Source organism: Cygnus olor, chromosome 2, assembly GCF_009769625.2.
Source record: "Cygnus olor isolate bCygOlo1 chromosome 2, bCygOlo1.pri.v2, whole genome shotgun sequence".
In the NCBI taxonomy this organism is placed as follows: domain Eukaryota; kingdom Metazoa; phylum Chordata; class Aves; order Anseriformes; family Anatidae; genus Cygnus; species Cygnus olor.
In genome coordinates this window covers 126,304,649-126,593,006 of record NC_049170.1, presented here as the reverse complement: position 1 = coordinate 126,593,006, position 288,358 = coordinate 126,304,649, and the positions used below count along the sequence as shown (strand labels likewise).

The 288,358-nt window shown below is 38.6% G+C and overlaps 2 protein-coding genes across 2 annotated transcripts; one reads left to right on the top strand and one right to left on the bottom strand.

Annotated features, from left to right (window-relative positions):
• Positions 1-57,524: 57,524 nt before the first annotated feature.
• On the bottom strand, positions 57,525-72,896 carry LOC121065174 (nascent polypeptide-associated complex subunit alpha, muscle-specific form-like). The gene is made up of 4 exons (XM_040547776.1): positions 72,859-72,896; positions 69,506-70,266; positions 58,317-58,387; positions 57,525-57,755 (listed from the first exon to the last, which is right to left on the bottom strand). Exons 1-4 carry the CDS (start codon positions 72,894-72,896, stop codon positions 57,681-57,683), a joined length of 945 nt encoding a protein of 314 aa, XP_040403710.1. The 3' UTR covers positions 57,525-57,680.
• On the top strand, positions 68,668-235,450 carry EYA1 (EYA transcriptional coactivator and phosphatase 1). The gene is given in 24 exon segments (XM_040545966.1): positions 68,668-69,556; positions 81,885-81,994; positions 150,734-150,783; positions 152,208-152,335; positions 165,310-165,390; positions 167,300-167,346; positions 167,348-167,370; positions 167,746-167,801; positions 167,804-167,824; positions 167,827-167,889; positions 172,075-172,212; positions 178,849-178,931; positions 179,346-179,371; positions 179,373-179,530; positions 190,864-191,006; positions 192,176-192,209; positions 192,212-192,258; positions 198,314-198,403; positions 222,435-222,493; positions 222,689-222,849; positions 223,055-223,169; positions 223,485-223,606; positions 225,576-225,676; positions 233,792-235,450. Coding segments are annotated over 23 exon segments (1,860 nt in total). The 5' UTR covers positions 68,668-69,556; positions 81,885-81,961; the 3' UTR covers positions 233,873-235,450.
• Positions 235,451-288,358: the final 52,908 nt, after the last annotated feature.

The window sequence follows — 288,358 nt, the reverse complement described above, 5'->3', positions numbered from 1 at the left end:
GTTTGTTTGTTTTTCATATTTATAATTAGGTAAGTGGGAATATTCACTGGTTTCTAGTATCTCTGGACAAGATGTCTTTGACAGTAGACCTTATTAGCAGAAGATGTTTGGATTGAGGCAAACAGAGGAACAGATACTCAACTTCCCAACTTAATAAAGCACCCAGATAAATGTTAATAAAGCATTGGTGGAAATGGAGAATACAAAAAATCCCAAGCAATGTCAGTAAGCAGTTTAAGAACACGACAGTGGCATGAATGAGTTTTACGTTCTACAATTTAGCATAAATCTTGAAATAAAACTTGAAGGAAAACATGTGGGCAGATAAATGAAAGAAATGGTGAGAGAGTGTCTCAAGTTTCCACACTGCCACCTGAATTAAGCACCACTGCTTAATAATTCAGTGTGGTCATCCCTCCAGTTATATTGTCCATATTTTGCTTCTTCCTTCAGCACTTTTGCACTTGTAGTTGTTTCAGGGAGCTCATGCAGGGCAGTTCCAACAGAGAACATCTTATAAACTGTCTCCAAGCCTAACTGCTACCTGGGGTTGTGTCCTTAGCCCTCTACTGACCCAGGTTTAGTGACCCTCTGACCCCTGCCAAGAGCAGGGAGTTAGAAGCTGGCTGCACTCATTGCAGACTAAGGCACTCAAAGTCAACAGTCCTCATATTCCCATCCTACATTTCATAGCAGCACTAACAAGTGTGACTCACCTTTGTTCTGTAGCATCTGGAAATTAAAATAACCAAATAATTATAATCCTTGCTATGCAAACAGTTGAATGTAAGCAAAGTATTTAAAAGATGACAACACATTCCTGCAGATAATCCTTATGGCTGTAATACCCTTTCCCTCCTCCTTTGCACCTCATTTCCCTTGTTTCTCTATTTTTTAATACTCTGGTCACCCTGGAAAATATGTCTTTTTCTCTTTACTTGTGAGGTGCATTAAAGGTTGGTTGTTTTTTGGTGTGGTTTTTTGTTTGTTTGTTTTTAATATAAATGTGGGGAGGAATTTAATCTCTCCAGAGAAAAGGTTATTTACCAAAGCAGGTTTGATAGTCCTCTCACACTCCTCCTAAGGTATCTCAGTAGTTTATAAACAATGTAAATATACCCAGGGCATCAAAATATAAAGAGAGAGAAATCTGCTCTAACCACAATAAACTATTACTTGTAAATAGCTTCTCTCTCCAAATCTTCTTTCACAGATGCTCTCCTATGAAAACGCTGCAGTTTGGTAAACCTACATTCTTAGACAAGCCATTAATTAACAGAGAGTTAGGCATGTCCTTTCCCAAAGCCAGGAATGCAGTATTATGGGCCTGTTGCACAAAATTGCCACATAACTTAATGAGTCATTGGCACTTTAATTTTATAACACACTTCCCCAATTAAGCTCTCTAGACCCCAGACTTAAACAGCTGTCCACAGCTGTTGGAAAGTGATTTATCACTGTCAGGCTTCGCAGCCAAAACATTCAAAGGTGCAAGTTTTCCATATCACTCAACAGATAAACATTTGTCTGTTTTCATCTGTTTTAATAAACATAAATGTTGCAGGTGTCAATTTTTGTAGCTTTTCATAGTTTCTATAATATGTAGATTCATGGAAATTCTGCATTCTCTTGAAGTTTGCTCAGTGGACTGGTCTGGGAATATGCAAAGATGTACACCACAAGATAGTTTTTCTGTTCCTTTGAAAAATGTAAAAATGAATACAAGTCCTCCCAAATTTATGTGTGGCTGCTCATACTAAGGCATGCACTATTATACATGTGTTAAGAGCAAACATTTAGACTTCAAAAATATGCAAATGAACTTATGCTTTATGGCATGTTCAGCTGACCTTTAAGGGAATCTTCTAGCTGTGTGATGCAATCTTATAAAACACACAATAAGAACCTTTTGAAGAACAAACCTAATAAATGGACCTAAGAATGTCAATATTCAGGATTCACAGCCAAAGCATTCAAAGGGGCAGGTTTTCTGTGTAGCTGATTAGTCAAACACTCAACTCATCATATTCAATAATGTTTCGATAAATAGAAATATTATATGTATTTTTTTTTCATACCTATCCTTCTTTTCAGCTTTAAAAATGATATGCTCTACTTGGCATACTATGCTTCCAAGTGAAGTCGGAGTACCTTTGGTTGAAGTAGAAGATAATTAAAAGATGCTATTTTATCTGACTGTCTACGATTTAGAAAAAGAGAAAATAGTCTGCTATGGATTTTAGCAGAAAAAAAAAAAAACCACCATAACTTGACTATACAATACAGACACCAATTCCTTGGTATTATGATGAGAAGTCATACTATCTTAGAATATTCTGTGTATGTGTCTTTTTTTAAATGAATTCAAATTTAGAAACAACAAAATGTATATACTTGTAGAGATGGGTAATCCTCACACTCAGCAACACCAATCCAGTTGAAAGGCTTCGAGTTGGGTGGGTTAAAAAGAGAGCCTTGGTGCAGTGATGCAAAATAGCACAGAGGAAAATCTAGTGTGGCAATAACATTTTATTTCTGAAAACAAAACAAAACAAAACCTACAGGACAACCCAGTCAGAACTTATACCTCTAGATTTCACCAGCCTGAGCTGTCACAAAGACATGTCTTTTGGGAGCAGAACAGCTTCAGAAGGTGGATGGTGATTTTCTTATTCTCCATCAACTTTTCAAGAGAGAAATGCAGGCAGAGGCCTTCCTTTCTTCTCCTCAATAATTCTTTGTCATTAGTAGGACACTCTACATTGCAGATGATCCCAAACATATTTATTGTTATAAGAAGTTTCGGTCAAGGCTTATGGTCTTGTTAGTTCAAGGATGGATCATTTAATCCATCTATGAACACAAAGAATTGGAGATTTTGTTTAAAGTAGCTGTAAGTGCTACTCTTTAGATTGAGAACTGAGCAACATGAACATCTCCCTTCATTTGCTTTTGCTTATAGACACTTCTCTGCTAACTTATAGGTGCGTGCCAGGTCTATGGGAATAATTCATTAATTACAACTAAATACAGAACTTTAGAATGCAGCTTGCAACCAACATTAACTGTTATAAGCACATCAGGCTCATTTTCTAATATTCAGAGTGCCCTTCTAATGAAAAAACAAACAAACAAACAAACAAAAAAAAAACAGGGCACATCAAGAAAAATGACCAATCAGAAGTTTTAAAACCTCAAAAAAAAAGTTGTTGTTTTTTTTTTTTTAATTCAATTACCTCAGGATATAGTATCAAAAGTATGAATTGTTCAGTAAGTAAATGGAACAAATATTTGTAACAAAAGTCTGCCAACAGCTGCTGACCATAATATAGATCCAGCTTCCAGCTCAACATCCCAAGCAGTAAATTGCCAGAAGCCATAGAAGAGAGAGCAATATGATGTGAAATAACACTCTATACCCATACCATTCCTAAGCATTCATCAGTGGACATTCTCCAGGAAGCTAGAGGACCCAGTAGCTAAGCATTCATCAGTGGACATTCTCCAGGAAGCTAGAGGACCCAGTAGCTATAGCCACTAGTAAATTTATCATATCTTTGGTCTGACCCAATACAGACATTAAGTTCCCAGAGAGCATCCAGGAAAATGCAGATTCTTATGACTTTAAATGCCCAGCAACACATCTTTAAGGTTTTGAGTGGGCTTATTTCCCCACTTCTCAGTACAGCTGTACCTCATAACTATATAACTTCTTTCATAACTGTAAAACTCATCTACAAGGAAAGATTTCCTTCCAAGACTACAAAATAAGGTCCTGTACTCATCGTACCCCCTTACCTCCATTGGAAGTTCTTTCTACCTTGCCACCACTAACATCAGACAGACACAGTCTTGTGCATATTGAAATAAATAAAACCATTCAAAAAAAAAAAAAAAAAAACACACTGTGCTTACAGTTCTCTTCCTAGGATAAAGTTGTAAAAGCAAAGCAAATATAACAGATGTCGGTCAAGAGACACAGCACACTGCTGGGAACCAATTTACTTGCTGCTGTAATGACCTGAACAGAGTGAAATTTGTTATGATCATGGTTGTGTTCCAAGTAGAAAAAAAATGGTTTGAGCAAGGTGTGCTGTCCTGTCTCCAAGAAAGTTATTACCCAGAGTACAGCAACTGGGGTGAGGAAGCATTGTTCTCAATTATTTATTCTGGGAGAAGGTTTCAAAAGACAGCACAGACAGCATTTAATAGTATAAGGATCATGATCTTGTGTAATAGTGAGAATCCTAGTGATAGGAGCAGATGCAGTGCAGTGTTCTACTAAAATGGGTATGGCTTTAAAGATACGTAGGAATAAAACAAAAACTGTTAGCGTGAGGGTTAGACTTGGGTGCCTCGTCAGTATGCTTCATTGCAAAGTTATAATGAAATATATGGATCTTGGTAGACAAAACTAAAATCAATCTGATATGTATTATCACAGTTTTAAAAGCAGTCTTTTCAACAAAATTTTGCTCTGCTGTAGAATTAAAAGGAATCATAGAAACTTTTCATCATACATACTTCTTTGTGCATAAAATTTCACAATCCACTGAGTGTAGCAGAATAATATCAAAATTTAATTTTCAGTTCTAGTCTGTGTTTTATGAGATGTTATCCTTTTTCTTCTTTAGTCAGCTGGCACCTCTGAATGACATTTTCCCACTGAGATATTTTTAGCTGAAGCAAAATCAATATTAGTTTGAAAGACTGGGAAAGGAAAAAAAGAGTTCAGCATTTTCAGTTAGCAGATGTTGGAGAGATAGGGGGGAAAGTTTCTTGCTAACAAAGTGTTTCTCAAGGATAAACAATGATTTATTAAAAACTTGATCTAAAGCATATTTTGCAGAAGAATTTACAGTATCTTTAACACACCTATTTAAGTTACATATGGCTGAGGTGAGGCACTCTGAGGCCAAGAAGTACTTGTGAATATCTGAACAGGAGGAAGCCCACCATAATCCTGTATTCAAAGTTATCTACAGCTTTTCTATGGAGAGAAAAACTCGAAGCTGTCAGTGGTGACCAAGTGGATGAAAGAATAAAGAGCATAGCTGGTAATCTTGTCTTGAGCCTGAGATGGTCACCCAGCTAGATATCAGCAGAACATTTGAGCCCTTACATAGTCTTTAATCTAACAAAATGCCTTCCTCTGAAGTGGCTACTCCAGATGTGCATTTTTTTTTCACATGGAGGGAAGAATGTGATAGAAGGATCTAATGATTTCTGTTCAGTTCCAAAGAGTATACAAAATCATTTATCTTTTCATACAAGAATCAAAGACCAATCAGCACCTAACTAAAAAAATCATGCTTCAAATTTCTCAGTGAGTCACTTACAGGGCTTGTTCTAGATACATGTCCTGGGATAGTTTCTTTATAGTTACGAGTTTCTCTCTGCCACACACAAAAATGCCAGCAAACTTATAGTCATACCCTATATCCTCTCTCTGTTTTACTCAGAATTCAGTGAAACTATTGACTTGGAACCCTGGCTGGACTTTCTGACAGGAGGAAAGAAAAAGGCAGCAAAGAAAGCTATTTTCTGCCCCAGTCTCTTGGAAGTTCTTTCTGGAGCTGGAGTCAGGTCTCCTGGGCTGGTGCCCCAATTCCTGCACATCCCACTTTACATCATGCTGTCTACGGCCCCTCTGCTGAATGAGGACCGCATCCTTCCCTGCACCAAGAACAAGCCAAACACAGTGGCAAGACACAGGGCAACATGTGGCTGACCCAGTCCCAGGGCTGCCTGATGCTTCTGTGCAGTGCTGCGTAGCCACTATGCACCATTTAGCGCTGCCTGCAAGCTTTATGTTTGTGCTGTACCCTTACCCCCTAGCTGTTCTCTAGAGGATTTCTATTTTAAGCCTATGGATGATGTTACGAAAACTTAAATAAATAGGTACTTTAATGAGCTACTTTCATATAATTAATTTCATCTCATTTTCATCAATATAAAAATGTGCTTTAGTCATGATATTTCAGTTGTTTACACATTTGTGAGGAAGTATGGAAAGGAGTACTGCAGTAGTCAGACTGCTGGTAATATGGTATTCATCTGAATTAGAAATTCATTAACTTGAAATTCTGTATACTGAGTCGAGACTGGCACAGCTCAAAATTTCTTACAGTCTGATGCAAAGGGAAAAAGTGAAAAAGACATTCTGAACCCATGTGAATTGCCCCAAACTTAGGACTGTCATATGAATTCCATTACAGTTTTAATAAAACGCTTCTGTGTTGACTGTAGAATTAATAAACATTAAACTATGCTTGATCAAATTAAATATTTTAGTATGTAAAGTACTGCAACATGTGAGATCTCCTTTCTTGGTTTGCAAAGTGGTGTGTAGAAGCATGTGAGTAACTTCATGCATGTGAGTACAACAGGGCTATATATCTCTGCGTAAATACTCATTTGTGTGAACATTTGTGGTATTTGAGCTTTTCCTTGTAGATTTTGGCTCTTCATGAAAATCCATAAACTGGGATTCCAATAATGCAAACACTTGCATATCTGAGTTAACCCTGTGCATATGAATAATCTAATTGAACTCACATGCACAAAATTATTCACATATGTTTGTAGGATCATGGCCAAAAGAATATTGATTACTATGACATATATTTATTCATTTCACTTCATTTAAGATGAGGCTGAGCCACAAAGTGCTGGCCTAATGCTGCGTCTTCTGAAAGTGTGGGGGTGTTCTCAACAAGATCTTGATTCCAGTCCATTTCTAGCTCAATTAACATTTTATATATTTCATTTGTTTGTCTATTCTTATTTCATTCAACAGAATAAAATGTATGACTCTAATCACTGAACAATACCTGGATTATTCATCTCATCTCTCTATGGTTAAAGAAAACATGAATGTACATACCCCAGTATAATAGGAAGCTCAATTTAGTAACTTACTACCTTAATGTAATGACCCTTTTCCTCTGAGAACTGGTTTTGACTCCAACCCAAACTAAGGCAGAGGAAACTCATTTTGACTGTAATGGCTACAAGTATAATGAGATTAGGCTGACAAAATCCTGTTCTCTCCTTGCAGCCTAGAGGTATTCAGTTCAAAATGTCCTTCTTCACTTAGAGGAGGAAGGTGCTAACATCGGACTCACTGGTCACTTACCAACTTACCTGAAAGACAGTTCTATTTTCCTCTTCCAAACTGACTTCTGTGATGAAAAACACCGTACAAAACATGATATCTAATGTTAAAACTCCAGACAAAGTTGTGTTCTTATGCAATAATCTCTGCTAGGCACTCTAGCGTTGTGTTGTATGGTATATGAAATTAGGGCCATAATCTTTAATTTCCTGGTGTTAATGTATGTTTAACTAATTCACTAATTTGGTAGCTTCTATCTACCCCAGCTAACATGTGAAAAAGAGCAAGAAGAAAAGATTTTTACTCTAAGGTTGGAGAGAATACCAGCTTTTCAAATGAACCACCAGAAGCGGCATGTAAAATTTTAAGCTTCTGCAAGCTGTTTGTGGAAACAGAGTAGTAGAGATGCTGATATGCACAGCAGCCAGAAACTTTGCTGACGCACAAGGTAAAACTCTTTTACTCTGTCTCTTCTTAATCTTTTTTTTTTTTTTTTTAACCCAAAAGAGCAATACATTTTCAGACAAAAAGGCTCATTTTGGTAATTTAATTCTACTTCTTTAACATAATTATTTCTGCACCAAGACCATTATTCTAGTTTCATCAGTAGCTTCGCTTTGTGAAAGATATCTTATTCCTTGATTTAAACTCCAGTATTGATGCTTTAGGAGAGGTGGTTACGATTCCTCCACTTTGAAAACTATTTCCCATCTTCCTAACTCAACAATTAGAAATCATTGATTAAATAGCTATCTGCAGGATAAATCTTCTTCATGACAATATTTGCAAGTTGTTGTCAAGTTACTGTCTGTAAAGGTCTGTCAACTGGCATTGCAGTCTGCATGCCATCATTCTGGGGACAATGGCAGACAGTCACACAGTGTCATTGGAAAGGACATTTCAGCATCAGCAACAGCTAGTTCACCAGATTGCCACCACACTCCTTTTAGCATTTTACCTTCTCTTTTTCAATAATCTTACATTATTTAAAGAATGATCTGCAGATAAACAAGTATACTTTCTGCATGAAAAATGCTTCGATATTTTGGTGGAGAGCAGAACATTACTATGATCTTAAAACAGTAACTACGTATTTTTTTGAAGGAAAAAAAAAATACAACAAATCAAAGGACAACAAATTTCCATAATTTCTTTCAGGAAGAAAGAAGTGCAGTGCTTATTTAATCAGTCAGTTCCTGTGTGAAATAAATAGGAGTGTTGTTCCACATCGAAATTATCCAGGCACTAAATCCATCAGACTTAGAGCTTATTATTCACAGGTTCAGATTTAACGTGTCATGAATTTCCTTATACTTCCTAACATTCTTGTTTCTGATCTCCTGTGATCAGCACTGCTTATTAACACGGCCTGTGGTGCACCACAGACACCATTACAAACCTGCTGTTAAATCAATCACTGGGTGGCACCCAAGAGCCAGCTAAGAGATGTATTGAATTGCAGACACTCTCTAATACACATATTTTAACAATTTCCTCCGTCTTCAGTGAAATTATGCTAATATTTTAGTTGAGTTTCCTTAAGTCTGGAACTCAAATTAAGTCTGTCTGTTTCGTTTTTATGATAGTGCTTGAAATCACTTGCAGACAAGGGGTTGTTGGACCATGAGATTTATAGTGGCAATGCCACAAAGGTGAAACACATCCTGAGGAAGAGGAAAGCAATCTGTATAGCCAGTGTTTTCACTGCAGTAAAGTTTATAGCAGTATTAAGGGAATAGTTACAAATCAGTTTGATGGTGTTGATTTCATTGAGAATAAGTATATTTACACTTGCAAGCTTTCTCTTAATAATTTTAAGTATGTTTTACACAATGGGGTTAGTGAAGGTTGAATCCAAGCATATTTCAGGAGTGACAAAATCTGTTTTTCTTTTTCCCACCCATCCTTCTTCTTTGCTTCACAAAATGGTTTTATAACAGCTCCTAAGGGGTTGAGTCAAGGTTCAGCTATTTTACTGAGGCTTGCTGATGTTTCTGAAGATGCTGCAGAATCTTTTATGTTCAGATGCTTTTGGTTATGATGTAAATATGCATGGGAAGTAAAATACCTAAAGTGCATGAGTACCAAAAGCCATCCACTTTCTCTACTGGCTTCATACTACCAATTAATTACCTGGAAAGATTGGTTCAAGTACATGATTTCCAAATATAAAGCTTTATAAACCATGCAGGTTATAATAATTTTTCTCCCCTGCTGGCAATTAAACTGTTCACACCTCATTCTGCTGCTGTAGTATGGGAACTCCTTGTCACCTACAGAATATCTCAAAATTCAGACTGTTTAAAAAAAAAAAAAAAAAAAGATATGTCCTAGTACTTGGAGACAAGTATATTAGGTAAGGGCAATAAACCATCTGTCTTCTTCAGACAATATTTTAGTTCAGAAATCCTATTTTTTGAAGGGCACTTGGATATGAAAACACTTTCCAGAGGGAACGAATCACTAGCAATAGCAAAACAAATAGCTAAATAAAAAAATAGTGAGAAAGATAAGAAAAGACTGACACTTGCGGGGGTTGTAATAGCTGTTTCTGGCAAAGGCAAGAGAAGGGCACATAATAGTGAGTGATTCCAGTGCAAAGGACCAGCTGGTGAGTACCCATTGCAGGGGCCAGGTTACCAGCCAGCAGGCAGTGGAAAGGCAGCAGGGAAGGTCTATGGAATATCTGTTTCAAAGGTATGTTACTTAAAAAAGCAACAAAGGGTTGAAACTTGTGCTCCCTGAACGCTGATGAGTATAAGCCCACCCTCTCCCTCCTTCTTCCCTCTTCAAATCTACCTATCCTGAACAAATGAATTAGTCTGCATCCACATGTTTTACATTGTCAGCCCTTCAGAAGGTTTGCTAAATATTGTTGTGTTGTCCCAGCACATCATGTTCAAAGTCTGCCCTCACCAGAGCCCTGAATAGCAAAGAGATTACACTCAAAGATTCCTGGCAATCCGCCTACATCCACTGGCTTTCCCCTTCGCTTTTCCTTCTGCTTCCTTCATATATTCCCAATTTCTGTGTCTTTCCTTTTCTCACTAAAACAGGCTTCCAATTAATGTTTGCCTTAGGATGGTGTACCCTCCACAGTGTGCAGCAAGGCAGGGTCACGGACCTCACTTCCTTCCTTAAACTAAGTAAGTGCAATTGTGCAGGCCACACAAAGAGGACTGTCCTTGTTCCTCCCTGCCTTTGTTCACCCACTTCTGTGTAAACTCCTACAATCCAGCTCCAAGGTAGTAAGGAGAGTCCTAGCTATACAGCTGAAATTATGACAAACTCATCTTTGACACCAGTGAGAGCTCTGTTTTAAGTTATAGAAATCAAACACGTGCCTAACATCTGTCCCCAGATAATGCATAAGAAAATTAGCATGCCTATTCAGACATACTTTTTTAAGTATATAAAACAGAGTATCAACAGCTTGAGAAATGAGAGTTCTCTAAAGATAAGTAAGTATTTTCACATAACAAAATTAAGCTCCTATATAATTCTCTTTTTTTTCTTTTTAATTCTTTTCATGGGGTAGGAAAAATGTCTAATTTTGTCAGTTAAAATATTTTTAAGTGAAATCTTTGCAATGATATCCTCTACAATGGAAAGTTATTTTACTTTCATAGACAGTAACAAATAGTTATGATAGTTGTTATTTCCCTCTCATTTTAAAGAACAATAGATCTATTCAAGAGATATGTTTTTGTTCTTTTTATCGAGTAATTTAAAATTTCTAGCTTACAGTTTCCTCAATATAATGTTTGTTTATTCTTTGGAGCAGGAAATTAATATAAATCACATTCTAGTAGCAAAATTTGGGGTATATTTTTCCCCACAGATAATTTTTTTAACAGCAGAGACATCATAATATAATGTCTTTATATTCAGGAGATTTCTCTTTGTCTCAGTTCTTACAAAAATATAATTCATAATGGTGTGAAATACAATGTAACCTTCTACAATTCCAATGCCTTTATGCAATGCATATCTGAGGATGGTTTTCTATTGGCAAAACTGGATGGAAACAGGAAAAATGCATGATAGTTCATTTCTGGAAAACAGTTCTAAACTGCAAGGACATTAATGTCAAGGTGCATGTCCGTCTGAGGAAAAGTAGCCTTGTTCTTAACCCCACAGAACTGTGTATGACTGGGTTTGGGTTTATTTCAGGTTTATACCCTCTTGAGCGAGACCAGAACTGATGCAAGTTAGTGACTTTAGAAGGGAATTATTGTAGGTGTAGCAGAGTGCTATTATATATTGTACTAGTTCTCTGTCGCTTTTGTGGTGTGTGTAAAGGTGTAGGTGTACACGTAACCTGTTCCCTCCCATTCAAATCATGAATACGTCCACACATATTGTATCCACATATCCACAATATCCACATATTTTTCCCAGCTATGCACCAGTTAATGAACTTCTTACTCTTGATGAAGTTGTTTCTAAGTAATCCACATAAATATACAAAAAGTCCTCTTACAGGTTGTTGTTTATTTTTGTTGTTGTTGTTTTGTTGCTGTTGTTGTTTGGCATACTGCAAACAATTCCTTTTAAAGTAATGATATTTCTGTGCAGAACCATGGCTTGGGAGTAATCTGATGGACTACACAGTCTTGGAAGCCGATTAATTCTAGAGGTTCAGAGAGATGAGGACCCATCATCCTTCAAATGTTTATCTTGGGCATGCAAATACCATATGCCAAATATATATATATATATATATTTATTTTTTTTTTAATTATCAAACAGTATGATAATGCCTGACTTGCTCACATTTGGTCTTCCCAGATACAAGATAAATACAAACACATTTTTTCTACACCATCAGCTTCAAATTCAAATGCAGACTGAATTTAAGAGTCCTTACTGCCAGATCACAACAAGAATGTATCACTAATTCAAATACCCTAATATAACAGTTATCTGCCGAAGAAAAATTGGCCCATTTCCCAAAAATACACACTTGCAAGTTGTCAATAAGTGAGTAGTGAATAATCCATAAATGATTTTAAAGGATGACATTGAATCTTGTATTGTTTTCATTAAGCTTTTTTTAGCCATTGGTCAAAAGTTACCTTTTTTCTTAGTTCTTCACTTGAAAAAACTGTTGTGATGACTTATAGTCAAATGGACAAAATTTAAGTATTATTTCCTTGAAAACTTACCAGAACACTCTAACTTGGCTTTAAAGTTGTACAAATATTCCTAAAAGTAGTAGTTTTGATGATTTTGCTTTGGACTAAATACAGAATCTCTCTTTCTTCCTTTGCTAAGCGTAGAGGAACCACATCACGGAGGTGATCTCAGTTTGGAGTCAAAGCATGCTGTGCCTGGACATACAGCAGAACAGGAAATGTGCCTGGAGAGGGCTCTTTACTTTAACACAGCAGCTGCTTATGTCCAAATTGTTAGTTCAGATCCAGCCAGGACAGGGAATTTGAGAGGTTGTGTCTTACCATGGTAACTGAGGTCTAATGACATATTCAAATTCCACTCCAAAACTATTTGGTCTTGAATAAAAGCACTAGTTACCTCCTTATAACACATCGTCTTTGACCTAATGGCTTTCAATTTCTTCATTTTATTTCTCCACTGCTTCCCCATCTTTCTTCTCCTTGTCCTTTCTTATCTTCTACTAATATACCTGAAGAATATTTTCACTTGTGACTTTTCTTCATCAATAACTGATTCATTTCTTCCATGAAGAAGTTAAGCTTGACCCATCTATTTAGTTCTCTCATTTGTTTCACAGATATCTTGCAGCATGAGCAGATTTCCCAGTGACCAAAACAAATTGAAATCCACATTCATAGCCCCAGCTGTCTTTTCATCATGTTTAGCTGAACTCTCTCCTCTTCATATCTTTCAATCTTTATTAAATATAGTGTTAGTTTTGATCTTTTCATTAAGTAGGTATACACTCTTCTTATCTCTCTTCCATCTATTAGAAGAGTTTAGCAGAGACACAAGTCTTTTCTCCCTTAGGAAGCCTAATCCATAAACTCGCCACTCATCTCGATGCATATCCTACTTACATCTTTAGTCTAAATTGAAGCTGTGGACTCTGTATCTGCTAGCATATACATGTCTACCTCTAGGCCAGTTATGCTTAGAAGTTCCATGCCTACCAAAATGATTCAAATACTAAATGTCAAATAACAGGCCAATAGTACCCAGCTAGTAGTGTCTAAAGAAAATGTTGGACCTCTTCTAAGTGAGCAGTGTAATATACCTATCCTGCTCAGAAAGTCCACCTCCCACCTTGTAGATTTGTTCTTACCTCAGTGCTCCTGTGTAGGCTGAAAATGTTTCAAACCTCTGCTCCCAGGTATCAGAATGCATTTTTGCTGATTTACATCACCTGCATGTATCTTAGCAAGCTGTTTTGGTTTTGTTTTCTATTTCTTTTTCTGGAGTCTTAAAAGGAACCACATGCTTCACTTTATCAGTCAGTCAGGTTCAATAAAGTTAAGGGAAATAGTTCACTACCCCTTGATTGCTGTAGAGGCTACTGCTCCTTAACTTAAGATGTTGCCATTTCTACTGGAGACTTTCTTTCAAGCTCATAGCTGATATTGCTTTTTGTTTGCTTGCTTGCTTTAAGGTCTAATGGCCTTTCTAATTTAGCTGGACAGCTAAAAATCCTTCAAGCTTTCTCTTTGCTTCAATTTTCCCTTCTCTAGCCTGGACTAATAGTCCTTAATACTATAACTTTTGGATATACTTTGTTGTGATAATCTGCTTATTTTATACCTTCGAGTTCATCAGATCCTCTATGACACCCCTCACTTCCATTTTATATATCTGAAAAAAAAAATAATAATAATGGCCTTTACTTTCAAAGCCACCATAATCTACTTCCAGCCTACCTATAATTCTTGTTCACCACTAAGTTCAGTCATTGAGACGTATGCACTTACATTATCATCTGATAGTGACATTCTGAAAGAAGTAATTCTGTGATTTCTCAGAGGAACAGAAAAGCTTTTTCCTCCTGCTCCCCATAAAAGTATCTCAGTGTTTCTTCAAAGCCATCCTTTGCTTGGGAAGCTCCAGGAGTGAGCTGTGTGGCTGGATTTCACTCATTTAATGTTGTCTTGCCATTGAACTATGAGATCTTTGGGACACAAACTGCATTTCAGGAGCAGGGAAGAAGGTGAGGACTCTTCATGTAAGTGCAGTCATGGTCAGTGATTGCTTCTAACTGTTTTGATAACACAAATACTTATTCATAGTAACAGCTGCAACAGCAGTAAAGAGTTACAGCTGTCTAATTTAACTAACAAGTTAAAGACAAGGAGCTTTCAGTAAGGCTTTTCCAGTTGTGGAATTTGACATTACTCACCACATCATGAATCTCTTGCCTTTCTGGTCACATAACAAAACCATTTGATCTGCTGGGTTTTAGAAAGTCAGATATATTGATAGGATAGCTTTATACTTGGGTCGTTTGACAGAGTTTGGAAAATCATTCTCTTTTGCAAATTTTTATCTTAAATGTTTGAAACATTCATAAAGGGCTCAATGATCAGTCATTTTGCATATTAAAGGAAAACAGATTTTTTTGAAATGGAAATAAAGATATATTTTTTTTTTTTTTCACAAAGATGCAATGAATGTCATATATGATGCCTCAAACATTTTATAAAAACTCATATGGAAGTGTTTAAAGGTTTAGAAGATTAAAAAATCTACCCTGAAGAACAAATGTGCTAAATATGGAGCCGCACCAGTTTTGTATGTTGACCTTAGATCTCTAAAACTGACTCTCCATTGCTAGTGTAGACATTTCCATAACAAATTTTACAGAGAAATTTGAACATGTTCTACATTGAAATACTAAATTATTATATAGTATAGAAATATGAATTTGACTTTACATCTTTTCTTACAATGTAGATGCAATTTAAGGTTCTTTTCTCATCACTGGAGCTTTTAATTTTACATTAGAACAAAAGGTCTAAGCTTTTTTTTTCCTCAATATTCTTAAAATCAGGTGTTTCTGAAAGGTTCTTAAGGTTCATATAACCTGCTGGGAAAAGAAAAAAAAAAAAAAGGCGACAAAAAAAAAAACAGTGATGTTGAAGTAACACAATGTCAGTGGGAACTTCTGAGACAAAGTATAGGAGAGCTTTCAGGAGGTTAGCAGTACAGTCTCTCTTCTCAGACCAGTTACTCTTCAACCTTTTTCACCTTATAAGGTTGCTGAGACCTACCTCTCTAAGGTCTTATCCCATGTTGGACATTGCAAATGAAGGTGGTGCTAAAGTCCCACATCTCTCTGAAGGCAGCTCCCTCATCCTACAGGACTTGCAGTTCCTCACTGATCCCACACATGAGAATGACTGGAAGCAGCGATTCTCCACTATTTGATTTGAGGAGTGAATTAAGAAAAATAAAATCCAACCTGTGAGCTCCAATTTATTTCAATAGAGTTGTAGTAAAAGCCACAGGCTAGGTATGTCTGTAAGCTATCGTCCCAAGAGCAACACTGAATACCACCAAACCTACCACTCCAAATTCAAGGAAAGAGTGTTGCTCCCTAAAAATGAATTCTTCTTTGCTCAGAGCTAATACATTACCTGCTTCATATGTCCTCTAGGGACTCGCAGTGCAACAAGCTTAAGAAAGCAACTGTGAATGGTGCTCACAAAGGCAAAGCAGACTGATGAGGCCTCCTTCTCACAGTTGCATCTGTTGTTGTGAACAAGAATATCTGTCACGGTTCTTTTGGGCCTCTCAAATTTACAGGAAATCTGTGGATACAAATACTGAATATGTATGCTGTGAATGAGTAGTTTCTTATTGCTTAGGCAGAAGACTGCCGCCTGACAGTACTTCATGTCAGTAAGTTATATTTTACATTGCATTCCTACTCATTTTGGAAATTAAGGAGCAGTCTGAAAAGTAACAAAGCAACAACATGATGAAAAATATTATCCACTTTAGATCTACTTAAAGTTGTCACATTCAGTAAACATAGTGTAGAAAGAAGAGCTAAGAAATGTAAATAGTTCTGCAGTAAATTTATATTTGTCCAAACAGCTATTTCGAATGAGGTCAGTAGGGTGTATTTTCCATTTAAGAGAATGATCCAGACTTAACAGAAGGTACTATACACACATTGGATCCTTCAAAGAAGAACAAAACATTGTTGGCAGGCAATTTAAACAAACACTAGATTGTCAGTTAATCCTTATAACTGCATGTCAGATATTTATTGTAAACTAGGGATCACTCTAGTTCACATTGTTTATACCTTATTTGATATTAATGTTTTTAATACCCAAGTAGCACTGGAACACAGACTGAAGGGTATATGTAGTACTTATCTACATAAGCATCTGTGTCAATTTTTGGACTGGGAAATATACCACTACTTCAATTCTGCCATGAACAGTGGGTGGTCAAACAAAAGGCTTGGTGGTATTAATGCATTTAAAATTAAACTGTTAAACTGGCTTTAACTTAACTGGCTAAAAATCACTAACAAACATGTAAAGTCAAGGTACTCCCCCTTGCGCTGGTGTAAATTTGGAATAGCTCCAACTGGTTTAAGTGCATGGCTCAGGTTTACGCAAGTAGAAATGGAAGCCGAATGTTGTCCTGGTCTTATCATAAGTGAATGAAGAATCTATTTGCCTTCTCCCTACAATAAAGCATTCCCAAATTATGCCTCTTCAGATAAAAAATTAAAGTTTAGACTGGCAAGTCTTCTCTCACAGCTGGGTAATATGCTGACATTGTCCCCTCCTCTGGGACCTCCAGAGGGGTGTAGGCAGTGAGAATAACATTATTAAGCAAAGTAAAGTGGAATGAAAAATGGAGAACTAGGCAGAGGTGATCACCTCTGGTGTGGCAGAGTAGGAGAACAGGAGCCAAAGCAGATGTACGGGAAGAATTGCACTCTTTGTATTTGGGGAAGTGTGTTCTTTCTCTCTGTCTAATCCCCATGCAGCATGTGTTGTGGGGAGGAAGAGCATGAGGCACAGGGTTGCATGAGAGACTGGGGAACAGTAGGGCCATGTCCTGGGGTTGTATACTGGACTTTCCAGACTCTGGACACCCAAAGAATATATGGAAGTGCAGGAAGTTAAAAGTAATGGATTTTAGTGCATATAGCTCATAGGTGCAGAGAGGTACATTCACAAGTCTGTCCCCTGGAGCTCTGCAGAGCATTCTTCTGTAGGGGCAGCTGCAAACCAACTGCTGCTTCTTCTCTATCATTCTACAGCATCCACTGAGTGTCTTTATATCTGAATTGTGTTTCCACAGGAGTTCCCACAGTGAAATAATGAACATTGCTGCATAGCTCTCTTTTCATGCTTTTTAACAGATGTTTTATATTCTATAAATATCACCTCATACTCTGCCCCTTTTCTACAATGCCACTAGTTTATTGGGAAACCTAAAGCCCCATCAGTCCTTTAACTCCCTTTTTACTCCAAATCCAAAGTAAATAGCATTGCATTGAGAAAGATTGTTTGAAAGATTAGGTTACTCAATTAGAGGGATTTATTCTACCTTACTGACTTCCTTATAAACATTTTCGTTTGGATTTTCCAGGACAGAAGTCCATTCTTGTAACAGGCATGGGCCAAGCTTCACATACACAATTGAAAGCTTCTTTTTATCAGGTCAGGAGTTATCATCAACACTAATGTAGACCATCATGGAAAGCCCAGACAACCTAGATCTCTGTCAACACATTTACACATGTACTCGGACTCTAGTTATTACGTGCTCTACATAAATGCGAAGAGTAGGTGCTGTGCCATCCGGAGAGGGGACAGATAAGTATTGCTACCCAGAGGTAAGATAGACAAATGCAGTCTGGAAAACAGTGACATGGGCATCACAAGGTCACTTACTAAATTTCTTCTTGTGCGATGGCCATCATGCCCTGTAAACCACAGTGTTCAAAGTTCAAGGCAGCTCTGACCTGAGCAGTATTGTGCAGAGTTCCCTGAACTAGCTAAGGTTCCTAATGATGTCTGTAGGGCTTTCTTTATAGTTCTCATAGAATTATAGATTTCAAGGTCAAAAGGAAGCACTGTGGTGGAATCATCTGACTTCCTTTGCAACATGTGCTACAGCCCTTCCCCGTACTAATTAACTGTAGTAGATGGCAGTAACTGAATCTCTGTTTGCACAGTTAGCAGTCAATAAATAACAAAATGTAATGCCTACAGTAGATGAGGAGGAGCAAGAGTCCTCTGGCTGAAGCATGACTGTAGGAGCCAGCAGTCCTGAGCTCTATTCCACTCCCAGCTGCTAAGAACTTCCTACACATCCTTCACAGCCTTTGCTTCTCTTTCTGCCACAAGTCCCTGCAAAGCTTCTCTGTACCACAAGGCTCTTGCAGCCTTGCAAAGTGCATTTTAGACTTCAGAAAGAAGGTGCCAGGCAGGCGCAGGGCATTCATTTTCAGACAGTGTGCCTTTCAGAATAAACTAACATCATTCAACAGGCTTCCAGTTAAAAGAAATCTGAAACATTTGATTTAAATGATGACACTTTCTAGACACTTGAATATAACTGGAACATAAAATATCTAGTCCAAGTAAAGGGTATTCTTCCTATTCAAGTAAGTGTTTAGATTTAACTTTTTTTTTTCTTTAACCTAATAACACTAATTCACTGCCCTTTATATTTTGACAATGTGCATCATATCTAGCCAGCAGGCCATTAAAAAGGTCTGAGAAATACTTTACAGAGTAGTGTCAGAGTATTTGCTAAGGTGTCAGTTTTCAGTGTAAATTGATCTGTCCTTTGCCCAGAAGTTTCCATTCTTGTAAGAATTAACTACAGAAGAGGTTCTATGAAATATACTGGTATTCTGTATTGTACGCCAAAGTGGCTGAATAGATGCAAGCAAGGAAATGTCTTGAACAGCCACATTTTTCTGCAGTTTGCTACCAAGGGTGGCAAGAATCATCAGGAGTCTTGTTTCCTCTCAGGCTCCTGTGTGATCCAGAGATCTTAAGCTGCATGGATTTGTTATGGTACATGTGGTTAAAAAAAGTCAGAGAAAGAGATAGAAGAGACAGGCAAGGAGAAATGGAAAATAAAAGAAAATCTTTTTGCATTGCCAACCAGCCTAACAGCTAAACAATACTTGCCTTTACATCTCCTCAAAACAAGAGGATTTGTTTTACCAGTCAAGTAAATTACATAATTTGGGTTAACCCTAGTCTGGTGTTGATACAGTGTTGTTGCTCCTGTATTCACTGTCCTGGCATTGCTACATTGCTATTGCTTGCTTTTTTTTTTTTTAATTTTGGTCGGAAAGATTTGTGGTAGATTCCTTAACCATCAAAAGAGTGTTGTATAATGACCATCTATGTGTGACATGTCCACTTTACTGAACTCTGAACCCAGTGGACATCATATCAACAGCAGAAAAAAAAAGATACATGGCTCTCAAGGGAGCACTCACATGCTTGAAGGTAAGCATGTGTATAATGTTTGCATAGTCAGGAGCTTACACAGTAAAAACAATTATTTTAGAGTTAAGATAGGTCATCCATTCAAGGTTTAGTTAACCTGTCACGGGGGGAAGCCAAATTTGCATGTCATTTTTGGGATAGCAAGGTTCTCCATGAACCATTTTGACTTATTCACAAAAACTTTTCTTAAAAAATTGAAGTTGGCTTTGCATTTTCTGCTTATGAAAAGTAGTTTCTTCTGCTCATTCTTACACTCCCACCACCCACTCAAAAACATAGGAGTTTCCATATTGTTTGTACCAAAGATCTGTTAACTCAGCACAGTGTCTTTAACAGTGTCAGTTTCAAATACTTGAAGAAGAGTATATAGAGTATAGTCACTGGAAACAATCCACCCATTAGTATATTTTCATAGTTTACAGGAATTAAAAATTTAGAGTTTTCTGATTCCATGTTTCAATATAAACTATTATATTTATGGACTTATCTTCTAGGAACTTGTCTGGTCCCTTTATGAGCCAGTTTGGGCCTTTGGCTTTCTGAACATGCTGTACCAATGAGCTCCATAATTTAACTACATTCTAGATCAAAACATTCCTCCTTCTTTTGTTGCAAACTTCATGCCTAATAATTGTATTGAGTGCATTGGTATTATAGAAAACTATCATCCTTCATTTTTGATGGGATGCCAGGATGCAGAGAGTATTCAAAAGATGGGAGCATAGAGGATTTGGCATAGTTGGGTTCTCTGCTTCTAATTCTTTCTCAACAGTTAGTAGCATTGTATGGCATTAATACCAGTCCTGAACGCTAAGTTATTTTATTCATCTGTCAAATAGTGACTCCCAGACTTTTCTCTTGACTAGTCAAAGCTAGTTTAGCACTTTTGTATGTACCATTCAGGTTGTCTATTTGAATATGGACAGCCTTTGCAATGTTGATTATATCAGCCTTGTTCCCAGGTGTTAGACTATGATTAAGGTTTGCAGCTGTATCCCTGTAGGAACTGGGGCCACAACTCAGGGAGGGAAGAAAGGAAAAATCTTTTGTCTACACCAGAAGGCATATATGACAGTTACCTGTCTGACCTGCTATTTCACGGATCTAGGACAAAACATCATTTTAAAGATATTTTGAGATATCAGAATGTGTCTAAATTATATGTCTGTCATAATTACTGTTCTCTTACATGCTGTACTGTTGGGACTTTTTCCTGTAAAGACCTTAGCTTTGGGTAGCCAAGCTCTTTTTGTTGATCTTTGGGGCATGCAACAAGCCTACTTTCTTTCTTGGGCATTTGTGGTTTTCTAAGAAGCTGCAAGCAGTTAGAATGAGAGGAATGAGAACTATTAGTGGGTTGCTTGCTCTATTTTGTAATGTGGATCTTGGTTACTTCGATCTGTATTTTTGTTATTTTTTGCTGTTCAAATGGGGTGATACTTGAAAATGCCCAAATTACTTGGAACCTCACAGAGGCAACTCTTTCAGTCTGAACGAGTAAGGATAAACAAATAAACAGAATCTGGCCTGCCACTTTCCTTGCTTCCCTGATGTCTGGGGTTGGAGTCAGCAGGCAGCACACCAAGGGCTGGCCACGCTGACCACCCCACCTCCACCAGAGCTGGGAAGTTGTCCCAGGGCCAGCGCCAGCAGGGTTGGCATCAGACACCATTCCCCATTTCTGCTCAGCCATGTCCCTGAGGGCCGTATAATAGTCTCCAAGAGCACACTACTTTGGAAATAGATTGGCATGGCAATGGATGTTAAGGCTTTCTTCGCTTGAACACTTACACTATTATTGAAAAGCTCCATGTTAAAAAGAAATATTTGTCTTGAAGGAAAAACATTTTACCGTTCCTCATCTGTTTTTACAAATGTGCACTTACTCTGGCAAAGATATCCACTGTCATTTTAAATGAAAACTGACTGAATGTTACATCAGTTTAAAATTAACTCATACTGCAGTTAGAATTTATTGTAAGGCAGCTGGTTTTTATTCTTATTTTTTGAAGAGAACATATGGATTATGACAGAACCTATTAAATATCTCTGGAGTGTATCTGGGAAGCTGTGTCACTTTACTTTCAGCGCTATCATTGAATTTCTGTCTGAACATCTCAGTCTCCTGTAGGCTTCCATCAAGTCACAAGAAGATAGAAACCAGAAAACCCTTTCTTCAGCATGCTTGAAAATATGGGTGGGTGAATGGCAGAGTTTCCTTGTTCATTTTTTTTCTTACTTGCATAGGTGACATTTGAAATTAGTCCAGGCTGTTCTTCTTGCCTCAGTTAATCCAGATGACATGTGCACAGTCAAATGTGTGAACTGGGGATCATCAACTTTTCACCTCACCTCTGTGTTATCTGGTGCAGTGGATAACCTACTACACAGGGCTATCTTTTTTAGAGATTAATGGCCTGGTTTACAAATGCTTTTATTAGATTGCTTGCTGTTCCTAAAGTTTATGGCAAATATATTTCTGTCACTTGGTTCATTTTATTGTGTTATGGTAGCACTGTTTTCATATTCAGCAAAGCAAAGAGCACTAAGACAGAACACAGCTGTCATCCTGCACTTGGAACACCCTTGAACAGTTTCGGTAAAGGGGCGAGTGAAAATAGCTCAGTCAGTTGAAGCTGGATGGGAGATTTCTAGGCGAGCTGAGGGCAATTACCTGGTGAGGAATTTGTTGAGGAAGCTGTGGTTAGTGCCCCTCCACTTCTGAAAAGTACACGGGTCTTTAGCAACCACAATGGTCAAGATTTCAGGTTTTACTTTAATCACCAGGAGTCGTTCTGCACCTTTACAGCATGGGGGGAAGGAGAAGTAGAGCTCGGTGTGTATGTTGTGTGTGAGTTTTAAATGCCATTCAATAGGCTTTAAAAATCTGTGCTGGAGCAGCTCAGATGCTTTCTTGCTCAGAAAAAGTGGGAAGCAGAAATTGTGTTGAAAGAAACTTTACTGGAATACATAAAAATCTTTCATTTATTAACAACTGACATTATGAATATTACTAGTTTTTACACAGAAGAAAATGTAATTTTCCTTTATAAATTGCAGAATTAGTCTTACTTGCTGCACTGTTGCAATGTTCTTAGCTCTTTCACTAAGTTTTATTTTATAGTATACTTTCCATTACTCTCTGGTATTGAAGACACTGGGTCTATAAGCACGAGCTTCACATTTGTGCCTGTGAGTTTCTACTGCATTCCTTTAATGTGCAATTTTAACACAATAGCTACTAATACTAAAGACAAATATTCTTTAATTATGAACTATATTATTTTTCATTTTTAACAGTGTATAGAGTCCTCAGTGGGGGAGGGGGAGAGGGGGGGAAGCACAATTTGATTGCTATGTTCCAAGTTATCCAAGTTATTTGTGAAATAGGTAGTAAAAATCACTCAGATTTAACAACATGCACACTCTTGTTCTGTGTGTTTCTGACAAAAAAGAAAAAAAAAAGCAATTTGCAATGTGCTGACTTTTAGGATAGTGGTAGTAGAACAAATCATCGGTTCATGGAAAAAGATGATTAGAGAAGTAGGTAGCAGTCAGAAGGAAATTAGTGACAATCTGAATATATGAAGCTTCTCTGAAAATGAAGCATTAGTGAAAGATTTCATCACACTGACCTATCAACCACCACTTTTTGCACTGATTACATGTTTGTGATTTGAACTGGAGACATAAATCAGACTACTGCTGACAAATCCAATTAATTTTGTGATCACAGAAAAGCAGCATGCCTTTCTGGCACAATTTGGACTTGCAAACAGGAAGGCAGAGAACCAGCACGTCTGGAAACTTATTTTTGCAAATGTAATGGACTTCTGAAGACCTACAAAGAGGAAATGGTTCTTAAATTTGCATGAAGAATAGCAGTAGACAAAGGATTATTATTTTTTTTCTTAAGGAGAAAAATAAAGCCATCTTAGAAATGGTAGTCTAGGAAACTGGTGTGTTAAAAAGAATTAAGGGTCCTATATACTAACCTATATGTGGTTAATGGAAATTTTACTGTGGGATGAAATTTCTAAACAGTACTATTCACATTTAAGGTTATGCTGTTCAGAATACTGTTCATATTGTTTCAGTGTTTAAATGTGGTGAAAATAACTTTTTTTTTTTTTTTTTTTTTGTTATGTCTGTATAGGAAGCTCATTTTCTGCAGAGATTCCGAAAGTCAGTTTTATCCTTAAAATACTTCCTACTGTCTTTTTTCTCTGATATCAGTGGTCCAGAGTTTCAATGAAGTCCCAACAGACCAAGGCTACCATGAATGCAACAGTTGGTTATCCCCTCCTCATGTGATCAAGTGATGGAAAAGCATCAAAGCATTTATAATTATAAATCTTATGGTCTTTTTGGAAAGGCAAGGGTACCACTGCACAAGATACAGAAGGATGAAATGAGGCGTTTCACATTTTGCTGTACTGCAAATACATTCTGTTATCCAGAGTAGAACATCTGCTCTCCCACCACCTTCTTCAGTACAAGACCACCTTCCTAGTCCAGTTGTAGGGGAAAGAGAAAACTTTTTGTGTTCCAAAAAGCAACAAATTTTTGGATGTTTTTAATAGATCCAAAAATCTAAAATATTTTAATACAACCCCATCAAGTAATCCAACCACCAAACGCATTCCCAGTCCAAGATCACTCCGTTTTTTTCAGTCACAGCTCTCCTTGTTCCCTCTTCTATGAGCAAAGCATTCTCTACTAAGTGAGGGTGAAGACAACTTCAGAAACAAAGAAAAAAAGACATCATTGCTCTCTTGAGCTGCCTTTGGACCAGTGAGAAATAGGGAGGGTTGAAAACCTCTCGTTTCATTCAAAGTTACGTATAATTAGTCATAACCTTCCCCATTCTTTGTAGCTTGCCTTTTGTAAGACAGTTTATAAGGATGCAGTGATAGAAATAGAACAAAATTGGCTGAAGAAAGCTAGTGGGGTGTGGATAAAGGAGCATTTTCATTCCTCAGTAAAATTAAATTACTCTTCAAATTGCTTCAGTTCATTACATCACACTTTTTTTTTTTTTTTTTTGGCAGTTGGTATTGATGTACAGAAATATTTAAATTTTAGTTAGTTTGATAGTGAGATACGAGTATGATTGTGCATAGCAAACATGCACATATGTGAGACGATCTTTTTCTGAAATTGCTTTTAATCTTCTCTCAAATAAAACAATCTCTGAGAGAAATACAGAATGAAATTCAGCTTTGGCATGCCAACTGGAGTTATACCAGTGCCAAAATGAGCAACTTGAGCTGTGGGTCTTAATTCCATTCTAGCTGTTCTCCAAGTGGGTTTCCATGCCACAATAGGTGAGTGGACAACATAATTAGAACGGGATAACAAGTCTTAATCCATCCTCACTTACAGCATGAATTTCTATTGCTTTCCTTGTGGGTCCTTACATGTCTACTGAATTTGGTAGCCCCTTCCCACTGCAGCTGTAGGGATATAGTCAAGACCTAACTGAATTGTGTGTTTATTAGATGCAGTCCGTCTCCCAGACTGTCTTTCTGACACGTACATCATTGTGGATCTTAGGAAAGGCTCTGTATCGTGGATGGGGAAAACAGACTGTTACACATTTTCTTTTTTCTCTCTCTCTTTTTCTCTCTCTTAGGCACAGTGGACGTTTAAAAATTGTATCAATAGGCCTCTTAGGAGTTTTTGTCTCAATCCAAAACTAAGCCTAGCTGTTGTACTTGCTAATTCCCAGGGCAAAATCTCATTTGTTCCACAAGACTCTTTTTCTTGTTTGACATGTGTTCTCCAGTGGGAATTCTATCACCCTTTGATTTAATTCTTCCAGATGTTTCATGCATCCTATTATGAGCCTCTTCAAAGAAGGAATAGTCACTGGTCTAGAAAGCAGTTGCATTTTCATTGTTCCAGGGAAGGTAATAATTTTATGTTAGGAAACAGAAGCAAAAAAGTGTAGAGGGTAGTTGAACATATATGTGTCTATATGTATATATATAAATCAGTAATAAAGAACTCCCTAAAATCTTGTCAGTTAAACCCAATGGAATTATACTACACTTAAGCAGTAAATACATACATAAAAAATACATTCTAACTGAAGGTAACACTATCCTTGGGAATGGAAGATTTAGGGCTTTTAACTTCTCCCCTTTCCACATAATGATTTGCTTTGTGTTTATAAAGGGGTGTTGTTACAAAAAGGGGTAGTTTATTGCACCTGAAAGCCATAATGCCTTCATGAAAGACTGTAACAAAATAGACACTTGCAGAACAGATTTTAAATTTCATCATTTAAAGTGTTATTACACTTCAAATAAAAAAGTCAAAAGCATAGATGAATTTTTGTGCTCACTTAGGACTTAAAAAGTAATGAATTTTGAATGTTTCCATATTGGCTATTTGTATCTCCTACTGTCAGCAAACGCAGTATCCATATCATTCCTCTCCTACCACAAAGCTTTCCATCTTTGTTATGTATCTAATGCTTGGGGATCGTTACCTCTTTCTAATTCATTCATGACCTCTAGGTTTGGGAGGAAGGGTTAATTAGCTACTTTTTCAAGGAATTTTTGACGACATGTTATGCCTTGCCTGTTCTTTCAAATAGAAATCACAGCCTCGTTTCTTGTCCTAAATGTATTTTGAGTACATTCAGCTCATGACCCCTCATAATTCACTGGACCACACAGGTTCAAATCATTGGTCTATTTATTAATTATTTTGAAGATCCTCTTCAACTCAAGTTTCTATTCCTCTTGGGAATCCTGGAAAGACACAAGTGTTCTCTGTAAACACCAAAATTTCTGCTAATAATTTATATCATACAAACTGTCTGAAAATAAACTTTTTCTTCTGCTGTTTTCAAATAATAATAATAATAATAATAATAATAAACAGGGTAGATATTCATTACTGTAAGTTATGTTACCCTGTCCTGTCTCTTTCCAAATTCAACAACATACTTCCAATAACACTGTCTCAAGAGTACAATAGGGCAGATGTTGTTGTCCAGGAGTTTCACCTGCAAAGCAGTTGAAATTGTACTGGATACATGAGATTATGGTTAGATTTTTGTTCAGCATCCCTTATAACCTGATGACTTTACAAGTAGAAAATGCGTCCTTCATTTTTATATTGTATTGTAAAAGGTGCCAAACTTGTAGTAACTGTGGAAAAGATGTGCTGGAACAGTTGTGTTCAGCCTCCATCTGGCTATCTACAGGTCACCCTGATCCTGTCCTCTGGGGTACAAGGAGGACCCACCTTTCAATCAGCACTATGAGAAAGGCAAAACTGCTGAAAACCAGAAGTGTAAATATAACATAATACACAATAACACAAACTTTGTTATTTTAGTGCTGCAATTCTACTGAAAATGGAACATGAAAGTTTTTGGCTATCTGGCATTTACTGATGTAAGCTTCATGTTATGCATATTGATCTTCCTGAAAGGTGGTATACATGCCAGACATATATTTGTCCCCATAGAAATATAACAGAAAGAAGAAACATTTGTATTTAACTAACCTGAAAGAATATTTATAGAACAGCAGCTGGACACAGCATCTGTAGATAGCCATGTCTAAAATTATGTGCCCAGGGTCTCACAGAAGGTTCAGCATCAATTAACCCTCTAAGTATCAGCATTATTCTGTCTGTAAAAATTTGAAAGTAAAACCTGAAATTTCTTTGTCCTCACAAACTATTTTGTAGCAGAAAAAAAAATGTAAACCTTTTAGAAATCCTAAGCGAGTACACACTTTGTCCCAGCAATAAGTCAAGGTTGTGGTTTGACAATTATTGACTTAGATATGGGAGGAGATGACTGAAACCTTCCATGTGTAACTGGCAGCTAGGTTGTTATGGATTATTAGGTTCACAAAAACAACTAGATCACAATCTGTAATTACTTACACGTGGCAATAGGGACCTCTTTGGTCTCCAAAACTAGAACATAATGTAATCAAATGGCTACAGGTGGGACTGAAATTACTTTTTAAGTGTGTAATTGCTCCCTGAAGCCAAATAAGGAATATGGTCTTTGTCACATGAAGCCTTTCAGCTGAACATCTTTCTTCTTCAGTCACAAGTTACTGAGTTTGATAATGTTCATTTATTTGAGTGGTGATCTAATCACTGTCAATAAGGGTGACACAAGGGAGAGCAATTCTTTACCAGAAAAGAATGAAATCCTGTCATCTGGAAGGAGCTGCCAACTAGACTGCTCAACACATTAGTCCCTTCTGAACCTGAAATATATGGATGCAACCCATATTCCCACTGACTTATCTGAAACCAATTTTACCATCAGATTCTTTAAAAATACATTTTATATTCACTGTATATGTCTGTTTATATGTATGTGTTTACATACCCTAGTTTAGGGGGCGTGAGATACTGCATTAGAGAAAGTAATGTCACTCTTTAGTTCTAATGTTTTTATAATGTAGTATTAGTTCCAAAATGTGAATGTTGATATACTAGTGATTAGTGGTGGTGTAACTGTGATGATCTAACTTCTCTTCACTAACCTTGCTTCACATTCACCCTTCTCTTCTTGCCACTAACAATGCTTTTATTGTTTAACTTATAGGAAATTAATGTGATGTACCTAGTTTTGGTTTGATATTCAGTATCGTTTTTTTTTTTTTTTTGGTAATAGTTGCATAGTTCCTCTGTCTTGTTTTGGTTTCTTTGCAGAAAGAGACATTTTTCCCAGAACGTCAATATCTCAGAATGATTAGAAGTACTATCACTTACAGCTTAGAGCCCAAACATGTTGGGGTTCTATTTTGCCAAAATAGAAATCTTTCTAAAGAGGGCCGATGGACTAAATATCGAGTGGGCATAACGTGCTGGTAAGGTGAGAAGAAAGGGGCATGTCACATAAGTGGATGGTTGCTTTCTTGAGAAGGACAAGCAGATCGGTACCAGCAATCCCCAGTCATCACCTGTCCCATGTGTATTCAAGCCAGTGACTCTTTCTTGATCCCTCTGTGTTAGCAGAGTTTTACTGGGGCACAGAAAGAAATGGGATGATCCAGTGTGAACTGAGTAGGGGGTAAAATGAGTGACACAAGGATTCAGCAGTAATTCTGCATTTCCTTGATTTTGTCAGTTTAAAGTTAACCTCTTAACATTAATGTAGATTTTGTCATTTATTTTTTATGCCCGGTGTACCTACCTTAATACAGGGACAACAGTTCATGCTGAGTGTTTTATACATAATTTATATCCAATACTAAAACCCTTTGTACTGTTTTAAGGGGTTATAAATTCACTGCAGCCTAGCGGATACGTTAATGCAAAACTCCTGGCCTGCACATTTTACTTGATGTGAATTGCCTATGATTTTCCACACTAGGCATTTTGAAAGCAATATATATATAAAAAAACAGAGTTACAGAACATGTCCATGAGCAATAATAAAGACCTCCTTCCTGGGAATATTCACTTCTCTAATAATTATTATCCACCAAAGTTTGGATCAGATATTCATTGTTCACATTTTTTATTATCCATGAAGAAGCGCTATTTCCAAGACTTGTACAACATCCAAAGATGTGGTTGTAGAGAAGGGTAACAACAGTGTATCCAATTTTATTGCACTACATCATACCAAGCTAACATCGTGAGAATTCTGTTATATTTTGTCTTGTTTGTTTACACTTTGGCTATGATGAGATAAATGTGCTATTATGATACACTAAAGGCAGTGTATGAGCATTCTATTGGATTCTGTGAAATTGGAGATAGAAAATACATCCACTACATCTTCACTGCCCTATTTATTATTGGCCTTCCTATCTTTGCTCAAAGACATCAGTGGTTAAGATACTTTCTAGGTGTGAGAAGCACAGCCCTTTCCCACAAGATCTTGCACTTCTCAGGCATGATTCTACAGACTGTGCCCTTGATGTACACTGGTTTTCGGCAGTTTTCAAGACTAAATCTTAAATTATGACAAAGTATTAAAAATAAAAAGAAGAAAAAGCATGTGTAGAACCAAGGTGAAGCTATGCACACTATCTAAGGGAGTTACAGTTGTGTACTGAGAGTTCTGGAGAGGGTGCTGGCACACATCAACATGTATGTGTTGAAAGTATCATTTCTGTCATAGAGACACAATCACATTTCAGACCTGGTGTGGTTGTAGGGAGGTAAAGTGGTTTTAAATGGAGGCTGGGATAACAACAATGAAAGATGTGGGAAACAAAGCTGTGTTGCATGTAACCATTTTGGTTGTGTTAAGATACGCCTTTTGTAGCAGGAGCTGGAGACCTCCTGCTGCTCTAGCTCCTGCTGAAGCTAGACAGATGAGGATCAGAGTGCTGTTATCAAATCTCTGTGGCTACCAGTTTCCCCTTCCTCCTCGAGCTGTTTGACACTGCATAGGATCACAGGCTGCCTGTGTCCTTGGGGATAGCTTGCTCCCCCCCAACAACCCAGCTGCTTCTCCTGGAGAGGGAAAATAATGAATCCAAGAAAGTTGCAAGGGAAACTCAGGAAGCCAAAGCAACATTATTGATGTTATAGTTTCTCATGAAAGGCTGCAAGGGATCTTTAAGGTTTAAAAAGAACTGTCAGAGCTTCAGTTTTACATTCAAATAAAATTTAAAAAAAAAAAAAAAAAGAAATGAAAAAGGGTTTTCCTTATGGACACAGCTTCTCTTGAAACCACACGTGAGCTTTGATCAAACGCAGAGTCTGGACAAAGTATGCTGTGCTGTGGACAACATTTCTAACAGGCCCCAAACTTTCCTTGGCAGCCTCTCCTCCAGGTGCTTACCAAAGCAAAACCACTTTATTCCATTGTGTCTCCCAGGCTCCCAGTTGGCCATACCAAGGGTACAGACCCTTAAGAAATATATACGTCTAATGGGTAGGAGGTACAGAAGCATGTCCAGTCTTCCAACGTTCTGTGTTCTGTGACTTGTAGTAATATGTATACAGAAAAGCAGTGATTGAGCATAGGGTTAAAATAATATTGCTTTTTTTGCCAGGGAAATTGTTTGTTTGTTTTTCTGAAGGGCAGCACAATCGTGAAGGCTGTTGTAAACTGAATCAAAATAGATTTCAACAGAGTTACATTTCATTGAATCATTTGTGACTGCTTTGATTAATCACAGATGTGCTAATCAGATTTTTTCAATTTCTTATTAACTACAGTACCTTTCTTGGGACCTGATTTTTCTTCTTTGCTGGTGATAATATAAACCTGACCTGAAGGCTGGCTGTGTTCCAGTCTTGGCAGTTTGCAGTAACTGCGCACAGGAACAGGTAGCCTCTGGCTCTTTGTTTTAAAGTTTTTGTGATGATTGCGATCTGGCAATAAGAAGACAGATCCAGGTCTCATTTTATATGATTGCTATAACACAGGGAAATTTTGTAAAATCCCTTGAAGCCAGTGATGAAACAGGATGAACTTCCTCTGTCATTACACCTCACCAAACACCAGAGAAGATCAGAATCTGTCCTGTGTGTTTAGGAAGAACTCCCCCTGAAAATTAATTAAGACCTAGGGTTTTAAAATGTCACCAAAATATATATATTCAAGAGATAAAAGGAAAAAATGACTTTGAGGTTACAGTCAACACTTAAGTTAATTTAAGTCAATTCTGTTTATTTTACTTACAGGCAGTGAGGGGTATCAGATTTCAACACATCACACACCTGCATCTTCAGGGTTTGTTTGCTTTCTATGCCATGACTGCATTCAGTAGACAATGGTAACAGTCAGTAAGAGCACAGTATTTTCTAAGCTGAAATGAATGAAAATCCACATCTTAGTTTCTAGAGTTTAAGTAAACATTAGAGACCATGGGGGAAATTTGGGATATTGCAAACAGCCTGTAGTTATGCCCTCAGGTTGCGCTGAAACCACATTAGTTAACGCCAAGGCATGATCAGTAAGCGCTGATGTTCACCATTGGGCTGATGATGAAAGTCAAGTTGTCACCTTTAGGTTTCTGTAATCCTGCTTTAAAATGGAATTAAAGGCAGTTTCAAAATTTTTTCAGGTCAGAAAAAAAAAATGTCAACAAGTACTAATAGGTTTTTGTTTCTTTTCCCTCAAATTGCTTTTGTATGAGGCTTGACCTCCTGAAGCCAGTAAGGGAACTTTTTTTTTAATGAAGCTTTGAATCTGCCCATTGAGTGCACATGAGCTGCTGAACAGAGGGCATAACACAAAGGTTCACAAGTGCAGGCATTGTCATGACCAGGAGAGCTTGTGTGTGCGTATGTGTGCATGCATGTGTGCACATGCAGTGGGAAGATGTTCTTGGCCTTCATTTGCATTTTTTTATTTTTTTTTTTATTTTTTTTTTCCTTAAGTGAGAGGGAGCTCTGCACTTCCGTCTGAATGTTATTCCTCAGCTTAGCTTTAAGACAAGTAATATAAACAGTAATGAAACTTGGGATAAAAAATTGTAAATTGTTCAACTCATTTCTGACTATTTGTAAAGAATTGAGGTCTGTTAGGAGAAGACTTCAGTGTATTTATCTATCCTTTTTAACTTGAGGTTAAGCTGCTCTCCAAGCAGTCCCCCTTCATCTCAGAGACATCTTGGATAGTACCACTGAGTTTCTGTGGCATGCAACAGCAACTGACCACTACACATTACAGCTGTTTAATGCAAATGCCTGTACATTCCCTTTTTGTTTCTACTTTTTTTTTTCCCTATAAAGTAGTTGAAAAAAAGTTGGAAAACAGCTAAAAATAGAATGTGAAAGTAATTTCAAAAGCCTGACTTTAAGATTGTAAAGGGTTCCCCAGCCATTACAAGAGTTTCCAGAAAGATACATGGGAAGCTTCCCCTGTTGGGACTTCATTTTTAATGTCTTTAAGCTGGAAATTTTATGAGTGTCTCTTTAGAAGGGAAAGGTTTGTTTTCTTGGCAGGAAGGGCAGGAGAGCAAATCCTCTAACACCCATGAAGCTGAAGGATCAATAGGGCAAAGCAGCTCAAAAAGTCCCCCAGCCTCCACGTGAAGAACTGCTTGACTCTAGACTCCTCTGACTGCTGGCATCCTTCCTTGGAGACATGCTGCCACCAGCAGATAATGGCTTGGAAAAGGAGCTAACATTCCTGTAAGGGTCTGAGAGATGCTGTTTGAGTCTCCTGCTACTCGTCGTATATTTCCTCCTCTCTGTGCTTCATGGAGCTGCCAAAAGCATCGAGGAAGAAGGCACAGCATCTCCTCCTGTGATGGGTGCTCAGAGCTTTCCCTTTCTTCTAGCTATCATGTATTCATCAGTCCAAGACTATAGGGCCCAAAGAGAGAATACAATTACACAGAAATAAACTTCAAAAGCAAAATTGTTTAACCATTTTTTTTTCTGCATGAACTTGCCATGACTTGTATGCAAGATATTTTCATTTCCTAAAATGTAGAACAAAGAAGACAAAAGGAATGGTTGTAGTGGAAACATGCAGTTCATTTTCTTAAATTTTGGTTTAAAAACAGACCAGAAAGGAAACAGTTACGTAGGAAACAGTCATTTCTCAATCTTATCACCAAAGCCAGAGTATTGCATTGCTCTGAAACTTACTGGAGGGTTTGGTTTATTTGTTTCCAAACAGCAAGTAGAGATGTTTACATTTGAAGAATTTAGTCATTAAAAAGATGAACAGAATTGTGAGTACCTGTGTCTGACTTTCTGCAAAACAGAATTGTTTGAGAGACTGAGATTCTTCTGCCTCTCTTTTCCTCTCTCTCAAATCTCTCTCTGATTCTGTTTGTCTAATTCTCTTTATTTCATTTTATTTCTTTGCAACTACATGGATGGAATTTAACATTTCTTTTGCAGACAATCTTTGGTATTTTCTATAGCAAGCACACTTTTTCCCCTTCTCATTTTGTCATGACATAACATCTTACTTGATTTCAGACCTGTCTCTTTCTTGCTAACACAAGCTGTTGTTACCAAGAAATCTGAGGGTTTTCCAGGTGAGAAGTGGCAGATTTCAGCAATGTGTTTTAGACAGTGGATCTAGTACACATGTTAGACCCAGATAAAGATATTTTGTTGAAGATTATCAGAATGGAAGTCTGAAGAGGACTATTAACTAAACAGGAAATATTTACAGTGTTCATAATCAAGGCTTGATTTCAGCCATTTCTACTTGAAAGATTTGAGTTTTATGTTGGCAATAAAAAGGATATGGTCACTCTTTTAATTCTCTTATTGAACATTGGAAATTTTATCTACGGCGGACAAAAAAAATAAAAATTCTGAACTTTTCCTCACCTGTACTTGTTCCACAGTTACTTAAATTTCCCACATTAGAAGTAAGCTGATAGTCATGTACAAATATGTAAAAAGAATAAGAAGAATATGGATACTGGAGGATGCTAAAATGTTCAGATGTGTATAGACTTTTGATTATCAATTGATTATCAGTCTTTTATTTTTATCCTGAGATTACCTGAATTTTTTAGTACCATCAATGATGGATGATATTTTTCTGAATCTCTTTTACCTCTGCTATGCAGTAAAGTTCAGCCAATCTGCACAAAGGTTAGACCCAGTTAAAACAGTCTGTTAATTATTTATGAGACAGCAAGAAGACCAATGGGACTTTCACTTGTCCTTCTGGAGAAATAATGACACCATTACAACCTATTTAACACCATGAAAAACAATATCCACAGGTGACCTTCCAGAATCATTGCCAAGTTGGATTTATGACCATCATGTACTGTCATCAAGTAAGCATATCAAAGATGGGGCTTAAAGTTAAATCGGCACTTCAAATGCCAACAGTGCCCTGAGGTTTGATAATATGAAAATTTCTTAATTTTCCATTAGTTTATATAGGTGAGTAAATGTCTCTCACAGACCAGATCTGATAACCAGCATTGTTTTTTTCAGTTCTGGGAACCTATCATATGCTTTCAGTAAGTGCTCTGATACAACAGAACGATAGTGGCTGAGATATTGCTATGTCTGTTAAAATGGTCAAAACATCTGTACTTCAAGAAAAACTTCAGCACTCCATTACTTCAAACATAGTCTCCCTGTTCAGTCCCTGAAACTAATGCTGGATCTTGAAAAATTGAAAGCTTTTTTACTAGTACTTAGGCCACTGGTGTATAAAAAATAAAATATCATTGTCATCTTCAAGGAACGTTAACTTAAAAATTACAATACTTGAAGCTTTCTGTTTAATGAGTGACTAATTCAAATGAAAAATATGGTTTGCCTGTACTTAATGGTAGTAGATTATACTGAGGTAGATATAATTTCAGTCCCTAGGTGGGTTTGAAAAGACATGTACATATATCAGAATGGTGACTATAGGAAGAAATAATAACTTAATCTAAATGTTGTTGCTGAACAAAAGAGCAGCGTGTAGGACACATGCGGCTGTGAAACTGCAGATGGTATAACACAGAAACAGGAGCTAAATGTGTATCTTGAAACAGATGTGAAGCAGAGGGGGCATGCTCCAAGTAGCTGATTATTAATAATAATAATAATAATAATAATAATAATAATAATAATAATAATAATAAATGTGTTGAACTAATTATAATTGATTACTCACTTTTTAAAACTTATAATAATTACTGATATAGAATTTCAAGAGTTAGACATTCATAGAATAGATATAGAATTTCAAGAGTTGTCCCAGTTGACTGGCGGCTAGCAAATGTGATGCCCATCTACAAGAAGGGCCCGAGGGTAGACCCGGAGAACTATAGGCCTGTTAGTTTGACCTCAGTGCCAGGGAAGCTCATGGAGCAGATTGTCTTGAATGTCGTCACGAGGCACTTGAAGGGCAACCAGGCGATCAGGTCCAGTCAACATGGGTTTATGAAAGGTAGGTCCTGCTTGACAAACCTGATCTCCTTCTATGACCAAGTGACGCGCCTGGTGGATGAGGGGAAGGCTGTGGATGTGGTCTACCTTGACTTCAGTAAGGCTTTTGACACTGTTTCCCACAACATTCTCCTCAAGAAACTGGCTGCTCGTGGCTTGGACTGGCGTACGCTTCGTTGGGTTAAAAACTGGCTGGATGGCCGGGCCCAAAGAGTTGTGGTGAATGGAGTCAAATCCAGTTGGAGGCCGGTTACTAGTGGAGTCCCCCAGGGCTCAGTACTGGGGCCGGTCCTCTTTAATATCTTTATCGATGACCTGGACGAGGGGATCGAGTGCACCTTCAGTAAGTTTGCAGATGACACCAAGTTAGGTGCGTGTGTCGATCTGCTCGAGGGAAGGAAGGCTCTGCAGGAGGATCTGGATAGGCTGGACCGATGGGCTGAGGTCAACTTTATGAAGTTCAACAAGGCCAAGTGCCGGGTCCTGCACCTGGGGCGCAACAACCCCGAGCAGCGCTACAGGCTGGGAGATGAGTGGTTGGAAAGCTGCCTGGCCGAGAAGGACCTGGGAGTACTGGTTGATAGGCAGCTGAATATGAGCCAGCAGTGTGCTCAGGTGGCCAAGAAGGCCAACAGCATCCTGGCTTGTATAAGAAGCAGTGTGGCCAGCAGGTCTAGGGAGGTGATTGTCCCCCTGTACTCGGCTCTGGTGAGGCCGCACCTCGAGTACTGTGTTCAGTTTTGGGCCCCTCGCTACAAGAAGGACATGGAGGTGCTCGAGAGAGTCCAGAGAAGGGCGACAAAGCTGGTGTGGGGTCTGGAGAACAAGTCTTACGAGGAGCGGCTGAGGGAGCTGGGGTTGTTTAGCCTGGAGAAGAGGAGGCTCAGGGGAGACCTCATCGCTCTCTATAGGTACCTTAAAGGAGGCTGTAGAGAGGTGGGGGATGGTCTATTCTCCCACGTGCCTGGTGACAGGACGAGGGGGAATGGGCTAAAGTTGCGCCAGGGGAGGTTTAGGTTGGATATTAGGAAGAACTTCTTTACTGAAAGGGTTGTTAGGCATTGGAATGGGCTGCCCAGGGAAGTGGTTGAGTCGCCATCCCTGGAGGTCTTTAAAAGACGTTTAGATGTAGTCCTTAGTGATATGGTTTAGTGGAGGTTTTTTTAGTGTTAGGACAGAGGTTGGACTAGATGATCTTGGAGGTCTCTTCCAACCTAGACGATTCTGTGATTCTGTGACATAGTCCTGGTCTAAATGACTGCACAACAGCATGGGTGCAACTTCTTCATGCAATAAAAGAGAATGAACTACTCATGCTAGAGTAAGGGAAGCCAGACTGGCATCGAAGGAAAACTGAGTGCAGACAGAAGGCCCATGGGTAATAAGATGATTATTCACCTTCTGTCACAAGCATCTCATTCATAGGCTTTTCTTGGCCAAAGTAGTACTGTCTTCACCTTCCCCCTTGTCTGTCCCTTCCTTCTCCACCAAAGTGGTAACAGCAATTTTCTCTTCCCTCACAGCAAGGGAACAGTGAGAGAAGTTTCTTCATTATAAGCTTCTGGTTATAAGAATTATTTCTCCTTTTATGTCAGAAGCCATTTCTTTGTGTTGTCTCAGACTTTGGATATCGTCAACACAAACCCTTGGAGCCTGACCCAAGCTGTCTCTTCCTTTGTGTGTTAAATAAGCCATCTGCCTATGCAGTTGGACTGCTTCAGCTGTCACTGCTGATGTTGTTAGCTGTTCTGTTCCCGACTTGTCTTCTTAACCCTCTCTGTAACACCACCCACCTAGGCCTTCGGTCAGTCCCATTCAGCCCATCAGAAAGGCTTGTACCCATGACTGGTGTATTATCTGTGAATAATGATACAAAATTTCCAAAGCTTAAATGACTACTACATGTCAATAGGCTCAGAGGAAATTTTTTGTGCCTCTTTTTACTACTGAGCACTTTCAAAACCATCACACCTTCTGGAAGTGAGGTGTTTATTGAATTCCTAGACAGAAAGTGCTTCACAAAGAGCGTTCTGAGGATAGAATTACCAGATTTTGCTTTCAGGCAACAGAACCTGTATTCCTGTTTGCCTTTCACAGTTCAGAAGCTGGAACAACTGTATATCTTCCCATAACTCATTAGCAGTAAGGAAATTGTAAAACATTTTATGATCTTCTCCTTCCTCTACTTTTAAAATCATTAAATTCTGCATTCTAGATTTTATTTTTTTTTAATACCACTGTAAATGAACTGGAGACTGCATACAAATCAAATATTAAATACACTAATATCCAAGATCACCTAAATCCTGAGAACAATGTTGGCTGCTTTCCAACTAAAGAGCACATAGTATGTGCATTTTTTCCAGTTCCCTTTCAGAGCTCTATTAAATTCAGTGTATTTCGGTGGTCTTATACAATTCAATTTTTCAAGTAGTCAGCATACATTTTAGAAAAAAACAACGTGAAGCAGAGAGATGCCTATTTGTTTCCTGTCACAAGCACCATATTTCTGGACTTCTCTTGAAGCCCTCCCACATTCGTCTTCTCTCTTCCACCCTCCTGAAGAATCTGATACACCATGTCAAAAGCAGAGCCAATGTTTGAGGAATAGAGTATCTGTCTAAATGGTTTCATCTGAGTTATCACTTTTGGTATGTAGAGTACCTGCTGACAGGGAGCAGATTCCTCATTTCCTGCTGTTCAACATACAACTGGATTGTAAATGAAGCTCTTGACATTGCCTCTAAAATCTGGCTGCATCCTCCCATCAAGTGATGTCTTCCTCAAGTCCTCATTTATCACTTTGATATTTCACTTTGAAAGAAACCAAACTTCCAGGGACCAAAGGACCAGAAGGGAACCATTAGGGGAGGATGTTTGGGGAGCAAATTATCCACACAGACCATCAAGTTTCATCTATTCATTTTTATAGGTTCAAGACAAACCTTGATCAAAGAGACCCTCCCCACCCCCACCCCCCCAAACTACAACAGAAGCAATTTATAAGGAGAAACTGATTTTTTTAAGGAATTTTGCTTGTTTATTTTAGAGGGACCACCACAAAATAGAAGTTCTTCAGAGGCCCCTCCAGTTTCTGCTTTGCTTATTCAAAGAAGTGTTCTCACCAAAATCAACTACTACGTATTTTTGATCTGCCAGAGTTCGCTTCTAAAGAACAGGGAGCTGTTCTGTCTGAGCAGGAGCAGCCACCCTTTCTTTCTGAGTAGTAGATACATGCTTTTTGGTAATTGAATGCAGCTGCTTTCCTTTCTGCCCCTTCTTTAGCTTTTGAAGGAAATCCTGTTCAGAGAGATATCAGTGCCTTCAGTAGGGATGAGGGAAGGCCAACTGGAAGGCCTGCGTTTGCCTTCAAAGGCCAGATACTGTATGACACATTCTTAAATCACAGCAGAGAATGTAGGTATGATATTACAGGAAAATATGATTTCACTGCCTGTCTTTAGAGTCTAAATAGATAGCTGGCTTTTCTTTAGAAGATGGTCTTCCCCAAGTGAGATAATCTTCTGCTCTCTCGCATGGAGATATAATAGGTTTTGCTAGTAGGATAATGTATCTGAAAAAAGACTTCTATAGGCATGGCATTATCTCAATATGTGTTTTTGCTGTTAAATACCTTGTTTTTTGTCTTTATAGAGATATCTAGGGACTAGAAGTGAGGGAGTTTTCAATGGTTGAACCTTGAATCTGTGTCCTCTCAGGTGAGCAACCAAATACAGCCAGAAAAGGAAAGAACAAGAATGAACTATAAAACTTACTGTTTGTTATTTATAAAGTCACCAGTGAATATAATTTTATGTTTATAGTTTTATAGTTAGATGACACTTTAATGTGAGCCTTGGGCTTTCATAAGTGAATATATATTTCAACATTGTAAATTTTGGGAACATGCTTTTAGAACAAAAGATAGATTTCCTATAAAAACAAGTGAATATATTGTAGCAGATAATGGAAAGTGCAAAATTAATATAGGGAATTAAGTCTCAGGGAAGTTAATAACAATAGCAAGGCTTCAATGAATTAATAGCGGTACTCAAATTGTGCAATTCTTCACAGATATGCTAATGCAAGCATGAGTGACAAGGACAGTGGAAGTGCTATAACTTCTTAAAATGGATCTTAAATTAAACACATAGATAGTTTCATTCTCTCAGGCTACAGACACAGGATCCAGTAGATAATGCTCAAGGCATAAGCCCAGATCAAATCTCACTGCAGCAGCAGTATACAAAGGAGCAGAGAATAACCAATGAAAAGCATGCTGACCATGCATTGAAGAGACGGTGCTTGAAAGCCCCTATTTACCTTTGTTTCAGACAGGGGTACAGTTCTCAGTGCATGGGTGATGCAGAAATAACTGTAGGATTGCATCAAGCCTCCATCCACAGCATTTCAAATGAAGATGAGCTGATGTGCAGAAGATTAACTGCACTGTAAGCATGTGCGCAGTGCTCAGTGGAGTGAGGAGCAGAGGGAAAGAAAAGGACAGGGAAAAAAAGTTATAACTTCAACAAAAAGACACACCACCAGTCCAGTGAATCTGGATGCCCAGAATTTCACATCACTGAGGTAGGTCTGGCTTAGGCATCACACTACACAGGCTTTAGCTGCTCTGCATGTGCAGCATGTGTCTGTAGTCCTAAAGGAAAGTTCTCCCCCAAGTAGTCACTGATAGTTTTACTGGGTCAAAATGAGCCAGGGTGGCTGCGCATCACTGCTGAAAGAATTTTGCCCCTGAATCTAGAAGCCAGATCTTCTGTAATTAGAAATCCAGGAAGAATTAGAGCAGTCTCTGAAGAATGAGGAGCTTTCACAGCAGCTGCCCTCAAACTTTTACGGACATCAGAGAGACTGCACAGCCCTAGGTGAGGAAAGATCACAGCTCTTGAAAACTTATTTATGGGAAGAGAGGGAGAATCTGCAAATATAACAGCAGTGCTTGGCCTCCACTAGCACAAATGTTCTAAATGGCTGAGAACGATGCCAAATCACAGAAGCCAGAAGTTCTTGAAGGGAAATAAACATTTTTCAACTGTCTTTTTTTTTTCCTTTTTTTTTTCTTTTTTCTTTTTTTTCTTTTTAACTACCTTTGAGAATCTTTTGGCTGTGGCAGCAAAACTGTCTGCAGGGGAAAAAAAGTTACTAATTCCTATAGTTTAAACTCTGGCATAAACTTTTTAAACCTTGACTGTCTTTATTACATTCTGAATTAAAGTATTTCTGCTGAATGTAGTGATTTATTTATATTTTTGTTGTTTCTGTTGGCATTTTATGTTCAGACATTTTTTGAAGTACTTAATATAAAATAAACTCACATGCAGATAACTTTGGAGCAGTGCAGTATTTTAAAAACCACATGTTTACAATAAAACAGTGAGAGCTTTGAAATTGAAGTTAAGCTCAGGATGAAACTCGGGGGAAAAAAATAGAAATGTTTCTGTGTTCATGAGTTTGATTCTGCTCAAGTTGAGCCAAAATTCTTCTCTCATCAAAAATGACTTAAATCTGGACTTTCCCCAGTAAGTCAATGGAGATACTTCGTGTATGCTCGTCTCAAGAAAAGCAGAATCAGGGCCTCTGTTTCCACTTCTGCTTTATGCAATGAAAAATGCGAAAAGCTGAAGAAATTGGGCCGTATGGATCAAAGATAGCCATCTGAGACTGGAAGTTTTAATCCATTCACTCAAAATGTTTTCACTGCCTCTATCCTTGATTTCTGGATGCTTTGACTTTCTATACTTTTTGTATGTGAGAGGAGACTTTAAATAACATATCTTCCTGGCTGCATGCAAAATAGGAAATAAATGGTATCAGATCAACTCTGAGCTGATAAAGAACAACATTTTTTCCCCTTACATTTCTGACAAATTTCTATTGTGTTTTGAAGCTGAGAAAATTACTGAAAAATGGTAAAGAAAAAAAAATCATTTATCAAGCCAGATCTTTTCTGGAAGATATAAACTAAACTAGTGTTCTCTAAAGATTTTATCTTGCCTCAATTATATCTTAACTATATTTTAGCTGCTTAGTTTGAGAAAGGTGAGAAAAGTTAGGTAGATATCAGCTCAAAGATGCCTCACATTTTTAAAATGAATTGAATAATTAATAAAAGGCATATTGAGTGTGCAGTTCCCCTAATTTTCAGTTACCACCACCTAGTTCATACAATTTGAAGCTTGGCCTGCGTTCTCTGTTCTGGCCACTTGAGGGAATCAGTCTGTAGCTGTGGTCCATAATTTTTGCTTCTGCATTAAGGGAGTAAGAAAAATTATATTTGTTGCAGAAAGTTTTCCAACTTTACTTTAACATTAAAGACATCACAAAGCACCGGCTCAGAAATAAATTACTCCCTACATACTAAATATCCAGGAAGGGAAAAAAAATGTTGATAAATGAGAGTCTTGGGAGTTGCTAAGTGAGGTCCCGGCACACAATTTATGATCATGCACTCTTGGACTTCAGAATGATTAATACAGCTAATTCTCAGTAGAATAAGAGCTGTTTTAGCCCAGGAGAGAACTGTACATTATTGTTTATAGAAGCAGATAACATCAAAGTGGCCCACTGCTTGTGTTAAGCAAATACAGAATTCTGGGTCAGTGCAAATTAATCCTAAAGGAGTAAGAAAAAGTTCTTAATGACTACTAGATCAGTGTGTTATCACTTTTCTTACAACTGAAAATGGTGGAACTGTTGATGAGAATTACAAATGGCCTTGCTCACCACAGCATGCTGGCAGCTGTCTATTATCATGGTCACCATTAAACACACCGGTAATCTGTACACATGAGTTTTGCTAATGAAGTGTAGAAGACTTAGGTAATTTTCTGAGATCCTTGAGCTTTTTTCAAAATTGTCTTTTGCAACAAACATGTAAAGTGTCTTATGCTACAGCTAGCTAAGAAGACTGAGAGCCCTAAAACCGTTATCATCTATTCATGAAGTATATAAAAATAATTTAAAATTTATTTGCAGATACAAATAAATTTAATTTACATGAAGTCACTGTGGAAAAAAAATGTTGTTGATTTATTAACAAGTATCTATTAAGCTGTCTTTTCTAGCTGAACGACATGGAAAGCACACGGTTTAGCTTTCTTTAGAATGAATAGGATGCATTTCAAGGACTGTAGTTAATTTTGCAGTACTGTCACATTGCCTTAGAAACATTACTTGGTTCCCTTAAGGTATAGTTTAATAGCTAGACCACAAGCAGGTCTAGAAAATAAACTTCCTTTATTTATTTCTGGGAGGTTGTTGGTGTTTTATTGGTAATGATCTGCGCACCTCTGAACATATCCCAGGACACTGTAATTCTGTGCCAGCTGTGATCTACACCCCACACCACGGGCTGGGGCAGAGCTGTTGGCAGGGAAGGAGGGTGAGCAGGCTGTAAGGTGCCACAGTTTTGAGGCTGTGGGCTCTCAGCTCTGCTGGCCTCATGGAACAGCAAAAGTCTCCTCGCTCTCTGTTGGTAGGTCCGTGCCTGCCTACAAGTCATTACTGACTATGAATACACACTTTGTAGGCAATTTAACTCTCATAGTCATTGTGCAATTATTTGTCTGTGAAGTTTGTTTTCAAAAAATTTGTCTTGTTTCATGAAGGACCATCACACTAACAAACATTCAGTTAATTATCAGGTCCTCAGCTATATTGTCCTCTGATACAGTTGTTGTCACTTAGCAAAGTTCATGCATGCATCTCAGTGCTTCTCCGAAGAGTTGACTATAAAAACAAATTATTTTCAAATGCTGTGACAGAAAAAAATGTGTTCCCCCTTTGACTTGTGGCTTCCTTTTCTACTATTTCATATTTGGGGTGCATATGGAGACATATACTAATGTAAGGCAAAGATGTGAAATTCCTTGTGTGTACGCAAAGGGAAAATATTTGTCCTTCACAGGACACCAGATCTTTATTTTTCCCCCCATGACTGTCTTACATGGGAGAGCTCTTTGCTTGGGTGATGAGACAGAGCTGTAGCAGCCTTGTTTTTTTCTAGTATCAAATTTTCCTGAAGATCCCCAAGATCTCTTTGTACATACCTGGGTGAGGGAGGACCCAGGCCCCTATGGATGCTATGAGCCTGCTTGGGTAACCTAGCCAGCCCTTTGGCAACACACGTAGGCTCCAGGCCTTTGTCAAAAACTATGGTTGGTGGGAAAAGCTGCTGACTTCTGAAATTAATAGCCTCCCAAATCAGAGTTTATTAACAAGGAAAGAAAGAAGAAAACAAACAAACAAACAAACACACACACAAAATTAAACCATATCTTTTCTTCTCCTTAGCCTTCTCTTGTGGTTTCTTTTGAGGAAAGTGACCAGCTTTCCCCATAGTAACTATGTGAACTGAGTAACATGGTCACTTGGCTGGGAATGGAGGCTACCTGGAGGTGCATTGCTCAAAATTGCACAGCCTGCAGTCTTTGTTCTGCTTCATTCTGTAGGAAAGTGACTGTAGGTGGCCCATTACCACATCATTGCTTAACCAAACCATTTGTATTTCATTTTTTAGTCTTCTCAGAGGAGTCTGTCTCTCCTCCCCTTTAATCATCCTTGATGCTTCTCTCTGAACTCCCTCCAGTATGTCTACATTTTTTGCTGGTATGTATCAGGAGCTAAACATAGTGTAATGAGTGCAGAACAGAGCTACAGTGTAATGGGTATGCAAAATAAATAAATAAATCTTTGGACTTTGGTAACTACTGTGTAGAAGAGTTAATTTACAAAGTTTGTCTGAAAAAGCAAAATATGCTATTTTTCATTTGCGGATAATCTGCTGAAACCTTCCACCTCTAATTCCTAGAAAAAAAGAAGAACAGAAGGAATCTAGTGAGAGCCACTGTATTTCAATTCCACGGGGTCGCATCTGCCTCTCGGGACTGTGCGCCGACCTGTTAAAATGCTCTGCAGAGTTTCTTGATGCCTGGCTTGTCCAGCTCACCCTTTCTGACATCATGCTATTATTATGCTGTGCAACTGGCCACTCTGACAGCTTTCATGATGCCGAAGTTTATGGCAACTGTAAATCTATTAAGTCACAATTTGCACTTAATAAAATGAAACAGCAAGCAGTTAAACGAAAGCTCGATCCTAAGCTGGAGAACATTTTTCAGGAAAAGTCGCTGGGGCCGCCGCTGCTACTGCTGCCTGCCTTTGAGAAATTCAATCGTGCTGATTGAGGAAACCTGGAGAGAGCTGGCTATTCCTTCCTTCAGTTCGTAATTGCCCCGTAGACCATTTAATCATCTGCGGATGAAACAAAGGCTGCGCTGTGGAGCACCGGATGCCGAGGTATGTGCTTATCAAACCCTTCCTACCCACAGAGCAGGGCGCGGGGCTCATCTCCGTGTTTCAGAGCGGTCCTGCTGTCAAAGCAGAGAGCTGAAAGCAGACTGGCTCTTCCTGCTGTCGCTACGGTGGCCTTCCTGAGCGTCTTTGTTTTAATACAGTAAAGCCTCCACAAGCTCTCAGGAGTTGAGCTCAGAGCAGAGGATGAAGGTCTTCCTGCTGAGGACTGCAGCCAGGCACCAAGGCACCTGCCAGGAGAAACTTCTGGATGCTGCCTTGACAAGAAGAGAGAAGCACTGGGAGTTAAAGGAGAGGAACATGGATTTGCTGGCTTCTGTAAAACAAATTTCTCTGTCAATGTTACAATGACATTCTTCATATCCCTGTCCTTGTCTTCATTCCATACTGCAGTATTTCTGGGTGACCAAGTGGATGGCCCTGGTTAATAGATGAATAGTCTGGTCAGAAACAATACGCCTGGTTTCACAAAAAAGAAAAAAAAAAAAAAAAAAAAAAAACAGCCAGGGGAGACACTGAGAGCTTGAAAACCTGATCCGTCATACTAATTGGTTTGGAATATTAGCCTTTAGTTGAGATTTGAAATCCATTTCCTCCTGAATATAGGCAATTTGCCTAACAGTTCAGGCACTACATGATGCAAAGCTTGACGTGCCGCCCTTCGTCCCTAGACCATGTTTTCTGGAATACACATTCAAAATAGTTACAAGAGCTGGTTATTCCTGGGAGGGTGCCTCTGGACATGGATCTGTCCCCTTCTTATAAGTATTCCTCCTGACAAAAGTTTTAGGATTCGTAATTCACAAAAACTGCTTGCTGCTGACTAATGCATGCCAATTAAGTTTGCCCCTTGAATCAACAGTTTCCTGTTACCTGTTCCTTCAGGTAGAACAGCGGCTGATACCCCTGCCCTTTCCCAGGCTTCTGTGCAGGGACCTTTCCTGCCCGAAAACAGTGGGGACACCTGTTTTCCGAGCATGGAAGGCCAGCACCTGAAATCCTAGGAATGGGCCTGCTATTGAAAACAGGGGGCTTGATAAGGCAGCCACTGTGATAGGCAGCGGAAATTTGATGATGAAAGGAGATGCCTAATAGATTAATCTGGTGTGATTTGCCAAAACACAGGGTTTTCTGGAAGATTATCCACACTCGCAATAGGAAGCCCTTTGTTTTGTGAAAGTCCCCACTTATCATGGTATTCTTTATCTCAACAAGAAACATAATGGTTTACTTGTTTACATGCATGGCAGATATATTCAAAGCTGGGCTTAGGAACTGTGAACTCCTTTTCATTTGAAACATTTCCAGCAGGCAGGTTATTAGCTGAGGGGGAACAAGCAGTTGGACACACATAAAATTTAAATCTGCCTTGCTTAGATTGGCAAAAATGAATGTTATTTCATCCACTGGGAAAATGTTTTACTTCCTGCTCAAATACTTTTGGAAGAAAATCACAAGCTCATTTGTAGCCATCATATATGTATGTATATATTTTCTTAGAGTTAAGTGTTATGTCTACAGAAATGTATTTGTTACTGTATACCAATTATTTTCCACTATTATTAATTATTTTATTAGCTTGTCTTTACTTCTTCAATTTTACTTTGCTTACTATAAAATGTGACTGATGGCTTTACATTATTTGTACTGAATGTGTGGCTGGAATCTAGCCCTTGATGTACCTTGGATAGAACTTCTTTGGTTTCTGGAATTGATTTTTAGATACCTTACACATCCGGGACTGCAGAACTACCAAAGCACTGTGTTCTTGAACTCTGAAAATAAACAAAAACTACCATGTTAGAAAACAGTTTTATTAAAGCCCTTTTTAGCAATCTTGTACCAACAAAATTTGCAGAGTGCAGCATTAAGCTTGCTAGATACACAGTGCGCATGCTGTACAAAAGTGTGCACAGCAAGAAGAAGCATTGTGTTAACAGAGCTGGGGCGCTCAAAGCACAGGAGTTTGACTTGGTTATTTTTCTGCAGTCCTACGCAGTAACATATTGTCTGTACCATATAGGCTTTACGTTTTCTGCAGAGGCAGCCAGTTTCCACACTGTGATATGTAAGAGGTGGGGGGTCACATCAAACGAGGCTGAAAGAAAGGGAAGCCAAAAAAAAAAAAAAAGCAGCTGCTAGCCCTGGTGCCACAGAATTAGTTACGTGGCCCTACCTAGGTATTTTGCTGCAGCCAGCACAAAAGCAAGGTAGGAATCAAAATTAAAAAGAAGGGGAGAATAGGGCTGGAAATCTGATAAATCCATCAAAACGAATAGATCTCCAAAGATTTGTCTGTCTAGACCAGTGGACGGCTACAAATGAGAGTTAGTGGCTCATGCAAATGGATACAGTGTAATGAAAAATTACCGTGGAGTAATACTTGGCATAGACAAAGGATTTTATTTTACTTGTAGGACGTATTTATGGTTTATGAAGACATTGGAAATCTACTTTCTGTTTTCTTCTTCCATATTCATAGTTTACATTACTTATTTTACAATGTGTTCAGGCACACATTGTACTTTTTGCTGTCTGCTCCAAACCTTCCTATAGTTCAAACTGTGCTTAAAGCCAAGTCTTGCAATTCGGAGTAGTCAGCATACAGCTGAAACTGAGAAGTGTAGAGAAAGCCTTCAGAATTTTGTTGGAATTAGTGCAAATTCATTACAATCTTTTCAAAGTTTCTTCTTCACACTCGCAGGAGCTCCAGAGCAGTGTCCACAACATCCCTAATGTAGAAGCACCAGACAGAATCAAATATGACCCACTTAGTTTCCTCTTGTCAGGTTTGATACCAGTTTCACACAAGTGTCTGTATGCTGGAAAATAACAGTATCTTCTGGCAACAATCAGTGGGACTACTTTCAGAGGGAAGACCTTAGCAAAGCAAGAGTGACGGCTTTACTATTAACCATAGCAGTCAAGACAAAAAGTAATTTCTTAATCTATTTCTTGGTTCATACCCGTGTTTCTAACTCCATTATCTTGAAAATATTACCATAGGCTTCTAAAAGTGTCTTTGATTTATTTTTTTTTTGGGGGGGGGGAGGGGGCAGGTTGGAGGGAGAAAGAGATTGAAGGAAGGGATAGGATTTTTAGATTTTTTTTTACACTAATTTTTTTGTTTGTTTGTTTTTAGAAACTTACGATTCCATCACCAGACCTTAACAATAGGATATTTCATTTTGAATAGATACTAAGGTATCAAGTCTGGGTAGGACTTCTCCCTAAAAAGTACCTTCCTGGTTAGTCAAGTTTCCATATACATACTCACAGATGATCTATGGCATTGTAACCCAGTCCCAGGGATAACATTTGCCTGGAGGTCTTAGAAAATTTTCACTGCAAGCTGGCTTTACAAGTAACTTCTTTTATTACAGTACTTATTACAAATAACTGCTTTTACTATTATTTTCATGCCATAAGCCAAAATGTCTGTCCCCATCCCAAATCTCCTGGAGGAATATGTGCCTCTGAGAAAACAAAATACAATGCCAAACTGAAGAAGTACTGATGCACCATGAAGGATGAGGTCTTTCTAGTGAGCCAGGCTATAGTGTGGTATGTTCCAGATGAACCTACAACAGCATTTAAGATGAGACCAAGACTGCATTTTTGAACAAAGCTCCTGCTTGTTCCCATTCTCTATCCTTTGGTTCACAGCACAGAGTGACCTTACGGCAATTTTTTGTTGTTGTTTTTTCTGGAGGAAATTAAACCAGATGTGCTCCAGGACTGTACTCAATGCACTCCAACAGCTAACAGGTAGCTAGCAGTTTCCAGACCCAGACAGCACCAAGAGATTTGCTCCACCAATCTGCTGCAGGTAATAGACCATACTACCTGTTACTGTGTGCACAGGTTCTGAGACCAGTGCTGGTTTTGCCATACAGGAAGAAGGTTATGTGAGTAGAAACACAGTGGCAGATTTCAGATCAGGTGAAAGTTTCCTGGCTCATGAAGAAGCATTGCATGTTGAGTGGATGGTTTGTTGAGAGGTAAAGTTTCAGTTGAAGAAAAAAAATAAAAATAAAAGGTGTCATTTTCTTGTGAATGTCCTTCATGGGGAAATACCTATTAGAAATGCATGGAAAGAATGAATGGAAAAAAAATAATAAAATAAAGAAAAGATATGTATAATGACAAAGTAGCAAGCAATGGTACATCTCTGGAGAGTGACACAGGACCTTCAACATTTCTGGTTTTCAATCAGGGAGGCACTAAGCAGACCTTTGTTCCTGGAAGCTCCTGGGTTGCTTTTATGTTTTGTTGCTCCAGTTATGTCTAGTGAAAGACACCACCTCTCCTTACAAGCCTTGACTTGGTTTTAAACTTAGATCATCCAAGCTACAACAACAGGACAAACTCTGCATAGTGCAAATGTAATTTGCAGGGTCAGCATGAAACTGATCCTAGATCTTGGATGAAAAGTGAGCTATATATGTTGTGTCACATCCATGGAGCTGCCAGCACCTGCTAAGAACCTTCAACACGAACTGAAGCCAAAGTGAGCTGAGGTCACGCTTCAGGCACGCCAGCATGCATGAAGTCATTGTGTTCAGCGACCCTGGCTAAATGTAGTGGCAGTGTGTACATATTGCAAAACCACGGTCCTCTGTCCATCCTCTGTTCCTGTTGCTCTTGGGTCTGCTTCATGTAGGATGTGCAGAAAGGTAGACTTTGGGCTATATGAAACAACCACAAAATCAAATTCTACGTTGTTGCATTAGGTGCAGAATTCCTAAGCCAGAATTTAGCCCATCACATATTTCAAGATTTTCCAGAAGACAATAAATATGCCTAATATTCATCTTTGAAACAAAAGTATGAAGCATGTCTTATGTTTTCAGTTTTACTGACCTCCCTAATGGGAGACAAACATTGCAGAAATCCTTACTAAAAAGAAAGGAAGACTTTTGCATGTCAGCTCCCCACCAGTGGGTCTGAGGCAACAGAACATTTGTTGTTTTTAATTCTCTGGGATTTTTAATAGAAAATCTTGGATTTTTGGCAGTTGAAAATAAGAGCTTTCAATTCAGACAAAAGAAGTGTTGTTTCTGGTATTAGTCCAAAGAATTAATACAACATAAAAAGTAATATACTTCTGTCTGTATCTTAATGACAGTAAAGTGGGTACTCTAATTTTGTCCTCTTCCTCCTCTTCATATGTGGCTGGATTTGTCATCTTTTGTTTCTTTGGTCTTCTTCCCTGCACCACAAGCAGGCCTGGTGTGTGGCATCCCATCACTCTTTCATTTGGCTATACACATCCAGGAATTGATACTGTAGCAAAAGGTCAGCAGACCTATAAATTAGTATGATCTTTGTGTAGAAACTCATACTCTTTCACATTAGAAGGACAGCTTCCATTATCTAGTTCGGTGTCCAGCATACCATAGAAATAAATGTAGCTGTTTCATTTCGGATCCAGTAGACAGTTCCCATCATCGGCAGCAAAGACAACTGTTTGATCCATGATATCTGCTTGTACCCTCCAAGTGTCTCTCCTTTTTCCTGACACTGATCTATCCATCCTGTCCATGGCTCATCACTATCTATGAAACTGGATGGAATTATTCTCAGTTATTCCCTGGAGAGGAGTCACCTTCCTGATTTCAATCTTGCAAATCTCTTCACTTAGAGCCAGGTTACCACTGGTAAGTTGTTGGGGTTTTTTATTTGTTTTTGTTTTAGTTTTGTTTGTTTTTGTTTTGTTTTGTTTTGTTTTGTTTTGTTTTTTTACCTCTTTATTCTATCCTGTGCAATACTGAAGGCAGAAGGATCTTGATTGTCTTCTGCCAGTTCAAGCAAAGACTGTCTGGGTGGAATGAGCATTCCTGTTGCCATCCTACTCTCCCACACAAATGATGATCATTTATAGCAATTTACAATAATACAGCTTTGGAAAATATATATTGGAAGAGAAAGTGTTGTTTTAAGAACTATGTGGAAATTTCAACATAAAACTAAGAAAAGCACAGGCAATTTTTAGTGGTAAAATATTTAAATCCCTGCATATTTGACAGATTGTTCCATGTGCATGATAATGATTTGTTGTAAATATCACCATAGCAGCTACATATAAATATATTCAGTCTAGTCTGCACTTCAGGATAAAGCAAGGTTTATCTTTATTACCTGGTATGCCACCAGAAATAGAAACATCCCCCTCATATTCTTGAGAAAAGAGAACCAAGGTATGCCTTTTTTTCTTCTTCTTCTTTCATTTGAATAGTGAGAAAACTGTAAAGAGACCTAGCCAGAAAATGTTGGCAACTGCACACTGGGTTAACTTGAGGGTTGAAATCTGAGAATCCCAGAGGCAAAAAAAGGACGTTGTCAGGAACAGAAACTTAAACTTGGTAGCCACCCTCACAGAGATGGTAAAAAAAAAAAAAAAAAAAAAAAAAAAAAAAGGCCACAAGAAGGAGCTAGTTTGCCAAGGGATGAGATGGAAAAGCAGAAAGAGAACAATGAAAGAAGAAAGCCTTAAGAAGACTATGAAAGCTCTGAAAGGCAGAGAGAGGAGAGGTAATAAAAGGAGCAGAGAATGTAGGAAAGAAAGTATAGGGCAGCTCCAGAAGCATTAAGAGGTCAGAGGTGGAACTAATTCAGTTGTCCAAAAAAGCAAGTGAACACAGAAGAGAGTTGATGGAGAAGCAGCAAGAGAAATCCTCTTGGAGAAAGTGGTGATCGTCTCCATGAAAGCACTGCAGTAAACTGGTGCAGGGAAAGACCAGTCAAAGGGTAGTCCCTGAATCAGGCAGCAAAGAGACAGAAAATGACAGAGACCTTGATGGAATCACTCTGCTCTGCAAGTGGTCATTCCACCTCTGCCCCTCTGGCATGGGCTCCATGGAGAAGCGATGCCATAGTGCTCAGCTGTTGTGCAGCTGAGGGTCCTAACCATGTTCCTTAAGAGAAAAATTAAAATTATTTTGGCCCTCCCTGTGGGGAAAAGAAACCTCTTCTTACATTGTTGTGGCTGTTGATCTAGTGCTAAGGATGCTCTGAACAAGCTCCTTCATCACTTAAGCTATTTACACCATCCATCTGAAGGCATTTGAATGTAGTGTCTGAGTAGGGCTTCGGTCTCTCCAGTTTCCCACAGTCAGCAAAACAAGACAGATTGCTCTAGACAGTTCAGGGCTGCAAGCACAAGATCCTTTCCTTGGCTTCCCTCTGGAAGACACTTTTTCTCTCCCTGGTTTACAGAGGGGACCTAAGGAGTCCAACCTCCCAACAGGGCAGTGCTCCACTACCACGTCTCCCCAAACAGTTCTAGATTTCTTATGCTGAAAGCAAAAGCTACAGGTAAAGACATGTTAAAAGCTTAACCCTGTATGTCTACTGGGATTCTTTTTCTTTTTTTTTTCTCTTTTTACTCTTTTTTTTTTTAATGGGTTATTTTCTAAAAACTTTTCATTCTAATTAAAAAGGTGTGTATATCGAGAGGTTATTAATTTAAACAATGAATACTAACACATGCAAAATAGTAGAAAGAGTTGTAAAACTAACACATGCACTCTGCAGTAAAAGATATTTTTAAACATAAGTTTAATGTTTTGCCCTTAAAAAGAAGCTGATATATGCATTGGTGTGGAAATACCACAGATTCTGTTTCAATTAAATGCCATCATTGAAAGAACCATAGCATGAAGATCAACTACTACTATTTATTGAAAATGATAAATTATCCAAGGATTATAGACTCAACATGTAAAAAAATGTAATAACTGCCTTACACATATTTAAAATAAAAATAAAAATAAATAAATAAATAAATAAATAGACAAATAAAAAAACAAGCTGTTCTGTGAGTAGCTAACAGAGCCTGATCCCCATGCATGTTTGTCTCATAACCTCTATACATTACTGCTGCATTAACCCTATCCATCTCTCACATTCCTACATTATAATCCCTTTTGGCAAGAGGGAACATAGCCTGAGGCCAGCCCAAAGCTATGGGCTTACTGATTAGCTGGACAACATGTGTCAAGGACCATTCATCGTGCATCTGGCCACTGCCAAGCAGAAGCAAAGCTGGCCGAACAAGGGCCAGGTTACCTGGAGGAACAAATATGTTTCTTCTCCTCCATCCAACCACAGATTTTCATGGCAGTTTTTGGAACTTAACAATGTTTGGAAAATGTCCTCCTCTCTCAAATGTGGTTGAAATTGGCTTTTTTTTTTTTTTTTTTTTTTTTTTTTTTTTTATGGGGAGGGAGAACTGGGGGAAAGAGGGAGTGAGAGAGAAAACAGGGCTAAAAATACCATTTGGATTTTTCCAGACCTCTCATCCTGGAATATTAGAAAATGCAATATGTAAAATAATACCATTTTGTCGTTGTTGTTGTTCAGTAAAGACACAGAGTAGCAGACATAAATTGTTTATTTTTTATTTTGATCCAGTAATATGCTTTCATATATGCTGACAGCTGCATTTTCTTCAATTCAGAATACACACACTTTCAGCTCTGCATTTTTGATCTCCCAGAAGGACAGACAACACACTAGGGGGTCATTCGGCCAGTGGGGGGTAAGAAAACTTTCCACCGTGTAGATTAATATGGAGATAAATCCACAGCTGTGTGGATCAATAGAATTACATCTGTTTACATCAGCTGAGGATCTATCACTTATCAGCAGTAGTATGTTTCCCAAGACAGCTTAACTGATTTGGACTTAATTCTTGATTACATGGTTATTTTAAGAACTCTGCAATGGCCCATAAGAGAAATCCTACTGTCTTCAGTAGTCTTATCTAATTTATACTCTAGGTCCAACAACTATTACTGATACTATGTGTTAGCAAACTAAAGGGAATGTTTTGAATAGTCTGTGCCGTTGTCTTCACACTGTTCATTGGTAAAGATGTTTATAATTTTGAGGAGTTAAAAAACTTTCTTTGAAGTAACTGGACTCAGAAGACTGGTCCACAGGCATAACTGACAGTACTCAGGGAGTGGAAAGAAATTTGAGTCCTACGTGCCAATGCCAAAATCAAGATACAGTAGGTCCAGGATAGCCCATGGACTGCTTACTGCTTTTGGTAACCTGATGTCATGGATAAATACCAGTTATTATTTTCAAGTTCATATTTTCATACCGGTTTCAATTTGGATGACTGCATCTTAATTACAAATCTCAATTACAAATGATTTCCATGCCTATCTCCATGGAATCCGATCAAATGCTACTGAGGGTGCAAGACACCAGATCAGTAGTGGCTGAGATGCAGATGCACCTCGCAAAGGCTTTACTGTTATTTATGTTGCAATGTATAGTTTTCATCAAGTGTCACTCAAAGGAAGTATGTTTATACACAGACATTTATCTCTGCTTTTCCTCTTCTCCCTCCCACCTTTTTTCTTTTCTTTCTTTCTTTGGTATACCTCTTCTGTTCCTTCTGTTCTGTATCTCTTCTGTTCTGTTCTCTTCTTGTTTCCTTAAAGAATGGCACCTTTTTATATGTTTAGGCGTCTATGGAGAAAGAAAGCGAAAGAAAATGGGTTGGTGTAAACATTGCCTTTGCAGAGTACTGTAACGGGTAATGGCCAAGAAAATTAATCTACAAAGTCACTGAAAAAGCCAAAACTCAAATTTCTCTGCCTCCAACGCACATCAGCCTAATGTTCACTTCATCAGAGAAAATATGGATAACTTAGAAGTCCAATTATATTGACCTTTGGGGTGAATTTTATTTTCCGTCACTCCAAAACCAGCAATACAAAATCTCCATATATGATCTTAGTGCCTATAGTCCCTTGTTCTTATTTTTAAAAATTAATGACAGTGCATCTGTCAATAGTCCAGATCGCAAGATGCCAAAATTTTCTTTTTTCTTCTTTTTTTTTTCCCACAGGAATGTGGGTGGATACATGGATAGGGCTGAGTGTTTTGTTCCGATCAGCTTTTTACATATACAGTTTCACATTCAAAAAAATTTAAGAATCATATGTGTAGAGAATGAACAACTTCATAGTGAAATAACTGTTTTGTCTGTTCTTAATTTATTATATATTCAATTGCTTTCTGAATATATCATATGTGCTATTGTACTCCAAATACACTTTGTAGACATCTACCAACACAATAATCAGCTTTGTTTACATTACAATCAGACTTAAGTCATGCCTGTAAAGTCATCACATTTTATGTATTTACACACAGACTTTCTCCCCGCTCTTTCCCTCAACAGACCACATAAAATGCAAGGAATGGTGTCACAAGTCCTGAAGTCAAATCTGCAAAAGTTACAAAACATCAGGATAAGGCTGCTGCCTGAGCTAGAAGAACTGATAATCGGCATTAGGAGGTGGTCATCCGGGGACTGGCTCTGGAGGAAGAGCTGGGGTGCTCTGCCATGGCCTTATCATACTGGTAGCAGACAACAGAGAAAATCAGGTGGTGACCCTCAGGAGCCCCAAGTCTCATCCCAGGCTGTCGACCAGGCTATGAAAATTGGGTTTTTCTTTTGCTCGAAATGCCAAAATAGACAAAGTTTCCACTGTTGTTGTATTTTACATAGACAATGTGTTAAAATCTCTGCCGACGAACATAAGGCTTGAACATGCAGCATCAGGAGAAGAGGTTCTGCTACCTGTATTCCAAATATCAATCAGCTGAGTTTCAACATGTGGAAATTACAACTGCAGCTCCTGTTCTATGTGAACATGTTTGCTCTTGCAAGTCTTTCAAAGGTAAAAGTTTATGAACAGAAATTTGTCATGAAATCTGGATAAAGTACCATTTGGATAATTAAAAAAAAAAAAAAGATCAAAAAGGCAAACTGAATGAAAATAATGAAAATAAATAAATAAATAGATTACCTGAGGTACAGAGAGCAGACAAGACACTTGACATCTGCGTCCCTAGTCCTGCCACAGTACCCTGTGTTGCTGATGTGGAGGAACTGATATTTTTTTTACACAGCTCTACAACAGTGCTATTTGGTGACTTAAAAATTGGGGAAAACACATCACCTCCTCAAACACTTCTCCATCTATCAAGAAGGCTAAGAGATTTGACTCACTATTCAGCAGCATACTAAAGATCCTGTGCCATTTTAAGCAAAAGTGGTCCCACTAATTTGTCGCAAAGCAAGAGGAAGAAAAAATCAAACAGGCAAAGAGAGTAAGAGTTCACAGGATTGTGAATTCAGTGGAAATTACCTAGAGATTGAATTTAATTGGCAAACACAACATAGTTTTTTCATGTTTAATTGTGCCTCACCATGCTAAAAATCTAAATGCAATGGTATAGTAAAAAATAATAATAATAATAAATAAATAAATAGTAATAAAAAACACCACCAACAACAACTAAACAAACAAACAAAATAAATAATAGTAATAATAAAAAACTGCAGCCAAGAAAAACATCACCAAAACCTCCCAAGGAGATATCTGGCAGGAATGTGCTAAAAGAAACACTTCGCCAAATACTTGTTGGCAAGGACAAATGTTGTTTTCACTCAAGTCTATAAAATGAAAAAAAAATAAAAATCATTCCAGGACCTATTATTTGTAGCTCTGTTTCCTCCGCAAACTTTGTCGGTATGTAAGACATCATCACTTTGTTGATTATCATTTTAAATTGGTGAAGTCTGGATTTTCTTCCACTCTGCTGTGATGCTGGAACACACGCAATGATTTTTGTCTGTGACAGAAAGATTTTAGATGAAAAGCAAGCATAAAGAGCTTAAGAACACAAACATCACAAAATGATAATTAATCTATGCAAAAAGTCACACTAGAAGCACATCATAAAATTTTAGTGCTGTGGTGAACATATTTTTTTAAAATTAACACTCTTACAGCGGTTATCGTTTTCCTATATTCTCTAAATGTTCTGATTTAAAATTTCAAAATGCTTTCCTATGTCAATGACAATCTTAATAGAGTCCAATTAGTTCCACAAGGCACTTTCTGATGCACAAGCCTCTGGCTTGATTGCGGTGAATGGTGGGTATTTCCTGTGTTTAAGTCCACATATGGATTGAGTAAGGCAGTGGCAGAGAGACTACTGTTTTCCTTCACTACATCTTCATTTCTTTTTCACAGGCTAAGCCTTTTTTGTTTTTCCTGGCTCTGTTGTCAAAACATTGACCAGAGTTTTGGCTCATGGTCTTGGAATACGAGGCCAAAACAATCCTCTGGAAAACAGTGTGGCAAAATATATTTTAAATCTATACATTCACCATTCAACCATGTGAGTAACCACGCCCACTGCCCCACTCTGTGGTTTAAAAACAACATGGGTTTGCCCCCAGAACGGTTTGATTTATTTGACAAGCTTTTTCAAACTGGGTATATCAACATTTAAACTGTTCTGAGGCTTAGCTTCTTACGTCACTTGTACAGCAAGTATTAAAACACACTCTAATCATTTTCTGCCTCTATTAAACCAGACAAGGTGAATGCATTGTGCATTCTGCAGGATTGCTTTGAATGTCTCCAAAGACAGATGAGGTACAGTGATTCTTTTATTTTTCCCTCAATACCATAGAATTAGGACCTTTTAAATATGATCTTTGTTACAACCTCTTTGGAAAATACATCTTTATAACAATTACCTACAGCTTCCTCTTGTTCCCGACCTACAAAAGACCAACACAAAACAGTAAGAGATGACAGATTTTAAGGGTTTCTTCCAAAAATGTAACATAATGCACAACCACGTGGTGACAGTGCAACTTATTTACCTTCATTGTCAGGTTCGTGAAGGGACAGTCATTCCTCAGGGCTAACTGAGAACATAAACTGAAACTCAGCTGTAAAACTGAAATTTTACATTTTATTCAAAATTTTATTCACAGAATCAGGAAAATTAAAGTACAGAGATGGTATGGGGTAGATAAAATATTCTATTCAAACATAATCTAATAATTTAAGTACTGGTATGTCATTCCCCTGAACCACGAATTCCTGTATGATTTATTTCCAAATTTTTCATTCCGTTTGCTGTGTATTGTGTACCACAGCATTGAGCCGGGCCTCTTTTGGTGGCAGTTGCGTGGAGATGACCTACAGAAATATATGCATAAGCCTAAATTTGGGGGAAAGGATCTGCTTCTACCTTGACCAACCTATAAATTATCTGTGTGACACTTGAACCAGATTTAAATATCCCACCTGGATTTCCTCCCAAACTGCGCAGCAGGAACCAAACAGCAGGCCAGAAAAAGGCTTTCGGCGTTCAATAAAACTTAAACTTCTCAGCCAAACCTGCTTCACTGTGCAGAAAGCTTTACAAGGGGGAAGGGAAAAAAAAAAAAAAAAAAAAAAAAAAAAAAAAAGTCTGAAGGTGTGGGGACCCGTTGTACTGTTACCCTTTTACCCCTCGCAGCACAGGGCTTCCCCGCCCCGTTTTCACCCCGGGTGCGCGCTGGGGGCGCGGGGAAGTGCGCGGGCACTAACTGGGAGAAAAGCCAAAGCAATTAGCGAGGGGGCGGGAGACGCTGCTGTTGCTGATGGATGGCCCCTGGAGGTCGCCCCCAGCCCCTGCCCCGGCCACACCTCGGGCCCCAGAGCTGGGGGGCCGCGGCCACATCCTCCGCGCCCGCGGTGCCCGCCCGGGGTACTCACCCTCACCACCTCCAGCATCCTAGCCGCCTTTTTTTTTTTCCTCCCGTGCTTTTGAACGTGGTCCCGTCGGCCTGCATCATGAAAAGTATAAACCCCTATCGCTGTTTTTTTCTAGCAACTGGAAAAAAAAAATAATAATAATAATAAAAAAAAAAAAAAGTGGAGGTTGAGGGGTGTAAGAGTAACATGAGGCAGCGCTTCAGCAAACCCCATAAGCCCGAGATGCAAGAGCTAGAGAAAAGGGGGAGGGGAAGGGAGGAGGAGAAGCTTGAAAGTATCCGCGCAACTAGCAAATAGCTCCCTTTTGAGTCCCAGACACCATAACCTGTTTTACGATTAGCGATCTGTTTAAAGATTTGTCCTGGAAGTACTTGCTATTGGGTTACAAAAGGTGACGTTAATTGCATTAAGCCATAATGATCCGTGAAGGGTTGCAAAGATTTAGAGAAAAACACGCTTCTTTCTTAAAATAATAGTTAATAATAATAATAATAATAATAATAATAATAATAATAATAATAAAGTGGGAGCACAGCACGAGGACGAGGTTGCCGGGGATCCCCGGAGGAGGGAGAGAAGGAGCGGGGGAAGCAGCCCCACGGCCCCGACCCCGCTGGATGCCCTCGGCTGCCTCCTGGCCGCCCCGCACCACTGCGCACCGCCCCGCACATCACTGCGCCGGCAGGACGCGTGTCAGCCCCGGGCACGCCTGGGCGCAGCCGCCGGCGATGCGGTGCGGAATTAAACGTGTCTGCTCATAATCTATAGTCTCCCTCGCCGGGGCAGATCGGGCAAACAAAATTGTCATTCCAAATGAAAAGAAAACACTATTTCTTAGAAGTGTTTAGGAGGGTGCACAGCGGGGCATATTTTCTTTCTTACTGGCAAGAGTTTGTAACTGGATCCCTTAACATTACTGAGAACATGAAAACATGAAACAAAAGTATTGATCCAAGAATTCGCAGAAGAAAAGTACCCAAATACACACTGGTTTGTTTGATATTTTTTTTTTAGGTTACATCAGATGTTTACTGAGTGAAGCTGAAGCTTGCGATATAGCCCTTGCGTGAGCCATTCAAGCATACGTGGAGGAAAGTGTTATTTGTGTTGTTAAATTTACATTATGTTCACTTTAATTGCATCAGCTGCTAGATAGACCTAGGAATAATGGCATTTAAGAGGGAAATAGCAATCATCTTCAGAAGACTGCAGCATAATGGAGGAACCTAATTAATTTAACCTTGCAGTCTTCCATAATGGCTGTACTTTATCATTTCCACAGATGGAGCTTGAATGAATTAACAATATTGTTTATCCCAGCAGACATCTCTGACTGTGGTTAGCCAATGGCAGATTTCCCACTTAAAGATGCATTTCTTCACTTGAGGGAAACCAACTCGAGTACTGGCAATAGCTGTCGAAACTTGCTAGTGTTATATGTGTGTGGCATATTGGAAAACTCTGAGAAAATGCACAATATCGGTCTCTTTATGGTCTCATCAAGTGATGCTGGAAGAAGATAGAGTGTTTCCTTGCCTACCAGAGCCAAGACTTTTCCAACACCATTTCAATTTCTCTTCCTTTACTTTCCCCTTCACTGTATTTTTCTTTAACGGCGTGTTCTTCTAATCTTTTTTTTTATTAAAAAAAAAAAAAAAAGTACGTGTCTATTTCTAGATTTGCAGAATTCAACCCAATACTTTTCGAAGATGATTTGCAATGTTTACAGACTTGTTATGCTTGGGAAACCTGAGTAGACCTGAGGTAAGCACTCCTCCACCCACAAAACACAGCAAAAGCCGGATTATTTGAACAAGACGATTGTTTACTCTTTCAGGAAATAATGCATTTTCCACATCGTCATATTCTATGGTGCACAGGCATGCACACACTCAAGTCACACGTGGGTGTCACCAGAGTCGGGAAAGGAGAAATCCACCGCTTTGCATATTCTGGCCGTCAGAAAACACCCCCTGATCCTTGATACTAAACTAGGCATAAACTACAGCAGTAATATGTTCTGTACTTTTACTTGCATAGCTGAGAGAGTGTTGTTTGGCAATTTTGAGATGGATATTTGTTACCCCGCACGTGAAGAGTTAGCCATAGAAGCGAACAAGCGTATCAGACGAGCACAGTCTCAGCACACTTCTCTCTCCCGGCTCTCGTATTTTATTCAGACCGTTTGTTGGTGCCTGAAAGACGAGGATAGTTCAACTTCCTATGTACAGTAACAGTGCTTCTGTGTTCTAAGATAGATCTTAAACTACTTATTTTTTTTAAGGTTTATTGGTATCTGCGGTTTATTGTTGCTGTTGCTTTTTTGCTTTGTTTTTGGTTTGGTTTGGTTTGTTGGGGTTTGGGGCTTGTTTGGTTAGGGTTTTTTGTTGTTGCTTTGATTGTTGCTGGGTTTGTTTTTCTTTGCGCGCTTCTGAGTGTCTGGCAAGCAAAACCCCCTTCCCTGAACTTCTACAGTGTCCTTGCCGCAAATGATAACTTGATACCATTCTAACACCCTAACACAGTAACTGTCTTTTCTATTCTTCCTTTGTACGAAGCAGAATGCAATAGAAAACAACGTACGCGCGGTAGAATGGGGTCTGCTCTTAAAATTCTTCCTATTATTTACTATAAAGCGATAAAGCTGAATCGCAGCCTAGGAGCCACCCGGGCTGCTTGCGAACCGCCACCTTAGGGCGGCTTTGGATCCAAACCCCTCTTTGCTCATCCGGCAGGTCTCTCCGCAGCCAGCCTGCGGTGTGACATTAAATATCTACACCGGATTAAACACTCCGGTGCGGCTTGGATTCTCCCGCTGGCGGGCTAAGAAAGCCGGCAGCATCCTTAGGGGAGCAGCGCAGCGAGAGTGAGAACGCAGTGATTTGGGCTGATGACGTGAGCCGTGACGCTGCCCCAGCTAATGGGGAGCTAATGATGCCGCTTCGTTAAACAAAGGAGGCTACCCGCTTCGAAACCCCGTCCATTGGCCACCTGGAAAGAAGCGTGTGCGGCTGGGTGTATAAATTCCCCGTGGAAAATGGGATACGAGAGGGAACCAGCCCAGAGAGCAGCGCAGAGGAATTCAGGCTGCGAGCGGTGCGCAGCTGAAGGCAACGCGCGGGGCAAAGTGTAAGGCGCTGAACCACTCTCTGTGGCGCATGGAAATCAGTTAAATCATCCCTAAATGCCCGGAAAAAAATATATATATTAAAAAAAAAAAAAAAACACGGCCGGTGAAGCCCGCGCAGCCACACCGGCACGGTAGCTCCTGCGAGCCGGGAACACCTGCTCGCCCCGCCGGCCCCCTGCGTGCCCCCTCGGGCGAGCCAGCCCCGCGCAACCCCGTGCAACCCCGCGCAGCCCGGAGCGCCGCTTGCAGAGAAGCCCCCGGGTGCAGTCACGCACTGTCTGTGCCCGCACAGTGCTGGGAGGAGCCCTACACAGGGCAGGGGGGCCCGCCTTACCCCTATGATGAGGTCGCTCGGGGATTTTAGGTTTTGCTTCGGGACTTAGGCGGACGCCCTTGCGAGAATGTGTTCAGCTGCAAAGCCAGCCCTTGTGAACGCGGCTTTTCAGCCCCCCAAAATTAGTGTATTTCCAATGATAGAGATTTTTTTTCAGAAAACAAGTTTAAAAACCGCACAGTGTCGTTAACAAAAAGACAGAACACAACCCCCAGGGGGAAGCCCCATGTTGCCAGACTCCCCTCCGAGGAGGGAAAGGGCCGCTGGGCTCCGCGGATGTTCCCCACGACCTCCGCGCCCCGCGGTGGCTGCGCGCTCGGCAGGGGCTGGCGCTTGGGGGCAGCCGGAGGGAACTGTGCTCCAGGGCCCGGGCTGAACCGTGCTGGTGGCGGGGAGGCTGCAAAAAGGTCGCCCCGAGCGCTCCCCGCCGGCCCCGCTGCTCCCTCCGCGGGTGAGCTCAGCCACAGCGCCCGCTTGTAGCGCCGAAATCCCGTAAACCTTCAAATCTCCTATGAAAATTAATAAAAACATACGAAATCCTAGACGGTCCATTGCAACTGATTTTTATCTACCGTTTTACGCGCTTCATTATCCACCTAAATATAAAACCCCCGCGATTTAATGTAGTTTAGGGAGACCACAGGCATTTTTGGCTTTCCTTCGCCTTTTCATTCTAGCGCTGGCAATGGGCTGCCTGCAGACTTCTCTCAGGAGCCGAATGGGATGAGACCAACGAGGGAGAAAACGACTGCCCTCACTGTACTTAATGCCTCTCCAAATCTACACGGGGACCCCCAGGCGCATCAAATGCTGCACTTCTGCACATCTCCCCGGGCGCTCGCTCCCTGCCACCGTTGCGCCTCGGCAAAGAGTTTTTCTGGAAGCTGGAGACCTTGGCCGGGCTCGGGGGAAGGCGGGGGTTGGCTTTAATCATCATCGTCAGAGAAACAGAATCAGGTGTGGATTTGTTTCAGGCCATGTTTACATCAATCAGTATTTTCGTTACAATCTTGTCAACGGTTTTAATTCAAAGCGTATGCTAACGCAGGAGAAATTAAACGGTACAAGGGAGAGCGTTATTTTTAGAAAAATGCGATTAAGCACACTGGCGTGGCCGAAATATGTTGATTGCACCAGCGACGAATATATATATATATATATATATATATATATATATATATAATTTCCTAGCTTAATCAGCAAGCAGACGGCTCGATCCAGTGCCCCCAGTTTTGGCGAGTTGCGGCCGTGGCCTGGCGATGCGGCGCAGCAAACGGTCTCCTCCTCGGCGTTTCCCCGCTTGTCTTAAATTACGCGAAAACACAGCCCTGGGTTTTCAGCAGGCGCTGGCAGGGGCTGGCACAGGCGGTGCGCATGCAGGGGGGATGCTTCCAGCACCCGCTGCCCGCCCGGGGCCGCGCAGCCCCTTGCGCGCCTTGCGCTGGCTGCGCCTCCCCGCGCAGCGCCCGCGCAGCGCCCTACGGTACGCCGGGGGCCGGCCGAACAAGGCGCGGAGAGATGCGCGGAGATGCGCGGAGCCGGCTGTCCGCCCTGCCGCCCCTCCGGGAGGGCTCAATTCACCAGACGAAAGGCTAACCCGCCCCAGATGCGCTCCTACCTGCGCTGTATTTTTGGTTTAGCTACTTGCGCGGGGCGCGGATCGTCCGGCGGTGCGGGCGCCCTGCGTGCGTCCCGACGGCTCATTTCGCTCCCGCTCTCCGCCATCCCCGGCTCACTTTTCACATCAAATAGGCCATTAACTTTTGATCCTCGCTGTTACATTCCAGGTTTCCCAGTGATGTTTCCTGTACACCGAGCCCCTCCGCCCCCGCCGCTGTCCCACTTCGCATTTAAACGCGGACCGGTGCATCTCAATTTCTGCCGAAAATGTAATTTTGAACATATGCACTCATTTCGTCTCTCCGCGCCTGGCCTTACGTTGAATTGCCTTTCGGAGGACGGACCTAACGTTTTAGATGCCCCGGAAGAGCGCTGAATTTTTGGCTTTTGTAAATCCTGCAGCAAGCGAGCCAGAATGAGAGCTATTAAAATACCGACTAATGCTAGCGAAGACGATTTCCGTAACTTCAAAGCCCGAACGCGCCCATTGGCAATCGCTGCGCTCACGCACTGCAAACAGCGAAAGGGATCAGGGGCACATTAGATATTCGTGTCTGCGACATTACTGAGAAGGAGAAGTGACTCAGTTTCCAGTCGAAGAGGTTTTTTTTTTTTTTAGTTTTTTTTTAGTTGTTTTTGTTTGTTTGTTTGTTTGTTTATTTACCCTATTTGATATCCTAGTTTTCTCTGTGGCGTAAGAAGCCACTGATTGTAGTGCTCCAGGAGCAGCCTCCCCAAGGTGTTACCGGACATCACCTCTGCCAGACCACGGGATCGGCCCACGTTGTGTGAAACGGGATAATTTCCCGGAGTGCCTGGTTGCCACCCCCAGCTCTGCCCCCCAGCCCGGCTCCGCGGCCGGGGTGAGGCGGAGGAGCCCCGGGGCGAGAGGCAGGGAGGTGGCGGCCGTCCCCAGCGCATCCCTCCGGGTCCCGCCCCGACCCCGTGTCCGGAGTGCCAAAAAAAAAGAGAAAAAAAAAAAAAAAAAAAGGAAAGAAAAGAAAAACACCCCCTACCTCCACCCCCAAACAAACAAAAAAAACGAAAAACACAAAAGAACTCTGCCGGGAGCTCTTTTGCCCAGCACAGATATTTTTTTCTCTCTTCCCTGGTTTGTTCCTAGTGCACTTGCAGGTTCCAGTTGGATCATGGGATAATATGAACTTTTAAAAATTCACCGTTTCGTTAAATTTCTTCACTATTAATTCGCTTTCTGGAATAACTCCAGAAGTGTGCCCAGAAGAGGCCTGAACAAATTCTGAAAAGGTAATCTTAAATTCAAACGTTTTCCCCCAGACACCTGAAGAACTGTGTTGTTTTCCTTTTTTTTTTTTTTTTCTATTAATCTGTCAGAAATGTGCTGCAATGCCTTCATATCCTTTCATTCATTAAAATAACACTATTCTTTTATTTTCTGGTCATTACTAGAAATACTTCAACTGTAAATTAAGCTTTTCAAGGAGTTTCACAGGCAAAATGATAAAACCATTTGAACATACTTTTATAAACACAATTTTCTCGAATATACCACGCAATTTTCTTCCTGAGGGTATATATAATCTTTCTGAGGATACAGTAATGACAGATAAGCAAGACTTAAATCGTAAACAAGATGATTAAATTACATAGCCCAGCCTCTCGGACTGTGAGGAGTTAAATGGAGCCATAACGTTCTGAGGAAAATGAGGCACATTAAGCACAAAGAAGTTTTCCAAGATTCCAGATAAGGCACCTTTGATTGAACTCCTGTGTTTGGTAAACTGCTGTTCCAAATTTGCCTTAGTCACTCTGCTAGACTGATTCCACGAGTAGTCTCACACAAAACTGATGCACAAGTCCAGGTTTGCAGAATATGACCTTAAACAAGTGGCTTGTCACTCTGAACGGTTCAGCCTCCCATCAGTATCTTTGTTATGTACACAGGCTTCTAATTTCAGGCCTTTACTGCTGAAGAACTTTGTGATCGCATTCTTAAAGGGAGGAAAGCTAAGGGTATTATTCCATTTCACATGCAGTAGTCAGCTCGAAGATCGTAATGAACATCCGAAAGAGCAAAGACACAATAAAAATCAGCAGAAAGTTTAAAATATAAAAGGCAATAGAATAGGATTTCATTGATAATCTACTCTATAATATGGTTTTAGACAGTTATTTCATGGAAGGAACTTCTGTAAATCTATGTACTCAGAACTAGGTCTGTAAGCGGTTTCACTAAAATTACAAACACGAGTGTTTACAAGGTTGGGTCTTAAAAAGCAGATGAATTTACGGACACTGAAAAAAAGTGCTCGAAATTCACCAGAACTCAGAGAAAGTAGCATCTGCCTCAGAAAGGTTCCCATGTTTCATTAGAAACTCTCTCTTTGAATCTTGTATTTCTTCTATTAATAAAAATTCCACGTGTTGGACTTTGCTTTTAGTTGCATCTAGATGTAGCTGAAGATGACATCTGACTCTGGAACTGAAAGGCTCAGTTTTACTAGTCCTTGCTTGCATTGGTCGTCAGGTTTACATTCATGGCAATACTTCTGTTCATAATGCCCGTGCTGGGCAACATCTAGCTCATTCCCATACATTGTGCAGGGGCCGAGGGGCAAAAGAATTAAAATTTCCTTTCTATTTCTGAAAGAAACCAAAAGGACTCTGAGGCAGACAATAAAACACTTACTAAGGAGGTTCCATTTTTATACTCCCTTTCCAGCATGAAAGTTCACTTAAGTAAAACAATGAATATTTTAGAAACTGAGCGTACACTCAAGTTGCTTCTAGAAAGTTAAACCGCATGATGGGCTGAGTGTTGTTGTTTTTACTGTTCAGGGCAAGGCGAGCAGCGTGCTACAGTAGATCTGACACAGAAGGAAAAACATACAGATAGGGCACAATCATGTCTATGGTAATGAACTCAAATCCTCAAGTCTGTAAAACCACATTGTGTTCTTGAGTGATGAATTTTGTATTTGGATCACTAACTTAGTTGAAAGAAGTGTAAAGACAGCTCCCTACTGGCAAAGTATCTGAGGAGGTTACAGAATGCTGTTTATTCCAGCTGGTGTCTGGAATAAATTATGTTCAAGAAATTGGCTCCTGATACTCTTATTTCAGATGAGAATTTGTACAGTGTGCTAAGTCCTAACACTTCTAGCCAAACCAGATCCTTCATTAGGATTTGCCGTTCATCATACCTGCCAGGAGCTCTCAGATCTGGAGAGGTGCTTGTTTTGAGGAGTGAAAGAATAACAGAAAAAGAACCGTTTACCTTGGAGCTCCCGTCAGCTCTCAAAGGCACTGGTATTCAGAATTGCAAGACTCTGAGTTGTCAGTCTGAATAAATTTTCTCACTATTCCTACTTAAATTCTTTAGCTGTACAAGAAAGCCCCAAATTGTTTTTAGATAAACTATAGGTTGTAGGAGCCACTTAACATTTCAAAGGTTTCTACTACAGATAAGGGGGCCAATTGCAGCAGATGACATGACAGCTCCTGGGAAGGGAGGGAGCATAACTTGTTCTTATTCCAGTGGGTACAGCAGATGCTTGACAACTCCTGAGACTGGACTCTAGGAAGTAGGAGGGCAATATGAGTGCTATTTTAAACAGAATTTAAATATTTTGATCTATAAGACATGTTTATCAATCACCCAGTGTGAATGATATTTATGCTGATTTTTCACTCAGTGCTTAAAAATTATATAGGTTTCACTTGATTCTTCTTACAACACGAACAACTGACAAACCTGCAGAAAGGGAAGGCCAACAGAAATACTGTAAAGTCAAATCTAAGGAGATCCAAAACACTCGCCACCATATTGTCCAGGGCAACAGGAAGGAGGTCTACACTTTCACTTTGATAAGTAGGCTCACACCTCTCATGAGAGCATAGTCCTCTCTGGGGCTGTGTTTCCAGCATCCTCACAGGGCTATGTAACACTTATACTCACTCTGGAGCTCATGTTCATTTTTTATTCTTAGGTTTCCCACACTAAAGTAAGTGCATCCCTTGGGGTCTTAGATGTGCTCTGGCAAAGACTTTCTTATGTATTTTGGACACGTGTAGGGTTGTTGCATACTCTACTACTTCATCAAAATTAGTAAATGAAATCTGAATCTCTGAGTTTGTAGCAGCTAAGACTTCTAGGTGAAAAAGGAGAGAATTTGGATAGATGCCCTACACCTGACTGTGAGGAAAGGCTATATCACTGAGTGGATATTCAACCATCTGCTTAGTCAAAGGTTGTGAATTTCTGAAGAAATTTCTCCATACAATGTAGAATTTAGGCTGCGGACATCTATTCCATGAGTCCAGGAGACAGGATGTTACAGATGTCCTGTTGTCCTTCTTGCTTCCAGAGATTTTTATGGACGTATATGTGCTCTTTTCCATTTCATGTTCCACTAGAAGGGAGGAGGTGGACATATGACATCACCTCTTAAGTGTGTCTACAGACCACCATTTTTACAACCTGTAGATCACATTCTCCCCTCAGGTATGTTAGGACAATTTGATCTGCTTCCCTGCAGTATAAAAATGCTCACCAAAGGTAGTGTGATCTGTTATTTCTTAGTGTGATCCCATTGTCATGGATCAATGTGAGTGCAACTACCGAATTTAACGTGAATTACAGTAAGCTCAGTTTAATATCTTAAAATTGTGTTGACCTGGATATCGTTTAATGAAAAATAAATATATATACACATAAAAATATCCAGTATCTAATAAGTCAAAAGTATGGCCTAATGTATTCATTTATTTTTTTAAAAAATAACTGCACTTTGTCTCAGCTTGTCAGTGTGTTTGTATATGGCCCCATACTTGTCATTTTAATTCACCCTTACCCTTTAGTTTACAGGTTGGCTATACTGGAGAAGAAACAAGTGGGGGAAATCCCATCAAATCATTAAGAAGGAAGAATAGATTCCAATTGATTGGGATCCTTTAAGACAAACAGCTAGATACTCTATTGATTTGAATGATATTGCTTGTGTACCAATGGTTAAGGAAGATTATAAATGCTTGTGGGGACGAGATCTCACTTTCTCTAAAGTCAGAGAGATGTTTTGTACTTTCTGAAATTGTCATAGAAATGGATTGTGAAGATCTGGAAAAAGAAAATAGCTGAGGAGTATGTACTGAAGACAAGGAAATGTTTGAAATATTTGGAAGAGCTTGAAGCAATGGCAACTTTATTGTTATTGTTATTGTTACTATTATTGTTATTGTTATTGTTATTTTGTTTGTTTAGGGAAGCACACCTTCCAGTTCAAGAAAGAAGAAAGGGAGAATGAGGCCTGGACTGCAGTGCTGGTCTTTAATAGTACACTTTAAAAAATCACCAGCTGAGCTCCTTCCTCAGGGACCAACCTGCCGAATGGAAGAGGGCACTCATTAACTTTAGACTTGGATGCCAGTGCTTCATGCTGAGTTTAAGTTCATACCCCCTGCACGGACAAGCAAAAATAATGTTTCACCACTGCTTTGCACTGACGTCGTACCTGAAGTACAAGACCCGGAGTATCAGCCCCATACTTTCTCTCTTCGCAGGTACTGAGGAGGGGGTGCTGCGCACCAGCTCTGAATTTGGGGATAACCCGAGGTCCGAGGGGTCAGGTGCCACTTTCATCACAGCACGGCTTCCTCCACTCTTCCCATGCTGTCCTTGCTCCCCGGACTCACTCTTCGCCTTCTCCTTCAGGGGCAGGGATGGCTTTCCCAAGAGCGGTGCATCCCCACCGGCCGGAGATGCTGCGGGTACCGCGGCGGGGCTGCACCCACGGCACTGCAGGAAACCGGGATCCTCCGGCGCCCCTCCTTCCCTTCCTCCGCTCTACCTTCCCTTTCAAAACACTACTCATAACAATAAAAAAAAAAAGCGGCTGGTTTTTTGCAGCCCCGGGAACGGAAAGCGGCGGCAGCGCGGCGCGGCCGGGCAGGCGCGGTGCTGCCGCCGGGCGAGGCGGCGGCGGCGGGAGGAGGAGGAGGAGGAGGAGGAGGAAGAGAAGGAGGAGGAAGAAGAGGAGGCGGGCAGTCGAGCTGCACCGCTCCGCTCGGCTCCGGGGAAGTTTTCTCGGCGAAACCCCTCCCCGCCCAGCGCGGCTCCTCGCCACTTACCGCGCCTGGGGAGCCGCCGGGCCCGAGCCTCCACCCGGGAGGCCCCGCGGAGTAAGTGCGTGCCGAGCCGTGCCGAGCCGTGCCGAGCTGTGCTGAGCCGTGCCAAGCCGTGCCGGGCCGTGCCGGGCCGTGCCGAGCCGTGCTGGGGGCCGCGGGGGACTCCGCGGGTGCGCAGCGCTGCAGGGCTGCAGGCGGGGAGGGGCGCAGCTGCGGGAGCCCCGGTGGGAAGGGGAGGACGGGTTGGAGGGTCCTGGGGGTCCGGGGGGCTCAGCTGCTCTGAACGCGGGTTTGCGGGCAAAGAAATCTGCGGGGGCTTCGGTGCGGTTCGCACGGCCGCCTTGCGCGCTGTCCCCCGGCCTGCCGGCTCGGAGCGCGGCGAGTGCCAGGGGAGGTGTCCACGGCTCCTCCTCCTCCTCTTCCTCCTCCTCCTCCTCCGACAGACCGGGAGAGGCGGCCGGTGCCGGACCACGACGGCCGAGCGCTCGGCAGGGTCCCCGGCGGTCTTAGGCGGCCGCTGCCCGCGCCCAGGTGGGCCGGGGGAGGAAGGGGGCGAGGAGGGGCGAGGGGGCTCCCCCAGTTCGCTGCCCTCCCCGCATGCCCCAGCGGCTCGTTCAGGAGCAGAGGCTGCAGGGACGGGGGCTGCACCGCGGGCATCCCCCTCCTCTGCTCCCCTGCGGAAGGGTGCTTGGATGCGGCTGGCTGAGAGGTGATTTTTGGCTGTTCTTAGTTTCAGGAGTCGAGGATTACTTTTGCTGGAAATACTTTAGAATTGAAAAGGCTGTGCTTCTATCACCAAGTCAAGTACCAGCGTTTTCTTCAATTATTAAAATATAACATTGTTTTGGTTAACATTAGTTTGGTGGGTTTTATTTTTATTTATTTATGTATTTATTGAGGCTCTGAGGAACATAGTGTTGCATTTAAATTGCAAAGGGAAGAGTAGTACACATTGGCTTCTAGCAGCAAAACACTTTCATGGCCTCACATGCTCTAGTAAAATGCATTAGAATCACTTAACCATAGAATCATTCAGGTTGGAAAAGACCTCCAAGATCGTCTGGTCCAACCTCTAACCTAGCACTGACATTACAAATGGTGGCATTGCAGTCTCTACCTTTGAATACTCACACTTTCCATAGTGTTTTTAAATAAATAAAAAAGGCTATAAGGAGAGAAATTGGCCATTCAGTGCTGCGAGAACTATGATTCCCCTCTTTTTTTTAAACAGAGAATGTGGTGTGTGGAAAGTCCCTACAAAACAATTTCCAGATTAGAGCTGTTCATTCTCTGCCAAGAGCTGTGTAAGCATGAACCACAATGAGTGCAGTTGTAGGATCACAGAGCAGCCATGGAGCAGGTTGTCTGCACCAGAAAATAGGAGACAGAAGGAAATGTCCCTAACTGAGGACTACAGCTCATAGAGGGAGCTGGCCTATTTAAGGCTAGTCCGGACACCCCCAGACCTTTGTGCTAGCCTGGAAACATTCTGCTATGGATTTCAGTGTAAGGTAAACTGCGGGTATCTGTGCCCTTGAGCAAACTTTCAAAACGTATAGATTAGTCTTAATGAATGGTTCAGCATCTTCAGCTCTCAGGCAGTACCCTTTTGCAGAATTTGTAATAGAATCACTAAAAATGTTTACAAGCCCTCTAAGCAAAAACTAAGTCACTGGTTCCTGACAGCTCTGTTATTTCTTCCAGGCCTGACATTTCATTTCTAATTTCCTTCAGCATCTGCATGTAAACTGTGTCATAAAAAAGTAAAAAGAAAAAGGAGGAAGCAGGCCACTCTTTCTTGTTGATGGGTCTACCCTGCTTGTGCTGCAACTCCTGTTGCTTGGTGCTGGGTGAGGGGTGGGCTCCTCTGGCAGGAGAATTTTTAAATCTTTGAAGGTCATTTGAAAAGTTCTTCAAGTCAGACGGAAATTGGGGCCTCCTGCATCCTGTGCATTTAGAGAATTTGAGGCTATTTTCTCTGTTTCTTTCATTCAATTACTTAATTACAGAATCCATAAATATTATTGCTCAAAATAACCTTTCCTTCTAGATTTAGAGGGAGGGAAAGTGATATAAAATTAAGGGATTAAATTGGAGTAAGAGGCTAGAGTTTTTCCTTCCTTTCATCTCTACTCTTTTTATCTTTCAATGTTTAATCTGATATATCAAACATCACTTGATAATGATTTCTCAAATGTCCAGACGCTTTTAATGCCGTTTTACATTTTTTAACCTCTTTGTGACACAGCATCCCTTCTCACTCTGTCTCCAAGTGCTAATCATACCACACAACCATGGAAACAGTAGCAATGAGTTTACCATTAATTTCTATGAATCAAGCCAAGATAGTACCATTTCATAAAGAAGAAGGCTTTAGACCAATGTTTGACCAGATTTGGAGGTGTGACAGCAAGCTCTTGAGCTGTCCTGTGGCATGTGGGACGATTCCTGTCGGAGCCCAGGGGGTCTATGGGCAGTGGGGCCCCGCCGTGCCGGTCATCCCAGAAAAATCACTGGGGTGAGCTCCCAGCCTGGGAGGTGGGTCTGCATTTTTGCAGCTACCCTTATAATGAAGTGAGCTGTGAGAAAACTCTTTTTATTCTCATGAATGGAAATTGTGTGTAAAGTCCTTAAAATCAAGCAAGCCACAGCAGGGTACTTCATATGCTTTTTAAAGCTTTTCCAACTCTAAGTTGTTTCTCTGTCCTTCCTATGTTGTTTCCATAGCAAGTCACACCTACTGACACTTAGGGCAGTTGGCCTAATTCCTGAAGTTTCTGACTTGCAATTACTCAGGCTTGAGTTCTTTATCATCTAAATATTGAGGAGGATTGCATGGTATCGTGTTGATAAATTTATTATTTTTAGCTTCTAGGTTATACAGTTCTCAAAGGAAAGAGAAACATTATGCTCAGGATTTTAATGCAATACATTCTTTACTTTCTCCTTTATTACAAAATACTATTTATAATAATTTATTTGTAACATTATTTGATAAATAAAACTAATTCATATTTTATAACAAATTGTACATCTAATGTCATATGGATTAAAACTATCTATCGCCTGCTATGTTTTTCATTTTTAGTGTGTTACTTTAGCCAGTGATATATAACAATAACTGCGGTTTTATCATGAACTATGATGGTAGAAAAGATTACAAGAGTATTAGGATAAGCAAACTTGTTATAAGTGTGGCTGTTCCTAGAGGACAGGTTGATTTTAATGTCTTGAAGAACTTCAGTTGTGTTTCTCACTTTCTTATTTTTTCACGTGTGTACATAAAAGTAATTCTTGTTGGCCAAAACAGTTTTGAAATGTGGAGAGTGGGAACTAAATACTGACGTTTGACTAACCTGGTATATTCTGTGATAACCAAGAACACATAATGCATCGTTGTGTAGTTATGTAAGCAGAACCTATTTATCAAGGTTCCTAACCCTTAAGTTTTCAGTTTTTGTTATGTTAAAAACGATGATCTATTGAATTCATTTGCATGAAAACAGAGTTTGGCAGAAATCAGAGGAACAGAACGTCATCTGTCAAGCAAGAAATATGACTAAGTTGTACAAACCATCATTTATAAATATTTTTAAGCATTGTTTCCCAAGGAACTGGGAGTCCTACAAATGCTCTCACAATCACTTCCTTCTCCTCCCCTCTAATATTCACACCAATTGTCCAAATTTGGCAAAGATTTATTTGTGAGGTTTTAGTTTCATAAGAAGTGACTGCTGGCCAGGGAAGAGAGCTCCCAGACGGTGCCTCCACCCTGTACCCACTCAGAGCAGGGCAGCCCCACAGGCAGCTCCTTCGTGGCTCTGGACAAGGGACAACGGGCACTGCCACTGCCTGGGCAGCCCAGATGGGACTGCAGAGATGTGATGGGGATGGAGCAGGGCCCTGGGATTGCCTGCTGAGAGGTGAGAAAGGCGTAGCAGAAGAATCTGAAGGACAGGTTGCATCCCTGTTAGGTAAATATAACATCACCAATGTTTTAAAGATAACTTTTTAGTTAGTGGATTGTTGGTATTTCTGGTCACCTTGGGTCAGGCTTCCAAAGGTGTTTAGGTAAGTAAAGGCACAGCTGGGTGCTTAATGTCATTCATAAGGGTGCTTGCAGTGCAAATAAATAAATAGGGATAAATGGCTATGGATGTTTAACCTCCCAAGGTGACTTTAAATATCCTACTGGACCTCATGTTGACAACTTTGATAGTTCAGTGATACAGCCTTCTGGTTTTCACAGGCTTAAGGCTGTTCATTCACTTTCAATTGGACTTTCACAGAGATTGAAAGAGAAAAAAATAAAATAGAAAAATGTCTCCCATTTTCCATTTTCATAGGTGAGTCCAAATGGAGAAAATAGGCTTCTTCCACCTACTAGTGAAAATCACACCCACTGCAAATAAAGCTAGAACTTTACTGCATGATATAAAGTAGAAATATTTGTAGTTGGAAAACAAATTCTAGCATTTGATCTGTTACATATATTGCAGATAAGATGCTTGTTGCGGTACGTGAAAGTTGTGACTTAGCCATGAACATTTGTCTTGACCTTGAGAGACAGCGGACATTTCTCATCATACAGAGCATGTAGGAAGGTAAAAAAACAGCAGTATCTTCAGCCTTACTCATGAAGACGTAAGGAAGGCCACTGATGCTTACGTTCACCTGAATCTCAGTTGTTGGTTGGTCCAGGGTGGATGCTGGAAGTGGCATGCATGGGGAGACACTGCTGTTGGTCCCATGGGGAGGCAGCTGGGGTTTGGGCGGGCTGGGTAGCCCAGGCTCTGCGCCACGCGCATGCATCTATGCTGCTCCCAAGGCCAGAGTGAGCCCTGAAGCAATCTGGCTCCAGCCCAGTGCTCGGGTCCCCTGTGCAGGGACATGCAGTGACTGGGGCACGGCTACCTCGCTTGTGAGTTTTCTCGTTGAGTGTTGGCTTTCCATAACCAGCATGACTCACTAAGACATGCTTTCTCTAACCCATCCTATTTGGGTATATTTTTCTGCTTTCTGGGTATATTTTTTCTGCTGTGGCTTTCACTGCTGAAAATAATGCTGATAGTGTTTCTTGCTTAAATGCTTTTACTAGAACGGTGGAAGCTTGGGCTTTAATGTAGGTTATTGTGATTTCAAACCCAAATTCATCTGATTTATTTAAAAAAATGAATAGAAGTTAAAAAAAAACAAAACATAATTTCAACTAGAGGAAAATTACATTTAATTGCTCTGTGTAAGCCTTACAACTTTTACATGTGACTTGTGTTAATTATAATTAGCAAACCCTTACTTGTTTGTACTGTGATGTGCAGTAGTGGTACAGTTGTTTGTTGTTAGGACACAAACTTTTACAGACTTGCATATATTTTACAAACTACTTTAAAAGCATGTGTAAAATAAGTAATGCCCTACCTTTAATCTAAATTTGTAATAGGTGTAGAAAGGCTTCCTAAAGTACATATATAATTGTTGCTCATTAGAAACACTGCACAGAACCACACAAGTTGAAAGTAAGCTTTGTATGTGAAGCATCTTGCACTTTCCTTAGTTAAGCAAGTATTCCAGTGGCATATTGTGGTTTGTAGCTCAACATTTAGCATGTGTGTATTTCATATTCTTAATTAACCATGATACTTAGTCTAATAGTTAGTGATAATCTGTGGATCTACTGGCTTTTTTTTTAGTGTATTTGACACATAAAATGCAGAAAAAGGTTCAATTGCTCAAAAAACTCACAAGCTAAGGAATTGGCTGTTGCATTCTCTTTTTGTTCTCTTTATTAGTAATACATTGAAAAATCCATTGAAAAATCAAGTAGGGGCTCCTGTCATTTTTGGTAAGATCCCATGGATGCTTAGAGCAAAGTTATTTAATCCTAGTTTGAGGGACAGAATTTGGGTTGTAAATGGTGATTTTAACAATTTTTAAAAGCATAAGTATCCCTTATGTTTTCACCTAAAAAGAATATTCTTTATTTCTCGCTCTAAACTGTTAGTTTTTCTTTGCTGAACAGTTTCAAACTACATTTCAGATACAAATAAAGTCGATCCCACTGGGTAGTTTAAACATCATATTAATTTTGTAAGTCATTAAAAAGAAATCTGGCAAGCAAGTTGCCAGTATAATTTTAACATTGTTTTACAGTTAGACTTTCATGTGTATTCAGTATTCAATGAAAAATATGATCTTTTGCTATGTTTGGAGAGCTCTACTTTTAGAATAACATTTTTGCTTTAAAATTATATATGTATGTGTCTCTCCCACTTTGGCTCTTTGTGGAGCTTCCTAACACAGACTGCCTGTTTGGTGCCTCTTCCAGGGAGATGCATGAGGCAGTCCTGCCATCGTCGGCACACGTTTTGATACCTGATGCACATATTCACCAGGGCCTCATTCCTCTTGGATATTTAAACCATTCCTGGCCATTGTAGATGAAGCAATCAGCACTAAAACTTTATCAAGACATTTGATGCCAGTCGTATTTCAGTTGTAGAACTTGTAAAGAGTGGTAAAATAATAACCTCACATCTGGAATTTTGCCCCACATTTTGCCCCTCTCTGATGTTCTGGCAGTTTTTGTCACTATTTTGGGGGGTTTCTTTCTCTTCATCAGGAGCAGTTTCTTTGTGTTTGACCATGTCTTTTCCAGCTTTAGGAGACCAGAGAGCTTTCATGAGCTTGCTGAAATTAGCAGTCAGAATCCCATTCTTTGATAAACATGCCAGCATCTCGTCTGCTTATTTCTTCTGGAATAGAAGAAATTTCTTCTAGAAATTTTACGCTATTCTAATTCCACTTTCTTCAAATAGCTTAGTTTGAATAATTGTGCTAATCAGGCACAATCATTTTTTCTGGGTGTTTTCCACTTGAATGGAAGATATTTCAGGTTATCAATTTAAATTAGCAAATTATTCCTAAGCAACTGAAGTGAATAGCAGTGAGAGCAGACTGTGAAGAACTATGCAAGGACCTTATGAGACAAATCACTAGAAAATACAAAGACAAATGAAATTATGTGTAGAGAAATGTAGGCTGCTAGACCTTGGGCCAACAGCGGCAGCTGTACATGAAAAGTGATGGGTACTGAGTTGACCCTCACCATTCAGAAATGAGATCTAAGCACCAAAGATAGTTACAAGAAAATAAGATTGGTGTTCAGAAATGGTCCTGTTCCCCAAGAATGAATGTTCAGATTTGTTAGGAATCCAAAAAGTTTACATGGGTTCAAGAGGAAGACAGATGAGAGAGCTCTGTCAAGGGTGTCAGGACAGATAACTACATCAGGCTCAGTAAGTTCTCTGAGCTGAAATAGCAAGAAGCTGGGAAAATATAGGGGAAATGACATATGCTTGTTCTGTTCTTGCTCTTCTGTGCTCGTTTATGGCCATTGCCAGAGAGGGGACCAGAAGGATTGTTGGTCTGAACCAGTATCATGGTCCTTGTGTTCTCAAAGCAAGCTTGTTAGGCATAATTGCATATGGGAGAAATGTAACACTAAGTCTATTGTCAAATGTCTTCAAGGCTACTGTATCGTAACAATCTTATAAATATAATCTGGATTCGTAATGTAGTACAGTTATATTTCCCAGTCTGTCACTGATATAGTTTGCCTGGGCTGCATTCCTTGTTTTCATAGTGCTCCTTTCCCATTTTCTTTCTTCCTGGTCCTCCATCTGTTATTCTGATCCAGTAACACAAGCTTTTTGTATAGGTTGATGAAACCTCATGTGTCTTCAGAAGAAATGTTTGTTTTTGTTGAGATTAAAAACATTAAGGAAACACCATAATTTTTGGTTTTAATTGAAAAAAAAATCTCTTTATTTTAAAGTTAAAAGGGATTCACCCACATAGACAAAATATCTAGATGTCTAATTTATAGCACTGACTCACAAAGAATGAGATTATTTTGGTACTGACCTAGATATCATAGTGAATGTTAGTGCCATGGGATTTACACATGCCTGGCCAGGACACTGGGAGTGCTTATTCTTTGTTTAGAAAGGAAAGCTTACCAATAAACCAATAACATTCAAATTTTTCAGCACTCTTCTGTGGAAGTTTACGCCAGCCATGAATCCTGACACTTCATGCATTTCTGGTCAGGGTTACTGGAACAAAGGTGAATTGAGATGGACGTGGATGTTTATGGGCATGCAAAAGCAGTGACCTACCTAATGTGCTGTTGTAGGGTGTTACCTGCAGGCTGCATGTCCACACAGAGCTTTGAAACTGGCCCAGAGTCTGCGCTTAGGTCAACATCAGCATTGTAGATGGTGCGGGATGTCTTCCAGCAGATGTGCGTGTTAGGTCCTGCGCATCTGGGCACCTCTCTGTTTTACTGCAGTCCCTGAGGCTCACTGGAAGGGAGGATGCTGTATTGCATCTGCAGGAGTTCCAGGCTGAATCAAAGGTGGTCTTCAGTCCAAGCACTGGATTTAATTGTTTATAAAGCTGCTGAAAGGTCTCTACTTTTTTTTTTTTTTTTAATATCTTTCCCTCTTCCTCTTTATTTCCTTTCTTTTTTTTTTTTTTCTTTTTGGTTTTTAGCTGTTACACTTGGCAAGTTTCTTTCCTACCATTTGGAAATAATTGTTTTCTAAATACTACACAGTATATCTGCCAAATTTAACACCTTAAAAGGAAGCGGGGGCAAGAGACCTACCTGGGAATGTAGTAAATGTAGTGATCCTTTACCAAGTGCTAAAAAGGAAACTTCCCAAATATAGCACCTAAAATCAAAACCATCAAGTTCCCAACATTAACCATAAAATATCACGGGCTATCACCTAAGCAGTAAAAAAAAAAAAAAAAAAAAAAAAAAAAAAGTTCACATTTCACCCAGCCTCATAACTTCCTTCTTTCTTTCTATACCCAATGATAAAGCACGTGTGGCTTTTATCTGTTATTCTCTTTTAGCAAATGAGTATGGGGTTTGGGGACATACAATCTTTATCTAGTCAGTTCATGAGAAAGCATGATCAGTCTGGCAATTTATAAAAAAAAAAAAAAAAAAAAGGAAGCAAAAAGAAAAAAAGAGCACAGCTAATACTAAAAGTGACCTCATCTTGGAGAGTTTTGAAATGGCATGACTAGCCAGGAGGTTCTGCATCAGAGCAGCTCTACCGCTGTCACAGGAAAAGGGAAGAATGTTTAATCCCGTCTCCTTCAGGCATCCTTGGAGATGGGAATCGGAAGGTGGCCCAAAGTATCGTTGTGTTCCTGCTGTTTCTGATTGCAGTTAGTTTCCGTAGAGGCTCACTGCAGCTGAATGTGTGTTACGGCAGCCCTGGGACAGCTCTGAGATGCATATGTTAGTGGGAGAGTAGGGCTTGCATGGGAAATGCAAAGCTTTTATGGAGAACAGCTCGGCAAGCGTAAGAAATCACGTTAAGTGTCCTTAAACGTCAGCATTGGTAAGTGCTGGGAGTCAGCCGTGGCCAGACACTTTTTGGTAAAACCCTTACGTTTAGTGACATCTGTGCAAGACATCATCTCCACCATCATCGCCCAGTCCTCAGAGATTATTTCAGTGTGTCCCTAATGTGCTTAACGTCTGCCTCCCCTGTAACCGGCTGCTTGGTTTGGTCAGATTTCCAGGTAGGTGCTCAGCACACAGCAGAGGAGGGGGACAGGGACAGCCCTTATGGGACAAAGAGCTCGGTGAAGCTGCTGGCCCACCTCGGCAGCCTGGCCAGGGAGCCTTGGGCAACCTTACCATGTCTGGCTGCAAAGGCAGGCATTACAATCTGTGCGTGCAGAGACAATCGCGCGGTGTTGGATAGCATTTTGGAAAGAAGGGAATAAAACCCACAGTGAGCCACTTTGTGTGCTTCTTTGCTCTTTGTGTTTTTATTCCCTTTAAAATGGTAATAGCTGCTTGGAAAAGGGGGATGCTGGTTATCGCGCCTGGTGCATGAGTGCTCCTTTATCTGGTTGGACTCCAACTGCTACCATCGTGTATTTAATAATAATATTTAACCAAGCAAATGATTTCAAAAGTAGTAGAGAAAAATAAAAAGGGATATGTATGCTCATGACTTCCCTTCAATTTAGATCTTGTCTGTCTCAATAATTTGAGGTATTTCCCCTCATATTCGATGGCATATTTTGCATATAACAACTTCTCTGTAATAGATACTCTATGTAATTTAGATGTAATTTTTGATACATTAACAACTCAAGGGAATTTAATTAGTTTTCATAAAGCTTTACTAAAAGTTAAAAATAACCTAAAATGACAATTATAATAGGGATAACAAAGTTGCTCTTGTTTAGGTTTAAAAGTTGATTTTTTTAAAAATAAAAATTACTTAATTACCTTGTAAATCAGCTGTTCTGCATTAACGTCTAAGCCCTCATGTTACTGCTAGCTTGATTCTGCTGCCAGAGGTCTCCAGTATCTGCCGAGGAAGACAAGTCTTTGCCCCTAAAAAGGGGAGGGTATATATAGGACCATTTCTTAAATCTCCTTTGTAATGACTTGGAGGGGCAAAATATGCCAGAGCAATAGTGGGCTCTTTTGATGCTGATGTGTTATAGGAACCTCTCCCAGAGAGAGATACTGTTCCCTCAGCAGCTTCTGCAAGTTACTTTGTCTAATTACAATTGAACTACAGTATACACTAAAGAATATATGCTTTTTCCTTATGGGCTTTAATAGAAAATGCATTTTAAATGCAGACGATTACCAGTCTTGGTAAAGTTTTCTTTCCATTAGTAAAGAGAGCATTGCTGATCTGAAAATCTGTCAGGTCATCCACATACCAGCATTACATCAATTGACTTTTGAATATTTTTCCATTAGAAAAGGCTCCATTTATTCCCTCGCTGAAGTGGCAGACTTTCAGCTAGTGCGGTTTTTCCATTTATTGAATTTTGCAATAAAAGAGTTTTTGAAACAGATGTCAGTCATTGCTTAGGAGTGAGGCATTGTTAGAGATCTGTTTTCTTCTGCTCTTTGCTATTTATTTATTTTTTAAGTCAAAAGAAATTCTTCTCTTCTCCCCCCATAATTTTAATTGTCACTTTTCAGAGCCCTGAATCATTTTCTAACCTATAATCTGTTGTCAGAACAAATATGAGCACCAAACCCTGATCTCACAGAAATATTTCAGATTAGCCATTGTTCTCAGCAGGAGCAGGACTGGATTAGTCTCTCAATTGTAAACCAGAAACAAGGGAGTGGACGTGTTACAGAAACATGTTTCATATTAGTATCTTCCTTAGGGTGTGGATTGGACCTGTTAACACTTTCTTAATGTTTAAATTTTATAAAAGTAGCTGAATTTGTGCAATGAATAGTGTCTGGTATAAATTTATAGTGCACAGAACAACTCATCTTGAAGGGATTTTTCTTTCTTGCAAAAATCCCATTCAGGTAGAAAGATGCAGAATAACATTATGTATCCTGATCCTGAAACATACATGTATCTTTGATATATAAGGACAAATTGAATATCTGCAGGCTATCAGATCGTCCCTTGTCATAGATGAGCAAACTGCTATAGTCACATCTCTGAGTACTTTAAAAAAAAAAAAAAAAAAACAGTTTTATATTTTTATTATCCTTTAGCAGACTGCATTTACCCCTGTCTATTAAAAAAGTGACATTTTGTCTAAGGAATATTTTTGTTAGCTTTGTTTGATTTATTTGAATGATTAGTTCTAAATTTTAGGAAGGTCACCCTGTATTATTCTAAAGAAAATTATCTCTGTAAGGAAACCATATTCTGAGCTGATATCTGTTGGGGGGGATAAGCATTTGTTAATTTACCTCAGTGCTTCACTGTTATTTTTAGCGTCAAAGAACATGGTTTCCAAAGGTGAGAGAACACAAAGCATCCCGTATTTATAATTTATGGGGTTAGGACTATAACCTAATGTAAACTTGAAGAGATTTAGTATAATAATATCCTTTGCTTGAGGGTAACGTTTTGAAAACTTCATGGATTTTTTCTTTTATCCTGGTTCAATCTACAATCATATTTCTTTGTTATTATTTCCTCTTAGCATTATAGTACAATTGACATTGATAGATAACAGGGAGAAGCTGAACTTCACAAAAAGAGGGAAAAAAAAAACCTTCATGTATTGTTGGCACAGAAATAACGGCCGTGGAGGAGTTTCTGGCTGACTTTTATTTGTCTGCTGACAGCAAGCGCAACAGGGCCCTTGCTGACTGCCTTTGGCTCCTGTAGATCTGTAATAAACAGCTCAAGCATATATATTTATTCTATAGATTAATCCAATTTGTTGAAGAAATTTGCTCCTAACTTACGAATATGTGTTAGTTAATGGAAACTTTCAGATGGAAAGATCAGCTTTTAATTTCATGCCAATTAATTAATTCATCTATGTGGTACTGTCTTTTCCACAGGTGTGTGTGTGTACTAGGACTGTTTGAACCTCACTGTAACTAATAGTCCGTATGTAATTTGGAAGAAGAAATCTTCAATGGAAGACCCCCAGGGAATAAATGGGAAGTCTGTAAGTAAACAGCATGTCAGTCCTAAGAAAAAAGTGATTGCTTTTAAAGTAGTAATTATTTTTGTTGCAACCAAGTCACTGGAAAGCTTTAGAAAGCCGCATGCACTTTTAATGATTGGAAGCAGTGGATGATGAAATTATTTCAGTGGTGGAGGCCTATGTGAAAGCTACATTGCTTTAGAAAATATGTATAGATTTAAAAATATTTTTCTTCAATAGTTCACATTGCAAGGTGATGATTGTTGCTTTCTCTAAGAAATGTTCAGGTTGTTGCATTTATATTATTGTTAACATTTTGATCAGTTAGAGTTTTCATTCCACTGTCTGAAGTTATTTCATTTTGCCTATGTGAATTCCTAGCTGCAGTCTTGTGTACCATGGCAATTTTTTTTTCTTAAAAAAAAAATTTTAGCATCTTTCTTGTTTCATGTCAATGCCTGTTTAGAAAGTCGCAATGGTAATAATTTTTGAAAACTATCAGACATGGTTAATACCATTTTAAAATAATACTTCATGCACGGTCAAATGATTAGTGTATGTTATGGATTTGTTAGTTTAGTTTGTGATATCATTCTTGGCACTCAGTGAACACTATAATGCCATATAGATGGTTTTATTCTGGAATGTTTTAACAGAAACAGTACACATTAAAACTGCCCTATTTTTATGAGTTGTAAAATAATTCCAACAACTAGTATTTGGTAAATTTGATTAGACTTATTTCTTGCATTTTTTTCTGGCTTATTTTCTGCATTTGACAGTACTCTCTATCATCTCTCACTGTTTCCCTTGTATAACCAGTTTCCCCGACGCTTGTGTTAGTTTTTCACATAGCAACAGAGTAGAAAGAAATCAGCCACCTAATAACAAGCCTGCTGTGTTGTGTTTTTGTTGCACTTCTCGTCTAGTGTCATTTTTACTGTCTGAAGCAATATGGTTTTGATTATTTTCCAATGTTCATTTATTCCACAGTCTGTCTCTATGTGTACATTTGGGTATTTATCCATCGCTGCTACAGCAATGTGTGAAAGGGACCAATTCAGCCCTAGAGAAAGGAGTGGCCATGGTTACTGAGTAGTGCTAAACAGGGATGGTCCTTGTTGCAGTTGCAGGCATGGAGCTTTCAGCACCACCCAAGCCCAGTCCTTGTTGTATCCCAGATCAGGGTTTTCTCTGTGCATGAGAAGCCTTTTCCCGAAGCCAACAGGGTTTACTGCAGCTCCCACTGCAGTTCTGTCCCTCTGGATGGCCAGCAGAGCCTGTGCTTCTGGTGCTGCAGTGGGCTTGGGTCTAGTAATCGTCTGCTGGAGCCATATGTAATGACAAATGTAACTGTCACTCTGTCACTTAACATAACGGGAGCATTAAGGGAAATATTTGTTCATGGTTTGGCACTACCAGCACTCCTGTTGGGGTTATTCATTCCATTCCTTCTTTTCACCACTTAGTCCAGAGAGACTGTAAAACACTTCATCTGCTCAGAATTTCCCCTTGCATTACCCAAGTGGGTGGTAGTCATGAATGCTATCAGGATTATCAAAATCTAAAACAGTAACTGCTGAATAGACTTGCTGTATCGAAAAGCACTTAGGCTTCTGTAACTGCAAGAACCGGACAGCCCCAAGGTATACGACCCAAGGCAGGATTACCACTGTGGTATTTTGCCTATGGGCCACTGTGACTTTTCTGACTGCCAAGTCATTAGATAGGCTTAAAATTGTGGTAGTACACTGGTGGATCAAATCCTGCAATTAGGTCTCTCTTTAATTCATTCCTGGTTGGACAGGTTGCTACTTTTGCAACAGTCAGTAGGTAAATGTGGAGATTTCTTAAAATAGGTAGTCAGAAGTTAGAACAGTCTCTGTGAAAATGAAGATAATGGTGTGAACACTGTTTTTGTTTATTCTGCTCTTTGTGTGTGTGCTCTTTGTGTGCTCTTTGTGAAAGGGAGGTGGAGAGATAAACACTGCAATTACAACACACAAACCAAAAGCTGTTTGTGGCTTTAGATCCCTAACACATATAGCCACTCCTAAAGCTTCTTGGTAGTCTACAGGAAAAGAGGAAAACTTTTCTGCAAGTGCCAATTGAAAGATACTTTCATTATGGAACTTGCAAATGTAAACTTCCAATGCAAATTTCGCCGTGGAAGCAATTTCAAGTACACATAGGTAAGGGAGGAACTTTATTCAGCAATTGAGAACTGAAAGTATGTAATGTTTTAGGAAACCAGAGCTAGATGGACAATGGGGGAAGTAGCAGAAGACAGAAAAAGAAAAGGAAAAGGAAAAAAGTTTATCTGACAACACTGTGAAAGAATAGATGAGTAGATACTATGCCACTTTCTTTGACCAAGATCTCTCTGTTAGGTGCAAGACAGAATGGTGTTTCACCTGGGAATGCAGCCTGTTAGTATTAATGCGCACAAGAGGATACCGCAGTAAGCCCAGTAGGCTAGATTCTGCTCCCTGTTATATTCATACAGCTGAGAGGGGATTTTAGTATCTAAGCAACACTCTCATCACCTGGAGAAGTGGTCCTAATGGTACTGTAATGCATTTGGTTCATGTTCTGTAGGAAGTGCCTGGCTAGTGCTTCATAATGTGCTTGTAAACTTGAGTGCTGCATCTGCTCCTGCCTTTCTCTTACTAGGTGCCTGAGAAGGAAGCACAATGCAGATTTGACGTTGCCTAGACAGAGGATATCAGTGTATTATCCTGCCTGAAAAGGTCACTGATGTTCAGTTGCTTTCTTTCCAAGAAAGAAAAGGCTTTGAAGCAAAACCTTTAGTTACTCTCATGGAAGGAAAGAGTGCTCTCTTCATGTTTTTGCCCTTGGTCCATGCTGTTACTGTGTAAGGCAAAAGGTAACAGCAAAACAAGAAGTTCTGAAACATTTCTGTCAATATAAGTAGTTTATACCCAAATGATTGATTAGTAATAAAAGAGGTACACAAAGAGGATAGTCTTAAGTCTACATCTTATTGACTGGAATTGGATATGAATGTAGAAGCTCTACAGCTCATGCTTTAGCTGTACCTGTTCTTCCTGAGAGCTCCTCTGGAGAAACACTGCTACTGGAACTTGCAAGCGGGATCAGGTTTATTTTTTGGCTAGATGGTCTTGTTGCCTGTCTCTGATATATGAAGGGGAGGTTCTCTGAGGGCTTTGTTAACAGAGGGAAGGTTGTTTGCTGATGATATATGCATCTATTAAGGATGTTCCATTCATGTTTTATCAAGCAAGAACTCTCGAATCTTTATTCAAGAACTCTTGAATCTTTCTATGGGTTCTAACTCTTGAAGTTTTCTATGGGTTATTTTTTATTTGCATCTCTGTATTAATAAACTGGTCATGAATTTCAACCCATTTTGTCAGTGAAGCAGAGATCTCAGTGATAACTAATGTCTTAAAAGTTACTACAGTGGGGCTGCTTCAATGACTGGGCTGTTTGATCTCAAAAAAATTCAAAATGCTTTGCTGCTCACGTTGCTGATCTTCCTGTGGATCCACCTCTCCAGTTGATTGAATCTGCAGCAAGCATGAACAAAATAATATAATTTGGCTTGCTACTGAAATCTGCAAGTATTATACATAGCCAACATGGTTAAACCTTGAAGTTCCATGCATAGGGTTGTATCCCATGACAGATTTGCTGTGCTAGTGCTTCAGTCTCTGAGTTTGTAAACTTTGTTCTTCACGGTGGCTCATCCCTGATCCTGCCAGTTACTTGCATTAAGTCCCATTGCTCATACATATCTGAGAAGAAAAAAAAAAAAACACATCCTGTTTAAATGTTTTTGTGATGAAAATGTTAGTTTTGATGTTAGACAAATTGCGATTGTAAGGAAACTGAGAATGGGTCATTGCATACTAAATTGATTTCAAAAAATTGATTTAAAATTTGTTGTGGCTTACATTTGTGGTAGACTAAATCTCTACCAATCCCAAATTTGGCATTGACATGAATACTTTGCCCTAGAAACCCTAGAAGCCTCAGACATGTGACAAACAATGACAATCCTAAGATTCTGTATTGATATGCTTGAGATAGTCATATACCTGTATTAGAGGTACCCTGTTAACAGCCTTTTAAAAACTTGCAAAAGGGCATTGTGGAAGTAAGGAGGCATTTTAATTCATTTGATTTGTCTAATGATTTTTTATTTATAATTTTTTAATGCTTATTTTTCAATCAGTTGTAAGATTCAACACAAGGAAGTTTTCACACGTAAATATTAGCATGTTTTCAGAAATTACTAGACCCTGTGGGGATATTTTAGAGGTTACTCCTTCCCTGTCAGTGTGTCTTTGGTAGCAATGCTAGGTTATTATATGTGGCATAGAATACCTTTCATTTCTCCCTACCCTGTCCAGGCTCAGAGTTGAATATACTCATTGCAAAATTATACTTCAAGAAGTATTTTCAGTGTTGAGCATTTTTGATGAAGAATTTTGCCCATCTGTAAAACAGAGCGAAGACTCTGAGGCCCTCAGCAGTCAGGTTAGATCCAAACAGCGTGCACCCAATGAGCCAAGAAAGGAGGTGCTCGTAGTCTGCTTCAGCATTTAGTCTTCTCCAATTCCCCCTGCAGCCCCCAAACCTCAGCTTTCAGTCGTCACTCTGGGCAGCCTGACTGCATACTTCCAACTTCTGGCTCCTCCTGGACACTGCTCTCCTGGTTGCCCTAGGCTGCGCAGTGGTGCCATGTATCGAGGAATGGCGCTTGCATGGCAAATTCATTTCATTGCTTTGCTAATGGAAAGATGCAGAGCAAGTAGCTGGTTTCAGCAAGAAAAAGGAGAAGAGAAAAACAAAATAAAACCAACATCCAGCACCTGGCTGCAGCAAAATAATGAATTTTGCAGCAAACATGCGAGATTCTGTGGAATCTTGGAACAACGCCAGACTCCACGACCACAGAAATGCTGAGTCTATGGGGCCCAGAGAGAGATGGCTGGGGCAGTTCACATCTCTCCGTCTTTGTTTCAAGCTCTTTGCAGTCTTTCAGAGGCATCAGATTACACTCCCTTCACATTTTCAAGGTTATCTTCGCTACTAAGAGGGCTAGAAAGTTCATTTTGTTTGGAGGTGAGCTGAGGTTGGGAAGGGAGGCTCTCTAGGCCAGGAGCGGTTGCAGAGGCCACTGTCACAGTGGTGGGTGACAGCCAGACACGGCCCAGCTTTGAACAATGCCTTTGACAGCACACACACTCCTGTTACCTGGTTGTCACCTTGGGGGACAATGTCTACTAGGAAAACAGGTGAAAATACAAGTATTTTAACTTCAGTTGAAAACTTATAGCATTGTCTCCAGCAAAGATTGTGTATGTTCATCCTACCTGGGTTTATCCCCAGGTATGACACAACACTGTGTTCTCTTCTGCCTTTCCTTGCTAATCTGAAGAAATATAACACACTTCCTTTTTGGAAAGCTCTTCAAGGCAGTAACCAACAAGCACCGTACAAGTGCAATCTGTAACTGAGACTATAAAAATGTAACTGCCTGCACTCTTCCCACTCCCCTTCCCCTCGCTATCTGAAATTGGTCAGATATTGAAGACATAAGCCACAAAACCAACTTCTAACACTCAGTAAGTGTCAAAAATAAAGAACAGCCAGAACTAGCTGATGTATAGAAGTTTTAGAAATTGAAACGAGCAGCTGTTAGGCAGCCTGTGGTAGCTGTTCAATCAGGAACAATCAGAAGAATTTTTTCTTCAGAAATATTTTAGTGAAAATGCTCATGAAAATTGTAATTCTTTGTGGACAGTTTGTAGACAGAGGAATATATCTTATTCACTGCAAACTATTCTGGGGTTTGGGATAATACCACGGAGGAATTCTTGTTACTTAAGACATGCTTTCCCTAATCTGTGGCACAAATCCTGCAGTGCTGTAAGCAGAAATGCTTGTATCACTGAAAAGTGTAGTTCTACTTACAGTTTGTAGTGTCATGCATACTCATAAGTTATCGCGGGAGCAGAGCAGAAACACGGCATTCATCATACCTCTTACGGCATTCATCATACCTCTTATTCTTGTGATTTTCTGCCAATAATAATTCTTAATAATAATTCTAGTTAATTCTTAGCGCATGCACATCAGTGCTGACTTTACAGTCACAGCTTTAGGAGCGAGACAGAGGCCTTGCAGGGGTTTGGTTGGGGTCAGTAAACACATATCACTGCTGGTTTTAGATGTACCGACTTAGAGAGGTGGATCTTTGTCTTTTTTATGGTGTGAGGCATTTTTAGATTGCCTTATTAAAAGTGGATATATATATATATGTATGGGTATATAATGGTATATATAATTAAAAGTATACAGCTCATCTGATTCTTTCCAGCTGCTATGTATGCACTATATACATACTGTTCTGTGTGAAGTCTCCCCTTGAAAATCTTGATGAAGCTGTAGCTTAGCCCTTACCAGTAAAAAGCAAACTGCCAGTGAAGTTTATTTTCTTTTTTACTAAGTTTTCTGGACCATTGTTCCGCTCGAGGAGCCATGTTTGTTAGTTTTGGCTCTCTGACTTTTCTTCCTTAAGGGTAAACTCTCCTTAGGCAGTTGTACAACTATGCATTAAAAGACTGCATAGCAGTTTATTCACAGCCTAAGCTCCAGCAGAATTCAACTGTGTGACTTCCTGGCTTGAGCGGGGGTGCATCTGTAATGTAAATACCTACTTGATTTTGTGGAAAACCAGGACGTTTTGTGTTTGTTCTTGTAAAAGATTCCTGCTGGAAGCTTAACTTTAAAGTTGGCATTCAGCCTTCTCTGCTGTGACTCGGATACTGATCTGATTTTGTGCTTTCATGGACATTTTTATATTTTAAAATTTTTAATTCAACATTAGCTTTGCTTACAAGCTACAGAGCAGAATAAAATCACATTACAAACATTGTAGTATTAGATTTTATCACCATTTATTTCTTCTCGTCTGCCCAGGGATTTCTACATGTTCAGTAGAACTAATTTGCAGTCAGACACTGAGGTCTTCTAGAAGGCCAGCAGGCTCCACAAACTAATTTATCCAAATAACCAATCCCTCATAGGCCAACCATAGAAGGACACCAAAATGGCCTAAGCAGGCAAAGCCCCCTTTTGAAGTCTGGAATGTTTTGACTGACTTGAAACAGGCGGCAGGAATGAAGGGATAATTTTCAGTGACCCATGGGACTTTTTTGCCATTTTCAAATATTAGGTAAAACAAAGAGAAATTGCTTGTTCTAATTTAGAAAGACTTAGCAATCCGGAAGGTAACCAGACTCAGAATGGAGTACTGAGGTATCTGGATGAAGTTTACTCGGTGCATCAAGGGCTTGTGTCTGGCTGTATAGTATTTACACATTAAAGCACATGCACACACACATGGCTTTATTTACACATACACATAGGTAAACTAATTTTTGAATTTCATTTTTATAATAAAAATTTGTAAGGAGTATGTCTGTAGTAATGAACGAACTACCTATGCCTATGTACTGTTTTTCTTGAAACGATCACTTTTAATCAGAAGGGCATATTGTTGCTTCTTACAAGGCTGGAATCTTCACTCAGCTGCAAAGACTTCTGTGTCATACCTGTTTTCTCATACACCCTCTCCTGGTGCCATTCAAATAAGCACAGAAATTATGTTAATTTTTAGGTAAGATTCCTAGTCTGAAGTAGTCTCACAGACAAAAAAGGGAAGCATTTTGATGTGTATGTAAAAACACAATTCTTTATGGACACTTCTAGGGTGAGAAAGATAATATGAATATTCAAAAACAAAATTAAGACATTACAGATCAGGTACTTCATGTCCGTCTGTTTAAATGTATATGTTGAAGAAGGCGTGGGGCAATTTCAGCAACTTCACAGATTTCAGCAGCTTCTTTAGAGGCACACTCCTAGAAATTTGTTATTAAATTTGCCATGGAGATTTAAGTGATAGATCCAATTCTGTATTTAACAGCACTAATGACTCAGACCAGCTACAGCTTTGAGCTTTGTCCCCATGACATTGATTCATAGATAAGATGGGGCTTCCTGGTGGAAAGAGTGTTGTCTATACAAAGGAATCACTAAGCCATTAGTGAGGTTTCTCTACTCATGCTTAATAAATATGTTTCCTTAAAACAGTATTTTGACAAGAATACTGGTCACCAGTTCACCCTTTTCCTTCAGATATCTTTTGTGGCTCTTGGGAGCCATACAGAACATAACACTCAAGGGTAAGGCAGATGCTGAACACCATTCCCTATGTAGTCACACTGATACTGCAGCCTTAGGGGTCTGCAAAACATCACTGTGGGGCACTTGTGTATGTCCTGATAACTTTACAGGTAGCAATTTTAATCTGGCAGTTTACAGTTGGGACTCTATGGTGCTTGGTTGAAATATAGCTGGTATCTCTCCTACACGCACAACAAGCTACTAGTTTTAGTTTATGAGTTATTTTACATGGTGTATTCAGATATAAGTCCCCCGATTCCAGATTTCTCTAAAATGTTTGTGCTTAGTGTTGTGCTAGGGTAACAGACAAATGTGGCAGAATGACAGAGAAATCCTGTTTAAATGTAGTTTTCCATCTTATATATACTGTCCTCAGATTAGTGGATTTCAGAAACATGATGTTTAAATTAATGTTATTTGGTGTGAGTGTATATATGTGTGTCTGTGTGCATGGAATGTATTAGATTAAATTAGGTTATGTTCCAGCTTTTACTTGAGGAATATAATTTTGTTAGTAGTTAATAATGTTAATGCCAAGATTTTCTCATATTATGTTTACATATGTGGCTAAAGTAAAATCAAATTATATTTGCTGGGGGTAAGATTATTCAGTCAAGGACCTGTTTACAACAGGAGAAATTAAAAATACAGAGGTTGTAGGAAAGAGATGCTTCTCTATTTCTTTCTGCTTTGCTTTAACTGCGTTGTCTAGACTGTCCTGGAAGTTTTAGGCTCACCGGTTTTGCGGTCTGTGCGCATGGCACAACAGCAGAGTCTGGCAGCGAGCAGGGAGGCTTCTCAGGGATTTCTCATTAATCACGTAGAATTTGTCACTGTGACATTTTGGTATTCAAAGCCTTATATTTTGCCACCAGCATTCACACAGGGTGAACTTTCCATCGTACCAACAATGCACCTATACAACCATGCAGCACAGCAGATGGGAAAAGATTTCTTTCCAGGTTTGTGATGATCAGCTCATACCTCGAAGCACAGGATTTGATTATCCTGATTATAATTTACAGAGCTATAAATGTCGATAATAGTCATGAGTCAATGAATGAAATTGCTTGACGATAAAAATTGCTTATTTTTTCTCAATCTGTTTCAAAAGGAGTTAGTAGGAAAGTAAGTAATTTCAGGCATGCTTTCATGCTACCTTCATGCTGCAGAATTATTTTTAAATATAATCTGTTATATTTGGGCAAAATGAATGGGGATGAAAAAAGAGAGAACTTTCAGATAAGCACTACTTTCGTACTTGTAGATTCAGGCATTTGCTTTTGCTGAAAGTGGGTTTAGTACTTTAGATATTTTTAGGAAAGTAAGCATGATCTATATTTTATTTTATTTTTATTCTTAATAATTGGATGTATTTTTCATGTTTGACCACCCTTTTAGGCCCGTAAATAATTTAAAAGATCTAAAAGTATCTCTGTATTCAGAATCAACTAGTTAAATGCTTATATGCCTTGCTTTCACCTTCCGTTATTTGTACATGGAAAAAGAATCTAAATTTAAGGCCTGTCTCACTTCTATTTTTCTGCTCTAGTCTGAAGCATAATTTTTATTTGAACAAGGAATATTTAGTGGCAGGCTGATAGGTGTGTCAGATTTGTGTGATTTGCAACAACATTTTGGAAAAGGAGAAAGTGTAAGATTTATGTTTTATTTTTCTCTGTTTTTAGCAAGGCATTGTAAAAGCTAAGTGGCACATCAGGCCGATTTATTTAGTGCAGACACTGCATAAATCCTCTGCGCAGTCCCTGGAATGGCTGTGTACTGCCATTATGCTTTCTATAAACAGAAGACAAGCACACTGCCAAATCTTTGCAGCACTGGACACGAGCTCATTCTGTTCTTACCTTGTCTTGTTTATTGTTGCTCAAAGACTATCTTCTATCTGCCAGTATTGCATCCGTTTTTGATCATGAGGAATAACGAGTGTCTTGCAGTTTTGATAGCTGGGCTCTCCATCTTCTCAATCTCTTCTCTATCTGCAATTATGAATAAACTGATTGCCTCTGATTAATTTGACAGTATTTTGGTCTAACTAAAGACAGTTAAGTAGCTACTCAGAAGCAAACTCTTCTGGGGCTGGACAAGAAAAGAGGAGCCTTGTAGCTTGAAGAACACTCAGTTTTGGACTGGCAGAGAAGACCAAGAGGTATGTAAGTGCCGCTATGTTGATTTAGACAAGATAAATCAGTTTGCTCTTCTGTATCTAACAGGAACCATCAGCAGAAGTTTAATAAGAGTAAGAGAAATAAAAGAAATCCTGTTTTTGATATCACATGCTTCCTGGGAATAGGCATTTAGGGGAGTTGGTGGATGGGAGTTACATACAAACCATTGCATCTAATGCAGTCCTTCATGAAATTGTTTTTGTCTGAACATGCTTATACTTCAAGCTTCTGTAGCAATGGGTTCCACAAGTTAGTTACACATTTTCTAAGAAAGTATTTTTGTTGTTTAAAGCTTGCTGCCTAATAACTGCAGAAAAGATATGGGGGTGTTAAGTGCCTATGAGATGAGAAATATTGAATTTTCAACTTCTGCTCACTTCCTACAGAAACAGTCCTTATTCTATAGACTTCTGTTGTACCAGCAATGCTGAGCTGTCTCTCCCAGGCTGAAGAGCCTAGGATTTTCCTGAGGCTGGTGATGAGCTTTGTATGTCAGCACTCTGACCTCATGATGTTTTCTGTTTTACTCTGTTTCCTTGCTTCCATAATTATATGTATTATAACCTTGCTGTTTGCCATTTTTCCAGGGCATTTATGGATATGTTTAACAGAGCAGGTCATTTTGGAATTCCACTGGTAACTTTGTGAAAACTACCCACTTATTCTATCACGTCTTTTAAATAGTAATTCAAGACAGACCTTTTATTTTACCTTTTGACAAATTGTTTAAGAACTTTTGGCTTGTGGGAGCTTTTCAGAAATCTAAATATACTACATTAACCAAATCATCCTTATCCAAATAATCATTAACTCCTTACAGAAATGTTAGTAATCTTGAAGCTATGACTTCCCTTTACAAAGCAATGTTTTCTCTTCCCTATTACATCATGTTCCCATGTGCCAACCAATTCTCTTGTTTATTATACCAGCTGATTTGATCATGCTTCCATTGTTTTAGACCTCTTGGGTGAACTCTTAGGTCTGGGTGTTTTGTGCCTCTTCATTTTATCAATCTGCCTCGAAGCTTCTTCTGCTAATACCTTGGTTTAGAGCTGTTAAGGTCTTCTCTTCTTACATAGTGAGTACCATGCAAATAATTCATTTAGCTTTCCTGCAGTGACTGTGTCTTGACTGAAAATTTCTTTATTACTACATGCAAATGTTGGTTTTTAACACATTTTTTATTATTTTTTTTTACATTTATCTGTGCCCATAGTGAGTGGTTATTCAGTGATGGTTTTGTTGTTGTTTGCTTTGACCTGTTTTGTCCTGGCTTTTCATTTAAATCTACAAAGTTTCAGTCCTTTTCCAGTTTCAGATATTTAGCTGAAATGTATAGCACTCAGCCTATATAACCCTCAGAATCTTCTCCAGGAAAGCCTAAGTGTCTGTGCGGGTCAGCCAACCCTGTGCAGGTGTTTAGGTTGTCTAAAATAGCACTAGAAGCCTTGTTTGGGCATCAGAATTGTTTCCAGTGTATTTTTATTTTATTAGTCTTTTATCCCACTATTCAGTCTTCTTGTAGTCTTGTTATCTTTGGAGAGTATAGAGAGAATGTACTGTTGTAATGCTGGTCATTCACCTCTTACAAATGTTGTTCACTATTTTGTATAAATAAATCCTTGGGGTAGCAAATCTATGGATCACATGCACTTTGTATAAAAATGCAAAACCAGAAAATGGGTGGATTAATTGCATCTTGACTTCCAGGATATACAGTTGTGACTTACAGGCCACTCTCCTGAAATTATATATCTAAAGTGTTCCTACCATGTCAATTGCCAGTACTTTGAGTATGTCTCATAGCACGGCCAAATGCATGCTTACACCTTTGGAGTCTCTTCTTATTTCTTAGGAGATGAAAAAATATTCCAGGCAATGAAATATAATGCTTGGTTATTAGCTTTTGCTGGTTTATACGCTATGGGAGTCCTGGTATTCAAAGCCCTGCTATTGGAACTATTGGTCTGATTCTTTGTTTGTTGTTTAATTATGTGTTTCAGAAAGCCATCTCCCCTACAGTCTAGCCAAACTTTTAACTAGAAATCTACGAGTCTCTTTAGTTGGTCTAATACAGCCTTTGAAAGATTTTAGTAATTTGCTTCCTATAGGTGGGCAGCCATAGTCTTGCCCACGTCTGAGGTAGAAGGGGGTGGCAGTTTCTTGCACTTTGCCAAGGTGTTCTCAGGGTCAGCAAGCTCTTCTAAACTAACAACAGAAAATTGGGTCATGCAGGCAATGGCACTTCTCTTTCTCTCAAAGCTAAAACAACAAGAAAAACAACAAGATATTTTGACATCCCTGAAGCATTTTTAAAATCCCAGCGTGAATAGTTTTTGAATTTCATCCTCCTGCCTTTTTTTTCTTTTTTTTTTTTTTTTTTGAAGGCTAACTCTCCAAACTACATCAGGGAGAATTAGATCACAAAACTTTCATAAGTAGACAGCATTTTTGAGACCATTTCCTTACAGCATAAGTAACCATTGAAATGAAGCTGCAAAGCAAGCAAAGTATACTTTTTGTTATTATTTGAGGCAACTGGTTCTCTTTACGAACCTCCTGTATCTGTGTGAGAATTTCCATGTTTTTTTGTTGTTGTTTCTCAGAAGTGTTCTGCATGAGACAAGAGTGCCCTGTGACGATGTGTAAAGCTTTTGTATTATGTGCCAATGACTTAGAACAGAACTTACCATCCCACAGCAACTTCTACAGTGGGAGGTTTTATAATCCTTGCAGATGTGATGGTACAGCAGTAGTGTCAGATCTGTGTAAATCTTTTTGTTGTTGTTAGAAAGCGTTTGAACATATAAGCTACATCACCAAACATTTAACCTGAATCACCATTAAGCTGTCACCAAAAGAGGTCTCTTCTGCAGCTGACAACTGAGGTGACTTTTTTTTTTTTTCAAATGGTACAAAACATATTTGATACATGAACTGAACAGTACAGCTCATTAAGTGGATAACGTAAGTGTTGTTATAGCTGTGATGAACTAAAGAGGTAAAAGAGTCAAGATTTGCAGGAAAAAGTCATGTAATTTTCTAAAATGATGGAATAAGAGGGAGGAAAAATAAATTTGATTTTAGGTGCAAACACATTCACAACCTTTCTCACTGAATGTATTCAGTTTAAAAAATAACTTTGAAATGGAAGCTTTCTGAATTTGTGTTGAAATGGCATTAGCAGTTTTAACTAAAAGCCAGGATCCTGGGGTGCTGGCATCAGTAGCAAGTTGTGAAGATGTCATTCCTCTGGCTTTTCACTCTGTTCCCTGGCAATGGTGCAGTGGGATGCATGGTCATGACTGATGGCTTGGGTCAGAGGAAGGAGATGAACCTCATGCTTGCTAAAGAGTGTCCTATCCATCTGTATGGATATATTCCAAGGGAGAGTTCTGAGAGCAGCCTGTTCCAGAAAAACAAGAGGGAAAATGTTTCTCTGGGGTACAAGTTTAAATTCCAGCTCTAGTCAGGCAGAAGTAGGGTTTAGGCTCTGTTTTGCATTCTTTGGATTATAGAATAGCCAGGGTGGTAAGAAACACCATCTCTAACCACCTGTCCCTCCTCCTTTCTTCTGTGATACCATCTTTTTGTCAAAGATATGATGAAAGAGTAAATATTACCAACGTGAGCCCATCTATTCGAGAAGAAGCTACTGAGAGCTGAATTACTTAATCTTTTGAAAAAATATTCTGTTACTGTTTTTATGAAAAATAAATATAATCAATATTAAGAAGTAAGTCAGTGACTATTTTTGCTTTTCTTTTCACTGAACCGATACACTAATTGAAGATTGGCTCTAATACAGGGCTTTGTTCCAGTTGTTGAACATCACTAGTCAGTGACATCTATTGACCCTCAGGCCTCAAGTAGTTCAGCCACCTTGGCATCAGTGCACTGTGTGTCTTTGGAGATGGTGCCTGCTGCAATGTCACTGGCTAAATCTTAGAGCTCGGGACAGTCTTTCTGGGGCAGAAAATAGAACCTGCATCACCACCCCTATTCGCTGTGGCCAAATCCCAAGCAAGTCTCTTGGAGTTCAAGGTGTGGGGTTCTACTCTTAACCTAGCAACTGCTTTTCCTTCCTTGCCTTTATTCCTCATCTTCCCTATCTCTTACCTTCTTTTCAAGAAGAATCTGGCCTAAGTAACCAACATGATTTCTTTAGCAAATCAGTTGTAAGTTCTTGAGTGGCAAAGCTGCTAAAAAACAATCCTTTCATTGCCTGTTACCAGCACAGTTTGGTCAGTCTGAGAACAGCTGGTAAGGTTATGAGCTCAACACCCCTCGGTCAACAAACCAGAATTAAAAGTGTGCAGGAGACACAGGAGTTATGTTTTTATCTTAATTGTGCTTCCCTCCCCTTCTGTATTTGCTTTGTTTTGTCTTCAAGAATGGAAGATTGGACACCAGCTATGCAGCAGCTCCGAATCCTCTTTTTATTTCTACCTCTTCCTTAGTCGTCTTCTGGGGAAGAGTTAATCCAATGACATCTGGATGACAATGACACCACATAAAGGTTTTGTCCCACTCAGGACCTTCCCCGATAAATAGTTAATCATGTAAGTAGAAAGAAAATAAGAAGCGTTATCACAAGGAAGACAGTATGTAATACCTTAATATTTTGAAAACATTAACTCTTCTTCCTTTTTTTAAATTTTAATTTTAATTTTATTTTTATTTTTATTTTATTAACAGTTAAAGACAGTCTGCATGGGGATCGTTTCCATGGTGGTATGATGGTTTGTCTGTACTTACAGTGCCAAGCTGTATTGACTGCTTGTCATTGTGTAATTGAGAAGGATCAGGCTAATGCCTTTGACTCCCTGGTCCTCTTTGTCCACCATCATTTTTAATAAATGATGTGATTTCAAGAAACCTCCTATACAGAGCACACCCATTCTTCTGTGTTTTACAGCTGTTGTCTGCATGTCCAATGTCTTGTGCAGGGGGAGGCTGTGCTGAGCACGGTAAAGGTGGGAACCAGCCTGTGTACATGAGTAGGTAGTGAAATGCTGTGGAAAATGTAAGGAAGGCAAGTAAGTTTGGAATAAAAGGACAAGTCATTTGATCCCTCCTTTTACTTCCAGATTAAAGTGTTCCTCCATCCACCTCCCCTTCCTAGCCTTTGCCTTCTCTTCTTTGTTTTCACATTTCACAGCACAGTGCAGTCATTTTATTAGTTGAGGTTAACACGTGACCAAGGAACATAAGAAGTCATGCCTGAAAAATGATTTGTGCCTCTGAGCTCTCAGGTCTAATATGACTTGTCATAAAATGAAAAATACTTGTTAAACATTTTCCCAGAATAAATTTGAGAGGTATTCATTATATACCTATCTTCTGCCGATAAGCTTTTTGACTGTTTGCTTACTTCACACTAATGTCAGATTTACACTGATGGTTTTTAGGTCATCCTGAGTCCTTTCCTTCAGTGCTGGTACGCATTTGGCTTTCCTCCCATTCACCATGCTAATAATAATCTGTGGATTTCAGCTGGTTTTGAAAAAAGGCCAATGTTCTTCTTGAGATTTTTTTTTTCCAGCGTTCATCATCTTCAGCCACTGATATTTTCTGCCACTCTAGTTTCTCTTTGTCAGTGGCTAAGTAGATAAACATTATTTGCTCCAAACTCTGCAGGGGGCACATGGCATTAGAGGCAACTGCTAGAAATAGAACTTGTGTCCTTGGTTTTGCTGAGCAGTTGTTGATTGTGTCAAACTGACTCCTAAGTGCAAGACTTTATGTAGTTGTTACTGCTGTTACCTAGAAAAGATGACAAACTCTTGCCATGGTCTCTATTACAGATGGGATGTACTGTTGCAGAGTTCTTTTCTTAGTATTATTTCTAATTAGTTCTTAATATGGGGTTATTTGGCAAATGTTCCATGCTTAAATACCTTTAGGCACAAATCCTAGAGAGATAACTTGCTTAGAGGGTTTTATTATTTTGTCTGCAAGCCTTGTGCCCCAGTGAGGAATTGTGAGTTACCTTTGTAAGGCAAAGAGAATCATCAGAAACAAGTGGCACTGACAAACCTGCTGTATTTTATAATTTAACATTTGTTTTCTGTAAGCCATTTGTTGGTATAAAAGTAAGAGAACTAAGTGCTAAGAAGTGTTGCACAGGACATGTGTGGGTCTGCCAACAAAAATAAACATGTCTGTGATGAAGTGTGTGATGCTCTTAGGGGCATGCTGAACAAGAACTGTCAGGATCACAAACAAGCTAACCATGCAGAGTGCAGGCGCTGGGCTTCTGAACCGGGGATTATCTTCTTTCAGCACAGACATTCAGTTTAATGTTCACAAAGGAGTTTTAAAACTTTATTATTTTTAACAGCCCTGAATCTGTCAAAACTGAGGGACTGGGTTAACTGGCTGTTATATCTGATGTGTTTCATACAAAATCTTTGTGTTATCCTACTGTGCCCAAGCTTTCACTAGAGATATCATGATTATTCTGCTGATGCTTTTTAAAGATTTGAGACTTCAGTGAGGAAGAAATTAACTTTTTCTGCTTTGAGATATCCTTGTCTAACTGAATGTAATGTTTAGGTACAAGGAGGGTTTTGTGGTTAAGACACTAACTTATTTGGGAGATTTGGGATACATGAATCCATGTCTGTCCTGCAAACTCCTTCCAATAGTGACACCATGCTACCTGTCTCTGCCTATTCTTTGTCTGAAAAATGGGGTAGTGATGCTTTCTCTCCTGTCAGATTAGTCTAACTCATTTAAGTTAGTTGTAGTGATGTTATGTATACAAGTTGTGCTAAGCACTGTCTTCCAATCCTGAGTATTGAAATTGTGTTCCCTTTTGAAAGCTGAGTGAGAGAGTGCCAGACACCAGTGCCGAACTACTCTATGCTTTTGGTTTCAATAAGATGAAGAAACTCAAAATATTATTCTTGTGGACATCTCTGTGTAGATGCTCATAGCAGCTATATTGCAGTGGACAAATCCAAAATACACAAGGAGTGACCTTATGCTTTGCAGTGATAAATATCTGAAGTCTAGATTTGGACACTGTATAATCTGTCCCTGTGGGGGGAGTGGGAGTTATGTGTACACAGTTAAAGCTGTGAATTTGATCCAGATTTTTCTCCTATACTCTGGAAACTCACTAATTTTCCCTTAAAACATATTCTTGTGTATTATTTCTTCCACTTTGTAAGTACATACACATTTTACCTTAAGACTGTTTTATAGTCTCCAGACTTGTATACTTGTGAACTATTTGATTTTTAGAACAATTATTTTCTCTAGCAGACTTTGACAATTTTAAATACTGAGCACATATTTAATACACACTGTTCAATTCTTACACGTCTTTGTTCCTATCTGGTCAGAATATTGTATGGGAATATTTTCTGATAACCCAACATTGTAGAATGTGTTTAGTAGTGTTTTAGTCTATTGAGTACTTTGCTTAATTAATACAAAGTGGTGCTGAGAGATGAATGAAGGAAATGTCAGGATAAATAAAGCAAAATTTAAACTTGTTCTTTAGCTCTTTCTAAAATAAGACGCAGTTTACTTTGTTTTACTTTAGTCATCTGCTGTTGCTTCTATGTGCAATAATGCTACATGACCAAAAGTCTACGCGATATAATTTTAATAGTAACAAGAATCTATTATCTTGTAACTCGATGGCTTTTTAAACAATGCAAATTTTAGAACAAATACTTTTAAAGTGATAAATATAAAACTGTTTGCCACGTATTTCTTATATTTATCTTGTCTTTGTCTTACATATGGCTGTTGTTCCTCTATTAATCTATGTTTCAAACATTAAATGCCTTCCTCGTGGCAGCTGTCTATTCAGTTGTACTATAACTACTGGCATGTTAAATTCAAAGTGGAATGTCATGGAGAACGCAGATAATATGTTTAGTTCCTGTCACCAGACAGCACTAGGCACCAGTGCGTCTCATTCTCAGAGGGGGATGCCAGCTACTTTCACTGCAATGATCCCCTTCATATAATATATATTTTTAAATTTTTTTTTAGAGGAAGTATTAGTCAAGACTATCAGCATGATTTTTACTGCAATCTTGGTAGTTATGAGTACCTGAAAGAAATGTTTTAAACAAAAAAAAAAATTTAAAGCCATGTCAGAGAGGATATTTAGAATAATATATGTTTGTTTTTCTAATGCTTTGATATGTGTAGTCTTTATGCATGTTAAAAAAAAATAAGTTGTAGCTTGAGCAGATGTAGGAGGACTCTGGGTCTGAATGATCAGAAGCAAGCCATCTGAAAACAAATTATAGAAGCTTATGGAAGGGAAAACTTTCCCAAGAGCATAGTGCAAAGCTTAATCCATATTTCTAGAAAATTGCAGCTGTCAGGCTTTCTTTTATTACCCTAGCAAAATGCTGTGTCAGGTGTTACGAAGAAGTTTGGCCATGCATTTAGAAAATTAATAGCTTCCTTACATCAGATGTGTTAAATAGAAACATGTCTGGCTGCATAGCCAGTTGTCATATTTTGAAGTTCCCATTGAAAGTTATTTCTTTTACTATATGATTTATGTTCTGTAATTAAGCTGAGAAGAAAGAGACATTTTGTTGGGACAGTGATCTTCATGCACATGAAAACATTTATAGGATGAGACCAACATTTGCTATGCCAGTCTTGCTAGATGTATTGTAGGTACTCCTGAGACCAGTTGCTATTTAGACACAGTGAATTCTAATGTGAAACAATAAAGAATTGCCAATTTGCCATAAGGAAATTGGTATTGACATTAATCTGTATCACTGACAAATTGTATTCAGTTTGTCGAAAGATCAAAGTGTCAGTCCATAGAAATATCTTATACTGATGCTCTGATTTTTGATTAAGTTTTTCAGCCTTTTTCAAAATTTTCAGTGCTTTCAACTAACTGCAGGTTACTACTGGCATGAACAGCTTAAGCAACAGATTTTATGGAGTTGCTTTCTTCATTCTGTGATAGAATTAGTGTACTGAAAATTGGTGCTGCACTGGCTCTTTATAAACAAGGAGGAAAATGTGGACATCCTCTGAGAGTGACTGAACTGAAGCAGTCTCTCATGTGGGGGAAGAGTGAAAGCAAGTGGATTTATGTTGTTACCTCTCAAAGCAGGGACAAGAACACTCACTGTTGCATGGACACTTCCACCAGTCAACTGCTGAATCATAGGATAATTTAGGCTGGAGCTAATCTGGTCTGCCCAGAGTGAGTCCAGCTACACCAAGTTGCTCAAGGCCTTTTCTGCTTGAAGTTGGAATATCTCTGAGGATGGAATTCATACAGCCTGTCCGGTCAAAATAGAGGGGAAAAATAGAGGGGATCATGTCCTCTGATCTGTTGCCTGCACTTTTGTTAATGCAGCCACATATACTTTTGGCCTTCTTTGCTACTGCTGGCTCATGTTCTAGTTCTCTATCAGGTTCTCCCATCCTTTTCTGTAAATCTACTTTCTACCCAGTTGGCCCCTGGCTTTGATTGTCACATGAAACTTGGCTTTTCCTTGTGTTGAACTCCACGAGGTTCCTCAAGGCCTATTTCTCCAGCCTATCAAGGTCCCCATGATGAATAGCAATTCTTCCCTACCGATCTGGGAGCGCAGGGTTGCAAACCTGAGAACTTGACAATCTGCGAACTTGTTGATAGTGCACTCTGTCCTGTCTTCTTGGTTATTAGTAGACACTAAACAGTACTGGACATATTATGAATACCCAGGAGATGCCACTGACAGCTAGCTGCCAACTGCCCTTTATATTGCTGATCAAAACATCCTAAGGTTCAGCCAATTTTTCACCCATCTTATCCTCTACTTATTTACCTGAAAATATACTATGTGAGACTTTTAGATTCTTGTCCCCAGAACCAGTCATTTCATTGTGAAGGCAGTCAGGCTGGTTAAGCACAGGTCACCTTTGGTAAATCCATGCTGGCTATTCCCAATTATCTTTGTGTCCATTATGTGCCTGGAAATGTTTTCTGGGATAATTTGTTCCATAATCTTCCTGGAGACTGAAGTTAGGCTGACTGGATTTTACTTTCCTGATGTCTCTTATTCTTGAAGATGGTGTGACATTTGCCCTTGTCCAGTCTTTAGGATTCTCCTCTGATCATTATGACCTCTCAAAGATGATCAGTGGTGTTGCTTTTCTAACTCCACCTCTTTGCTCTCAGGCCATGTCTCTATACTCGTTACGAATAGCCTGCCACTGCCTCCATCTGTCATGTACTTAATTTTTGTGTTTGAGATCAATCAGGAGTGTCCTGTTCAGCCATTCAGGCCTTCTGTCCTGCCCGCTCAGCTTCATGCTCATTGGAAAGGACAATGGTAGGGTTATGACTGAGGGTCAACGAGCTTTTTTGGGCCCCATGGTGTCCTGCCAAGCATGTCCCTGGATAAGTTAACATCTACTCCTCTGAATAATAATATCAAATATATGGGAGACTGGGTCTGAGCCATAATCTGTAGGACGTAATGTAGGGTTGGCTCTGTGGTGTTACCTCCATGGCTTAGGTCAGATGAGAAGGGGAAAATGATAGGTCTGGTTTTCAAGCTGGCATCACTGTGAGGGAATGTGGAGAGGAAGAAATGGAGGTATGCAGCTTCCACTGAGGACTACTACTGGTGACATTGGAGCTGCTGATGGCACTAGCTGATGGCATTAGCAAGTTTAATTTTCAAGCTGTGATTCAGACAATCCAAAAATGGAGAAGATGGTTGCTACAAAGAGCATGTAGGATTTGTTATGTTTTGGAAGTAATATCGAAATATTGTCTAGATCAAGGAATCCTCATATCTAAGAAAGGTAGGAATGAAAGATCTGCCAAAAGTGTTTCCCCTTTTTCCTCAGAAGAAAGGTGATTTTATAATGCACTGTAAATGTGTGAATGTGTAGGGTTGTTACTAAACTCTGTACAGCTAAGAGGTAATTGCATGTTATATAATAATACCTATTTTTCTATCACTATGTTAATTTCCTTACACATTGATGGCATACCAGCCACCATCAGTTAATATTTCTAGTATACCAATAAACTGCAGACATTACAAAGCCCACTGAAAATCAAACCAGAAGAGCAGCTAGATATTATTATGCTTGTTCTATCAATGTTTCTGGAACAATACATGGGCAATTTTTGCTCATTAAATGTGATGCTGAATCCAAATGCATGCACCTCTTTTTCACAGACTTAAGATAGGATGGAAAACTCTAAGTCTTACAAAGAAACAGGACCTCACATAGTTTTTAATTTATTGCTTGAGTCAGGAGACATTTTAAACCTTAGAAAGTAATTGATTTGTTTCTCTCAGTTTTTCGGGAAAATCAGTTTATTTAGTATAAACTGACTAGAAAAACATATCACAGAAGAAACTTGATGACAAGAAAACTAAAAACACTGGAGTTTGTGTTTTAATTATTGCTGTTGAATTAATATATCAAAAAGGAAAAAAGGAAAAAAGTATTTACAAGCACTATTTATGTTTGACTATAATATTACGAAGTACAAAAAAAAAAGTCCATATTCACTTTTTAATCTGCAGGTTTAGTGCATGCATAAGGCTTGATTCTGATAGCACTTGTAAATGTGCAGCTAGATAAGCAGCTTTTCATTCAGTGGACTGACGTCCTTGCTGAGGTCTTTTGTTCCTAGCTGAGGAAAAAAAAAAGGCAGTCTACAGGCTGTATTTGTAATAAGTGATCAAACCTTCTCAGTGTTAGGATAAATGTAGATTTACTGGCACCAGGAAGATTTTATTAGAAAATAGTCATTCAGGTGCTCTTTGAAGTGATATAGCAAACTGGAGCCACTCCAGAGAGCAGAATGCACTGATCTGCCAGGGATGTATGACTGGAGCAGGTGGGTGGCACTGTGATTTGGAGGGGTTGGGGGACCCTGAGGAGCCAATGGCAGAGCAGTGAGATGCAGAACACCTGAACAGTCACAGGAGAAGTGCTGTGGCTTTGCTGTATCTTCCGTAACCGTGTCGTACCCATTAACAACTCATCCAAGGCCATGCTGCATTTGAACTGGAAGGATGCTCCCTATGACAGCTTTATCCCTGCCATGCTAATGGCTTTGAGACAAACTCTTTTATCTCAAGTTGAAGGAAGAATTTTTTCATGTCCATTTTTATCCAAAAGCTTCAAAGGAAATTGCTTTAAATAAGTGAGCATTTGCCTAGAAATTGGCAAAACTTAAAGCTGGCTGAATGCCTGTTTAAATGAAAAAAGAAATAAAATAGTAAAACGTGAGTGCAGATTGCAGATGTAAACCATGGTTTAATAGCTTGAAAGAGGAAATTGATTTGTGTGGGTTGTTTTTGTTTTTGTTTTTGTTTACCCTTTACAGAAGAATGCAAAGTAATTATTATATTTTGAATACTATTGTTTCTGTGTGATGTTTATGGCATAAACAGAGCTCTCAACTTCTGAGAGCCTGATAGAATTTTATCAATTCCTGGGGGAAGTCCTTGCTTTTGAATGACCAGTAATTTCTACATCATTTCATCTACTTGTTAGTATTTATGCTCATACAGTGTACAAAAGAGTAAACCACTCCTGTGGAAACCTTTAAAAGCTGAAGCTAGGTTACAAAATTTGATAACCACAAAAGCTATTTAATGCAGCTAAACTCCAGGGCCCAAATATTTTTCCATTATGCAATGCAGAAAACAAATTCAATAGCCACAACATTAAAAAAAAAAAAAAAAAAAAAAAAAATCTGTTCTTCCTGGGGTGTTTACAGCTCTGTGCCTCTTATTTTGAAGATTTTTATAACTGCTCCTTTTATTGTCTTCAGAGAAAGACAATAATAAATGAGTAAATTTACTGATAAGTTGACAGAAAGTAGTAACTCTTCAGTTACTGTCAGTAGACCTTTTTATGCGCACATTGTGAGATAAGGTATGATCAGGAATACAGTGCTGAATTCTGATGGGAAGAGGCTGAATTGTTGAAGAAATTGAGTTATATAAATATGTATACTAAAATGTTAGCAGTTGCTTTGTCTCTTGCACCTTAGCCAGTCTATGTTACTGAATGCTAGAGGCAACATGCTTAATTTAAAAATTGCTAAGGAAACTTCAAGAACAATTACCAAAATCTAGTTTAAATTCTGTAGTCCCTCCCTATTTGCTGTCAGGTTTCCAGCAAGTAAACTGCTGCCCTGCTGACCTTAAGCCTGGGGATATCCTTAACACAAAATGTTATTTGTACTAAATTATGAAAACTTAGTTTTATAATGTAGCTTGCATCTAGGAACTAAACTAGGACCATCACAGTTGCTTCTCCTAAAGTCCTATATTTGTTGAACCTAGAAGTCAAGATGTTAAATATCAAAATAAATTTTCCTTATTTTCTAAAATGTGCACAAAGGTAGAAAAAAAATACGAAAAGGACCTAAAGTTTCATCTCTTCTTGATCCTTTAGCAGTAGGAGGTAGACTTTCCCAGTCTGTGGAATAGTCACAGTAGTTGAAACTCTGTTGAGCAACTCAACTGAGACCTTAATAAAAGGGCAGGTGTTTAAGCCACAGGGGGATGTTACTGAGGCTGCTTTTTGAAATAAATATTTCTATGCTAAAAGCATTTCTACATCCCATACAGCTGTGAATTTTTTATTAATAAGATTTATACAAGTATTCAAAAAGGGGAAAGTGAGGCATAGTTGAATATTAGTGCAGTTTTGAGCTGTGAGTAGCATCTGGGATGATGTGATTGATTTTAAACTTTTCATGCTAGCAAATTTTCTTTTTCTGTACAACATACCTGAGTAAAAACATGGGTATTTTGTAAATACACATATAAATATGTTACATATGGGTTAAGTGAATTGGGAGGATGTGTAGAACACATTTCAATTGTACTGAAACTATAACTATCATCTGTTGTGAATGGATCTCAAATTTACATACATGAAAATAGAACTATTAAAGTAAATTTTATTATAAATGCTAATTAAATTTTAGAAATATTTATACCGAATCCCTTGTTTTTGTTCCTGCTGTATTTATCTTTGCAGGAGCAAAGTATTACAATCACTAAAAATCTCAAAAGTCTTGATTTGGCGGATCACATATCCCAGAAGGATACTTGTAAGAGGGAATTTATACTTAACTTTTCTATGTATCTAATTGAAAGAAAATTACTGAGAAAACTCTGCGAGTGCCAAGACTCCTTTTTAAGGTGATTGACATGTTTGAAACATGGACAAGGTGATGATTAGGCAGGTCATTCATCATACTGTTTTCCATAGTTGGATGATTTGTCATCATGAACTTTAAAGTTTACAGGGAAGATCTTCAGTATAAAGCGAGTGTAAGTGGAACATCTCAGTGGTACTATAATTAGTCTTACCACCTAATAGTGCTTTTGCAAACCTTATGTTTCTGTATTTATGAACTATTATTAGTTTGTTGTAACACTAGCAATATATAAACCGTCCACTGTAATGTCTAGAAGCCTCATCACAGACAATGTATTCCTAGGTGAATGATGAAATATGTAGTTATTTTTAATGATTGAACCTAATACAAAGATCATGAGAGAAATTGTGACCACATTGAAGTCAGAAAGAGGATCACCAGTGAATTCAGAGGGACCAAGCTCCAAAATTTTTTGCAATCATCATTTTTTCTTAGTTAAAATAATTCCATGACCCAAATACTTTTTTTTTTTTTTTTAAAAAAAAAAAACTGTCAGTGTCACTGTAGGGCATGCCAGTTTCTACCACTAGTCTAGAGTGGATTAGTTTATTAGTCTATTGTGCATTTCAAAGACTATTATTTTGAATTACATCAGATCAAAAGTAGACCTTTGAATGGTGAAATTTATGCTCAGTTTTCAGTAGCTGTCTCCTGTGAGAATTTTCTGGTATCTAAAATCTGACTGAGGTTATGAGGTAGCCTTTCCCTCTATGGGGAAGAGCTAATCAGAACCACTCTTCTAGTTCGGGTCCTCTTTCCCTTGCCACCATAGAAGCAGCACTCTGCAAGGTTGAGGTGTTACCAAGCAAAGAATGAGATGCATGGCCTGTGCAAAAGTGAAATGCTTAGTATTTTTCTTTTCATGTGAGATTGGATTTTTGTTTACCATGTAATTAAAAAAATAATAATAATAAAAAATCAGATTTAAACATATCTTCACCATTATCAAATGTATATAGAAAATATAACTAACAGCTAAGTCACTGTGCAAGGTAAATCCTTCAGCTTCATCCTGTGCTGAAATATACTTTTTAGTGAAAGAAATTAGATGTCATGTAGCAGTCCATAGGATCCTTTTAAAATTCAGATCACATGCTAAAATAAGAGTTCAGATCTTTCACAGAGTTTGGTTATAAAATTGATAACCTAGATAACATGTTTCAAGGAAGCAAAAGGTAGTTATTTAAGATGCTGGAAGAAGTGAGATGGGAAGTGTGGAGAAGCTTAACAAGGAAGTGTAACCTCAACTGTGTGACTTCTGTGTCCTATATGGATTAGTAAGAACACAAGTAGTTGTCTTATGGGTACCATGTCATCCCTCTGAATTGAATTAATTATGTAATATCTAGTCTTAATAGCAGATGAAATTTCTTGGTGTTTAATGACTGAACAGAGACTAAGAGCAGGATGATTCATAATTAAAAAACAAAAAACAAAGCAAAACAAAAATAACAGTTCCTAGCCAACACAAAAATGATACAGGTCCATAAAACTTTGGATATGTCTTTTAATATTTATTTCTATTTTTTATATTAAAAAACATTAATAGACCAACAGACTTTTAAAAGTCATCTTCAACTATCTATAACTCTCAGAAAATTAAAAGTGATCACACCACATCCAGAGATTTGTGGGCCATATTCTTGCTTGCAGGTTTCCATGTTTCAATACATACATCTCTGTAAAGGAGTATACAACATGACTGATTTTATTTCTGTTCCTTTAGAAACAGTTTATGCGTATGTAAATGACAATGCAAAGTGCAGAACGTTTGGACGAGTCTTCCAGAAAGATAGTTATAACCATCCTATTTCAAACGAATCAGAGGGGACAGGCTGACTGTCTTGAGGACCAGAAAAAGTAGTTGCACTAGTCAAGACATGGAAATTTAGAGGGATCAGTGACCTAATTAAAGAACAAGAATTCTTCTAGTGTTGATGCCTAAAGTTCAAATGTTCTTTTTATACAGGAAACTCGCCTGCCTGGCTGCTACACAAATATTAAAACAACTCTGTGTGAGACAAGTTTTTTCAGCATCTGGTCTGCAGCACCATGAGACGGTAGCTAAATCTTTGCTATGCAAGGCCTCCTCGTCAATCCTGAGCCTAAACATAGTAGCCAGTGTAATAAGATGTTTATTAGGGGAAACAAATAATTCATGTCTTGAGATAAACTCCTAACATTGACCACATTCCTCCTGAAAGTTACAGTAAAATGACTACTGTGTTTTCTTCCTAGCTACATTCCTTTCAGGAAGAGACACTGCATGCCTGCTAAAGTCATTTGTAGCCTCGTCCTCCATATAAATGAATGTCAAGGTTGAATAAGATAACTAATGAGTTGGACTACCTCATACTTGAACACCAGAAGAGAGGTAGCTCCAAGTTTCCTTCCTTTAATCCTTGGTGGGTTGCTCTGATTCTTATAACTTTTTCTCCCAATAAAATTCTTACTGTGTGTTTCTGGAACAAAATACCTTATCTAGGGCTTATCCAAATCCCATCTACTTCATTACCACATTCAACTTGGGACAAAAGCCCTTAATGCAAGACAGGGGTAAAATGTGAAAACAATGGTTTCCAAATTTTCTAACTCTTTACATTTATAAATCTAAATATTTTAGTGTCAGAAATGTCATGAATGGATTGAGAGCTTTCAAAATCACAACCAGGAAGTATGTTGTACCCTATAGCACATGTTTTAAAAAGGAAATGACTGAATAAATTAAAACATTGGAAGACAATCTGAGTTACATAATAGTTATATGTATTAAATCATTCAGGAGAAGTTGCAGCTGAACTAACACTCTGTAAAAATGAACTCTCTGTGGTAGACTCTTCACTCACTGAACTTATTTAAAGTGTAACAGTGAGGAGTGAAGGGTTTGACAAAATGGAAAATTGCTGCCATGGAAGAGATACATTCAGTTATTCCTTACAGAGGAGAAGATGATGATTCAGTTACATGCTAGAGAGAAGCAATTAACTACATCTTTCAGTTTAAAACTGATGCTTATTTGCAATGATGTTTAACCCAGAACCAACTCGGTTCCTCTTATCTGAATGCTCATCTATAAAAGGAAGAAAGTATGAGCTATTCATAGTGAAGATGTGGATGCTATTACAAATTGTTTACAGTCTGTGTGAACATCAGGTCTAAATGTTTTCCCCATAAATGTTCACATAAGCACCTCATTGATCATTTTTCTCTCAATATGTTCTTCCTGTTTTCACTTCAAGTATATGACATAAATACAGGCCACCTAAAATTAAATTCTTAATAGCTGAATATGCAATTCTTTATAAGGGGGGCCTTGTAGACCAACAGACAATTTGAATCCAGATCTTACTCTGTTATCTAAATTAGGAGCCAATGGTTGGAAAACAATTTAATTTTATGATGAACTGGAAATATTTCAGTAAGTATTCATACCAGACTGCTACAACACACAATCTTAGAAGGGTATTTTATAGGTTGTATGTATTTTAAAGATTTTAAAGAACAGAAGTTATTTGTTATCAGTAAATCTAGAAATATTTTTGGTCTTTCAGCAGGGTACCTTTTCCATTTTTTAAATAACTGAATTTGAAAAATACTTTGCTATATATCAGATCAAAGTATTGTACTTAGTGTGCTGAAAAACAGTTATTTCATTTTCTTATATTTGTTTTTCAAAAAGATGACTTGACAGAGCTGTCTTCTAGTGATCTTCCTGTTGTAGCTGTTGTGAAAATATCAGGTTTTCCTCTGGTAGATGTAGAAGTATAAACATACAGACATTCTCCTATACTCATAGGCTAAAAGCATTATCATTTCATTCTTGCACCTAGAACTTACCAGTTCAAGGTATTGTTCACTTGTACATTCTGAAGAAAGAGTGAACTGCCTCATCAAGATGCATGCCAGATGTCATTGTATAATGATAAAATTTTTGCTACCAAAAAAATAAATAATAAATACAAAATAACTACAGAAAAAAAAAAAAGTAATATTAATTGATAGGATTCCATTATATTTTCTGTTGTGCTTTCTATTCAGTGATCTAAATAAAAGCAAAGGTCTTTTGCTGAGATCTCAGGGGAAGAACTTTACTGGTGCATTTCATTCTGCAGGACTGCAGATTTTAGACCAGAGGTGGACAAATCTTTTCATTGTAGGAGCCCCATCCAAAAATCCTTCCAAATAAAAAGCTGCATGATGTTCATGGCATACTTAGAAAAATCAAGGCTAGAAGGACTGCGATTTCCAAACAAGTGATGGAAGAGTCCCAGTGCTCAACAGGGCTGACCTATCTTGCTTCTGAGTCACAAAGCAGTTGAGAAATGTCAGCTTGTGCAAGCTGAACCTTGCTAGCAATACAGATTACCTGGCAGCCCGATTAAAACCTTGCAGCTGGCCTTTCTATTTAGCTTCACAATAGGGAAATCCCTTTGAACTACTCTGAATACCCAGTTCTGTCTAACACCAGATTTTTGCCAGCCTTATCTGATTGCTTGAAGAATCTGAATCAGTTTAAGCATTAACCTCAGGAGTAAATGGTCTCATTATAATCAGTGCAGCTACCAACATGCTAAACTTACCGTTCATGATTTAGGACCCTCCATTAACAGACAAATAGAACGGATTCTAGTGGTTCCATATGTCCACCCTTCTTTCATTTATTGGGAGGTGCTGCACTAGCCACAGTTCAGACCAAGCTGCTTTACAAGATATTATTATAATCTGTCGGAGGTAAGAATATACAGTATGCAGCGAAGTAAGACACAAAGCTTTGTTCTTTTAGAATGATATGCTTCATGTAACGCTGAAGTGAAAACATTTATTTGAAACTCTTGCATCCTCCCTTCAAGGATTGCTGTTTAATTCTTTCCCTAAATTTCTGAGAGTTTATGCTATTAAAACTAGTGCTTGAAGCTGGGAGTTGCTATTTTTAGAGCTATAGAGTGTTTTTCAGAGACTTTTGTCAGGGGTGGGACCCCTTTTTGTAGAAATACGAGGAAGATAAAGTCTATTTTCAGCTGATACTGTAGTCTAAGTGGTAATACTAATAATGATACAAGACAATTCCTAATCTTGTTATCAATAGTTGTTTTACCATTTATCTAAAAAGGACATTTCTTAAATAAATGTAGAGACCCACTTGAGAATAATTTTCAATGATATATGAATGGGAATGAAATCAGCCTTTTAAAACTTTTAATGGACTTTTTCTTTCCTAACGATGTTTTTACTACATTGAATATTGACATAATATTTTAAATATGCTGACTGTAAATTGAACAATATTAATAGAAACACAAATGTGAAAGAACTCACTTCAGTGGATCGTTTCGGCTATCACCATCTCTGAAGAAGGACTGAATACCTTAATTACCTTTGTACCAGTAGATGCTCATCTAACATCATCTTTGAAATCATCTTTGAAACCTGTGATGCTGGAGTTTTCTCCATTCCCATTGCACATGGCAATTCTCTGCCCTTTTTGTGATAGACTTTTAGAAACTGGTAGGGATTTATCATACCTGTCAGTACACATTAAATTTAGAGCAATACCTCAACTAGAGTGGTCAGTCTACATTTTAAATGGTTAAAACACCTACATATCTTTTTTGATGCCAGATTCCTGTAACTAAAATATTATCAATTCTTTTTTATTGTATTTTTAGTGGAAGTCTTGGAAAGACATTAATTTTTACTAATAAATTCTGTATTTTAATTAGTATTTTTATGTCAGATGCTCAGACATGAACTGCTGGCTTTGGTGATGTCCCATAGCACTGCTTTCCTAGACCATGTTCTTGCAGACATACATTTGCAGGTAACTATTATGGTTAAAGTCAAGGTGACTGATTGCAGCACATACATTTAAACGCGTTTATATCTTTTGAGTATTAAGTCTTTATTTTTAGGCCTTCAGGGAAGCAACTCAGTCTGCTTTCCTCCCTGGAGAGTGTCTAGTGCACTATAATAATAAATAATAAGTAGAATAGGTATATTTGCTTATTCCTGCATACTGCTGTACACAGAGAAAACTAGGTTCTTCCAAATTTTCAAGTGCCTGCAGATTTCTTTAGCAAATACTTTTGTTGTCTGATGACCTTTCCCTCATTAGTATGAATTTCCCTTCAAGGCAGGCATTTTTCAATCAACAGTAATTTGCATATAATTTATCAAGAGAAAAGGAAAGCAAAATAATTTTATTTAAAGATTTGCCTTTGTTTTAAGTGTCATTAGCAGTTCTGACTAATCAGATTTTTACAATCTCATCAGGCGCTTTTAGAAAATCTCTATGAACTCATCTAGAGGATGCATTTATTCCTAAGTGTCCTGTATTGCATTACAGCACAGTAACGAGTCACCGACTGCTACAGATGTTTATGTGAAATGCAATTAACACTCTGCCAATTTAGTTTTTATAGGGACACAATCAATTTTTATTCATTTTAAAGCTAGAATGCTTTCTTTTATTGTGTGCTGCCTCTCTGCTGATTATATAGCTAAACAAATTATTCTTCTGTTTGTAGTAAATGGGAGTATTTATTCAGACAGCAATGTGGCATATTACATGGTTCACATGTAGGATAGAAAAGAAATATTTGGATTGTGTAGAATTTGTAAGAACTAAAAGCTCATTTAAAATACGTATTTAAGTTTGGTTTATTTTAAAAATACCATGGAAAAGTGAGTGCTGGGATTTGTGGATATTTGTTTAATCACAAGCTTGGTTCTGTGATGTGCTTAGTGTCCACAGATGCCATGGCTTTTCTTACGGGAATAGAAAACTCAGCCTGTTCAGGGTCTTCTTTGACAATGACATTTTCTTGGATACTCGACTTAGTTAAGGTAATCGCAGTGAAAAATACTAAATTAATATATGCTATTTTTTGCTATGTAAGGAGATCTTAAGTGGTGCATTCAACAAACATAGGGATATTGTTGTAGGCAAGGGGCTACAACAAAGTAGTAGTAGTCATTGTCAAGTCAAAGACTTGAGAAGAATGGAGATTTCTGGATTGTCCCTCTTTAGTAATACTTTCTGGATATTAAGGATATGTCAGTTCAAGTAAACAGCAGGAAAAGAAAGGAAGACTGAAGAAAAAAAGACTGTAGGCGGTGTGAATGTAAACTCTTATGAACAAGTATGCTTAGAATAAGCCACCTTCTATACTTAGAAAAATTATTGATAACATTTTCTTATGTTGATACAGAAGCCTTTTATCTTCAAGAAATAGTCCTACCTTAAATAAGTATCTCAGTTATCTTGACTTTAGTAATCACATGCAGAATCTGTAAATAAGGCTTCTGATCATTAATCTTCTCTTCAGAAGCATGCCTGTATCATTTCCTATCCTATCCTATGTGTTTGTTTTCCTTCCTTGACTGTTTATCTGCTTTAGTAGCAGCTTATCAAAGAGTTGCTCCCTGCCCAGCCTTAGTGTATATAGCTGTGTCACTGCACAGAACACTTGAATGTGAATGCATATCTGCCATTTGCTTGCATCTGTTGTTGGGGACAGCCATGGTCATCTCCCAAGGTGTTCCCCTTGGCATCCCCAGTATTTTGCACACCAGTGGTCTCAGCACTGTCCTCTTGTGACAAGCTGACCATGGTGTGTTTAATGCACCCCAAAATGCAGTTCAATCTCTTGGTTTCCAGGGCACGCTGCTGGCTTGTGTCGAGCCTGCTATCAACCAGCATCCACAGGTCCCTTTATGCTGAGCTGCTCTCCAGGAACTCATTTCCCAGTCTGTACTTGTGTCCAGCATTGCTCCAGTCCTGGTTCAGAATCCATCCCTTGTTGAACTTCATGCTGTTGCTGATTGCCCAGTGCTCCATTCTATTTCCATCCCTTTGCAAGGCCTCTTATCCTTCCAGGGAGTCAACAGCACCTCCCAGTTTAGTATCATCAGCAAACTTGCTGAGGATGCACTCCAGTCCTGCATCCAGATCAATGATAAAAATGTTGAAAGGGACCAACCCTAGAACTGAGTCCTGGGGAACACCACTGGTGACCATCCACTAGCCAAATGTGTCTCCATTTGCTACAACACTTTGAGCTCTAACATCAAGCCAGTTCAACACCCAATGCAGTGTGAACCCGTATCTCACAGTTGGACATGTCCAGCAGGATGCCATGAAGGACAGTATCAAAGGCCTTACTGAAATCCACAAGGATTACGTCCACTGCGTTCCCTTCATCCACCAAGCAGGTGACCGACCTTACCATAGAAGATTAAATTACTAAGGCAGTACTTTCCCTTGATGAGCTCATGCTAACTATGCCTACTAATAGCTTTGTTCTTTAAGTGCCTTTCAATAACACCCAGGACAATCTTCTCCATAACTACTCATAAATGGGTAGGGTTGATAGGAATGCTGTTATATCCACCTGGAAGCTAATTTTGTTTACTTACTAATATAAAATTGAAAAAAATATAAAACTTGTACAAAACAGCATGTGATAGTATACATTTCTTCTGCAGTAGGTAATAGCGTGTGGTTCATTCATTATAGCTTTATTTTTTCAGCTCTTTATTTGGTATTTACTATAGAACTTGCTTCCCTAGTAGTTAAAGCACATGCATACACATTTAAGTTTTCTAGGCCTCTGCCAGCCAAGCTAAAAAGTAAGTTGAAAAGCCATTTCTTCTTCAGCTACCTTGTTACCCTTCTGCTGGCAGGCTTCAGGGCTTGTATTTTTATAGTCCAGGGCAGTCAGATAGTGCTTGGGTTACACTTACTGGATATCAGAACCACCTCTGTATAACCTACGCAATTATTAAAATCATAGAATATACCGAGTTGGAAGGGACCCGTAAGGATCATCTAGTCCAACTCCTGGCACCACATAAGTCTACCCAAAATTTTAGACCATGTGACTAAGTGCACAGTCTAAACACTTCTTAAATTCAGACAGGCTTGGTGCAGTGACTAATTCCCTGGGGAGCCTGTTCCAGTGTGCAACCACCCTCTCAGTGAAGAACCTCTTCCTGATGTCTAGCCTAAACCTTCCCTGCCTCAGCTTGACACCATTCCTGTGGGTCCTTCTTTTAGTTTCAAAAAATACTTCTCTTAGTTTCAGGAAAACAACAAACAAACAAAAAAACAACAAAAACAACAAAAAGCAAGCAAGGAAACAAACAGAAAAAAAAAAAAGCAATTATGAGGATGTGCATCCTATCTGTGTTTAAGACCCCCTTTATCACCCTATTAATTTTTGCTCTATTTTCTTGCACATTTAAGAGTGGTTTCAGTCTAACTCCAGATGCATGAGTTCTTAAAGGTAATCTTGTGTTTTTACTTGCCAGTCAAGTGTTATGGATGATTATAGTTTTGTTATCCAGACCAACAGTAATTTACTTAGGTTGCAGTTACTGCACACTGCTGACTTTTTTTTTTTTTTTTTTTTTTTTTTTTTTTGCCTAAACTAGTAAAGCATTGAGATGGAAATTTAAAGCACAGCTGTCTTCTTAAATTAGAACTGTGAATATAATGTACTAACATTTGTATAATTAAATGACTATTTTCCCCAAATTTAGTTATAAACTGCTAAAAAAGTTAATATTTAAATATATATATTTTTAAATTACATGTTTCTATGAAATACATCTAATAATTTTGTAGAGTGCCACAACACAAATCTGAAGAAAATATTTACAATTTTTAATGAAACCCTCTGTTTTAAATTGGGCATGTATTCAGAGATAAACATGTATTCAGAAAAAAAAAATGTAAAGTTTTTTATCTTTTTTTTTTCCAGGTATTTTTTACCTGATCTGGCTTGCTGTGGGAAGTAAAAAAGTAGATAACTCACAACCTAACTCAGAGTTTTCAAGGCCTCCCTGAAGACAATATGAAGGCTTCTTGTTTCACTTCTTAAAATTTATTAGTATTCAAGTTCAGTGAAGCCCAGATGAATAATTGCAGAAAATAAACACCCCTAGGAAGTATGAAAAGGTGAACTATAGAAGCTGCTCTTACACTTTATGCAGAAATGACATGAGGTCCACATTTGGTTCTGTTTCATGTTTCTCTTGCTGTTTTCAAAGGAAATGGTACAATGACAATGACCATTTTCAGTAACATGCTGAAATTGCCACAATGTTAGGAGACAAACCATTGTGAAGCAGGGAAAAAAAATGCTGAAAATGACCGGTAAGGACACTTTAGTGAACACTTGAATGCACCTCAAATGAAAAACAGATGTTCTGTGTTAAATTCAGTAGTAAGTCTTCTGTTCAGATTGAAGAAACTGTACCTTCATCAAGGACAAGAGAACAAGGATAGTTCTTCCCCAAAACAATGAGTATTTTCTGTATGTTTAATAGATAATACTGTGCAGGTATGTTTTTGTACCTTTCTGAACCTTTATGGCATGTTTAATATCAGTGATACAAATAACCTATGGCACCATAATTTTATTGTTTGAATAGTACAGTTCTTTATTTAAGAAAGCTCTGCAACACAATTTGCTTGGTAAATGGAAAATACTTCTGCAAAATAACTACTGAAGAACTACAAAAGAAAAAAAAAAAAGTTATTTCCTTACTTTTCACTGCACCAGAAGGAATACTGCAAATAAAGTGATACTGTAAATAGAATTTGATTTTCAGCATACTTTTGATTTAATAGATCGTAAATACCTTTTTTAGCTATCCATTCTCCAAGTTGTAATGGGCTACCTAGGTCTGGCAAAACAACCACTGACAGGAAACTAAAAATTCCTAGAAGAATTAGTTGTGGTATTTATATGCGTATGTGTATCTGTATGAATACATACCCAGACATACAGAGATATATAGCATTGGATATAAAATATAGACCTTAAAAACATTATGGCTTGTAGAAGACCTACAGCAGCTAAGTCAGGTACTAGATGATCCAGTTACCCTTGCAGTCCTACTGCAAGTATAACTTCACACACACTGTTGGAGTGTAACAACAGTGAATTGTATATTCAGAACTTAGGGAAAAGGTTCAATCAAAAATGTTCAGAAATTATTCTGGAGAGCTGTAACATTTTGCTTTAGCACTGATTTCTCCAGCTCTTCAGGCAGTTCTGCAGTACATAGTGTATGGCCTGCTAAAACCTTGATAGATAGTGAGAATCCCTGTACTGCCTTGGAAAGAATACAAATAGTTTTCCTATATCATTCTGATTAGAAGAAGTGGAACTTAAGGTAGAGACATGGTAGAGCTAACTTTTCTATATTTTATCATTCGATGGACTGTGTGTACTGTTGGGAGTAAAAGTGAGCTCCTGTTTTTTTTAGCTGGAGGTCAAGAATTTGGAGTAAAAGCCAAGTTCTTGTAGCCACCCCTCTCCACTATGTCTAAACATAAATTTTGGATTACATATATCGTATTATTTCATGAAACACCAATGTCATATGAATCATTATAACGTGCCGTATCAAGGCCCACTGAAAGAGTATGTAATGTATCATGTCAAGATCTACATAAAGACAATTTAATTTATGGATTATCAACTAAAAATTTGTGCTGGCTTTCTTCTGAACTTTTAATATATGCTGTGTTAGGGTTGATGAAGGCTCTTGTTTGTTATAAGTGAAGTACCAGATCTGAAAGACTAGCATGCAGTGCCTAATACTAAGCAATATAGTACAAGTTCTTGCTTGTGTATGAATTCTCTAACTAATATTCAATTATTGAACCATTATCTGTTCAGATTTTTAATAACTTAGGATGTTAAGTTTATAGGAAAATTCAGTTTAGAAGGCACCCCAGGAGGTCTCTACTCTGACCTCCTGCTCAGAGCAGAATCAGACCAGGTTGCTCAGGGCTGTATCTAGTCAGGTCTTGAAAATCTCCAAGGTTTTCACTTCTGGGTGAAAAAGGGTTTCCTGTTATCCACTCTGAGACTCTTCAGTTTCAGCTTATACCTGTTGTCCCTCATCACCCCACCATGCTTCACTGTAAAGAGCCTGGCTCTTGTCTTCTTGATGATGTCCTTATAAGTATTGGAAAGCTGCTTTTAGTGCACCTGAAGCCTACTAAACTTGGTAGAGTTTACCTGATTTAATGGACTGACCAAGCCTCATGTTGTTTTGAGGATTAAAGACCATTTTCTTCCCTTTAAATAGCTCCCAGCAGTTCACTTTTAGCACATGTTTAGGTCCTTCAGACTTTTTGCCCTCATTGCTTGTTAATGCAGTGCCTCTGCACTGTTTGAGTGTTGATTTGAAATCAGTGAGAGGTTGTGAGCATTGTGCCCAGACGTTCGATGTGTAGTGAACTAAAATGGTAGGGTTCTCTCTCTCTCTCTCTCTCTCCTTTTTTTTTTTTTTTTTTTTTTTTTTTTTTTTTTTGTAGGTTGTGGACACTCAGTGTTCTCTGTTTGCTGCCAGAAGGGTTTTGGTTTCAAGTGCCTCTTCACATAATAGGAGTAATCTGCTATTTACATTAGTCACGCAAGGTTCCTCCAAAGGTCAGTGGATTGCTCCTTTCTTGTGTTGTTTCCACTTAATCTGTTCAGGAGGACATCCTCTCTTCTTTACATCCTTTTTGCTTTCTGCCCTTTTGTGGTGATTTTAAACTCTCAAATAGGCTTTAAGTTTAGAGATTGAGGGTGAAAAGCTGAATCCACAAAGATCCACAAAGATACTGGGAATAAAGTTCATCTTCAGAGAACTTCTCTTTAGTTCATCTTCACCAGATTTTACCATTTGCTTAGTAAGTAGTTTTTATGGAACACTTAGTTCTGCTCTTCTTCTCTTATATTCTTACCTGGTTTGCTCTGCCATTTAATTTTTACAATGAGGTGTCTGAAAATGTTCATACTATGAAAAGTGATTCATCTGTTGTTATGATTTTTTTTTTTTGAGTGAAGGGGGGGGAGTAGGGAGGAACAAATGCGTCTCAGCTTCCTGAAAGTGTGTTTCAAAGTTGCTATTAGTTGCCTTCATTATTTTTCATCCAAAATTGTTTTGTTCCCCTGTCTGGATTGAGACTGGACTGGGGAGAGTGCATGGAGTATACCTACTCAAGGGTGTCTTACAATTTGTTTCAAAGTACAATGTTAAAACTGACCAAAAATAAACACTGTATCAATATTATTTTTTAGATTTTCCATCTGAAAGAAGAGTTCCTGAGCATGCTTAGAGGTAAAAGTGAAGATCTGCTATTTACTGGGCAACAGTTCAAAAACACTGAACCAATTTGCTCAGCATTGTTAACGAGCTTGCATAAAGCAGTTACAGCACACCAAAAATGAATGTGTGCAAAATGTTAGAAAGACCGGATTTATAGATATTTTCAGAACCTTGCTCATTTATCATGACTTTATCCTTCCATGTCAGTGTTTTTATCCATGCAGGGGAACTGTGGACTTGTAGCTGGGTTTCATGAAACTGAAGCTTTCATAAAGCCCTAGTGAAGTATATCCAACAGCTCATTTATAGTATAAGCTGTTGGCAAGAAACATGAATTCCTTGAGATTCTCTGACAGTTTCATTTGTGGTATTTAGAGATTATTTTTTTTGTTGTTGTTTTCACCACAATATGTATTATTCCTCCTGTAAAGACATAATTTACTTGGGATAAAAGTAGAGGTAGAAAGCTTTTCTCTTTGCTTTCTGCATTTATGGGAATGTGTGGCAGTTTAGTGTTTCATACTCACCCTCAGAAAACTCACAGGACATTCAGTGCTTTGTGAGTCTTCAGAGAATTGTACTAGGTGGACCAATAGAAAAACATGGGAAGGTAGGAGAGCAAGCAGATCACCAGGTCCTTCCGAATAGCAGAAATCAGAAACATTTAGATTTAGTGATAGATACTGATAAACAGTATCCACATAAACATGGATGGAGAGTTAGCTCTGAGCATATTTGCTGACTTCTGTTTGACAGCACCCTAGTAGTGCATTGGGAAGGTTTTAGTTAGCGGAATGCACCCAGTCCAAGTTCTATAGGTTTTTGACCAATTCTATTCAGAACATCCCTCCCAGGCTGTAAGAAGGAAAAATATTAGTGTTTTGGTTTCTTTCTATTTTAAGTAGACTTTGTCTCCAGTGTAACTGAAGTTCTGTTGTTCATTATGCCAGCTAGTATGTCTCATAGAGAACTGAGGTCATGGAAATCGGCTGGGGAAGGATTTCACATCAGCAGGAAGGAGTCCAGAAATGGACAGTAAAACTGTGTTTCTTTCATTGGTTATTGAGATCTATTAAAGTTATGTTTAGGTGAGAATACTTACGAGATATGAATTGGTACACTGAGAAAAAGAAAATTATTTTGGGGTCCTTCCTGTATTTCAAGCTTTAGCAATTAAATGTGTAAATTCCTGTGCTGTTGCTTGTTGTTTTATATAAAAGCCAGTCTGGGATACTGATTCATGTAATTTTTGGAAATAATAAAATATCTGCTCATCTGGGAAGTCATTCTCAAGTTTAATTTTTATATTTTGACTAGGTCACCCAAAGTATATCCCAATGTCATCATAAAATAGACTCAATCCTGCTTTAAGTGATAGTAGTGCAATAATTATGTTTACAGAGGTAGCTTTTAAAAGAAACAAGAAGAAAAATTAGATAAACCAAATATGCCCCAAATGCACAATAACTTAGATGCAAATGCAGTTTTCAGATTGTTTTGGAATACATTTAACAGGAAGAATATTGCATGTGTTTCTTCTGTTTCCTCCTAGCGCCTGTGTGTTGAGCTTCAGTAGTGCACATATGTAAAAAGCAGAGCTTTATGAAAGCATGTATTGGCATATTCATCAGTGCCAGACACCAACTCTTTACTAGAAGACAGTGACGTATAGAGTCACTAGTTAGAACAAAGTGGATTTGCAAGCTGAAGTTACGATATTTCCATACTGTGCTGTGGTTATTTTACTGTTTTAGAATAGATGGAGCCGCTATTCAGCCACATAGCAATGTTAAATCTCGAATATATAGGAGTGTTGCATGAAACCTCTGACCGCCAAAGTTTGGAGTTTAATGTGGCTGATGGGAATTTTAATAAGGAGCAGAAACCATGAAAAAGGGAATTATACTGAGTAGATAGAGTTTGATTTCCCACTAAAATTTCTCCATATTATTTTCTTATTTCTCATTTTCCCTTTTATGACTCACTGGAATTTTGTCGTACTGTCTGGGAAGCATTGTAGTGGAGTAAAAATCACAGATTATAATTTGAATCTATTTTATGATAGCTGTTGAAACATTGGACATAGCTGTCTGCTTAGGTTTCAGTATAAGAGTACTAGTACCTGGGAGGGGTGGGGTGAGGGAAGGGGGCAAAGAATTTTTTACTTAATAGCAAAAATAAAAAGAAGGTGCCACTCTTAAACAAGCAAACAAAATCCCTGCAGCCCTAACCCTTTAAAGTTTGAACATCATTCAGAGTGATTCAGAATTAAGGTTATGCTCCAAGAGGTAATTGTGGATTGCAACCTATAAAAGGAAGAAATAAGCATCTTTTTTATTGGTATTGTATTTTATATAAAGCAAGGAAAACATATTCATTTTATAATGCTTCATGTATTTTCAGCTTGGCTTACTGGAGGTCATCTTAGAAAAGCGGAGAAGTAGATGGAAAAGTTCATTAATTCTTGGAGGATGAGACAGATTATTGAATAATCAGCTGAGATTTTACTCCCAGCTCTTTGAATTAAATAAGCTGTAAATGTACACAAATCCTCCCAGAGCTTTACGTAGACTGTGCCTGAGGAAGTTGAATTATATAAAAGAACATCTTAATTTCAATCCACTGCCTCTGAAACTCATTTCATAGTTACTGAGAATACTGAACTTATACAAATCAAGCTACTGAATTCTGGGCACCCAAGTCAGCAAAAGTAGTCCCCTAATATTTTCCCAAGACACATGTAAATTTTTTTTTTTTTTTACATGTAGAGAAATAGATGGATGAGGTTATCTTATAAATAACAAAAAATAATTTGATAATTTTTCTTATGAACCTTTTGTTAATTCCCACTAAAATAAAATAAAACAAAAAATCCAACTACTCATTTCGTAAAAGCCGAAATATTATTCAGTGAGGCTATTAAACTGGAAGAGACTAAATTAGTAGTTGAGAAGGAAAGAGGCATTATACCTCTATAGTGACTCAAGAATGATTCATTTTTGTTTGTGTAAAATTGAACACCTATTTTTTCTACAAAGTTGAGGAACCGCTGCATTTACAATGGTAAAGGAGGTGCTAAACTAACAAACAAACTAACAAAACAAAAAGCTATATTACTTGTATAACTTGTATTTGTTCAGCTTAAGAAGGGGTTGGTTAAAAAACGAGCAACAATACTGGAAAGCACTGAGCTATGCTTTTGTTTGAGGTAAACAGAGAGTATAGGAGTGTAAATCTCTTGAAGAACATATAAGAGATACAATATGACTTCTGCATTCTTCATGTGTGTCACTGAGAAGGTGAACAAAAAACAGATATAGTATATTTTTGCGAAAAGGCTTTACATTCTCATAGGAAGTAATTCAAGAAGCACATTAATGATAAACTTCTGTGTGGACTGAAAAGTGGCAGAGAGAATAGAGGACAAACAGAAACAGGAGATTGATATTCATCATGCAGACCCCTCAGCATCTATACTATAAATACTTTGATAAATATGTTTATTAATCAGCTAAAAATAAATTGAGAAAAGAGGAGGAAAATTTAAGACAGGATTAGTTAAGTGAAGAAGATTAGGAAAGACTGAAGAACTCCTATGGGACCTGATATAACTGGCAAATATAATGTAAACTATTTGGGTGAATCGTGTGAGCTACAGCAGTCAGAGCTCCTAGAGGGATTCAGGCATCTTTTTTTGTAGCTTATTGTCACTCCTACTCAGAGCACAGCATCAGTCAAAGATTAAAATGGTTGCATTGATACTAGCAATTGTATTCTTTCAAATAATAAGCCTGTGTTTCCCATAGAAGAAAAATTCAGAAGGATTTAAAAGGATATTGACAAAATAATACTGATCATATGAACAAAATACGATTTTTTGTTGATGTTACTTAACTCTCATGTTGCAGATGACAAAACTATGAGCAGTTGTATCCCTGTTGTTCTTCCAGAAGAGTGATTTTCATCTCTCTGGTAAAAGTGGCCAGTACTGTCAGATGAGTGAGACCCTCTAGAATGGACAGACCACAAGACTGCAGGCATTGTGTTCAGAGTTCACTAAGATAAAAGTTTCTAAATGAGAAAATGCTTGTGCATGTGCAGGTCATTAGTAAACGGAAGTTCAGATTGCAAACCCACTCCATTTAGCTTTTGGGTCTTGCACTTTTACTGTGTGCAAGATGACACTTGTCTTATCTGAAAAGATATAACATTCACCATTCATATTAATTCATAACTGATCACCTGCAAATGAGCTAACTACTTAGACTTGTATGGTTTTAGTATCCTAGCCTAGCTAAGTGCTTCTGGAGACTTAAAGCTCAAAACTCAGCCCACTCAAAAAGCTTGTTAATGGGTCCCACATGACACAGCTATCAATTTTTTAGTATCAGATATACATGCTGTATCCATTATAACTTTCACTTAGGGGCAGACTTGCCCTAACTGTATAGTAGCTGGTAAGGTTTGCTGTTATTTTTGATATGAAGGAAGGAAAAAATTAACAATGTTAGATGAAAGTGAAAATGTGTAGTACAAAAGAAAATGCTCGCTATTTGTCTGCCAGTGAGGTGCCTGATGGCAGAAAGTTTCAAAGAGTTGCAAAATTCTGCCTGTGTTTTTAACATTTCCCAGGTTGTTTAAATGTGCATTGTAAGCAATGATAAAATGACAAGTTATCATTGATCTGTCCTTTCCTCCATCTCAGAGGGATTCATTAAATAATGCATGCACCCATGTGAATTACCCTTCTTCACTCTACTATCCCTAGACCATTAGCCAAATATAGCAACAGCAGCATCTTTCAACCCCTAGAAACCCTTTGGCTTTCATTTAATTAAATTATCCCATTATGAAACTCTTATAATGAGATTAAATTTAATTATTTATTAGACACTTATTTGCACTAGGGAACCTATCAATTATGCATGGTTGTGCTAAACATTTTTCAATCCATCACCTTTTCTTTTCATGGAAGGTGCAATTTATTAAGTGCATCTGAAGTACTGTAACAGAGGAGATCTAGTAGAAATGTATATGCCATCCTACTTCAATTAATTACAAATATGATAAGAAAACAGAGATATGAACATTTATTCTATCTCCTTTGAAATACAGTACACTGGCAGAATTGCACATTTTGCAATTATTTGGTGCAACTTGCATTTTACATCCTACCTTATAAAGATTATGGACTTTTTTTTAATTCACATTTTTTTTTTTGTATTTTTTGTGTTAATAGCTTCCAATTACACAAAAATTCGGATGTAATGCCTAATTAGAATAGTTCAAAGAAATATTTGTAGCACAACGTAGCTTGTAGCTATGTACATACAAGAAGTTCTTATGAATTTATAGAAGATTCTAATATTCTTTTAATGTACATTAGTAATTTTAATAAAGATTAAAATTTATGAATATTTCAACTGTACGTAGCCATAAAACATCATCAGTTGCATATGTTCTTGCTAAGAATTTGGATATGAATTCAAAAACATTAAAGCTACCAGTAATTGTTTTAAGCAGAATGACATTTTCTGATGAATGTTAAGAAGATGTAAATGTCAATATAGCTCTGAGCTTTTCTTTTATAAGACCTTGTCAATATGTAATTAATTATTCAGCTGCAGTTCTGTGTGGCTCAAGGCAGGATTTCAAAGACCTTTCTCTTGCAAACTGCAAAGTCATCATAAGATTGTTTCTACCTTTTTTCCTTTCCCTTTTTTTTCTTCACATTTTGAAATAGCGCATGTATAAAAGCTCATAGACACCTGCTAGGTGAGATATGCAGTGAAGTGATAAAGTTAGGGGCAGGAGGTTTTTTAGGAGCAGCAGGCTTTAACAGATGCTTTTAATATATTACAAAATTCTACCTTGCTTTGAGAGTGCTCATGTTCCATGTTCAGATGTGAAAAAGGGTCAAACAGAAAGATTTATGTCCTTTTTTTCCTCACTTATGTATGTAAGAGGATGTTTGCTTCATTAACTTTGAAATTTGCTGGCCAAATAGCATATTTTAGAGGATTTAAGTAAATGAGCCCCAAAGCTCAGACAAATTCCTATAGAGCATTTCAGTCCTCATCTTGAAGGAATGAGACACGATGTGACTGTTAATAAAAATAAAAATAAAAAATAAAAAGGTGTAGTGCCTGTATTTGGCAAAACAGTCATTTCTTGTAATTGTGAATTTATCAGCATCACTATTTCTTATTATTTGGCACTTTCTGCCTGAGAGTCAAGACTGTTAATTCAATTTCAGTGTACCCCAGCGTGCTTGGTAGAATAGTTTTACTCCTGCGAGAGAGATTACATTCATCAGGATAGGTCTCCAGATGATACTCAGAACTGAAGTTTACTTTTTGGTGTGTTGCTTGTGCCTGCTGAGGATCTAGCTCCGACTTGCCAGAATATACCCCACCTTGCATTTGAATTGATATGCTCATTTGTAAGACCAGATTTTGCACGTACAAACAGATTGGTAAGTACTCATACACAAGTATCTTTCTTCTGTCAAAGTCCCAAGATCATGCATGTAGTGAGTGGTGGTGCCATAACTAGTAATTTTGGTCTCTGACTATTTCTCCACAGAACCAAACCTCTGCGTGAAACTAAAAAAAAGAGGAACTAGAGCAAAACCTTTGCAACATTACACTGCAATGAGATTACCAGCTGCAAGCACTTGGATGGTGAAAAGATGAGTTACATTTGACATCTTCTCAGCTTCAAAGCAGTATTTTAATATATTTTTCAGGAAGTTAATAGTAAGCCAGTCTGAGAATACAAAGACAGCTGAGAATGAAAGACTGATTGGAATAAGAGAAAAAGAGTGGTTGTAGGGAATCATTGCTGCAGACATCATTTAAAATATTTATAAGCTAAGGATAGAGTAGAATAAAAATCTAGTTTGCTAAAGAGCCTAGAGCATAGCAAGAAAGTGCGAGTGGTAGTAGAGGCCAGTAATGGCTGGTGGCTTTCTTCTGTAGCTTGTGTAGGCAGCATTTATATGGCATGAGTATTTGTATTGTTAACACTTAAATTAAAGCACTGTATTTTGTGAAGATAAACAAAGCTAACTATTAATTTGGATATAAAGTTTAATGATAATATTACTTGGAGACATGGAGTTTCCATATTTGTTGCTTGTTGATCACTTTCTCCTTCTGTAGCTGTTTAACTAGAAATTGTTTTCTGCAGAGGAGTTAAGACATCAGTAAAAATAGTACTGTACCATGGAAATTATGTTAAAAAAGAAAAAAAGTAAAGTGGAGGGGAACACAGATTTTCAGAAAATTACAGAATGCAAATAAAAATAAAAATTGTAGGACAGTTTAAACGAAAAGAGCCTACAGCTTTTTTTATTATTATTATTATTTTTATTATTTTAAACGTTAGAGCATTTAAGATATTTTTAGACAAGAGAGCCTTTGTTTAGCTTGGGTGGAAAAACTTTGGAAATTTGGAATTCATTTGTTTCAGTTAAAGATTCCTTTTCAGCAGAACATCGATAATTTTCCCAGTACAAATAACCATAATGCAAAATCAAGAAGACATCGGGTTATTAAGACAGAGAGAAAGACTCTTCCTCCCACTATCCCTGATGCTGAGCTTCTTTTCCCCCTTTTTAGGCTCTCAGGTTGACAACAATCTTTCCGTTTTCCTTGAAACAATCTGATAGCGCACGACTTCCCAGCAGGTTGTGTAATGAAGCCCTTTCAAGACCTATTTGATACAAAATCAGATTCATAATGAGCTCATACATGGTGTCAGTTCTTGTGGCTTTTACTTCTTTTCCAGTGATCTCATCCCTCACTATTACCCCTATGCTGCCTTTTGTTTTATTTTCTAGTATTCATCAAAGTAGGCTGAAACAATGAGTAAAAAGGGAAGAACTTAACTGATGTCACTCTTACTCATGATTGGCTGCTAGGTGGTGAGGAAGAGAAGGTCAGGCTGGTCAACATATAAGGCAGGACACTCCAGCTGTGTACAGCTTCAAGGCTGAGATACTGACTGAAAAAGAAAGCTCAAATGATAGCATAATGTGAAGAAGTGACTTCTTGACTGCAGCCATAACTGCAAGAACCCAACCAAATTGAGGAAGGATTTTGTTTTCCTTCCTTCAGCAGGTCTACAGAATGAACCTGATTTCTTGAGGTAACACTCTGCTTATATGGGTAGGGTCTGAAAGGATTTCCTGTGACAACTGACAGATCTTACCCTCTGGGGAACTGTCTTTCTATGTAAAACAAAGTTGCTCTGTCAGCAAACTGAAAAAGTTCATTAAAATAACTGAACAGAACTGTAAATGGAGGTCAGGCAGTTTCTTGTTACAACTTGGTTTCCTAAGGAAAAAAAGGCTTTTGCAACCACATTCTTTGTATGTGTCTGCCTAGCTGTACATCCTCTAATGATAACGTCTTGATTCATTGGGAAATCTCAACCCAGTCTGATGGAGATCTAGCAGTCTCAAAAATACCACACTCCTTCAAGTTTTTTAAAAACAGGCAGATGGGTTGTGGAGGATGTGAATAGATGTCCTTGGCTGGTGGTAGGCTAAAGACAAACGTATCTTTCAGTAGCCATCTGTAAATCCATAGGAAAAGGCAACCCCATACTGACCACAGAGAGGTTGGAGGCATGCGGGTCTTCAGTTGAGGTTAGCTGGGGTTTTGTTAAGAGATGTGTGGCAGAATTCATCTCTGTCAACCCTAATCCATATGCCCTCAGTGCTTTTCAGCCCAGATATTGCACTTCTAAGCAACTTGCATCCCAGAACACTAACCCTTTCCTCTTAGGGGTTACAGCATCCTCATCAACAAACCTCCCCATCTTCTCTCTCTCCTGATTCCCCTCATTCCGTCCGTGATCTTCTCTCCAAGTTTCCCACTATGGACCCTTCAAACCTATTGCAGCTGCTTCACCACCTCCCTTCAGCCTGTTCTCTTTTGAGCTCTCTGGGCTCCTGCTGGCTGCCTGTAGTGACCACCACTGTCTCCCTTGCTGCCAAAGCTCTCAAGGTTCTCTGTGCAGGGAAAAAAGACGTTCTCCTTTCACCTACTCTTGGTTTCCAGTAGATGTATAAAAGTTGCTTAGAAGCAATAACTGTGAAAACTGAAGCCTACAAACTGTAAAAATATGGTAATCTCTGGCAAGACACTGTCAGTAATTCTAAGGCTGTAATTCTGTCTACTCACAGCCTTGCTCTAAAATACCCTGGCTGACCTTCCTGGCACATTGTGAGGAAAGATCAAATATAGTCAAATGACAAAAATCTTTCATTTATAACTCTCTGTCATTAGCTTTTTAGGGGGGAATGTTAAAGCATGGTTTCTGGGACTGTATGATGGGTTACCAGGTTGATTATGTCTTATTCTGGTTTTAGCGATGCTTTTGATCATACTTTTTTGGCATTTGTACTTTTAATTATGTCAGAGGTTCCCAGGATATTAATTTTCGATGTATCTAAATAAGCATTTCAGCAAAGAAATTAATGGAAATGTCTGTAGAGATGAGGATTAGGAGCAGCAGGAGTTTTGTAACTCTGATTAGGCTGGGGACTTTTCCTCTGGGTATAAAACAGCACCAGGGCATCCTGAAGAATCTATGAAAAGACTGTATGTCCCTTGTGTATTTATAGATAGTAGATGGGGAGATGCAGACAGTGCATACTTAGAATTATCCCATTATTTTAGATAGTGGAAAGCAGGGGCAAAATTTTCAAATCAGAGTGTGAGAACATAACCATGTGACTGTTATTAAAATTAATAGGAACTGCATAGTTCAGTCTCTCCTCACCACTTTGAAAATTTCCCTAGGTGTTTCTCTATGAATATTTATGCAATCAGAAATAAAATGCAGACTATGAAGCAAATGCCAGTGTAAATACTAAGTGATCACATAATTTACATGTTTTTAATTATTGACATAAACTCCACTTTTGTCCAGTAATAAAAAATGCATGTGACAAAGTACTTAAACACACACACAGTAATAATAATAAAAAAAACAGTTATTGAAAAAAGGAAATACTTCTCTGGTTTAGTTTATAAACAAGTCACTGAACCTGCTTGCACTTTTAACAAATGTATTTTTAAGTTAAGTAAGTATTTTAACTTAAGTAAGTTTAAAAAAAAAAAAAAAAGACAGATGATGGAGGTGATGATGTCAGTTCGATCACCAGATATCAAACAGCCTTTTGGTAGTGTACTGATGTCAAGGTTGTGTTAAACTAGTTCTTTGTATTCAGAAGACTGTACCTGCACTGAAGACCTATATTAGAAAGGTGCAAGAGGTAAAAGGAAAGGGGTACGCACTTGTTTAAGAACCTGCACATTTACAGTGTTCTCTGAACAGCTGCTACTGGCTTACTAAAATAAATAGGGGGGTGATATTTATTTGAGTCACGAATGGTGTTAATTTGATTATGATTTCATTCAGCATCATAAATCCAAAGGAAGGTAACTACCAAGGTGCCTGGTTCCTGATTACCAGGTCAATTCAGGGAAAGAACAAAAGATGAAGCAGTTATGTTTAAAAAAAAAATAATAATAATAATATAGATGTATATATATAGTGTGCTGTCTGCGCTCCAGACAAAACTCAAAACCCCCAGAACAAATTTCAGCTGTTATCCTGATTGTACTGCTGCTTTCCCAGGATGGGTGTAGCTGGGTAAAAGAATAGTAATGCCTGCAAAATGAGAATATTTCTAAATCAATATAATCTTTAAAAAAACTGTAAGGAAAATAGATATTCTGCAGCTTTCTCTGTGCTTCCGTTTCCAAATGGTTTCTACATTTAGAAGTTATGTCAAACCAAGTAGCACTTTTCTGCAAAATAATTGCATCACCAATTAGTCTGTCATAGACTTTGTCAGTTTATCTTAACTTCTCTGCAGTATGGACTGAATACTAGGTACCAAACAAAGATCAAGAGAAAAGAAATGTTATGCTTTCTCTCTGGAAAACACAGCCTTAACCCAAACATCCTCCTCCCCTGAAGTTGTGAAGCAGGGAAATTCCTCCCAAAGACCTCAAACTGAAAAAGGAAACAGTCACATCTCCAATAGGACCAAGCTGCACAAACCCTAGTGAGACTTAGCATAGGAGTGATTAAAAGGCAGAGGAGAAACATATAATAAATATAATAATATATATTCTCCATATATAATATATTGTTATATTTATATTTTCTATATATAATAAACATCATATTTAGTATAGCAGTACTATATATAATAAGTATAGCAGTACTAAACATAAAATGATAGAGAGTGATCCCTTATGTATCACAAGCAAAATGTTAGCTCCCTCTTTATTCTGTGGAAAATCTAAGAGAATACATTGCCTTGGGAAATATGCTTGGTTCTTCTATGGAGGAGAGATTAACCAGTTTATATAAAGAAAGACAAATTGTGAAAATTAATTAATCAAAGGATAAATTGAAGGAAGGCTGAAAAATCATGCCAGATAAATATGGGTATCATTAGCCGTTCACAGTGGCTCATAAACAGCTGGATAATAGAACTTGGTATGGAAAAACATCCTTGATCAACTACTGTCAAAGGATTGTGTCCACTGTGAATATAATTCAGCATATCTGCAATTCGTACTTTGGTGATCCAGACCAAGACAGCTGAGAGCATAATCACAAAAGAGTTCTAATGGTCTTTTCCACTCCCTTCTCTCATCTTCAAAGTTAAGAGGAGGGAAATAAGCTTCCAACACACAGTAAGACAGTCACCCCTGCGTGGAAGGACTGACACCTCAGAAACTATTTATAATTTGGTTAGGGGCTAGGCACCTTCATGTTGAATGACGCATTGACCTTTCTGATCAACACTTACTGAAAAGTAATTTCTGGAGCTAACAAGGAATTATGTAAACAGAGAAGTAATCAGAGAAGGTGATCAAGACTGAAGAGATTAAGAACTCTTTCAGGTTGCAATTATGAGAAGATGGTGGGGATGCTTTTAGCAAGCTTCAGTAATGAAGTCAGAGCTGTGACTGTAGGCAGGTGAGGAAAATGAAGAAATTTAAACAGTAAATCCATATTTATGTTTTCTATTTTTTCTAGACATTAATGAAGACAGTGTTTCATATATTTCAGTCCAAATGGTTTTAAAAATATTACAGGAAAAACTGAAAATAAACTTTCATGAATAGTTCTTTTGTTTGTGTGTGTGTGTGTTTTTAACTAAAAAGATACTTTCTTACTTTCACCATCATCTCACCCAATGACTGATAAACATTCTGACAAACATGCAAAACATTCTAGTAAACACATTGCTAACATTCCTATTGATAAAGTCTTATAGACACATTTGTGAAAATGGCAGGTGAGAAAAACATTGATTTGATCAGAATCGTTTTTTTTTTCAGAAAATGCTTCCTCTGTAGCAATAGATTAGCCAAGTTTATTAAAAGCTAGACTAAAGGCAGGTTCTACCAGTCAAAGGGAAAATGCAGAAACTCTACCTGGGACTGATTCTGCACTCCTCCTCTCGCCCACCCAATCCCAGAAGTGCACCAGCACTAAGGAGATAATGTGCAGTTGCAGGTTTCTGCTGCCATCTGCGAATCTGAGAGCTGCAGTTGCACCTCTCCATGAAGTGAGCTTCAGATTTGAACCCAAACCCTTCCTGCAGGTGCCTGCATGCTGCTGCTGCTGGTTCTCTTACAACTGAGTCATTAAAGTGTCATCTAGGAAGTGAGAGTGTCATCTAGGAAGTGAGGCGATTGGGAAATAAGGAGGTGATATGTGACAACCAACTTGGCTTTAGTAAGGGCAGACTGTGCCTGACAAATCTGGTGGCCTTCTGTGATGGGCTTACAACATTGGTGGACAGGGGAAAAGCAATTGACTTCATCTATCTGGACTTGTGCAAAGCTTTTGACAGTCTCACATGATATCCTTGTCTCCAAGTTGGAGACATAAATTTGATGAATTGACCACTCAGTGGGTAGGGAATTGGCAGGATGGTCACTCTCAAAGAGTTGCGGTTGATGGCTCCATGTCCAGGTACAGATCAGTAATGAATGGTGTTCCTCAGGGGCCAGTACTGGGACCGGCACTGTTTAACATCTTTTTTGGTGACATGGACGGTGGGATCAAGTGCACCCTCAGCAAGTTTTCCGGTGACACCAAGCTGTGTGGTGCAGTAGACACGCTGGAGGGAAGGTTTGCCATTCAGAGGACTCTGGACGGCCTTGAGAGATGGGCCTGTGCAAACTTCATGAGGTTCAACTAGGCCAAGTGTAAGGTCCTGCATCTGGGCTGGGACAATCCAAAGCACAAGTACAGGCTGTGTGGAGAATGGATTGAGAGCAGCCTTGAGAAGAAGAACCTGGGTGTGTTGGTTGACGAGAAGCTCAACATGAGCCAGCACTGTGTGCTTGCAGCCCAGAAAGCCAACCGTATCCTGGGCTGCATCAAAAGAAGTGTGGCCAGCAGACCAAGGGAGGTGATTCTCCCTCTCCACTCTGCTCTTGTGTGACCTCACCTAGAGTACTGCGTTCAGCTCTGGGGTCCCCAGAACAAGGATATGGACCTATTAGAATGAGTCCAGAGAAGGGCCACAAAGATGATCAAGGGGCTCTCCTATGAAGGCAGGCTGAAGGAGTTGGGATTGTTTAGCCTGGAGAAGAGAAGGCTCCAGGGAGACCTTTTAGTGGCCTTCCAAGGGGGCTATAGGAAAGCTGGGGAGGGACTCTGTCAGGGAGTATAGTGATAGGACAAGGGGGAATGGCTTTAAGCTAAAAAAAAAAAAAAAAAAAAAAAAAGGTAGATTTATATTAGATATCAGGAGGAAAATCTTCACTCAGAGAGCGGTGAGGCACTAGCACAGGTTGCCCAGAGAAGCTGTGGATGCCCCATGCCTGGAAGTCACAGAATCACAGAATGGCTGTGGTTGGAAGGGACCTCTGAAGATCACCTAGTCCAACCCCCCCCGCCAATCAGGATCACCTAGAGCACATTGCGCAGGATGCATTCAGGTGGGTTCTGAGTATCTCCAGAGAAGGAGACTCCACAACCTCTCTGGACAACCTGTGCCATTGCTCTGTCACCCTCACAGTAAGGAAGTGAAAGTTTAGGTGGGGCTTTGGGCAACCTGATCTAGTGGGAGATGTTCTTGCCCATGGCAGGGAGTTGGGACTAGATGGTCTTTAATGTTCCTTCCACCCCAAACCACTATACGATTCTATGATTCTAAGTGAGAGACATGAGCTAGGTAGCAAGAGCTGGGGTTTGAGGGCTGCTCAGCTACCTGCAGGTAGGTCCTGGGACACAGGAGGGACCACTAACCACCACTCTGCCCCACATTCCATTGCAGGGTCTTCTCCACCAGTCCTTGTCCTAGCAGATGGTATTTCTTTGAAGATCTGGATGCCATGATATCTTCTGAATCTCATTAGGCCTCATAAAGCAGCAAATGGTAGCCTAAGTACAGTGCATACCTCCGCAAGGGGAGAAAAGGCACTCAGTATATATAGTAGTACAAGTTAAGCACCAGAAGGAGTTCCTATCTGACATCATTAATTCTTTCATTTTTCTTAGGTTATGTCCAATACCATTATTTGGGTTGTGTTGTAAGTTAGATTGAAACCTTGGCCAATTTATGGAGTCGAGAGCAGTTTGGAGGCATTTATTTTTTCCTGGAAGACAAGAAAAAAATATTCCTTTAACTTTATTGACTCAATTTGTAACTATCCAGTATAATCACTCAAAATTTTAATAGCACATCATAATTTATTTATTGCAATTGTTAATCAACAAACATTAATAAGATGTAAACCTTCACTTGGTATTCAGGTATGATAAATGTTTTAGTTCATGTTCAGTTTTAAAGGCTGAACTTCAATTTGAACACTTCAAAGCATACTTTTTTTTTTTTTTTTCTATCAAGCCTTTAGAAAAGGATGGTTTAAAATTTCTTAGGTTGTGTTGTTTTTGTTGTTGTTTTGAATTTTGTAAATCTATTTGCACATCTTAGAAAGCAAGCAGAGTAAGAGGTAAATCCGTTCTTTGGGTTTTTCAAATCATGGAGCTAATCCACAATCCATTCAAGAGAACAAAATTTTGGGGTTTACTTCTGTTTTTAGTACACTACACCCTATGGAGATGTTAATTTGGACATTGTCACATTTGGTGTTATGGAAGGATGCTTTGGCTTATTCTGCGCTGGGAAGAAAGAAACATTTTTTCATATGCTAGAAGAGATATTAAATGAATTTCCTTAAGCAAATGACACCTATGTGCTTACATCATGTTGATGTGTAGAAATCTTGCAAAGTCTACATGTTGCCATTTTTATTATTTATTAGGTTATCATGTTCCCATTGATGTCTGCACATGTACTTTCATGTTTGTTGACAGTTAAATGATATCACTGCTTTCTAATTGCTAATAGCTCTCATTACTTTTAGTTCTCTGGTATTCGATGGAAGGTTATTGGTACTATACATGGATCTTTCTAGCAAGAGAAAAGCCATGTATGTGCTTAAACAGAGCTAAAGTTTGAAATTTGGCATGTATCTTTAAACCATACAGTACAGTTTTATTAAAACAAAGACACTTATGTCTTACAAAGTTAAAAGCAAGCTTAGGTGAGCATAAAGATTTAGCAAATCAGTGTCTTAAACCAATCTCTTAAATCACTGTGATTTATGCCTTTTTTATACATAGTCATGAATTTCTAAACCAAAAGTAAACAGCAGTCTTCAAGCCTCTTATTCAGTGTCTCTGAAGTCCAGTTCTCTTACTAAATTAATGGGAGATATTTTTATTGCATATTAACTTCCAGCTATTTTTTCATTGAAGTTCATGTCAAGGCATTTTATGGTACCCATTCAAATTTTGAGAAACCAGTGTTTGGTGGACAGGAAGAGATAACTGGACCTGAATCCTGCAACCTGAGCTGTGAGAGTAGGCTCTGACACCAGTACACAACCCTTTTGAAATCAAAAGGATATTAATTGGTACCAGAGTCAACATTTTGGATCTGACTAGGGGTGGTCTAAGCTGAAGGACTGTTAAAGACCCCAGCACTGGCTGACAGGAACTTCCCAATGTAGGGCCTGCTGAAATGTATTTCATCCTGAACATTCAGCAGATGTTAAAAAGAATTTTAGGCATCCCCATCTTAGATTACAGTAAAAAATATTTGATCTGCCAGTTGTTACTTTATGATGCATACTGTATAACTAGTTTTTTATTTACTTACTGACCAGAGAAAAACAAAAGCCAAGTCCTGGAACTCATCATCTAATAGAGAAAGATTTGTATAAAGCTCCTGCTGTGCTTGGTATACCACATATGCTTGAGGCCAATCCCATAAAAAGACTCAGCATAACATCAATCCTATTTTAATTCAGGCTTTAAGATGCATACATGATATTTTATAGTATTATGGAGGTGAAAATATTGATGGTGTTTCTTATTTAATGAAAGTTTACAACTATAAATAACAATGAGAATTTTATGAGAGGGAAGAAACTTGCAGGAAAATAAATGCATTGTAGGGGTATCAGTGCTGATTTGCAGCAGCTCTTTCAGGTCTTAAAGAGGGACAAGAGCCTTATGGTGCCTGAGCTGTACCCAGCTGCAGGGCTGGGTCCCTTTGATTTCCCCCTTCCAAACTGTAGTCACCACGTGGTTCCTGAGACACTTACTGAATTCAAAACCCTTTCTGATGTGGATTAAAGTTCTGGAGGGGGAGCTTTCTTTCTGTACACTTGTTTTTCTTCTTAGTGTGAGGCAGGGAAGCAATTCATCAGTGGCTGCTGGGGATGGTGATGCTCTCCCATATGGCTGCAGCCCGCTGGGGCTTGGTGGAGCAGGCATCTGGGGCTGACACAAGAGCAGCACCAGCGGTGTCCTCACCCAGGGCAATGGAGCCATTGTTTGCATCCCAGGCACCAGGAAGCATCACTTGAACCATTCAGTCTCTAGCAGGATAATTGTGACATTATTTCAGGAAGTAGTCATCTGAAGTGGAATACACTGGTGGAGAACACTTCAAGCTACTGAATTTGAGGCTGTTAAATCTACTAAATTTTCCTGGGTGTATCTAACTTAGGTTTTGCTGCTTTCCAGAAGAGCTATTAAAAATCATCCCATATATACAAAGGTACCCTGCTTACAAATATGAAGAAAACACCATCAGATGCACTAAGATAAATAAGCATTTTTCAGTTGTACTCAACACATTCCATATACTGCTAAATGCTAATTAATATGTTTTAAAATCAAGTTGTGACAGGTAAAAATTATTTATCTCTGCTTATCCAGCTTTGCTTCAAGTTGTTCTGTTGTGAGTATCATTGTGTCTTCTTGATTTTGTTATTGCATTATTCTGGCATTACTGTCGGAAAAGTGTTCTGCATTGTGTCTTTCAACATATAAATTGGCATCCGGAGTAAGGTGTTTTTTCATTTGTCTGTGTCTGTCTGAAATAGCAGTTTAGCAATACTATCTAGTGGAGTGCCTTGTGTACAGAAATTCCTGTACTATAAAAAGCAAGACATCCTTGAAGACAGGTTCTCAGAACTTCACCAGGTGAATCTCCAAGGCAGATAAGACTGCTTTAGCCTTTTGTGCGTGCAATTGTCGTACAAGACAGAGGTGCAAGGTACATGATTTTATTTTTTTTTTAAAGATACTGAAATCAAACTGCCTCTTGTTCTTAATTCTTGTGAAACCATCTTGAAATCCTTATTTTAACCTATTTCCTCTAAATTAATGTTGGGTCTGCAGAGACAAATGTACTGACTGCCCTTTATGTTCTTTTTTTCTAAGCCTAATTCTGAAAGGGATCTGTCATCTCATGTTCATGGACTTAAAACAGATTTAATTATGAATAATTGGTTTAGGAATCAAATATATCTTTGGAAAGGTAGATTGTCAAGTAGGAAATATATGTAGAAAATCTGTATAATGCATTTACTTAAAAAAAAAAAAAAAGAAAAAAAAACCTGCATTAGCAGCCTGGAAGTAACCATGCAGTAAAAGGAGTTTAAGCTTTGTTTACATTTTGGCTGCAGGAGGTGCCTCTCTTTAAGTATTTAGGTAAACAAACCAAAGCTGCTGTTTTCATTAGCATGTAACACAGAGCCCAGTTTCCTTACCTCAGAGAACAGTAAACTAAAATTCAGTGGCAGAAAGCAATTTGATCTCTTGCAAATACAAATCTTGATAAACCTTACAGTATGGGGGGAAAAAAAAAAAAAAAAGCACCTTCAAATTTCGTACCTATTGACATTGCTTAATAAAAACATCTCGAGTGCTGGTGCTTCTGGGTGTGTTTCCAATAGCAATGTCATTGCAGGGCTCTGTGGATAAAGTTACCAATCCTTTGAATTCTGACCTTCGGTCTAAAACAGCTTTAGAGGTTACTCTTTTTCCGATTTGTGAGATTGCAGAGAAAAAGTTAATGCTGCTGGAAGGAAGCGGGGGAGGGCAGTGGGCTTGTCCATGAGAACTGGAACTTTGAAGCCATCCGAGAAGTTTTCCCCTGGCCTTGATTTGTAACAACAAATACTGGCAGTCTGATGCTAAGTAATTATATGAAGTTTCAAAATAGAGTATGCAGCTATTGAAATTTCTGTTAATACAATTACTATTGAGATCCATTTGATTTTAAGGGAAACTATATAAAGTCTGGATTCTTAGGGGAGCCATAGCCATCTAAACCTGAAATCTAGCTTCAGGTGATCATCTATGTCTATGGAGAGAAGAAACCTCAAAATTGGGAGCCTCCCTAAACACATCAACTGGAACTGTCTGTCTGTCTCCACCAAAGATAAGGGTTGGGATGACTATCTTAAGTTAAATGCTTAATTTTATGTGGTTACAGTCAGGCAAGAGGAATCTAACCCCTGCTGAACAAATGAGGGTCATGGCATAATTACTGTCAAGTTCAAAACAATTTATTATGGTAAATTTCATATAAACAGTTTAATGGAAAAGCAATTGATGAGAGTGTAAAATAAATTGCCCTTGTAATGATTATTTTAACTTAGACTTCCACTTTTTCCTTTTCATTACAAGGCCTAAAATGTGGAATATTTATGAACTTCACTTTTAGAAGAGACTTCATCATTCCCGATCATCATAAGAAAAATATTTGTGACTGAGTGTTTCAAGGTTAAGGACGTTCATATTTACTGTATTCAGCTAACACAAGGTTTGTAATTTTATGAATGTGTGTTTATGAATCTTGTCTATTAAGCCATAAATGCAGGCTTTTCTTAGCCATTTGCCAGAGTGAGCTTGGATTCTTGTTCTGTTTTCTTCATAGTTCTAAATTCTTTAATTAACAATTATATTTCTTTATCTCTTTTTGTATTTGCTTGTCCAGTCCTACATGTCAGCAGCTGAAAAATTACGCAATAATTGACACAGATAAGTAAAATACAGTAACGATCTACTGCTCCATCTACTGTTGAACAGTGACATGCATAATGCTTCAGGAAAAAAATACGGAATGCATTTAGGAAATAATAACAAAATAGAATTTGCAACAAATAAACCTATTGTTTCCGTGGTTAGTGAACAAACATATTTTTCTTGCAGAATTAAGAATTCTGAATACTACTTTAAATCAGATCTGAAAAACAGAGGAACTTTCCATTTCCCTCTTCACCTTATAGGAGGTGCTGACAAAACAAGTTTTGTTCATGTTAATGGAAAATAGTTGGAGAAAAGACAGTCTAGCATTACTGAGCTGACTCATGTTATACAGTGAGCTGTATTTATATCGCTGGCAAAATATAAGTTATTGCTGTAAAAAAAAAAAAAAAAAAACTTGCAATGATTTGTAAATTCTAACTTTTTTCTAGAAGCACTAAATGAAAGATGAGGAAGGCTTAAATAGTTGTGGGAGTTTGAACTATGGAAAAATTGCATGTGTGTGAAATGATATGTTTTATAGTCTTTACAGAACAACGGTGCTTGATTATTTTGTCAGCTCACTGGTAATCTCTCATTTGTACTGCATTCTTCATACAATAGTCTTCTGAGGAACTACAGAGTATGGCTTTTATTGCCATTTAGAGTGATAGCAAGCTGCTTCGCATCATCACTGGTCCATTTGATTTTGCTTGTTCATTTTTGTAAGCAAATTATTATTCACACATCACAATGAAGGATGATTATTTTCAATTTTTAGGCAATTCTGTTTCCATGCTGAGCTGGCGTAAAATGCTTATGTAAATGAGAAAAATTAGCTCGCTCCCTAGGGTGCTCACAGGTTGCAATTTACTCCTTTCATTTCATACACTCTCTTGCAAAACAGCTTATTCGCTATATAAAAACAATTACATAGCCTTCAGCAGGACTACTTTCATAAAGAGTTACTAACAGATTTATGTATCTTTCAAGCTGAGGTTTTTGTGCAAAGAAGTGACATTCTCACCGACTCTTAGGTACCTCAGTGTTAAAAATCTGCCTGTAAAGCTATTGAACTTTATTGGAAAACAGAAACTAATTTTCAGTAGTTCAATTTAATAGATAAGACACTGCCTAAATTAAGACTGTTGTAGTTAGAGCTACAACATTACTTTTAAATCAGGAGCAGATCTCAAAACTCTGCCCCCCGAGTGTTGTGGACTCTGGTTTCCCTCATCTTTGGGGAAAAGCAATGCCATCACTTTTGGGTAGAGTGTCTACTTCAGAGGATCTGGGGACCAAAAGTGATCAGTATCTTTGTGTGGTACCCATACGTATAATTACGTTGACGAGATTTCTAAAAGAAAAAGTGGTGTGGGAGACGTATGTATTGGAAACATTTAAATCTTACCTTCACATAGAAAACCTTCCCCTCCCCCTGCTAAAATACTTATTTATTTTTCAGTATTTTTTTTATTTTGTATATTTATAGTTTACACTGGTTTTGTCTATAAACATATATGTGCTATATATTTTTCCTTGTTACATAATGGTTTTAAGATGCAAACAATTAGAAAAACAAAAAGCAAAAATCAAAACCACCACCACCACCAACAACAACAAAATACCGAGATTTTGGAAAGTGAAAAATTGAGGAAGATTAGTGTATTTGCTCTCAACCTTGAGTTTGACCACTTGTGAGGAAAATCTCCACTTTTTTTTATATCATAGTTGTCAAGAATAATTTCAGAATCATATTAAGTCATGAATTCATTAAAAAAAAGCTAAAGTAATATCTACTTCACATTAATAAAGACTACTGTTTCCTATTTTAAATTATACAAAATGATCTTGCCATTCATACTGACTTTGCTGACTTAAAATAAGTCTAATTCCATGCAAACTAGCAAAGGTGTCATTTGGGCTAGCCGCTCATGCACACTTCGAGTAAGAACAGTTGTTAGCAGCAATGAATTACTCTTAGACCTTAATTCATTATTAATTTTATTTTGTGTATCTAGAAAGAATCTAATTAAATTGTCCTTCTCAATCACACTGTTGGTTTTTGGACAGAACAGCTAAAATGGTTCAATTCTGTCACTTTTTTTGTTGTTTGTTTTGTTTGTAATTACCAAGGTCTTCTTACTTTTTGACCACATGAGTAGCGTGAGACAATAAGGGCTCCTGTCAAATACTGCAAACTTCTGCTCCAGCCAGGGACGTCTCTAGGCAACAGCTGCTATGTGTAAGATAAAACTTGTATGCAGACATAGGACAGATATTGCCTGTGTCAGAGGCTTCTGACATTGCATTGCAGTTGTTACGGGAAGAGCTGCACGGAGCCTTCCAGGAGCAACAGGATGCACCTTTTGCTTTACAATGACCTTTCTGTATGTATTTATAATGTTAAATATTTCAGCAGCATCTCCTACTTAGAGACAAACCTTCAAACACTGTTCCATATCCATCTTATATCTATTTTTTCTTAATTATTAGTACATCTGTAATTCTGGCATCTAAGCAGCAGTCAGTATTGCTCTCAGAATGTACCCATTTTACTTGTGCTAAAGTGAGTGTGTGACGCTGCGTATGGAGTTAAAACCATATTGTGTGAGTAATAGTTGTAAAATATACCCAACAGCTCATTGTACACTTGATATTATGTAATAGGCCCAGTCCTTCTTATTACTCTTGAGATGCCAGCTGAGTCAACAGGAATGCAGAATCAGGGCAAATTCATGCTTGATATAAACAGATACAAATCCCACTGAAATCTCTATTCCAAACCCAGTGTTAGTGTAATTGTGATTTAAAATTTATGTTGGGTGCCAGCGATCAACAACCCAGTCTGTACTGATTTGGTATGCAGTTAGTTGGAAGAACAAAGCAAAAAAGAAAAGCCAGGTAAACAAACATTTGCTTTATATGTGACAAGCATATAACCTGGTTTCAAATAGGTGAAGTTGAAATAATAATGATAATGATAATAATAATAATAAGCAATAATAAACACTGACTTAAAACAAATGAGGATCTGTTCCATAGTATCAGCTGTATGGTAAGTTCATAGGTTAGACCGTGCCATGGGGTAATGATATACACCAATCTGAAGTCTGATCTTCAGACATCAGATAAAGACCTTTAAGGTACTGTTTGATGGTTGTATAAACACAGAGGACCTCACTTTATCTTATATCCCTTCTCTGTAAGTCTCATTTATATGGCTTCAGTTCGCATACCATCTATGTGCGATACTACAGAAGAGATTAAAAAATTCAAAGTCGATTCTTTTCTTGCAATGCATTGTCAACACCCTTTTTCGGATCATCTTAGCCCCTGTGTAATTTATCCCAAGTTTATCATCACATCATCAAGCTCTGTATGTGTGTGTGGGGGATGTCTCCTAGTTTAATTAAATACAGAAGCTGGGCACACTCCTAAAGTTATTACTTAGACAAAATTCCCATTAGGGACTGCAGTTTCCATCAGTAAACCTTTTTCAGTAAGCTTTACTTTCACAATAGTAAAATTTATTCATATATTTGTGATATTTGTTTGTTGTTGTTAAGGTATATTTATGCAAAAATTCTCATGCAACAGCGGAAGTTGCATTCATTTATTTATTTTTAATAATTTCTGGATTTCCATGGCATCATTTAAATATCGCTATTTTGGAGAGAGGGTTTTGGGTTACATTTTCCAGTGTCAGATAGTACCTCGCAGCAACAATACCATATTTTTTGAGATTTTTTCAGAAAAAGCTAAGCTTCTGCTCCCTGACAACGTCCCCGACCTTCTTCATTTAAGTGGTTAGAAGCAGGGAAGCAAGACATATGTCTTTAACTCTATACAGGATGGGGTAGATTTTTATTTTAAACGGTCTTATTTAGACTTGTAAACGCTTCAGCAGCAAGTATTTTCCAGAGGATTCAAAACGATAGTTCAGAATGACTGCATTTCCTTGAATTTGATTATTTCAGTGAATTTTACCTGACAAAACTGCCTGTCTCCATAACGAGTAATTTGTAGTTCTTTCACAGTTTAATATAGAACATCATGGATAGTTGTCTTGGCATGAGATCTGTTTTGTGAATATAAAGAAGTAAACGGATTCTGTTTGTGCTGGCTACCCAGACGGGCCCAATAGAAATCTGCTTATTTTGACATGAGTTCCCATATATGGTATGGGACTATCCCGAGATCCCTTTTCTGCACTAAACAAAATGAAATCTTAGGTGCATTTTCAGCTAGAGGTTGACTTGTAGCTTTGCAAAATGATCTTCTTTCCTGAAGTATTCCCAATGTACTTTCTACAAAATAATGTATCGCTTACTTGGATGTAGTAGCCAGAAGACATTTCTCCTCTAGAAGTATTGCTTTCGTTCACAGATTAGTTAATTGAAGGTAAGGATATACTAGCAGTGAATAACCACAGATTTTTTTTTTTTTAAAGAAAAAAGTTGTTTGAATCTATTTATACAAAATAACATTGTTGGTTTGTTTTTTTATTTATTTTTTTTTATTTCATTTTATTTAGTACTTTAGACCTGGCATAGCATGAAGACTTCTTTTTTTTTTTTTTTTTGGTACTGAAAATCATTAGGCTGTTTTCCTCATCATATTTGGACTACGTGTACTGAAAAACTGTAGAAAAATAAGTTACATGAATTGCAAGATACTCTCTACAAAGTGGAAATGCTCCAGAGAGCCCTGGACAAATGTAGTTATCGTGTACGTTATAATGTTTTTTAACATAACGTATGTATTTTTAAAACAGTTCCTTTTGAATTAGGAGCAACTAAAAGTGCTGTAATAGAAATGTATCATAAACCCATTCCAGTTTAATGGCTTACTAATTAAGTTATTTAATTACTTATTGATTGGTAAAAGCTAAGCTTTAAAGAGTTACTGTTACTTAATGCTCAAATTTAACTCTATGCAACCATCTCTCTCTTCTATGGAAATATTCCTAAGGTCTACGGAAAAGGCCTTTGCACAGTTCTAAATATTAAAACTTTAGTAGGTGAGTAGTAATAATTTAAAATACAAATTTGACTGTATTTACAATCATCTTTAGAAGTACAGATATTTCACGTATCTGCGTGGCTTAAACTGTTTAAAAAGTTCCAGACACTTTATTTAATAAATACCTTCAAATTGGAGAAGGCTGGCTTAAATAGTTTTAGCAGACCCTTTCTTTACAAGGTTGCAAGAATCTCAGATATTTGAGAACAAATCTGTTACATATCCAATCAAAACGGCATGTCCGGACGTGCATGCTGCTTGTGTGCTTAAGAGCCTCTGTGAGTATCCTTATTTAGCTTCTCTCATTGATATAATGTTGGTTTAATTCCAGTTATTCTATTAGGACGGCTTTTGTTTAAAGCCGGCTTACTAGAGGGGACGCAGCGACACACAATTAAGCTATTTAAATGAGGAGGGAGCCGGAGGGGGGGGGGGGGGGGGGGGGGGGTGGAGGGGGGGGGGGGGGGGGGGGGGGGGGGGGGGGTCCCATTACTTGCTCGGGGCGAGGTGCGGGTGGCGGCCAGGGGCGCGCAGCCTCCGCGGAGCGGCAGCCTCCGCTGCACCTCTCCCGGGCCGGGAAGGCTGCCTTCAGGGCCGCGTAAGCCTCGCCGCTTTTTAAACCAATAAGGCCGGGACAAGAGAATAGCTGCGGTTTGCATTACAAAAACAAAAACAAAACCCAAAGAGGGGGGGAAAAAAAAAAAAAAGAGAGAGAGAGAGAGAAGAAAAAGGGGAGTGAGGAGGCTGAGCGGGAGCGGCAGCGTGCCCCCAGGCACTGCCTGGGCAGACCTACGCGGCTGAGCAAACAGGCGGCGGGGCCGCAGGCAGCCTCCGCCGAGGCTTTGTCTGGCTGCTTTGCGCTGCTTTTTGCGCTGCTTTGCGCGCCCCGCCGCGCCATGGCGGGAGCCGCGCTCTGAGCCCGCCGGCGCGGAAGCAGCGCGCCCCGCCGCTGAGACTGCGCGCCCCCCCCCGGCAGCACCGTGAGTACCAGGCGGGAGGCGCGGAAACGGCAGGAGGGGGAGGAAAAGAAAGTAAAAAAAAAAAAAAAAAAAAGGAAAAAAAAAAAAGAGGAAGAAAAAAAGGGAAAAAAGAAGAAAAAAAAAAAAAGAAAAAAGGGGAGAAATTAAAAAAAAAAAAGGTGGAAAAAAGGAAAAAAAAATGAAAAAAAAATAAAGAAAATAGCCTAATTGCGAAACAGCCCCCAGTCCTTCAACGGGATTAACCTGGCGTGAAGGTGCAGGGGTGCTTTCTAGCTGCCGGTGAGAGCAATCCTCGCTTATAAATCACTAGGTATGGCACTTAATTTTGGCCGTGTTTCAGGCTGGGGTTTGCAGGCTTGCCACAAAGCAGATGTTAACATGGGTCTATCTATTGTGTTCAGCCAGGTTTGGGGATTCTCCTGTTTGATTTCCTCGAGTGCTAATGGTTCGTTAAATGTAAAGCCCGTGATGGCGAGACGTTACATGCCGGTGAAGGCAAGTAACACAGGGAGGGAATCTGCAGATCTTTCTAAAAGAGACACGAGAGCGTGAGAAAAATAATAAAAAAATTGGAAGGAAGAATGCATGACAGAGATTTTGACAGCGCTTTCTGAAGCAGGAAATCCTTTTGCTTAATGTGTTTAAATTTTCCAAACACCAAGGAAAACACACAGATCCCCACAGGAGAACTTTTCAAGATGACAGAATAAACATCTACACAAGTGGAATATTTGACGTTTATTGACATTTTAGGTGGCTTATTTAGAACTACGGGCTCAGAACAAGGAAGTTATGTGGCTTTTGAAGTTTCACGAAACTTACTTCTCGCTCTTGAGAGATCGAGAGCCCCAAAACATCCCCGAGTCTGCCTTTCTGTAGGTGTTTTGGACAAACACCAATAAGAGGGATGACTTCCTTTTGCAGTGAAATGTTTATTCTGGAAAAGTAAAGGTGTTAGTGCATTTTCAAGTGTTTCTCAGAAGGCTGGAGGGGTTTTTTTGGTGTTATTTTTATTTATTTATTTTTAAGCAAGCATTTAAGAATAATGTGCAAGCAGAAGAGTTAATATCTTTCAGAGTAAAAAAAAAAAATAAAAATAAAAAAATAGCACATTTCCTGTAGTTTGTTTAAATTTAAACTGATCACAAGCGAAAATTGGGGAAAGACATGGAAATGGAAACGTTCAGTGCATCCCTGGAAGTTTTGAACATTAGATACCACAGATAAGGAATCTTATTTTCCATCCCACACTGAGACAGTTTGCAAAGCATCTGCCAGGACGCAGGCTACTGGTTTGACATGTAAAATAAATAATGCCTATATGTCTGCATATGTGTGTGTGTGTGTTGTGTGTAATGTGTGGATATAACACATATACTTTTTAAATACACATAACATAAATACACATATGCACGCCCCATTTTACACGTTGCTCACAAGCGCGTGCAGCGCGGTGTTCAGCCAAGCACCTCCAAGCTGCAGGAGTTTTCCCAAGGCCTGGTAAATGAGCAGCCATCCCCTCGGAGGAGCCCAGTGCAGTGACAGGCTGCTTGAGTCACGGTTTGCCTTTGGAGTGAGCAGAAAAAAAAAAAAAAAGAAAAAGAAAAAGAAAAAAAAAGAATGAGTAATCATTTTGTTTGAATTTCAATAAGTATGAAATATTTCTTGGTAGCCAAAAAAATCTTGGAGAAGTAGAGAGGCATTCTTAAATGTCTGGTCATAATGGGAGCATTGTCACACTGAGCACTTCTTTCTTAAAAGGGAGACGTTGCTTGTGTTTCCAAACGTTTCATTCATAAGTGTGTGAACTCAGTATGCAGGATAGCACTCTCAGAAGAATTTAAACTAGTAATTAAAAATTAAATAGCTGTAATTATCTGCTTCTGTTTTAAGAAGTGCAATTTGTCTTTGAAGTATCTAGCAAAAGAGTTTTGCCTCCTCACTTATAGTCTAGCAATACGATTATTTAAAGAGTGAAAGTATGATGAAGTTGCATGTGTTGTCAGCAAGGTGCCTTTTTGTAGCCAATTTCTATTTTGGTTTTGGAACGTTTGGGCTGCTGAAACCATTATGTCTGTAGATACTGATTGTGTAGCACTTGTAAGGAAGAAAGGAAGGCTGCTTGAGGAAAAAGTCTCTCTCCCTTCACCCCCTGTTAAAAATGACAGATTTTTTTTTCCCCTAAGGAGGAATACTGATTTGAAAATTGCTATTGTCTATGAAATTTGTTTCTTTAAGTAGAAATGCACTTTAAGAGAAAGCTCGTGTGCTGGCTATAGTTTTCTGGGCTAACTTCTTATTTTCACTTAGAAAATTTCTTTTCAGCTGGAAAAATGTTTTAAATTATGGCTATTTAAAAAAATTGCTTCTAGCAAGCAAAAATACTGTGGAAAACCTGTAATTTAGACAAGTACCTACATTTTATTTGCTCTGTGCTGCTGAAATTTGGAATCCCTTCCCATTTACAGTTTACTTTTCACAGAACATTATTAACTTTTTGGCTTCATACATGATCTTCTGTCAGATGCTTTTGATTTGTAATTTAGCAAAGTATAATAAACAGTGCAAAAGTCATGAATTTTCCTCCGCATCCTGAGCTCTGTGGTAGGGAAAATGTGATAAAATGTGTACCTTGAGTCTTGTTTGATGATCTCTCAAAGCAAGTTTGCCTTCTGGAAATAATTTCTGGGGTTGAAGAGCATGGTATTAACAGATTTAATGTGGCTATTCAATGGATTGGTGGAGTACTATGTGAGGTTTAACAAAATGAGAGAGACAAATTGAACATCAACAAAACCTACATCTGTGAAGAATTATAAATTTAATTAGAAAAAAGGCAAACTTAAAAGACCTCATTAACTAATCAGAATTTGATGTTACTGATTTAAGATTCTTAAATGGATGAATTTTAAGTAGCCTTGCTATCATTGTCCTTTTTTTTTTTCACGTCATGTGCCCATGTAGTGCAATCCATGCTAAACAGAAAGATGTGAATGTTACTCACCACAATCAAATTATACGCGGTAATATTTTTCATGTATTAAGGAGAATGTGCATGTCATTTATCATATACGGCATTTTTAGTTTAAGCAGAGTGCAGAGCATAAAGGGTGAGTGACAGCTCCTTTTTCTCTTTCTGATTTTTTTTAATGTGCCCCTTTGGACGGGTAAGGCCATTACATTTTTTTTTTCCAGTTTTTGTTTGATATGTGAGTTATGTTGCAGAACTTAAATTATCCAGAAATCTGTTGGCAAAATGGGAGAATGTACAAGAGCAAGCACACGCCACCCAGAAATGTTTTTATTCTATGAACTAGTCATCATAAGTGTGGTTCCTTACTACATTGTAATTTTGTACTACACATAAAAAACTGAAAGCATGTGAAGTGTAGCATTTTGTAAACTGTAACTAATTTCACTCACATCTGTGTCTAATTGTTGTCTGCATTCGCATTCTTGAGAGTAGATTTATTTTTCCTGGACCACTATGTGGATTCAGCTGACCAGCCTAAGTGAGGATTAGTTGTTTTAAAGTTATTTTGATTAAAGAGTCATTTTTAAATATGGTAACGTGCAACACATGGTTTAAATAATCCTTGAGACACAAAGGAATATATCTAAAGTATGTCTAATGAAAATGAAGATTGTGGATATGAACTTTCACAAATCATAGAGTGTAAGAGGACATATAAGGTATATATTTAATTCTCTGTGAATGAGTTGGGTTTTTTTCTAACTTCTCCCATGAAACCTTAAATGAAATGTCTCACTGTAAACACACGTGCACATTGATGTATATATTTGTAAGTGTACGGAAGTTAATATATTTTTTTAATTTGGGTAAATAAAATAGTGAGGATTAAATGTATATTAGAGTTCAGTGAAGTATGAATAATATTGTAGGGCACGTCTGAAAATATCAGTTAATTGAAACATCTATTTTTAAAGGGAAGTTTTTTTCTACCATAAAAGATACATTTTAAAGTATCCTGTGCAAGAGGGAGTGAAGATAGCTCTGTAAGCAAACTTAGTTCTCACCTATAATTTTTTCCAGGTGTTTAGAAGTAACAGCAGAAACATATCCTAAGGCAATCTGCTGCAGTTTTGAGGGTAAAGGATTGAAAAAAACATTAAAACAAAATGCACAGTTTTGGATGTAGCTGCTCATCTCGTTTGATTTGGCATGCTCTGATGTATTGAAAAGCACGTTATGCAGTACTTTAAGTACCCAGTTATAAAAAGATTGATGTTTTTTAGTGTGCATTATTACATGCTTCTTGACATCATTTGTAACGTTATGCATTGCCTGGCTGCCCCTAGCAGTTGTTTACTCTTGCTAGTAGTAATTCTGTCTGTGATTAAAAATAACAAAAAAACTACAGACACATAAGTAGGATTTGCTTGGATGATTTTTATGGCACTTAAAATGCCTCATCTCTCTTGCTTTTGCTCTGTGATCACTTAAGAGATGTCAGTTCAGGTTGAATGGAAACACACATGAAAGATTCGCAGTGCAGACATTAGGACGATACATACCTTTCCCGGATAAGCTTTTGTGTGCTTTTAGGCTACCAGTATCTAGCAGCATATCTTCACCTGAACTTTATCACCTGCTGACAATCCTTACTGGCTGCAGAGAAGAGTCTGTTAGCAGAGCAGCAACGTTTTCCTAATAGGATATGAAAATCTATTACTCACCTGAGTTATAAAAGGAGTCGTTTTATTAAACTGGAAAATTATTGCTGGGCTTCCCAGTGGAACCAGATTCCTTTTTCGATGAGTGAGCTCAAGAGGTAAATGCTGCAGTTTCCTAACATTTATTTAGCCAGAAGTGTTCTTTTAAGTCATTTTATCAGAAATCTCATTAGTGACTGGAATTTTTACGAGTAAGACCTTGTGCAATAACATGTGCTTTATTTTAATTCTCTGTGCTTGGTGATGGGCTCATTTTGGAGATGGTTGTGTAACAATGTAGCTCGTATATTGGAGATCTTTACAGTAGACAGACCTCCCTCTTGCTCCCCCTTGCCCCCTCAAAAAAAAAAAAAAAAAAAAAAAAAATAGCATCAGCCTTGCTTTGCCCTTCATTTTTCGAGTGTGGTGACTTGTGGGGTCCCCAGAGGAAGGAGGGCTCAATGGCGAAGAGCGGAGGAAGAGGACGGCCAAGGCGATGAGGGCAAGAAGCTGTCAAGAGCTAAGGGGATGGGAGCGAGAGAGAATTTGGGCAGCGGGAACAAAAGGGGAGCTTTAGAGCTGCGGAGGATGCTGGGGGGCTCGGCGCAGAGCGGCTCCCTCCCGCCGCCCTTGGGGGGCTTGCCCTCGCTGGGGTGCGCAGCGGCGGTGCTGGGGGAGGAGTGAGCCCCTCTGCAGCTGTCACGGCCCCTGATGAATCACTGTCCCGGCACTTGGCCGCCGTCCCCAGCGCGGGGAGGAGGGAGAGGGACCTGCCGAGGAAACAACAGGCGAGCCTTCAATTTAAAGACAACATGCCTTTCACCGGCGCCGTGCCCTCCTCCTCTCCTTTTTGGTTTAAAGGACAGAATTGTCATCCGCGGTGATGGTCTTTGTTTAAATTAAGGCCTCGTATGAGAGCGGAGTAATAGAGGCTTCTGTTTGTCTCCCTGGTTTACAGGTGCAGAAGTCCCAAACTGGTTCAGATGTTGCTGTTTCCTCCAGTTGCAGGTAAGGATATGATTGAAAATTGCTATTTTTCTACAACTTTTTTTTTCTTTACCTTCAGGTGATAAGTAAATGTTTATTCTTGTTTTCCAAATGGAGCAGAACAAATAAGCGCAGCAGCTTCTCTTTTATGTGTGCAACAAAGTCTGTCAGCTGTGAGCACGTACTCTTTTTCACTAAATTGTTTTACTTTGTGCTAGGTACTGTCTTTTTTAACTCATTGTGGAACCATCTTTTTTTTTGTTTTTGTTTTTTAATCTGCACATTAGTTTAAGCAACAAAATACAAAATGAAGGGTTTGCGTTTAGAACTTGCAATAAAATCTCAGTCAAAATATGAAAACTTCATAGGCAAAATTACACTTACGTTTAAGGATATTTATACCACTATGGTGGAAGGATTTTTTTTTATATATAATTTTAATAAGTCTCTAAAAAAGCCTAAGAATTTCTTTTAAACAGAAAATGTGTGGGTTCATATACCTTGGAGGCACTGTAACCTGTGAAATTTCTACTTGGAGCAATTAAAATAAGTACATCAAAAACATTATGAAAAGTTTTAGCTATAAACAAATGAATATGGGGCACTTCATTTATAAGTTTCCCCAACATAAATGAGGGGATATGTCATGGTGGTGAGGTCTATCGTTCTTTTTATACAAGGCTATTAACAACACAAATCGGACATACTCAGCTGCTTGTGTGCTGTGTAAATGTTTAATTTTTGCATTGAATCTGAATTGCTCTCTTATTATTTTGACTAAACGACAGCTGCTGAGATACTGCAGAGTGCTAAGGCATACTAACGCCTATATGGATTCACTGTATGTTGGTCATATCCCTTTTCAATTGGGCACGGTTTATGTAATCCACAAAGCAAACAAGTGAGCAGACATAATAATGTTTTAATGCTGCATTTGTTTCAACGGAAACAGAGGAACAATTAAGTAGTTTGCCAGAGTAAACACATACATCAGGAATATCTCATTCCCTGTCAGTAGATGATAGGTTTCAACAATTGCTTCAAGTGTTTTATTTGGTTTGGAGGCCCATTATATTGCCACTGAATGGTAAATCTTGAAAGCACAGTGTTAATTTGTTGTTAAGAGAATATATGGATTCATATAGTGGTGATTCCATCTTAGTGCATATCTTAAAAATAGAAGGCGACATGAATGTTTAAAGTACGGTACTTTGTATCTACGTTTTATTCTGTTAGAAGCTGCAGTAGTAATTGCCCTAGATGGTCAGTTGTGTGTGGCACAACAAAATGAGTTTACATTAGAAAAAATCACATTGGGAGAAGCTGTTCATTTTTTACTAAATGTGGTGAGGATGTCAATTAAGAGAGGGCTGCATGTCATACTGGTAACTCCTCTGTAATCCAGATTGAACATGTCACTAAAACTAGACACATCTTGTTTTCAGGTCTATGGAAATGCAGGATCTAGCCAGCCCACATAGCCGACTAAGTGGTAGTAGTGAATCCCCCAGTGGTCCAAAACTTGATAACTCTCATATAAATAATAATTCCATGACACCCAATGGCGCAGAAGGTGAGCTACTATTTTTTTAGTGTTTTGTAGTTTGTGCATTCTCCTTGCTGCATCACTGCTCTTGCAGTCAGTAAACTATGTAAAGAAAAATGTTTTACTATTTAAGGTAGTACGTGTTTATGTAATGCGGTGTATAAATCTGATGTTCAGTGTTTATCAGCAGTTACTATTATCAAGTTTCAGCAATAGCTTTCATTCCTGTTATATATTCCTTTCACCTAGTTTGAATGGACTGAGCAGGTAATATGTGCAGAGCTTAAAAAAAATCCATAAAACCTGAAAGGCTAGTTTAGTGATGAGGAGAAAGGAAGTGTTTACAGTTGTCGTACTGCAAAATGCAATCTTTCAGTCTTTTTCCCTATTTCAGTATTTTTTTCATGTTCACACTTTTAGCAAGCTCCTAAGGCTATGAAAGTTTTGTCAAATAGGCTAATAAAACTGAGTGTTGAAATTTCCTAGGGCTAGCTTGCTGCTCTGATGGAGTAGCCAAAATTCAAACAGGTGTAGTAATTCAATGGGGTAAACTGATACCTATTTTTCAAGCAGCAGTCAGCCAGTTGATAAGTTATGTTTGTTCTCAGTAGAATACTAACAGCAGAACAACTGAACTGCTTGTCAGTAATGACATATAATGAAATACAGAAGGATTTATATAATAAGCAGTGAAAATACTCTTTCCTGTGACATTTCTATGGCTATAGTAGGAGTGATCATACATGATGTTTGGCTAGCTTTGTGGACAGTGTTTTTAATGCATTACTTGAAATTAAGCATGCATTTTTAAATAAAACTTTTCAATATAAATTTAGAGTTAAAATATTGTTGTAGCAAAGAAATACCTTTTTTTCCCCTTTAAAAACTGTGTCATGTTAGTGCTATCAGACTGTTGAGGATTGTGGACATGCATTGCATTCTTCCAGGAAAGGCACATGTCAATCAAACAGATGTCATCCCCCCTCAATTCCCCAAACATCTCTGTTATTCATTCTAATTGGAGTCCTCTGTAGTGGGGAGGGTTTATGGGTTATCAGATTAACAGGCTTTTGTGCCAGAGTTGTGTATAATTTACTTTTTGTTGTTGCTGTAAAACTATTGCTGTAATCAAAATTTAAGCCATTAAAAAAAAAAAAAAAGTATTTTTTTTAAAGAATAAATAAAGTACTAAATGTGTTAATGTAGTTTAAGAAGAAAAATATTTCATGTCCACAGATGAGTCATCTTTGTTTTTAATGCCAATTATATTTTTGTATCATATTATCAGGTATATACCAGTTCTGATACAGGATAAAATTGGTCAACACTTTTGAATTAAAATCTCTCTTACTTGCTAAAGCCTTTGCAGTAAACCTCACTAGCTTTTGTACCTTATATGTAGCTTGAATGTTCTCTAGCACAAAAATATGACGTGTTTCTTGAAACACAGAAAGACACCCACCATCTGGACAGACTTCTTAATAGCTGTTGTGTGTGGGCTTACATTCTGAAAAATTGGGTGCTTAATATTACTTTGTCAGGAAATTAGTTAGATAATGTATCTATTCATGCACTAACCTCATGTAGCAAATAATTCTGGAAATTATATCCCAACTTCTCAGTATGTATTGGAGTTTATTTAAAAAAAAAAAAAAAGTAAATTAAAACAGAGTAACTTATTTTTCCTGTTGTTAGAATTTTAAAGTGCAGGCTTATTGATTTGGATGAATTCTACCAAGAAAGATAAAGTGTGAAATACATGTTTAACTTCTGAGATGAAACCAAATGGTTTTCTTTTGTTTGCAATTTTCCCTCAGGTGACATGACTCTCCTCAGCACTGCAGACTGGTTACTAAGTGCTAGCACACAGACCGCTGCAGGTTTGTGGAGCTGTGGTGGACACACCAGAAGTGTGCAGTCAGCATGCGTTGTAAGATGTTGTCCAGAAAGTGTCCTGAGAAATAGTTTGTGCTCGGTGATTCCAGTCAAAATATTCAAAATTTCAAATTCCTGTCTCTGATTGTTCTTACATGGCACATAATGAAAAGTTTTGAAAGAAACATAATTGAATCATTTATTTCTGAATTAGATGTGTTCCAAGAGACAAAATTTGTGAGCCTAAGAATCTAAAGGTGGAATTTGGCTGTTAATCTGTTTTATGTTGACAAAATGTTTCTTTTGGGTTCCTTGAGCTGCTACACAGGCTTAAGAAAAAATCAAGTGTCGGCAGCAAGAGTTTCTACTCTTTTTTTTTTTTAATGAAGGATGCAATTTTTATTTTATTTTTGAGATTCTTTAAGCAGAACCCTGCTGAAACACAAATGACAGACTGAAAGGATGCAGCCGTATGGCTTGCCAAGCACTTTTCTTACACCGCTGCGCCTTGGTTTGCTTGTTTGTTGCACGTGGAGTGGAGATGCGGGTTGCTGAACATTCACATGTTAAATATAATATGTGAAACCAATTTCTGATCCACTACGCACTCGTTCTCACTAGCATGAAAGAGCCCTCCTTTTCTGGCATAAAGGACCTCCGTGTGAGTGTGAAACAGGGCCTCCAGCTATTTGCATGTTATAAATGTGTTGTAAAGATATGTTAAATTTGATTTGACTATGGGTGTGATTTAGGCAGGTTTCCATACCCCAAAGTACAGGATATGTTCACTAGATTAGGAAAAAGAAAAAAAGGAGGGAAAAAAAAAAAAAAAAATGTCCCAAAGAGTGAAATGGCCCTGTTTCAAACAAATGTACATTAATTCCTCTAAGGCACATTTTCAGACTTGTCTCTTATTGATGTTGTTCTACAAGAGGATGTGGTTGGAAGATAGCTCACTATCATTAGCTAATATTTTAGCTTCACACTTAGTGGTAAATTTTCAAAGCACTGAGTGGGGATCTACGTATGTGATTGAGTCTGAGTTTAATCTCTGTGTGCAGCTTTGATAGAATAACTCTTTGTGTGCTTAATTTCCTCTTGGTAGAACAAAATTGCTGTGGTGTAGAACTGACTAGGTAGTGTTGGCCAAGGAACACAGCTGAAGATTTTTTTTTTTTTTTTTTTTTTAGGTAACTGTTATTTAGTTCCTTCTCTCTATAGATTTTTAAACAAGGTGGATTTGCAACTTTGCTTTTCAGGTAGCAATTTCTTATCAGGTTTCTTTTAGAACATAGTGATTCTGTAAATCAAACACTGTTCATTTAAGTTTGTTGCAAACCATGAGATGGTCTTCATAGCTCTGGATACATGCATGGTGAGGGGAAAATAAATCTCCTTAATATCTTGAGTAGAAAAGTCATAACCAATAATAAGTAATTACATTGCTGGTGCTTGGCTGGTTAACTCCTTTTCTCTGGGCCAGTTCAGGCAGCATGGTCTTCAAACCAGTAATGGGGAAGTAACAGGGAAATTACAGATCTTGATCAGTCAGATATTTCTCAGGAACAAATGCAGGAGAGTAACACTAAAATGTTTGACTAAAGACACTCAGCAAAAGCAGTCCTGGCATGCCACCATGGAGGTTGATGATATAAGTAATGTACTGTTTGAGTTTTCCATGATCTCTTTAAGTGTTGTTCCACAGAATACCCTCTGTTGTAGGCAACAGCAGATGCTCAACGCTATTAAAAATTTGGCCCTGTATGACTTGTCTAAGAAAATCTGTAACAGAGTAGAGAATTAAAGTAAGGCTTAAAACATTCACAGTCATGTCTTACCTCTAAACTTCCTTTGTCAGTAAATTGCTCTGGTGGGTTGATACTAAAGGACTCCAAGAAACAATAACAACAGAAGCTAAAAATTGACATTTTTAATATTTATTTTTTTTATCAGACGGCTAGTGGCTACTCCAACAATGGTGTCCACTTGGGTAGAAATGTACTAAGAGGAGAAAGGCTGAGAGTAATGTAAAAAAAAAAAAAAAAAAAAAAAGCTGTTTTCAGCTGAAAAGCTGTTTTCCACAGTGGACAGCCATATTTACTTTGTACCTACAGTGATCTTTACTTTTATCTTAAGAACGTAAATCAGTTCTGATGGATTACGTATAGGAAGAAATATCATGAAGATGTTTTGTTCAACTGGAATGGAAAAGAATAAATGAGGATTGGGAGAAGGAGACATGATTCCAAGCAACTACCAGTCATTTACATTAAGAGTATAGAGCTGCATCTACCCTTGTTTCTCAGTGTTCAGAAGGATGAAGAGAAGGCATTTTCAGATCAAGTAGGAAGGAAAAATGGATAACAAATTGAAGATCAGATTTTCAAAGATACATAGGAAGGAAGGCTTCAAAGAGAGTTGGACATCAAAATTCTTTTGGAAAAAAAAGGGCTCTTGCTCTTAAGTACCTGCTGCAACATGAGAATCGGATCCCACACAAAGGCATTCAAAGTTCCCCACTATGTGAAGAGGGCTGGCCATTAGAAAGGTTGTCTTAAGTCTAATGAATAGAAATCCATCTTCAGGGTTTCAGAAGCACTGGATTGTATGTTTGCTGGCTAGTTGCTGTATTATAGAATTCAGAAAAATTATTTCACCATTTTCTGAAGTTATGGTGTAGTAAAAGATTAAAATCGTAAAATCAAAAGATTAAAATCAAGAGTGGGTATGTCCTGGTAGTTGTTATGGAACACACTGACATAGCTTTCTGAAAGTAAACAATATGTTGAATATTCAATGTAATTTTAATGATACTTTGTAGCACTCAAAATAGCCTTTCAGTATTGCAGTCAAGCTTTCGCATTGGCAGTGATTTTCTTATTTTTATTTTTTAGTAAGTAATAGTTATTTATTTTATGCTGTAGGGTGCAAAGTTTTAGTAGGCGATGACAATCAGACAAAATGTTCCTCCTTTAGGAGGTGCTTGGCTTCTGATATCTTTTAGTTGCTCATTTCTGGAGTTTCTGCCAATCATATATGCTGACATTTCTATACATGTGTTTGTGATAAAGATCTTGATGGTATAAAAATTGTAATTGATGCAGTGGTACCTCCACATTTGGACACCATAAAATAATAGACCTATAAGGGTGAATCTAATACTCGCATTTCTTTAGAGTGTTAGTATCATGAACAATGGATGCTAACTTCTTTACTTCTCACTGGAAGAGCACAAGAAGACAGTTGTATGTCTGGAGGAAACACTGCAGTAGTCCCAGGCCAACCAGACTGGTAAAAGTAATCTGGATGTCCGTAGGGACTGGTAATTATTCTTCAACCTGCTGCCACTTACGGAGCATAAAAACAAGATACACATCACTCTGACTGTTTATATGAAGGCAATAGGATAACTTGGACTACCTTTTTCTTCCCTGCTCTTTACCTTTTTTTTTTTTCCTGCTGTATTACATTGGCTTCCTTCCAGACTCTTTGTCTTATCTGTGCTTTTGTTCTCCAGCTTCGCCAAGAGTCCTCCTGTCTCTTCTGAGCACTTGTAGAATAATGCTCTATTATTCCTCTTTCCTAGTTTTCTGGCCAGGGAAACAACTTTTCTACTCACTTGTTGCCTCAGGCCAGCAATTCCCATTGCAAGGTCTTGAGTGAGGAGGAGACTAGCATAAATAAATATTCATGCATTTATTGGTTTTTCATCATGTATGTGCATCTGGTTTTGGAGGTTTCACCATTTTCCCCCATAACACTTCCCTGAAAGAAAGAACTTCTTTTAAATGAAAAGTCAGTCACAAGACTGGTTCCCAGATCCATTTGAGGGGAAAAATACCCCCACTCCCCTCGATCCTGCCCCCCTCCCCCCCCCCAAAAAAAAAAAAAAAAAAAAAAGAATCTTTAACACCATTTATTTATGCAAGCTGCTCATAAAGACATCTGCAACACCTGCCATTCCTGACTGTGGATGGAGCATGGTTGTGTGAGAACACCCTTTGAGTGTGCCTGGGGATCCCAGAGCCCTACTGGCACAGTGACTTTGCTCAGGCCACAGGATATCAAGAGCTGCAGGATGATAAGAACCCATCAAGATGTTTGCTGCTTCACTAAAAACTGTAACACATCCACAATTGCACCGCGTAAGATAGAAATATCATACATATGGGCAGTAATGCAGAAGAAAAGGAAATCCAGCCCATTCTTTTGGTGTGCATTCCAAGGAACAGGACTAAGGCATTTAAGTCTAGACTAAGATCACACCTTAATAGGGTGATATCTGAAAGGCCTTAGCAACTTCAGGGACTTGTGACACTTAAGATGATCTAGCACTTACATTTGTATCTTGTAGTCTTCTGAGGGGTTTTGCTTATCATAGGGGAAAAATAAGCATGAAACTTGGTCACACTTCAGCGTTAGCCATCATCTGGCCCCTGGCCAGTGAGTGCAGAAACTTGGAGAGAGGTTCCCGTGCCACCTGGTTTGATTAGACAAGCTAGGGAGTTTCCTGCCACTGCGAGTAGAGGGGAACACAGTCTGGTGTTATCCTTCTTTGTCTGGATGAATTTGGCTTTAAGTCTGGCGGTCCTGGAGTTCAGACCCTGGCCAAATGTAATGGATATTATTTCCTACTTATGAAAGGCCCTATGTACTTTGTCATTCGGCTTCTGCCTTTGTGTCTCAGTCATATGTCTTGTACACCTAAATGACAGAGCAGCCTTGACTTCTCTTGATGTTCTGTCTTCTCTGGAGGCCCTCTATGTTTTCAGAAGGTAGCTGAAGACAGCCTTCTTTGCCATTAATGACTGTAACTATAATGTTGTGTGGTCATTACATCTGTCTTTGGTTAAAGAGTCCAGATATTTTACGCACACAGCACACATTATTACACGTGTAGGGGAGTTTCAATGGCCAGGAATTTAGGAAGGAGAAAAATAAAAATAAAATTAAAAAAAAAAAAAAAAACAGTCCGTAACTTTAAAAGGGTTGTTTCTGGGTATATGCCACCTCTGTTTGGAAAGGACAGGTGATACAATCATTTGGTATAAACTGACATGTGAGTGTCAAGGGGTATGAATATTAGATCTAGATAGTCTCATCTCCTAACTGTAATGAATGGAACCATGTTAACCCATGGGTGTGCTCCTCAGATGAATATTGAGGTTAAATCTTGATTAGCAGCTACAAATACTGTCACTGTATGAAAGTTAACAAGAGCAAGTGCTGGATTTTGCACCTGGAATGAGGTAATCCTGCATACACATATAGACTGGGTAATAAGAGGTTGGAGAGCAGCCTCATGGAAAGGGATCTATGGGGTTTGGTTAATGGCAAGTTGGGTATGAGCCAGCAGTTGTGCCCAGGCAGCCAAAAGGGCCAACCATTCCCTGGGGTGCATCAAGCACGTCATTGCTAGCCGGTTGAGGGAAGGGATTGTCCTGCTCTGCTCTGCACTGGTGCAGCCTCACCTCAAGCACTGTGTGCTGTTTTGGGTGCCACAGTATAACAAGGACATAAAACTGTTAGAAAACATCCAAAGGAGGGCTACAAAGATGGTGAAGGGTCTAGAGGGCAAGACATATGAGGAGCTGCTGAGGTCCCTGGGTTTGCTCAGCCCAGAGCAGAGGAGGCTGAGGGGAGCTTCCTCACAAGGGGGGTGGAGGGGCAGGCACTGAGCTCTGATCTCTGGGGACAGCGACAGGACCCGAGGGAACGGCATGGAGCTGGGACAGGGGAGGGTCAGACTGGGTGTCAGGAAGAGGTTCTTCACCAACAGGGTGATCAGGCACTGGAACAAGCTCCCCAGGGCAGTGGGTCATGGCATTGACCCTGCTGGAGTTCAGGAAGCCTTTCGACAATGCTCTCAGACATATGGTCTGTTTTTGGGTGGACCTGTGTGGAGCCAGGAGTTGGACTTCATGATCCTTGTGGGTACCTTCTGACTCACCATGTTCTGTCCTTCTATGACGAAGACCTGTTTCCACCCAGATGGTTTTGATTTTGAGTTTTCTTTCTAGTATTATGATTGTGCTGCCATTTCTTTACAAATCCAGCATTTTTACTGCTAGATGAGCAGGTACAATGAAACTCAATTTATTTTGGTTGCAAATCACAACCAAAAGAGAGGGGGACAAGGCTCATGGGGAGCCATTCATGCAGTGAAAGCTGGGTGTTAGCCGTAGCCAGAATACCACACAAGTTTTTAAGACTTCTGACATCAGAAGAGGGTAGAGCAGGAAACAGTCGGGGCTTGAAACAGAATGTGCTTCTTTGAGCAGGGACTTTCTTTGAAAACTGAACATAAATTTAAGCTGGAAATTACCTTGTAGTAATTATCTTCTGGTAATTCCACACAAATGAGTTTCAGGAAGAGTCTTCTAGTTTGAGAAGCAGCAGCAAAGTAGGTTTATTAGTCTTCATGGTCAAAAGCTGATGATTTGATACTCTTTGACAGAGAATAATGTCCCAGATAGGAATTAGTATAATTTAGTGGACTCTTTTATAAGTAACCCGTAGTCTTTAGTAACCTCTTTATAATCACAATATTCTTAAGTATACACAGTTTAGACTTTGAATAAAGTAATGGAAAATATTATCAGCTTAGATATTCAAGGTAGAATTTTTGTACTGTTGTTAGTGACTAATAATTATCTTTGAGCTTTATGCGTGTATTGGGTACAGAAAGAGGATGGCACCAAACAAAATAATATATGAATACTAATGGCTAAACGAAATACTTAAGATATAGCAGGGCAGTATCTGTAGTGAAAACGCTTATCAACATAGTGTTTAGCTACTAACATTATTTGAAGATGTCACCTTGAGAGAAAACCAAATAGAGCCAGATATTGCATTTATATATATGTCTGTAAGTAAACTGACAGACTCACTTTGATAAGACTTGTACCTCATGAGCATTGAGAGCCGTCAGCCAGGAATGATTTCATTTTGCCCACTTATTCATATAATACAAAAAATATAACATTATAGTATTAATGCAGTCCTAAGACTACACATTAACACTGATTTAATAATTCAGCCATGTTTACTGTATTTTTATTCGGGTATAATGTATATAGCATAGCAGTTAACAAACTAAGCCTAATTTAGTAAAGCATGATTTATGTGTAAAGCCATGATTGTATGTATTTTAGATAATCAACATATTTTTAAGAAATATTTAAAATCTTACTTTTTGCATGCTTGAAGGTGCAATCTTTATGATATATTCATATGAATTTTGTGTTAGAAATGGCCAAATTTTAGGTCTCTAAATCCATATTTAAAACAGCCAGCATCTCATTCCTGGCAGCAGTCTTTACTGCTGTATATGCCAGTGACTGCATGACAACCTGTTGTTACTTCAAAATGAGCTGGGTGAACTTGAGGGTGATGGTCTGAAGTTCTCTTTCTCAGTGCAGTTCAGAAACTGCTATGTAAGTCATCACCAACCACCTTTTGTAATAGTGCTGACAAAACAGGACACATTGCAAGTGCAATGTGTGAATGACTTAGGATAAAATATCTTGACAATCAATACAATGTTGGATCAGCAGTTATGCTATCTCAGATAGCATATCTCATATTTTTATGCTTTTTTCTCAGGGCTAGCATGTGTGTTATTCATTATCTGCTAGTCTTTTTTTTTCCTATTATTTTGATGTGTTGTTTTCTTAAATGGTTTCTTCTTAAATCTTGGTTTTAGAACCTCATAAATGACTAGAAAAGGAAAATAAGGAGGAAAAATGTCTCTCCATTGACATAGATTCTTAAGCTCCTTGGTATAAAACCAAGTCTATATCAGTGATTCTAAATAACCATTGATTCTTTTTTTAAAGCAGATTAGGAATACATTAGATTTATCTTTGAACATCTTGTTGATAATCTGTTAGATGAGTGATTCTACTGGCATTAAAACTTAGTGACATATTTCTAAATGAAAATCTGTCTCTATAATGCAAGCCTGATTATTCTGCACCACTGAAAAGTTCTGTTTTGATAATGGAGCAGCAGAGAAGGGAACTCTTCTGTTTCTTTCTCAACGGTCTCTGCCATGATTGAGCATGTTGTTGGAAACTCCTGGAAAACTTGCTAAGTGTTCCAGGTAAATGAGTCAATATTCTCGCTGATTCCCCCCACCCACCCCCAGTGTCATCCTTCAAAAGCATAGGACATGTTGTAGAAATGTTATGGTCATGGAAAACATGGGACAGCTGAAGTCCAAACCTGTGCCTTTCCAGAGCCGTGCTTCCTTGGACAGCTCCATTCATCCCTCCTGACAGACATGGGTCACTGAAGTGCTGCCAGGACAGAGTGGCAGACTTGTAAAATCCTTTTGCATTTCTCTTTGCCTATGATTTTGGGGAAACTGTGTTCTATTGCATGTCAAATTTTGTCTTCAGCGAATGAGCAACCTTCCTTTGCAATGAGAATCCATGCAGTAAAAATTTCTTACTGGTAAAACCATGGCTGTTTTTTTTCTCCATGTATTTCTTTGTATAGAAAAGCGTTCAATCTCGTGAAAAGGTTTTTTGTTCAGACAGAAAGAAATACACAGATATTTACTGGCATTTTGATTAAAATGCTTGTGGAATGGAGGGTTTTTCAAGTTGCTATCCATCTTTATTAAATTCCCAACTAGCTCCAGCACAAAGGTCTGTTAAGGTCATGGTTGTTCTTAAAAGGCATGATAGAGCTTATTTACTGTGACCCTACAAATGGGTATCCAGATCAGGAGCAGTGTGAACAGCCTTTCTTATCTCCTTTTTCATACATTCAAGAGAAGAGACACGTGGAACAGTTATGTAAAAATTGATAACACCTCAGTCAGAAGATAGAATAGGCCACCGTGAAGAAGGCACTGCAGAGAATTTCATATTTTCTCCTGTATCTCAAAAGTAATATGTTTTATAAATGGTGTTCAGTTTCAATCTTTGCCACACTGAAGTATCTCTCATGAGTCAGAGACAGGGATCCCATTTTGATTATTTTTTTCCAAAAATGGTATTTCTGAGATCCAGAAAAAGTGGCCAACAGTGCACATGAAGTTGGTTTATAAACCAATGGCAAGAGAGGCATTTACATCCACTTAGAAATTATCCTAAAAAAAAAAATCATCTAGAACAAATGGTGCTAAATATGTGGTTCAGCATAGTTCTTGGGGTGGTAGTTCGCAGTGAGCCAAACTTACTCTAAATAATTATATTTTATTTTATAAGGAATAGAAGAATTGTTTCTCCAGTAGAGAAGAGGGAGAGAGTTTGGAGAAAGGAGATACTGAAGTCTTCCATCCTGTAACCCAAGTTAGGTTGATCTGTCTCATCATCCTTTCTTTTCCTCCACCACAGCTATCAGCAATAGAGAAAAGCATCTTTTATTATTTCCAAATGCATAATTGCATTATAGAAATTAGACTAGGAACACTTGCAAGGTTTTGGGGAAAGCTGGAGTAATCTATGAGCAAAGTATTAGTCAGACTGTATAATGTAGTTGTGATAAATTTATATGAAAAAGCAGGAGATAATGTAGATGCAATTCTTGATATGTAAATAACAAAACATACTGAACCTGCTGTATATATCTACACCTAGACAAAGCCTAGACCTAGCACAAAGCAATGCCCCCCCTAAAACACCTAACTTATGGATACTGGCCCCTCTGCTCCAACTGTTTTAGTCCATGAAACTTTTCTCACTGGGCTTCATTGCTTACTAATGTAGGTACAGCAGGGTTTCGTGTGGAGCTCATATTGATCATTGCATGTAAAGCCCTTGGCTGAGATCAGGTGGATGAAACAGGCATGCGGAAATAAGAATTTGTATTGGCAAGGAAAGGAAAGGTCCTTGTCAGAGGGGAGAGTTCCACTTCCCTCAGCCTTTGCAAACCTGGCACCAAAACGGCATCTGCTAATGATGGCTGCGATTCTGAGAGAGAGAGAGATGTGCACACAGACAGGGCTTTATGTGCCAAACAGGGCACAGTTTCCCTCACTTTTCTTGGATTCATTTTCTGCAGTGTTATTGAACTGCCTCCCTGAAAGGTCAGATACACACCAGCTCTGGTGTGTGGGAAGCAGTGACTGTGCGTCAACGGGAGCAAAAGCAGTGAGATGTTGATAGTAAGATCAGCTCTGTTGTTTCGTGAAACACCATCCTCAGTTGCTTTTGGTGTGCTGTAACTCCAAGGGCTAGATATGTAAAAATGGATTTGAGAGATTGTGGTGCTGATCTGATAGCTTCCTGGGAGTGGGGATGGTGCCTGTCTACGTCCGTGCCAGGTCAGCCCTGTTTTTGGTCCGTGGATCGGAATGCTGTTGTTACTGAGATGGCACTGAAGCAGCACAGAGTGAAAATTGCTTATTTACCTGAGGCTTTGTTGAAAGATGTTAATCTATAATTAATTATGAAGTAGCACGAGCCAGGAGAGAATCTCTCTTCTCATTTTGTCTTATTCTCTGACAGATGTGTAGGTTCACAGGTGCAAAGGAAATAAAATGTAAAAGCATTCTTTTAAGTACCTGGTTGAGGACTGTGTGCCCTCTGCGTATTCAGGGTTGCTGATTGTTATGTTAATTTTCATTGTGAGAGGAAAAATCCACCCTGAGGAAAGTGTTTTACTTTATTAGAAATTTTCATTTTTCCTCTGAAAAATTACTTGGATGGGGAAAAAAAAAAGAAAAAAAAAAAAAGAAGAAAAAGAGCATTTCTCAGAGAACCCCATTTAAAAATTATATCTCCTTTTTTGTCTTATTCAAATTGCTGTCTTTCAAGCCTATAAAATGACTATGTGACCTGATCTAAATGTGGACCCTTATTGTTGGGTCTGCAGGATTAAGAGTAGTCAGGACAGGTGCAGAGAGTTGCATGGGGACTTAGTGGCTCTTATTCCTTGGGGACAGAAATAACCCTTGTGATCATTTTATATGTATGTGCAAATCATAGCTACCAGTACTTTGCATTGTTTGTATACACAAATTCACAAAATGCAAAATATTGATAACCATGATTTAAAATATTTTTGGCAGATTTTTATTTTATTGAATTTGTGACTGTAGTGAGTGTGTGTGCATGCGTGTGCAAGAATATTAGGTGCATATAGAATATATTTTATTTATATTTCTATAGTTAAAACAGAACCAATGAGCAGCAGTGAGATTGCTACTACTACTACCACAGACGGGTCTTTAGACAATTTCTCAGGATCAGGTAAGGACTAAACAAAGTTTTAAGCTCAGCAATTTTCCATTTACTATTTTCTTTTCCCATGCGGTCTACACCGGTGCACAGCTGCTGAAAAGTTTTGTGCATTTTGCAGCTTATGCCTATTTCTGTTCATCTTACTCAGACAGTGTAAGGCAATAGGAGCATTCCCTGAGTAACAGGCATTAGAGCATCTGGCTTATTGATGTCCACTGGTGTCTTCACTAGGGAGCTGGGGAGCATTCTGGCCCAAAGGATTTACTCTTTTTAGTTTTCTCTGTGTAAATATTACCTGCCTCTGTGCCTTGTGTTGTAATTGAGGAGTAGGTCTTCCTCATGTTTTGAAATTTATTATTAGTGAGGTATTCTTTTGTCAGTCTTTTTGTCTTTCTGGAAGTCAAACACATCTTAGCTGTTAACACACAGGAGACAAATACTGTGAGAAAATCCTAAGATGTTTGCACGGTTTTGCATAGCTGTGGATTAACTGTGGTATTCTAGCACATCATTTTTATGGTACAAATCAAATGAAAAAGTATAATATATCATGGGGTTCATTGTCAGAGTAGGAAAATCTGAAATCTCGCCACCAGTTAGTCTCTAAGTAGCCAACCCTTTTCTGATCTCGTGACAGCCTCAATTTTCCGTGCATGCTGCAGAGTATGAAAGTATCAAACTTTAAAGGCAAAAGAAAAGTTTTCTAGAATAAGTTAACTCTCTGAAGATAGGAAGGTAGTGTGTTTAATCATAGCTACATACATCTGTGGTGATCTGACTAAAGGTGGGACTGTAATATTTGACGTATCTGCTGTCTCCCGGCCACAGAAAGGAAAATACAAGGTGTGGAAGGAACAGAAAGAGATTATCTGCTCCACACTTCACGAGCGCTCTGAGAGTGTAAAGATGATGGATTTTCCCTGTAGTTGGCCAGGAAAGGGTAGCTGGCAAAGGGTAATTATCCATGCCTTGTTTATTTCCAAGTACTTAGCAATAGGGCCTGTTGTTTCTCTGGCTGTCTGATTTTACAGTAGTCTCATAACCTGCAGCTGACCTCTTCCTGGCAAAGGCTTCAAAATCGACCTTGGGGACGTAGAGAAGAAATGGCACCCAAAATGGTAACCAGAGAGGGAAGCTCTATCTGTACAGCGCTCTTGCAAAGAATGCTGAGAGCAGAGCGCATGGGTGCATCCAAGATGACCTCAGCAGCACCCAAAAATACTGAAAGAAATTCATGTTTGCAAAATGTCTGTATTAGCAGTGGACTGGTCTGGGGAACCCTTAAGCTGCGGGAGGAGAGCTCAGTTAGGTTTAAGTGTTTCCCTAAGAAAATTGCACATTGATCATGACATCTTTATGGAATACTGAGTGTTTTAAAGGTGGGAGAGCATTTTAGAAAGCAGGTAACACAGGGAAAAAGAGAAGGGAGGTGTAATATGGTAACACATCCTTATGCATTATGAAATTATTTTTAAAAGCACGTGTTTCTGAAGCTGACCATGTGTTTCAATACAGGCGTGTATAAAGCTCCTTCATAAAACGAAGGTCTTAAAAATTCTAAAAGTTAATAAAATGTTGCACTTGAGATAGCAATAATCCTTTAAAAATATGAAGGAAAATGTTTCCAATAGGAAATAGATTGTTTGCATTAAAAAGTTGTCTGTGTGCAGGCAAAGAATAAACTATTGCTCAGGAGTTGTACAAAAGGGCAATTTAGTACTTGAAAGCTGTAATCAAGATTTTAATGTTAGCATTCATGTATAGTTGCTAATAAAATATTATTTTCTACCTAAAATACCAATGATATTTGAATTTAATTAAAATCTTGTTAATACTCTGAAATTCTATTAGGAAAAATAATATTTATCTTAGGTGTGTATATTTACACTTCTGTCTGCTTTCTTTCTCCTTGGTGCAGCAATTGGAAGCAGTGGTTTCAGCCCAAGACAAACACACCAGTTCTCCCCCACCACAGATTTACCCTTCGAAGTATGATATCTTTTAAAAATAATACTAGTAGTAGTATAATAATAACTGAAATAGGCAGATTTAACCTCATTTAAAATAATAATTGGGTCCATCTGTTAAGTCATAATTTAAAACCACAGCAGTTTCTAGGAAAAAAAAAATTCTTTTTAATGCTAAGAATGTATTTGAAAAATATTTGAAAAGTTGTTATTTTACTTATTCTTTTATTATTGATTTATTATGGTTGTTTTGTCTCTATCTTACAATTTCTGTTGTCTAGCACATCTATGATTATTTGTTAATGAAGTAGTACGCTTATAATAAGGCTAAAAATAAATACACACTTGTCTGTCTAATGCAGTGTCTGTCCTATTTTCTGTCATTTGTAATCAATAGCAGACCATACCCACATATTCTTCCTACCCCCTCTTCACAAACGATGGCTGCATATGGCAGACACAGTTTACAACAGTGATGCACAAGCTACAGCTTACGCCACCTACCCGCAGCCCGGACAGCCCTATGGAATCCCTTCGTATGGTAAGAAACCACATCCCTATGTGGCAAATGATATTTTTTTGAACAAGGCAAATGATTTTTTTTGAACAAGATTACATGACCTTGTATCAGTGCTTAGTGGGACTGCCATGCTCTTGAGCATTTCTTGTGAAAAAGTGGTAATTTCCCTGTTGGAGTGAGTGCAGTTTAACTTATGTATTAAAGAGCTAAGAAGCTATTCAAGAGGATGTCTTTGTTCTGGGATCAAGGAGAAAGATTCATTAGGCTTTTAGTGGTGATTTAAAAAAACAGCACTGAAACAGGCAAAGAGATCTAGGGACTTCCATTAAACAGGCACAGCTCCTGGTAACTCGCCGAGGAGTTGTGCTTTCTAGCAACGCAATAGGGGAAGTCAGCAAATAAAGGCTGATACACATTACTGGAACCTGAGTGTGTCAGTGAAGCTGCAGTGATTTCCATCAGGTAAAGGATTAATTCAGAAAGACCTCCACTGCAAATCTCTCTTTCGGTGTTTCAGAACTCCACATAGGTTAAAACTGAGGTGAATTGGCCACTACAGCTCTGTCTGCCTGATGAAGAAGATAGTACTGAGTAGCAAATATTACCCCCCCCCCCCCCCCACAAAAAAAAAAAAAAATTTAAAAACAATCTGTTGTGGGTGAGACGATTTTGCTGCCAGGCTGCCTGCTAGCAGTGCACACAGCAGTTCAGCAGCAAAGATACATTATTAGAAAATAGGTTTTATATTCCTCTAGGGGAATATATTGAAAATGTATGTTCTACATGCTTTTAGCATGTTTTTAGTATGGTCTGTAACAATATATTCAAGTAATATAGGTTTCATACCAAGAAAAGAGAACTCATAGTATAAGTAGTGTCCCTTAAAATTATTAAAACTTTAAGTGCAATGCTGGTGAATCTTTCATCATGAATCTGCAAGCTGAAATCCATTGGGTCTCAAGTAAATCCTCCAGAAGATTGCTGTAGACAATAAGAGTAAATAGATTATTATTTCCCTTAAAAAAAAAAAAAAAAAGGTTTCATTAATATGTCATTAATGATTATGATCCAAGGAAATATTCTTCCTGTGGCTACAATCTTGATTACTTACTGCCAAAAATGTTTATAAACATGAGCTGGATGTTTGTTTCAGTTACACATATTTAAACTTACACAAATAAAATATATATATATATATAAAAGTTTTCAAGTCTAAGGAGGTGGGGAATCTTCCCCTCACAAAGAAAAAAAAATAAAATAAAAGCTTATGTTCCTGATGCGAGCTTGTCTGCTATTTCCAGCTGGATCAGGTGGTATGATAACAGATGACCCCTTTTCCCACTGTGCTTTCGTTGACACATTTTTCCATTTCTCCTGTGACACTTCATGTTACTTGTCTGTCTGTGGTGGTGTGGGCAGCCCAAACACTGACTTTTTTGTTTTTGCATCATTCCTCTGGATGAAATCCTGACCCCACTAAAGTCAGCTATAAAACTCTCACCAACTTCGGCAAGACCCTGATTTCACGACTTGAGCTGAGCTGTCTTGCTGTTGTCGGAGCTATAATTGAGAGTTGCTTTTCTTGGCAGCTGCTTGCTAGGGGTTAACGTGCCTGCCTGCTCTTCTGTTTTGTTTTCCCACTCCATCCCCTGCACCTAGGACATCAGATATTTTTTTTTCTTAACGTTTTACGTTGCAGGAAAAGTGTTTTGTTCTCAACGTTTTACGTTGTTCTTTTCAGCCAGCGCCCCCTGATTGGGGTGAAGCTGCTTTTTGCTGATGTACTTTATCATCTAGCAGTAATATTTGAAAGCAAATAACTTGCACAAGGTTTTGGGAGCTAAGACCATAGCTTTGCATATTTAAGGCTCATCATATAATCCTAGTTCCCAAAATAAAATTACATGGGGACCCCTGGGATGCTGATTTGCAACAGGCTGATTTGCAACTGAAACCTTGTTTAGAACCCAAATTCTCTTGGCTCTGAAGCATAAGATCTCATGTATCATATACTTTGCCTTTCTCTCTTTCAGGGCAGAGAGCTTGCAACAGGTATAAAGAGAGGAGACTTATGACATATGCAAAAAAATGGGGGTTGCAGTGCGGGGAATTCTTTGTTTTTGTTACTGGGGAAAAAAATTAAAAAAAAGTGTGCATAAATACACATATCAATCCCCCTCAACTTTTCTCTTTAGTGCAGAATTTGTGAAAGTGCTGCCTTGAATGCATCTTTATATCCGGGCTTTTTTGCACTCCCACACCTCCACTGTGGTGCAGCCCTGACAGCAGGAAGGGGGGTGCAGGGGAATGCCAGCATCAGCTGCCTCCTGCCGCTCCTGGCTCTGGTTCATCTGCAAAGCCACTGAGGAGGCTGGAGAATTTCCTGAAGCTCCCTCCTTCTGCCTGCCCTGGTACCAGCATCTAGCAAACGATTCACTTACCCTAAGTTCCCTTCTGTTTCCTCACTGTCCCTTCACACTCCCTTGCATATATCAGACTTGGGAGGAGAAGGGAGCACCAGGTTTGGTGAGTGAAAGCCTTATGGATGAGAGCAGTGTGGAAGAGTAGGTCCCAGAAGATGAAAGGCTCTTCACGGTGTGGAGGTTTGCAAAAGGACACGTCAGTGCCAACTTGTCTTCGCTCAAGCGGCATCCTCCAGCCACTGCCTTTGATCCTGCTTCATCTGAGATTGGGAGTTGAATCGGGCTGCTAGAGCAGGAAGTATAGAAATATAATGCTTGATTTAGTTAAACTTTCTCTACACAATATTAATCAGCATTCCAGAAGTCCTTAAGCACACAGATCGTTGATACCAAAGTATCCATAGCAGGAATTTCCCCTTGAAACGAGGTGTCATTCATCATTGTGATTGTTTATTTGTAACGTGAACAGAAGAAGCAAGCGTCAGGGGAAAACAAGCAACAGGGTTAGACTGGCAGCTAGCGAGTGTGGCAGATGGAATTAGGGATAAGTAATGACACCAGCTAAAAAATAATGATTTAAATGACAAATTAAAGAAAATGAAATTGAGAAAATAGGCCACCATTTGTATGTAGGGAGATACTGAAGTTTTGCAACACAGTAGCTTCTCAGCCCCTCTCCCACCTTCAACATCACTGAATATTTTTAAAAGAAAAAAAAAAAGTTCTAACCAGGCAATGGGCTTAGATTAACAGACGTTTTCAAAAGAATGTTACTAATTCACACTTAGTAATTCAGTTCAAATAACTGTGGCTTTTTGAACAATGAGGTATCACTGAATGCCATAGTGAAATGTAAGAGTATTGTATTGCTTGTCCATTGCTTTGGCTATAATTATTTTAAATGGTAGTTCATGTCAGGACAACCTTATAATTAAAACTAAGAGACAGAAGCTGAATTGTGTCATTTCCTAAGTATTTCATTTGCTGATATTTCCTTGCTTATTGCCTTACAAATTTGGTGTAAGAATCACTAAAGTAGGGAGGCAAGTCATTCATTTAATTGGACTTTCATTCTTTCATTACTAAATTGGAAATGAGAATGTGATGTGTAATGGATTTCCCTGTCAGTACAGATTAATGACTCTCTGCTGGTGTTTTCCTGGTTTGGGAGATTGCTTCAGCAATATTCCCTTCTATTAGGTGTTTATTTGTTAAAAGACTAAATGCATTCTGTAGTGTTTAATTAGCTTTGAAAATCCACGTTGTACTTTATGCTGCTAGCTCTCTATCCACTTTAAAGAGGTGCTTAATTTCCTTAGAATGCCATCGCAACTTGGAGCCATGTAGTTTTCTTGTAAGAATATTATACAACGCAAATCTCAGTTATGTCATTAAAGGGCGGATGGCAGGAGAGCTTGCTATGCTACGCTTCATTAAAATCATATAAAGTTGCTAATCTACCCCTCTGTGAATGTCATGAATATATGGAAAAGTTAGCCTCTGGCAGGAAAGGAAAAAAGGAATAATGCAACTTCCTGTTCATGTATAAATTTCTTTTGCAGTTATTGGAAACAGTTTTGAATTTAACCTCTCCCTGGTGAACTTCAGTTTATGTGTTCTTTTAGACTGCCCTTATCCCATTCACATTGTGCATACTCTCGGTATTCTTTTTCTCATGCATGCAATAGTAGGTATGTGTTAAAAGTGCTATTAATTAAGCGATTTTATTTTCCATCCCTGTTTGAATATGAACAAATAGATTTGCTGTCACTAACTGATTTAGGTGCATTGTGGGCAGGCATCAAGACAGAAGGTGGATTGGCACAGTCACAGTCACCTGGACAGACAGGATTTCTAAGCTACGGTGCCAGCTTTAGCACACCTCAACCTGGACAGGCTCCCTATAGCTACCAGATGCAAGGTCTGTATATATAGATGTTACCATTAATTAGATGCAGTTAATGCTGTGTTTTGTTTTGTTTTGTTTTTTTTTTTTTTTCTCTTGTTTCTTTGCATTCCTGGGATAAAAATGAAAGTTTGCTTGAGCACTTACCTCTGATGTTATTTCAGTTGGAGCTGAAATGATGATTGCCTTTGCTGAGAGCAGCGATGGGCCAGCTCTCAGCAGTTTGGAAGATCCCTCACTTAGTGACTTCATTAATTCTTACATAGTGAAGTGTTGTAGTGTTACTACAGTAAAAATGTTATCTCTGAATAGCAATAGTTGAAGAAATAGTGAATGTGACGAAGTGAGTCCTGGAAAACGTGTCAGGATTATGAATTTAGGAAGTGCCAAATATAATTTGACACCTGAGTGTATTCGGGGAGGGAAAAGAAGAAAAAATACCTACTGCAGCTGTGGAGGTAGCTAAGTAATGATTGAAGTCTGTTTCTTTGAAGTCTATTTAAAAGCTGTAAGTCTTTGTATGTGTGAGCTATTATTATCAATTATATTTGTAGCTCTACTTGCCTGTTTAGTCTACTTAATATCTCTCCAACCTGTTCCCCTGATTCATTTTCCCCCTTCTGTACTGGGAAGCCCCTGGGTGTGCCTGGTTCTGGATTTTCACCATGCTGAGAGATATTTGAGAATCTTTTTTTTAAATACTAGTAGCTATTTTTGGAGGTTTGTGTCAGGACTTTTCTCCCCTAAATTTGATGGTTGAAATTAGCTGCATTGCAGATTTTAGCATTGCCAAAATAAGCAATTTGTAGAGCACTCACAGAGTTGGAGCACATTTTTTAAGTTCAGCAACTCTCTTTATTGTTGTGCACCATTCAAACTGCTTGCTGTCACATTAGCACTCTCTGAAATGACATAGAAGTGCATTCAAAGACAAAGTGAATGAGGTTTTGCTTTTGTACCATGGTTTTAAGCGTATACTGATCTAGTCCTTCGCTTGGACACAAGAGAGGGTTTTGTTTTGTTTTGTTTTGTTTTGTTTTGTTTTGTTTTTGTTTTTAAGTCCTCTTTTGAACTGTGTGTTGAGTAGCTCAGTGGGGCAGCAGTGACCATCTGACATCTGAAGTATCTCTTACTTGTAGTGTGCTCTGGCAAGGAAAAGGAAGATGGTGTAAGATTAGCATGCTAACTTTTCTCTACACACCAGTTAGGGGTGAACTTCTACTCATTTGAGTAATATATCCATAACCAGGTCACTAATTTTGCTTCCTGCAGATAGCCACAGCATTTTAAAACAAAACAAAACACCAGTCTGTAAGAGATCTCAAGGTACTTGACAGCAGCTATGAGGAGCTCCTGGATAGACATTCGAGCTTTTAAGGAACTGATAATTCATGGCAATACAGATATTGAATAATCATGTCTGTGTTCCCTATAATTTTTGTTGCAGTAATGCCTTCCTGCCACAGTTATGTATTGGGATCCTGTTATGCTAGCCTTATATAGAAAAATGAAAAAATAGTCCCCATATAAGTCAGAGGCTAATGTAAAACACACAGGCTAGCAGGGCATAATGTAACAATAAAGCTGACATTGCTTAGGCAAAATAAATATTCGTCACCACATATTGGTTATCTAACAACTCTAAATGTTTATTTTGTAAGATACAGAGCAGAGGGATGTCAATAAAAAGGGATTTTAGGGAGGATAATGAAGTGGTCTTGCAGATGTCTACGGGAAGCTCATTTGCTGGAGGAAGGAAAGGGGGAGCAGCATAGAATAATGTGAGGGAGTGCTTGTTGGAAAATCTTAAGAGTAAGCAGTGAACTCTGGCATTAGTAAAGCAAAGCTAGGATTTAGTCAATTGACTACATAAGAGATCTGTCATAGGTGTTGCTTTGCTTTATGCAGCATGCAAAATGTGTTTAAGAACATAACTGTCAAGGCCATGAAAGGTGGCAGTTGTCAAGAGGTTGAACAGTAAGATCTTGAAAAGCATTTCAGCTATACACATTGAAACACCAGGATCTAAAAATATTCTGCAAAAGAAATGTATTAAAGATGACCTGTTTTTGAAGCTGTAAAGGAAGGAGGGACACAGGCATTGATTTCATGATAGTATTGTTCCCAGGGCTGAGGGAGGAGGTGGTCTGAGTCTGGGTCCTTCTCCAGCTAGGCTGTTCTTGGGCTGAGAACTGCACGTACTTAGGAGGCAACAGATAGCCAGCTGTTTGATTTGGGCAGAAGAGACACAGGTAGCAGAGGGAGAGCCTGGGAGTCCTTGTGGTGCATGTATCAGTTCTGTCATGCTCATGAATGGTAACCACAGTGTATGGACAGGAAAAAACTAGTCTCCTACAGAAACCTTGCAGAGTGTAAGAATGGAAATAAGGAGAATGTTTCAAATGAAATATTTGTAGAGTTATTAGAAGCTAAGGAAGAAAACAATCTCATTGCTAACCAGGTTTTTCTTGCTGCTAAATGTTAACAGTATAATATTTATACTATATATTTGAATATATGCTTTGAATGGTTTCATATTTTTAATGGTTTCATTAGTCTGACTTTTGTATTTCAAATGACTTTAAATTGACTTAATTCTTCCTTTTGATTGACCAGATGTTAAAAGTAAACAGGAACTTTTGTTTCCCTTTCCTGGTTTAATTTTGGAATGAGAAACCATTCACAGTTTTGACTATTATTTAGGGATAGGATTGATTCTCTTGACAGAAGACTGGGGTAGTGCTACTGCTGTTTGGTTGTTTGTACAGAAACCTCCAGAGAGGGAAATGAGTTTATTCTCCCTTTCCCTCAAGCAGTGTATGGGCAGGCAGCAGCCTCAGCCTTGTCATAGTCTGCCATAGCCGTTCTTCATCTCCTGCGTGTGGCTGCTGAGCTGCTAAATGAAGATAATGGATCCCACAACCTCCTTCATAAACAAGCGTTACATGACAGTGCACTTGGGGCCCTGCTGGCATCCTTGCCTGCAGTAAATGGGATTTCCTAGCGGCCTAGCAGTTGTTCTGTTTATGCTCCCTGATTGGGGTTACCTTGTGCTGAAAAGCTTTGGAGGTATTCTGGCTCTTCTCCCTGAGGTGAATGTCTCCCTGAAACACCACAACATGGCATCGCGGTACGTGTGCAGTCAATTAAACCCAGTGCTTTTCCTGACCCTGCTAAAATTACAGCATGATTAGTCACTGAACAATAGCAGGGGAGAGGCTGCCAACTTTTGAAAATGATGAGGAAAATCACTGTGTGCAACTCCTTGCTGAAGTTATTCTGGTAATTGGATTTTTGTTTGTTGGGAATTTATTATCCCTGTAATGGGGAATTAGGAGAGGAGAGAGGGGAGGGAGAGGAGAGGAGAGGAGAGGAGAGGAGAGGAGAGGAGAGGAGAGGAGAGGAGAGGAGAGGGAGGAGAGGAGAGGGAGGAGAGGAAGAGCACCTACGCAATTTTGCTTGCCTGTCTCTGCTCCTGCCCTTGCTTTAATGAGTTTGTTCCTTAAGCTGTTTTTCATATAAGTTGCTTCATAGATGTTGAAAGACCACTTACATGACTAATGACTGTGGGAATGGGCCGTTGTTCCTATATTGGCATGGTTACAAGGATTGCTCAGTGAGGATAAATGAAGCGGGGAAGGGCTGGGGGAAAGGCCAAGGAGAGGGCTCCATTTGCAACTGTCTTCTTGAGTATCCCCTTTGCTGTGATAAAAACATAGCTTTTACTGTGCACTAGGGTAGCCTGCTGCTGGAAGGGTGCTAAACCTGTGGTGAACACCAACATTGTTTTAGTTACAATGACTGTGATGTTTCAGAATATACTAACCAATTGGCTTGGGAATTCATCCTTAAAAAGTAAATGTTAAGGTATTCGGTTATTATTATACAGAAAAATATCGTGCTAGATGGCCAAGCAGTTACTAGGACAACACGGGGGAGTTTGCCAAAGATTTTTAAACACTGTAAGCAAACGGAAGAAACCTTGAGCTTAAATAGCCCATCTGGCCGTCCTCGGCTTTCCCAAGAGAGCTGCGCTAAACTTCTGCCACATATATTGTGCCCTGATGATAGACGTAGCCCATGGCAAGGAGACTGAGCTAGGAAAGCAAATGGGCTTCTGTGGAAAATACACAGGGGAGGACTGCATCCTGCCCATGGCAGCAGTGCGGGGGCGAAGCCTGTGCCGGGAGCTGCCGCGCTGGGCCCAGCAGGGCCCGGCGGCCTTCCGATGCTGGCTGGGCTTTCCAGCTTTCATGTGGGCTCTTGCTCTTTGCCAAATAGACCTTTGACCTGCAGTTGACAGCTTTTATCACGTTTTAAAGCTGCGTAGTTGGCCAACTTGCCGCAGTAAATCTTGCGCATTTCGTGGAGGTTCTTATTTTTGTGTTTGTTCAGCTAATGCAGAGACAGCAGCTCTATGCCACGCTGCATCTGGTTATTCAAAAACAAATGGCAAAATTGAAGTATTTTAAAGGCAACTTTAGGCCAGTAGTTCTGGGTGGCCCACAGAGCTGTTTCTGCAAAACCTGCTTCGTGTTTGTTACGGTCTAGGAGACCCCCACCCCTCCTCCATAGGAGCCAGTGCTGACCATAAGATGAAAGGGAGAGATCTGTGTGTTAGTATGTGTGTGTCTTTGTCTGAGGGCAGAGATGCTGACTGCCATGTAATTACTTTTCTCATTTGCTCTTGCAAATTATTTGCCAAACGTTCTGTGGAAAGATAATGTATTCATTCAAGAAAAGGTTTGTGGGTTGTAGTTGTGTGTTTTTTTTTTTTTCCTTATGACTGTGAGAGGCAATTCATATCTTTTCAGAATGGTTCAAACCACGCACCTATAAAACTGGTGTTTGAATGTATTACTGCATCACTCAGAAATAACTGCAGAAATAAAAGAGACACAGTAACTTACATTCTTCCAGCAAAAGCACTCTTAGAAATAAAATAGCATTTCAAAGTTTTGCAATTTAAAACATTTTTCAGCTGTATTTTGGCTCTGGGGTTTGTTATAATAAAAATAACATCTGTTTTCCAATTTTAAATTAAATTTAAAACAACATGTTTTTCTCATTAGTACTGTTTATCTGTACTATCTGCTAAACTTGGATGTCAACTCTTCTGCTGAAGTAATCTGATTTTAGTTCACAGGATTAGTAGTGTCTATCAACAACCACAGAGCTTTAGTGCTAATAGCAAATACAAGAAAAATGTTTACAGTCATTATCACACGTTAAGTTTAAACTTCATTTTTTTACTCCCACTGCTGTCGGACATACTTCACATCTCTTACTCTGAGGCTTAAGTGGTGTGCTTTTTTAGTAACTTTTGCAATTGAAGTATTTAAATATTTTTCCTTCTGACTTGTCATAGCTAGGAAACTTTTTTTTTTGGTTTGTTTAAAAAACATATATAGCTCACAAATGCCCTATAGGGGCTGTGCTAAGCATGCAGCCCTGCCTGCATTCCTTGCTGTTTGGATTTGCAAGAACTGTCACTTTTCCCAATGAATTGTGTAAGATGTGGTTGTTGAGTTGTGTTGGGCACACCAGAATATTGGTGTATCGTTAACACCTGGCCCCTGTTGGCTTTCATCCCTCCTTGCCTCTTTTGCTCATCTGCATTTTCCTTCCAAGATCTCAGTGTACCTCTGTGCTAAGCAGGTTTCAGTGGCGAGGGAGGCTGCAAACAACTCGTGTGCTTTGATGCGAGTTCCTTGCTCACTGGTGCTCTCCTGCTGTACGAGTTCAATAGGTTGCCTCATTACAGACTTTCTGGTGGCTTACAGAGCTTCACCCTGTGCATCCATATGTCTCAGCTGGCTGTGTCAATCCTGGGTTATAACCAGCAAGGGCAAAACAGCTGAAAGGGGGTTGCTGCCCTTTTAGTGGAACAGCTTCTCAGGTTAGATATTAAACAAGAGACCCATCTGTCTATTTTTGGTGGCTCGTGAGGGGGATGTGAGAGGAGAGGGAGGTGAAGGCAGTAATTCAGTCTCTGGGCTAAATTCAATCTTCAGTCTCTCTTCTAAGAGAGGTACTTTTTTCCCTTGTGTCATGCCTGATAGACTCTATCAAAAAAAGTAGTTTTACGGCCCAAGGCTGTCTATGATCGATTAGTGAATCCTAATGGCTTCACAGGCAGGGTAAGCATTTTTGAAAAGGGTGTTATGGCTTTTTTTTTTTTTTTATTGTTTCGTCGAGGCACTGAGGTTCAGGGATAAGAGGAGACACAATGCTTGAAGGCAGCAGGAGAAATGGAGTCCATGGGCTCAGTGAGGGGAGACAGCATCTCTCAGGACAAGGCTCAAAGTTATTGTTTGACAAAAAATGAAAGGGAAGAAACCCTGATTGCTATCTGATCCTAGGTGTCTGCAGACTCCTGTCTAAACTTCAAGTTTCTGTCAAAGCAGGGTGGTGTTGTGTTTTTTTTTTTTTTTGTTGTTTGTTTGTTTGTTTTAATTCAATAATGAAACATAGGGTATAGGAACAATGAATTATCACTTTCCCTGTATTAACATGTTACAGAGCTGATGACAACCAGATCGATATGGGAAATATTACAAATATGCCATATCCTTATGATATAATCGCATGATGGAAGTTATTTTCCGATACTGTGTTTTAGTAATTACATAATTTTTCATTTCATTTCAGGCAGCAGTTTTACAACATCATCAGGAATATATGCGGGAAATAATTCACTCACAAATTCTACTGGATTTAATAGTTCACAGCAGGTAAATTTGTATATGACTGGAGGAAACTCTGACAAACTTAGAATTCTCATCCACTGAAAAAATGTAGCTCTTAAGTAGCTTTCTGGAAAGCTTTTCTCGAGTTAAATTAACGTTTATAAATGTTTTTCTTCAAATTGTCAACTTACAGTAATAGAACTAATTATCTGGGTTTGACGTTCTTATTCACACATCTTCAGTAGTTTGTCTAATAAGCTATTTGTATGAGAAGACATACTAAATTATTTGTAATATAGATTTAGTTTTACTGCTTTGCAGTTTTAGGTCCTATAGCATCCGGTCCAGGAAGCATACATGCTGAAAGCCTGACATATGTTTGTACTTATATTTTGGAATTTATACTAAAAAGTAGCAAAACTTTGATAGACTATTCAGTTGCATATTTTTGTCTTGCAGGAATATCCCTCTTATCCCAGTTTGGCCAGGGCCATATGCACAGTATTATAATAGCTCACCGTATCCCTCGCATTACATGACAAACAGCAACACCAGCCCGACGACACCCTCCACAAATGCAACATACCAGCTTCAAGAACCACCATCTGGCATCACCAGTCAAGCGGTTACAGATCCTGCAGCAGGTAATTACATGGATTTTATGGTCCCTATGAGGCACATTTTTGTAAGTTGAAAGGGGGTTGAATTGGATTTTTTTTTCTGTGTAGTTGTCGTCGGCTTTTTTTTTGTTGTTGTTATTTTCTTAATCCTCAGCCTGTGACACGTCTTGCACAGATTCTAACAGAACAGAGACTAAAGAGAAACGGGGATCAGTAAAAGTTTAAGGCTTTTACAAAACACAAGTTTTTATCTATTTGTAAAATGTTTGTGTTAAAAAATTGCAGGATATAGGAAAGTCTTTACACTAAACCAGAACCTGCTGCTTTGAGCTCTGTCTTCATTAAGATAAAATCCTTTGATTTTCCCTAAGTAAGACTGAAATTGAGAGGCCTTCAGACCACAGCCTGAGTGTCCACTTGAAAGGGAGCTTTTGTATTTTTCACTTTCAGAGGACATAATAATTCTTGTAATAGGTAGTTGAAATTGCACAAGTGTTTCCATTTTAAGTAAAGATTTTCAGTGGCTTGTCCTTTTTTTTCCCAGTCATTTTACCTTTCTTGTTGGAATTTGGCAGTCCTTTACTAGTTGAGGTATTTTTTGAACATGTATGCCAAACTGCTCCAGTTTTTGGAAATGAGGGGTGAAAAATACTTTCCCATTATTAAAAGTAAAAAAAAAAAAAAAAATTAACAGTTCAAGCATGTCAGTAGTTAGTAGATGGCAGAAGTTTGAAATCTGTCAGAGAGAAGGTCCAAGTTTGCAGATGTATTCTCAGTAATGTGGTAGTTTCTCAGCTGTGGAAAAGCAGCTATGATTTGGCAATGCTACCAAGAGGCTTTATTTTGGAGGTTTTGTGGGGAATATTGTTTTCAGTTTTCTTGAGCTACTTTATGAGACCAATCTTCCATGTGCAATGTCAGCTTTGATATAATTTGCTTGTGCACTGTTGTTTTTCTGTATGAGCGTGTATGTGAAGAAAATGTATGCAGCATTGTGCTTTTTCTCACATTTTCTGAAAATAAGTAGGGAAGAAAATACAGTTGGGGCGTGTGTTTATATACACAAGATCCCATGTGAGTGCATCAACGTTTGAGAAGGGAATCTTTTTAAATATATGAATGCATTTTGGTGTCTGCAGCTTTCAAATATACAGATGTATAGTGGAGTCTGCATAATGATTCTGGTTTTCACTTTGTTTTTAAGTTTTTGGATTTATTTTTTTCTTTTTAACTTGGAAGCAATAAATTTTTCTTACCCTGAAAAACAAACATGATTAAGTTTTAGCTTTTATCAAGATACTTACATTGAATCATTGCATCATCTGGGTTGGGGTTCTTGCAAGATCTTCACCTTTAAAAAACAAACAAAAAACAAACAAACAAAAAACTATTTGATATTTCCTAAAAGCAACAGTAAAGACATGCATGGAGAGAGGAGGTGTATTATTCCAAAGCTCAAATTTAGTGGTTTAGTCAAAGTCTTTCGATTAGTTTTCTGTGCTCCATAGTTCTAGACAGGACTTTTCTATCACTTTCATTTTCAAAAGGTTTTCTTTTCTGGCTCAGATCTGCTACATTCTTTTTGAGGAGGTTTTGTCTAAAAATTTGGAAGTAGGTGATGGGCTTTACCGTGGATGTATCAAGTTTATGCTTCCACATACATTCATGGGGTATCCTGTCACTGCTCTGCTTAGACATAGCCATTCCTTAGTCATGTGCGCATCTACTCTGACATTGCTGGGAATGCCTTCTCTTTCCTTTTATGTTACTGATGCAATAATTCCCAAAACAAAGTTCTTTCAAATGGTTTGCAAGTAACAAGTCTTAAAGTAACTGATTTCTCCATTTCCCTTTATGCATTTTGCTGAGGCATTTAAGTTAGTCCGGGGCGAAAGATCAGCACCTCTAGAGAAATATTTAGAGATTAGTTTAACTATAATCTTCATCCAGAGGCACCAAAGTCTCTCCACTGGTATGAGAGCAGTTTAAGGTGGCTGACTACCATGCTGGGTTCCTATATTAAAGTTAAGTAGGATCATTTCTTTGCCTCACAAACCCTGAACCCTGGTAGAAGCAGCGACCAATCAGTGAATCCAGTGCTGTGTCTGACATCTTCCCTTGGATAATACTAATTTTTACTTTCTTCTTGCTTAGGCTTATCACACAGCCTTGCTGAGCTCCTACACAGTATGTCTGGGAGATAAAGCAAGCGAGTGAAAGTGAAGAGGGAACAGCATGGGAGAAGGGAATTCTGGTTGAGTGGTATGAGTGAAAGGCATATTAGAGAGAGAAAAAAATCCACAGAACAAATGAGCAAACTAACCAAATTAAAAATAAAATAAAATGGGCAAATATATTACAATTAGTCAGTTTTCTGTAGAATATTTTACATCTGGTCAAGTTGGACTGCTGTCTCTGCTGTGATTGGAGTACCGTATGTAAGGGATAGTGGGGAGCAGTGCAGAGCCATCGTGTTAGGCTGCTATACCCTTATTAGGGTGGGCAGCAGCTGCTGAATTGCAGCTGTTCTTTGTGGATGTTGACAGCCCTAGACATCTTGTGTATTAAAAAAATATATGTAATCTGTGCAGTTCTGAAATATGCCAGGACAAGCACAGAACAGCCTTCAGACTTCACAGAGGCACCAGAATCATTTGACAGACATAGGGGGTTCCCATGAATTTCTGCCAGTAAGTGAAACACGGTTAGTTGGTAACAAACAATGTGAAAAGAGAGAAATTATGAGCTCTAGACATTTTTAAGAGAGTTTTGCAAACTCAGAAAGCACAGATTTTCACTTAAAATGTATTTAATTCTTTGTTCAAATATAAATAATCCTTTTATGGTTTCCCATAGTCTTTAGTTAAATATGCACGTTTTTCTCATTCGATCCAGGACATCCAGGGATGCTTGCAAAAGAATAAGAAATTTGTCATGCTCGGTATCTTCTTTCTCTTCCCTTTGTGGATCTGAAAAATTTCTTGTACATTGGTCACTAAACCTCTTGATTACACAAAGGTTGATAGTTCCTGTCTCCGTAAATAAGGCATATGAATTAATGCTTTTCTTGGGAACCTGGGAAGGCTGTAATTTTGCTAGTGAAATGATCAGAAAATTATTAAACAAAATAATACAGCTTAGTATGCCATTTAACATTTTTAACATATGCTTTACTTCAGATTTCATTGGAAATTTTGTTTTAATTCAAAAGTAAGAATCTTTAAAGGTTTGTGGCCTTTTCACTTGTAAAATTCTAACTTTCACTTTACAGTAGAAAATGCTTTTCATCAGAGTAACAGTAGAATATTAGGTTCGTTCTGGGAGGAGCTTTAAATCCTTCGTGAATAAATTATCCCAGGTCAGAGACAGCAAATTGCTGATTTTTCATTTGAGCTCTAGTACATAAGAGAATTAATAATAACTAAAGTTATAAAAATAATAAAAGTACACGTGAGCAATAATCCACTATCCTTCCAGTACTCAAATTCATTAAAGCAGGTTCAGAGCAAACAAAAGGGGTATTTCTTGTCTTGCATATTGGTAAGCTGTGCAGCTCCTTCCTGCAGGATGTCTTGATGTGAAAATTTATGCTGCTTCAAGCATTGTCAATCTTAGAAAAACTCAAAGATTAAACACAGATACCAACTTTGTTTCAAGAAATTTTGACAGAAAAAATGCATGGAGACAGTGGATGAAGGCATGTGTCTGGCCTTTTTGCATTCTCTTAGTTGGCTACTGATATTGAAATTTATCCTGGACTAGTAGGCATTTTGCATCAATCCATGATGCCCGACCCAATGTTCTCAAATTTGTTTCCTCTCAAAGAGGAATGGCCAGCCAGAACATGTATTTGTAAGAGTTAATATAGAAAATGACTACTTTTTCTAAAGCTCTAATAATTTTCTCTTGCAGTTCAACTCCATCATCATAGCTGGTAACAGAAATTTCTTGATTTGTGCAAATTTTGGTTTAGAAATGCAGACAACAAATCTGAATTTATCCTTTTATTTCATAAGAAGCTGTATTTATGATTTATTACATAATATTTCTTATTTCTCACTAAGAGAGGGCTGCACTGTTCTTTAGATCTGATCTCAGTTTTCTTGGTTTCTGCAATATCTGCAATAAGTCTGTTTAAAATATTACCGGTAGGTGGAGGGTTTTGTGCTGTTTTTTTGTTTTGGTTTGGTTTTTTGGTGTGTGTTTTTTCTTTTTGGGGGGGGAGGGGGGGGGAGAGGGATCCAAATTATTCATGTACTTCCCAATGCAGATTGAAAACCCCACAATTTCTTTGCTAACCAACAAACATTGTTCTCAGCCATGGGTCACGATTTTGCTGTTAAGGGCTAAACTTCTTTTCCTTGAACATATCCCAAAAGGATATAGTGTATATAGTATTGTGAAAGGGAAGTACCTTTACAGTTTCTCCTTACTAAGTTTCATAACAATAAATTAAAGATAAGAAAATAAACAGAGCAAAGATACTTGACAGGCAACTTTTCACTACTACCTGTGCAGAAATATATAGTGTGTATTCACAGTATTACTGGTGTTCTATTATTTGCTCTTTTTCATAAATAAAAGTGCAGAGTAAATCTGGAGTATATTTATATAGGAAGGAAACAATGAAACTTCTGTAAAAACTGAAATGAGATTGGATACAGTAATGAATGGTAAAATACAACATGGTTTTACTTTTCTGATATTGGTTGTTCTTCTGTTTTTTACATTGACAATGTATAACTTTTAACTCTTGCATTGCATTCAACAGTATATAGCCTGACTCATCATCACAAGATAAAAACTTAATGCACCTTTCAGTATATATAGAGATAAATAGGATTTTTTTTGTAGGATTAAAAGTAATAATATTTCAAATCATTTAAAACCATAAAATGACTAAGGAAGAAATTGAGGGAGGTACTACCTGTCCATTATAGGAGTGCTTCATCTTTCTTCCTTCAGCACTGTAAATTGAGAGAGAAAGCTTCAGACCACTGCAGGCGCTGTTAAGAGAGTTGTTGTTGCACATAGTCATACACAATGTCTACTGCTATTTATACTAAATACATTATTTTGAATAATGAAAAGGTCACCCAAGCCTCAAAATAGTCCTTTTGCCTATAGATATAAGCTTTTTTTATCAACAGAGATTTAGGATTTCTGTCAAACTTATAATAGTATGCTAATAGTCTTCAATAGACAAACTTTAGATGCATTTTTCACGTGGAGAAGATTTTGGCTTTTGGTCAAAATAACATTAGAGATTCTTTCTATCTCTCATGAGCAGACATTGTTGTATTTCTTGCAATACTTTCTTAGTAATTTTACTTACAACTAATGTAGTAGTCATATTTATACAGAAAGTAAAAAAAAAAAAGAAAATGCATTGTTCAGTTTTGGTCCAGTTTTATGTACGAGCATAAAGGAAGAACTTGATACAGTGCTTATGAAATCTTTTTTAGCTTTATACAAAAGTCAGAAAATCATAGCATGAGACTGACACTGAAACTATCTGTATCTTATTTTTATTTTAGTAGCAGGAGCTGAAATAATGCTTGCCTGAGAATTTAAGATATTTATTCAAAATGAAATATAAAATTTGAGGGAAATCTAGATGTAATATAAATGGAAAATTTACATGTACCTACTTGCAGAAACATTTGGCTGTACTAGCTATCCTAGACCCATCTTGTTTGTATAATTTACATTGTGACATGAGATAGGATTACTTTGATAATGTGGATTTACTCATTTTTGCATACTCTTGCAGTGTAGTAGGGAAAGTCTGATGAAATTTGCAATGTTTTTGTCAATAAATCTACCTACAGACTCACCAGTGAGAAATACCTAAATATGTACTTTAGAGTAATTTTGAGATTTTGAGATTTTGGGGATGGATAGTTTTCCCCAGATTTGTCATTTGATATTATTCCTGTTTAGTGAAATCAATAGTAAGAAAATACAGCAATTACTTATGGGAATTTCTGTACACATGAAAGGAAGCACAAAATTACTGTATTGCAAATGTTCTCTGTGACTCTATTGTCTATTCATAAGTATGGAAGTATTCTAATTTATGAGGTGATGGGAAATATTCCTGTGTGACATAAAACCATCAAAATGCATACAGTGCTGTGTGGCATGGACGTATATGCTTGTGACACTGCTGTCAAGTTGCAATTATACGTTCCTTGTGACATCAGTTTAAAGGTCTACTGTAGTATGATTCTGTATTTCAGTAGAGCAGACTGAAAATATATTTTATTTTTCAGAGTTATGTGTCGTTTTTATCTGGCTTGGGAAAGGAGATAGACACTTATAGAATCTGGGTTTAAGATGTTAGTTGTTTTCATTTGTTGTGTTTTGTTTGTTATTTGGTTGTTTTTTACTGTATAGAGAATCAAGATTGAGTCTTTACACTTGGTCCAAGTCAAAGTTGGAGAGAAAATTCAGTGTGTGAAGCAGGAACAAGCTGTAACACTTCGTACAGAAAGCCTAGAACAGAGTGCAGAGAGATCTAAAATTATATGTGTCAATTAATGGATGCAGAAAAACTGTTGCTACAACATTAAAATAATGTTTTGAAGGTGTATGTAGCACACAGAAATGAAATGTAGTCGTTGAGACGAATCAACCGTCCTTGTACCCTACCTGCCACAGTGGCTGTAAGCAGACAGCCTGAGAGCCATGAGGACAGGCAAAGTTTGTATAGGTTTTGCCCTGAGCGCTTTTCTAGCTTCTAGATATTTTTCATCTCAGGGGATTTCAAAGCTGCCATTGTTTGTATGTTTAGGATGTGACTACATTAGCATTTTATTTGGAGCAGGAGTCTTTTTTGACAGAGAAGGCTTTGGCTCAGTAGAGCAGTCCTTGCGCCCCACCAGACAAACTGACCTGAAAGGTGTCCTGCATCACTTAATTTCTCCAGCCCTAACGAGGGTGGTCAGGGCACCAGGCTGGGCCTAGCCTGGAATGATGTCCCAGAAAACAGGCTGTGTGGCCTCGGGTTTGCTGTCACCACCCATTTGGTCCCCACAGCCCAACAGTACTACCCGCTAATGCAGGCATGGCTGTAGCAGCCCTCAATGTGTCTCTTCCAAGGATATCTCCAGGCTCCTCCTGAACCCTTGTAATCTTTTGAGAGCAAGTCATTTTCTGGGAAAGGTGCCACAAATCTCCTAGCTGTGGGTCTGAACTCCTCCTTCTTTGTTTAACCTGACTTCTACCAGCTCCCTTGGTGACCTTGTACTTTGAGTTTTGGGGGCAAGCAGTGAAGAGCTGATCCTCTCCCACTCTTCCACTCACGGTTCTGTAGGGCTCTGGGCTTTCTCCTGCACCTCCCTGTGTTTGTGTGCCCAAGAACAGGATAAAATTAAATCAAGGTGCTTTAAAAACATAGTAATTTCCCTTAGCTAATATTACAATATGTTACTATGTAGTCAGCTGAGGCTGAACAAATTAATACTCATATCAGGGAATGTAGAATAATAGGCATAACAGTAATATGTACTGTGGCTATACAGCTTGATTTCAGCAAGGCTTTCACTGCCCTGACAACTAGACCTTTTCACTTAACAATCTTAAAAGCAAACTAGGATAAAGCAATCTAGCCAAAACTACAGCAGAATGATATAAAGCTGTTTAGGAAACCATGTCAAGAGAGAAGCCAGTAAGAGCTCGCTATTAAAATAGAAGGATGGCTACAGCAGCATTCCTCAGTGTCTGTCTTGGGCCCAGTACCAGACCGCATTTTCATTAATCATTTAGATGACGGAACAGAATGTGTTTGCCTATTAAATATGTAGATGACACCATGCTGAGAGGGGGCTGTGAGTTCTTTGGAGACAGGAGGAGGAACTCAAAAATGGAGATGTGATCTGAATAGGAGCAGGTGTGAGGTATACATTTAGGCAGGAATGATGAACTGCACAAATGTGGATGGGGAATGGTGGCAGCTCCTTCCAGGCCCTACCTTTCCCCACAGACCACTCTCAGTACTCCCAAATACTAGTGGCACACCGAGTACCCTCAGCCGCTGTTGTTTTTCTTGCTCCAGAATTTGTCAGGGCTTGGGCTCGTCAAGGCTCAGAGCTCAGCTGGATACTGAATTCTTTAATTGGCTTTCCTTATGAGGACCTGCGAGTGACCATTGGTCGGTGAGCTGGTAACCCAGCCGCACACACTGAGGCTGCACAGGTCGAGCAGCCTTAATCCAAAGAATACATGCTATGGTTTCCCTTTACATACATGGGCAAGTTTCTCACACGCTATGTCACGTTTTCACCCATTGGTTACTGCCATCTGTTGCACTGCTGTAGCAGAATGGTCGCAGCGGCTATCTCCTAAGTAGGTGCAGAAGCTCTGATTATTAGCAGTGTTGTGTGTCCAGTTCATTGCGTAGTATTTGGCCAAATCCTTGAGAAACAACCAGTTAAGTGTTGCTTTTTCCTCAGAAGTTGATCTGGGGATGGTGAAATTAACATTTATTAAAAATATCACAGCAAATGTAAATTGTCCCCTGTTAAGTGGAGTCCAGGGAAGAGTAGCCTGTGAGACACAGAAGCACAGCTTTGCTCTACTTTGCTTTGGATTGCTGTGTCCACTCTGGAGAGATAATAGAACAATAATCAGAGCCTAGAAAAGAGGACCATCAGGGAAGGATTACCCTTACAACAAAGGGAAAACTGTTCAAATACACACAGATTCAATAAAGGAAGAGTTTTTCTCTGTTTCCCGGAGGTTCATTGCTGTAAAGGAATGCTAAAGTTGTATTATTTGTCATGGCATAGCTATCAAAGCAGCAGAGCAGATTGCCCAGAGAGATCTGTAAGAACAAGAGAAGCACATCTCTGTTGGGAACAGTGCAGGTACAGTAGGTCCAAAAAAGGCAGGCTACTGTGTGCCCTACCAACCTTAGGATCCCCAGGTGGGGTTGGGAGCCTTTCTGTCAGGTTAGGATCTGGCCCTTTCAGACAAATGCCTCGCATCTGTAAAGGGAGCATGGAAATGAATCTTCACCAAAAATTGCATCCAAGTGTTTGAAATCTTGAATGCAGTATACATACATGAATGTGTTTCTGTGAAAGTGGAAAGCTGTAATGCTCCTATGGATAGACTACCTCCCCTGCACTCACCACGCTCTGCTCTGCACACTCATTTTTCACTAGTTTTTATTTGTCGTGAAGTTTTGCTTATAATTTTTCCATGCTACCCATTCTTTTTTTTTTAATCTGTTGTTATTATCACTACCCCAAGTTTAATAATTAAGTTTTAGGCACATGTATGTGAGAAGAATTTAATAAACTGGATCTAAAGTTTCACTCCTAAAAATATTGTCAGAGGCCAAGAGCATCCCTAATTTTAATTAGTCAATAGGAAATGCAATTTCTCATTACATCTGAATTTTAGAGCACATATTTAAAGTATTATTGGACAATATACCTGCTGAACAAATTCTGATCTATTTGTTTGTTTGTTTGTTTTTAAATTATCGAAAGCCTTAAGAAAAAAGAAAAGCAAAATAAACAATGCAAAAAAGCTTTGAAATAAGTTATAACCCAGTAAAATAATGTAAAGCAGACAAGAAACTCATTTAAGTTTAAAATGTTGGGAAATTTTCTTCTAGTTGAATTATTTGTTTTCTTATTTAAGTTTTAGTACAGTAGGTGAGGGCAATCAGCACTCAATATATTAATCTGAATAATTTTGAAGTGTTCATTTTCATGAAAAAAAATAATTATTGGAATGTACATGATATTCTAAGATTCAGTTTCTGCCTTTAGTTATGTAGACTGACACAGCTGTGTCAACTTTTTTGTTGTTAAGCACATACATAGAATCACTCTTTTCAGTACAGGTTGAGTGTCTTTTGAAGACTTTTACCTTGTGTTGAATACTAAGTTGTTACTTCAACTTTGTTTAACATAGCCTGAGAGACTTAACTGAAAGTACAATACAAAATAGATAATATATATGAATTTTAGTTAAGTGTAGTTTTGAAGGCTGAACATGAGAACTTTGAGACCTCTTTCTGTAATTGAGCACAAGCAAACATTATTATTTGAGTAATTGTGAGTATGTGGTGTTACACAGATGTCCAGAGTCTCCTCCTTAATCTAACCTTTGACCTCAACAGGATGTTTTTTTTAGGAAAAAGGATCACTTGTGTGAGAATTATACCTGTCTGTTCAAAGTAGAATGCCATGGGCTAGGTTGATTGAAAAGTAAATTAATATTGACAAACAAATATACACATCTACTGAACTCTGAATAGTAGTTAATGCTAACTGAGAAATGAAATTGTTAAATATATCATATGTTGAAAATTCTAACTACCTTCACAGAAATATATTTTTATTTTTGGAAAAAAAAAAAAAAAAAAAGCCATCAAAATAAAATAGTCTTTTCTTTCTGAATTTAAGGATGCAAAACAAAGTCTTGAAAAGAGATTTTAAAATGTGTTGTTGCTTTTCTGAGAGGCATTATATGAGAAAGGAAGGATAATTTAGGTTGTCTGCTTTCTTAACGTTCAAGCACTTCACTGTTACTGAGTGTGTGGATGTTAAGAATAGCAAAACATCTTACAATTGGCATGTTTTCAGGAAAATATTTTTCTTCTTGCATAAGTAAATCTTCGTTATTTTCTTACCTGTTAAATGACAGTAAATATTTTCTGAAGCATGGTAATTAGTGTACAATACAGTTCTTGAATATACTCATTGAAAAAGTACAGTATTGATAAGCCTTTGAAGACTACTTTAAATTTATCTCCACGGTTTATGCATGTTTTCATTGAACTTGCCCTAAGAAAACAATAAAAATGCATACTATATTTAGAAATAATTCTATTCAAAAGGCTCAAATATAGTCATCTAAAGCTAAAGTGGCAAGCAATTTAAAATATTTTTAAACATTTACATTTCACTTTTTACATGTTAATTCTTTTAGACATGGACTTTTCTTTTTTCTACCAGTCATCATGATGATCATCTTAAAGCATGTTTGAAAACTTAGAATTGAATTAATATGAAGCTAGTATCCCTTAAAATTATTATTATTTTAGAGCATGATCTTCTTTATGAAGTCATATGATCTTCTTTTATGATTTGAAGGAATGAAAATTTTTTGGACTTACTCATTCTTTATTTGTTTACTGAAATAAATTATTCTGTCTTTATTATTATATATAACCTGTACCTGATTAAATTAATTTATGTAGTAGTGCCATTTGCCATTGTAATTATTTTAGTTAGAACTCTTTTGTGAACATCCTGTTTTTAGTGTCACATCTAAAAAGCAAGTTGAACATTTTGAAGTTTAAACTAAAAAGTAAACATTTTGTTTCTTTAATACAGCAGAATACAGTACAATCCATAGTCCATCAACACCTATTAAAGATTCGGATTCAGATAGATTGCGTCGTAGTTCAGATGGAAAATCACGTGGACGTGGCAGAAGAAACAATAATCCTTCACCACCACCAGATTCTGACCTAGAGGTATATTGTATTAGATGTTTTTGACCTGTTATAGACTCTCTTTTTTATCTTTATTTTGCAGAGTTTGCAGAGAGAAATACCATTTACAAATGAAAAATAAAGTGGCATTGGAGCCCTTATTTTCTTTCCTTTTTTTTTTTTTTTTTGGAAGACTTTTGGAGTTTTTATTCTGAAGAAATTTCTTCATGAAGAGCATCTACTTTCTCTGAAAAATATTGGGCTTTTCTTTTTCCTTTTGATAAAAAAAAAAAAAAAAAAAAAAAGCTTCTCCCATGTCAGTGTTTCTCTTTGGACAGGAGACACATTCTAGCACAATAGCGGTTTTTATTCTTTCATGCTAAGTTCACATTCCCTTCAGTGGCCATGCTTTATGTTGAGAACACATCTCCAATGACACACCACAGCTATGAGTGTCCACACTGCATTACTTATCCTTTCCAAAAGCTTAGCCCATTTGTCATCATGGGAAATACAATCTCACCAAGAGTTTAAATACTTGTATTTGAACACTTTATTCTTCATTAAAACATCATTTTGTGTGTGGTCAGAGGACAAATTTAAAGCACATATTTTCCACTGGCTGTAAGCAAAATAATTATTTACTGATGCCATAAATTCTTACGCATGCAACATCTGAATTCACAATTTTTATTCTTCAGGTGCATAAATTCCATTAAAAATGAAAGTAGATTAAGGGGATGTAACTGCTTAGCAACAATTTACTGGTTTATTTTCATGTTAGACATCATTTTCAAGAGTAGTTATATGAACTTTGCTTTTTAAGACTTACAGAAATATAGAATTCAAATGCAAAAGTTTTAATTTTCAGAGGCTTCTCTTCACTTATTTCGGTTTCTATCTCACATCTGGCTTTAAAACAATATATTGTACAATCTCATTTCTGTGTGTATTTGACAATGACTATAATTTTATTCTAATGGAATAATTTGATATAATAGCAATTGTAGTAAAAAGCTAACAGATTGTATTACCCTTTTCTGGAAAAAAGATGTTAGTTCTGAAAATAAATGGCAAGGAAACTATGGTTTTAATATATAACCATTTCAATACAATTTTCTCATTTGTGCGCTTACTGATTCAAATTTTAACTTTCCATTTCAAGTATCAGCTTCACAGAGGAACACGTTGATTTGATTCTCTTTTTACAGAGAGTATTCATTTGGGATTTGGATGAGACAATCATCATTTCCATTCCTTGCTTACAGGGTCCTATGCTAACAGATATGGAAGGGTAAGTGTCAAGAAACTAATGGAAATTTTCAGTAATATTTACTGTTTTATGGGTGGTACGCAGAAAAGACAAGAACATCAGTCTACTTTTCAGGGACAAACCGCTAGTGGTGTTTGAAGACGTAAAAATTCAAGGAGTAAAGCTGTTTCGTGTGCCCATTCTTTGCATTTACTCAGGTCCTATCTTCATTAAATAATTAAACAGTTTTGGGAGTAACACTTTGACCACTTTAGGTTTTGTTTGTAGGTATGGAGTGTGAGAAACCTGTTGATATCTTCCAAATCTGCAAAGAGTTAACTCCTCTGAGGTAGTGAAGAACTTCCACAAGTGAGCACTAAAATAACGTTTTTGTCCTGAGAAATCAGTACTGGACTGTACTCTGTACTGAGAAGGCAAGAGGAAGAATACTTCTGGATACAGATGGATTAGTCTAAAATATTTTACCTCAGCTTTTTTTTTTTTTTAATTTTATTCTATGCATTGACTGATGTTTTTGAAAGTCTGCTTATGAGTCAAATCTTTCTATTATGCACAGTCTATAAATCGTAACTGAACTTATGAATATGCCCGCAGACTGTGGGTTTCCTAGGTAATTCTCAGAAGAGAAACATGGTCTTAGGTGAATAAGAACAATTTATGATTGGAATGCCCCAGTGAGATCAGACTTTGTTTTTCCAGGATTGTATTGAAAGCTAATGTCTCAGCTTGTGCTAAAATCTGTTTTATGCCCTTTCATGCTCACCTCAAGTGAGGTATAACAAGAATGTGGTGGGGTTTTTTTTGTTTGTTTTTTTTTGTTAATCTTCAAAAATTATCATATGAAGAATAACTGGGTAGTTCTGTCTGGCTTTGTGTAATCACATTGTCTTCTTGTAAAACTTGTATTTGTCGTAAAAGGTTTTATTCTATAGAGAGCTGAGTGAAGGGCAAAGCTACTTCTGATTCAGTCCAGTCTCTGTCTGGTTTAGGTTCTTAATTCCTTCTAATAGCTTTTTGCATTATGAAAATCTAAAGCAGTATTTCTTTGTAACCCTTCTTGCTTGTTCAGGTGGTGTGGTGTATTTTCAGAAGTGTTTTCTGTAATAGCAGCCTGCCTGCTTGAGGAAAATAATTAGTGTTTTTTTTCATTATGTGCATTAAAAGCAGTCTTGGTTTCTTAGGTTTTATTAGATTATATTTACATAGTTAAAAAGACACTAGAACTTTAGATCTTTTGAAAATTATTGTCAATACATATAAACAGAAGTATTATAGACTAATAAACATTTACAAAAAGTTGTTTTCCATTTCTCAGCCTTTCTATGAGTATATGTCAAACTCCTTCGAAAACCAGCTTTTGTGTGGCACTGAAAAATCACCAAATCTGTGACAGTTCAAAAAGAGGAGAACAAATCCCAGTGTTCTCAAAATAAGTAAATAAATAAATGCTGAAAAAGGCTAATTACTCATTGGCTGAGAAGTACTTGTGTGAGCATATTTTTCCCATTTGGTTCATTAATTGGGTCCTGAATATAAACACCTTTTTTGCTGGATGCTTGAGGCTGAGGAAAGTGTCTGGTATTCAGCTGCAAAGACACATAGATATGCATGCTGCAAGAGAGGGGTGCCTTCTGATGGCAGTAGTGTTGCTGTTGACACTGTTTTTTTGAGATGTAGCCTTTACGTGGCCACCTCTTGTTGCATGGCATATGGCAGAATAATAAATAGTTACACATCGCTAAAAGACAACTGTCTTTTTGCTGTAATTGTTGCTATACTACAGCACATATATACACATAACAAGGAACTACAGGATATCATCTCTGCTAACAACAGAAAGTTTGATGTTAAGAAGGATTATGGCATTAGTGTTTATGCTAAGAATTAATGCATTATGCACTGTAGATAAATATAACTTTTTGGTGAAGGGCAGCAATGTGCATGTCCTTGGCTTCTAGAGATAGTTGTGCAAGCATGCCATTGTTGCTTTATTTTCTTAAAGTTTCACTCATATTGTGGCTTCTCTTGGCTTACTGACTGTCATATAAGAGTTCAAGTTTATTTGCAGCAGCATGAGGTGCACATTTTTAGAGTGTTTCCTATTGATTTCTGGCCTTTAAAATCAGAACTCTAGGGAAAAAATTAAAGTTTTCACTTGCTTTTTTAGCAATTTAACCTCACCCCTTATGTGTTTCTACACTGTGGTGAGGGCTAGAAATGCTCTTTTAAAAATTAAATCTAAGCTGCTCACATAATCATTAAAATACAAAAGCTGAAAGTTCAAACAAACAAAAATATCCTAATTAAATAGGGGATTTGGCAGCTTGGCACTCAGCTCTTCTCATAATGCCTGAGTGAGTTTCATGGTGAATGACTATGAATGATGAGCAGCCCTGTTGCTGAAGGGATAGGTTTTCTTTTCCTTATTCTCTTCCTCATTCCTCATAACATCTTGGTTATGCCACCCTTTTCTCTATATTCTTCCTTTTTCTTTCCTATTTATCACCTGCTCTCCTTCTGCTGCTATTGTGCTCTGCTTTCTCCCTGCCTTTGTCCTTCAGCATTGGAACAAAATAACGCGCTTCTTTTTTGGTGTTGCGCAGCAGTATAAACTGCTACGTTTTTATTTAAAGTTGTTTAGAATTCTGTGGATTTCACAGATATGTATGAAGCTAGCAGAGGAAAATGATTTGGAAGTCCAGAAGAGAAGAAAAAAAATCAGTTTGCTTTTGGACATTTCTGTATGTATAGAGAGATCTGTTGATCGAATGTCATGTTATCGTTACTTTACTTGACATTAGGGCTTTTAACACCTACAAACTTAGTTTTGAGCCAGATGTCAACTTAAGAAGTTTTGGAATTTGGGAAAAAGTTGGAACCCTTCTTTAGCATCTTGAAGCAGGTGGAAATACTGCTATGCATTGGCACTAGAATGCTGTGGTCTTCACATTTCCGTTCTCTGTGAAAGCATATATATTCAGATGCTTTAAAGGAATTCTTCTTTAATTTTTAAGCTATGTTAATGTGGTTTATTATATTTTAGAGATTGAGAAACACAAAGCCTGGTTTCACTTAACCCTTCATTTGTGACCTGTAGGCTTAAGTGGAAAATAAGCCTTGTACCCAAAGTGAACTTTCCTGTTTTTCAGCTTCTTGTTTCTCTGCAAAACAAAGAAATCAAGTGGGTAGAATTTAGAAATGACATATAGACAATGTTTTGGCTCCAATACCAGTATTCAAAACAAGAGGCCTGCTTAAGCAGTTTGACATTGGTATTTCTTTTCTTTGGCTAAACTGTACCTCCCCCAGAGATTTGTACCTGATTTTGACCATACCTGAAAAGACACTCAGATTGAACCTGCAAATCCCGATAAACAAGAACAGATTGATGGCTTTCCTCCTCATTGTGTGACACCTCACAATAATTAGTTAGCAATTAGTGGCTTAAAATTGCAAAAGAAGGCTTGGTATAGGATTTAAAAAAAAAAAAAAAAAACTTTATTCTAGCCTTGTCTTTATTAGTTTTCAGCCATCACTGTAATGACTGGCAGCAGAGTATAATCTACTGCAGTGCCATAAACCAAGGCTCCTGTGCTTTTTACAAGAGCAGTTGCAAGACTGTAACTACACAGATAACTAAAACACTAACACAGATAAAGCTTTCGCATCTGTTAAATGTGTGGGTATCCAGAGCTGCAGCTGAACTCAGTTTTTATGCTAATTGGAACTTTCTATAGAACAAGATTGAGTTTAATCAAAGAATTAGGACTTCTTTGAAAAGAAACCTGTTTTGTTTCTTCTCTTCATTTTTATGGTATTTAATCTGACATTTTCAGTAGGTGCCAATGATTTTCTTATTTGTTTTTCTCCTAATTAAATTAGCCTAGTAAATGACATTCTTTTAATATTACTTTAGAGAAATCCACATTCTTTTTTGTCAACCATTTAAAAATACCTTTGAGTGACATGGTCTACAGAATTTTTTACAAAAAATAAATAAATCTTTTTCAGACTCAAATATGTGATAAAAAGCTTAACAGAACTTTTTACTGTAAGTCAGGCATAAGTTGAAATTAGCGTATTTATTCACAGCTACTCGTTTAAAATTAACTGTATGGATTCATAGCCAATGTCCTGCTGTGTCTGCTGATTTATCCTGCTTTTCAAAATGATGTTCCTATTTACGAATGTAAGCTAAAAATGGGTTTCATTGTACAATGTTGTGTTATCACTTGATGATCAAGATGTAGATCAAGATCGTCATTTACATGTTAGACACTTAGTCCTGGATCTAACTCCTCTTACCTAGAGCAGAGCATTCTGTGGTGTGAATTCCATTAGTGCTTAGGGAAAATAGAAATCCTTGTTTGGTTTAAAAAAAATGCCACAAGAGCTATGAAGAATGGCAGGGTTGTAGCCAGGCTCAAAGATAGGCAGGAATGTGACAGGGAAGTAACCTCAGGCCTGTCCAGGGAGAAAACATCACCTGGTTTCCACCTCACATGCCTACAAAAGTAACATAAAGGAAGACAAACAGGGGGATATGAAAATAGAGGGGCAGAATAATTTTGCTCATATTTTAAAGTATTTCTATTTGAATTAGGAAGCCAAATAATCTTTTTCTTTTTTTTTTTTGGGGGGGTGGGAGAACTTAAATAGAAGTCTTATTTTTAGAAGCTGTGTCATTATAGTGAACAAAAGGGCATGATGCATTTTTTCTGTCCCATTTATGAGGGCTATTTTTTTGATACTAGAAAACTTACTTGCTCTTAGTGTGTGTGAGTGCAAACATAGTTGTTTTGACTGTTCCATATAGGTTTGTTGCTAAATGCTTCTTTCCAAAACTCTTTTCTCTGGTTAGTTTTACTTGGATTTTGGCATTTCTAGAAAGTAAACAGGCTGCCAGATCACCATTCTTTTCCAGCTGTTTGCTACTGACACATTTTACCTTTTGACCAGCAGTTATAGAAAAATGTTTGAAAGTTCAGAGATCATGTTGAAACACCTATTAATTTGATTGAGAGGTGGAAAAGGAAAGTACGGACCACGTCTTTTGGTTTTAACTCTGAGTTGTCATCAGTTTTAGAATATTAACTTATTTTAAGTAAAGTATGGGTTGTCACTTCTGCAGTTGTATTTAAAATATAACTCCTAACAAACTAATATTGGTAATAGAGGGTGTCATGAGATAATACAGCATGTTCTTTCAAACTCATGCTTCTGTGTGGTTGGATATACTTGGCATTATAAATGAGAAACTGTATATCAAATGTATATATTAGGTTTTCTTTTCAATTTTTTTTTCAGATTGAAAATACATAAAACACATACAAAAAATATCAAAACAAGACAAACATCTGCAATGCATTTGGTAACCACAATGCTGAACATGCTTTTTGAGTTTATTAGCTCAGTAAGGAATAAGTTGTTATGGTAATTTTTGTAGAGAAGTTAAAGTGTGTTATGTATTAATAACAATAGATTTGTTCACTCTGCATGGGTGGGCCCAACTGAAAGCATAATTGAAGTATGGTTTTGTGTAGAATCAAGGAGTGGTTTTAAATATAATTGCTATTTGCAAATAAAATATTAATGGTGATTTTCTTTAAAGTCCCTAGGTGTTCACAGGGACAAATCACTTGTGGCCAGTGAGAGTTTATTTTCAGTACTGATAGCATTATCATGCACCCAGTTATCATAAAACTTGTAAACAGTTGAAAAATATGGATACGTTTTGGGTGAAATGAATTTGCTTCTAGTAGAATCCTTCCCTTTCTGTACAGAGGGCAGTGATCCTTTACATGGACTCACAAGCGTGACCACACAAGGCTGTGTCAACACAAGTGTGACCACAGAGGTTCCTCTGTGGAATCATGGTACCAGTTGAGTTGGTCATATTTTTTAGGTTTATCTTAACATGATTACAAGACTAAAGAGTAGCTGAAATGGTAATGAACATGTGGATGTTACTTTTCATCCATCAGATAATTTCTCTTGAAAAACAGTTCCTGTCATTTGTATTCTAGTATGTATGTTTACATACAGTATTGATGGTATACTTTCTTAATTTCTTAAGGATCCACCAACCTCAGTGTCTCTTGGACTCCGAATGGAAGAGATGATTTTCAATTTGGCAGACACTCATCTATTCTTTAATGATTTAGAAGTAAGTGTTCATTATTTCAAAATAGAGTTTAATTAACATTTGTTTCTTTTTATGTATTATTAGATGGTTTGACAATTATTTTTGGTTTCACAGTTTTAATATGAAAATGTTTAGAAAATATCTGTATAATTTAGTCATTTAAATATACAATAACACCTACGCTAAATGTGTTGGCATTCAAAGGTTACAATAGTTGAAGCGGTAGTGTTTTTTTTCCTCACGGGTCTTTGTGTTTATGACCACAGTAGACAAGTTTTAGAAGTGGATACACCAAAAGCTTCTATAAATACTGGAATGCAATAGTCTGCACAGACCATTAAATATTAAACTTTGGCTTCTATAAACAGTCAATGTCTGGGTACAGATTTCTCACTTACATCCCACTGTGGGGAAGTATTACCTTAAACCCAAGGGAAATCATTAATGTCGTATATACTGTCCTTCTCCGTGGCCTATTACCCTGGGTCTTCTGCCTTCCCCAGTGGCAGGTACAATTTGTTATGTAGTAAGGTTTCTCTGCTGCTCATGCCTCTCGCTTGCGGCATGCTGTGAGGAGTCGGTGTCGGCATGCCAAGGGCTTTTTCAGCCTACATAGACTATGGTTTGGCGGTTCTTGTGAGATTGTTCTAAAACTATCCAAACTGCTGAAAGAGACTGTCACCATAATGCCTGGCTGTTTCATCTTAAAAGGGAAAAAGCAATTTCTGATCATATTTTAATAACAAGAAAACATGAAAACAGTCAGATTTCTTTCCCATCATAATGAAGACAGCTGTTTATTTAAAATCCAGCTGTTAAGCAAGCTTGTGGTGGGGCTGCCAACACACATTAATCATCAAGTTGTTGTTTTGCTAGATTTTAGAATAGTGTGTTATTCCAGACAGGCAAAAGAATCTAAAAGATTCAAATGCAACTTTTGCTGATCAAAGTTAATTGGCAGCAATTGGCCTTTAAATATTTCCTGATGTTTCCCTTTTCAAAATCAAGCAAAATACACCTTATTTAATAGATGAGCCAAAATCATTTGAAAAATGCCAGTGTGTGATAGACCTCAAATGTGGTTTGTCCAACATCTGTCCTATATTTTGATTTCTTTTCATCTAAAAAGAAACCACTCACAGATGATTTGGCATCTTTCACTGTAATGAAATTATTTAAATGTGCTTTATTTTTTATTCCATTCCTTAGCGGAGTATTTTTTATACATATACTTACAGTAAAATAGATGATTTCTTTAAATTTTATAGTAGTATTTTTTTTAATTTTTCATTAAGGTAGCTATATGTAACTGATACTTTTTGGATATAAGAAATGCCATTAGTGAGTTACATATAAAGGACTGATTTTTCAGATCTGTTGAAGAATATAACAATGCTAGTTATTTTCCAAATCTGTTTCTGATTTCTGGTTATATTTCATTTTATCCAGCACAGAAAGAGAAAGTACTAATATACCTTATCAGCATATTTAATAAAGTTCAATGTATTTTCATTTGATGTGCATGACCAGATGCATAGTAGACTGATAGCTACTTCTTGACACGTGAATGTTAATGTCAGTGACTTTAATGGAAGTTAATCAACCACAGCTTGGGGATGGTAGATTATTGATATGTTACGGTCTTAGCAGTAAGTGAGTAACCTTAGCAGGTTATTCACTGCAGAACTTTGAAGTATGGAAAAAACTACTGATGCAAGTAGTTCATAGAAGCAAGAAGCTCAGAGGATAAACTTGGTTCTTTGCATTTGCCCCATAGCAAGCCACTTTATCTCATGTCTCCCAACACAAGTGTAAGTGTCCATATCTATACGGTAGTCTATCTTCATACATGAGAGAGCAGTTGTGCTTATAATGGGTGGTACATCAAGGCAAAGTGCTGGAGACTGCCCTGGGTGTGCTGCAGAGGGGCCCCAGAAAAGGATCCTTCCTGTGCTGGTCTGCAGGGCATTGTAGCAACAGGCTTCCCCTGCTCCTCCTACTCTTACAGCCTTTACCACAGGAGTGTTCAGATCTGAAGTGGGATTTCCACACAGTGTAACTAGACAACAGATCATGAGCACTGAGTAGGGGAAAGCTGAGAAAGGAAATGCTGGTGTTTCTTCCTGGTTTGCCACACAACTCCAGCAATGTTTCAGTGCTGCTAAGACACAGAGAACATAGTTCCTGTCCTTATTTCTAAGGAGCTCTAAACTGAAAGATTGTGTCCTGTCCAAGAGAGGAGAGGGCATGTTCTGTGAGCAGAGTGGCTCTGTGATTGTGGATCACCATAGCTCTTCAGAGAAATATGCAGGGAGGGGAAAGAAGAGAGCCTGCATTTCATGTAAGGACTAGACCTGGCCAAAAATTAAGGCTTTCAGTTCAGCAGAACTTTTTTTTTATTATTTTTATTTTTAATATGCCACAGACACTTTGTTTTTGAAAGAACATGGCCTCCTGGATCTGCAGTTTGTCATTCTTTTGGGCATCACGATTATTAGCAGGGCCTGCCTGGCTCCCAAGGTCTGTGGCTTCAGAGCAGGTTCCGCCCATCCATCCCAGAAACTCAAAGTTCTGGTTTGGTGGTTTCGAAGTTCAGGCTGCCCAGCATCTTGACAGGCTTCCACCAAAACTGTGGGTAATTTGGCTTGGCTATGCCTCAGGCTCAAAACATCTGCTCTTGCTGACAAAGTACTGAGTCTGGAAGATCTCCTGGTGACCCTGGTCGGGCCTAAGGAGTGTCGTGTACATGACAGTCTGGATCAGGCTGTTATGGATTGAGAGGTTAGTAGGCAACTGTTCCAGTGAGCTGCAGAGCTTGGACATTCTTGCCCAGAAATAGTATGAAGACAGGCAAATATGGATCTGGAACATCTGACCTGCGTGTAGAGACATGTCTTTGGGTTTAGGCATAATCGAAAGCGGGAACCTGAAAGCTGATGCTCTCCTCACCCAGGCTCAGAGGGAACCCTTCCTGACATATAGAGAGGCTGGGTTTACAGGCAGGCAATCATCTATCATAACTTTGGCCTATGACACACATTTTTCCAGATACCACAAGTTAATGTTTTTTAATCTTCTTTTTATCCAATGCTTTCCAGAAAGCTCTAATCAGAACAGTTCTCTTGTCATCCAAGTTAGAGGGAAAGTATTTTGTCTTCTTATAAACTGCTGAAGGCTTGATTTACATTTTGAATACAAAGGACGAAGTTACAGTTGTGATCTCCAAAGGATCACTTGATTTGTGTATTACCTAATTGGGTTTTCAGATCTCAACCTAGAGACATACTTATTTTTTTTAGGTTAAACTCTAAACTTCAGCAGTCATTTTTTTAGTTTGTATAAAGTGAACAAATGCCAACACATACCAGTAGCATTTAGAACTTCAGTTTACCCATCCTAACTTAATACAAGATACAGACAAGTAAATGAATCAGCGAATTTCCTATATGTTGTTCTTTATGTAATAACAGCAATAATAATGATGATGTTACTGGCATTTTTAAAACTCATTGAAAAAGTTCAGTCTGATTTCACTGTCTAGCTCTAAGTCAGTATTCTGCTTATGTGAGTTGCACTTAGATTTACCATTTTGTAGTTGTTCATAGATTGAAAAAAAAAAGTAAAAGAGATGACCTATTTGCTTCACTTTGCACAAATTTATTTGTATAATTGATTGCAAATTGATATAATATTAGACAATTTGAAATCTTGAAGGAGCAATTATAAATTCTTATACAGAGTGTTAAAGATATATGGCAAGTATTTTAACATACTGAAAAGAAAATATTGTTTACTAGCGTACAGTATGATTTAAGTGCCATCATAAGCAGTGATTTATTAAGTTAATAGTAATTTCACAATGGAATTATAACACTACACTAGGCCAAGCATTAGAAAATAAGTGCTGTATTTCCAAAAATTAGATTCTGAAGTGTGCTTTTGGGCTGCAAGATAAGAAGTTTAGGTTTTCTGTATTGAAAATCATTATTTAAATGTCATACTCTGTTCTGTAGTAGAATTTTAATTGTGCACAGGAGTGAATAAATACATTGATGTAGAGCTCTCGAGAGAACCAGAATTATCTCATCAGGGAAGAATGTCTGAGTTTTACATGCTGATTATGTTGTGATAGGGATAATAGGGTATAATATTTTAATGGCATGTATGGAGCAATTACGCATATTAGGTATTTTAGAATGTATGCTCAAGTGTTTTAGGGAAATTAGCAAGCCAATGATAGGACTTAAATGTGACATCTACCTATTGCATCTTTAAAGATTGTATATATTTATGTATGTATACTGATCCTCTTAAAAGATTAGCTTTTTCATTTCTTTGGCATACCAGGTGCCCATTATAACTAGGTATGCTGAAGGAAGAATTGCTGCTTGTGACTGATTATGAACACCTTATTTTAAAAAGTGAGTTCAGTGCTTTGCAAACTTCATTCCAAGACGATACCATCTTACTAGATCTGTACCTTTAGAGACTTATAATTTTATTTACTGCAGCTGGAAATGTCAATTTATTCATTCTCCAGGCACACGAAGCCTTTTTTTTTTTTTTTTTAACCTTACCTAACACTTCTTATGAATGAGATATATTTTTTAAGGGTTTAATTTTATTAAAGTAATTAAACTCCAATTAGTCTGTAGGTTTTTGTCAGGCTTATTTGTTTTTCTCTTTTAGGATTTTTATTTCTGTTTTTTTCATTTCAGGTTTTGTGGAAGGGCTCAAAGTAAGATTTTATGTATTACAAAACTATTAAAAATTAATTTCACCACCTCTAAGAAATGAAACCCTTCATAAGGGCACAGTAATGATGATTGGCACTCGTTTTCTTCCATCAGTGAAGGACACGTAATGCATGCTCACGGCTTCAGAATTCACTTTTATTTGTGAAGGCTCTATATGCAAAATGATTATATGTGTATGGGAGTCATTTGTGATGAATGGCAGTATGGTATGAGATTCAAGCTACTTGAGGTATTTCTCTTAATGGCAAAAAAAAAGAACGCTAGCAGGCAATACTGTAATACAATGATTTTAGTTCTTCAGGAAAATAAAAGAAAAATAATTAATGTTAAAGTTCTAACAGTTGAGGTTACTGCTGTTGGCTTTTTTCTTTTCTTTCGTTTTACATTTGCCAGTTTAACAATAAAAAGAAAGAAGGAATAAGGACCAAGGGGCAGGCGTTACAACAGGGATCTATGTTAATTTCTTTTAAGGTTCTTACTTAAAATCCATCTGGATGCTCTTTGTTGTCTTCCTGATGGATGTTTAGATCATAGTCCTTTATGTGTGATGAAAAGAGCTACATAAACTTCTTTATGGTTAAGTTTTTCACTACTTCAGATTACTGAACCTTTAAGGCATTGCATGAGCATGTTACTGTGTGGTGACTCCTCCAGAAAGCTGCCTACCTTAGTTTTACATGCAGTTCCCATGATGTGCATCCCTCTGCTGCATGTGGAGCCAAGGCAGGCTGGATCCTCAGACGGGGCAGGCAGGGGCCAAAGTGCTGGCTTCCCACTCCCGGCTGCTTTGCTCCTCTGTGCTGCCCACCAGCCTCTCCTCTGCTGCAGCCTCTCCTCCTCAGAGAACACTCCCCCAGCCCCCCGAAGAGGTTCTCCTGTCTCTTCAGTCCCTGGGAGGCTTAATAAAGTTTGATTCATATGGGAACATTTTACAAATCCTACACTTTATATGCATGATAATGTACCCTTATCTCATGAAGCACTGAGACGCTGACTTACATCAATGCTACTTTTCACAGTTTGAAGCAAAGAATAAACATTGTTTGCATCCTTGCACTCTCACAGTCAGTGTTTGGTCTTAAATCTCCTCTCTCCACTCATGTGGCAATAAATCCTTCCAGAACTCCTGCATCTCTCTAACTGCTAGCTCGGATTTACTCAGATCTAGAAATTGATAGGGAGAAAATAATCGTCAGGTATTTTTTATGAAAACTGCACTTTGTGGGTTGTTTCCTGCATAATTTACTATGTGGTTGTGTCTGCTGTCTTTGTTTGTAGCTCCCCGTCACCGGGCTATCATTATTATCAGCACTACCACTCCCTCTTATTCCTTTACAAGCTGAAGGCAGTTAGGAGGTCAGTTTTTTACTGCTTGGGAAAAAAAAAAAAAAAAAAAAAAAAAAAGAGAAGATATCTGACACCCAGCAGTACTCCGAGCCCTTCTGTTCACTTAGGAAATGTAAAGGACCTCTGAGGCCCACATTGCAGTAGCTGGACTCAAAAGCAGAGTCTTGGGTCACTGAAGCAGGAGGTGATACCGTTTGAGGTGACACCGGGCACTGAAGGATTGCCCCAAGAAGAGACGCTCTAGGGAGATGTGTAGACAGAGCTCAGGCTTAAGAAAGAGAGCAGCTAAAACTGAGCACGGCAACCATGAAGTCTGATCCCAGAGCAAAACTTCTACAAAATTAGTCCCTCTTTGTCCTTTGCCTTCAATTCTTACAGGTGAAACTAGGCTGACTCCCTGCTGTTGAAAGCATATGCACCATATAAATCACTTCTAGGCATCAAGGAGACCTTTTTTCGTGACAGGGACATATATTCTTCTTTTCTTCAGTCTGAGAATTTTCTCCTTTGTAGGTCTCTCAGTAACACCACAGGAGACTAAGTGACTTTCCTCCCAGGTCCTTCAGTGACCATGCACACAGATATGTCCCCCGTGTACCATGGAGTGCCCTGCAGGAATGCCTTTGAAGCAATAATGCCATATGTTCTGGTTCTTTAATCTGAAGGAGAAAGGGAAACTACTTCCTCTCAGACCTGATACTTTAATATACCACAGACTCAGGCTGGTAACTTAGCACAGTAGCACTCTGAAGCATGATTTGGGATTGTAGGCATTATGATAATACACATTATTGAATAATAACATTCAGCAGACTTATTGTGTGCAGGTTACTGCACATCTCAAAGAACCATGACCACTGTAGGGTAAAACCCTGTTTTTTTTCTTAAGGCATTTTAGCACATCTGGTCCTAGAATCGAGTAATCTAACAATTGAACTGTTTGGATGCAAGCCAGCCCTTAAGTGCAGACTTTGAGCAAGCTCCAGAGCAAGCTGGGAAATCAGGTTGCCCGCTATTAGCAGTTTGGAAGTCCGTCATTTTTTCTCTCACACCTTGTGGCAATGTCATAGAGCCAGCTTCAGGCAGGTGTGTCAGGTCTGATGATGCCTAGATTTAAGCGTAACTAAGTGGGCAGAGGTGCACAGTCAGTAATGGGAATTGGCAGAGCTGCACAGACGTAGCCAGGCAGGCTGAGGAAGTGGAGGAGTGTGAAAACATGATCACCAGAGGGAAAAGCTTTCTCAGTTTCTCTGCATAGAAAAAAAAACAATTCAAGACTATTTTGTGTCTGAGGCTATGCTCCAGACTCTGCACATTTACAGGGTAAGCCTCTGCTGACATTATTTACTAAGCAGTTGTCTGGTGCACGTATTTTGCACACATATGTGAGTGGAATGTAGCAGTATGAGGTCCCTTTTTGTGGTCGCCACTACTTTGTAATGCCTCATCAGTGTTTCCTCCTTCATGCCTTAATCCCCTTATCTGTAGATAAGGATGATGATGTGGAGGATGGTATCTACAGATAAAAGGATGATAATTCCATCAGAAAGTACTCAAGAGGGAAAGGAGACAGGAAAAGGGGGCATCAGACTGGTGGATGTAGTGGTTGTTAGTGGTTGTTACTGTATACAGTTGTAGGCTCTCTAACAATGCTTCAACTTGGTCTCTTTAATGTCTTACTCCTCAGGAACACCCTAGCAAAAATCCTCTCTCTGCTGACACAGTTGGAAAATGCATGTATTCAAACTACTTAAAACAAAACAAAACAAAAAAGACAAAAAGCATTGCAAATAGGCATCCAAGACAACTTTCCAGTTTTCTGTTATATTTATCTGTTTTCTATTGTTTTTTTAATTATTTTTGGTGATTTTTGGTTAGTTGTAGTTGTTCATGTCTGAGTTATTTAAACTTTTCAAGTAAAGTATACATTTCTAAAAACAACAGGGAAAAACAAAAACAAAAAAACATTCAGAGCAGAAGGCCATCTGTCATCACTAATCGCTGCAGTGTTTTAGGTGTCTGTGTTTGTGAGCTGGTAACCAGTATGAAGTCCATGCAGTCTATTGTCTGGTAGTGCAGCTTCTGTTTGGGATGCCTGTATGTAAGGTACCTGGAAGTCACTGTAATATCAGCATCAAAACAGCATATAGGCAGCATCTGTTACTGGAATCACAGACCTACCCCAGGTTTGACAGCTTTCATTGCAAGAGAAACATTAGAAAAGTTTCCCTTTTCTATACACAAATTAAAATTTGTATATATGAATGATGCCAGACAATGCTGTAAAAATTCTCCTGTAATGAATAATGAAACAAAGTAATTGTTCTAAAAAAAAACTTATTTAAGGCTTGGTGGAAATTTCCATGCTTTTGTTGTCAATCCGTTAGCAGATTTCAAAACACTGACTTGCTAAATTGTTGATCTATATAAACTTCTGCCCATAATGAATTCTTACACTTCAGGGGTTGCAGCATCCCATATAACATGCCACAGAGCTCTTCGGCTAGTGCAGATCATGGCATAAGTACAAATGTGATAGGAGCAAATGCTGCTTGATGGTTCAGCACGTTAGTTCCAAAACCAGGTAATAGTCCTTCAGGGATTCATCTAGAAGGCCTCTTAGTGCCAGTGCTTTTCAGATTTGAATAGGCTCTTTTTATTGTTTAACTCATCCCAGAAGTCTGAAGTAATAGAACGGTGATGCCAAATGAATGAATAAATAGTTGTCACTAATGATGAAAGCAGTTAATATTGATATTAATTAATTTGCTTTTCATTTATTGTTGCATAGAGAGGCTTCTCTTTGGCTTTTAATATTTCAGGGACCTGATTCGAACAAAATGTTTTCTACATTTCCCCAAATATTATGAGTATCATTGGAACAAAAGCCTGTCTGCTACTATAGATGTAAATGCACTAGTTATGACTAATTCCATATAACGCATTCATAAGTTTCTGAAGTAATGCATTATTGATTTATAATCTAAAAATCTAAAAATGTTTCACAAGTTCAAGTAACATTCATGACCAATAGATCTTGTGTTCGGGTTTCTGATTTAGCTGACAGATTTGTAAAATCTCATACAGCCAGTCTTCTCCCTTGTGAAGCTGCAAATACTGAAGAGTGCAAGTTATTCCAGCTAATATCAACATTAATTTACACTCAGATGTCTTTGCCAGCCCCCCCCCCCCCCCCCCCTTCTGTTCATGTAACACAGTTAATTTGGGCTTATTCCACCACTTGCAAACAAACCTTCCCCCACGACCCCCCAAAAATTGGACTTTTCTGATGCAAGAAGATAAATTGAAGAAAGAACATAATAGCTCCTTTCAAAAAATTCTCTGCTTGTTTGAGACCATTTGCAAGAGCAAACCTCAAGTTTGCATTATTCAGGTTGGTGCTTTAAGTTTCTTAGTCTCTGACAATTTCGTACCTTTTATTTTAGGAAAGCTATCCTTACATACCATTTTGCAGGCTGAGAGCATATTAGCCAATCCTCATATAAGTACAAATATTTGAAACCACAAAATAAGCATCTCAGCAGTGTGCATGGTAGGTAGTTTCAATCAACCACAGTGTAGTTCTAGCATGAATTTGCAATGTAACCAGTGCAGTTTTCTAGTATCTCAAGAGCTATCATGCAGTTTGTGTTGGTGTGGCAGTTTTCTGACTGCTAGGACTGTAGTTTAAATTGTAAGAAAATATGCACACACTTGTATTTTAAGTAGATTTGTTTGTGCTTTTTCTGGGGGGGGGGGGTAGGGGAAGGAGGGTCATATTAAAATATTGCTACAGGAATAAAAATTAAGAAATGTCTTTCATTCATTCTCTTTAAAAAGAAGTTAATGTTTAAAAGTTAAAAACGCAAAAGAAGTGCTTGAAGTTGGTTCCCAAAATGTTTGAATTTCATGGTCTCAGGAGATTTCTACTGTTTCAGTGTGGTTACAATAAGGCCTCTATCTGAATTTCATCCAGTTCAATGGTCTAATGAAACTTTAAAGAAAGGGGGGAGGGGATTATTCCCGTTACTCATTGCAGTATCACTTTTATTTTTCTGTGTTTTAAAGAAAAATTTGACTGTTAATTGCATTTCAAAAGTTTGTCTTTGAATGTGATCAGGAAGCTGGGTGATTCTAACTAGTGAACTAACGCAATCTTAATGTGTGTTGTTAAAGTGTGAGTATTTAAAGAGGATTTTAAAAATGTAAGTGGGAAGCTTATAAAGGAAACAATGAGTTATTGAAGTAACAAAGTATTTGCTTTATTTTTTCCAAGATCCTTGTTCAGTCAGACCAGGGCAGTCCAGGCAGAGACACTGTGCCCTTTCTGAAACACGTGAAGTCCTATGCAGCTATGAGATTATAGTTCCTAAATGTTCAGTGACAGCAGAATACAGACTGATCACATGAATACTAAGCTCAGCTGATATATTATTGCCAAAAGAAAGATCAGATGTATCTAAGCAAATGATCCTTTCTGAACCGTAGAAAAACATTGCAATCAGTTGAAGGATCTCCTCTTTTTCTTCTACATATTTTATATATCCACATTGTGAATGTGAAGTATGGATACACAAGGGAATAACTTGCTCCCAAACACTGATAGGAATGGAAGAGAGCCAATTGTAACAGCAATTATAACTCAAGAGATTTTCTAAGAATTTTTTTCTGACTGAAGTTTAACAATACCAGTCAAATATTCTGATACTTGCTTATTTGGGGAAAAAAAAAAAAAAAAAGTGTATATATTTCTTAGAAGTATGTATATAAATCCAAAACTCCCATTATGGACTTCTTCAAATGAATAAAGCATAAATTAAGCCCTAATTAGCTACAAATGAGGGTTGACAAACAGAACAAAAAAGGCAATGAAAACATACACCAACTTTTTTGCTCCTTCACTTTAATAAATTCAGACATAAATTTGAATAGAAACAACCTCTGACTCCCAAAGTATCAAGAGGAATAACAAAAGTAATGTCTCTTTCCTGAGTCTAATCTAGACTAGTTTGGTATAGATTTGCTTTTAACAAAGCAAATATAATGCCTAACAGAGAAATCACACACACACACACAAAAAAAAAGTCATTTTATTTTAATTGTTCCATTATATTGTAAATAAATGCATCTATTCTCTTACCACATGAAGGTAGAAAAATATAAAAAATAGAAAAAGGTTTGTATGAACATAAATCTTTAGATTATCATCAGAAATGCACCCAAGCGTCTATGCTAATGTATTATTTCAGGTACTGGGAAAGAATCTATAATTTTAAATACAACTTAGTAAATTAAGAGAAAAGTCCTGAATACTGCTTGGTTGATTCCAAATTAGTCTTTTGTTGTTGTTGTTGTCTTTTTTTAATTAAAAAAAGAAGTACCATGAAAGCGTTATTTTAAAAACTTGCCAACAGCAAAAATGCTTGGCCTAAAGCATTAAATCAGTAGTATGCTAATATAGTTTTTATATATAAACTTCATATAGTCATGTGAAGGGTTAAGCTATGTGATTTCAGGATAAAAGGTTTCCTGAGTTGACTATTATTCCTATGGTCTGCCAACAACTTTGCAATAAATGGAATGATTTTTATGGGAATGTGGTTATTCACAGCAAGACTACAGTTGGTGTCAGTATGAAAAATTCTTCTTTAGTAGATTCTCTCAGCAGGGATAACAGATCTGAAAGAAAGGCAAAAAGTAGTTACAGAGAACTCTGGCTGGTGCTGGTGACAAATTATGTTTATAAAATGATGGGGTAACCCATTAAAAAAGAAGAAATCAGAACAACAGTAAATCAGAGCTTTGCTCCTCTAAGTACTTCTGTTCCAAAGCAAGTTACTTGTGATAGTATGTGTGTATTGTTTAATAGCTCCTATTTCTCTTGTCCATAAAGCAAGTGAGACTTCTAGCTTTTCAGTTGCAGGGGTATAAAATAATTCTTCCAAAATCAGTAAAATTACTGCAAATTTATACCACTGTCTTTGAGATAACATACAATATTTGTATGTATGATTTAAAATAATTAGGAGAAATGAGATATTTTCCTTTGATTAGATGTTTAATATTATTTTATAATTCTTAGTTATAATATTTATAAATATATTATTATTATTATTATTTCTCAGTATCACTTTAACTTGTTTTTTGAAATAATATTTTTAGGAGGAAAGTGTAATGGATGATGCATTAATATATTAATGAACTTAGTTGGCATTAACAATTAATTCATTTAGGTACTGTTTTTGATAAGCTTTCAGAATGCTCCAAAGATTAAACCATTGATTTGGTCTGCAGCACCTCTATTAGAACTGGTATTATCATTCATTCGAGATGAGTTGTAAAGTTGTATAGAACTAATGATTCTCTCAAAACCATGTAGCAACTCTATGAGTTTTAATCGTTCAATCATTCATAAAGAAAGCTGTTGAAAGATAGCAGGGGATGTTACTATTTTGGTTAGGATGTTTTTTTTTTCAGCAACGGGTAGCAGCTGCTTAAGGGGTAAACACAACTTGGAGTGCTTCCTGCTCTTTGTTTCTCTTATGCACAATTACCCCAGTTCTATTTAAAACATTTCATTTGCAAACTAGTCTCTGAACATTACAAGAACTCAGTGTAGCATTATGGTATGAATTTTCTTTGTTGTGCTGAGATCACCAATGATGTACCAGCAAAGAAAATCAACCTAGCTGTGTTGATGTCAGAAAAAAAATATATATTTATTCAGTACAGAGGAACAGTGCTGTTGATGACTAGACATTATCTCCTCTTGAGGTAAACAGGAGACTGACCCAAAAGTAAATATTGACAAAGATGATGCCAAAGTAAATGTATTTCTTAAGGACATTATATGTTCTCATACTCTCTCCCACTAGAAAAAATAGCATGTGCTATTTAAGGAATGTCTTCCTTAAAAATATTTAGATACCAGTCTATAAAAGAAATATATTTTGTATGAAAGTAGATTTCATAGAGCCTGAGATGCAGCTAAAAACAGAGTCAGCTCTTTATGATTATTGAATGTAATCATTCATGTTGATCATGTGAATATTGATTGCTAAGAATACAAAAGTTGAGAATATAATAGTCCAGCATGTAAGAAGGTGATGGGTTTTGCTGAATGAGCTTCATTTAGCGATGAAGAAAAGGACAGAAGTTCATATTCAGGCTACTAGGTCTGGTTCTACAGCTATGAGGCATCTGTCTGATTTTGGCAAAGTTAGCCTGATTTGGCTGGTATTGAAAGATGGACCTAGCAAGTGTTGGTGGACATTGGGCGTTTTACTTCTTAAGTGGTTACTTGGATGATGAATAAGAAAGAGCTTTAGTCAGGTATTACAAAAACAGGTAGGAAGGTATGTAGGGCATGGTTAAACTAGATTTCTGGGCCATCAAACTCAGAAATAGACAAATACAGGACAGGTTGATGAAAAAGCTTCTTTTGCCAGTGAAATGTAATGGAAGGTTGCAGAGAGAGGATAACTTCAGATCGAACTGGCTGAATTATCTCCTTCCAATCCCCAAATACTGTAAGGACGGCAGCTGAACTTCTCTGGTCATCCAGAGTGGTCTGAGTCACTCAGGGCCTCCAAAGGAACATCTGTTCAGAAAGGGGCTGAAACTTGGGCTGAAATAAGAGCGCACCTCCTCCTGATGTCTGTACTGTCTGTAATGGGAACTTCCAACTTCCTGACCAGGCTGTGGCTAGGTATGTTTCATGAGGATCCCATGATTTAACTTTTGATGGTTGTGCATTCAGTAATAGAGAATTCTAAGAAAACAGAATGTGATTATTTCAAAAACTTCAGTAAAGGTGTTTTTGTTTGTTTGTTTTACAGCACTATGTTTATTTTTAGATGTAAACCTAATTTTTAAGGTACTTTAAATCCTACAAAGGTCAGGAGATTTCACTTTCTAATGAACCAATGATTGTGAACTCTATTCCAGCAGGCACTGCAGTAGAGTTATCTTAGCAGAATGCCCATCTATTTGCATTTGTTTTTTCACAGTAGCAATCCAAGAACAGCTCAGTTTCACTGCAGGAAGGAAGGAAAGAAAAGAAAGGAAATACAAATCAGGGTAAGGAGTTTTCCCTGATAGGTGTATGAAGGAGTGACTGGAAACAGTTTGTCATCTACGTGATATTACAACCATGGGTGACTTGCAGAAAGCTCATGAAGTTCCTCTTCATGAATGTGGAACTAAATTAGACTGTATATGTAGCTGTGGGTAAATGAACAGAAAAACAAAACAAAGAATTTATTTGTAGGCAGAACTGTGGCTTTGCTGGTGTGTGCAAAACCCAGCTAAAAGTTTTGACCCATCTGAAATGTATGATGCCTGGCTGTTGTGGAATGTGTTGCTGTGATTCATGAGTATGAGTTACAAAGAATAACAAATACCTCCATAATTCACTTGAGAAAATCATACCTATAGGCTTATGCAATTATTAATCACATAAATTATTTCATGTGACCAGTGATGAGTACCTTCAAACTAGGTGCCACTGAAGATAAGCCTTGTATGATTTCCTTTCTCAAGAAAATCAGATGGAGTGGTCTTTACATGCATACAACTCAGCTGAATTAGCAAGCCTACCAAGCTCATAACATCACTTTATCACTTAATTTACATTCCTATTCCTTCCCCCTTTTTATAAATGTAAGGCTGTAAGGTGACACTAAAGATCCTGCCCTGCCAACTAACATTTCCAGAGCTTTGGCAAAGCAGATAGTCATCCTCTGCTCCAGATGGACAAGGCAGTGTTGCCTCAGCTGACTGCCTGCTTCTGTCACAGAACATCTGCCCAACAACATCTGGGGAGGGAGAAGAAAGGAAGGGAGAATCACAGAATCACAGAATCACAGAATCATCTAGGTTGGAAGAGACCTCCAAGATCATCTAGTCCAACCTCTGCCCTAACACTAACAAGTCCTCCACTAAACCATATCACTAAGGGCTACATCTAAACGTCTTTTAAAGACCTCCAGGGATGGCGACTCAACCACCTCCCTGGGCAGCCCATTCCAATGCCTAACAACCCTTTCAGTAAAGAAGTTCTTCCTAATATCCAACCTAAACCTCCCCTGGCGCAACTTTAGCCCATTCCCCCTCGTCCTGTCACCAGGCACATGGGAGAATAGACCAACCCCCACCTCTCTACAGCCTCCTTTAAGGTACCTATAGAGAGAAAAATGCAAAGTTTTGTGCAAAGCTCTTTAGGCTGCCTATAGAGCAAAACTTTTAGCTGCCTGTACTGAAAAAAGAAAATATTGGAGAGAATTTTAATCCCAGTCTTTGTCCCACTAGCTTTTTTAAATGAATTGGTCACACAGAAATGAGAGAGGTCACATCTTCTTGTGAAAAGTTTCCACGTAAACTGCAAGAGCACTCTCATTTCCTGAGATACGAGACATTGTTTTAAGGCTTCTGTGGAAAGTTCAGTCATTTCATAAGTTTAATTTTGAAATTGTTTGAAATTTAAATGTTTTTGAAAAACCTTAGTATATAGTTTCAATAAAATGTATGTAAAGTGTAAAGTATAAAGTATACTTTCAAGTTAATACATTTGGGAATAATTCAGGACATGCTGACCAGGTTCATGACTTTTGTTAGTTCTTTAAACACATTTTTATTTTATTTTCACTAGCTTTCATTAGTCATAGGTGGTTTTAGTCATAGGTTTTGTTTTGTTTTGTTTTCAAAAGTATATATCTGTAGATAACATGAATCATGTCGTAAAGAAGGTATTTACAATGTGAAATGCTGAACTTTTAAAGTGGATTTGACATTTTGAACTTAGCACTGCCCTTTTCAGGAGTTACACAGGCTCTTTAAAAAGATAAACTTGAGTAGTATTTAGCCTTTTCTGTCAATTGGTAATTTTTTTTCTCTGATACCGTCCTCTTGCTTTGTCTTACCTGCAAAATGTGTGGAAATAGAATGGCAAATTTTTCTATTGGAGTTCTAGCAAGAGTTTGTTGTTGGCCTGGCACTCTGCACCCTAGTGCAAGTGAGAAAGCTCTGGGGTTTAGAGGACTACACTTACTGTGATTGTCCTGAGCTCTGCTGACCCTTTGACCAAGTATGATTTTACATTTTGATCTACCTTTTCAACAGAAAATGGAAAGATCCTAATGTATTGCTGTCAGTTCTTGAAATACATGCTTCATTACACTTGTAAGGTAAAGCAAACTAGCAAAATAGTGTTTTCTTTTGCTGTGGGAACATAGCTGGCACATAATAGTTGCTATATAGATATTTCTTAGATCATAGTTTATTTTAAGTTGGATTCTCCCAGTTACAAGGTGCAGCTGAAAAGAAAATGTAAACCTTGATTTTAGCGTAGCTACTGCAATAAACACAAATTGCAGAATGAGATCTGTATTTATTTTGGAACAAATACTGTTTACTTTGGGAGTACTGTATTTAATCCAAATGCACTTGTTCATGCGAGCAAGCAGAATAAGATTTAAATCAGTTTTTCTATTAGAAAATAATGGGCTCTGTTGTATATTTTACAGCAGTTAAATGTCCAGTGCATTAGAGAACTTCTGAGTCATCAGCTCCAACAATGAGTTTGTTAAATAATTTCAGTTCTTAGTCCTCCATGCTTATAATATTAGTTTTCCATCTTTTTATAGCTAATAACCTTAATTTTCTTTCTTTGTTTTGATTTGACATTTTAACCATGAAACATGTTTTTTGTTTTGTTTTGCTTTTGTTTGTTTGTTTTCTTTTTTCTTTTTGCTTGTTTGTTTTTTTACACTATAAGTTTCTCTTTTTAGTCTTAAGTTTAATATGGGAGTGTTTTTAAAGTCTTCACTGCCTGATTTAATTCCTTGACTGTTCATCCACAAATTGTCAGACAGAATGAAGTGGATTTCAAGAACTTTCTTTGTTCTTCGTATCCTGTGCCTGACCCACAGGTAATCTGCACCTTTTTTCTTCAGCGACGAATAATTGCGGTGGGAAAGAAGAGAAAATGTTAGGGTCACAAAGTGCAGGCTAGACAGAGATGACAGGTCCTGCCAATTGAGTGCCAGTATTGAGAACCTGCGAACCGTAGTCTCTGCTTTTTCACATGGATTTATGTTGTATGTTAGCAGGCATTCCAGGATGATGGGTTAGGAAGTTCAGCACTTAAGCCTTTATTGCCTGGGCTTGAAAGGAAGTGTGGAGTTCTTTTGTATGTTTAGCAAGTACAGTAGAGGCTCATTTGCCACAGGCTGTGCATATATACAGGTTACAGGTGTGGTGTTGTTTCACTTTATGTTGATTTTCTAAACTGCACAAATACTAGAGATTTTGCTGTCCTTCCAGTCAAGAAAAAAAAATGGAGATTTACTTGTTGAGTTTAATTACTGTAATTAAATAACATTGGGATCCTTGCATGCTATTTTTCTAAAATTAGAATAGAGATTAGTTGGAGTAATCAGCTATAAGTAAAAAGATGGAGAAAACAATTGATATGTAATAATAATTAAAAAAAAAAAAGTCAGTCACAAACTAGCAAACTAGCTTTGGAATTTGTATGCACCTTTGTTTCCCAAAGACACACATTGTGATGGTTTATAGAAGTTCCAAATATTTGTGGAGCAGATACTAACCTAAAAGGGGATATTTCTGATTTCTAGACGAGACATACACAGAGATATTCCTGTTGTTAAAAAGTACATAACACATAGCAGCCTACATGAGGATTATTTTTTTTTTTTAATTAAGGGTTTTCAGATACACCACATTTATAAAGGATTGCAGATTTAACTTGTTATGCCAGATCTGTTCTCACATGTACATGACCACATTTCTCTACCGTTCAGTAGGGAAAATGAAGCAGTGGATATAATTGCGTAATGACAGATATGAGAGGAACAGAGAATCCCAGCAATCATTTCCTGTGAGTTGGCCAGCTTCCAGGTTGTCTCAATGGACACACTGATGTAAAGGCAAAATGAAAATAGCTTGTTCTGAAGTTTTGGGATATTTTTTTTCCTTTTTTTTTTTTTTTTTCTTTTCCTGTCATTTTACTTTGCAGACTAAGGTATTGAAACAGTTAGTTGACAGCATGGTGTTAGTTTTCTCACGGTAAATTAGGAAGATTAAGCAAATGTGGAAATGTATTTTAGCTATAGTCAGCAGATTTGGGATGGTAATACTGTGGCATCCTCTGAGGTTACGTTCATAACATTATTCACATTATTCCTTTTCATAGTGTGCAAAGTTGTCCAGTTATCTTACACTCAATGTTTATTCAAAGGCAGAAAACTTATTAGATTTATTTTGTTAGTTTTGTAACACAGAAATGTAGAAGATCAACATGCTAGCCATTACATCACTCCACTTGGCATGCGGTATTGGCACAGATAAGAGGAACTCCTGTAGCAGCCTTAATCTCTTTTTTTTATTATTATTATTATTAATTTTCCTACAGTAAATTGAGTAGTAAGGCATATTTTACATAATTATGGCAGAAGTGCACAACTTGACGGGTGGTAGTGAAGGAACAAAGTAATATAAATATTTGCAGAACATTTCTGCCATAACTTAATGCTTTGCATATGAATCTTTATAAAAATCCAAAGTTAGTTTAAAGGAACAATTCCAGAAGGCTACATAGGTTCAGGCATTTTAAGAGCTGTGAATGATGACTGGAGCATCTCTGGGAGTTTTTGGCTCATCATACAAAAACAGAAAAGAGAAGGAAGAAAAGTTAGCAGGAAGGAGTTAGCAAATGCTCTGGGAATGGAGGAGGGAGAAGACAGAAGCTTTCCATGTACAAGGCTTAGGGTAGACTCATCTAGTCATTCATTTTCAATTGTTTTTCTTTGGCTTAGTGCATTTCACTGGAGACATTTTTTAACTTAGCAAACAACTGCAGCAATTTTAAGGAGCTCCTGCAAGCATATATCTGCCATTGGTCCCAGCCCCAAATCAGAGCTGATGGAAGGGAATGCAGGAACAAGCCTTGATTATTCTGTGCAACATCTGTTGGTTTAACTTAGCTGCTGCAGGAGACGTGTTTCAAGCTAAGCTACCAGTTGTGGCATTGGAAGGTCTGAGGGATACAAGGCTTGTTTTCCCCTAGGCTATATGATAAATCCTAGTACCATCACCAATGATGTATCTATGTGCATGCTTTCAGCATGCTTTAAGCATGTTAATAGAGTCCTCCCTCACCCACATTTGTACTTTAAAGGTATGTGGAAAATACCTCCTTTCTCTCCACAATTGCTTATTTGGGGTTCTCCCTCTTAAAGGCTTTTAAATCGTCCTGCATTTCACAGCTTGCTCTCTTTCATGGTGCCATTTCTGTAACAAAAAGCCCTGCTCTCTCTCTTTGCAGAAGATGAATTAAATGCAAATGCAATAAAATACAATTCTTCCATGAGGCCTTTTGAACAAATCTCCCCAGCTCCCAGGCAGTGCTTCCTCGAGGCAGCTCCGGGCTGCTGTGCTGAGCGCAGTCTGGCTGCTATCCCGAGCACCAGTCCTGCTCCTGCCATCCTGCCACACTCCTGCCCGTCCCTGCAGCAGCCATCAAGTCAGTGTGCTGACCTCTCAGAAAACTGACCAAGGAAAAGCACCAACCTGGGTGTCTACCCTCTGATTGCTGGCCTTGGCTGTAAGGGAAGGGGGAAATGCATCTGCAGGACAGCAGCTTGCTGTTCCCAGCCTGTGCAGCTTGGCTCTGCTCCCTGCACACCATCTCATGCTTATCTCTCTAAAGGGCAGCATACCTCCTCCTTGTGGAGTGTGTTTTCAACACTGAGCAAATGTTATGGCAACAGCCTTCTTGACTGTCTAGGAAGCTATTAACTAATGCCACATTTTCAGCAAATGTTGCTGGCTCCTTTGGCTTGTACTACCATAGCTGCAGGGGAGTAAACTCCTGTGGGTGGGAGACTTGAGATCAGGGTTCCCACTTGAGCTGTCTGAGTCACTCTGAATAATTCTGTCTCCCCTGACTGGGGGAGAGTCAGAGCAGAGTCACTTACCTAGCCTAAATTGCTTTTTGGGAATACCTGTCCTGTCCTGTACCTGCTCCTCACGCAGTGAAGTTGCATATGGCACCATGCATAGTGTCTTTTATAATTTCTGTATGTTTTATTCACCCAAATCCCATTTTCAAAGGTAAGTTAAGTGCTTTGGCAATGGCTTTATTAAAATCAGTGCAATTTAGGTGGACCTATGCAAGAACAGGATTTAGGTGTCTTAAGATGCTTTGCACTTCTGAACATATTATCCCTGAACTATACCAAGTGCATTTAGCTTTCCAGAGAGAGCTCCCAAAGCACAGAGCTGCATCTCAGCCTGCCTGCCTGAAATCTAAACCTTCAGTGCAAACATGTCATCACTTGTAGTCCCTCATGAAGATTTCAAACTGGATACACGGAAGTTGCAAGGTCAACACCTTTAGGAGCAAAACACAGCTTGCTGCATAATCTTTGTACATAAGCCACGGGATACTTTGCTCCTCACTTGCCAATTCAGGCTATTTTAAAAGAGAATCCAACAATTTTAATGTTCTGCTTTGGAGCTAACTACTAAACTGATTCTATCATAATAAAATACATCTGCATAATAACATGTATTTGCAGTGTTTCTACAGGGACTTTCAATATTAATTTCAAATATCACTTTGCCAGAGAAAGTAAAGGGACAACACTAGTACTGTATTTCCTACAAAAGTCTTACAAAAGTTTTGAATATATTCTGAAAAGTTTTAAAATGATAAGCCTACAAACAATCCATTTTTGTTTTGTTTTGTTTTGTTTTCTGTATTGTTGCTTAGCCCTAAGCTGGTTCCCATCACAAAAGCTATTTTGGGAAGTAATTGAGGAATTTATGAGTCTTTATATTTTCATTATCTTATATGTAAAATGTTATATCTTTTCAAAAAAGTACTAATTGGAAATGCATACTTTATCTGTTGAACAATGTAAAACTTCATTTTATTATACCCCTGGTTATGATGAATATTGAGTGAACTGCTATTTTAAAGTGTTGAACATGTGGGTACTTGCTTATACCTAGTCAAGGAACTGGACAGTGTCTCAGGTGATTGTCTTTGCTCAAGAGCAAAATGCTCCACAAAAAGAAATCAGATGAAAACAAACACCAGGTGTTCAAAAAGAAAGTTGGACCAGATCAATTAACAGTGGGCAAGTAATTGGTTTATTTGAAGAGTTATTGCTAAATAACTTCACTGCTAAAAGAGCAATTGCTAAATGAGTGTTTTTCCTTCCTATGTTCAGGGGTTGAAAAATGCACCCCATCAGTCATTAACACAAAGTCAAGTCAGCTAGACAGCGTGAAAAAATACCTGGCACTCAGATCTCACATTTAGCCTGAAAGCAGTGCCCTGCCACTCAAGAGGAACAAAACAGTCGTGCACTGTTTGTGACCTTCCTTTAGTTGTAACGTAGTGTCAATCACATTTGTCTTCAGTCCTTTCCAAATTAGAACATGTATCACTTGTGCTTTAAATTTTGCAGACTTGACTTTTTTCTTCTCACAAAAGATGACGCTCTCCATTATATGCAGTATTTCACATGAAATTTGTGAGCTTTATGACCTTTTCTTCACTTTGCTTGCTTTCTTGACACAGTTTCTCAGCCTTTACTTCACCAGTTTTGGTCTTTATTTTTTGTTGTTGTTGTTTGTTTTGTTTTATTTTGTATTCTCTCCAAAATCTCTCTTTCAAAACTGTGATTTATATCATTTGCTTAATTTCAGTTCTCACTTTCTACCTACCAAACAGACAGTTAGAAGAAAGGGAAGAAGATCTGACATATCCCAGGGCTTGTGATGGTCCTAAGACCTTGCACTGTAATATAAAGTTCCAAGTCCTCAGGTCTTCTCTAACTGTGGGATCTAAGGTGTAATGGTCTCATCCGTCATGGTTCTGTTTTTCACCTGAGAGAGTGAAATTAAGAAGTTTGTAAAGTTATTCATTTTTTCAGCCTCTCCTTTAAGATGATCTTGTACTCCTTCTTCTAGTTTTATGCTTGCTACAAAAAAAAAAAAAAAAAAAAAAAAAAGTCTCTTTCTCCAAAATTTTTGTTTTGAATCTTTTTCTCCAGCAACTTTTTCCAGTTGTCATTTATCATTTCCAAGCTGGCAGAGGAGGCTATTGACATGATAATTTTCACTACTACATTGGCAATTCAAGCTTAAGTTTTCTATCCATGGATACCCAGATAGAACACACTGAGCGCAATGGAAGAAAAACTAAAATGGGTAACTTTGGAGGGTGTCCTTTCAACAGCTTATAATCAGTGCACATTCAATTGTTAACTTCACAGGCATTTGGATGGAAAGTTACTTTTTGGTTTTAAAAAACAACACCACAACTTATTTTATTTGAATTCGATAACTTGCTGAAGAAGCTTCTGGATTTTTTTAGCCAAGTTGCTTTTCAAAGCTTTGCAACACATGTTCACACTTGTAGTTTCAGCTGTGTCTGTACATCTAATACATTTGGTCTGCCTTTGGAGGAAATTTACTGTGTGGTGGTTAAATATGAGCAAATGCACTGTCGTCTTTCCTGTGCTGGTTGTCATTTTGCCTCTATTACTATTACTATTGTATATAAAATATACAAGAGTGTGTATTAGAAGAAGTCCATGTTGTAGAAGTGCAAAAGACCACAAATTACTCTTCTAAATCATTTGAAAAGTTTCTGAGGTATTTTTCATAGACCCATGTTTTTAAAAATCTAAAATTCACAGCCATCATGTGAGGCCAAATAGATTTCTTTAGCTCTTTTCTTATCTGAGGTTGTTGACCTCAGGAGAGGAGGAGAAGGTTACAGGGTCAAAGTCTTTTCCTCCTTGGAGCTTGATGCTTGCTGGGAGAGGGTTGGCTGGAAAATAGATGTTTTAGAAAAAGGGTTGAGGGTCATGATTTTAATTCTGTTAGGGAACAGCTGGTTTGAGTTTCTTTCCACTTCTATCTTCCCTCCCTTCCTCACAAATCCATGGAGAGAGAAAAATTTGTTCAGAGGAAAGCAGTAACACAAAAATAAAGGACTGCAATATTTTCATATTTAAAATAGATCATGTTTGTTATAGGATTTCACATTAAGTGAGAAAAGAGGAAATTATTAAAATAACTCAAATCCATTATGTTTCAGGCACTGAATTGAGATTGATCTACAGTGCCAGAGGTCTATTTGTTTTCCTGCCAAATGTTAAATCTTTAATAGTAATGTTTTAAAGTTTTTAGTGGATAAACAGTATGCATTATGATTTTAAATTTAGCGATGGACAAAGCTAATTATAAATATGCCGTGTTAGTTTGCATGCAAGTTGCTGAAGAAAGATGGTTTCATCTGGCTATTTCTGTTCAGATTTTCTTCATCGTTGCATGCTGCTTTCATGCACTAAGACCAAAGAGAGAGAAGGAAACTCACAACTCTCAAATGAATGGCAAACTAGGAACAGATTTTTCGTCTGCAGTCCTCTGAAACGTTGGCCTCAGGCTGTGTTGGTGTGTGGCTCAACAGCAATCAGAGGTCATAATTTCATTGGCGGTTAGCATCAGGTTTAATTTTTCTAATATGTTACATTTACCAAAATGTCTGGTTTCAGTTACACTTATGCACTGACTGAATCAGCTTTGAGCAGCATGATGTTTTAAGGTACCTGAAAGGCTACAAGAACGTTTATGGAACACATATGCTAATTGTTTTTAACCACTTTCCTTTCTAAACACAAAAATGTGTTTTTGGAAAGCCATTTAACAGTAGTAGCTAATCATGGTGTGTGTTTATTCTAAGAAATGAGCACAAGGAATAGGTAAAATAGTTGTTTTAACAAGACTGCCATCTACTGATTTCCACAATTAAAAATATCCCTGATGAGTAGATTGCTCATGTTTTTTTATAGCTTTATTTTTAAGATTTGCAAGATCAAGAAAATCCTAAAGTCTTTCTTTCACCTTAGGAATGCGACCAGGTTCACATTGATGACGTGTCTTCAGATGACAACGGTCAAGATTTAAGGTACAAGAGAACTGACAGAGATAAAATGTTGCTTTGCAAGTTCCTCCCTGGGAAAATGATAAACTGCTGTAACGCTTACAGTAGCCCATTGTCTTTTTAGCTGTTTTAGCATTTGCAACCCAGCAGTGAGTAGCTGGTAGTTGAATGTAGCCTATTGCATTCAGTTAATTTTGGGGTTTTCTTATCTCTAAATAGTACCTATAACTTTGGAACGGATGGCTTTCCCGCAGCCGCCACCAGTGCTAATTTGTGCCTCGCAACGGGGGTGCGTGGAGGAGTCGACTGGATGAGAAAATTGGCTTTCCGCTACAGACGAGTAAAAGAAATATACAATACCTACAAAAACAATGTTGGAGGCAAGTGACTATGAAGCATCAAATATGAATGAGAAGCAGCAAAAAGGAAGGATTTTTGTTTTCTGTTGCTTTTTTAACATCGTAATATTTAACAAGCTGTTTAGTTGGCACTGTGTGGAAACTTGTATCTGAACTAATGAAAGCAAAGGAAAATGACAGAATGTCACTTAATTTCGGTGCAGACATGCCCTTATCTACTCCGCAGGTCTTCTTGGTCCAGCAAAAAGAGAGGCATGGTTACAACTAAGAGCAGAAATTGAAGCTTTGACAGATTCTTGGTTAACACTTGCACTGAAAGCACTCACCCTTATTCATTCAAGGTGAGTATGAAGAGCATGGAGTAGTTACAAAACATTAGGATATCTGCTGGTGATTTAGAAGAGGCTGCCTGGTCTGGTGGACAAAACACTGGCCTGGGGGACCTTCTTCTCATTCTTCGTTCTGGTCTGACCCTGATGTTCTATACTTTGATCTCCCATAAGGTGGAGAAAAATAAGTTTCTTCACAAAGTAAGTGACAATAGTAATGATAAAGGGTTCTGATGGGAGGGATAAGGTTTTCGTTGTTTTGATTTGATTTGATTTTTTGTTTCATTTTGTTAAAAAAAAAAAATGCTTGTGTTTTCTGTTCCACAGGACAAATTGTGTGAATATTCTTGTAACAACTACTCAACTAATTCCAGCTCTGGCAAAAGTCTTGTTGTATGGATTAGGGGTCGTATTTCCCATAGAGAATATTTACAGCGCAACTAAAATAGGTGAGCTATTTTTATAATGTTGTGCTATATGTGTAGCTGTAATTCTAAATAAAAAGCTACTGGAGTCTCTATGTATTTTTTCTTAATACATATTTAGAAGTATACAGATTAATAATTGATCTCATGAAATACGTTTCATGCTAAGGCACCTTAAAAGTGCTTATTTATGTATGTCATGATCCAGCACAAAAAACTTCATTAATCTCTATAAACAGTGATGCAGCCTCTGTTAGGAGGAAATATAATGATATTTGTTATGTGTTTTCTCAAAATTGTGAATGCATATTGCTGCTTAGATGGCTTATTGGTAGGTTGTCGGTAGAGACCACTGCAGTCATCTCAGATTAACAGAATAAATTCTGTGAAGGTAAGCCTTGGCTGCATTGATTTTCATGTGCTCTGGAGCAAATTTTGGTAAACAATTTACCAGAAGCAAGAATGTTTTGTTGCAGAATGTAATTATTTAAGTTCATTCATACTGACTGTAATAAGCTTCAGCCGGGCAAATGTTTATTTCTGTTTTCTGGTTCAATATAAAAGATGTTATTATGAGCATGTAGAGGTACATGGTACCAGATGGCAATGGTGCTTGTAGTTTTTAACATGATTATGACGTATCTGTTCTGTCTCAGATTCCCTCAAAATTGTGGGCTACATGAAAACATTTTTAATGTGTTCTTAAGTATCTATAATACAGGAAGCTCAAATGGCCAAGAAAAAAATGGTGGGTTATTTTTGTTTGGTTTTGTTTTTTTAAAAAACTTGGTTGAGAATTCTGGATAGAAATTAGGTAGCAGTGCCGTAAAAGATTTAAAACCAATTACTGGATAGAATTGTAACTGTACCTGTCTGTAGAATCTTTAAGGTGAATTAGAACATTGAATTATAATACTTTAAATACACATTTTAATTGCAACTTAGTAGTAAATATTCACTTATAACTTTAAGTACACAGGATGGCGGGTACTTTTGGAATACTGCGTCCAGTCACTGACTGTCACAGAAAATCATGAGATTTTTGTAACATGACACAACTCATAATTTTCAAGAATGTTTTACCTAGTTAGTGTTGCAGGTTTTTTATGCCTAGTGCTACTGTTAAAGGGTGTCAGTGAGTGGTTTGGTTTCTATTGTCCTGTAGCTGAAATAACTATTTTGAAAATTACAATTCTTCCTGTCAGTTGCTCTAGACACCCAGTAGACACACAGGTAAGCATGCATTATGACCAGACTGAAGGGATCTTTCAGAATGGGAGCATTTAAGAAAACTTGACTGTAAGCATTCACTTATGTTCTGGCTTCCCAGTATCGGTACCTTGTATGTACAGAATTGGGATCATTTCCCTTGGTCTATGCAGTGAACTAATGAGCCAAGTTAATGGATCCCGCTGTAGGATCAAGGACCTTACCCATGTATTGGATTACAGGCATTTAAATCCAAATCTTTTTGGCGACCTCCTACGTCAGGATACTACTGTTCCAGGAGCTGTGATTAATCTTGTCACAGGTTGCAGAGAAAAAGCTAGAATTTCTACTCAGATTCAATCAATTTACTCTGTTGAGGGATCTGGCTGTACACAGCTGGTAAGAGAGTTCTCCTGGTGGGGAAATCCCCTCTGAAACCTGTCTCAGATTAGTGCAGGAGACAAGAAAGGTGATATTGCAGACCTCTGGTATGCTACATCTACCATGTCGTGTGCATTTAAGGACCTTTCAGGGCAGATTTGAATGCTGCCTGTCAGCTGCTCTGGCAGAAGCAAAGCTTCAGTGGGCTTTGGAGCACCAGGAGAGGTGCCATCCTGCAGGAGAGGCTCTTCTCTCTTCTCTCGCAGTAGTTGTAATTATGTAGTCAAAGTTTTGGGGGGTCCAAGCTAAAGTAGTAGCAGGTGATTTCATGATATCCCATGACCACCTATCCTGAATAGTCTGTTTTGTTTTTTGGTTTTGTTTTGTTTTTTTTTTCTTCCAGGAAAGGAAAGTTGTTTTGAGCGAATAATTCAGAGATTTGGAAGGAAAGTAGTGTATGTGGTTATAGGGGATGGTGTTGAAGAAGAACAAGGCGCAAAGAAGGTAATGGCTCTTTTTCAAGATTTCAGGGGTCTGAAAGTAAAATCATCCTTTTGTTAGATATGGAACAGTGTGTACTGGCATTTGATTTTTGTATCTTTGCTTTATGAATTATAACGTTTTGATCATATCTAGTAGATAGCTGCATAAAACTGTAGATAATGATGTGTCCTGCTGTTCTCCAAAAGACACATTATGCTAGCTATGTATGTTTGGTGTATTTCAAAAAGGAGCCAGAAAATGGGTTCTGGCTTCTGTGCCAAGAACTAATAGTTCTGTTTTCATTGGCATCCCAAAATACCACATCGGATGTTATGAATATAAGCAAAAAATTCTTACTGATCAAAAGCAGTGTGCTATTTGACCGTATGAAATACATGTATGTCACACCTTGAATAGGTATGTAGGGCTGGAGTACTTACACATAAATTTCAGTTTTCTTGTGGGTCCATAATTTCAACTCAGTATTCAGGTAAATACTCGTGGCTTGTCCTGCATTCATAACCTCAGTTAACTGAGCAGAGGATACTATTTGCATGTGTATTTATTATTTTTTCCCTTCCTCTGGGAGAAAGGGAAAAAATCATATTTTTTTTCCCCAGTGTGGAGTAAGCTCCTTAAAGAGCAATACTTCCTGCTGGCAAATAATAAGCAGTATTCCTAGTCTCACTCTTTTATCAAAGAGAAGCAGATACGGAGTCTTCGCTTGAAGGAATGAGGCATAATTTTGACTATTGGAACAATAGGAGAAAGAATATGAAAATGGGCATTTTGATTATTGCTTCCTTTTACAGGTAAATTGGTTTTACACAACGTCTCTTTTACCACAAAAAATCTCTGTGATACTTCTATATCTGTTTCCACTGTAACTTTCTAAATTGGCAGAGTAAAACAAATTAGCCTAGATGGCATTTTACCAGATGTACCAATGACTGGTTTTGCTTCATGAAATCTGGTTTTTGTGCCCCTGGAGCATTTCAGGCAGGTTCCCGGCTTGTCCCGGCACTTTGCAGAGCATCAGTTTCATATATCCCTTTGGTGGACGGACGGGAACAGTTTGCTCCTTTCTCCTTCAGAAATGCCTTTCATCTTTGCAGAGAAATGTTTTCCCGCTGTAAATGATTACATTTTAAAAGCTGCATTTAAGATCAGTAGAAAAAAAAATCTTCTTTGTTCCTTTTCTGTTGCTCGGTGAAATAGTGTTGTATATGATAATGGCAGGAGTAGTCCTTTTGGTAACATTATCTAATTCACTGCTTTTTTCAACAGGAAACATGATTCAGAAAAGCATAAGAAAAAGCCTTTCCAGTTGCTAAGAGGTGTAGCAGCATAGAAAGTTCCTTTGTGCCTTTGCTTCTGTATATTCTTTCTTGGTGGAAGGAATTTTCAGATTTAAAGTATGTTAGATGCTCTGGATTAAATTATCTCCTACAGCAGTGCCAGGGAAGTCAATAAATGTACCAGCAGCCCAGCCTTTCTGCAGAAACTATTAATATGATTAAGGGAAATGCTTCTTTGATTTTTGTCCTGCTCCACCTAAAAACAATTCACCATTGCAAGTTGTGACAGCAGGGTTTGCCCTCAGATGCTTCAAAAGAAAGAGCCACACAGTGCCTTGCTGTATTGGAAGCTGCTCTCAATTCAGATGATGCCTTATTGATTATCTGCTCCTCAGATTTTTTTTAGCATTATAAGGAGGAGTAGGCATGGGAATGCACCCTAGAGTATGCTTAAGGTTAAGACATATGCCCTGCCTAATGAATAAATGGTATTGCTGTATTAGAAAATTGTAAAAGCCTAGATCTTCTCCAGCGAGTGTGGAAAGAAACCAGGAACTACCCCTACAGAAAGTGTGAAGCCCATCAACCCAAACTGATGTGACTGTCTCCATTACCTTTCTTATCCCCCTCACACTGTAGCTGCTTCCTTTCCATCAGCATATTGGATTTTGAGATATTCTCAAGGCAGGGACAGATTTTATGTTATTCCTTTGTAGTGTGCTTTGCTGAAGGGCTTTGGCCTGTGGGGAAGCCCTTAGTGTATGTGCATTTCTTTACATAGGACACACACAGTACGTCCTTCTTTAATGTTTGAATAGTCCTTCACTGATTACTCTAGTGAGTATTTTTAAGTGAGCATATAAATTCAAATCTATTTCATATGAAAGGTTTTTATTCCGATTCTTTAGTGAAAAGAGCTGAACTTCAAGCTTAGGAGGTGATAAAGATAAGGTTTTTATTTAAAATAATTTACCAATAATTTAGTCAATTGCTTAATCATGAAACAAGGTTTTTCATTTTAGTCCTTTATTTAATCTAAATCTTGAGTCAATACAATAAAAGAAAGAAAAAAATATATTTTTTCTATTGCTTTTATTGTAAAAATTCAATAATACATACTTTTTAATACAGGTGAAAAGGTCATTGCTGTTTTGAAAAAAAAATTTGGGACAGACATTTTTAGTAAATTGCCTCCTTTGATCAATGAAAATAAATACAACACACTGAGGAAACCGCATACTCTTACATTTCATGCAGCATGGGACAAGCCATGGTATCAACACCTTGGCTGAGCTGTCACTTCCTGCAAAATATTTTATAAGACAATTAAAATCCTCAGGACGTTTGCATTACAGGCTCAGGAGAAATCGTACCCTTCTGGATCAGTTCAGCAAGCAGCCAGGGCAGCTGTAACTCCAGGGTTCACGTGGAGGTTGCTACCTTTGGATCTGCTTCCCCAGGAGAAGAGGGAGAGGAGGGAAGAGAGAAGAGGGGGGAGAGGCAAGGGGTGCACGGGGATGGGTACAGTGTGGGGACATGTGCCTGCAGCAAGCCCAGGCGTGGGGCTGCCTTCTTGCCCTGTGTACATCTGCATGCCACTGCAGTGACATAAGTTTCTAGGTTTCTCTGCCAGAGACTCTGATGTCGTTTGTTTGTTTGTTTGTTTGTTTCCTTTTCCCTTTTTCTTGAGCTCTTCTTTTGCATTTGCATTTAGAGACACAGTTGGGAAGTATCCATAAGGCAGAAAAAAGTCCTGCATTTTCCTACTTAGGAGAATCCTCCAAAGGGTTTCTCATTTGCCAGATGAGACAAAGGAGGAGGATCTCTCCATGGAGGAGCTGGATTTTAAATCAGGTGATTTGGGAGAGCCTAGGCAAATCAGTTTCTCCCTTTGTCTCTGAAATGGTTGCACTGCTTTGGAGGGAAATTGAGAGGAAAAATCATAAATCTTCATGGAGCAATAAATAGAATATAAATGGGTATCCAATCTGCCACTGCTTTAAAGCTTGCAGTCACACTGTGCTGCTCAGGTTTGGGGTAGGAAGCAAAGACGACTGCTTAGCAAAATCTGGCAGAAACACAATAAAAATACTGTTAAAGATGACAGAAACTTATGAGTTTTCTATTCAAATGTGTCACAAATCTCAGGAGAAAGGTTTTTTTAGAAATATGTATTCATTTCAGGGAAGGAGGATAGTCTGCACTTTTCAGTATTGCCATCAAAAAATGTCTTTGTTTTGTGCATGTGTTGAATAGAAACACTTTCATTTATTTGGTTTAATAAAATAGTTGAAGATTGGTTCTTTTAGTAAATATATGCTGAAAAATAATACTGTTTCTATTTCAGAAATGAATTACCTTAATATGTTTAGGTTATTGAATAATTTTATAAATATTAGATTTACTAAATTAATAATTTAATTTTTCATGCTTTTACCAAATTAACACAAAGTCAAACTTTCACCACCACATTTCATTTCAAAATATCATTAAAACAGTCATAAATAAATTTATTATCAAGTATCATATATTATTAATTATCTTCAAAATGATTCATGCCTTTTAGTAGAAAAAAGCTTCATATTTACTTGGAAGATACTGAAATAGCAAACAAAATCCTTGCTTTACTACCAGTCTAGTCATATGTTCCTCCAATAAGCAATAAGAAAAGCTTTCTCATAGTTTCATTAGCATCCAGTTACACTGCTTGTTTATTAGTGGTTAGCATTTGTCATCCATTCTCGCACAGTAGTAAATGAGATATTAGCATTTTTTCATGTGCCCAGAATAGAAGACACGTGTTGTGCATGACATGTGTGGTAAGTGTTGGCAGAGAGGGCTTTCTGAAGGCAATATGTAGTAAATATATATCCAAAGAAACTCTTGTTTGCTCATTTAGTAAGAAAAAATGGGCCTCTGCCTCATGGCTGTGTTGCCACTGTTGACAATAGTTGTGGATATGTGGGGCATGGTAATACAGGAATAATGTGCAAGGTTTTGTATGACCATTCTGTTACTTCAAGCATTTTTCTTTTGTACAGTCATTTGTTTTCTTAGATAAGGTGAAAATTATTGTATATACCTAGTAAACACTCATGCATACATATGGACACGTGTACGAGACTGCATATACACACACAGGCACATGCATATGGCTATATATAGATCTGTATCAGGTTTGTTTCCCCTCCTCTTAGCTAGAAGTCTTAGAAGTCTGTGCTGTAGGGTCAAACTGATAGAGATCTGAATCAGCCACATTCGACCCATGCACGGAGCGCCCATGCAGATTCCAGTCCCCATGCAGCCGCTGCGTTCCTAGCATGTTTCATTTCTTGGGAGTGTACTGCCGGTCCTTTGACCTATATGCAGGAGAACTGAAAATAATTATAATCCTGAGATTTACACAACCTCTTTGTTTTCACGGGACTCTCCAGGCTCTCGTTCCACACCTCACTCTTATAACTGAATGGTATAAATGGAGGTATACTCCTTTCACAGACAGACATAAATAAAGCAGAGGATGCTAAAGTGAATTTCGAATTTGCAAAGATATAGCCAAAATAATGACCACTTAAAGTTTTGGTTTAAAATCTGACCATAAACAGCTGAGGGTAATCAAAAACTCAATATTGCATATGGGCATCATCGCAAGAATCGCTGTGATTTGATTTAGCAGAAACTAAACCTTCTGTTAAAACAATCAGGATCTTTAACTGCCCTAGAAGCCTGGTGTGTGTACACTCTGTGATGCTGAGGTTGTTACTAGGGAAGCAGTATAATGCTGGAGCTGCATGAGGTGGGAGCTGGAAGCCAAGAATTTATTACTACAATTCTCCCTATTCATTAGTTTTCTGTATGACCTTGGAGGGCTTTCATGTCATTGACTCTTGGCTTCTGCATAGACACTATTCAAAGGCAGATGTCCACCAAACCCCTCACCACACGATAGCTTTGGTATGCAATTTGCACTCCTCTGACCCAGTGGCTGAGGCAGAACTGGTGCCAAGCCGACAGCGAGAGCTGGGAGACCAGGTACATGCTGCCTCGCAGCTCGTGAGAGGAGAGGGAAACTGCAGCCGTGCAAGAAAGGGAGGCAGCACTGCTGAGTGCCCCCAGTCAGCAAACACGGCTCAGATCAGCTGCAAACACAAACCTGTACCTGTTTGTCCTTGATGTAATGCCCCTATCAGATGATACAAGTTCTGCCAGGAGGTTCTTGCAGCCTCAGTAAGTGATAGATAGACAGAAGCTTTTGGAGATCCTGGAGAACAGCATGATGAGGAATTTTTATTTCTCTTTGCTATTGTTCATTCATTTCCTGAGCATGATGCAATAAATGAATCTTTAGGAAAGATTTGAGTTGGAAAGCAGTGGTGCCTGACCTGACAGTGAAGAGGACAGACTGTCTGTGTGGTGTAACAGGAAAGACACTGGGAGCTGTAACTCAATGAGCTAATTGCGTCTAGTTTCTGTCACTGGTGGAGCATAGAAGCAACTCAACAGAAGTCTAGATTGAAGATGCTGAAATAGTAGATGTCATGTTTAATGCTTCCTTCTTAAGGAGAGGAGTAATGTGTAAAAGTATTTTGAAAATAATCTAAACATTTGTTCCAACATCTCACTTGTCTCTGAATTATTATCCCCCCGCCCCCCCACCCCAAACAGCTGTGGCTCACTTATTTATCTTCAGGCTAAGACTTAGTCAGTTCTTTCTTAAGTCTTTGTGACAATCCAGAGTAAAACAAACTAGAAGAGGAACTGTGCCAGTGGTGCTTTCTTGTCAGTCATTTTATTTTCTTCCTGAAGAAATTTCTTTATTGTAAAAGCAAACTGCATGAGGACATATGTTGACACATCCATATTACATTTTATTCCGGATCATGAGTGTCATACTAAAGCAGATCGTCCTCTTCACTATACTTTGACTAACATCCTGGAGGTTTTTTTGGGAAAAAAAAATTGATTTCTTTTGGGCAGAACTAAACAAGAGGTGCTCACCAAATGCTCTCCAGCTGTTAGTGGGCATTTTTTCCATGGTAGAAAACTAGAGTTATTCTGAAATAAAAACCTTGAAACATGGACACTGGGTGCTCAGCCCCACATCCATCACTCTGCAGTCCCTCTTATTGTGCAATTCTACTTGCTAATACTTGTCCTTAATTTGGTGCATGCTTTCCAGATTCCTTAGAGTGCTCCTTTGCTGGTCATGCACCATTCTTTAGCAAAGTCTTGCTGATTAATATTAATTAATCCAGCATTATCTCCTCCGTCTTTCACAAAAGCAACCGATGATTACTCCTTAGCAGTTGCCATTTGATTTCAGAGAGACTTGCCAATACTCACTTAATTAGGTTTCTTTTAAGAATCTCTGCTTTATTCCATAAGTTGAACCCAATTCATCATCACATTGATATCTGGATTGAAGCATTATCCTCCTAAAAATAATTCTTGTTTATATAGTGACAGATGTTTACCTGAGCTCTGAAGACAAATTTATCATAAGCTGTGTGCTAAGGTGTTTGATTGATGGGGCAGGTTTAGAGCAAATGTGCAGGGTTCACATTAAACATGCAAAAACATGCAAAAACCCTCTGGAAACAGAGGGTTTCACATCGTGCTTTTATGTTGTTTTCAAAGTTGTTCTCTATTCAAAATTTGAGGATGAAGACCTGAATTAAAGGGGGGAGGTCAGCATAGAAGTGATGATCAGAAGAGATGGAGTTTTGCTGCTGATTTAAATAGAATTGGGAATTTCCTCAGGAACTGCTGAGGGAGGATGAAGAAAGCTTTTCTGAGAAACTGTCAATAAAGTGCCTGGGGATCTCAGAAGCTATTGTGATAGTAAATTGCTTGTGGTTTGCCTCCTAAAGATGTTGGACACAAGCTGACCCAATGAAATGGTGAATATGGCCATGTGCAACCTTAAGAATATTGTTGCATTGAAACTATTTTCCTGTGGGATTGATAGAAATTTTCCTGAAGAAAGCTGATGGTTATCTTTTATTTTTATTATTATTTATTTATGCAAAAGTTCTTGCTGACAGTATAATCCTTGTTTTACAGTTTAAAGATAATAAGTATTCTTAATCAGATTTTTACCCTTCATGGATGAGGTAATGTGTGCTTTTTTCTGGTATTTGTTTTTGCTTTCTTCAGGTTCTTTGTGAACATAGTTGTGCTCCAGACTGAGATCTTATTACAGTTAATAGGAAAAAAATATGTATTTATTTTTAAATTGTCCCATATGGAAAATATGTTTTAAGATCAGTGCTAACAAAGACTGATGTTGTACAAACCACCAGGATAAAATTCCCTTCACAGTGATGTGAGCAACATATGAACTATCCTGAATCATCTCAGCTAGGTTCATAACTCACCTGCCAGGGATAGTTTCCCAAAGAATAAATATGTTTTGATAGTAAATATTACTATCACTTCCTTTCTTTCTTTTTTTTTTTTTGATGAAGTCCTGTTCCCTACCTCGAATTACCCACCTGCTTCATGTATAGAATAGTTTTTCCTATTTTTTTTCCTAGAAACAGCATTTTCTTCTGCAATATATCGTAATTTGATTTTCTTAAAAAGAAATGAGAAATCCCTCCCTTCCTTAAGATCTCATGACATTGTTATTCGTGTTGGCAAATAGATGTCCTATTATTGATAATTTATGCTGGGGGATCAGAGAAACCAGAGATAAATGTGAAAGGCTTGGGGGTTTAATAACTCTGACTCTTGCTTTTTCCTTGCTGCGTTACCTTATTCTTGCAAAAGACAATGGGTGGGTCTAAATACCAGAATGCTTTGGGTTATTTTTACATGTTGTCTGTGCTGTTCACAGCATGCTATGCCATTTTGGAGGATCTCGAGCCACTCTGACCTTATGGCCCTTCACCATGCCTTGGAACTGGAGTACTTGTAGCAGCTCAGCAGCACTTTGAAACCCCAGAGCCTCCTTCTGCCCATGGACGGTATGCCTGTGTCTTGTGTCAGCATTGGACTACAGAACTTTGTGATTTCAACATGTTGACGTACAGCTGCAATTGGTCTTAACCCTTGCCCTTTCAGTAAATGGAGGAGCATGTCTCTTTGTTCAGAACAGCTGTTGACTCCGGTACTGCAAGTCCAACGAAAATAAGCCATGCGAATGTTTTAACAACTCATCTTTACCATATTTGCTACCAAAAAGAAATGGAAAAGGAAAAAAAAAAAAAAGAAAAAAAAAGGAAATAAAAGGTTCGTACCTGTGAAGAAAAAAAGGACCTGCAAGTGCTTTGTTGTTTTTAGACTCTTCAATGTGACACACACCGTTTCTTCAACACAGCGAACTTGATTGCACAATGAAGACTGAGACTTTTCAAAATACCAGTGGAGTAATTTTCTTGTAAAGAAGGTTTACTTTTTGGTTTCTCATACCCAGGGTACTCTGTACATCTTTACTTATTTATGAACAGACTATATTTTGACATCATATAACTGAGGATATGTATAATAGGAATAAAGGCTATTATAAGCCTTTGCCGTATGGTACAGCAACTACTTTTGATTTTAGCACATTACAGAGTAGTTTAAAATATGTCTAATTTAAACAAATAGGTACATCACTGAGACAATCATGTACAGGAAGAATTTTTTGTGTAAATTTGTAATAATGAATGATTCTTTTACATATTGTTAAGGTAAATGCTATTGAAAGATAGTAATGCCTTGTTGGTAAAGAATGAGGCCACATGTGCACAAACTGTTGTGCAGTGCCTTATCAATGCGTTGGTTATAAATATGTAGATAATGGATTTTTTTAGATAAATTTGTCAAGACCAAAAGCATGGATGTCAAGTGTCAATAGGAATTGGGTTTTGTTCTTTTCAGCTACTTCTCTACCTTTTTCCTCGCTCACCTACTCTGATTATGAAAAGATCAATTTCGTTTCCCCCACTAAGGAAATATACATAATACACAACCAAAGAGGAATGCATTGCTGTCTTCTGTTTCCTCTTTTAATGTCAACATATTAACCCTTTTTTAGAGTATTGAAAAATGAATTAACAGATTCATTCCATAAAGAAATATAGAGAGAACACAAATATATTTTAAGACATGACTTAAACTGGCATCTAGGTACCAAATAGTTTTTGTCTTGTCCAAAAATAAAGGAAATTATCATCATCGTTATTTTTAGAAATTAGAAATGGGAATATTTTGGAGAAATTGAACAAGGATACTCATATACATTTAAGTTTTTTAATCCTCTTCCACCAGGAGTCAGATTTTCCTAAGATATAACATCCATTGCCGGCAATGGAAATACTGAAATACTTATTGCCAAGGAGTTAAAATTTGCTTTTCTCTATATCCACTTATAGGACAAACCTAAACTGTGTCTGTCTGTGACTTGTGACTTTTCTAATCTTGAAGGCGATGAGCTACTTGGTCAGATAAACTGTCAGTCTGACTTTTTGGCTTGAATTGTACCAATTCCCTTTGCCTGATTTGAATCTCTTCATCTTAAAAAAAAAAAAAAAAAAAAAAAAAAAAAGCATCAGCTTTGTTGGTTCATTCTCCAGCTTTTCTTCTTGTTTTCTTTTGCTAAAAACACCAGCCTTGAAACAGCTACCTGCAAAGCTACAAAGCATCAATGTAGCTGCAAAGTAACACCCTTCTCTATTGGAGGAATCATATTGCTGCTAGAATTCAATGTTTGTGGATTGCTTTATTACCAACAAAGAGGTTTTTATCCTACCAAGACTTGCACATGTGCTTTACTTTACCCGGTATGAGTACTAGAATTCACACAGTACTCACATACATACATAAAGCACGTTGTGGGTAGTTTTTTAGAATTGAGACTATAATTAGCCTTTTTTTTTTTTCTTCAAGCAAATTAGACAGTGATGGGAAGTTGGTTGTATTTTTTTTTTTGGTCTCTTTTCAATTTTTAGTCACTTGCGGACTGAAAAATAAAAGTTTATCTGGGCCTTATTGTACAAAAAGTGTGTTGTGTCCACAATTGTGTACAGAATTTTTCTTCATTAATTTTGTTTTAAATTAATAAAATTGATTTGTGAACATATTAAACAATCCTCTGGTATGCAAGTCTATGATATTTTTGCCCTCTAGGTTTGGAATGGGGAGACATCTCTCTTTTCTGTCCCAAGGCAAAAGTTGTTTACCTGGTTATGCCCTGCTGAGGTGTTAAATAGGATAACAATATTTGTGCCTAGTTTACAAAAGTCTCAGTTAGATGGGTTGTTTTGCTTATCAGGGGGAGCTAGAGAAGATCAGTGCAGAAATGGCCCTACAAATAGGAGTTGGTGCACAGTGTCCCAGAAACCTGTGTCTAAGTGACTTATAAAAAGTGCCTAAATGTTAGGTACTGTGATGCCTCTGCTGGTTACCCCAGTGCAAACATGCCCTGAATGGATTAACCCCATCGTTCAGACATCTGACTCTGGGCTACGGCAAGTCTCCAAACCTCTGAGGATCTGCAGGCCCAAGCATCTCCGGGAGTTAAAGATTTGCATTTGTCTTTTACAAGCATGGAGCAGGGTCACCCTTTAAATCAGGGAAGAAGTGGCAATGCCACCTTTTTAAAGCAGACCCATGTTGGTTTACCACAGACCAATGAAGCGTTGACTCAAGAGTGGGTTTGATTCTCTCTCTTAGTGATGGCGAGGGGTATGCCCATACTCACATCTAGCCTTCCACAAGTTCATGTGAATTAATGGCTTTTAGACTAATCTGCCCAAGAAATACGGTATTCCTCCTGGTACTGCCATGCCACCTGCACAGAGATTAGTCAAGCTGAAGACTGCAGAAAAGTAAGTGAGCCAGAAGGTGAGTATGGCTGCATTGAATGGAAAAGCAGGATCAGCCGGAGGAGATACTGTGCTATCAACCATGTATGATTTTTTGCAATGGCTGATGTAGAGCCCTCTCTGCTCCTCCAACCACAAGTCTTGAAAAGAAGCTTTCTGGACTAGTGAGATCTGAGTTTTGTTGCTGTATTATGGCATGGCTTCAAAGGAGAGAGGGACAGTGCTACAAGGTGGGAAGTGTGAGGCTTAGTTAAAAGTGAGTTTGTGTCTTCTCAGGGTAAAAGGGAATTAAGACTGCAAAACTTCCTTTTTGAACTAATTGCCTGATTAAAACAGCAGTGACCAAAAGGAGTGCATTGCAGCCATTCCCAGCATGTTGTAGAATTAACTGATGTCTGACACGTTATCTGGGACACTTGATCCTACTGGTGTCTGAGGTGCTGGAATTGCCTGCCAAGTGAGGGCATTAGAAGATTTATGAGAAGAAATGTCTACTTTCCGGCTCCCTTCTGGCCCTGTGAATAAGCTGGGAACTGAGACTGGATATATCTAAAGAGATCAGACAGCTAAATACAGGGAACTTCAACTCTGAAAACTGTAGTATCTGATAATTTTGGGTAAGGAACAGAATGACAGCTGCATTGCAGTGTCTAAGTCCCACGTTAGGTAACTTGAATTCTTTCTGTATCTGGCCTTTAGCAGTTCCCTTGGTCCCACAGAAGAGGAAAACAGCCTGGGAAAAAAAAAAAAAAAGGGGGTTATGGGCAACAAACTACGCTGTGGTGTTATCAGTCTCCATGTTCCGAACACCTTTACTTTCTTTTATCTTCCACACTTTTTCCTTTCCTACAACAAATGTTTACTCGTGTTTTGCTGCAGTGTAGCTTGTTCTTTTGCTTATTGCAATATCTACAGTTCCACTATGTGTGAGGGATTCAGTTAGTTCCACTATGCCACCAGGTGCCAGAATTTTATACGTAGGAAGCTGCTTACCCTTAGAAGGCTCAAGAAGGAGTTTTCTCTGTTACACAGAAGTTGAATTAATTCTTCTGAACAGTAGGATCTGGCACATTCTGGAACAAGAATACTGGCCGTAATTTCACGAGTTTTTGCAACTCACTTTTGCAGACCCTCTGGTATTTACCATCTCATGTGATTACCGGGTTAGAGGCATTTTGGAGACTGAAATCTCCTTGCCAGTTAGCCATGCTTTAGGAAGCCACCTCTAAAACAATCTCCTCTCTACAATGGACCAAATGCACTGCTCAGGCATGCTTCTACACTGATCGTGAAAATGCACTGCCTGTTCTGTTGAGGTTGTGTTGTGTTTGGTGCTTAGGCTGGTGGATGATCGCAATGTTTTAAAGACGTCCTCTTTCATCATTACTTCTGATCTCAGATTAATCTTAAACCAAGAACATAAAATTCCAAGTGTTGCTTAGCTCCAAACATTTGCTTCCAAAACTGTCAGGCCTGTAGCTGAACACTATTTGACAATACTGATGGAGCCTGCGTAGCCTAAATATTCTACATTGTGAATCAGCTCCTTTGATACATGAATAAACATACTCATATTAAAAAATGTTGCCTCGGGTCTCTCATTTATTTTAAACTTTTGCATCTTAAAATGATTACATGTGCAGGACTCGATGTTTTTGAAGCAAAAGAAGCCAGATGCAATATATTATTCTGCTGTAATCCATTAAAACATTAAGTTTACAGTGGCAAGTCACAATTACAGCTTTACAAACCTTTGCTTACAAAACTTTGAAGATGAAATTGAGCTTTTTGTTTATATTTCCATCCTTTTCCTTTAAAACTGACAGCCCAACAAATGAAAGCAAAACCAAAGCCAAGACCAACTGAGGAACTGCTTCTATATATTTGGCACCACCATGGAAGCTGGATGCTTAAATTCTGTCTACAACTTTTCAATGCAGCATCAATGGTTCTTGGAATTAGTCTACCCAAAAAGGCAGTTAAATCCCCTCTGGAGTTGGTGGCTTTCTTTTCTGAGCCAGTCAGCAGTCCGAAAATTAATTATTTTTTAAGGAATATCACATGAAGACACTATTTAAATCTTTAAAAATAATAATAATAAAAAAGGGATTTATGTAGAGTGGAAGGGCATCATGTTATGTAGTTAACATATAAGCTCATCTGCTTTTCAGAACATGTCAGTACTGCTTGAATTTTCCATTTCTTAGTTCTTCACTGACAGCAATGTTCAGCTGCAATAGCTTTAGCTCTAAGAACGGAATGCATCAAAATCATTAGAGCTTTGTAACTTCGAGGTAGCGCCAAGAAAGTGAAATTAGTAATAGCAATTATTGTGTGTCTCTCATGTCTGAAAATCACGCTTAGCAATCAGTACCTTTGCCCCAAAAATGCAAGCCAATAAATTGTTAGAAATTCTCCTTAGCATTTTCCTTCAAATTCCTGCTTCTCTCCATTACGTGGTTCTTGAATTCTGCCCTGCAATGTGAGCAGAGGACAAGTGTCAAGAGACATGTTGCTTTGTGTCACACGAGAGGCCCAGTCCTGCCCCAACCTTCCCCTGTTTTTTGTCAATGACAAGGCTGCACAACTGCCACTTACGGTCTTCTCCTTTTAGCCAGGGACTGGCTAAGACCTTCCAGCTCCCTCATGCAGGCAATGGGCTAGAAAGAACAGGGAACGTGCAGAGGGAAGCACTCAGCTTCCAGGCTGAAAAGAGGGGAGAGATGTGAAGGTTGCAGAGCTCCAAAGAGGGTCTGCAGGGAAACAGGGAGGATTACTGAGCAAAGCACCCAGAAGTCCCAAGTGGCCTCCCAGGAGCTGCCCACTGCTCTGCTCAGGGACCAGGGAGCAGTGAGAGGCTCCACAGCCTCCCTGCTACCCTGTCGCAGCTGTGTCGCTGTGCATATGGCCAGCTTGGCCACAGCAAGGAGAACAGGGACCGTGCTGTCACTCAAATGGTCCTCAGATCAAGGTGTGTAAATCAAGGGCAGGCTGGTTGCAGTTCCTCTCCTGGCTTCTCCTGAACCTCTTGCACTGTCCCCATCACTGCTGCACAGCTACTGCACAGCCTCGCCAGGAGGGCCCCAGCGGGATATGGAAATCTGTGGGGTATGTGTCCTGGAGCCCCTCCACAGCCTATCAGCTGTGTGAACCTTTCCTTAATATATATAAGTAAACTGTGTGAACCATTGTGAAATATATATAAATTGTATGAACCTCTCCATAACATATTTAGATGTTGCCAAGTTTGGTTATGCCAGTGGAACTAGAATGGTGTGTCACTGAGCCTGCTGTCCCACCAACGTTACAGTAAATGGTTTGCAAAATAAAAAGCCCTTTACTCTCATTCTCCAGCAGAGCTATGGGATATAAATAAAACTCTTATATTTGCCTAGCCAACTCGTCCATCTTTACAACTGTTTATCATCATTTCATTCTGTGTTACTGCAAATAAACTTTCACATTCTGATACACTAGGGAAAAATATATTTTTCATTTTATACTCATATTCTACATTGCCATCTCTAGTTTTTAAGTGGCTATTAGTTCTTGTTAATGGTGCTAGAATAACAACAGAAGGAACATAAAAGTACTGGATTTATCCAAAGGGAAAGTATTTGTCTGTCAGCTCCCATGGAAGCCACCTGATGTTGCCAGCTAACACCTTGCAGAAGTCAGCCCGGTGCATGAGTGAATATTTTATTTGTGACCTGTCTTTTCATTTGCTTCACCACTGCTGGCAGCTACTATGCTAGAAGAGGTATTTGTGGCTTGGTCATTGTTTCTCACCCACGCTTTGAAATCTTCTGCATGGGATCCTGACAACTACTCCCTGGAGGACTGACTTTTGACACTCTGCTTTTTCCAGTCTTATGCATAGATGCAGCATTAATTTTCCGAAGTGGGGATTGAAGCATATGCAAAGGAAGCCCCCGACTGCTTCATTTTTTCATTACCAACTCAAGTCAAATCTGACATGGAAGTGAAATGAGAGCTAGAAATCGCACTGAGCTGAGTGGCTGAGACTGCAGAGACAGGAGATAAAATGCAGAGGAGGTGGAGAGCAGTTAGGAAGAGAACATGTAATTTGATTTAAAAATGTGAAATAATAAATCTGGGGAAAAACAATCCAAAGCAAGGAACAGGAAGAATGAAGAGTTGTCCAACATGGAGTGAATTAGCTTTTGGTTAAGGAAAGCAAGTTTCATTTCCTGGCTCTACCACAGAACAACCCAGGCACATCATTAGGGCTCTGGACCAGAAAATGCCTCATGCTCAGCAATGCTAAGTGTCGCTGTGGGTGGCCACCCAAGGGGCACCCCCAGTTTCACCTGGGCAGGTGTATTCTCCATGGAGAGATCTGGAAGCCTCAGTGAAGAACCACCAGGCTCCTTCCCAGGTACCACATCTTATAGTCCAGGTATCTCGTCTCAATGTCCTGACAGCCCTTTCCCAAAGGCAGCTGCCCACTTGTTTTCTGACTTTCTACCCTTTCTATCCAGCTCTTGGGAGACTGTCAATATTAGAGAATCAGAGAATTTTTGTGGAAGTGGTTTAATACCAATGAGTACCACCACACCACTCTCTTTCTCCCCCTCCTCAACAGAACAGGGGGAGAAAATACAATGCAAAAAAAAAAAAAAAAAAAAAAAAAAAAAAAAAAAAAAAAAAGCTCACGGGCTCTGACAAGGACATGGAGGTTGCTCACCAGACACTATCACAGGCAAAACAGACTCAGATTAACGTACTTTGCTTTTGTTGCCTATTATTAACAGAATGGAACAGTGAGAACTAGGAATAAAAAACCTTCCTCCCACACACCCTCTTCTACCTCCTCCCACAGAGCAGCGCAGGGCAATGGGTAATGGGTGTTGAGGTCAGTCAATAACACTTTATCCCCATTCTCTGCCCCTGCTTCACGTGGGGTCCCTCCCACGGGATGCCGTCCTTCAAGAACTGAGCCTGTGGCGGCTGCCCACTGGCAGCAGCTCTTCAAGAACTGCTCCCACATGGCTCCATACCATGGGCTCCATCCCCCAGGAGCAAACTGCTCCAGCACGGGTCCCCCACGGGTGGGCGGCAGCTCCCCCCAGACCCCCTGCTCCTGCGTGGGCTCCTCTCCACGCGCTGCAGCTCCGGCCCGGGGCCTGCTCCTGTGGGGGCTCTCCATGGGCCGCAGCCTCCTCCAGGCCACATCCACCTGCTCCACCGGGGGCTCCTCCACGGGCTGCAGCGTGGAGATCTGCTCCATGTGGGACCCATGGGCTGCAGGGGGACAGCCTGCTCCACCAGGGGCCTCTCCACAGGCCGCAGGGGAACTGCAGCTGCGTGCCTGGAGCACCTCCTGCCCTCCTGCTGCACTGACCTGGGGGCTGCAGGGCTGCTTCTCTCCCCCCTCTCTCAGCTGCTGTTGCATAGCAGATGCTTTTGTTGTTGTTTTTGTTTGTCTGTTTGTTTGCCCCTTCCCTAAATCTGCTCTCCCAGAGGCCCAACCAGCCTCACTCTCTGGCTTGGCTTTGGCCAGCGGTAGGTCCCTTTGGAGCCGGCTGGAGCTGGCTCTGATCTGACATGGGTCAGCTGCTGGGCTCTGCTCACAGAGGCCACCCCTGCAGCCCGCCTGCTATCAAAACCTTGCCATGTAAGCCCAATACAGAATGGCAGCTGGTACTTGACTCAGGGCTTCTGCCTCTGCAATATGTGCTCACGCCACTGAATTATAATTGTGCCCATTGCTTTCCTCAGAAAAATCCGCTGAACAAACTGAAACAGATACAGCAGTAACAATACATATTTTCCCTCCTCTCCAGAGTACATAAATGCAAATTCCTGTACAAACATGAGCAACTGAATTGAAAAAAAAAAAAAAAAAATCATGTCATTCCCTTTTACCTCAATAAATGTTGTAATTACAGAGGGGATTATTAACCTTGCACTAAATTCATGTTCAAGCTCTTAAATCTAACTATGCAGTCATTATCTATATGTTACTCACTAATCAGTCAGTAGAGCATCTGTGTCAGTTTCAGAAATATACTTACATACCACTTTGTACTTGTCATTACTTCAGGGTCACAAGAGGTTAGTCCAGTCGTATCTCTGCTACATGGCAGGTAAATCTTCTAGGACTGCTTCTGCTATCTTCTTATGAAACAGGAATTTAAAATTCTACTTAAAAGGCCCAGATTCACCCCCAATAATAGAGAAGAATGTGAATAGAAATTGAAAAAAAGTCCTATTATATGCTTAATTCTCTAGAAGACAAGGAAAAATAACATGAAAAATAAAGCAAATATAAATGAATTTGCAAATTAAAATGGAAACAAGTACTTAAGGTTGCAATATTTCTTTTAAATATCAATTGTATGGGAAAGAGATAAGATCTTCTGAATGTCTGCAATGCTTTTTTTGTGCTCTTATGATCCGGCTGAAATCCAACCTTCTACAACTCCTTGGTCTAGCTCTTTATCCGATTTCTTTCTTTTTTATCTGATATATCTAAGATATTTCGTCCTCTGCAGCCTGATTTCTCTCCCCATTACACCAGTTGCTGTGTGAAGTAGCGGGTCTGAGGATACTGCTGAGGATCTTTGGATATTTCTTTGCAGTAGACCCAAGTCAGGAGGTGGATGCCCAGGACAGTTGACGGAGCCAATGTCGGTATCTTCTTAGGAGCAAAGGTGCTCATTGCCGTAGTCTGTTCTTGCTTAACATAGGAAACAGGCTAATGTAGTTGCTTGCAAAATGACAGCTGAGAAGTTTTGATGGTCTTGATAGTTCTTGAACTATTTTTGGTATTACTTTTTTCTTACAGGTAAACAGAACTGGAATTCATTTATGGTGCCTAAAATTTACTTCCACTGAACCCAAAGACTAAATTTCCATCAAAACTTAAACTGACTATGATAAATACTAGACACCAGGACACTCATTAGTGTCTGCAAAAGTTACGGACATCTGTGCAGATCTGTAACAGTACATTGTCATTTGATTGACATTTTCCTAAATAATTGCCTTTTTGTTTTTCCACTACAAGTAAAATCTATATAAGCCTGACCATTGCTATAGCATCCCTGAATCAGAGCTTTTCTGAAGACTTTTACTTGGTTCTTGAACCTTATTTTGCTTGACAACATGGTTTTATATTATTTCCTCCTTCCTGCTGAGCAGTCCAAGTCCTGAGCTGGGCCACTGGGTGATGAGAGAAGATACTGACTTCAGGCTGCTTTTTTTTTTTTTTTTTTTTGACCATCTTTTCTCCTACACTTTTTTGGTTTGAAGAACTGACTTCTCTGATACTGTTCTTGCCATTTGAACGTCTTCCTACTGGGTGCAATGTCCTTCTCCATATTCTATGATACCCCAATGTTTTAAACATTGACATCTGAGACAGAAGCTATTTAATACTTCCAAAATAGTGTATAATACATTTCCTTCTGCTATGAGATGGAGAATACTGTACCTGAAATGTGCAGAAGAAGTTACAGCTCAGATACTAATATTTTCCACAGGCTTCTAATTACTCTTTCATCTGTACCAAATATAGACTGATGTTCAAACCTTGTGTAGGTCTCTGGCAGGACTTTGAACACTTATGTTGTCTCTGGTCAGGTTTCTAAAACCATTCTAGTAATTTTGAAAACATGCTGGCAAAAGGAGTCTGTTCCACAAGACACCGGTTTAATTCTTAGACAGTGGCTTTCTGCTGAATATTTGTGGTATTGTTCTAAAGCATGGAAGTACATGGGATTTCTAAACCCTCAGCTTCCTGGTGGGAATAGTTCTGGACAGATGGTTTTACTATCCAGATGACAAAATAATTGCCAATAATTTTATAGAAATAAAAATCTTATTTGAAATGACCTAATTGTTTTGTAAAAGAAGAATAGACTATTGTAAATGCTTCATTAAGTAACATAAATCTGAAGGTGAACTATGAATGCTGCTTTCAAATCAGCCTGTTAATTAGATTTTATTAGACTCAGAGGTGAGATTCAGAGGTTTGTGTTCTAATTCAGTGGCATAAAACGTAGGGAGATTTTGGCTCTCATAGATGGAAAAAAGATAAAAATATTTTAACCCACTCCCTTCTAACTGGAAATGGAAAGTAGAGCCCCTTCAGTCATATTTAGAATCAAAAATGGACAGCTGCAGTCTGATCAGTCCAATTATTCCCACAGTTGAGCAGAAAACTGAGATTTGGATTTTGACCCTTTGATTTACTAATCAACCTAAATAACCAAATGACATTGCTTTTAATCTACAAGGGGAAAACTAAGTGACAAAATGGCTGAACTGGTATACAAACATGTTTAAACATATCTAGCAATCATGCTTTAGGTCTCTAAACAATGTTTCTGTTCCTAGTCACTTGGATTTCACTTTCACCATCAGTTGCACAGGTAGCATCAGTGTGGGCATGAGGAGTTCCCAAATGGACCTGAGGCCACAATGTGTCTTTCCCATCCATCCTCAGATAAACTCAGTTGTGAACCTACCAAGATTGTGAAGCCACCAATCACCTTCTTCTGTTTTGCCAGTTGTGTGCTATGATGATTCAGGAAGCAAAGGCAGCAGTGTATAGAACCATGCCCATGTTACTCATTAAAACTCTCAACACCTTATATGCAGGGAGTGCTCTGCCACAGCTAGGTTCAAGCTATTCCATGTACTGCCCTATTTCATATATCTGCAGAACATATTCCTCAGCTCCGTTGGCTCCGACCTTTTGGTATTACACAGTACTAATTGCATACGCTTACACTCACTGTAGCAATGCTGCAAGAATGTGAAAAGTGGAATAACAAATCTACGTCTTGTGGTCATGGCACACTGACTCTTCTGTGCGGGTTGGTTCCTGTTTATTAAATTCAAGTCAAGTCACTCAGTCACTTGTCAGGTCCTCATGTCTCATCCATTTTATATCTTTGCTTGAAGGAGAATTTTCAGTTTCTTCTTCCTGCTCAGTGTATGCCAAAGGTGGCCTGAGGTAAAATAAACAAAATATCATGTATTTAGATCTATGGCTAGAAGAAAGGCTATGTTTCAAACTCATTATAACACTTGTTAACAACAGTGTACAAAATTTAAGCCTGTCTAAACAATGACAGGAGGAAACAATTGCATTAAGTATATAAATAAAATTAATCATTGGTTCTCCAAAACATATATTAAGCATGCTGTTAGTGATATAGCCCATGAAAAATAAACTATGCAGTCCTAGCGGTCAGACTATAACCAACTCTGACATCCCTATATTTTCCTGTAAACCTGCAGTGGTTTGTTGTTTTCTTTGCTGCTTGGAAGAAGGCAAACAAATATAAATTGAAAGGCACTGCTATGATTTGAAATTACTCAGCCAAAAGTTGAACCCATACAACTGTCGTCTTATTTATCCATCAGCAGAGATATTTTGTTCTGCCAGAATTCCCGAAATCCTCAGTTCTGTAGTGCAGACAGTAAATCCTAAGGAACCATGTTTTAGTAACACTAATTGGCAGAGCTGTTGAAAAAGACCAAAGACCTAAAAAAAACAAATAGGATAATGGTAAAAGCCTCTGCCCACAAACCTAGCTTGTGGTCTCTGCGACTTTGCCACGGCACTTCAGCTTGCCAGATGCTGACTGCATCAGTCTGCAAATATTCTACTATTCCTTCTTTTAAGAGTTGTCGAGGTTTCTGGGTAGATAATAACCATTCTGGACCTTTAAAAATAAAATAAAAGGATAGGAAGGGAAAGGATTAAAAGCAGCAAAATAAATAAATGGTTTTGGTTGAATAACACAACTTTTGGAAAGACAGCAATCATTACTTATCTCCCAGAAACTAAATGGTGGGCAGCAGCCTGGGAGAAAGGATAGGCCAGGCTAGGAGAAATGACTTGGCTTAAAGAGCATCTTGCTTGCCATGCCAGCACCTGTGGTTAATTTTAAAGTCCATGTTAGCTGAAATATCTTGTAATAGTTTGGCTGGGGCTTAACCCATCTGTCTCCAGAGTTGGAAGGAGAGCAGGCAGTGCTCCATGGCCAGACCAGCTATCAGGCTGCAGCGTGGCTATGCATGGCCCTCTCCTGAAACCAGGATCTTCACTCCACTTCTGCTGTACTTGCAGGGACACCTGAACACCATCAGAGCTAGAGCTAAATATACTAAACACTGTGCAGACTTGAACAGCATGCACATGCCCTGGACACTGTCCTAAGGCCCATAGGGAGGCAAAGCATGAACATGGCCAGCAGCCACAAGTCTCTGTGCTTATTGCCTGCTCTTCCTCAAGCCAATGCATGTCATGAAAAAAACGATTTCCAGGTAGAGCTGATATCTTGTGCAAGTCAGCAGTAGTGTATTGGAAGGCAAATGGTGTCTGTTGGAGCTCTGGGATCCAGGATGGCTGAGAAGGCTGGGTTGTGTCCTCTCATCCCATGTCATACTAAATGACCTAACAGCTCTATCTGAAGTCTGTTACCTCATAGTAAAGAAAACATCATACACAAAATGGCTGTTGGGACATTGGCATGATTGCAGTTGTGAGGCACTATGAGCTTCTTGAACCTATAATAAAAGGTCAAATGTTTTCAATGGTGTCAGTATTTTATTGTACATGCATTTCCATTTTAAATTCAGTGTTATTTATATTTAAATTGTTTTATTTTCTTTACTCCCCACACTTCCCATTAGGTCAGCCAGATGCTCTGTTGGTTTGGTTTTATTTTATTTTATTTTTCTTGGGAGACAGTCCTTCTCCTCCTTCTTCTCCTGCTGAATATCCTTGTCCCTTGAGAGGGTCTCCTTGTGTCCCAGCTCTGACTCCTTGTTATGCACAGGTTGTGATACACAGTAGAGAAAACCGTCATCCTTTGTGACTGCATAGCAAAAGCATACTGAGATAGCACTACTCATTTCCCACCCCTCTAAATTCAAGGTTGGTGGCTCTGCAGGTAGGAACCTCATCTCCTGTGAAATTTGGTAAGGTATTCAGAGGAGAAATGCTTCTACAAGCAATGCTTGTACCTCCACCTCTGCCCCTGGACATGGCTCCCACGTTGGCTACCCTCAAGGTGTGTGCCAGATAATTACAGCCCAGCAGCCTTTCATGGGTCATGAAATTTGAACTGGAATTGAATCCTAGAGCTACTGTGCCAGCTGAATGGTAATGGTGTTGTGAAAGGTTTTCTTTTGTCTAAAGGGTACAATCTGGGTGTGAGAGAGGGAGGAAGAAATCATTATACAGAAAAGACTGCTTCATTTCCAGTGTTATTAAAGCTGCTTTGAGGTCACTTTTGTCACTCCCTTACCAAATATAATGCTAAACTCTTCAATAATCTCTTGTTCTTCCTCATATTTTCATGTGTGATTCACTACCAAATAATTAGGATAGATAAGGAAGGAGTGGGGGATTTGCTTTTTTTTCCCCTCGGTATTTATTGAAAAAAAACTGTGAGGAAAATGTAAATGAAGCTTTGACAATAAGAGCATTTGATTGAGAAAGTGTTAATGATAATATGTAAACAGTTTTCAGCAAAATTTGTATTAAAATACCATATCTAGCAAGTCAGCTACATTGAAAGATGTAAGTGGATCATAGTGATTTATCTCAGTGACAGCTAGTGCTTTTGCAGGTTCTGCTGAAGGATGCAAAATTGTTTCATAGGGATTTATCCATCAAAGAAATGTGAACCTCTAAAGGCCTGTCAGGTCCTGGCAGAGGTTGCAAGACCCATGAGCAGTCAGGAAGACGTTACCCATTCTGCCAACTGATCTCCATGTGTCGAAGGAGATGCCGCTGCAGAAGCAGTGTCTAAGGAAAAGATTTAGCTCAGAAATCCTGCCTTGTCTCTCTTGGTTTTATTGTTGGCTCTTTTTGTAGGCACCACAGGCTGGGTCTTTGAAGGAGGTTGGGATGAGAGCACCTGTCTCACCCAGGATGATGTAATTTCTGCTCGAATTCAAGACAATACAAAGAAGCCCACGTGTCATGAGCCAAGAAGAATATTCTTAGGCTGTAATCCAAAAACAGTGATTTATTTTTTTCCCTTGCTGAGAAGTAAATGAGGAGCAGAACTGGAACGTGGAAGAATCACTCTAGATTTTCTGAGATATCTGGGTTTATGTAATTGTCTAATGGCTGTTCATAAAATCATAGAATGGTTGGGGCTGGAAGGAATCTTCAAAGATCATCTGGTCTAAACACTTGCCATGGGTTATCTGGTTTCTAACCTTTTTGGTTTAAGTCCCTCTTTACATTTGATTTGGTTAAATGTAATGTCCTATCAGTATTGCTGTGTATTTTTGGTTTCCTACACTTACCATCAGTCCAGGCTCTTCTGCTTACAGTAGATCTTAATTCTACTGGTATCTACGCTTCTCAGCTGAGGGACACAAAACGGCTCTTATGCCAGGTGCGATTTTGCATTCCCATCTGCCCACCTGCTCTACGGTCACTGCCCACTGCACCATACCCATCCCACTCCTCTCCAGGCAAGCCATCGGCCAGCCCAGGGGTTGCTTTCACGCCTTCCTCCAGAGCACTCCCAGGCAGCTGCAGGGGGAAGGTTCTTGGTCTGCTCCTCGCGCCTGAGGCAGGATATCAGGAATGCACTTTTGGGCTTGGAAAGCATTGAGTCAAGCAAAATCATGTCAGTTATTTTCTCTCATACTCAAAAAATTGATGATTTTTAGAAGGAAAGGATATAAATCACGTGGAAGTTACTGGAAATGTTTTATTCTTATCAGCATGGAGTAGGAAAATTTGTGGCCTGATATTGACAGAACATGGCCTTCCTGGGTTAAAATATACATTTACCTCTGCTACTGGTTTAGAAATGTTTTAGGAATACACAAAGGATTTTTTTAAAAATAAAAGCATGGTGCCTCAGGGAGTACCGCTAGTTTAAATAACACATGAAAAGTATTTATGAGCCTTTTTTTATGAGGTGGTCAAAGCAAAGACCATCCAGCATGTAACATAAGACTGGCTAAAGAAGAAAGGTTTTTCAAAACCACACTGGAGAGTGAAGCATGAATGGAATTTTATTTCAGTCTCTATTGCTTATTTAAATTAATGATGTTTTCAGATGGAGTCTAAATGATAATACAGAGCAAGATGAGTTTTGCCAGGGAGCTGGACACTAGTCTATTATTCAAAGAATGTTACTGACTAATGTTGAAATAATCCTGAATAGATAATAGGTTTAGTGAAAGAGAATTGTTAAATAGGAGTTTCAAACATTTTCTAGTGCACCTGAATGGAGCACATTCTTTAGCAATGGAATTTAATACTCAGGCCCAGGTACCATAGTGATATTTCTACCAGTATTTATCCAGTGTGTCCAACCACAGCAAAGTACAGAATAAAGGTCCTTGCCTCTTGTTTAGTTAGGCAGTACCTGCTCAGTAGTTCCTGCTATGCTGTTGTAGAGTTAATGAGGTTTTCCCCGCTACAGGAAGAATGTCCAGTCCATCTCCATGTCAGGGAATATATCACTTCCAGGTCTAATTCCTGAGGTCATCAAGTCCTGGCCCCTTTCCTGGGGTTCTTGGAAGGGTTTCAAGAGCTACCACTCCAAACTGGTATCACCATATAGTTTCCTTCCACTTTATACACAATCATTCGCACTCTAGTTCCAACTCCTCTCTTCCTTCCCCTAAGTCTCTTATCTCCACAAAGGTCTCTGAGCTAGAAGACTGATTACGGAAACTTGCAATCCTGTGCATTGCTGTCAGTATGACCTCCCCAGACTTGCTATTGCTTCCAGTCCCATTTTCTGCCATCCTGACTTCCCCAGCCAACATTTTCAGCAAAGGTATGTGTGGTTTAGGCAACCTGCCTTTCTGAGGTGCTTCGAGTCCAAGATACCTACTGGCCTAATACATCAATCTTAGTGAAGTGAGCTTTGTACTTCTTGAATTATGCCTCACTTCCCAGAGTGATAGCACAGACTTCAAGTTTTTCGTTGATTTTGCTTTAAGATTCACTGCAACTGTGTAAGTACTTAAAAGGTTTGCAGAAGCATAGGTTGAGGAAGAAAGCTTGTGAATTAACATTGTTTTGTTTGTCTTAATAATTCATGTGTATATGGCACTAATTAGGACATTCATTAGAAATTATTTTTGCAATTAGTAGGCTAGTAAGTATGGCAGAGTTGAACCTGATTAATCGCATGACCACCCTTAACCACTTAAAGTTAAATATGGGCATAAAACCTCAGTATATTCAGAATAAACATCATTTGGAAAGAGAGAGAGAGAGAGAGAGAGAGAGGTTCTAGCATGTTACCAATTATTTGTGCAGCTTCACTGCGAATAAAATTGGAGGACTGATCTGGCCAAAAAATCAGTTAGCAAAAAAAAAAAAAAAAAAAAAAAGAAAAGTTCTGTTTTATGTTTTGTTCTGTTTGTTGCTGTGTGGTGTTATGTAGTGTTGTGTTGTGTTGTGTTGTTCTGTTTTGTTTTTAAGTGAGAAAGTTTCTCTTAAGCTGCTATCGCTAGTGACCATTTAGAAACATCAAACCACAGCCTCACACAGGAAATGTAAATAAATCCTGCCAAGGGTGGCATGGAACTTCAATAACTTTAAACCATTTTACACCTAAATGAGAGCATCTGTGGAAGGGATTAGCATGCTGTAATTTATGTGCAGTGACTTCCCTCCTCAAACTGGTTTGCCTGAACTTTCCCACGTGTCCCTAGGCAGATAAGCAGACATGGAAAGAGTCTGGGCTGTGCTGGTTTAGTCACTTCATGGACTGATTCCATGGATCTGGGTGTTTGAAATCGATACTGCACAGAGACTCCTTGATTTTGGTGCAGGAGCTTCACTGAATGAACTCACATCACTCACAGCAATGTTGTAGCCATGTAGATTGTTCGGCAATTTATTGTTAGTAATGGTGGCAGCATGTCTGTCTTGGTAACCATTGTCATTCAAGAGCATGCTGTTGGCTTTGCTAGTGGAGATTAAAAGCATCTTAAAATGAAACAGCTGCAATCTCAGTTGTTATTCATTAACATTTCATTGTTAAATCTGTTTTATTGATTTTCATAGTGCATAAAATATACAAAAAGTGCAGAAAATCCAATACCAAATGAAAGAGCAACGTATAGAGGGAATCATACAGGCCAAGCAAGGGCTACACTGAATGAAGCAAGCAGTCTGAAATAGGCTGGGCATGAGTTCACCAAGAGAAGTGGACTAAGCTGCCCCCCTGCATTTAAAAACCCTGGGAAAAGCCATTAAGCACCATTGTAGAAGTGTATAGCTCAAATAATAACAGCCTCTCAACCCAAAGCACAGACCAATGGTTCCACTCAAAGGAATGTAAGATCCTTCTCAGAAACTTAAATAAACAATTTGGGCAGTGGGTTTTCAGCCCTATATTAAGTACATTAACTAGTATGTATTTGGACATGTGTATATATGTCTGTGAGCATTTGTGTGTGCTTCTTGTACAAAAGGCTGTGCAAATGTAGTGACAGAAAAGCTCAAAAGTAGAGAGGAAGCTGAAGAATGGCCTGATTCAGTAGTGACCATGAGGAAAAAGATCTTTTGTGGGATCCCTCCCTCAGTACTACCTGTATTCAAGAACACAGGGCTCATAGCCAGGGAGAACTGCCTACAAGCTACCTGACTCCATCATTAATTTCTCTTCTTAAGGAGAACAGCCTTCAAGCCTCCAGTTTTCTGGCAAGGCTGATCAAGTTGAAAAGGGTAACACTATCATCTGCATGAACTGTGCCTACATACACTGTCAGGGAGCCAAACTGGCATCATCCAAATCCCAGGGAGGCCAATGGAATGATTCTGATTTCACCCAAAAGGGTATTTGGGGTGAAAATAGCAGTAGCATTTTTATCACCTAAATATATATTGCAGGGTAACTGTTGTTTTAACTTTAAATGGTTACAAAACAGCAAGACTGAGAGCAAAGATGTTAGCCCTGTCACTCTGCTGCTAATTAAACACGGAGAAGAGACATTACTTCAATGAAGCCTTTCATCCTGCTGAAGACCACTCCTGCTTCACACAATATGGATAGCTCCAGTGCTGCGTCTGCCCCTGCCAGGGGTCAGGGCCATGCATGAATGCAGCTGGTGCGTGTTCTGACGGGGACAAGAGCATCTAAGGCCTCCGGGCAAAACTCAAGAAGTTCCATAATATGATTCCCAGGCCACTTTGGACACTCTCTTCCTGTAGACTTCATGCACAACAAAGCCAAAATGGGATTCACAATGTGCTTGGGCTCAGTGCCATACGAATAGCAGCTGTATCCTGGCAGAGGAACAGTCCAGCCCCGGGCATTGCTTTCCTGTGCTTTGGTCGTATCTCAGGTCTGGCACCTCTATGTAATTGGTCGGAGAATGGTATTTGGCTGTGTCACCTGTGCTGAACACATTAGTTAACATTCTTCTTGAAGCACTATAGCCATGCAATGTTTGCACTCTCGGTTCTGTTCCACGGGAGCCAAACTCTGACCTTCTTCTATTTCATTCTCCTAGAACCTCTTTTCCTGTCATTTTCATTTACACTGCTAAGTAGTCTAAGCATACTTAGACTACTATTTATCTTTCTCTGGAATAAAACAGGCGCTTATCTGGCACAATAAACATAATAATGATAATAACAGAGCTGTCTCTTAGTGTTTATTTGGATGCACCTGGTAAACTCAGGGGAAAGACTGAGTGCAGTGATGTATTTTAGTCATTAAAAGACAACTGATGTTTTATTTAACTAAATAATTAAAAGTTTTACAAAGATCACCAAAGGGGGCATTTATAATAGCTCAGTTTCAGCTGAATGCCCAAGTCAACAGGTATGATAATTGTCCAAGAGAATAATTTTAATATAAGCAGCAAAGGTTCTTAAAGATTCAAATATATTTCCCTCAAGAAAATGAAAAGTGTTTCTGTAGAGATTATGATGACTGCATAATTAGTCCACCATTCCTCTGTGCACAAACTACACCAGAATCCCAAATGATTTGAGTAGATAATTTCCTGCAGCAGGTCAGTGATGGTATGGAGCTGTAAAATGATGGTACTCAGCTGGTTTAGCTGCCATTCAGAGAGGATTTGTGCCTATAGGCCTATAGGAATGACAGTATTTTGCTTAAAGTTGAACATGTAAATAAAGAACATACAGCCCCTGCACAGCTGTAAGAATGCTCTTATTAAAAAAAAAAAAAAAAGTTATTTTCTATGAACTGAGGACTTTTGGGGGCACACAAGAAAAGCAGTTGGCAGAGCAATGTCTCCGGAGCAGTTAATTAGTGAGAATATGATATGAAAAGGGGGACTAAACTCTCCCTTGGCAAAATGGATACTAACTCCTGCATGGTCCATTCCTAGCTTGGTAGAGAAGCTTGACAGTTCTTCTAATACATTCAGTGCTATAAAATGTGTTCTTAAGCTGCTACTCCAACTACCAGCAGTGACTTTACCCTTTTCTTGTCCTCCTAATGTTTGCCTTTTTTCTGCTCCTTCATATTGTTTTCTAGAGGAAATAGCTTTCTGTGCCTTTTGTGAGAAATCACTTCTCACTTCTGTGTCCCTAGGGTAAGAGCTAGTTGTTGTCATTGGGCTCATTTCTCATATGCATGACACATTTACCTTGCAAACCTTGCGGTGCCAGAAGATGTTACTCACCCTGACAGATGTTTGCTATGCCAACACAGCCTCCGCTTTAGGAATGGTGTGTGTTTCCTAGTCTTCTTCAGCACAGGGTTAGTGGATTGGCTCAATCCATTTTGATGAGTTTTGAAGTTTATCTGGCTGTGTTGACCCTAAGCAGCCTGCATAATGTGGAGCTGAGGGCTGGAGAAGGTCCAGAGTAACAGCAGTGTGTAAATGGGGACAGTAGGTCTTCGAGTACTCCAGTGGGATCTCACCAACATACCCTGATCCCTTAGTATTTTATGTCTTGCCTCCTAGATGCTTAAATAGGGATGAGTAATATTTGCAAGGGAAGGACTCCATGAAAGTACATGGGCTCCACCTGGTATCTGTAGCTTATACAAGTATTGAGCAGCTAAGAGCTTGGCCCTTGGTGTTTTAGATGTGTGTATAATGCCATGAGTGACTGCGTGTGAGCACTGCAGTGCAAAGAACAATTATAATCTTAGTAAAGTATAAGCATGAATTGTTATACAATTACCATAATAATGTTTATATTAGTAAGTATAAATGGTACCATGAGGCTGATTAAAGCTAAAGAGCTACTTTCCTGCTCACTGATTGCAATTAGCTGTTCGCTGAATTGCTTGCCAAAGGACTCCATTAAACTAGTCAATTGACCTTACATGCTGTATTTTTGGTATGCATTATAGGAACAGTTAAATTTTTTTCACACGGAGAACTCTGCCATGGGTATATTAAGGTGAATGGAAAAATGTACCTTCAACAGAAGGAAAAGCTGGGGCTTTTTACATACTGTTACATTACATATTTGCAAGCTCTCATAAGCTTTTAAAAGTCCAAATCTATCAGCTCTTTCTCTAACTTGCGGGTAAGTCCCCATCAGTCTTCTCTTTCATTTTGGTATGTCATGAGATTGCATTTCAGGAGCTTGAGGGAAGGGAATAATTTCTGTATCCCTAAGGGCCACCAATTGAAAATGTGATCTGGGTGTTCAGTTTCCCAGAGTGCATACGCTTCTCATGGTAAGTTTTAAGACACTGTTCCTGTATTTGATCAGTCCTTATTTTCAGCATAACAGCAGAGCCTTTCACCTCACAAATCTCACTTTCTCCATTTCTTTCCTCCAAACAAAAACTCCTCCCCACTTCTGGTAACAACCACAATCCCTGATACTATGGTTGATATACGGCCAGCTCTGTACTTTGCTGGTATCTGCTTTTACTTTTGTAGCTCAGCAGGGTCTTTTGCTTCCTGCAAGCCCCACCTAAATTTAACATAGATTTTCACGCCCTCCTCTTTGTTTTCATGTTTGACACCCCTCCCAGTCTTCTTCCTTGTTGATTTCCTTAAAGCACCATGAAAGCTGATTTTGATCTCACTGTGAATCTGACCAAATAAGATTGGCATTAACAAAAAAAAAAATCTTTTAGAAACAAGGCTCTGAAGACTAAATGTAATCATGCTCATTCTGAGAGCTGCAGTCATTTGTCCTTGGCTTGTTTTTCCCAGAAATGACTGGCACAGAAATATTTTTTCATAAGGGTAGTTGGCTCTGCTCTCACTTGGCTGGTCTTGGGAGATTATTTCAGTTACAGTTTCATCTGCCAAGTCCCATATTCCCTTGTGACCTAGTTTGGATTTTAGATTTCCAGCTAGACCACCTGCCTGGTGTTAATTAGTTATGGTTTCCTTTTTATATGCAAAATTGTTTTAACTTCATGAGCTGGCACAGATTTGCCTGGGCTTCCCTCCTGGTTCAACTGTACAGGCAGCACTGCCTGCCTAGACCTGTCATCTGCAGTACAAAATCAGCCAGCCTCAATCAGATGCGACAAATTGGTCAAGGGGAAGGGGTGGGAGAAGAGAAGCAGCAATTAACTTTCATGTTTCCCACTATGAGACTGTTGTGCACTCTGGACCTGGAAAATCATTTTATCTGACTGAGCTGCTGGACTTCTTTCTAAAAAGTTGCTGTATTTTAGTCCACAGTAGAAGGAGAGGTAAAATGTCTTTAATAAGTACTAGAAGTCCATGTGCCCATCTATTTATAATCAAGATATACAGCTCTGTCAGGGTTGTTCTTTCGCACCCAGACTGTTTGATGTCTACTTGTTACTATATCAGGCTGGACTGATTATCCTGTTTCTCTGATAGGCGCTGCCTGAAACCTCTGTGCATCCTGCTCGCTCCGTTCCTCTTGTAACTGGTGCTATGGGAACCCTTGCAAAAACACCGTGGCAGAACACCACCAGACAAGCTACAGACAAGCTCATCCTCACCAGGATGCCATGTTAGCTCACATCATTCTGGGCTATCTCTGATCTGAATAAATAGTTAATCTCTTCTTTTCTTAGCTACTTTCCCTTCTTGGCTACAGTTCACTTCTGGGGGGAGAAGGGGTTGTCATTGTTGATAAATGATGGTAAAGGTGGTAAGTAAATGTTTATGTTTTCTAATCCTCCATCAACTTTAGCAGATGCCCTTCTGATCCATTCTAACAGAATATTCTTATTTCTTAGTCAGGATTGCATAGCTTGGTTACTGCTTTGAGTGTTTGGCTACACTGTGTCTGCCAGAGTTGTCACCATAGCCAGAGTTTCATATAAATAAGTGATCACCAAAGCTCAGTTATCTCCATAGGAATTCTTTTGTGTTATGACAATGTTTCTGCTGATACTTCTTGCAGACAACAAGGGCAAACAAGCCCCACATTAAAACCAATGTTTTTATTTTGGCTGCTTGGCACAAAAATTGTCCAATATCAAATGATGCCATGTCAAGACTGATGCCAAGTATACGTCTTTGGATTCTGGTTAACCCAAAACTGCAAAGCCATCTATGTTTATACTATTCTTACTTATATGTCTTGCTTGTTTCATTCAATGCATGCCATCTCTTTGCAAAATTTTGTTGACCAGTAGCTTTGAAACCCAGAGGTACTGTGAAATTCCTCTAATATGAACACAGCCCACACAATTTAACTGAACAACTCCAGGCCCATTATTTCTATTTGAAACAAAATATATTTTTAAAAAGATATACAAATACTCATGTAAAGATTTAGAGTATGATTCACTTCTAGCTATGTAAAAGGTGCCAAGTGTTCAACAACCTCTTTCAGAAGCCACACAGTTTAAGACCACCATTTGAGGTACCAAAATTTCCCTTTGGAGCAGTTTCTCCCTCAAAAGAAACATAAGTCAGGTTAGATCAGAGATCTAGCTTTCAGACGGTTAAAATGAAGCATTCTCTCTTTCCACCAAAGTGACAAATGCACCAACTTTTCTGTTTGACAATTTAAAACATGAATGACACCTGACAGTTTTGAGTCAGCCGTGTTGGCCTCCATCTGTACGGGCCTTGTCCAAAGCTGTGCAGTTATGAAGATGCAAATTTGTATGACAACACATGTCCTGTAATCAGTCTGCTGAGACAAGAGACATGAGGTATCACTGATGCCTTTCCTGTTTCTATACTATGCAAGTTAGATCTAGAGTAACAGTATCAGTGGCCACAAGCTGTGTATGTCAGAACAGATAAAGAGAGTGGATGCACTACAAAAAGCCTCATTTTTGAATTTGTGCTGAGTTTGTTTCTCCTCAGATACCTTTCATGATGTAACAAAAGACTGCCCTGGGAAGATGCAAGTTCAGTGAGGCCAGACAGCTCAAAATTACATACTTTAGGTTCCAGCCCAGAGATGTCACAAGGATGGAGCTAACCTCAAGTGTATGAGTTACACTGCTGACTATCACAGAACTACTTACTTGGTTAAGTACCATGGTACATCAAAGTTCCTGTGAGTCCATTAGCAGGTCCTTTGAAATGAGAGGGATATTTTATAGGTGCTTCATGTATCAAAGTCATAGACTAAATTAAATGTCCTTAGAACCACTCTCTGGCAACTGGTACTTGCGCTCACACTTTCACACTTTTGCCCTCCAAAGTAGGGTCTCCGCATTCAGGTTGCCCACTCGGAAGAGTTTCTGCCCCTTGCTAGCCCTCAGACCATGCCTGGGTATTGTCTGGGTGAGTGCTCTTTGACATGAGCCAAAGCCATCCCTGGGACCTCCTTTAAAAATTTATCAGCACAGGCAATTGAAGCCCAGTGCCTGGGAACATTCCTTGCCACTTTTTAATTTACTAGAATAGTTGTAACCTCGGAGACTGAACATTCATCTCAGGTTACTTACACAGGCATGCACAGAGGCAGGAGAAAATTGAGAGGCAGATAGTTAGGAAAACAATCACTTTGTGCTTTCTACAAAGCTGCATATACTTAACTGTGATAATCTGGACAAAAGAAAATGGACTTTCACCAGTCTGTTGAAATGCAGGAACATTTCAGACCATGGCACTATTTGTGTGCCAAATTAAAATCTATCCAATAAGTACTTAGAAGTTACATATAGCCTAAAAAATAATAATAATAAAAATATTTTTTATAAAATTAAAAATTGCACTTAAAATGGTGCACTTAAAAATGACTAGACCATGTTTTGTAAACTAACATGTTTTGTAAACTAAAAAAAAAATTGCAAAAGAAAACAGTCCTTTAGATGTCTAATCCAGTTTGAAAGGTGACACTTTAAGGGAAATAATAGTAATGCAAAAGGAGAAAATTCCTAGGCAGCCTTAAGAGCTTGTTAGGCATCCATTCTCCAAAACTGTGGCAGTCCCTCCCCTTCTCCATCAATGCTTTCATTGCACTTTCAGACAGTGTAAAGTACATGCTGATGTGCAAGCTTCAAATGCAGCCCTGCTACTGCTGGCACTGAAGTCGCTGCCTAAATTTTCCTTCTTTCCTATTAATTTATGTACACTTTTGTGAAACTAGATACACTCATCTGCGCATACTTTAAAAATATCAGTTCTTTTGAAAACTGTTCAGAAAAGACACCGGAGCTAATGTTCCTTACAGTATATGACTCTACTGAGAATAAATGAGGGGGGAGTGAACTGAAAAGAGGGACAGAGGATAACTGAGAGACCCAGCAATAGCACAGAACAGGCAGGAAGTGACTAATGAAACTGAATCCGACAGCAGCTGGGCTGTGTTGCATATAGCAGAGATTTCACTGGACTGTCCAGAGGATAACAGGAGGATGTGCAGCCTCACATGCAAATTGCAGTTTACAACTGAAAAACAATTATAGAGTTTTTTATACTAATATATATACATATATCATGACAATTTATTTAAAGCAGAGAGAATAATATTTCCCGCTTCATAATTTTTCCTCCAAAAGCATGTGGCATTTGTCAGTTCAGCAGCACTAGTAAGCTTGTGCACAGTCCTTTACATGATGCCTCTGGCTTTAGCTCAGGTTGGTGCTACATCAGAAGTCTCCATTGTGCAATGTATACATACCCTGTTTCTATTTGAGTTATAGTGGTGCATTTTCAGAAGGCACAAGTGTCCACTGAAATCTCTGTATGTCTTATCTGAATGGGAAGGCCATTATGCTTCAATGACTAGACATAGGAACTTCAAGTCAAACAAACCTTTTTGAAAAAAGTAGACATCTGTATATGCAATTTGTGCAACTTCCTGGGCAATTTCATTAAAAATTTTGTCAGGATGATTTGCCCTTTGCAGTATTCATACTGATATGGATGTTCAGCTGGTCCAGATGAATTATTAGAAAATAAATTACATTGTTTTACCAGCTAAAATCAAGTAAGTTATCTCTGAAATTCCAGCTGTGGTACAAGATGGAAACAACCTGAATGGCCCTGAGATATGCTTCAAGAATTGAAAGTGGGGAACAGTGTCACTTTTTAAATTCACCAGTTTTTGAAGAATTACCAAACCATCACATGAACAGGACAGGCTTTGAAATGCTTTCCAGGCCTGTAGGTTGAAAGGGAAGAATTTCTCACAAAGAAGAGTAAAATGAAACCTGTAGTGTGGGGAGGAACCACACCATTTTCTAATTCATCACAGATAAAAGCCAAGCGCCAAGCCACAAATTGAGCTGGGATTACTGTGGGTCTTTTAATAAATGACACCCTTTCTAGGTCAGAATCGTTAAAGAGAATCTGGAGCCTCATTTGGGGGCTGACAGGGAGGAGGATCATGCACATTTCATTACCACATAGGTTACTTGTGTATTGCAGCCTTAGTTTTTGTGTAGCTGCTGGATTTAGCCATGGATGCAGCCCTGCTTAGAAGGAGTGCTGGCATTGGTGTTTGATACAGTTTGGGTAAGGGCAGATTTGGCAGCCTGGGCTGAGCTCTCTGCTGCTGTAGCTACTTACTATTGTTCTCTGATCTAACTGGTTGGCAAAAACAAGTATACGCTAGTTTATAACCAGTGTGGCCATGCCTATACCATTTTTAACCTTTTAACCTTTTAAAATGCAACTAATTTCCCTATATTTTAACCATCTGAGATCAGAAAGATAGTCAATTCTGGCCATTTGGGATAGGGCAACTTTACTCTAAACAGAAATAATGGTAGTAATAGCAATGAAAAGTGTGTTCGGTGACATGGGAGGGACAGAAAGTCTCCTGTCCCACTGCAGGTCTGAAATGAATAAGGATTTCTAAGACCCATATCAATGAGGAAGACACATCCTAGATGAATCCCTTGCAGGGTATTCACTGGTCTGGCAGTGTTACTGAAATCTGGACAAGATATTGTCTTGAAAGATTTATTGGGTCCCTGGATATCCAAGGCAAATCCATAGCCTGGTTACCCTAACCTGTGCTTTTACCATCATCCAGGGTGATCTGACAGAGTCAGATGAGTTGTTCTGAAAGCACATAAGACACATACTTAAGATGTGAAATTCCTTCTGGTGGTTCCTGCCTCCTTCCTAGACACCAAAGGGATATTAGCTCATGAGCTAGGACAAGCTCCTAACTTCTGGCTAAATCAATGTTAAGTGAAACAACTCCAGTGTAGTTGAAGCCTTCCAGGTCAGTGTTGCCATTAGCTGAAGACAGCTATGGTAGGCAAATGAAATCAACAGCCAGCAATGCCCAGCTGCCTGCTCCTACCCACCTCCCCCAGGCCATCGCCTCCTCAGTTCTGCTGGCTGAATTAGTTGTCAGTGCACTTTGGGTTTGTGAAAGAACCCTGGGGAGAAACCTTAATGGATAATGGAGGTTTTGCCCAGCTAGGGTCTTGGAATGAGCTTCTGGAGTTGGGGTGGAAACCCCCAAAAATGAGTCAGCAGCAGCTGGACTGCATCAGTCAAACACAACTGAAGCTTCTGTTTTGTGGGCTTGAGCCCCAGCCCTGCACCACCCAGTATTCTCTATGTTATGAAGGTCTTCTTCTCTAAGAGTGTCTCTCCCCTGTACGTTATGGGTTAGCACAGGAGAGGAGCAGAGAAAGCACATGGTGGTTTCTCAGGCAGACACAGTGCAGCAACAACCCAGCCAGGGCTCCTCAGCAGGAAACCTGAGAAACCAGCGGTGTGGCCATTCTGGTGACTCAGTGCCATGGGTAATAAAGGGGTGGGTTAAACCGTCTCAGCAGTGAGACCCTTCCAGTTAGTTATACTGTGATGGATTTCCAGAAATGTCTTCATATCATCCTCAGAGAAAATGCTCAGTGGTAGGTTAGAAAGAAAAGAAATATTTGGGCATATTCAGTTCCAGCTGAACGGTTCTTGTTTTTTCAATAGGTTTCTCTATACACATGATGCTACAAGTATTATTCAGATGACATTATGTAGCCCCTCGTCCCTTGAATCCCTGGTGGCTTGAGAGCTGCAAGCTGTGTGTATGCTCACATCCCTTGGAAGGACTACAGTAATATGCAAATGGCACATGTCATCACTAATTCCTGGGAATGAGAGAGAAAATATACAAAAAGTTTAATGAACGGAAGAAGAAAGGAAAGTGGTAACTGACATTTCTAGCTAGGGAATAGGACAATCAACAGCAGGGCTACCAGCCAAATCCTCTTATAGGCCCGAAAATGCTAAAAGCTTTAGCTGAGTGTAAACAAATGCCATGTTCTGAGGAAAGCAGTCTTTGGGGACAGATCTGTTAACCATCAGTGCGCATGTTTCATCTCACCGCTCATTTCGAGAAAGTTAAAGGGAGCTTTGTGTACCTGCTTACAGACAGGAGCTGTGAGTCCATGATGCAGGAAACCATTGCCTTCCCCTCAGGCCTAAAAGTGGAGACTATAGTTGCTGCCTACATATATAAAATATAATATAGACCATTTATAAACACCAAGTTCTTCAAATGCCTTCCCCTAGGCTACCACTTTGCAATCTGTACACAAAGAGAGTAAGGGACATGTCAAGTTCAGGTGAAAACTGAGGACAGATTTATTTTTTAATTTGGCATAAAAAGTGAATCTGTCGTGTTATATCAGCCTGCAATAGTATGAAGTATTGTTTAATACTTAAGGAAAATTAACCATATCTTTGAAATCATGCCTTAAAAATCTGTGCAAGGTAAAGCACAAAGCCAGGAGAGCATTTAACTGTTCATTTAACCCTCAGCTCAAGAATAGTCCCACTGGAGGCAATGGCAATGCTCATGTGCTTGATGTCCTGCCCAAGCTCTGATGTACGTCTGCCTCAGGCCTCAGTGGCCTTCCTCCATGAGAGGAAGAAATTTCCTGTGATCCTTCAAAGAAAATTGACGAGAAGCTAAAGCAATGCTAAAAATTCTTCTGTTTGAGGAATTGCTCTCATTGTGTTTACTCTGCTAGGATGTCTCCTTCCTGCAGGAGTAGCTTGCTGTCATCAGACATGGCACCTCACTGCATCGGTGGGGATCTGTGGACTTGAAAAGGCCACAAGTGCCTGGTGTTACTCCATCACAGTGAGGGGAGCACCCCAGCTGCAAGCTGGTTTCAGTGATGGCACAGCCCCTCACCCACTGAAATTTGGTTGGTTTTCTTTATTTGCCTATAGCAGCAATAAATCTGTGATTAACCTAGTGTCAGCTCGTGGCTCGTGATGTTAAAATAATTACAATTTGATTAACAAACTCCTGAAGGAATGTCCTTGGCAAGAAAAAGATATGTTTGAAAAATAACACAAGCCATAGAGTCAGGTCAAACCAATTTAATTTTCTGGGTCTGTTTGGCAATGTTAAAATGGTGCAGTCAGTCGCAAAGCCTCTTTGCTTATTTTTTACACTGTAATTAGAACACAGCCCTCTGGTAGTTGTGATTATTTTCACCCCACAAGTGCTTTTGGGATAGCTCACCTACAAATTAAGAATGTTAACAGGTAGCTGTCTTTTTTTTTTTTTTTCCTTGTGTCCAGGATCCTTGACCTTGCTGCTGGCTGGAGCTGTGCCATCAGCTGCATCCCAGACTGTGCCACAGTCTGGGCAGGTGTGGCCTCCCACCTTCCCACCTTCCTCCCCACCTCTTCTTCCCTTCCTTGGGCTACCCAGGCAGTAGGTGTGCCAGCCATCACTCCTACAGGCACTTGCTTATGTGGAGGCCAAGAATTTGCACTCCCTCACTGTCTGCCAGGTCTCTGGAGTAAGGATGAATGTGTTTGCTTTACAAATAAAGTCTACCTGCAGAAGCAGTGATTCTGTTTTAAGGAGTTATAAATATAGACTGGTTTTGATAAGTCATAGGCCTACCTCAGGGTTAAAGTGAAGTTTGGATCAGTTATTACCTGGGTTATAGCCACTAATCCATCTTTCCTAAAACTCATTCTAAGGGCTGGAACCGCTCTGAGCAATCTCAAAAAAACGTTTTCATGTACAAGAATTATTAGGTGGCCGAAAGTATCATAGAATCATTAAGGTTGGAAAAGACCTCCAAGATCATCTGGTCCAACCATCCCCTTACTGCCAATATCACCCACTAAACTGTGCCCCTAAGCACCACGTCCAACCTTTCCTTAAACACCCCCAAGGATGGTGACTCCTCCACCTCTCTGGGCAACACATTCCAATGCTCCCACACAGCAGCAGAACAGGCAAATGCCCTCTTGCCCCACTGAACCTCTGATGTAATGCTGCACACAGGACTTCATGCACTTATATGGGGCAGATTCTGCAATGAGAGGGAGGGAGCAGGATGTAAGGACTTTCCCAAACCAGTGAAATTTTGATTTGTTCATAAAATCACACAAAATGTCTTCTGTCATCTGTTTCTTACTTCAAATTTTTGTGAAGACACAGTCCAGTGACTCTCACATTCAAGAAAAATCATTAAGTCAAGTAAAAAAACCACAGGCTTGGAAATGATACTACAGTCTCACATTGCACATCAATTTTTTCTCTTGTCACTGGTAATCTTCATTCAGGAGTCCTACCTGTATCAAAGAGAAAAGTCAGATCATAGTAAAATATCTTCCTAAATTAATTGTAAACATAATTACATTACCATAAGCTTTTTTTAATTCCCTCTGCCCGGGAAGGGGACTTTTTTCAATGGCTTTTGTTGATCTTGTATTCCTGTCACCATTTTTAGGCGTGTCAGCTGTATGATTTTTGTTTCAAGTTTTCTTTCCTGTATAAAAGCTTAGGAAATATAGAGCCTTAATATCAATTGAACTTCATTAGAATAATTGCTAGGGAATATAGCACAGCATTGATACAAACACTTCCTACCTGCTTTATGAATAGAAAATCAGCAAGGTACAAGACCAAAAGTGTTTGGGAGATGGTCATGAACTCTGATATTTGACTGGGCTTTTTCTTATTGTATGTGCAGAACTTGAATAGGACAGAAATTAATCTGCAGCTAAAGTGATTGTAGTCCAAATGATGAGGTAACCTTAAAAAGAAATATTTATTTCAGGAAAGCTCTACTTTAATAAGCTGCAAAAGTAAGGAATAGGTCAAGGAAAATGTGGGATGTGCTGGCAAATGGTCATGAAATGTGTACAAATATGTGTTGGCTTTGCTCTGCAGACTTTCCAAGTACCTGAAGCCATAAGTGATTGTTCTTGGAATGCATTATTAAATTATAAATACATAGTTAACAAACAGAATAAATATTTGTGGATGTCAGTCATAAGTGTAAGGAAATATCCAGGAGAGCATAGCCAGAAGCAAAGTGCCTGCCATTGTAGAGTAATGCATGTGTGTGGTATTCAAAATATCTTATTGAGGTAACATAATACCATACAGCATATGACTAGCAAAACCATAGACTTATGCTGCTACTGATCTGGCTGAAAATATATTTAACAGAGATCTAGAACATTAAATAAATGAAATTTTGGATCTTAAGCCAGTGAATCAATTCAGCATCTTCCATTCCAAGAATGTTTCAAATAGGAAAATAAAACCACTGTCTAAACAATAATTAATTTTATTGTGGAATACTGCAATTGAAAAAAAAAATTGACTTTTTTTTTTATGGTTTCATTTTCATGTCTAAAAACTGACATCTTTCCATGAATAAGATTTATAGGATTTCCAGGGAAAAAGTTTGTATTAGTAGTACAGAGAATAAGCACAGTAAAATACAACTCTCCCTACCTATACATTAATTCTTATTTTTGGTGAATTTTGAAAAAGGTAGCAAAAGATCTTGGAACATAGGAAGGCATGGTCTTCCTCTGAATCTGGTCTCCTATGAAGTGCTCAATGATGCTTCTGAAGTGCATGGAACTACAAGGTAACATTTCATTCAGTTAGGGAAAAAAATTGATAAGGAGTCCAAGAGGGCAGGGTAGATGATTGTGACTTTTACAGAGGAGCACAAGGACTAAACTTTTGGTGAAATAATTGGGGATTTCATATTGCAGAATTTAAGGCACATCACATGAATTGAGAAGTATTTAACACAGCAGAGTGAAAAAGTAAAATATATATATATTTTTTTCCAATCTTGAAGTGACAAAATTAAAAAAAGAAGTACCATTAACACATCAGAAAAGGCAGTTTTTAAGAAACTGCCCAAAATAATGTTGGGTCCTGCTGTAGGAATTTTTGTCATAGAAACAATCAAGCAAAGACAGCTTCTACTTATCATATTTTGGGATGTCACTACAGCCTTTGAGAAATGTGGTGGGTTTTCTGACTTCAGAGAAACAAGACAACTGCTGTTTTGACCCATCCCATTTCCTCACCTCCAACTCTTTTTTCCTAAAGGACGAAACAGGGTTCAACCAAGAGGTAGCAGCAGCAAAAGGACTTCCTTGTATGAGGGAGCAGTGGGGAACGTATGCCAGTGCTGCCTGCTCCTGTGCAGGTGCCTTCCTCACTACAGGAGAGAAGGGCAGATTTTATGGCCCCACTAAACACCTTCCCTGGGGCCAAGCACCCTCCCCATGAGGGGAGGAGAGGCAGCATCCAGTGCCCGATCCCCATCAGTGGGAAAGGCACAGGGTGTCTAAACCTAGTTGTCAGCTAAACATGAACAGTTCAACAGCAACAGGCTGGCCAAGTCAGACCCAGGGATGTTCTTGATGGTCCTTTATCCTTTCTCTCCTGAACACAACAGTTCTCCCTTAACATCTATTCTTTCTCATCAGACTGAGATGAGGCAGCAGGAGCCACAGAGCTGAAATTATTATTGAATTTAGGATTTCTAAAGGTAATATTGAAGGCTTACGTTTTCTCAGCAATTGGCACGTGCAATTTATCCTCTCTGTGTTATAGTGCCTTAGCAATCAGAACAGTAATTGATACCAAAAAGTCCTGTGAATTGAGGGCTCCAGGGCCACTGGCAAGTGGGAGATTTCAATCAGATTACCTGAAAGGGTACTGGGAGCATGATAAATGAAGGTAATCAGTCACTGTCCATGCAGCCCTGCCTGCTCTGTAAAGTACAAGGCAGTGCTGCTCCTGCATGGGAAATCACAGAGAATCCCAGCGCCTTGTAAACTAGGTGTTTAACACATCGTGTCCAAAATAAAATACCTCCAGCACAACATGGAGAAAGGAAGGAATGGGGTAGGTGAAAAGAAGCCTTTTAATGCTTTAGAAGAAGCCTTGAGGTTTTTCCTTATTTATAAAAGCAGGCACAAAACTACTTTTGACACAAGTGATTCAAGCTCAGGTCCCTGATTTCATAGTTATGGCTTTATGTTATAATTATTCTGTTGGCATTAAAGGTAGCCCTCAATTTTAAACATTTGATTGTAAGTGATACTATAGAAGTGGGTGTTTCTGTCTTTTACTAAATCATCATGTCGTGTTTTTTTTGTTGTTGTCTTGTTTGTTTTTTCCTAAGTAACACCTATCCATGCCTTTGATTTTTGTGTACAGCACGCACAGATGCAGTTGTGGCTGGAAATGGGCCTGACCTGTTGGTTCAGGTTGAGGATTGGACCCCTCAGCAATCGGTAGCATGCAGACTGAGCCCACTGCTAATTGCTGTGTGATTAAAAAGGGACTTCTAAAGCCAATGCTGATTTAAGGCACATATCCATGCAGTAATAAGCTAACAGATAAAGGAGCACTTCCCGTCGATTGTGTTACAAGCAAGAATTGTAGGTATATTTCTCTATATTTAAATTCCAACTAACTAGGAGGTGAGAGTAAGCAGTAACCACTCCAGCGGGCCAACTGTCTCTTTATGGCTATTGAGCTGTAAAGTTCTCACTGAGAAATGGCGTCAGCATGCCTAGAGACAGCAAATCACATGGAGGCATTGAAGAAGGTGAAGATTTACTGCAGACATATGCAGCCAGGAATTAATTTGGCTGGAAGTCGCTGATGCCGTTGAAGGAGAAAGGGTTTGCTCGTCTCATGGGCTGTGGTATTTTACACATTTTCCAGTGTTCTTCAGAGCAGAAAACCATATGTAAATCTCTTCAAAAACACAATAAACACAATTGCAGCTAAATCCATTTTAGCTTGTAAAGGGCCAGTCACAGGCAAATCTCTTGCCTGTGATTTTATTTGGGACCAAGTTCGTAGACTTGGGGCAAATCCTTCTCTGTCCCTGGGAAAGAAGCTACCCTGGATGCAGAGGACCTGTGTTTGGCCAGGGAGGGAAAAAAATCTCTTAATTGGCTGGCAACTCTCCTCTGCTTCTACAAGTTTCTATGTTTTCACAGCCTGTTCCTTGCAAGGGCATCCTGTACTGCACTGTGCAGGGAAAAAAAAAAAAATGCTGTCTCTTATCTGCAGTTAATAAGTTACCACTGCAAATGGCTAGCAAATGATCAAATTAGGACAGCAAAGTGCTTTATGATCCACACAACTGCCTCTCCTTTACTGTGTGCATGTCTCAGAGGTGAAGGAGAGCTGTCAAGGAGGATGCTGGCTGCTTGCACAACCACTGCAATCCATTGGTGTGGGGCTGAGAGGTGAAGATTTTGTCCAAGGACAGCTCTGGTTATGCAAGATGCCTTGGGCACATTAAAACCATTGCAAAGGAAAGTTTATGCTGGTTATTCAGGCGAGTCAGCAATGAATTGCTGCTGCAAAACTGCCCCTGACCTCTGAAGGGTGCAGGTGTGAGTAGAACCCAGGGAGATCCTGAACCCTTAGTGCCAGAAATCTCAATGGGTCCTAAGGCTGAAACACTGCTCTGCAACCAGGTAAAGGAGTTAATATTAGGAGAGGCTGGGAGACTCCAAATCTGGGGTTTATACATTATATATTCAGATATAGCAAAGAAGCAGGGTCAAAGGTTGTTAGTAACGCTATAAATCCTTACAAACTCCATGGAAGTCAGTGAGTCTTGTTCCAAATTTGTGCAGGCTTGTCCCAGTATGTATGTTACTGTATTTAACTATTAAGTAAACATTTCTCTAATTTGACTACCATACTGCACAGGAAAAGTATAATGAAAACTATCCACAAAGTTTTAGGAATGCAGTTACTATGCATAGAACAAGACCATATTATCATTTCTTCTCATGGAAATTGTGCTAAGCTCAAAGATTTTTACCAATACATTTGCTGCAAAAAATACATTTTAAGGAGATTAAAAAAAAATGGCTAGGAAATACTGACTCTCATTGTGAATTGGAGACAATATGTTTTGGTTTGTACTGAAGGTTAAAAATGCAGCATTTTGTCATAGAATCATAAAATGGTTTCGGTTAGAAGAGACCTTAAAGATCATATAATTCCAACCCCCTGCCATGGGCAGGGACACCTCCCACCAGACCAAGTTGCCCAAAGCCCCATCCAGTCTGGCCTTGAACACCTCCAGGGATGGGCCATCCACAGCTTCTCTGGGCAACCTGTGCCAGTGCCTCACCACCCTCTGAGTGAAAAACTTCCTCCTAACATCTCGTCTAAATCTCCCCTCATTTAGTTTAAAGCCATTCCCCCTTGTCCTATCACTACACCCCATGACACAGAGTCCCTCCCCAGCTTTCCTATAGGCCCCCTTTAGGTACTGGAAGGTCACTCTAAGGTCTCCCCAGAGCCTTCTCTGCTCCAGGCTGAACACCCCCCAACTGCCTCAGCCTGTCTTTCTAGAAGAGGTGTGCCAGCCTCTGATCATCCTTTTGGCCCTCCTCTGGACTCTCTCTAATATATTTGAGTTTTTTTGAATTGATATTGAGGTTCGATATAAATTTGAGATATGATGTTTGTATTTACAAAAATATAAGACTTTTTATTGGACAAAACAGGCAGCAGCCCAAACCGTCCGTCACTTTTCATATCATTAAACATTTCAGGTATTGTTACTTTTGGTCCTGTAACAAATAATGAGATATCACTTAATGAACCAGTTGTAAATACAAAACTCTCTGCTGTGAATCAGAAAAGCATATTGCAATTCACACACTGATAAAAGTACTAACAATGCTGTAAGAAATATAAAGGCATTTACTCCTGGAGAGATTCCTATGGGAGAAGTTTTTTCCATGCCTGATATAAAGTGTGCTTTACAGGATCAAGATCACTGGAAACCCTCACAGCCTGGCCATAGATACATGCAGATTCAGACATCTCTTAACAGAGAATTTGGTGGGGTTAGCTGTGTTGTGCACGGGTCTGATTTTAGGACCCCCTATTTTATCCCCTCATTTTGCTATTTTGCTTTTGCTCCCACCTACAAATAGAAAAAAGTTCTTTATTTATGTTATGACTTTGGCCCATAGATGTACCATTTCAGCAATGTGACAAAGTGGGTCTACAGGCACTGCTGTCTGTACCAATGCACAAAAGGATGCTTACAAACTGAGTACAATAGGAATTGAATGGGACTTGCTTCCCTGGTCTCACCACTGAGAGAGCTGCATGGGTGCTATAGAAAAAGCAGAATATGAGAGCACAATTTATGTTACTTTTATAAACAACTGAACACTTATCACTGTAGCTTTGGATTCCCTCTCATAACAGATGACACAGGGTACATTTGGCTCAAAGAAATTCACAGTGCTTATTGCTTTTTCCTCTCAGTATTTTCAGGCGTTAACATCCCTGACACATTTTTTTGCATTTCCCTAATGCCACTATTTTATTAAACCCCTTATGTAAAACCACATCAGTAGTACTGAGGGAAAATAATACCCCCACCAATTTAGATATAGTCAAATCAAAACCATTTTCACAAATGACTGGCAGATTTTTGCATTTGGTTTACATGCTTGGGTACATTTGTTTTTAGTACTTACTTGTTTTTAACGAGTAAATTTGTTTACACTACAGGAAACTTGAATAATTGTAAATAGTATCTGGATGTTTTTTTAAAAGGAGGACTCAAAGACTTTTCAGAATGTTTTGACGTACAACGATCATAGCAGCCTTTATTTTTTCTCTACAGCCTCCAGCATGTCATATATACTGCATGCTTTGTTTTTTTTTTTTTTTGTAAATGCCACCCCCCAGGACTTTTCTGCAGAAGTCCCTGCTGAGGATAAGGGACATGGCTGGAATATCTGGGAGCAACCCTGACCCCACCATTCCAGTCTCCAGCGCAGCCTGGGCACAGACACTCAGAGCTCGTTTCAACATAATCCTGGGACCACTCAGTTTCACAAGGGGTTTCAACCAATTGCAGATATGAAGTTTTCTTGGCCTGGTCCTGTTTTTCCATCTTGCAGTGAATGTAGCTTCATAAGACTGAATCTAATTTATTTGCCACAATAAAATTATCACACACACAAAAACTGTCAGACCTAAGTTTTGAAATCCTTACTCAGATTTAATTAGGCAAAAGTCCTGGCTTTAATTAGAAAAAAAAATCTTATACTCCCAATTCATCTGCAGTACTTCACACAAAACACAATTATGTTCTACAGTGGAAACAAATTTTAGTCTTCTACCACAAATAATAATAATAAAATAAAAATAAAAAACGTGAAAAGTGATATGTTGAAATGAAGAGCTCTTCAAATGATTTGAGTTCTAAACTAACAAAAATATTCTTAATATTAGATTTTGTGTAAGAAGTAAAATTTCTAAGCCGTTTAACTAACATCAGATGCCTGAGAATTCTTGTGGTTATACACCATATTTCTGAAGCTTGTCCTATACATCAGGTTTCCCCTTAACTTCATTGGAACCAGGATTTCCCTGGCAGTACCCTTTGTGGTACATAGCAGTTTTCCTAGGTTCCCTTCCCACTTTGCAGCTATGTCACATTCATTCACAACAAATGTAACAAAAACCTAAAGTCTCAATTTTTCCTAATATTTACCCACACAGGCATGAATAATAAGCCCACAAAAATGATCTCATTGAAATTAATTGAACTGCTCATGTGAGTAAAAATTTTACCTTCTGATTTGTATCAGATATGCAGAAGATGGTCTCAACATTTCATCACTCTTGTAATTTAATAAAAAATTCTATATGCTGAAGAAAAAAGGCTGAATACGAGAGATTCCTCTGCCAGACTGGTGAAAGCTTAGAGCAAGTGTATGGATTTAGGCTGAAGAAACACACAGGCACTTGTGCCATGCTTCAGTTCATCTGGTATTTGCAAGGAACCATAATTACAAACACAGGAATGTCTGACATGTACTTGCCAACATAGCGCTGGTGCATCTCTGCCAGAGCAGGCAGTAAATATATCACTGTAGAGTTACAGTACAGATAATATGAAAACAATTATCATGGGTAATTTCAGGCACTTCTGCAGGGCAGTCATGTTTGCTGGCCCCTGTGAAGTCTTCTTCCCCAAATTCCAGCCAACTTGAACATGATGGGTTTGAAAGTTCAGCTTAAACTCAAAAATTATCCCTCTTTTATAACTCTTCAGTTGCCAGGGAGTGAATAAAAGGACAGAGAGAAGAAAAACAGAAGGGATAGTAAAGACAGTTGATCAGAAATTTGCTGTAAATTAGGCTGTAAGTCAGCTTCAGTGAACTGAAAACTGTGTTTTCAACAGTGCTAAGCTCTACCACAAGAAAAATGATCTAGACAGTCATTATTATACAGCCAGTATAGATGTAGTGCTTACTGGTTTGTGTGAGCTCACCTGTGGTTTTTTGTTTGTTTCTTTGTTTCTAAGACTGGAAGGATGTTATTTTATCAGAAAATCATCATGTAAGCTTCCTCTTAGTCACAAATCCACTTTCTTCTCTTGAAGTGAGTCACCATGAGTAATGAACAGCATGAGATTCTGACAAATCTGGGAGGTGGCAGGAGGATGGAAGTTCCATAAAACTTTCTCAGTTCTTGAAGATATAAAGTATATAAAAGATCTCAAATATAAAATTCTGAGAGACTTGACTTACCTTAATAATCACCTTTCATACACACATAAATTAATATTAAGAATATTCACCAATGCAAATCTAAATGAGAAAGCTACTGAATATTTGCAGCTGTCTCTCAAAATGTATAAACATTTCCATATGCATCCATAGAATCATATTTAATCACCACCACAATAACCAGTGGGGAAAATGTGGGGAAGGGGAGATATGTTTCTCCTTTTATTAAATTACAAAGTGCTAATTTATAATTTACTATATCCTTAATACAGACACTGGTTCTGCAGTATGTGAGATATTCAGGGAATGACTGAAAAATATACACAACTGTGATTTGTACAGGTGTTACATGTATTAAACTGTCTCCTGTATGGAACTTTTTAGGACTATTTACTGCTTCAGCCAAACTCTGCTGTCAGTACCCTGGTCCACCTTTCAGCACATGACTACAAAAAACAAAGAGTTTTATGCAGGAGCCCAAACATTTATGTGGCTTGTACTGAAAAGAAATGTGGTGAAGGCAACTCTGAAGTCACGGTGTAGGGAATTCTCTTCTGAATTTAATAAGATGAGCCTTAAGGCTTATTGGGCTTATCGTCAGGTGGGGTGGGTTGCACTGCAGGACCTCCAGCTATGCAGCATCACCTGTTCATGGTCGGCCCAAGAGAATGCGGCCCCCGTGGGGCTCTGCAGTCCTGGGCTGCCCCAGCAGCTGTGCCGGGCTGGGGGCATGGGACGGTCACCTCCCCCAGCAGGGAGGTGCTGGCCTGGCAGCCAGGCACTCAGCTGGCCTGAAATCTGGCCTGAAGTCAATCTTCTTCTTCCCAATATTGATATTTAATTATTTGCTCTAAGCTTGTTGCTAAACAGGTGAAAGAACACCTACTGAGACACAGGTTTTCCAGTGTTTCAGCATCTGATGTTGGGGACAGATTTAGGTTCAGACACCAAGTTCTTACAAATCCTCAAAATACCCTACAGCCCTACCATATTTTGTTTACAGCTAATCTGTAACAGGAGCTCAGCACACAACACACCATCCTCAACCAGGCATCCAAAATGGAAACAGCTTTTTTGAAAATGGTCCCCCAGTGGATAGGAGGATGGGAGAAGGAGGTAGGCATACTATGTTTAAGAATTTGACATCAAGAAATATATAAGTATGGACTGTTGAAGTGCTATGTAGAAAACCATAGTGTCCTAAATTTGTATCAGATCCTCCACGCATTTACTATACATATAGTCCATGCACATGTGTAGTAGGTCTAATGTGACACAAATATTGGATTTACTGTGCACATGCTGTAAAGCTCATCTGTGTGCATGTAGTGGAAATATTTGGCATTTGGGGAGCAGAACTTGGATAAACAGGGATGTACAGTCCTCCTTATGTGTCAAACCCTTCCAAAAGTTTTACCACTAAGTGTGACACAAGTGGCACAAAATACCCACTGAAAATCTGAATACTGGGTAGAAAATACTGTGCTTGCTCACAACCAGAAGCTACCTAGCAACAGGGTAGTCATTTCAAGCAAAAAGATTGTTAAAAGCTTTTAAAAAGCAATACAACACCTTAATAGCACCTCCCATACTTAAAGATATATTACCACCAGAATGATTAAACACTCCTGAGGTTGACAGTGACAGTTGACATCTCTGTTGAAACTAACACGGATTGTGTTTATGGCATAGATATGTCTGTTCACACTGGAAATGGCTTTTCCATTTCCTTCTCCTTAATTTAGAAAAAAAAAAAAAAAAAAAAAATTTTAATTATACTTCAAGGTTGGGATAATTTGAGCATTGATCCTGAAATCTAAGCCATCTTGCTGTGGATATAGGGTTGCAGTTTGTGCAGAGCCTTGTTGGTTTTCAGGCTGCGTACACAAATATCTGATTAGAGTTATGGGGCCTTTTATTACATGGTAACACAGAGATTTTCTACTGCAAAAAATCATACCAAGTGCTAGCAAATAGTTATATATTTTATATGGAGAGAAAGGCTCCCTTTTTGAGAGTTTTTATCAGCTGCTGTCCAGATTGTAACACTCTGCCTGATGGACAGCATGCCAGGAAAAACTATCAGGGGAATTATCATACCTTCTGTTGCTGTCTTTTGAACTGGGAATCACTTACAGTCTCCTCCAAGATACTGTAATTCAGGAAAGAGAAACCAGGAGGGTGCACACAGAAACCATCTAGTTTACAAGCAATTAAGTCTATTTGTTCATGGAGTCTATTTGTTTTCCTTCGCAAATCCATATACTGCGCTAAACTACTCCATTATCTATGAAGAACTGTGCACCACATGTTCATGCATGGTTACATTTTTTTATTAGAAGATGGTCTTTCTACAAGTTATTGTTTTACTCGGAGACATATGAACTCTAGAGGAGAAACTGTTTCAGTTCATCAGTCATAAATACTGTGTGACTTTTTTGGGTCAACTATATTGAAAAACCTGATATTTGTCAAAATAGTTTGATGCAATCTGGTACAGTGAGGGCTAGTGGATTCCTATGGTTCACATGACTCATCTGAGCTAAGAAAGAGGAGGAAAACATGCAAAAGAGGCTATGCTGGGTGTAGGTTGAGACCTCCCTCCTCAGAGCAGGAAAGGCCAAGTGAGAAAGGCTACTAATCTGATTACTTCTATTTTGGGTTTGATCCTTCAGACTCATAAAGAGTTCAGAGATCAAGATCATGAAACCAGTTTGTCCCATTGGCTGGTGAGTGAACATGGAGAACATCTGAACATGGAGATGTTCACACAGATCAGATACTTGTTTAGGAATTCAGAACAAAATGGAACTGTAAACTCATAAAAAGTTTACCCACAAACGATTGTGGTTTGGTTTTGAATTAGTGAATCTCATAGGAAAAAAACAATGCACAAGCTGAAACATCAGATTAATTTTTGCCTTCATGACAGACTTGTTTGCTAGTCAACTGGAAGTTTAACAAAAGATGCGGGGCTATGTAAAACAAAATGCTCTACAAGTCATCTTGCTCAAAGCTATTAAGTTTGTGCCTGGGGAATCACAGTCAAATGGAGATTTTCCATCAATTAAGCAGTTGTTGGAGACAACTCTTTCTTTTTAAGACAATATTTATACAATTTCTATTCATCTGACATCCAACAGTGTCCTTCCTACACACAATTTTGTCTTGAGTACTATGGCAGTACATAGTAGAATGAAATTGAGAAATTCAGGATGGGTTTGGGGATGGCTATGAAAGTGCAAAACAACTAATGGAAGTTACACTGTGGTTACAGGGAGAAGGTTCTCTATGAAGGCGCCTGTTCAGCAGCCTGGGCTCTGAACTGATAAATAATTTTGAATACCTCAAAACATAGTGAAATTATACTTTTCTTTCTAATTGAAAACTTTATTTCTCATAAGGCAAACTTTTTTTTTTTTTCAAAAAGTTGTCTCTTCTTGCGTGGGAAAATGTGGATAGAGAAGCATCAGTCAGTTAACAAGGACATAACAAGGGCTGATCCTGGGCTTACAGAATCCCATCAGCTGAACAGCTTCAACATCTGAAACTAACCCAGCTTGTCACAAGACCCCAGGTCTCCACATACTATTGCCTATGTTCCAAACAGGTTGTAAAATATTTTGGGCTTGACAAGGCTCCAGCTAGTGTTGTTAATACAAAGCATGATATCCCTGCAGCATCCGGAGTATCCTGTTTTATCTCATTAAAAAGCAGATATCCTTCAATGTAGCAACAAGTCCTGAGGTAGGTAGGTGGGTCCACATGCTCTCTGGTGAGCAGCAAAATGGAAGTCTGTGATGGATGGAGACCGCTCAGCACCAACTGCCATGGTGAGAAGGCAGCTGTGGTGGGTGCTGGGTCCAGTCCCACATGTGAAGGGTCCAGGGCTTCCTCCCTCCTCTCCAGGAGTCACTCCAGAGGCGGCCTCAATGACATCGCTGCCCCTAATATGCAGCAGCAGCTTTTGCAGTTTCATGCCCAGCAAAATCAGTTATGAAAAGGATTGGCAGAGCAAAGGAAAGAGAAAGAGAGAACAATAAGGAGGGGCATAAATGGCAAAGCTTCTAAAGTAGACCTGGGACTTCATGACTTCATATTTTCTTGAAGTAGTGGGAGGCACAGAATGGAAAAACACTCAACATGGAAATAAAAGGGGAAGGGAAGAATGAGAAAGAGGAAGTCAAGGAAGTCAATGCCATTTGCTATCCAACCATGCCTGAGCTGTGTCTTAAAAAAGGAAGGTGAACCAAAGCCATCTGTTTGGGATTATTATTAACCCTCTAGTGCCAAAAGTCACGGCAGAAGTTTAACAATCTTGCACAAGGCTTGGCCAAAACCTTCCCTTCCTTACAACTTAGGTCTCACAACACACTGATGGCATGTTCCTGCTCACAGGTGAAGTCTCTGTTCCTACCAGTGCACCTGCTTGAGTAGAACCAGTTTTTTGAATCAGGGCTGAGGTTCAGGACATGGCACATGCAGCAGTGCAGATTCCTGCAACCATTATTCTTCACACTGCCACACTTCTGCAGCTGCCTTTGTACCTTTGCAAATCCCTTCTGAAAATGTCTCCTTCACCTCCGAACATGTAAATGCTCTTCTTCCATCATATTTTTTTCTAGGTCTACCCATTGCTAATTTGTTTCTTGCTTCCATTAGATATTTCTAGATTTCTGTGCCCTTCAACTACTTTCCCCGGCGTTAACTGTAACTCAGATATAAACAAAATGTAGTGAAGGCATTCAAGGCGTTTACATTATCCTTGGCACCCAATTTGCTTCTGAAATCAACACATGCTCTTTCCTTCTGTTCACAAAGCTAATACAGAATAGCAGATCAAAAAGGCTGACAGTGAGACAAAGAACTGGCCCACAAAATCCAGCAGTTTAAATGAACTTTCCACCTTTCCACAATAAAGCATTCATAAGCATGGTAGCTAGATACTCACATCATTAATGATTCACTTGCAGCATATTCATTAGTAATAAGCACTAGTGTCATGTCAATAGTGCATCTAAATTGAGCTAATTACATTACTCGATGCCTCATATTTTATAATTTATTCCCCATGAGAAAAATCCTTGGCATCCCTCCAAAGTCAGACAAACAGGACTGGCACTTTATTCTCCACTGCTGAATGCCCATCAGCATCCTTGGGTCTGTCCTGTACCACTTTGCAGTAGCTGTGATATTTCCCAGTCTTTCCTATGCACAAGATCGTGAATGGTGTTTCTGTCTCACTTTTGCTTTGCACCCACACTCCTTAGCCTCAACCCCCTTGGCAGCTGCCAACCATGTCATTTTTACCCCAAGGGGAGAGGGGCCACTACTGGCCATACCACAGATGCTTCTGAGAAGGAGCTGGTCTTGTTCTTGCTCAGTATTCTGTGTTGCTTTAGTATTGCCCTAACTCCCTGTGAGTTGCTGTGACCTTTTCAGTACATTCAAAATCCCATGAGACTTTCTGAGGCATTGTCCTGCATTGGGTAAATCCCAAGCACAACTCACGTTATACTTGGATTGTTTTCAAGTTCCTCCACAGATGTGTGTGGCCAGGGGACACCACAATATGAAAGGATGGAGCGATATTTTGAAGTGCCCAGCCTGGCTCACCAAGGGGATGGTTTCCACTGTGGGACACAAGAACTGCTCTTCTATGCCTCAAATCTCTGGATGAAAGCAACATTTTGTCTTGAGTAAATCAAAAGAGGTAAAACTTCCAGAAGAAATGTCCTTCTCTATGAGCACAAAGGAATTATTCCCAGGAGGGCAAGTCTTCAAAACAACTAAAGAGTTTTTATTAAAAATAAGACATGTTCTTTTGTAAATATTTTGGCTTTTTTTTTTCCCACTCTGGCTAGATGTGGTTGCTAATGTCTATGCATTCTCAGCTGATGGTTGCCCACCTTTAGAAGTCTAACCCTAAGATAAAAGAGCTAGGCAAAAGAGACATTTGCACTAAGTTCAGGAACCTCATTTCAGTCAATAATTCATCCCAGACAATTAGCCTGGATTTTTTTCTGTAGCCAGTGGAAAAAGATACTTCCAGGCATATATTCAAATCACCTTACTTATATTCCTAAGGTGACATATCAGATGCAACCTTCCCCTTATTTGCATTTGGGGAGGGTGATTTGCTTTCAAAGGAAAATTCAGAAAGCTTATGTACACAAACAGCCTTATGCATAGTTTATCATCTCATCTTTTAGGGTGCCTTGATAGGTGTAAATATAAGCAGAGTGCTCTTTGGCCATCCATTAGAAAGGGTCATTTGTATTGAAATTAAAATGATGGACTTCTGAAAACATGCCACATTATTTTCCTCAGGCAGACATACACACTCTGTAGAGGGCAATGTGACAACAGCAAGGATTTCAGGATCAGCCATGTAACTGGTACATGGCGTAGGGTTTACGTGTCTCCTGCCAACATAGATTTTAAAAAGATCTACTATGAAACAGCATGTCCATGCAGACAGTTACCTTTGTCTAAGGGCTCCATTCTCTCCAGCTATTTCCTCAGATCTCCTCCTAACTACATGACAAAGACATCTATGTTATTAATCATCTGTCCTGGTTTTCCACACCTCTACTGAACTTTTGCTGGTGAAATCCTCCTGGGGCTCTCAGTAGGACTTCATGCTCTCCTGAACTAGCAAAAACTCCGTGAGGGAAAAATTCCTAATCAAGCCATGGGGATGAGCCTTCCCTTAGATTCCTGGATATTCAGCTGCACCAGGAGTGAACCCTGAGGACTGTGGTACTTATTGTGCACTATAAATACCCAAATATTTTATGAGGGTTCAAGAAATGGTTAGTAGAATGGTTTGTGGTAAAACAAATCAGCTTCAGTGGTGGAAAGAATAGCAAAGGGCAGATTTACACCATTGCTGCCAGCTGCCTGCTGTACCTTGCTGAAGGTCATGATGTTTGGGACCCCCAAAAAACAAAGGGCTTTTGGCATTGCCTGCATAGGGGCCAGGATTTTTCTGTGAGGCTCCTCTTCTCTCAAGCTCTGTTTCTAAAAGTGCTGGAAACAAAGGAACAAAGTGCTTAGAGTAAGTGACTCAAAACACAAGAGAGATTCAAGACAGGTTAAAAAGAAAAACCATTCATCAGGGAGTCTATGGAAAAATCTGAAGGAAGCCTTGACATAAAACAAATCCAATACCTATCCCTACCAGAGACTCATATTACAGTTGTACTGACTGACATATTATAGCTGGTGGAGACTAATGCTACTGTAAAAAACCTGCGATGTTAGTTTGACTGTTCAAATACTCATGAAAATCATTTTTAAAAGATCTTTCACTGAAAATTTGGCTACAAACACAATATAATTATGTTAGTACTTTTTTTTATTTTTTTATTTTTTACTTGAAAATACTAGCACCATTCTGGAAGTGGATAAATGATTGTTTCTCTTTAATTGAAATAATATGAAAATATCATAAACTGAGGAATAAAAGAATATTGTTCTACAGAAACATCTTTCAATATAATTTTATCGTGTCTATTTTGCTGTCAGCTTAGCAACATTTGAGACCTCATAATAAAAATATTTTATTTGATTTATCCATTCTGCTTGAGACCATGAATCTTGAATTAACATTGCAAGGTCAGGGAAGTTTAGGAATCCAATGGTCTCAAATGAATGTCAGTTAGCTAAGAGGTGCTCAAGGAGGGCCTATTAATAATGAAAGCCCCAGGCAAATGTATAATGCAAACCCTTCAGGTCTCAACACAGAGATCATGTTCTCTTGAGAGTCATCTGATGAAGAGACATTTTGTTATAATGAAGAGAATATAATATACAGTAACAGAAAAATATGTATATCATTCATTCTATATGTGTGATTTTATGTGGCAGTACAGCTATTGCTACATATGTAATAGTAAAAGAGATCAGTGGCAGCAGAGATAATGAAGACTTCAATAGTAAGACCATTTCTTACCTAGATATTTTAATATTTTAAAGTAATTAAATTAAAATAAAATATATTTCAAATAATTAATTTTACAATAATATTTTAAAATAATTAAATTAAGAAATAGAGTGTATTAAAATATATACAAAGTCCAAGTAGACACTACTGTATGTCTGGTGATAATCTAAATACAGAAAAAAAAAATTGTTAGTGACCAGTCCTTCATCTGAGTTAGCAACAAAACTGACTTCCAAGAGAGGCACAAAAATGTGCTTAATCGCTAGTATTTAACATGTTCAAATAAATTTATAAACCTTAAAATATAGTCCCTGTGATTTTACTAATTAGGATTTATTTTTTTCTGTATTTTATGAGCAGAGTGTGTCAGAGTCACATAGCAAATTAATAAGATAGTAGGATTAAAGTACAGAGTTTGCTGGTTCCTTAGCCAGCACTCAGAACTTGTGTTAGAATACAGTTTTAATTTAAGATGGATAGCAAGAGATGTAGAAGGGTAGAAGTTATGCTCGCGTTCTTTGTGTAAGGACACATAACACAACGCTCTCCTCAAGACATGTACAGAACACCTGTGTTTTCCAGCACCATGTGTGGGTCATCTTGCTGCTTGACTGGATTGAGCTAGCTACAGGCACAGATACAGAACAAATTCAGCCAGGGCTGTATACAGATGTAGCTCGATGGTCTGAGGACATGGCACGAGGTGTGTTGATGCTGAAGAAGGACTGTGTTCTTCCCTCTTTGCACACAAGTTAGGTGATGCAGGTGTGCAGCACTGTTGGTGCCCACAGGCTTGTCCACATGGTCAGGGCAGCCAGGCTCAGGTGGGATCAGCGCTGATGGAAACAGGTTTAGGCTGCCAAGGTTTGGATGGGTTTACTGAGGGATTTACATAGTGTGGATGAATGGATGTGGGATGCTGGCAGACACATCAGCTTACACATTTTATGCATCCAGCTCACACATCTGGCCCTTATTTCCACCAGCTGCATCTGGTGTGTGGGCTTCAGGCACAGGAGGCTGGCTGCAGCACTCAGCTGCAGCCCAGGACTGTGTATGTCCTTTTGGCCATGGCCCAGCAACTGAGCTGGGGCAGCGTGCCTGTTTCTTGTGACCCAGCACGATGGGAATAACCGCACCTGTGCCATGTGAGAAAATTGCAGCAGTCCGCTGCCGCCTCCTGTCACCTTCCCAGGTCACTTTGGGCTGGGGGTCATGTCAGGGTTTCATCATCTTCACCGGTGACAAACTGAGCCCATGTGAAATATTTTCTGGTGCCAAGGAGAGGTCTCAAGATCACTTTTGAGAATGACTGCTGAGTTCAGCTGTTTGTGTCTCAACATAATGGGTTAGGTTTTTTTGTTTCTCTTTACTACTTTCAAGAAGGCAAAGAGATACTTCAGGTAAAGAGCTGGTGGTGCTCAGACACTTGAGGACATGTTGGGCCCAGCCATTTAGGCATTTTTCAAAAGGACTGTGTTTCATATGAACCTTCACAATTTCTTTCTCCAAAGATAAGAAAAAGTAAGAACATATTTTAAGCATTAAGCAACAAATAAGTTAGTAATAATATTACAGTCACATCCATCTCCTAAATACATTTTGTATAAAGTATAGTAGGCATCACCTGTTGTGTAAGTGTGTCTAGTGGCTGCAAGTCAGCAGCACTATCTTGCTACGTAACTATAGACTAGCATTCCATTTTGTTTCTTTTATTTTCCTTGCTGGTAGATTATGTCATGGGCAGTATTGCACATAATCCTTTGGCAATGGCCAATCTTCCATCTTATTTTATTGCCTTACTGACTAATTTCTTATTGCTCTTTTTTAATAACAATCCACAAGATAAAAGAATGCAAATTACTAGGGATGCAGTTTATCAAAGTGAGTTATCTTGGGTCAGCCTGAATTACTTTAGTCTTGCTGGAATTTTTATCCTGCACAGCATTTACTTGGGCAACTGCTAAAACTTCCTATGTGTTTAGTTCCCTCAACCTCCTGTTTTATCAGTCTACCCTTGTTAAGACAGAGAAAATCACAGATATATCATTTAAGATAGTTAATTTTCCTAACAGCTTCTAGTCCTGTACAGGAAAGGATGCTGTGAGGCTGTATTTGCCAAAGTACATAAAAGGTAACCTTCTCGAGTCCCATGTGGTTCTCTTCTGGCTGGTCTTTAAAGAGAGGTTCCTATCCCGGTTTTGGGAAATGGAAGGAGTTTCTCTCTTGGGATTTAGTAAGAGGTTTACAATACGTTTATGTCATAGGGATCAGAACAAAGCAAAGAACAAATGTTTTTAGCTGGGATCAAATGCTTGGGGAATGTCCAGCATGGTGAGATATCTGAGAAAGACTGCTTAGAAAGCTATATCTTTCCCTTTACCAGCTTGTGGAAGAAAGCCAAGCATTTGTCATCTATCTTTATGTGATGTTTTAAGATTTTTGTGCTGTTCGTTTTTAAAGCTGGTCCTAACATGAACTTGTGAGATGGGACTTCATCGAGATATGTCAGCTGGAGAATGTGCCTGCCAGCTTACATCTGCAGTTACAGAAACCATGGTTACTATAAAAGCAAAAATACAAAGCAACCATAATCCTATTCAAGGGTCTATGTAAATGCACAACATCCAACACAGACTACTTACATAGACAAGAGTTGTATGTAAACATCCAGAATGGTGAGGTTTTCACAGCACGTGGTAATACATGTACTTTATTAAGAGTAGGGACCATGTCAGCCAGACCCCAGAACTAAATCCTGAGAATCAAATGGGTTACAGCTCTCAAAATACTGATAGTACTGATAAACAACTGAATTGGTTTTAGCATTTCATGTTGGTTCTAAGGAAACTGGTTAAACTGGCATCTCATGGCATTTTGGAATTTAATTTACAAACTCCATACTTCATTGCGAAGTTCTGGAAGCTTTCACCTACTTGTGAAATACCTTGTGTAGACTTTGCATCTAATGTCATACACATAAGAGATGGGTTTTGTTTTGTTTTGTTTTGTTTGCTGTTATTTGATTGTTTGTTTGTTGTTTTTTTAAGTGTTTAATGTTCCTGCTTGCAGCTGATTAACACTTTTAAATACCATGCTTCGATTATGACCACCCGAAGGGACACAAAGTAAACTTCCATGGTCTGAAGGTTTTGGGCTGCAAATCCATTTCAGAAGAGGTGAGCAGACTTTAATCTTCTTCCCATGGCCTATTTTTCACAGTAGCTGAGCCCAGAAGGGTTCTCTATCACTTTCCAACATGTGCTCTCCTCTGAATGCAGCCACCACTGGGGCCATGACTAAGGAACGTGCCACAGAGTGTCTCTTCCTCATAGACTAGACCAGACTTTCAAAACATCCTAAAACATGGGTTTATAAAGACAACTGACTTTTTTCCCTAAGGGCATAGATAAGACAATTCAGAACTCATTGGAGCAAACTGACAAGATGTTTAGAAAGAAAAATGCATTGTGGGGAGACAATCTGTCACATACCACCACAGGCACATCATTTAAATTGTATAAGGAAGTTCTTCATTACTTTTAATGGGGAAAAAAAAAGCAATTTGCCCACATTTTCCCCACTCTCATCTGACCTTTACTTCAGAGAGAGATTGGATCTAGGAACCAAAACTTTATTTACAAATGGCACAATAAAACCCACATAGCAATTGGTACTAGACATGTTTTTCTTGACCATATTCCTCTACTTGGTCTAAAAAAATAAAGTCTTTAATAATTAAATAATTAATGTCAAGCTAAAGAAATCCCCACATACAAAAGCTTCCCTAAAGATCCTTACTGAAAATTCCTTGCTGTTTTTGCCTTTGGCTATATTGTAGCCATTGCTTGTCTTTCAGAGTTTGAATGTCCTTGGTCTGAAAAATGGTGCTGACAGGACAACTTAAATGTAACAAATGTAATACAAAGAAGTCTGACTTTGTCATGGTCATTGTCTTGTTTCCACTGTGACTTGAAATTAGAAATGAGAAGGAGGTTTATGCTGGGGTTTAGTGAGAGATTTTTCACTTAAAAACATAATTAGGATATTGAAAAGTCTAACAAAAGATGAAGATTAAAATAGCATGGAGTTGAACAGCAGTGAGCAGAGAGCACTTTGGGGCATGGCTAATGAATAGCAGTCCAAAGAAAAAAGATGGATTAGAAAGACCAATAGTTCTCTTCATACTAATTTCCCAAATTTCTGTATATTCTTTAGAAAGGGGATTATTATTAATTAGGGTCTTGCTGCTCCTTTTTGAACTTTTATGTCATTAACTTGGCTAAGAAATGCTGTAATTAAACATGTTATGAGAAATGTGACATTATTCAAGTTACTATTCAGGCTATGGCTGCACATGTACAACTATGCTGAAGTCCTTAAGAAAAATAAGAAACATAAAGTAATTGAATATTTATTGTAGCCTTTCCACTAAACCATTTAAACTCCAATTTTCCCAGTTAAATTCCTCTCTTCCTGGGGACAGGGAGAGAGACAGCCACGTAACTGACACTGCAGACCAAATGCTCTCAAGCTGAAGTTGTAAAGGTAAGAGTATGGTTGATCAATGTGGAGTAGGATCAATGCTGCAGCAGAACAAGGCAGTAATAGTTCTCCATCCATATTTCTCTGTTAGCAACACGTGGTGTCAATCTGTGCAAATGCCTCAGGCCTCTAATAGATGTTAATGCCTGGAATTGGGTCTTCTTCTCTCCTTCCTGAATTCCTAAACAAAATAAATAAACAGTAAAAGAAAGAGGGAGCTAAATGTGTATGGAAAAGAGACAAACTCCCAAGTATGTTTTGAGTCTGGTCACCTTTCTCTTCACCCTGATATGGATCAGCTTTCTTTCTTAGGTGGTAATGGCCTTAGACGAGGAGACCTTTGCCTTCTCTCTCATACCACGACCAGGCCTGCATGGGTCCAGCACCCTAGGAGACTGCAGTAGCCTTGCTCTGGGGTAGGGATTAGTTTGGCAGTAATCTGACTCAGATCATCACAGGGGTTTGTTCAAACAGTACCTGATTCTTAATTGAAGTTATGGTCTCATTTTAATCTCTAGTTTTACTATTCACTAAAAATCAATGGATTTATTTTAAAAGTTTCTTATTACATCAGCATAAGTGAGAGAAAAATCAGATTAGAATATCAATCACTGAATATGTACTGTTGGTCTTTTTTGCTCCTGTGACCCACTCAATGGGTGGAATAAAAGACTTCCTGAGGCTGGAATGCAGCATTTAAATCTTTACTGGTATGAAACTTTTAGTTCTAGACAAGATAGGGGGTCACTTCAGAAAAATTGTAGCTATCATAAATGTTTAAATTCTGCAGTTAAAAATATTTCACAGGTAAATGTCTAAACGGAACACCTAACACTTCAGAATTAGCTGCAGATATTCAAAATCATTCAACGATCACATTTATTTAGACATCAAAATCTAGACTATAGGAGCCCAAATCCATGCACTCATGTTTTAGTATTTGTAGTTGGGAATTCAACATATTTAGAAGAGAAAAAAAAAATCGAAAAACTTGTGCCAAATCAAATTCACTTAGAATTTTCTCACATCTACTGTTATTAACAGATGGATGGATAATTGTAATGAGAAACCAAAGCAGAGACTGAGAAAATGATTCAGAAACAAGTGTGAGAAATTAAGTACGAAGAAGAGAGAGAAGGGATGAAGGCAGAGGAAACAAGATGAAATGGGATATGGTCTGGGAGAGAAATCTTTTCTGGCCAGACCTGTGGAAACTGAAGGCATAGTGATTATAATTTTGTTTGTAGATTGTTTCTGAACCACTGCCAATATCAGATAATTTAGCAATGGTAGGAGTTCAGGAATGACTTACCTTTTTCCTCTGTGGAAGGAAAATCACTTTGCATTACATTTTGTAGTGTTATAGAGCCTTTCATTGGATTCAGGTTGTAGCTGAAGCTCACGCCTAACGATAGCAGAAATCAGTTCTTGGGATCTGGCCACAACACAAACAAATCAAAAGAATTAGCAGAATAATATATATCTTCAGAAGACTAAAGTTCAATGCACACTCATGCAAATATAAAGATACCACTTATATAATCAGGGAACAGAAAAACCTGATGTTTTGAACATACCAAGATTTGAACAAGAAGAATCAAGCATAATGAGTGAAACAAGGAAATGAAAAACTTAATTATGCAAAATGAGTAGGACTGCTGAACTATTTTGACAGCCCTTTTGGAAAGAAAAGGGTAACCCCTGTAAACTGAAGAGTAAAACAGGAGTTGTTTATGTAGGTGTTTAATGTAGGGGTTGTTAGGTTAGCTGGATTAGCAGTCATCATGTTCCATGACAAATGGAAAAGCTGACTTTACCTGAGAGTAGGAAAAGCTTCATGCCTCAGGGTATAGATGAGATCCAGTTGGGCTCTGCTGGGTGATAACTTCATTTCAGGTACTTTGTGATAACTTGGTGGTGGTGTGCAGGTGAAAGGAATTACAGGCCTCCCAACCTCAGCCTTGAAGTCACAGGGATGGAAATGTCCTTTTGGGTCCTATGGAGTTTTCGATAACAATCTCTGAGAACAAGGGAAAAACATTCAGTGAGACGAGAATTAAACCCATATGCACTTCAGCCTGTATATTTTATGGCACTCTATTTCTGCAGTTGTAGGGGGGCTGCTGTCCCTCATTGCAAGAGGCATCTTTCTTTGGATGTCAAGCTACTTTGCTCCAGATGTTTTTGTATCATTTGCAGCTCTGATTTCTTTCTCAAATAATAATGAACTTTAGATAGCAGGTGACCTTTTTAAATGCTGAAGTGATTCGTTCCAGTTTGACTCATTCTCAAGTACTTCTTCCCATACCCTCTCTCTTACATTCAAACTGAGCATGATGGTTCAGCATTGGGAAGCTGAAGTAGACAGTGCAAGCAAAGTTGAAGCTATTATTGTCTCAATCACTAAAACCGTTTTGGAAAACCTCCCAGGCTGTTCTAAGCTGTCTCTTCAGTCAATGGAAGTGGAGGCCAAAAAAAAGAAAAGGGCCTGTGCTCCTGGGCTCTGCATCATTGCCATCTCCACTATCACCCCTTGCACTCTTCACTCACGCTTAACAGCAGATGGAGGGCTCTCTGAGACGATCACCTGCTTTGACCCTTTCTTTCTGTTCCGAGTGTTGCAATATTAGAGCAGCCTGGCACAAAGTGCTTTGCGTTAATGCAGCAGTTTCACAGATGTATACGGTACCTCAGTTTTCTAAAAATAACCAAGGACAGGAAATGATGAGCTAACTTCTTCCTCCCTCTATCGCACAACATTCAGTGGCATAAGTGAAAATGAGAATCTTAAAGCAACGTCTTTGATATAGATGCTCAGGGGAGTGGTTTAGTAATATATACTGCATTTTTTATTTGGTAAAAAATCCAGATTTCTTAATGCCCTGTTACATATCTGAAGCATTATGCACACATGCCTGAACAATTTGTTTAAGTCTATACATCA

Coding starts and splice junctions, on each gene's coding strand:
- LOC121065174 (XM_040547776.1), bottom strand. CDS start 72,896: ATGCATTATGTGTTCTTGGTTATCACAGAATATACCAG. Junction 70,267..72,858: donor GTTATCACAGAATATACCAG/GTTAGTCAAACG, acceptor TCAATTCTAAAG/TATTTCCAGCAAAAGTAATC. Junction 58,388..69,505: donor CCGGCGGCTCCCCAGGCGCG/GTAAGTGGCGAG, acceptor TTCATGATGCAG/GCCGACGGGACCACGTTCAA.